Genomic DNA, 288,358 nt, shown 5'->3' with positions numbered 1-288,358 from the left:
ATGCTGTTTCCACCCTACACAATTCTTTTGTCTTTTTCACTGAGTCGATTGTTGTCTGTAGATACAGAATGCATTTGCACATCCACTGATTATAATGTGATCGCTATCTGTTTCTGACCAACACTGAATTTGTCTGTGTGATCCATGACTAGCACATTTATGCCCATTTTTTAAAATGTTGACAAGTGCCATCTAATCATTATTCATTTTAATTCAGGTATAAACAAACATACAAATTCTTGCATGTGCTAAGACTGCTGTTCAGAGTTAACCAGGATTAATGCATACTGTTAAATGGGTTGAGCTTCAGCTGGTGGTAACTTTTTAGTAGGAGATTTCACAATAAATAAGCTAACAAGGTAGGGTGAACTTTTCTTGCCACCAAGGTTGGTATGACACATACAGTAGTTCAGATTCACTGTGCGTGGCAGATATACAGTAACTTTGATTTTATTTTAAGTCTAAAACCTTACAGTCCCTTATTCAATTTAAAAATTAAACCAAGGTAAGATATCACCACTTCAGAGTCTACGAGAAACCATTTCTTTTCAAGAATCTGTAGCAAATTTGTTTCAGGCATTGGCCAGCATGGAAGCATGGAGGTTAACTTCCTTATATTTCCCAAACTATCCCAGTTAGTCTCGATGTGAAATTAGCTTTCTCTTCCCTTTTGCTCGGTGTTTTTTTTACAGTGATTAATATATAATATGTGCATGTCATCAGACCCCCGTGACCCTGTGTTCGGATTCAGCGGGTTGGAAAATGGATGGATGGATGGATGCATGTCATGTTAAAGGGTGATGCTAAATTGGCCTGTAGAGTGGATGTGGCTGTTGTTGCACCATGGAAGAAACTAGTGTCCCATTTAGAGTTTCTTCCAACTTGAACTCACTGGTATCAGGATAAAATCCACATCCCAGTAAACCTGTTCTGAAAAAAAGCATGCTTAGAAACCATCCCCATTTCATTTTTTTGTTTATCTTGTGGCCCAGAATACAAGGTAATAACAGCATCTTCAAGTTAAATGAACAATATAGACCAAATGAAAGGTGACTAATTTCATCTTAATTTTTGTGTTGTGTCAGGAAATGTCTCTAGTTTCAGTTTAAGATAGTTAACTCCAGAAGTACTTGTCAGCAATCAGAAAGGCCGGCAGATGGTTTTGCAAAAATGAGTAAATGAACCAAAGAATTTATCTTTCTCATAAGCCACTTAATAAAAATTGCTTCATATTGCTTTTAGAACTGGTGCTAATTATAGGAAGGCTGTATGGGAACTAAACACTGCAGCTAGTAAATCTTTCCCTGAAAAAGTCCCCAAAACCTGGCAAGAAAATGTTCACAGAAATTACTAAAATTGTGTATTGTGAAAGAGTTCAAAGACGTTGTAATCCAAGTGCAGCTGTTGCCATTAAAATACATTTGAATATGTTTTGTTACCAAAAATGAAAAACTGCTATTAAAAACAACATAAAATTGGTTCTTAAAATGATACATCTGCAGCTAGCATAGCTTGTCACAGAAGCCACTTTCCTTCTCTTGCTATTATTGGTATCAATTTTAAATTAGTGTAATGGTAACAGATACATCACAATCTCCACACTGAAGAAGAATAATAGTGACTTACTGAGCTATTGGAATGTTCCAATCATATTGACACTTTCTTTCATTTTCCCTCTCAGCAGGAGAGGAAGGAGCTGAGAGATCGTCATTAAGCAGCAGACATGGCACAATCCATTTACTGTATTTATTTTCATTTACCTTAATTTAATTATAGGCCCTTTGAGTTTGGGCTTTGGGGGTTTCACGGTGGGTTTGAGGTAAAGGAAATTAGCCTACCATCATCAGCGTGCAAAGCATAGAGACTGTTTCCTTGGTTCTGCTGCAATCTGACAGTAGGTACTTTCACAATACTGTAGATGCTGGGACATTCCTAGTGTAACTACCTGGCGTATTTATTTGGATTTGCTTGTTCACACTTACAAGGAAGAAACAATTATTTTCTGAGATGGCAGGGCTGATGTGTGACATTTCCAGGTTGGAACAGAATAAAGAGGAAGTGGAAATTGAGTAATACATCCGCAACCACTGATACACAAAGAGTTTTCACTTTCTTTATAAAATAAGTTGTTTGTTTTCGTTGCACCACTCCCAGTCAGGACCTTTGAAATTTGTTTATATGAAACGTATTTCAACAATTAAATATAAACGATTTTCTCATCTTTGATGGTTAAGAAGCTGTTTCTTTAGATCCTTCCAAATACACGTCTGTCATTACATTTTATGTGCTTGACATAATTATTTTTTCACAGATTGTTAAGTCTTGCACAACAAGTGCACACACCGTTAGTCAGGTTGAAGCCAAAGTCAAATGAACATCGACATTCCACTGCGGGATTGCACCACTGTTGAACAATACACTGCAGGTTTGTTTGGGCAAAGGTAATGAAAGTTGTTGAAATTTACTGAAGGATGTTGGCTCAGTATGGAAGTGAAAGGAGCATGATTCCACAAAAAGTTTATGAATGGGTAGAAAGGTATAAAGGTGGGAAGAGCAAGTGTAACCAACAAAGCTCAATCTGGTCGACCATCAATGTCGCACACACAAGCCCACAAATAAGTGGCAAATGCCTTCGCCAGAGAAGACTGATGGATTATGTTACCTGCTGTTGCTGCACATTTGGACATCTGCTATTGATATGAACATGATGACTTGGAGCATCATAACGTTTGCTCAAGATGGCTACCAAAAACAGCTTACTGAATTTCAGCAGGTTTCACTGCCTTTCCCCAACGATATCTCACTATGACATATTGTTCAACAATGGTGCAATCCCGCAGCCCAGTGTCCATGCTCATTTGACCTCAGGTTCAACAACACTAATGGCAAAGCGTTGCATGGTGCATGTCTGAACTACTCATAGGCTATCGTGATCATGTTATATTGCATTAGCTTCTATCCATTGCAGTTACTGTGTATTCAACTCGTATTATGTGATATTATCTACTGTTGAATTCCAAGCTGTACCTGTAATATTTCTATTGCACTATTATATCGGATAACTTGTGTTCTGTTCTGTGTATTATATTGTATTGACCCACCACTCTCTTTGAACTGCCTTTCCCAAGGTTTTTTCCATTTTTTCCCCTTCAAGGGATTTTTTTGGGAGTTTTTCCTTGTCTTCTTAGAGAGAAAAGGCTGGGGGGCTGTCAAAGGCAGGCCCTGTTAAAGCCCATTGCAGCACTCCTTGTGTGATTTTGGGCTATACTAAAGTAAATTGTATTGTATTGTCTATACTTTTTGATTTACCATCAAAACTTTTTTATGCCTCATGGTATTATTTTTTAGGCAGTTAATTCTGCTCTGGAGGTGTTTGATTCCTTTAAAAGCCTTTTGTTTTCATTTCAAGCTGCATCTACAAATGCTGTCTACTTGTAAATTTCAGTAAGATTTAGAAATAAGTGACATAGTTGATGATGATTGTGTTGAGTAGCCAACCCTCCCTCCCCAGACATCAGGAAATGGGGTGTCTCTTTGTGGTGGGAAGTATTGTTTTCTTGCAGTTTCAGCTTTAAAAGGCATAACATTTTGTAAAACTGATCTTTAACACAATTGTAGCAATGTTTACTGCAGCGTTTCTTTCAAAGGAAGCTCCCAAAACCACAAGCTTTGACAACCCTTTTTTTTTCCATGGAAAGCAATCAGAAATAGCCCATTTCAGTGGGAAAGCTGACTGCCTGTCAACACTGCTCTGAAAGTGTTCATCTGATTCTAAGATTGGAACTGCAGGGCATGGCATATTGTATGACTCCCTCATGACTTTTCAGCATAGTTTCAAAAGGACCTTTATCACAGCAGAGCCAGAAGTTGTCACTGAAGCAGTGTATCAGAATATCATGTCTTCACCCGTGGCTATAGCTTCACACTGCAGTGGTGTATCATGGAGTATTCCGCATTGTTTAAGTCTGACTAAATTCAACCAAGACAATGTTGTCAAATTTGTGGAACAGAATTCTAAATGAAAGGGCTCCCAGTTTTTATTTGAACAATGTATTTAACTTTAGCAGTACCTATGCGTCATTTGTCTAATACAACCAGGATGCAATGAATGTAGTAGTGGCAAGCTTATGTTAAGTGGCTTTCTGCCTAAAGGGTCTGGGCGGGTAACTCCAAGGTTGACGATTTGAATACTAGCAGTGACAGAAGGAATGCTACTCCATTGGGCCCTTAAGCAAGACCCTGAACCTATAATTGCTCCAGGGGCGCTATACAAACAGCTGACCCTGTGCTCTGGCCGCAAAGCCCTCTGGAGAGTATGTTGGGTTATATGAAAAATGACAAATTCTTAATACGAGAAACTGTATATTTAAAAAATAAAGTTTTCAGTGCTTTACAAGTCTAGCATTTTAGACAAATTAGTAAGGAAGTTAACTTTTCTGTCTGTAAAACCCCTTTCACGCACACTGTTTTATACCATACCATACCATACCATACCATTTTTATTTGTTAAGCGCTTAAAAACACAGCATTACAACTGACCGAAGCGCTGTACAGTTAAAACAAGCAAGACTAAAAGCAAAATATTGAAAACAAACATTAAGAGAGAATTAAAACATAGACATTAAAAACAGGTCAGGGGATCCAATAAAACAGAGAAATAGCAAAAAGCAAGTGGAAATAAGACAGGTTAAGAATTAAAAGCCAATGTGAAGAAGTGCGTTTTTAGTTGTGATTTGAATGTGGCAACTGAAGCGGCTTGCCTAACCACTAAAGGTAAGGAGTTCCAGAGCCTAGGTGCACAGACGGAAAAAGCCCTTTCACCACGAACTTTAAAATGTGCCTTGGGAACGGTTAGGAGCAGCTGATCTACGGATCTAAGAACACGAGGGGGATTGTGACGATGGAGCAAGACACTCAAGTAGGCAGGGGCTAGACCATTTAGTGCCTTATAGGTTAAGAGGAGTATCTTAAAATCAATTCTGAAGCTAACCGGCAGCCAGTGTAGGGTTTTTAAAATCGGTGTAATGTGTTGGCTTCTGCTGCTTCCAGTTAAAAGCCTTGCAGCCGCATTTTGAACCAATTGGAGTCTAGAAAGAGTGGCTTTACTAATACCATATAGGCAGGAATTAGAATAGTCGAGCCGGGACGTAATGAATGCATGGATTACTGATTCCAGGAGGTGGTAAGGCAGAATTGGTTTGAGTTTGGCAATTCGCCTGAGATGGAAAAAGCAGGATTTTACTGTGCTGTTGACTTGAGCATCCATTTTCAGGACCATATCCATTTTGATTCCAAGATTGGAAACAGACGAAGTTACTGGAATGGGAAGAAAGTCGAGGCCAAGGGGTAGGGTAGGTTTACTGAGAAGGTCTATCATTAATTGAAACATCAAGAATCCACTCAATCCAATATTGTATTGGGCTACAAATGTGAAACTGGTAACACTCTCCTGTTTTTGTATATGTGGAAGGAGTTTAAATAACAAATCATGCAGTGGCTTCCTAGCTGTCTGTGTGTTCTTGGATTGTCTTATTAGTTGGACCAACACCAGAGTTTTGAGGGCCCTTAACTTTCCCTGTATTGTTAAAATCAAAATGACATGAGACAGCTACAGTTTTCAATCATTTTTTGTCCACAGTTTGACACGTATGTGTCAGACTGTGGACTTGCTGAAGTAAACTGATCTTTTTCCAGGTATTTGACAAGTATTTCTTATTGCTCTAACATTACGTTTAACAACCTGTGGAATGGAAAAGTCATTTAACACAATGAGAAGGGCTACATTTACTGTTCAAGCCACAGTGATTTAATTCCCCTATTATAATGTTTTCTATTGATCCAAAATTTGCATTTTAGACTCATGAAGTTAGATGTTTCTATTGTTGCTGTTTTATGTCAACCAAATATAACGTTTAAGTTGACCTCTTCTTCCTCTTAGTGCTATTGGTCTCTATCAATGCCCTTAATTTTTGTAGTTCACAGAATATTTGACCCTCCATGGAAAATTTCCTGCAGTCACCCATAACATATGCACAGATGAAGTCTTGGATGTCCAAATTCAGCAAAACAGTAGGCAACAACTTAGAAATGAAAAAATAATGGTTATTTAATCCTTAAGGGAGTATATTTAAACAAAGGAATGCCAATCACTCTGTATGAATCAGTGTACAAAGAATAGCCATTTATTAAATGCTGTCAATTTCCTTTTGTTATGTTAAGCCTAAACCAATTCTTCATTATGAAATCTGCAATTCTGTGCAAATCAGCCTAGATTTTTTGTTTTAATCTACTTCAAACATTTTCATGTCAGACAAAAAAGCAGCTCATTTCTGCCATGACCTTCTCAGGATTCTGTGGTTTTTACACATAAACACTTTCTGATTCATAGCTGTATCATGACAGAGATCAGTAGAAAGGACAGAAATTAGAAATGCAGCTCCAGGTTCTCAGAAGCCGCAGTATTGCTGTTGAGGCTCACTTGAGAACAAAAAAAGGAGAAAGGCAAGTATGTGTCAGTCAGCAGTTTGCTGGGTCTTAGTTAGGATCAGCGCCTTCCTAAAATGAGTATAATAAAGAGTAAAAAAAATCCAATATTCACAGGCCTAAGCAAAAAAAACAAAGTTTAATACTTATAAACCCAGACAAATATAATATTTCAGTGAGTAATATTATTATTATTACATGACTCTAATCTTACTCAGATCTCCTTCAACTGTCATACTACCAAGAAAACAAAATTACAGTCACCCTCATTATTGCTGCAATTCCCCTTCTTTGTTAAGTTAACAGGAAACTGCAAAAATTATGAGTTAGATTGCAGAAGTGTGTCTTTTTGAAGTGTCTAACACAGAAATAGAAATAGGCTTATGAAAAAGACATATTTTTAATATATTGAGCTGTACTATGTTCTAGCTATATTGAAATATAAAATGGGTGCCATTTGGTTTTCATGCTCTGCAAAGTTGCTACTAGATTTGATGAACTTGCAAATGTATGTTTGTGTACATTTAATTAGGGGATGCTAAACAGTTCATGCAATCAATTAGACAACTACTTAATTAAAAAATTCAAATCAAATCTCAATGTACTTTTATTAAGTGCACTTATACTTAGAAGCCCTATACAATAACTAAATAGAATACGAAAAAACGAAATGCAACACAAGGTGTAGAAACATTAAGAGACAAACAGCATGCAACATGTATGTTTTTATTTAGCATCTCCTATTATTTCATTTTAATTCTTTATAGAAATTGATCACACACAAAATGAATAAATATATATTTATATTTATATACCCAGGGTGACTTAAAGTTCAAATACCAACCCAGATTGACTGCATTATGAAAAACATCATTATGTAAGCAAAAGTTAAAAATTTAATTTGGATATAAGATGTCTTAAAATGGGTTCTTCATATGTGACACCACATCCACTCCATGGCAGACCAAGTGCCATCATAGAAAAAGGAGAAGACTTAATAATGGCAAATTAGAAAAATTACTACACTTCACCAAAGAACAATATAAGAGAGTCAACATGAAATAACTTCAGCAGCAGCTCTAATAGTTATGCTGTGCTAAAATAATGTGTCTTCTGCCCTGAAACAATTGCTGACACAAATGGGTTCTCTACTACTGGTATGTATATCAACCAATCAACTAATTAAATAATTAACTAAGCAATTAACCAATTAACTAATCCACCAGTCAAATAAGTTAACAAATAATTAGTCAGTCAGTAAATCAAACAACCAAGCAATCAGTCCTTATGCCATATATTGCAATTAATCAACCACCTTTGCTATTACATAACTAGGGGGCTCCGCCCCCTGCTCACTTCACTTGCCCACCCCCGGGTTTAGTTTACAGGATATACAATTTAAAGAGATTGTTATTTTCATGGGAATTGTTACATTTGCATTATTTTCACCATTACTTTAAAACTTTTGTATACGTATAACGTCGCTCGTGTTGTAAAGGGGCGGGGGGGGAGGGGGGCTGAATGCAAGCTAAGGAGAAGAGTTTGGATTATCTGCTGGCTTGTTGCAGCTGCTGCTGGCGCGATGCATGTTCTGTTTGTCGCACTGTGCGTCGATCATTTAAAAACCTGTACAGCAGCAGTCCTTTTGCCACTTCGCGTCTCTGCCGCTCGCAATATGAAGGGGGTGGGGCTTAACGCACGCTAAGGAGAAGCGGTCGGATCATCTGCTGGCTTGCTGCTGGTGAGTTGCGTGTTGTGCTTGTCGCTTGTCGCTGTTTTAAGAGCTGGGAGCACATGAAGTGTGTCTATCAAAAGCATTCCAACAACTGCTAGGTTAGATGTCCGTGAACTTGTTTTAAATGTTGTCTCACTACCTTGTCTCGTGTGACGTTAAAGTGTCTCTCGCAGGATGTCAAATTGTCTTCCGAGAAGATCACATCTCGTCTCCCTAGTCTCCCTCCCAAGATTTTTTCCAAGATTTTTTTTATAATAGAGAGATGTAGAAAAGCAAAACTGACTACCTGTTGAGTAGAGTAATAAAATTAAAACTAAAGTGAAAGTAAGAAAAAGAAAGCAGGAAAGTCTGGAAAGGACTTGACATCAAAAAGAGAGAGCAATGTCCTGCGGAAACAGACATGTAATTTTAATATTCATTTCATGACTTACCTAAATTATAGCTCAAGTCTTTAAATTACTTATTAATATAAATTTTAATTGCCACAGACTTAATTTCAGGATCTCACATTTGAAATCTACTAACAGAGAAATTGATTAATTATGTATGTAACTTGTGTCTTTTTACTTTTGACCCAGTTCTGCACTTATCACTCTCACTGTACAGTACAAGGTAAATAGAATACTATATCCAATCTCTGTATCTGGGAATTTATATACAGTAGGCAATATAATATGCCTTGTGATCAAAGGTTTTTGTTGATTCCTTGTAAAGTCCATGTTAGTTATTGGATCAGTATTCTTTAAAGTTATGCTGAATGTCGCTTTCAACACTGGTTATTTTGTGAGATTTTTTTTATTGTCTTCTCAGCAGTTACTTTACTGATCAGGCTACTAGGCACCCCACCTTTTTACTTTGGTTTTTTATAGCAGTATGTTAATTCTACTTCTACTGTAATAGATTATATATGCATAGAAATATCATAATTCTTCAATTAATCTGCATTCATTATTAACCTCTACTTTCCTCTGCTTTATTTTCCACTGTTCTGTGGTGGCATTTTGCACCACCACCACCACCTGATCAAAGTACTGTGCGGTGGCCTGTGATATTCATTTGAAAGCAGATACTCCAACTTTATACAAGACTCATTGCATTGAATCTTCTAGAACAAAGCTTAAGAAACAACTGTAACAAAATGAAAACATTTATGCTAGTTAGAATACCCAGCAGATGCGGGGCAGTCTTTTTGACCATGGAACCCGTGCAGATTTCGTATCTCAACTGTTGAATTTGTACATTTTTTTCTGTACTCCCCAGCCTTCTGATCATAGTATTGGACTTATCATTAGAGGCTTGAAAACAAATCAATAAGTAAGGGCACTATGTTATTTATGACTTGTATATCTGTGTTATGTATGTGCATATTGATTTCTTCTTCTTTTTTAAGCATTTTATTGATTTTATTAAAATCAAATAAAATTCCATACAAGCAAGTCAAGTTTAACAAAACTAGTTTCAAAATAAATCAACCCCCAACCATGAGAAAGAGAGCTATGCCAGCAGAGTAAAACTTTAAACTAGTAAAAATAAGTAAATAGATAAATTAATAAATTAATAAAAATAAAGAGAATAAAAAAGAGGGGAGAGAATCCGGTTCCTCTTTTTAAATTCTTATTCTAAAATGTTATTGATTAGATCCTGCCAGGTTTTGAAAAAGTTTTGTACAGATCCTCTAAGTGAGAATTTCATTTTTTCCAATTTCAGATAATATATAACATCAGTTGCCCACTGACTTAAAAAAGGTGAGTTAGGATTCTTCCAGTTGAGCAAGAAAAGTCTATGTGCCAGTAGTGTAGTAAAGGCAATTACATTTTGTTTGTCCTGCTCCACTTTAAACCCATCTGGAAGTACACCAAACACAACTGCCTTTTCGGCATCCAATGATAATAATATCTCTGGGGTGTTAGACTTTGTGGGTAAATATATTTCATTAAACAGGCATCGAAGATTTGAAGCTAAGTGTCTGCCTTTAATAAATCCAGTTTGGTCTTATGATATTACCGAAGGGAGCACTTTCTTAGTCCTTTTAGCTAGGACTTTGGAGATTATCTTAACATCATCATTCAGAAGTGAGATTGGTCTGTACGATACACATTGTAATAAGTCATTATTTTGTTTAGGAAAGACGGTAATTAATGCTTGAGGTAGAATTTTATTGTCTCTAGTATCTGTAAATGTTGCTAATAAAGGGGGATCTAGCTTAACTGAGAATTTTTTTTATAAAATTTGGCAGGGTAGCCATTTGGGCCTGCTGCTTTCCCACTCTGAAGTGAGTTTATAGCATCTAATAATTTTGATAGTGCCAAAGGTTTATCCAATTCCTCTGCACTGAGAATATCTAGAGTATCCAGAAATACATTAGGTTGAGTCTTGTCTTCTTTAAACTCAGTAGAATATAAAGCCTCTAAATGTGTGCATTATATTTTTATGGTCAATGATTTTGTCTCCGTCTGTGTTGGGATTGCATTGCAAACTTCCTGGTTGTGGATTTGTTGAGCTAAGATCTTATTAGCTTTATCTCCATGTTCATAGTATTGATGTCTTGATTTAAAAATGAGTTATTCTGTTCCTTTAGTTGTCAAGAGGTTGAGTTCTGAATTCAGAACCTATCTTTTCCTATGAAGTGCATCATTTGGACACCTGGCATATTCTTGATTTTTTTCTGGTAATTTCACTGATTAGCTCTGATACCTTCTTGGTTTCCAATTTACTTTTGGGGGAAAGATATGACATAATCTGTCCTCTTAAGAAAGCCTTCAGAGTTCCCCAGACTATTCCTGCAGAAACCTCTAAAGGATATATTTGTCTCTAAAAAAAAAATAGATTTGCTTGGATATAAATTCTGTACAGTTCTCATCTGCGAACAAAAGTAGGTTAAGACGGCAGTTGCGAGATGAGTATGTGGGGCATAATGATTTTACCTCCATGATCAAAGGAGCGTGGTTGGAGATAACAATAGCGTCATACTTACAAGATTTAATCGTAGGCAAAAATTGGTATCTACAAAGAAATAATCAGTTCTTGTGTAGCAGTAATGCACTGGTGAGTAGAAAGAATTTGCTCTTGAGTTTGGCTTAGAAATCACCAGGGGTCTGATAAGTTGTGATCACTAACAAACTGTGTAATTGTCTTTGCAGTGTTAGATGTCACCACCCTTGTTGCAGGAGACCTATCTAGGTCTGGATTTAAAACACAATTAAAGTCCCCAGCCATTATAATTTTATGTGTGTTCACATAAAATATGTTTTGGATGAAGTCTCCATCATCTACATTGGGTATGTAGATATTTATCAAAATCACTTTACAGTTAAATAATTTACCTATAATAATCACATATCTCCCTTCAGGATCAGATACTGCATCTGATACTACAAATTTTATTGTTCTATGTACAAGAATTCCCACACCTCTAGTTTTCTTTGTAAAGCTGGAATGGAATATTTGGCCAGTCCAGTCTCTGTGCATCTGAAACTGATCCTTGCTTTATAAGTGGGTTTCCTGTAAAAATACTGTTTTAGTGTTTAGACCTGTTGGCTGAGAGAATACTTTCTTTCTCTTTAATTCATGATTCAGACCTTTAACATTCCAGCTCACAAACTTAACTGTTCAATTATGAAGACATTGCTTCTGAACTTTTGTTGTCAATTTGCAGTCTTAAGATAAGACAGCTTTGATCTTAATTTCCAATTTTCCCAGGAGTTATTGCCATGAAGCATATTGTTATGTTGGCACTTGTAATTATAAGGATTAAAAGGATAGATTAGTGATAGCTTGCTCTCTTTCTCTTCCTCTCTAGTATTCCCCCCTCCCCCATTTTGCCTCCCCATGTGAGGCTAGACCATACTTCACAAAGTCCCAGTCCTCTGACATACCTAGAGACAGAGCACGTCCAAAATTAAACAAGCCCCCCAGCAGTGGCATATAAGGATTAAAATAGAGATATCTATTGACAATACAGTCCAAATACTATAAACATAAGACATAATGTTAAACAGTCTTGAGAGAGTAAACCCAGGTAATGATGTCAAACAGTATCCCTGGATAAGCATAGTAAGCCCTAATACAGTAAACCAAGGGTATGATGTAAAAAAAAATACACATACATATATATAAGCATATAATTGTAATTAAAACATAAACAAAAGGTGGCTGAAAAGGAAATACAGTAGGATAATTACGGTACCAGTCTCATTGCAAGCTGATCAAACAGCCGGTAATATCTTCTTTGCCATACCGGCACAGAATGCGACCAACGATCGTATTTCAAAAAAGTGACAGCATCAGTTTTCTTAGCTCTTCTTCTGCTTCCTCCACAGAAGTAAAAATGTTGAGCTTGTCTTAAATGTCCACTTTCAGTTTGGCAGGATATTTACTAATTTTAGTATGCCATTCATTCATTCCAATTTTTACATATCTTTTTTTAATTTGTTTTTTATTTATTGAAGTGTTTTCTTTGACATCTTCTAAAGCACTTTGTGCTATGTTCTTTATATGAAAATGTACTACAGAAGTATATATTGTTTTTACTATGACATAATTTAACTGGGAATGGCAAACCCCTTTTATAGTTTCAACAAATACAATACACTTTATAATGCAATTATTGTGGGAATGCATTTTCTTTGAGGATTCTGTCAGACTGATGTTTGTAATAACTCACAATATGTTTAGACCAAAGGAATGTTAAATATAAGGACTGTAGTTGCTACGTCTCACCATTCCTCAGTTACCGAAGTTGTGACATTATGTGAATTGTACTGCAGGATGAATTACAAGATTGCTTCCGACTTTTCATTCTCACTCAAACTGAAGTATTGTGCTGTGGGTATAATGCAATGGGAGGGTCATTTTTGGCAGTCAATCAATGTAAAGAGTGTTGGAATAAGAAGAGGAACATCATTGATAACTTCACAGAAATTTAATAAGTCAATTTGCTTCAAGATTGGATTCTACAATGTTTTTCTTGGTTGGTGATCACAGTTATTGAGTGGCCTACCAACTAATTTCAATGGTAGGGAAAATCATGTATAAGCTTCTGAGCTTGGATGAAAAAAAAAGCAGTGCAACACTTGGGACCCAAGGTAAGAGCTGGCAGTCACTCCTCCAGGGACCAGTCCATATTTCCCTTTAGTTCTCAACTTAGATGTCCCCTGAGAATGGGACCTTGTATATTCTTCAGAGCACATTCAGTATAACACCAAACATCCAAGTTCCAGCCTGCAATTCTGAGGTGTCCACCATAACCTTTGGCAAGTAGAAACTTACAGTTTAAGAAAGGGCTGATATCTCTTAAAATATCAGTTGGCAGAGGAAACAGAAACTTAAATGTGTATGTAAGAAATACACTTCATGTGGCCACACAATGGTACAGAAACTTCAGAAGATGGGTAGGTGGATAGAAAAAGAAACAGCTAGTTGGATTTTGAAGAACAGTTCAGGAAATATATGAGGTTTATTTTGGCAAATAAGCATGAACAACATCTTAGGTAGTAAATAATACTTTCTTTTTGTTAAGAGGTAGTGTGATAGATAGATAGATAGATAGATAGATAGATAGATAGATAGATAGATAGATAGATAGATAGATAGATAGATAGATAGATAGATAGATAGATCTTTATTGTCATTGTCACCTTCACGAATAGTTCACTGACCTATACCTAAAGACTAACAAAAGTAGCTATAAAAACAAAAGTGACAAACTGCACTTTTTCTGTAAGTTTGTAGTTTGGCCAAATCAGTTCTAAGAAAATGTGTTTGCCTTTTCTTCATTTATTACTCATCCTTCTCTCATCTTCCCCTCTGCATTACTTAAATTTGAATTCTGCAAACTGATCTTGATGCACACTTTGCACTTACCATTCTCTTACATAAACCCAGTACTATGTCTCAGCAAACAATAAATGAGTGAGGCTATCTTGACATTATAGCTTTACAGTTCAGAGTTCAAATCCATAGCCCATTAACTTTCTGTGCAGGGTTGGTGTGTTTGCTTCAATCCATTAAGTTTAAAATAATAAGATTGTGTAAATCAAGCCTGCAGCATGTGTGTAAGGTCATCTCATTGTGAAATATAAAGAACAGAAACATTTCAAGTCATAGCCTGGTCACTACCTACATTTGCCCATTCTTATTGTATGAATGTGGGTTTTCTTTAGTCGGGCATGTTGGATTGACTAATTGGTATGAGTGAGTGAATAAATCAGTGATTACAAACTGCCAAAAATCATTAAAAAATGATTCACTTCTAAACTAGTCTTGTGTGAGTGTGGGTGAGTGGGTCTTGTGATAGAGTGGCACCCCATCTAAAATTGACTCCTGAATTGTACCCAGTGCTTCTGGGATAGACCCTAGACTCTGTGACACTGAGCTGGACTAAAGATGTTAGATAATGTTATATGATGTAAATATTATCCAAATCTAATTCTGTTTGGTAAACTGAAAATCAACACAAGGACTCACTTAAATACAAAATGTTAGTCCTTACGCTAACCTGATTGTGCATTCATTTTCAGGTATGTCTCTCTCAGGGTCTGTTTCTAAGTTTCCATCTGTCTAGATATGTTTGACCATTTCACATTTGTCCCAGATTTCTTTAGCTTCTTTTGATTATTGCTTTCAGGTTTAAGAGAGTACCAGTGGCATACTTCCTCCATTTATTGTGCTTTTTTCTTTTTTTTATTGTATTGGGCAGTTTTTGTATTTTGATCCTGTAGTGTAAACTCAAGAAACCTTTATTCCACTTTGTTATGATGTATACTGTTAAATGCTGTATAACAACTGATTGAAACATTTTGGCATCTATTATTATGAATGTGTGTGATCACGAGGAACAATCAGAACCAAGTAGATTTATGTGTGGATGTGGAATGAGCATTCCCAGGGATGGTTCCTGCCTTGTAACCAGCCTGGCAAGTTTGCTCATATATTGGATAAATGAACGAATTTCATCATACGTAGAATTTATGTTTCATCTCTATTGCTGCCAGTTTAACTGGCGGGCAGCACCTGCATTTATAGTGAAAGCTGTTGCAGAATTGGACTCAAGTCTGAAGCACTCTCAAAATCTTTAAGAAATTGTCAGAAATGTTAATAAATGTTTAAAAATCAATATCATAAAATGAAGAAAGCAACATCTGGTAAAATACGTGTAATTTCAAAAGTTACAGATACATTTTGTTTTCATTCTAATTTAAATATATCCTGCACTATACATGTCACTTAAGCAGAATTCTGAACCTTGCATCCAATAACATAATGATCTTTCATAAAGCAGTAAGAAACAAACCAAGAGTATAGGTAAGAAGAACCTTCCTGATAAACTACCACCTCATTTAGAGTTAATTGCTGTCTTGCATTAAAACTACAAGGATTGGCACAGTACCCTGACTTGAAACTGGATAATCAAGTTGGATGAAATTAATGAAAAACACCAAAAGTAATTTTTTAATGGTACCATATACTTTGAGTATACAGAAAATCAGCAATGACAATGGGAGTGTACCTCTTTAAGTGCTTGATTATTTTTCTCTCAGTTTTCTCACTCACACTGTCACACACACCCATAATCACATACATACCACACTCTCTCCACAGCTTCTCATGGCCCCTTCTGATATTAACTATCTCCCCCAGGTCCATGTGAGTAGAATTTTCATCTCAACAAGCTACTTTGAGTGATGTGTTCTGCAATGGACTGACGTCATGTCCAGAGCTGGTGTTTGTCTTGCGTCCAGTGCTCTGTTCTATTATGGCAGGGGTCTCCAATCACAGTCCTGGAGGGCCGCAGTGGCTGCAAGTTTTTGCTCCAACCCAATTGCTTAATAAGAAGCACTAATTGCTCAAGTAACACTTCTGCTTCACTTTAGTTGTCTCGCTCATTAAGATTTTGAATGCTTATTGCTTATTTTCATCTTAAACAGCTGTATTCATTCAGTTTTTAATGGATCCTAATTAGCAATAACATGTGAATGACAAAAGAGACCAGCATGTCTCCATTTGACTTGTTACCATTTACGCCAGTGTGTATTTTTCTTGCATTATTTGGTTTAATTAAATACTTGGAAGGAAAGTAAAGAGAAAAAAGTGAATGATTGAGAATTGCTCGTCCATTTTAGCCTTCAAATCATTTGGATGATATCCTTAGATAGGGGAAGAAAGTCTAGGATATGAGAATGACCTGACATAGCAGAGTTAAAGCACTAACTAGCCATGAAATTAAATTATTGGCAGAATTGCTTTCTAATTAAGCAACCGGGTTAGAACAAAAACCTGCAGCCACTGCGGCCCTTCAGGACTGTGATTGGAGACCCCTGTATTATGGCACTATAACCTAGGTAAGTGAATTCAAAAACTCATGGGTAAACCCCAAAATTTATCATTATTTTAGCATGAAAAATCAAGGAATATTGTTTCCTAAAGGTTACTCCATTACCCGGCCACTCCATTGCTGACTGATCCTCAATGGTTCCTTTAATGTGGCTTCATACACTCTCATCTATCTCACACATTGCCCACCTGGTCCATCAGGCCACTGGTTCTACTTTTCACCCTCATTTTGTGTCAGACAAAAAGACTACTGATACATGATACAGGGTAATACTGATGTTTAATTAATGGAGAAGCGAATGACAAGGGTTTAAATGACTGCTGATACATGATACAGGGTCATACTGATGTCTGATGATTGGAGAAGTGAAAAATGACACACTGTATGGAAACTGTACTGAGATAATATCATCTGCACTCACTTTCCCCAATTCTGTAAGCTGATCCAAATCTGAATCCTTCTGCAGGTTCACAGGCTGCCATACATCCAGGCCAATGGATTTTAGCAGAAAAGAAGTGCTCCAGAAATGTGTGCTCTCTATCTGTACTCGCTTTCTACCTCTGCATCGGAAAAAAAATTCTCCATGGTTTTTTAATGTGAGGAAAACAACTGCAGAAAAAATGTAAAATATATCTGGTAATTGTTAGAAACATATATGGCATGTGTTACCAACCGCCAGAATGCAGTTCTACAGAGATACTGCTATTGAAAGGATGAGTTATCTTACCGCAAAAAACAACAGTCTCACATGGTTTAAAGAAAAATTCTAAATTACATACAGTATTTTAAAACATAAGCTTTGCTACGATTCATAATACTCTTATTTGTGTGCAATTAGTTGTGTTTATTCATGTTTATACAAAAATGTTTGATTTATCCTTAAACCATGTAAAAAAATAGTGTAAGGTACAAAGAATATGATACAGTATGCATTATTTCTTCAAAACGCTTTGGAAATTATTTACAAACCATTTCCTAAATCAACTAATTTTTACAATATTTCATATTTCAAAATACAGTAGTAATAACCTTGCGTACGATAATTTAATTGTATGACTAATTACTCTTTGTTTCATATAAACTGGGTGTTTTAATTTATGTCTGAACTTAATTTAGAAAATCAAAGTTCTCCTCTAATTTTTTCATTTTTTGATTATGTACTTAAAATCATTAAAGACTATTCAATATTAGACAAAAAGCAAAAGTACATTTCGTCCAAAGCCAAAGTCCAAAAGCCAAGATACAAAATATTACAGTGAAGAAAAAAGCAAAACAAATACAAAGGCAAAAATTCCAAAAAATACAAAAATGAGGAAAAAACCAAGCAATATAAAATATACCAAGATGAAAAGTACTTTAATGGGGAAAGCATCCTGAGAAAAATCCACATATACTCAGGGAGGACTCCACACTGGAAATGACCAGACAAGGATTCAAACCCCTGCCTAACCACTGTATGTATCAGATTTATGCATTTTATTATGGTGAACTGACTGCTTTTCTGTTTCTTAAATAAGTAAGCAAAGTACCAGTTTCGTTTTCCACAGACACAACAAGAGATATTAATGAAATATTCCTCAGATTGGTGGCCACAACCTCAGTACAGTTCTAAAAACACACCCGAACTCCTACAAGCCCTAGCAGCAGACCACTCACTTGCACAAGTGCAGATTACTGTACACACTCTGCTTTGTGGGCCACAAAAAAAAATTAACAATGTAAAACAATTCAGGAAAGTACAACCAGATTTATGCCAGAGATGAGTTATGAAGAGGATTTCTATCATCTGAATTGTTTCATTTTGACTACACTAGGTTAACTAAGGGGACAGATGAGATGTTTTCAGGACCTGAAAGTCAAGCAGGTGCCAGTTATTTCTTACCATCTGGCACATTGGGCTGTGATTACCAGAATATTGGTGCATTAAAATGAAGAAAACATTTGTACACTAAATTACACTAAACATTATCTTGCACTATGTAGGGTAGGCTCTATGGAGGTTCTCATTGGAGTACTGTAGGGTCAAGGAACAAACTGTACTTGAATGGATTCACATTCGGTGCCATGTCAGTGATTGTTGAAAGTAGTTGAAAGCCATAACAATTGAACAAATTACCACTGGCTCTCTTATGGTGAGACCTCTTTTTTCACCTACAAAATAACTCTGGACTCAGTTTTGTTTGGCCATCTTGGATGCACTTGTTTTTTGGGCATTAACTCCACTATCTCAGTAATAAGCACAGCACAGTCATGGCTTGAAGCTGAGTACCAGCACTTCTCCATTTTTAGCAGTATTTGATGGCGTACTGTCACACATCACATATATTTTGGTGCTCAAAACTTCAAGTGGGACTCCACAATTATAACAGTCCAAATTAAACACATTGTACCTCCACTTATGTTACTGTGCTAATACTGCCAGGAAGAAGCACTGGCTCCGCTGACTGAGAAATAGATAAGGAGGTCAGAAGATGCATGGAAGGAATTTATAACACAGAATGAATATTTTTTTCTAGAAGCTACAATATACTACCGTAGGAGTGTGCAGAAAATCCACAATGCCAATTATAGTGTACCCCTCTACAAGCCAGTATGGTAAGACAACATCATTTGAGGGCCATATGCCCAATACATGTTTGGCACAATGTAAACAAAGAAAATGTTATATTCCTGCACTCTTGATCCATTTCAGATTGTAAATTTCACACATCAAAACATTGTTTTAATGAAATTAGCAATGATAGGTAAAGAGCAGGAGTTTGCCATGGTCAGACCACCAAGCAGTCATGAGACAATTTACAGTTGTCTTCATCTTTAAAGTGTATCTTCAAATTACCAGAGGAAATACTCAAACTCATGAAGACAATATATAAATAATATAATATATATTGTACCCAAAGAGACATCAGTTATTATACTCTTACCCACTGTAAATTCAATATTAGCAAAAAATAGTTTAATGACAGTGTTAACTGTCTCACAGCTCCAATATCTCAGGTTCCAGTTCCACCCGTGATCCCATTTTGTTTGGTGTTTCCACTGTCTACCTGTATCTGTGAGATTTTTCTCCAACTGCTTGACTTTTCCTACCACATTCTACATATGACCAAGTTATACTGATGGGTGATTCATATGAGTTTACCGACGCAATGTGCGCATATGCGCTGACATGCATAAATTTTATGGTTTAGCTTATGACATTTTTCCAGCAGTACACCAAGAAGAGAATCATGAAATCCACTCATCTGCCACCTGCTAAACGTTTACAAATGGCACAATGGCCCATCTACCGGAAATCATTTATTAAAAATTGGCATGTCTTTAAAGCTATTTGAAAGTGTATGTCTGTCAAATTAGCCAAAAACACATAAATAAAAAATAAGTATATGTTCTAATATATTCAAAGCAGGCCAAATATTTTAGGTACTACATGTATGCTTGTATCATATGTGCTGTATTATACAATGTGAGGGATGAAAGAAGCCTTGCCCAGCCAGGACGTTCTCAGCTGGGAAGAACAGGGAACGTTACTGTAATCGAATGACTAAAACAAAAGCATGAACTAACTTTTCAGTGTCTTGTAAAGTTTTAAGGTTATATGGTTATAGCTTTTAAAGTCAAATAACTCAAACATGTCCATTAAATACGACATACATGTTCTATATAATTAGACAATTCAAGTAAGCACATATAGTGGTCATATTGAGCAATTATTCTGAAGTCTTATGAGCTGAGGATGAAAGCCAGGTTTGATTAACAATGACTGTATTTATTCCAATAATCTCTCTGGATATCTGAGGGTTACCAGGTTACCTTTTGAATACATCACTTTTAGGAAATGATGAATGCAAAAGTTTCAAGGTAAGGTGCACGTTTCTTTGGTTACACGTACTGATCATGGCACTGGAGAGCGACCAAGTGTTGCATGTTCATCAGACATTCCCCCACAACATTAAAATTTATGTTTACCTAAACACCCCCCTCCCAAAACTCTTTAGGACTGGCTCAGGATAATGCAGTTGGTGAGGAGGCTAAAGCATCAGACCAACTAAGACATCCACTGCAGGATGGTCATAAACTGACTAAACTAAGCAACAGGGACTGAGTTGTATCTGAGTACTTTCATTGGTAACTGGTCAGGAGGGGACGAGAAAATTAATACTATTGATTTTAAAATATGGCTGTTTATTATTGGTTTTGAAATGGAGGCAATTCTGCACTACAATGCCTCTTTGGTTTAAGAATCGTATACAGTTGATCACCTTGCCTTTATCGTTTTTTCTTACCATCTGGCCTTGAGGAGAAGACCATGACGAGTACAACTCTATCTCAACAGTCATATTGAGACAGACATGTGGCCAAAAAATTTAACCACACCCAGGGCCGGAAATAAAAGTCAAAGTGTAGGACAGCTGCTGTACAGGTTTTTAGATGTTCAAACCACCGTGCAGCAGCAGCAAGCCAGCAGCTGATCGAGCAAAGAGGAGGTTACAAAAAAATTGTATTTGTTGCCCATTGTATCACCGTTTAAGAGGGAGTTTTGGAGGAGCGACCGTGTCTCCTTCAGCCCCCCTCTTCACAACATGAGCGGCAGAGAGGCAAAGTGGCTGGCGTGTAGCACATACCTGGGAGTTGGTGAGTGAAGCGAACAGGGGTCGAACCCCCTAGTATAATATATAAATAAATATGTATGCGAAATAACAGTATCTAGTGCAAAACAAAACTGTACAGACCGATTGTGTTAAACAGTCGGGCAATAAAGGAGATGTCAGTACACATGTAATGCACAGTACAATCACACATCAACCAGCAGGGGGATACAGTACAGGGTATGTAGGAATAGGTTACTGAAAGTTCAGTGTCTTTATGGCCTGGGGGAAGAAACTGTCTCTGAAACGAGTGGAATGTGCATTTATCAGAAGGCAGTGAAAATGGGGGATGAGCTGTCCTCAGAGATGATGGATCGAGATTTGTTCAGACATTTGGTAGAGTAGATGATATGAAGCTGTGGAAGGAAGGTCAGCCCCAGTGATTATAACATAACATTATACCAGAGGAAGATGTCTGTTATGGTTGACTCTAGATATTGTAAAAAGTGCATCTTAAATGACATAAATGACAGTGCTATAAAATAACCCTAAGTAGCTCCCCCTTTACCTTTTATTATAACACTAGCCACAGTACATATCGAAGACAGGTAATAGAATAATTTAAAAAAATGTCCAATCTCTTGTTCTGCATCTTTCCTGTGTATCTGGGTATGTGAACGTCTCTTTACCGGCACTCCCTCTCTTAAGTGCATTCTCGTAAAGCCTGCTTCTCAGACTCTCATTATTTTCCTGCTATGTGATTTTATATTTTCAGTCGTTAAAGGCGACTGTTGTCAGTATGCATCTTACACCTTTACTAACGTCTCCTCACTGATGCTCACTTTCTCGAGTGCATTCCAGTAAAAGCTGTTTGTCAGACTCCATCATTATTTTCAAGGTCTTTCTCACCTCCTGCCTGCTCTCATACTTGCCTTCTTTAAAGGTGACACTCTCAGAGTTCCTCTTATGCCTTTACTTCTGCTCGTTCGTCTCACATTCGCACATCCTCTTTTGATCGCATCACCAAAGACAAACTAACCAAACGGATTGCTCAGAGGGACTGGACTCACAGAGTTCAGTGTTTTATTATACTGTATAGTAGATTACTGACCCACGTGAATGATTGCAGCTGTTACTTGATCAGAGATAGCAACTTTATCAAATCTTGAAGCATATTACCTTTTAACTTAATATGGTAATGGAGGCATGCTTAGATTGTATGATTGATTAGATTATTGTTATGACAGTACAGTAACTTCAGACTAAATATGCAATTTTTTCCTTAAAACCTTTCTGACCCCTACAAAACTTACTGACGTCTATGATTTCCAGATAACACCATTATGCATATGAAGAAAATAAATTACAGAGTAGTTAGGTCAAGAAGCAATTCACAGTCTGCAAACTAACTTTGTACATCCCATACCTTGCAGAGTAAGTTTATTTGGCTTACATTTGTGCTAATAGAGATAGTAAGACTGTAACTAAGTGACAATAAAACAAACATAATTTTTATAATGATGATGTTTGTACCTCTGTATTTTGTTCAGTATTGAATGCCTGATAGCTTTTGCTTTTCATTTTGGAACTCTCCTCCGTGAGTCCACTTCCTCTTGTCGCCACCTCATTTGCAATGTATTTTTTGGGTGGACTGGGTTAGTCACACTAAACTAACCAAACAGTGGCCTTGATACTTTTCCCATCACCCCACATCACATAGCTATTCTGTACCAGCACTGCAGAAGTGTCACATTGTAAAGGTGCAAAGAACATGGCACTCATCGTCCAAGGTAAAGTTAAGTTGGCACCCCAAGCAGCTGCCTATGTTGCCTTATGGACTGACAAACACTGACACTAGGAAATTTCAGAGCTGGTACAACATTCTGATTCTTCCAAAATTCTGGCACTTCGTTATTCTTCATTTGGCTCATTTACACTGGATTGCTTTAAAACACTACTACATATTTAAAGGCCTGTTTACTCTAACAGTCCAGCTTAATCGTCTATGATGTGTACACCACATTAGCCTCTTAGACAGTTGAGATCTGTTGATAGTGGTTTCCCAAAGTTCATTTCATAGCAAACGTCCATTTGGTTTTGTGGCTCTGAATCTCTGAAATTTTCTTCTCAGAATTATTCTTTATGTTGCGATCCAGACTGAAGGCCCACACTTTCTGTCCTGGTTTTTGATTGCTACCCTTTCATTTACAAGTTTTAAAAGCTGAGGATACCCTACAACCAAGAACTGTATATTAATTCGAACAGCTTGCTTGAATGTGCGATCCTGAATTAATGATTTAACCCTGACTCTCTCAATTTTTCTCTTTCTATTGGTGGCAAATATAATTCCCTTTGCAGTTTATTTATTCTGTTTTATAATTTCAGCATAATTCAACATTATCTTTCTAGTAAGCTAAATGCATGGCTATTAAATATTCCATCCATCATTCATTTTATTGTAACTGTGTGCAGTATCTCACCTAGGTAATTCCTGTACAAGTTACCTCCTGATGTCTCAGTGCTTAATTTGTATTTACTGTATTTTTAGCTTTGATTTGTGTTGTACTGAATATTTTTTTAATATTTGTTACTGTACTCTATAATTTGTTTACTTTATAAAGTGTGTTGTAATTGTCTCGCTGTGCTCTTTCTAAAAGCACTTTTTTCTTGGTAGAATTGTGGGTGCATGCTTTTCATGAGGCTGTATAAAATAAGCACGTATTGAGTGATGTAGGAACAGAAAATAAAATATAATACGCTCCCATATAGAAACGGATATGAGAGACACTATTTATACGAGGGACGTTTAAAAAGTTTCCGCACTTTCATATTTTCGTTGGAAATGGTAAAGGCAGGAGGAGTAGTAATTGGGCATTAAAAAGTTGATATGACGCTGGGAAAATTGTATCACAAAGGAAGGTGACTATGTAGAAAAAGGATGTAATTTGTTTTTGAAATTCTAAATAAATAGAGTTAAGGAAACTGCAGAAACGTTTTGAAAGTCCCTTGAATGTATATATATATATATGTCTACTATGTGATGTCTTTACTATTTGTCTGTTTATTATATGGCACCTTTCATATTTATGTGTTAGAGCTTTCATGCTTTTCCTATCTACACCTATCTTTTTATAGTGTGCTACGCATATCCATACAGCTGTGTCTTATCCATATTACTAACCGAGAATAAACCGGATATGGACGCAGGTACATGGCATGCCCATGGACGCAGGAGACATAGTGCGCAGGCGCCGACAGCTAAATTAACGGAAATACGAAATAAAGCAACGAGTACAGACAATACGGAACCCTAACCGTCCACACTACACAGCATAGTCAAACCCGACATAGTACGGAAGGTGCGGTACAGGCGCCTACAACGCGTGTCTAACACACCGCAGGCAGACCCCCGAGATGGTACAGAAGCCCCAGAGATACGGACTCCACAGCATATGTGAATCATCACATTACAGTAATACAATAATATGAGTACTCACAGACAAAACAAACACAACAGGCTTCGGCGTCCCGCCCCACAATCAAATCAGAGAGAGTACGGCGTCCCCAAACGTCCACAAAACACAGCATAGTCAAACCCAAGATAGTACGGAGGGCTCATGCGCCTACAATGACTACCACATGAAACACACACACGGCACCGGAGGTATATAATATTAGCTCAACTAACGTAAATAAGTGCCTACAACGCGTCACGGCTCAAAAACAAAGGAGCTCAACTAACGTAAATAAGAAATGAGGCAATGCGCCCATAGGTAACGACACAGCCACACAAAAAAAAGAGGATTCAGCCCCCCACTCCCGAGTGAAACGGGAAAAAGTATGGAGTCCACAAAGGTCCACCATACACAGCATCATAGTACGGAAGGCGCGAGTTAGTACGAAAGCCGAAGGCGCCTACAACGCGTAATAAGAATAAACGAACGCTCCGTTTTAAATGTACGTCATCCTCACACGTCCAAACTGCAATAAGAATAAACGAACACTCCATATTGAACGTACGTCATCCTCACACGTCCAAACTATACAGCATAAGTGAATCACATTACAGTGATGCATTATTAACGGTACAACCACAGAAAATGCTCCGTATTAACAGTAAGTGCAATTATTCATATTACTAACGGTAAACAACGGAGAACTAATGGAGGCACGATCACGGCTCCAAAACTATACAGCTCCACTAACGGAGCTACAAAAACGAGCCCGCATGGACAAAAACAATAGACGTCGGCGCCTACAACGCGCATCTGAAACCGCGGAAGCAAAACTGTCTCGGCTCCAAAACCAAACAGCTCGACTAATGGAGCTACAAACATGAAGCTACATGGACAGATACAATGAACGTAGACGCCTACAACGCGCGTCTCACACCGCGGAAGCAAAGCAGGCACGGGTTCAAAACGACAGTGCTCGACTAATGAACAACGCGCCTCTCAAACAGCGGAGTCAATAGATAAACGGCAAAGAAAGGAACGACAGACGGCCACTAAACAATTCCGTCAATTAGCTGACAACGCATTCTGTAATGAGTCCACTATTAGTGAACATTCATTAGGATTAATGAATATATGTCCTTTGTTCGTCATCTACACCTTTACTCTCCAATATATCTCATACATTCATCAATGTATTTCGGGTTACCCAACACCGGGGGTAGGCGAGCGAAGCGAGCAGGGGGCGGAGCCCCCTTGTATTATATAAAACCTCACTTACCACTCCATCTCTGACCTCACTTCCGGACACCTCACCAAATCACTTCCCTTCCTGCTCAACCCCTATAAAGCTATCATTTACCTACACCTTGCCAGTCCCGCCTTGGTCTCAGTCTAGAGACATAACTCTGTTTTTTCTTAAATTGTTTGCAGTTTGCTTACTGATTTTCAAGTACATGAGGTGGATTCCCAAACCTTTTCTAGCTCTATATTTTCTTGTTATAATATATATAGGACATCACAGGCCAGGTTATCAATCCATTCATCCCATCCTGTTTTTCATAACATCTATTTATATTTCATAGGATGCCACTTCCTAGAGTGCTTTGTATTACTAAAGTAAAAATACCATAAGGCTGGTTGAGCTTTAATCTAAATAAAGAGCTGTTTTAAAATCTGTCCATTTCCTGACTTGGCCTTTACCTGTGCACTGGTACTGGTTTTAGGGTTAAGCAAAAGCAGAACCCAGCACTGGATGAGATTATTTTTCACACATATTCCCATTCCCATCTACACAAGACCAGTTCATCGAATTAGACATTATTCTGGGTTGGAGAAACCATAGGATATGGGTCTCCAGCTCTGGTTATGGAAGGCTGCAGTGGCTGCAGGTTTTCATTCTAACCCTTTTCTTAATTAGTAATCTGTTTTTGCTGCTAATTAACTTCTTTTGAATTAATTTCAATCGACTTGTTCTTGAAGACTAAAACCCTTTAATTGTTCTTTTTTTCCTTAATTAGCAGCCAAACAGGTCACTAAATAAGAAAAGGGTTAGAATGAAGACCTGCAGCCACTGTGACCATCCAGGACCGGACTTAGAGACCACTGCCACAGGGTCTTAAGAAAAGAAAAGTGGACACCAGTAGATTTCTGTCTAACTCTGACCAGAAATGTTTCCTAAAATAGGCTCAGCTACCTGTAAATAATATAAAAAAAAACTCTTTACGTGGGATTCCCCAAAGTTTGCATCCGAGTTATGTTGATGCCAGAAATCTGGGATTCGGGCATTATAAGGTGACAATGCTACTGTGTCTACTACACTATCATGCAGTAATAGCATAGAAATGTTTGACATTATTATCATTTTAAGTGCCGTGGTGGTGTAGTGATCATTGCTACCTTTTAGGAATTTGATATACTGGGTTTGAATCATGCATCTGGTAAATGTGAGCATGGAATTTGGATACCCTCCCAATACCTTTGTGGGATTATGCATATTAAGTTATTTGGCCGTTTGTGGTGTTGCGTTATTGAGCCCTGCATTGTACTGTTCTTCTGTCTTGGGTTGGTTCCAGACTTGTGCACCATACTGCCTGTGTAGGCTCTTGTCCTAATAATATTAATTCTGTTTAAGAATGTTTTGTTTCTGTTACGCTGTTATCTTTGTACACAGGATATTTCTCTGACTAATGAAATAAATTAAACAATTCAATGTAACTTTATAAATAGGTAAACCTGTCAAATACTTTCTGTATAAAATATCAGAGATGGGTGTCTCACATACCACTATCTGAAGGTTTTTTTTTTGTTTTGTTTTTTTTTAATATTTGTATTAATTTTATTGTAATCATTCATACAAATCAATCAATTTTTACAAAAAATAGGGTTGAAAAACAAGTTGACCCCCACCCCTGAGAGAGAGAGCATGGCCAATGGGGTAAAACTTAAGGCTTGTAAACATACCTAAATTGATGAGTTTAATAGACCAGTAGAGATGAATGGAGAAGAAAAAGAAATGCGGAGATAATTGCCTCCTCGGTGCTTTAAGAGCTTATTCTAAGATTTTATTGATTATATCCTGCCAGGTTTTAAAAAAATTCTGCACAGATCATCTAACTGAATATTTGATTTTTTCCAATTTCAAATAGTATAAAACATCAGTTCCCCACTGACTTAAAAGAGTAGAGTTAGGATTCTTCCAGTTGAGCAAGATAAATCTGCGTGCCAATAGTGATGTAAAGGCAATTACAGTTTGTTTGTCCTTCTCCACTTTAAACCCATCTGGAAGAACACCAAACACAGCTGTTAGTGGATTAGGAGGGATTGTGACACCAAGGCTGTCTGAAAGGCATTTAAAAATTTTGGTCCAGAATGATGTTAATTTGGCGCAGGCCCAAAACATGTGACCCAGTGAGGCTGAGACTTGATTGCAGCGTTTGCAGGTTGGATCTTGCCCTGGAAACATTTTGGACAGTTTTAGGCGAGACAGATGTGCTCGATATATAACTTTGAATTGAATAATTGTATGCTTTCCGCATATGGAGCTTGAGTGAAGTCTCTGCATTGCTGTTTTCCACTCCTTTTCTGATATATTGATTAAGAGATCTTTTTCCCATTGTCCTCTTGGATCTTTGAAAGGGAGGGACTGTAAAATAATTTTATATATTGCAGAGATGGTGTCTAAGTCCTTGAAATTGAGCAATATTTTTTCCAGCATGGACAAGGGTGCAAGATGAGGAAAATCGTGCAGGTTCTGTTTAACAAAGTTCCTAATTTGAAGATAGTGAAAGAAATGTGTAGCTGGAAAGTTAAATTTGGAATGTAATTGTTTGTAGGATGCAAAGATATCATCTATATAAAGATCTCTGAGCATTTTAGTCCCAATTTTTTTCCAGATATTAAAAACTGCATATGTTTGTGAGGGTTGAAAGAGGTGGTTCTCTTGTAGAGGTGCCACAGATAAAAGCTTCTCCATCTTAAAATTCTTCCTACATTGGTTCCATATTCTGAGTGAGTGAAGCACAATTGGGTTATTAGTATATTGCCGATACCTTGTGATTACTGGGATTGCATTGCGAACTTCTTGCTTCTGGATTTGTTGAGCTAAAAGCTTATTAGCTTTCTTTCCGTGTTCATAGTAATGACATCTGGTTTTATAAATTAGTTGTTCAATTTCTTTCGTTGTCAAGAGGCTGAGTTCTGAATGCAGAGCCTGCCTTTTCCTATGCAGAGCCTCACTTGGTTGCCTGGCATGTTCTTCGTCTATTCTAGTAATTTCGCTTTTTAGTTCTGATACTTTCTTGGTTTCTAATTTATTCCTGTGGGAAAGATATGAAATAATCTGTCCTCTTAAGAAGGCCTTTAGAGTTTCCCAGAGTATTCCTGCAGAAACCTCTGAGGATGTATTTGTCTCTAGGAAGAAACTGATTTGTTTGGATATAAATTCTGTACAGTTCTCATCTGCTAATAGAAGCGGGTTAAGACGCCATCTACGAGGTGAGTGTGTGGGGCATAGTGACTTTAGCTCCAAGATCAGAGGTGCATGGTCGGAAATAACAATAGCATCGTACTTGCAAGATTTAATCGTAGGCAAGAAATTATTATCTATAAATAAATAATCTATTCTTGAGTAGCAATGATGTACTGGTGAGCAGAAAGAATATGTTCTTGAGTTTTGGTTTAGAAACCTCCAGGGGTCTGATAAGTTGCGGTCAGTTACAAACTGTGTAATTATCTTTGCAGTGTTAGATGTCATCCCCCCTGTGACAGGAGTCCTATCTAAGAGTGGATTTAAAACATAATTAAAGTCCCCAGCCATTATAAATTTAAGAGTGTTCACATTGGGGATGGATGCAAATACGTTTTGTATGAATTCCTTATCATCGACATTAGGTGCATAAACATTTATCAAAATCACTTTACAGTTAAATAAATTGCCCGTGACCATCACATTTCTCCCTTCTGGATCAGATACTACATCTGATGCTACAAATGAGACTGTTCTATGTATGAGAATTCCCACACCTCTAGTTTTCTTGGTATAGCTAGAATGGAACATTTGGCCAGCCCAGTCCTTTTGCAGACGGAACTGATCCTTGCTTAGTAAGTGGGTCTCCTGTAAAAATACTATTTTAGCATTTAAACCTGTTAGGTGAGAGAGTACTTTCTTTCTCTTTAATTCGTGATTCAGGCCTTTAACATTCCAGCTCACAAAGTTAACTGTCCCATCATGGAGATATTGATTCTGAGTTTTTTATGCCATTTTATAGTCTTAACTGGAAGTGAGAAAAGCTTTAACCTTAATTTCCTATTTCCCCAAGAGTTATTGCCATGCAGCCTATTGTTACATTGGTAGTTATAATTATAACTATGTATGTGAAACAGCGGGCTCTGTTTACAGCCGATGTTCCCGGCTCGCGTGGAGTAGGTGAAAGCGCGGACTGCAAGGCCTTTTCCAGTTTCAAATGATCTTCTCCAATCGGTGAGCTATCGTGACCTGCATCACTCGCACATTCGCTCCCCATTTTACTCTCAACTGGAGACAATGCTGTGGACTGTGGTCCCGAGGAGTCTGGGCTTTTGCCTATCTGTTCCAGGTCAGTCTCTAAAAGGCCGTACCTTGAACTTGATCTTGGACTTGTCGGTCTGGGCTGGATAAATACAGGATATCTCAGGATAATAAGGAAATAATATAAAAAATAACACCGCTGCTAATGGAGCTCCGCTTCAGACGTCCATCTCTTGCAACGGACGAGACCAACCCACTATCTGAAAGTTTTGACTGAAAATGAAAGCCTAATTTTAAACGTGCGTCATGGGTTTGCGAAGTGTAATTGTTTTCACAAGGCCATCTTCTCCACTGCATACTGAATGATTAGCAGTGACGTTTGAAATTCAAAGGGTTTTTATAGAGCCAGAGGGAAACTCCACCACCCAAATTGAAGACTGAAAATCTAAGAAATACATAGGTCATGTCTAGATTTGGTAAGCTGTTGGCATTTGCTGTTAAGAGCATCTAAAGACTCATATTAAATCATTTTAAATGAAAAATTATTTCAAAACACTCCACAGAGTACACATAAAAAATTGTTTTGGTTGAGCAACTTTTCCGTCAATGACTTATCAAAATGCAGACTTGATGGCTTTTGGTTCTGTTTAATACAATGTAAGCAGTCATCACATATTTTCTTTTACAGGGGCAAATGTGAGTTTTGGAAAAATGCTTTTCAAATCTTGCCATTGTTAAATCTCTGAAATGTTATTGTGTTTTTGGTGCAAAAGTCTCATGCAGATTGAGATGTAAAGATGTCAAATCTACCTCAGGAAAAACCCTGCTAATATTTTTCTTGGTTGTTATATTTTCAAGGCAGGGAGGCCCCCAGTGACACAATATGAAAACCTGGCCCCATCAGTGAAAGTTGCATGCAGTCGATCTGATCCTTTTCCTGTGTTTGTCAGCCACAAGCCCACACATTACGGTCACTTAACGAACACTTTCCAATCTTTTCGGAAAACTAAGCTTACAGCTGCCTTGAATAAGAAAATGTTCCTTCTTATTTCTCATGTGTTTCTGTGTTTTTCAAAGCCCAATGTTTCAATGGATTGTTTCTAGGAAATGATATACTGCTACTGTATGTGACAAAATGGATGTCACTGTAGAGCTTACAAGATACGATTTTGAATAAGGAGGTCACAACAATAAAAAACTATTGCTATAGCTTATTTTCATACAAATGTGCAGCTCAAAGTTCTCTACAAATAATGAAAACAAATCATGATTGCAAAAATAAATAAAAGGTAGAAATGAAAGAATCCTTCCATGAGGTGAAAAGAAATTCAGTTAAACTTGTTGTAAGTTGTAAGTCTCTAATGGAGCATGTCTCTGGGTGGTGTTGTCCAGAAAAAATCCACTGAGAGTAAAGGAACCATGATTCCACATCTAGGACATGCTTAAAGATTTATATTTATTAACAATTTCTGGTAAATCCTTTGAATTCTCCAGGGGAATGCTGGAACCATTTGTGAGTACAAGAGAAGTTTGGAACATGATCTTGATTATTTGGCTCAAAGAACATTGCACTGATCACACGATTACTGATAGGCAATCCAAATCTTTTCTTGCTGGGGTTCTCCTCATGTGGTCATCCACAGTTGTGGAAAAATATAGTGAATGAATGGTTGGGATGCAATAAGACCTTCATCACAGACAATCTTTTATTAATCCCCTTAATCCATCCATCCATTATCAAACCCGCTATATCCTAACTACAGGGTCACGGGGGTCTGCTGGAGCCAATCCCAGCCAACACAGGGCACAAGGCAGGAAACAAACCCCAGGCAGGGTGCCAGCCCACCACAGAGCACACACACACACACACACCAAGGACAATTTAGGATCACCAATGCACCTAACCTGCATGTCTTTGGACTGTGGGAGGAAACCTATGCAGACACAGGGAGAACGGCAAACTCCACGCAGGGAGGACCCGGGAAGTGAACCCAGGTCACCTAACTGCAAGGCAGCAGCGCTACCCACTGCGCCACCATTCCGCCCTAATCCCCTTAATGTAACTTCTTAATTTCATATTTTGCTGTTAAGTTTACATGTGTGAAATGCTTGTCAAAACCTTCACCTCCACTTTGATTGGATAGTATATACAGACGTAAATTCTCAAAATTAATACAATCCAGGCACATTTGGGCTAGAGCACTGGACCGCAACTGTGAACAGGAAGCCAGTCAGCCACGGGGCACACACATACTCATACATACACTCACACTGGGACAAATTTAGGGTCACCAGCTCACCTACCATACAAATATTTGTGGATGGATCGGTGGGGATTCAGAAAGACACAAGGAGAAAGTGTAAATAACCAGGGTTTATTACAGTAAGAGGGATCGGAAAATCCTGAATTTTCTAAATGAATTCGGGCTTGCCATAAGGTGATTTTGCACCAGCAGATTATCCAGTGCCTAAACACTGGATTGCTGTCAGTTAAAGTAGATTAGCAAAATTTGCCAAAGTGCTTTTCGCAACAACTTTTCTGGATGTGCTGATAGCCTTATTCGCCAAATTATTTTATGAAAATTCGCCATGCTGCCAGCATATCTTCCAGTGCCCCAGATGATGCATTTTGAGGTCAGGGAGACATCGCACAGATGTAGTAGCCATGCTAGATGTGGTTGTCAATGCCCAAATACACATATGCAGAGCAGGCGTAATGTAAGTGAACTCCACCTCACACTTTAATGGACTCTCAGATCTGCTTCACATGTGTGTGAATAATTTATGGCTTATACATGCATTACACTACCTGATTAGTATTCTAGTAGTGCATTTTCATTAACTGACCATAATGAGAATATCATGAAAATACTTTGTTGTTCTGCAAAGATTCATTGTATGTTGTGTCTGCACTGCTGAATTAAGCACGTTGTGCTCCTCGCTATGGCGTGCAGATCGTGTAATAACAGAAGCCGCATGGCAGGGCCAATCAGTGTCCTGAAGATGTGAATTGTGCCTGCACAGAGTTCCAGTCTTGAGGGCACTGATTGGGAGCAATGCAGGGACGACAAGGGACGGGCTCATTTGAAGTCATGGTTCCATGCAACTGGCAGTGCTTTTTTGTTTCTAATCTGTCATAGTAGATGCTTCACATTTTATTCTTCCATCAAGAAGACAGAAACACCTTGTATATACTGTAGTAACTGATTTTTTTGTTTTTATCATTATTTCACAGGTTGTCACATTCTCTGACTCTGGGAAGGGGTCGGGCTCGTTTAAAGGAATGTCCACCCAAAAATTATACAGGGGTGGGCAAAAGTAGGTTTATAGTTGTTCATATTGTCACGTGTGAGTCCCTGTCTTGCACCCCAAAACACGAGGCTGAGTCTCAGTGCTTTAGCAAAACCAACTTTATTCGGCTTGAAACAGGAACAGCACGGTTATTTATTGTAGCGGGATCTACCACTCTCCTAAACCCAGACACAGCAATCACGCAGGGTCGTGGCCAGGTTAATGGCTAAGTAATACAGTTCCCTGCAATTATAATGTTCATTGCATCCCCCATTGACGGCAGGTGCTTACAGCATGGCAGCCCACACTGATATGCTATTTTCTACAGACACAGCGATCGCGTGTCCCCATTGGGGGGGGAGTCCCAAAAGAGTTCAGAAACCTTACAATATGGAAAAAGACATGCAGATGATGATTGCTACACTCAAACATTGTTTAACTGATATAACAATTAATAAATAAATAATACAAGAATAAACTCTGTGCTTCTTGTACTCACAACTGTAAACCTACTTCTGCCCATCCCCATATATATTTTTTTGTTTTTTATATTTGTTACTTACCCCATGTAGTTTAAACAATAACTGAGAAAAATGTTTAATGTCGTGTCTTCATGCATAATGGAGAGAAAAAGAGAGATATAATAGAAACCAAAGGTGACCAATGCTGTACAATGGCAAATGACATGAAAACATCCATGGAAAAATGAAAGAAAAAAAATCTCACATTACTTGTGCCACATAATTCACATGACTGTTATGGGCACATAATTTGTAAAACAAACAGCGTTTTTGCTAAAATTTAATGAAAGGAAAAATTCAGTATTTTTGAAGTCAAAGATATTTCATCACAAACATGCTATTTATGCATTTGCCACGCAGAATTGTGTTCTAAAGTTAATTGCTTTCTATAAATGAAACAAAGTATCTTCTCTACAGTGATGCTTTACTTTGCAATTTATGTGGCAAGGAGGTAAAGGTTAACAACTTACCAAATACATCCATTTTTCAAGCCAAGACAGTTGTCAGGTATTGATCTGCATCTTGCGATTACACACACACTGTAAAATAGTTTATAAGTATCATTTTGAACAAAAATAAAAAAACAATATTATGAGATTCAGCCATTTTCAAGAAGACCAGTCATGTGTGATAGCTCAGCACAGTAACCTTTCATGTCCCTGGTACATGTTGGTTTTGTTTTGATTTAATTCTGTTTATGTGAGAACTCACACAAGCAAATGTAAAATGTGTCATTACCACAAGAAAAATGGTACCAGGATTGTGAGATAAAAAGAGTATTTTCAGATCCCTTTTATTGTCACAATCATGCATCGGAAATACAAAAAAATGGATGCATTTGGTAAGTTTTTAAGCTTTTCCTCTGTACCCCATGCCCTAAATTCTAAAGAACCAGAGTGGACAAGATATTTATTTAAATTTATAGAAAGCACTTAACTTTAGAACACAATTTCACCTAGCAAGTGCTCATATACCACATTTGTGAAGAATTTGAACCAACCTCAAAAATACCGAGCTTATCCTTTAAGTGGTTACTTCTGGAATGCTCCACACACATTGTTAGTATGAGACTAAAGCCTATTGGGAGTCCACTTTTTGCATTGAAGACAGGACTCTTGACCAATGAATAAGGGGGAGAGGAGGGTCTTCAGTTCCACAAGTGACTATCATGAGGCTTTTGTTTTCAAGTTTGCAATGTGTGTGTAAAATAAGGTTTTTTAACATGAGACTTATTTCATGAGTGTGCTTCATGGAATATTCCCTTGAATGCGTAAGAAGGTCAGAAGCCATGATAAGCAGGTAAAAGTATAATATATTTTTAAATGCCTGTAATTCAAAAACAGGTATGGGCCAAAAAAACACAAGAAAGCAGGCACAAAAACCAGGCAAACAGATTCAAAATAAGCAATTGAATTATTAGCCAAAACACTTAAATATACTAAAATAAAATCCAAAAAATTGGAGTAATTAACTTGAGGCTTTTGCAAAGGAAAACAAGCAAAATTCCAGAGCAAAGTTAAACCCCCCCCCCTCCCTCATATCATGTGGTTCATTTATGCCTAGTTTCTTTTAGTTTCTTCATACATCGAGTGGTGCAACTTGGACACACCATCAGTGAAGAACCCAGAGTCAGAAGGTGCTTTTGGTTCTTAGATCACCAGACATTCTTCACTTGGATGACCCAGCTGGGGGTGATTAGTCCCCAGCTTGTGTCCAAGTAGCATGCAACACCATGGATCACCCCTCTTGATCCTCAACTACCCTGATGCTTTTTCTGCAGTGTCAATGATGTTCTTGGTGGTGTCTCTTTGTGACAATGCGAGTTCACTCCATGTTCCAATGGGAGCTCTTGAACCCGACGCCGTCTGTAATGTCACCGATAAGCTAGAGAGTGAGGCACAACAAAGCAAGGGGGTGGTGCAAAAGTGCCAAGTGTTTTTATAAAACCAGCAAACAAAACAGTGTTCAAATAAATAGTGCAGTGCTTTAAATATAAATCATTAAATAAATAATCCATTAAAACAGAAGTGAAATCGTGGAGGTTAAAATACGTTAGAAAAAAAATCCTTTAAAAAACAAGGTTAAAACAATGGCTGGCAGCTGTCCCTTTAAACAAATCAGCCCAGTGCCATTCTGCTACTGGTGACTCTCCTGCTTCTCCCGTCCAGGCTATGCACCAGGGGAGCCACCCTACCTTCAGCTGACCTTCTCTCTGCCTTCTCCTGCTGGCCCATTCACCTCACCGATCCCTGGCTCCTGTTGGCTTCACCAAACTGTGACTTGGGCTCCCCAGCAACTAGGGCGCTCACGCTGGGGCTTTCACGTCCCAAGTCCCGACTCCCACTGCCTTCTTGGCCTTATGTGGTGAGCCATCCTCCTTCCAGTCACTCCCTCTCCTCACAATGCTCAGCGGGAGCGACCGCTACCAATTGCTCCCAGGGTGTCGGCCAAACACCCAGGCTCACTGCTGTCGCTCGCTCTCCTGCACCGGCTTTCTCCTCGCTGCTTCCTGCCTTCTTCTACTTCTAACCTCCGTACGTCTTTTCTTCTTTTTTCTCCTATTTCTTCCCTCCCTCCTAGCCACCTCGCACTTCTATTTATTATGGGGACGTGGATCAGATGTGGCAATTAGCAGCTCCCAGGCTCCAATTATGGATGCGGAAGACTCCTCACCTGCGCACTTAAGTCAGGACCATCCACATCACACATCACTCGGGAACTGCTCCTGCCACACATACCACACTCCCTCATTAAGCCGCGAGTACGGCGATTATTTATTTAAAAAGTGGCCTTTTTGACGTGAGCTGTGGACCCGCTACACCACACTGTTCCCTGCAACCCTCTAATGTCAAGGAGACCAAGTGCCAAATGTAGAAACCACTCTGCAAAACCCCTGCAGCCCACTTCAATGGGCTTGCATCAAGCCTTCCACACGTGCCTTCGACATTCCTCTACCAGCTAAAGGCATTTTGCCTTCTTACACTCATGGGCCTCCTCTATCCGCTTAGACTAGTCAAATGATAAGACCAAATCTGGCCTGGGTGTCATCCTCGCGATGTGTTCCAGAAACTTCAACTGCTTTCCTAAGTTGGCCTTCAGCTACCTGTCCCACACTGCGGCTGGCAGCCCAACTGGGGCCCTGAGCCCCACCAAGGGATTTTCCCCTGCCTTAACAAAGGCTATGTTGTGCCTTATTGGCAGCTGGTGTTTGCTTTTATGAATTCCAGTGCAGATGGTGTCAGCTACTGCCTTCGGCACTTGGTCATGGTGCCACTTATACCTCTCCTCTCCCCAGGCTTTCAGGCAGCAGCTCAAGATGTGCTCCAATGAACCTCTTGCCCATCACATGCGGCATGCTGGGGTATCGGCTAGATCCCAGAAATGCAGGTTGGATGTGCTTGGAAGGACATCATACACTGACTGAATCAGAAAGTTCTGTCCATGTGATCTACTGATTACTGTTGTATAGCGATAGACACTGAGGGGAGGAGTCAGGCATCAAATGCAAGGAAAAGGATGGGTTAAGGACAGAACCCAAGCCCACACCAGACACCAATGAATTCAATAAATGGCCATTTCTCCATTGGCTGTCACTGTCCTGCCTCCTGTCCCTCTCCCTTGTTAGTTAGTTTCGTTAAGGTACATGCAATCGCACATATCAAATGTGCTCCTGTGCAGATAGATAAAAAACAAAGAAACCTCTAATATATAAAAGGAAAAAAAAACTGAAACGCCAGCTGCTCATCCCCTAAATGGCAAAGAAAACCAAGCTTAGGAACACATTATACAGGTGAAATGAAATATTCTGAACAGAGAACACAAGCACCCTCCAGGAAACACCCACCAACAACCACAATAACCTAAAGCACCTTTCACCATTTACAATGATATTTAATACAGGAACCATACAAACACAGATTGGGTAGACCATGAAAAAGCGAGTCAAGATATGAAATAAAAAATTTTAAATTTAACGAAATGAGTGTGTGACCTGATGGTGCAGAATTTATCATTGGGTCTCTCACAGATTTTGACCCTGACTTAGCATATCTCTCTGTATACAGTTGGGGTTTCTCCAGCATTTCTTTCTAAAGACATGTTGTTAGGTTGATCTCCATTTTGGTCTAGTATGAGGGAGTGTATGTAAGTGTGTGGTGAGGTGTCCAGTGATGTTTGCTTCAAACTGAGAAAATAAGTGGATGGAAGACCACAACAATAAGCTTTCTGTTTAAATATAATGACTGCAGTTTTATAATATTATGAGGAGGCACAAATACCAATGCTGGGGAGCACAGTGGCTAAAAAGTGAAATCATGCACATCCTCTAAATGGATAATGGAATGAAAAGAAAATGTAATTTGAGGAAGAAATAACTTCCTTAGTAGCACATAGAATTGTCAGAAAGAAATAAAGGTGGGGCAGGTGGATTACATTATGTGTAAAACTGAAAATAGAACTGAATTTACTGATTAGCCTGGAGGGAATGACAATGAGGTGTATGGATGTAAAATCTTTAGTAGGAAAGAACACAAGTAAATTCTGTGTAACCTTTATTGTATAAATGGAGGATGACATGAAGAAGATGTTATCTGACTAGGACAAAATTTACTTAGTAGAGAAAGGGGACACTTTAGAACATATATGTAAATCTGAAATTAGAATACTGATTTGAATTTACTGATTAGCCTTGAGCTACTGTCAGTGAGATAAAACAGAGATGTATCATTCTGAAACTTTAAGTAAGCCAAAACACAAGCAAGTAAATTCTACAAAAACTGGAGTATCTGAAGAATATCTGTTTAAACTTTAAGGAGAACCTAGCTGTTCAGGATATTTTCAACTTCTATGTGTGCATCAAAACAATTTTAAGGGGCTTTCCTATCTATCTATCTATCTATCTATCTATCTATCTATCTATCTATCTATCTATCTATCTATCTATCTATCTATCTATCTATCTATCTATCTATCTATCTATCTAGTATTACATCTTTCCTGTTTATGATTTATACAGTAGAGCCTTTCTGGCTGTTCTTTATATATAATATATATATGCAGTGCCTTTCTTTTCTATAGTATTTTTCCTATAAGTTGGTTACCTTTTCTATCTGTTATATAGTGCCTCTAAGCCATAATGCAGCGCATCACATGATGAATGGCTTTATATAAAATATTATCTATAGCATTCTTAATCCCATATTAAATCATTTCCTTTTGTTTTCATTACCCGCTTACTCCAATTCAAGCTTGCATGGAGCAGCATCAGAGAGGTACCAACTCTGTATGGGGTGCTAGGCCTTTAAACAGTACACTTACATTCACTCATAATACGCTAATTTGGAGTAGCTAATGATTTTAACCAGCACATTTTTGGCATTCGTTTTTAATTTAACTATTTTTTTTTTAATTTCATTATATTGGCCACTTTTTTAATATTTTTAACTCTTAATTATTTATTCAATTAATATAGACATGACAGTTTTACTCCTGAACAGATCATGTCTGAGTCATTTTTGTCTAGCTGACAATGAAGAAGTAACTTAGTTAAACCGATATGCAGTAATTCAGATTAAGCAGTTTAAAAGCAAACTGTCCTGTCATGAAAATTAATAAAATATATACCCATGGCCACAATTTACAACAATGGAAGGTACTTTTAAGATAAGGAAACCATTGGCATCTCTAAATTGCGTGACTTTGTGATTTTTGATATTGCTATAATGGCAATCAATTTGTGCAATGAGGTGACAATGCTCTGAGTACAAATCATGCGACCATCACTCTTGGTATTACTAATCATTTGGCTTGTGGCATGGAAATCTGTCGAATCAGAAAATATTATCGAAAGAGCGTGGGTGTGAAAGCACTGAAACTATGAAAGGGATATTACCAGTGCTGTGTGAGGCAAATGTGCTTTACCTCAACACCAGAAACTCCCCTTCACCACCAAAGAAATGAAATACAAAGTTACCCGCAATTTGTGTGGCCTGTAGACAGAATAATGGGGTCCTTATTATGAAGCATATGTGTGAATTATCATCTTTTGTTTACAGACTTCTTAATAAATTCAAAAAGAATTTGTTAACCAAGCAGAAACTGAGCCAAACAATCTCAGCCGAGAGTTGAGGCCACCAGATGCTACGTCATTTGAGGCTTTCTTGGAGTCTCCCCGCTTACCTTGTAATGGGTTTGTTTTGGTGTTCCTCTTCTACAGAATCATTTCTGACAATAACCGAAAATGAACAGCACTTAGCTCTGTCTCTGTTAATATCTATGTGAGCTTCTTTCTAATTAATTTTATTGTTACTCTGTCTCATATGGAAACAACATAAGATAGTTTATACATGGAGAGTTTTTACATCTCCGGTGCCTTTGGAGATGAAAATAAGTATCGGAGGTGTAGCCATCATAAAGGCACTTAGCCCAAGATTTCTTTATTTCTTTTGGCGAGTGGGAGCTGATTTAAACAAGACCCCATTTTGAAAAATAGTCCAGAATACACACCTTTAGAATGTAAATAATGTAAGTGCTAGCTGCTGAACACATGACACACTCTTTTCAAGCACAATACATTTGGTTTCTTTGTGAATGTTTGTATAGATGCTCCTTGTTAAAATGTACAAGGGAAAATCAAAAAGTAATAACAATTTGAAAATTACGCAGTAACGACCACACATAAATGCAGACACAATACAACATGTTCGCAATGGCTTATGGGTAGTTCAAACATGCACAGTGCAGTGCTCTGCCGCTATTCTATTTGAAGCCAAGATCAAATGAACATGGACATACTGTTGTGGGATTGTACCATTATTAAACAATACACCCTAGTGAGATTTCTTTGGACTGAGGGAGTGAAATCTGCTAAAATTCAACAGCGCATGTTGGCTCATTATGGAAGTGAAAAAAGCATGTCTCAACAAAAACTTTATGAATGGGCACAAAGGTTTAAAGCAGGAAGAACAAGTGTAACCGATAAAGCTCAATCTGGTTGACCACCAAAATCGCACACACAAGCCCTCATCGACATGGCGAATGCCTTTGTCAGAGAAGTTCAACAGATTACATTTTTCGTTGTTGCTGCACATTTGGATATCCTCTGTGGATCTGCACATGCCATAGTGCATGAGGACTGGGGTACCACAAAGTTTGCACAAAATGACAGCTTATTGAGCTACACATGCTAACATCCTTTGGTAAATTTCAGCAACTGTCACTCGGTCTGCCCAAAAAATCTCACTACAGAATATTGTTCAACAACGGTACAATCCTGCAGTGGAGTGTCCATGTTCATTTGACTGTGTCTTCAACTAACCAACGGCAGAGAACTGAGCCTTGTGTGTTCATACTACCCATAAGCAATCACTAATGTTACTGCCTAATTTTCAAATTGTCTTTACTTTTTGATTTACCCTTGTGTACATTTTTTAAACACTGGTCAGTATTTTAACATTTTTTTAAATGTTTAAAAATGTACTTTGGATTTAGAAAAGTATTCAGACCCGTTCACTTTTTTCACATTGTTTTATGTTGCAGCCTTATGCTGAAATAGTTTTAATGAATTTGGTCCTCACATCAAGCAACACTCAATATCTCAGAATGACGAAGCAAAAACAGGATTTTAGAAATTTACATAGCAGCAATGTAAAAAAAATGAAAGAATCTGAATTCTTTTGGAATCCACTGTGTGCGTGCATATATATATATATATATATATATATATATATATATATATATATAGTAAAGATACACAAAAAGGCAGAAAAGGGTTTGGGAAACTGCCCCCTATATTGTACAGCATACAATGCAATGTAATACAGAAATTCCACAAATGGCTCCAGAGTAATGTTTGGTTCTGTGTCCAAAACAGGGACAACTAAACACAAAATGAGTTGGGCTTTTATAATTGCCAGGGAGGAAGAGGTGGGGTCCAATAAGTGATGCCAGAAGTGACTTTGGTAGGAGGCATGGTTAGGCAAGGGAAGTAGGAAGTAAGACTCTATGTTGGCTTCCCTTCAGGGAATCTGTAAGAGAAGGAGAGGAAAGGTTAGTGCAATTCAAAAAAAACCTGCTCTTGTTTTCAGTCCTTGGTTAAGCACTCTATATATGAGAAAAGCGCTATATAAATTAAATGAATTATATATACATATATATATATCCATCCATCCATCCATCCATCCATTTTCCAACCCGCTGAATCCGAACACAGGGTCACGGGGGTCTGCTGGAGCCAATCCCAGCCAACACAGGGCACAAGGCAGGAACCAATCCCGGGCAGGGTGCTAATCCACCGCAGTATATATATATATATATATATATATATATATATATATATATATATATATATATATATATATTGACACACATGTGTGCTTGGAAGGCAGGCTAACAACTTCATAGCCATATGTATTTTTTGCTAAACTGTACATTAATAGACCAGTTCCAAATATCTTCTTGTGAATGAAAGTGGAAATTGAGTTTCACAAATTGGAAAACCTGGAAATACAGTGTTGCGGCTTAATGACCAGTGAATGGGGGCAAGTTGGATCTTCAGTTCAAAATTTTGAACACATTTCTCTCTTGTGCATGAGAGGATTTTCTGGAAGCATTTTATTAAACAATATTTTAGCAAAAATACATGGGTACAAGGATATTACTAGATGATGTAATAATATAACACAAGTAATTTGAACTTCTTTATGGATGTTTTGTTATCGTTTGCTGTTGTTCAGCACTGGCCACTGTCAAAGCACTTTGTACCTTGAAATTTGTTATTCCAGTTTTCCATGAAAATATGAAATTTAATTTTTGTTTGACCATCTCTACAAACAACAAAGGGTAAGTAACATAAAAAAATCCTTTTTGGGTGGATTTATTCTTTAAGTATTGTAGTTCAGTTTTGCAATACTTTATTTGACTGAAGTTAATTTGACTACTGATGAAAATATGTTGATCTGTTACATATAATAAGGAAAAACACCTGACCCAATTCACCCTGTTTCATTTTTTTTCAGTTCTGGAAATGAATTCTGTCCTTGAGTAATGCTACATAAAACATACAATACATCAGTACATTGTTCAAATTTAGCTCTGATTGGGTCCTTGTGTGATGACCCTTTGTATTTGGGCTATCAACAAACATTAAAAATTGGAATATTTCTTATTTAAAATATTGTTTTAATTCATAGAAATGTACATTGCCATGTGGTATACAAAGTGTCATTTTCACAATAAAATTTAAATGTACTTACACATGCAAAACTTGTTGCACTGTTAAATTCTCAAATAGTGATTAACGTTCAGCATTTGTGAACCATAAGGAAAGGAAACCTGCCTCCCCAGTCATTACACTTCTTTTATTTTGGTAAAGTTGACACTGAGATAAACTTTTGGCAGTCAGAATTGCAGTAACCACAGCATCCAGAAGAGTCTGAAAATACTGCAGCCATCAGGAACACATTATTTATTCTGTTTGATTGTTTCTCCTTGTTGTGGTAAGATATATTTTTGTTATTAATTTTTTATATACTGTTTCAGTGACATCATTGCTTTGCCATATTGTTTTATGTGTTTTCATTTGGAAACTGCTATTTTGTGTGTTTGGGCCCACTACCATTTTACAGCTTTTAATCACTGAGATACTAGGGATGGGATGCACATGCTATAAGACATCATGGCAGCTGTAATATAAAAGGTGTCAGTGCATATCTTACAGCATCTGAACTTTTAAATAATGTAAAGAGAAACACTTTGCAAAATGACTTTATTTAGACAATCACTCTACTTAGGATAGAATGTTTGATTTGACTTGTTTTGTTTCTGACTTATTTGGTATAATAACTTCTGTATTTGCTCCTGCGACACTCCTTTTCCTAACCCGCAAAGAAGACCATATATAAGCCATCTGCCCTGTAAATAATTATTTGATCATATGGATTCCATCTATGCATTCCACATTGTTATGACAGTAGCTGGTCATGTATCATCTGTGATTTCTTTCTTCTCTGACTTTGTTTTGATTACTCCAATTTGTAAATTATAAATTTAATTTAATTCAGCTTAAAACTTTTCCTGTCCAATGGAGTTGGATGTTTGTCAGAGTACTTTGTCCTAGTGATGATGCTTGAAATTCGCAAATTTTAAGTTCTTTCTTCACTGTAACATGGTGAAAAAACAAAATGGACCCAGTACCTTAATGTAAATGTAGTTGGCGCATTTCGTATAGGAATATAGGAATGTAGTAGTTTAGCAGAATGTCATCTGTGGGGGAATATATAAGAATCCATTTTGTTATTTATAAGGTACTGATAAATGGTATTATTTCTACATTACTGCAGACAGTACAAAAAAGGGAAGGTCAGGTCAGGTTGGGGAACGAAACAGCTTGGGATCCTAGTTGTCGACCCCCCCCAGGCAGACACACGGTCCAGTCCCACACTCCAGAAATGACTGTGTTATGTGACTGTCCCCTTGGCCTGATCCAGCCACTCGGTTCGTCAACAATGAGAATTCTGTGAGCCAGATCACCCTTAGGGAATCTCACTACATGGTTGTAGTGCCGTAAATTACACTTCCTCACAATGCAGGTAATGTGCCTCATTCAGGACTCCATGAGCAACAAAAAGTCAGACCAGAGGTACCCAAGGATTCTCCAAAGAGTCACAGTACCAAAGAAGTCCAGTCTTCATCTCAGGTCACTGGATAGCATCCATGTCTCACAACCATATAGAAAGACAGGAAGCACCAGACTCTAAAGACTTGGACCTTCGTCCTTTTGCATAGATATCAGGAGCGCCACACACCCCTTTCCAGCGACCTTATAACCCCCTATGCTCTCCCAATCTGTCTACTGACTTCACAGAAAGAGTCACCAGAAACATGAATGCCACTGCCTCTCGACAAGGTTCACACTCTCTCTGCAGACAGACACACTGCTTATGGCTGCACCTAAGAGGTCATTAAAGGCCTGGATCTTGGTTTTTAACCATGACACTTGCAAGCCCAGACACTCAGTCTCTCAAGAGCCCCAATCTGTGCCTCCATTGACTCCGCGAAGATCACAGCAATGTCAATATCAGTGAATTTTTCTTTGTAACGGTTGTCACATATTGTTTTTTTGTGTGCTTTTAACTGTTTCTGCCGCTTGCCCTTTAGAGATGATGTCCAATGCAATTAATGTCTGTGGGATATCTCTTTAAGGGGAGTAGGGGTCCTTGCCAAAATGAACTGTGGTGTGACGTAAGAGGAAGAACTCTCTTTAAAAGGCGAGGAGGCGCGTATTGAAAAGGAAGTTGAGGAGGGAGGTCAAAAGACTTTAAAGGAAGAGGAGAGGAGCGTGAAGAAAGTCGATTTAAGGAAGGACCTGGGAAAGTGACTTGGTAAAGAAGTTAATGGTAAAAGCTCGTAAGGCTCCATTGTAATACCGGTTAGACTCAACGAAAAGGAGCTCTTGCTAATCGGAAAGGATCTTGGAGTGCACAGCTTTACCTTACATTTGTGCTGTGGGCGGCGGCCATGAAAGGACGCTAATGCCGAGACACCCGGGTGAGACGGATTTCAGCTTTTAACAAGGAATCGTTCGCCAGGCCGGTGAGATTGCTTCTTTTTACCTATTAATACAGTGTACGAGTCAGCGAAATTTAACTGACTGGATTGCTGGATTTGTCACAGACTTCCCAGGCCGGGTGGATTAAGACTTTATCAAAGATAATATAAAAGGGACTGGGGAACACGGGGGGATTGTGTGAGCGGGTGTCTAATTTATATTTGTATATATGTGTATATATGTGTATTTAGTCGGTTATGTTCTGTGAATTCATTGGGGGTATTGATAAGTAGGTTATATTTCCGTTTCTCTTCCTGGGTTTTTTTTTCTCGTTTTCTTGCTTTCTTTTTTGATTTCTTTCTGTATATTATAGAAGGGTAAAAGGGGTGGCCTATTAATTAGGATTTATTTGACTTATAATATATATTCTTTTGTTTTTTAAATACTTGTTGGGGTGATCATTTTCTTTTTTGTATAAATTCATAAAAACAACTCCATCTGGGGACATCAAATAGGTGCTAAGGTTCTGTCGAGTTCCATACCTAATATAATTATTTTTCCTGAGAATAGGAGTTTTTTGTGTGTGGATGGCTCCTTATCCATAGTAAGAGGAACGCGCTACATCTTTACCAACAGATGCCCGACAGCCATTAGACCCCACAACCCTACCCAAAACTCGGTCCATGCAAGCATTGAACAGAGTAGAAGCAAGAACACACGTCTGATGAACACCAGAATCAGCTGGGAAAAAACGCAGAGGTTCTGACTCCATTTTGCAAATCACTCACATTACCAATGTACAGGCCAGCCATGACATTCAGCAACTTTGTAGGGAATCCAGCAAAGTCTCAGTATATCCCACAGGGCAGCTCAATCAACTGAGTCGAATGCTTTATGAAAATCAACAAAGGCTGCAAAGAAACTCTGATTATATTTGTGTTTCTACTCAATGAGAACCTTTAATGCGAGGACGCAGTGCATTGTAGACTGCTCTGGTCTCTGGTAGGTGCTCAAGTGATTGTGAATCCTATTGAAGACGACTCTAGCAAGGACCTTACCCGGTACCGATAGCAGTGTTATCCCCTTGCAATCCAGGTGATCACCCTTCCCTTTCCAGATATCAATGACAAATCCCATTTTCTGGTCAGTTGGGATAACACCCATCTCCCAAATGGAAGCAAAGATTGGTGTAAATGCCAGAAGGACAGCCTTACCGCCTGCCTGAAGAACGTCACTCCTGATACCACAGATCCCTGCAGCCTTCCCTTTCTCAGCTGGTTCACCACCTGTGCAATCTCAATGAGATTGGGTGGTTTGTAGCTAACTGGAGAAGAACAGCCTCAGAAACCATGGACCCAGAGATGTTCGACATTCTAGCTAGAGGAACAGCTTTAAACAGCTGCTCAAAATAGCCAGCACAGCAGATCACAATTGCAGCATCATCTGTAAGAACTGTGGGTCACTTGACCATAGATGGTGGGTCACTTGCTCACGAATTTCTTTAATAAATGCCTCCTTACCTGCCCTCAGAGCCCTTGCAACCATCCTTCTCAGTTCCCAGTACAGACTGGAGTTGCCATGAAGCCCATGCACAGCAAGTCCTCTTGATGATATTCAAGGTGCCCTACAAATGAAATACCAACACAACCCTCAGGGTCTTGTCACAGAATGTCTCTCACATCACACTTGGATCGGCAATCGCACACAAATCTGCAAGTTCCTCACACAAACTGATTGCAGACTCATTAGAAACAGCCTGATCTTGGAGTCTGGCCAGGTCCGGACTCATTCTCCTAGTAGTTGGTAGACTACTGGACCTAAGTTGGATCTTCAGAGTAGCAACAACAAGTCTGTGGTCAGAATTCACAAACTGGGCACTTCTGTAGACCCTGCAGTTCTGTAGGAGCCTCCAGCACCCACCCACAAGGATGTGATTGATCTCCTGCACCGTATCACCAATATTGAAGTCCAATGATGAGGCCCAAGGTGCTGGAACCAGGATCCAGCAATCTGTAGCCCCTGACCTTTTGCAGACTCAAGGAACATGGCGTCACTTTCACCATGGTGGCCAGACCCATGGAAACCGACACAATCCTCATAGCCAGCCCTGTCAGTTCCAGTGGTTGCACTGAAGTCACTGATGACCAGAGAAGTGTCACCCCATGGGCACCAATCAACCACCAAGCAAAGTTGTGACCAAAATGTCTCCTTCACTGCATCAGAGCATGCACTGAGACAACAGACAAGGAACACAGAGAGTGCTTTAATCTGAGCCTCATAATATGCTCATTGAAATGAGTGACATCAGACACCATCGGAAGGAGCCAATCTGGCAATGCAACAGCTACTACCTGAGTATAACAGCCATCAGAGTGACTAGACCAATGAAAGGTGTACCCATCTACAGAGATTTGGCCAGTCCCAGGTCTATGCACCTCAGAGAGTGCTGCCTCTTTATGAAGCTCTTCCGACAGCAGAAGATAAGAGAAGGATAGAAAACTGGAGAAGACTGGGTTTCCTTCTTTACTCTTCCCTCATTGTACCACAGAATTTGAAAGTCAAAACTGGTTAGGCTACCCATCAACATGCAATGGAAAATGAACAAATTTGGTTCCATTGACCACACATGGAAAAAATTAAGCAGGATCATAATATAATTTAGGGGCTTCTGAGTTTGACTTTATCTTTATCCCCACTGTTCCACATCAGGTTGCGATTGAATGTAAGGTTTTAAGAAATAGATGAATCATTCAGATTTAAGAACAAAGCTTACTAACAAAGGTGTGGTAATGTTTCCAATCCTTCGACCACAGCCTGAACCCATAACCAAAGGTATACAGCAAGTATATGGGTTGAAGCCTAGTAGGGGGCAACAAAGTATATGTTTATAAGGGAAACTATACAATTTTAGGAATACCATTGACAATTTTGCAGCCTCACTGCATTACGAATCTTCTTCACCCATACAGCAGCATGACATGGATGCAAAAAAATAAAGAAGATCTGCTGTGATAGCAGTTTATACATTTAAATGGAAAGCTGTGTTATGAAATTATATATTGCGTATTATGAAATAATGGAGAATAATATTGTACACATGATGCAACCATGAAAAATACTATGAAATTGCATATAGCGTTGTGAAATTAGACTTTGTGGCAAAAACATACAGCATTAAAGTACTCAAAGCAAGTCAGTCAGTATCCAACCTGCTATATCCTAACACAGGGGTCTGCTGGAGCCAATCCCAGCCAGCACAGGGCACAAGGCAGGAACAAACCCCGGGCAGGGCACTAGCCCACTGCAGGGCACACACACACACCAAGCACAATTCAGGATCACCAATGCATCTAACCTGCATGTCTTTGGACTGTTGAAGGAAACCCATGCAGACACGGGGAGAACATGCAAACTCCACGCAGGGAGGACCCAAGAAGCAAACCTAGGTCTCCTTACTGCGAGGCGGCAGCGCTACCTCTGCACCACCGTGCCACCCAGTACTCAAAGTAATCATCATACTTCGAAAAGGTCATAGTAACAACAACTAAGCTAATGAATGCACTCTCTGATCAGCTTGAAGTGCAGCTTTGATGGTAGATCTTATGCTTCAATGCACCAGGGACCCACATTCAGTTCCCAGTGTTTTCTCCGAGAGCCTCCATCAGTGTTGGTTATGCCCTTTGGTTCCCACATCCTAAAGACTTTCTTGGACATTGGAACCTAATTAAACCAGATAAGGGTGTGTGCTGGAGAATAGCCTGGTCTGCCTTGTGCTTTTGTCAGTGGTGGAATAACAAAACCTTCTTTATTATAAGATAGACCATACTAAGGTAATTTAAAGGTTCAGAGATGTGTTACAGTTCTTCACGTAACTATTGATTAAAAATGGAGCAAAAGTGATTAACAGATGTTTTTAGTATTACATGTTAAATAAGACATGAGGACTGAGCTGGCAATCTTAGTGGCTTATCCATATGACGGCACTATAAAGATATTAGTATTGCATTGTTTTAGAAAATAAATGGATGAATCCAGCCATCGATCCATCCATCCATTTACTGAACTTGCTTGGAAGCCGTAGCCTGGACTAGCAGTATTCGAGTGCAAGGGCTGAACCTTCTCTGAATGGGATGGCAGTCTGTTACTAAATACATTTGCATGCTCACTCATAGCATCTGAAGTAGCAGGCATGACGTTGGTATGTGGGAAAAGATCTGGAGTACCTAAAAAATCCCCCAGCACAGGTAAAACATGCAGATGTCACACAACCCCATATTCCTGAAGCAGTGAGACAGTAATGTCACTGTGTCACATAACAGACTTGAGGGTGCGCATTCAGCCTACCAACATGCTGCTCATTTGGAATCCTACAATATAAAACAATTGTTTTCTTTTCAGTATTTAAAATGAATTATTGGCTAAGTCATTTTTTTCCTCACACTCAGTCTTACATACTGTGGCACTTTTCATATTGATGGTTATCATAATTTGTTATTAAACGAATGAAGATCTTTCCAATTGCAGGATGATGCTGCAGTAGTTAGAACTGCTGCCTTGTGGCTACTGGGTTAAAATTCTGTCCTGTGTGCAGTTTGCATGTTCTCTTCATGTCTTATGACTTTTTCCATCTCACAAACATATTAGGCAATTATGTATTCACCCTGTATGAGTGAGTGTGCCTTCTGATGCACTGGCACCCCATTCAGGGTGGGCTACTGGTTATACAGGGATGGCTACTGGCTCCCTATAATTCATACCTGTTTGATGGCATAACATATTGTATTAGTTAGTATGGAAAAATGTTTTTAACTGAACCTTTAAAGATGTCCCTTCCATAAGTAAATGGTGTGCAGAGTTTAGGCTGCACGTTTAATGATTTATTTTACTTTTCCATTTTGCCTTGTTGTCACTGTGTGCTAAAAAGCAAAAGCAGACAGAGAGCTGCTGAAAATCCCCTCGTGTCACACTTGTTTTTTAACTACTCACTCGCCTGCTCAACTTGTTATTCTCCCTCAGCACAAATCACCAGTCCCTGAACTGCCGTTTAAAGAGAAGCCTTGCACAGCTGACATTTGGACACTGCTAACCTTTAAATGTCACCTACCTTGAGTCGCTAGAGTAGTCACACTAGCGTCTGTCAGAATCAGTCTTGAGGTAAATATGGGTGTCTTTGCAAGAAATCGCATGCCTGACCAATCTCTAATTGCTGTCCTTTTTCCCTTTGGCTTCCATTCTTCTCTCTAACTTTCCTACAGTTTGGTCTCTTCTTTCTCTTTCCAGTTCTTTCACTTTTAATTACATGTCCACTGTTTGGAAACATTGTGCCTTATTCCTTCTTTACTTTTTAATTTTGTAATGCTGTGCATGTAAGATACTTATGACCTTGATATGGATGAACGAACATACACGTTTGTTTAGTTCAAATACTGACATGGTCAAATGAGACTGATGTAAGGCCCATGCAGAGACCAGTGCCAATGTTACTCACCCTGGTAAAGTAGGAATAGTAACTGTACACACACCTGAATGGCTACAGGCAGCAGAGCTGTCAGTCAAGGGTGTCATGGTCAGGCTACCTCAGCTATGGCAGGGGCAGAGATCATCCTCTTTGTCTACAAGACATGTGCGATATTCGGTTAACTTTACTTATCTTACATGATAAAATCCATGGTGATATCTGCCAGTAATGCCAAGCAGTAGAGTCTCGACAACTTTCTGCACTTAGTTATTAGTTACAGTATGTGAGCATCTCTGTTTATCTCAGTGATTTGGCATCAAAAACCAGCCGCTGCTGTGCTTCACACAATTTATAAAGAGCAGGCAAGCATGTGGCAGAAAGGGTACCAGAGTCTCTACGTCAGTAATGCATATGAAACATGGAACCTTCTCCAGCAGCATTCAGAGCAAGACACGAAACAGTCCAGGGCAGGATTTTCGGTAATTACAGGAAACACTGACTTACAGGCATTTCTTGAGATGTAGGAGGAAAACTCCCAGGGAAGATGAGCAAACTTTACAATCCATTCAAAGATGGGGCCATGGAGTTGTGTGGCTAGAGCACTGACTGCTGCACTGTTCAAAGAGCTTCTGTAAAAAGCCAAACAATAAAGCCATAAAGTCAGAACTTTTCCTTCTTTTACATTTTCTTGCTTTATAGTCATCTGGTATGTGTTAAGACCTAAGTATGTGTGTATATCTATTAATTTATTTACTTATCGACCTGTTAAGACTTAACAGTTAAGTATTCATTTAATTAAAGAGCTTCAGTAAAAAGCCAAATGGAGACAAATAAAGTTCCTATCTATCTATCTATCTATCTATCTATCTATCTATCTATCTATCTATCTATCTATCTATCTATCTATCTATCTATCTATCTATCTATCTATCTATCTATCTATCTATCTATCCTGACAGACTTTATTTTTTAAGACTATTATGCAGAGTTACATGAAAATTGAAGTTTGTTTTCTTCTCCTTTACAAAGAGTAGCACAGAGGTTGATTTGCTTGGCTACAAATGCCAGAGTTGGCTGTTGCATTCCCTACCACGCAGACGCTGATACTGTATAGTCACAATTGGCACATTGAGAGAGTGTTTTTGCCTCTGTGGCAAATGTTAAAAAAGAAATAGTTTAACACTGCACTTGTAATTTGTTTTACCAAATAATAGACTCACCATAGAAACTGACTGTAAAAATGTATCACTTGCATAACAACATAAGATGGAGTGATGTAAGACTTGGGTGAATGTCACACAATGGTAAAGTAGAAGTGAGGAATGAGCCGTCAAACAACTCCAGCCATTAGGCCATCCTCTTTGCCAGCACTGTAATAACATATAACAGGTGGAGTGGTGGCTCTGAGGCTAGGGATCTGCACTGGCAATCGGAAGGTTGCCAGTTCGAATCCCATAAATGCCAATAGGGACTCTGCTCTGTTGGGCCCTTGAACAACGCCCATCCATCCATCCATCCTCTTCCGCTTATTCGTTGATCGGGGCAGCAGCTTGAGCAGAGATGCCCAGACTTCCCTCTCCCCAGCCACTTCTTCTAGCTCTTCCGGGGGAATCCCGAGGCATTCCCAGGCCAGCAGGGAGACATAGTCCCTCCAGCGTGTCCTGGGTCTTCCCCGGGGCCTCCTCCCGGTTAGCTGTGCTTGGAACACCTCACCAGGGAGGCGTCCAGGAGGCATCCTGATCAGATGCCCAAGCCACCTCATCCGACGCCTCTCAATGCGGAGGAGCAGCGACTCTACTCTGAGCCCCTCCCGGATGACTGAGCTTCTCACCCTATCTTTAAGGGAAAGCCCAGACACCCTACGGAGGAAACTCATTTCAGCCACTTGTATTCTTGATCTCGTTCTTTCGGTCACTACCCATAGCTCATGACCATAGGTGAGGGTAGGAACATAGATCGACTGGTAAATTGAGAGTTTTGCCTTGCGGCTCAGCTCCTTTTTCACCATGACAGATGCAGAGCCCGTATCACTGAGATTGCTGCACCGATCCGCCTGTCAATCTCACACTCCATTCTTCCCTCACTCGTGAACAAGACCCCAAGATACTTGAACTCCTCCATTTGGGGCAGGATCTCGCCCCCAACCCTGAGAGGGCACTCCACCCTTTTTCAGCTGAGAACCATGGTCTCGGATTTGGAGGTGCTGATTCCCATCCCAGCCGCTTCACACTCAGCTGCGAACCGATCCAGAGAGAGCTGAAGATCACAGCCTGATGAAGCAAACAGGACAACATCATCTGCAAAAAGCAGTGACCCAATCCTGAGTCCACCAAACCGGACCCACTCAATGCCCTGGCTACGCCTAGAAATTCTGTCCATAAAAGTTATGAACAGAATCGGTGACAAAGGGCAGCCCTGGTGGAGTCCAACTCTCACTGGAAATGGGTTTGACTTACTGCCAGGAATGTGGACCAAGCTCTGACACCAGTTCTATAGGGACCGAACAGCCCTTATCAGGGGGGCCAGTACCCTATACTCCCGGAGCCCTCCCCCACAGGATTCCCTGAGGGACACGGTCGAACAACAACAACAACAACATTTATTTATATAGCACATTTTCATACAAAAAGTAGCTCAAAGTGCTTTACATAATGAAGAGAAGAAAAATAAGAGACAAAATAAGAAATTAAAATAAGACAACATTAGTTAACATAGAAAGGAGTAAGGTCCGATGGCCAGGGTGGACAGAAAAAACAAAAAAAAAAAACTCCAGAAGGCTGGAGAAAAAAATAAAATCTGTAGGGGTTCCAGGCCATGAGACCCGCCCAGTCCCCTCTGGGCATTCTACCTAACATAAATGAAATAGTCCTCTTTGTAGTTCGGGTTTTTCACGGAGTCACTTGATGCCGATGGTCATACAGACTTCTGGCTTTTAATCCATCCATCATTGTTGGAACATCATGGTGCTTTGGGTAGATGGTGGTGGCGCACGCCACCACCAACAGGACACCGGAAAAGGAAACAGAAGAGAGAGTAGGGGTTAGTACAGATTTTGAAAGAATAGTTATTATAATGAATTGGATATACAGAGTATCAGGAATAAATTACAGTGAAGTTATGAGAAGGCCATGTTAAAATAATGTGTTTTCAGCAGTTTTTTAAAGTGCTCCACTGTATTAGCCTGGCGAATTCCTACTGGCAGGCTATTCCAGATTTTAGGTGCATAACAGCAGAAGGCCGCCTCACCACTTCTTTTAAGTTTTGCTCTTGGAATTCTAAGGAGACACTCAGTTGAGGATCTGAGGTTACAATTTGGAATATAAGGTGTCAGACATTCCGATAGATAAGCCGGGGCGAGATTATTTAAAGCTTTATAAACCATAAGCAGAATTTTAAAGTCAATTCTGAATGACACAGGTAACCAGTGTAGTGACATCAAAACTGGAGAAATGTGTTCGGATTTTCTTTTCCTGGTAAGGATTCTAGCAGCTGCATTCTGCACTAGTTGCAAACGATTGATGTCTTTTTTGGGTAGACCTGAGAGGAGTGCGTTACAGTAATCTAGCCGACTGAAAACAAAGGCATGAACTAATTTCTCTGCATCTTTCGATAATATAAGAGGTCTAACTTTTGCTATGTTTCTTAGGTGAAAAAATGCTGTCCTAGTGATCTGATTAATATGCGATTTAAAATTCAGATTACAATCAACGGTTACCCCTAAGCTTTTTACCTCCGATTTGACTTTTAATCCTAATGCATCCAGTTTATTTCTAATAGCCTCATTGTATCCATTATTGCCAATCACTAAGATTTCGGTTTTTTCTTTATTTAATTTGAGAAAGTTACTATTCATCCATTCTGAGATACAAGTTAGACATTGTGTTAGCGAATCAAGAGATTTGGGGTCATCAGGTGCTATTGATAAATACAGCTGTGTGTCATCAGCATAGCTGTGGTAGCTCACGTTGTGCCCTGAGATAATCTGACCTAATGGAAGCATGTAGATTGAGAAGAGCAGTGGACCCAGGATAGAGCCTTGTGGAACACCATATAGAATATCATGTGTCTTTGAGTTATAATTACCACAACTAACAAAGAATTTTCTCCCTGCCAGGTAGGATTCAAACCAATTTAAGACACTGCCAGAGAGGCCCACCCATTGACTAAGGCGATTCTTAAGAATATTATGATCAATGGTGTCAAATGCGGCACTCAGATCTAAGAGGATGAGAACAGATAAATGGCCTCTGTCTGCATTTACCCGCAAGTCATTTACTACTTTAACGAGTGCAGTTTTTGTGCTGTGATTTGTTCTAAAACCTGACTGAAATTTATCAAGAATAGCATGTTTATTGAGGTGCTCATTTAACTGTATAATGACTGCCTTCTCTAGAATTTTACTTAAGAAAGGCAGGTTAGAGATGGGTCTATAATTTTCAAGAGCAGAGGGATCGAGATTATTTTTCTTAAGTAGGGGTTTAACTACCGCAGTCTTAAGACAGTCTGGGAAGACCCCGTATCTAATGACGAATTTACTATGTCAAGAACATTATCAATAAGCACGCCCGATACTTCTTTGAAAAAATTTGTTGGTATTGGGTCAAGGGCACAGGAGGAGGGTTTCATTTGAGAAATTATTTTATGTAAATCAGGTAAATCTATCCTAGTGAAAGACTTTAATTTGTTTATTATGGGGTACTGGGGTTTAGGAGGATCCTTAGTGTTGGGGAGATATACTATGTTATTTCTAATATCCTTAGTGTTGGGGAGATATACTATGTTATTTCTAATATCACGCCTTTTCCAAGTCCACAAAACACATGTAGACTGGTTGGGCAAACTCCCATGCACCCTCCAGGACACTGCTAAGGGTGTAGAGCTGGTCCACTGTTCTGCGACCAGGATGAAAACTACAGTCCGAGGTTCGACTATCTAACGGACCCTCCTCTCCAGGACCCCCGAATAGACTTTTCCAGGGAGGCTGAGGAGTGTGATCCTTTTGTAGTTGGAACACTCCCTCCGGTCCCCCTTCTTAAAGAGGGGAACCACCACCCCGGTCTGCCAATCCAGAGGCACTGTCTCTGATGTCCATGCAATGTTGCAGAGGCGTGTCAACCAAGACAGTCCTACAACATCCAGAGCCTTGAGGAACTCCGGGCGTATCTCATCCACTCCCAGGGCCCTGCCACCAAGGAGTTTTTTGACCACCTCGGTGACCTCAGTCCCAGAGATGGGGGAGCCCACCTCCGAGTCCCCAGGCTCTGCTTCCTCATTGGAAGGTATGTTAGTGGAATTGAGGAGGTCTTCAAAGTACTCCCCCCCACCGACCCACAACGTCCCGAGTCGAGGTCAGCAGCGCACCATCCCCACCATACACAGTGTTGACACTGCACTGCTTCCCTCTCCTGAGACGCCGGATGGTGGACCAGAATCTCCTCAAAGCCGTCCGAAAGTCGTTCTCCATGGCCTCCCCAAACTCCTCCCATGCCCAAGTTTTTGACTCAGCAACCACCGAAGCCGCATTCTGCTTGGCCTGCCGGTACCTATTAGCTGTAGGACTCCTTCTTCAGCTTGACGGCATCCCTCACCGGGGATTGCCACCACAACAGGCACCAACCACATTAGGGCCACAGCTCCGGTCAGCCGCCTCAACAATAGAGGCACGGAACATGGCCCATTCGGACTCAATGTCCCCCACCTCCCTCGGAACTTGGTCGAAGTTCTGCCGGAGGTGGGAGTTGAAGCTACTTGTGACAGGGGGCTCTGCCAGACATTCCCAGCAGACCCTCACAACACATTTGGGTCTACCAGGCCTGACCGGCATCCTCCCCCAACATCGAAGCCAACTCACCACCAGGTGGTGATCAGTTGACAGCTCCGCCCCTCTCTTCACCCGAGTGTCCAAGACATGTGGCCGCAAGTCCGACGACACGACCACAAAGTCGATCATCGAACTGAGGTTGAGCAAGGCCCTTAACCTGCAATTGCTGAGCGCTTTGGAAAGTGAGAAAAGCGCTATATAAATGCAAAGAATTATATTGTCATAAACATTACCTTTTATTATGACTTTGAGACTATAGTTTTCACAAGTTTTTATTAGACAGAAGTACTATAAACAAGTTATCACACACCACTTAAAGATATGTGTGCCACTTTAGTCTCAACTGAGCCATGTGTCCTCACAGGTGGCGCAGTGGTAGTGCTGCTGCTTTGCAGTAAGGAGACTGTGGAAGATTGTGGATTCGCTTCCCGGTTCCTCCCTGTGTGGATAGCGCTTTGAGTACTGAGAAAAGTGCTATATAAATGTAATGAATTATTATTATGTGTTGGAAACTCTTGTCATACTGGGGGTGCCTGGCCGTGCTACACGGAGTGACCTCCTGCCATGTTTTCTTATTTTAAGGCCAAATGTAGACTGATAGGCTTTGTACCGATCTCCTCATGACAAAGGATTCCTTATAATTTGAGTGAAAGTCTATGCTGTGTCACACAGTATTTAAGGATTTACATTGGGAAAAGTGTGTTTGTGCTGCTTTTATTGTGCAGATTTGAGAACTGAATTAATTTGTCATTTCACTTGTTCTATGAGTGTCAGCTGATTAATGCAGAACTAATTTCATAGTTTTCCTTTGTAATGTAAAAAGGTGCCGTATACAAATATTTATTTCCATCGAAGTTCAGTTTCAAAATCATTATTTATTTCACATTTTCAGTTACAAAATGACAAACTGTTACAAAATGTCAGCCATTTGACTAGTTTAAAGATAAGAGATCTCTTTTGGATAAGGTGCTTAGAAAGAAGAATAAGTGAAAAATAGAATTAGATGAATCAAAAAAGAACTTTTCTTATTCATTATAACCCTATTGCAGTATATGCTTTGAATTACTGTAACTTGTCTGGTTGATAACCACAGTGTCAACTTTTTAAGGTTAGTGTTCTAAGGTATTTTCAGGGGAGAAGGTTTATATTTTTGCAAAATACGCTCATAAATAAAGGCAATGCAATTCTTGCTTTACGTTTTGCTAATCTGTATGTAAGGCAGCAGAGTAACATATTGCTTAGTGTTGAATTCAGTACAAGGTCAGTCATTGTCAGTGCAAGGGTACCATGTTCTCATTATGTCTATGAGGGTCTTTCTCTGGATACTGTAGTTTCGACCTAAACTGAGCACCTCAGGTTGGTTACGGACAGTGCCCTGTAATTGAGTAGCATGCCATCCAGGGTTTGTTGCTGCTGGGAAAAGGCGCGTCTTCTTGTGACCTTGCGTTGGATGAATGGATTTCAAAAATAGATACTTGAGCAAAAAGAAGCACAATCAAAACAAAGAATAAAAGATTGTGGTAGGAGCTGTAAAAGAATTTTTGACTTTCTTTATGTAGAATATCAAAAACAGGATGATTCATTACAATGAAATTTTCATTACAACATAGTATTATTATGTTCCCGACAGTTTCCACTTAAGACAAAGTCTATAAAAATCTCATTGCTACGAAATACTTTCAGCAGATACTTTCATTACAACGAAGTGACCTTGAAATGCCTGAATGAATCATCCACAGAGCAGTTAGTTCTGTGGTCACAGCTCAGTTCGATCCCCAAACAGAAACATGGTCCATTTTTCCCTCTTTGAACTTTCCTCAAATTGTTTTTTTGCTGCTTTTTGTTTGTTTTCTGTGGTTTTCAGTGACACCTTTTGCTTATTGCTGTTCAACATTTGAAAAATGTCCATTGGAACTTAAATCATTGTCACCGTCCTATAGAAATGGTAGACACGAAAAAACTACAATAGCTCACATTAGAAAAAAAAAACTTGAAATGTTTGCGGCTCTCGATTCCGGCAAAAAGAAAAAAGACGTTGCCAGTGAATTCGGAATTTTGCCATCGACACTGAAAAAACAACCTAAAATCTCCTTTGGGTCTCAGCACAGACGTATGCTAACTGCTGCATTTGAAGTCGTCGAAAAAGCAGTTTTTATGTGGTTCAGTGATGCTCGTTCAAGAAACATTCCTATTAGTGAGCCACTCATTCAAGAAAAAGCAAAGTCACTGTCTATCTCCTTGGGCCACGAAGATTTTACTGCCAGCTGGGGTTGGCTAATTTGCTTTTGGGATTGTTTTGGAATTGCAGCCCAATTGAAAAAGCAAACAAATGGCATGCGGGTGAAATCAGGAAAATCATTTCAGCTTATGAGCCTGAAGACATCTACAAGGCTGATGAGACAGAAATCTTGTACCAGCTGCTACTGCATCGCATTTTAGCGCTCAAAGGTGATCCATGCCAAGGAGGAAAAAAATCTAAACAAAGGTTCACAGCTCTGTTTTGCTGCAATTCAACTGGCAGCCACAAAGTTATTCCTCTCATTACTGGCAAGTCGACCAATGCTCGGTGTTTTAAGTGTGTTACATTCCTTCCCTGCAAGTAAAAAGCAAACCAGTGAGTTTGGATGACTCAAGACATTTTGGGAAACTGGCTGCGACAACTTGACAAGGATATGAAGAAGAAGAAAAGGAAGAATCTGCTTCTGACTGATAACTGTGCTGCCCACAGCATGCTTCTACATTTAGATAATGTTCACGTCGAGTTCCCCCCACCCAATTGCACAGCAGAGCGTCAGCCATTGGATTTTAACATCATTCGCACACTGAAAGTGTTTTATTGCAGGGAAATACTGAGAAAAATTCTCGTCCACATAACTTGTAGACAGGAGGAGATTAAAATTAACATGAAAGAAGCTATTGAAATGATTGCAAATGTCTGGACTCAAGTTAAAGAAAGCACTACAGCGACAAATACAGAATCTCATTACTATGAAATTTTCATTACAACGAAATATTTTTTAGGTCCCTGACACTTCGTTGTAACAGAATTTGACCTGTATACCAGTATATATATATATATATATATATATATATATATATATATATATATATATATATATATATATATACAGTATATGAATGGAAGAGAAGGTCTGTGATACGGTTTGCGATTTAGTATGTGCATATATCAAAGATAGTGCGTCCTTTCTTCTGACGGCGTTGCGATGTTCCTGTACACGTGCAGAAGGCACGGCACGCACCCTGACCAAGTGGGGCATCAGAATAGCACATAAACCCACGAACAATCTGCGCATGGTCCTGTTTAATGCTAAAAACAAGAAATCGACAGCTGAAACACAAAACGCAGTTTATAGTATTCCATGCAATTCTTGCTCAGCGGTATACATAGGACAAACGTCAAAAAGAATCTCAACACGTGTACAGGAACATCGCAACGCCGTCAGAAGAAAGGACGCACTATCTTTGATATATGCACATACCAAATCGACAGGACACACATTCAACTGGGACAACGTAAAAGTAAAATTTAAGGCCAGTACTAAAAGTGCCAGAGAGTTGGCCGAGTCTTGGCTATCAGATGAAAATGCCATCAACAGACACTTGGACATAAATCCAGCATATGCCAACTTAAGAAGGACATGTACACAATAATTAAACTATACAACCCCCCCCCCTCCCCCCCGGTCATACTGACTTAGTCACCTCCGCCCCCCCCAACTGAATGTGTTGCTATATATTGCCTTTGATTCTTGTAAGTCTAAGCATTATCCTCTGATGAAGACCCCTGATAGGGGTTTAAAGCTCAGGAATAAAACTATTTTATGATACGTGATTCGTTTTTTCTCCCTTCGTGGATCTCCAACTGCAAATATATATATATATATATATATATATATATATATATATATACAGGGTAGGATTCAAAAGTAATGAGCCTCATTTTGTTCTGACGTGAACGTACCTCGCCGCGCACCCCACTTGCTAGCGATGGCGACGGTGGGTGTTGGCTTCACAACGCAACGGAGCTCCTACCGCTCCGAGCTTTCGGAGTGGTAGGATCGGCCTTGACGGGAACCCCTGTGCGGTAGCGCGTTACACGGCGGAATGGAAAGTTCGTTAGAGCAACGGTACGTGTTGAAGACGAAGACCATGCTCATTGCCTTCTTCGGAGTGAAGGGGATCATCCACTACGAGTTTGTCCCGCAAGGACAGACCGTGAGTGCTGCTTACTACTTGGAAGTCCTGAAAAGGCTGAAAAGAAGTGTCGCACGCAAGCGAAGGGACATGAAGGACAGCTGGAAGCTTCACCACGATAACGCGCCCAGCCTCACCGCCTTCATCGTGAGCACCTACCTGGCCCGGGTGAACGTCCCGGTGGTCCCCCAGCCTCCCTACAGTCCAGACGTGTCGCCTTCTGACTTCTTCTTGTTTCCGCGCTTAAAATCAGCGCTGAAAGGAAAACGCTTCGACTCGATCGAGGACATCCAAGCAAATGTCAAGGCAGCCCTTGCAGCCATCCGGAACAGGCCTACGTGGACGCCTTCGAGTCATGGAAAAGCCGCCTACAAAAGTGTATTGATGCAGGAGGTGCCTATTTTGAAGACTATTAATTAGTTGTACCGATTTGCTCAATAAATTTGTCTTTTTGAACAAAGGCTCATTACTTTTGAATCCTACCCTGTATATATATATATAATGTGTGTGTGTGTGTGTGTGTGTGTGTGTGTGTGTGTAGTATATATTATGTTGTCACACACGTGCAATTAAGAGGCAGTTAGCAACCCCGGAGGTGGATGAAATATCGCGAGACAGAGGGTCAATCTACGGTACTAACGCTTCTCTCTCTCTTTCTTCAGACAAAAGAAAGAAAATTAAACAGACCTTACTCCCGTGTTCGAAGGTGGCCGCCGGAACGTCACTCCCATCATTGTTTGATGACATCAGTCCCGGCTCCAACCTATAACGACACATCCGGTCTCTAATCGATGACATCACTTCCACTCATACTTCACTTCCCGTCATTTTTGATGACGTCGCATCTGTCTGCCAGTTTCAACGTCATTTCCTGCCAACTCATTTCTGCCCACCATCTTTTTATGTATATAATCACCACTTTGTATATGCCATTGTGATGTAAAGTAATTTTGATCACCATATTTTGCATTTTTCATTTTCATTGTCCAGTGGACATTATACAGGGATGGTCCCCAACTGTTTCTTTTTCCTTTTTCCTATCATATATATATATATATATATATATATATATATATATATATATATAATATATATATATATATATATATATATATATATATATGAATGGAAGAGAAGGTCTGTGATACAATTTGCATATTTGCAGCTGGAGATCCACAAAGGGAAAAAAATGAATCATCCATCCATCCATCCATTTTCCAACCCGCTGAATCCGAACACAGGGTCACGGGGGTCTGCTGGAGCCAATCCCAGCCAACACAGGGCACAAGGCAGGAAACAATCCTGGGCAGGGTGCCAACCCACCGCAGAAAAATGAATCACGTATCATAAAGTAGTTTTTAATCCTGAGCTTTCAACCCCTGCCAGGGGTCTTCATCAGAGGTTAATGCTTAGACTTACAAGAATCAAAGGCAATATATAGCAAAACATTACGTGGAGGGGGTGGGGGGGGGGGGGGGGAGGTGGCTAAGTCAGTGTGATCAGAAGGGGGGGGTGTACAGTTTATTTATTATGAACATGTTCTTCTTAAGTTTGCATATTCTGGATTTATGTCCAAGTGTCTGTTGATGGCGTAATCATTTGATAACCAGGATTCGGCCAGCTCTCTGGCACTTTTAGTACTGGCCTTGAATTTTTCTTGTACATTGTCCCAGTTAAATGTATGTCCTGTTGATTTAGTATGAATAACACACAAACCCACAAACAATTTGCGCTGTCCTATTAAATGCTAAAAACAAGAAATCGACAGCAGAAACACAAAACGCAGTTTATAGTATTCCATGCAGTTCTTGCTCAGTGGTATACATAGGACAAACTTCAAAAAGAATCGCAACACGAATACATGAACATCGCAACGCCGTCAGAAGAAAGGACTCACTTTCATTGATCTATACGCATACTAAATCAATAGGACATACATTTAACTGGGACAATGTACAAGTAAAATTCAAGGCCAGTACTAAAAGTGGCAGAGAGCTGGCCGAATCTTGGCTATCAAATGAGAACGCCATCAACAGACACTTGGACATAAATCCAGCATATGCAAACTTAAGAGAACATATTCATAATAAACAAGACTTTACACCCAATACCACCCCCCCACACACACACATAATTTTTGCTATATATTGCCTTTGATTGTTGAAAGTCTAAGCATTATCCTCTGATGAAGACCCCTGGCAGGGGTTGAAAGCTCAGGAATAAAAACTACTTTATGATATGTGATTCATTTTTCTCCAGATCTCCAGCTGCAAATATATATATTCTGTATATATAGACTGTCGCAGATTGAGGTCCTTGCCGTCCTCTTGAACCCTCTGACTCAACTCCAGACACCAGGTAAAAGTCCAAATATTACTTTTATTTAGACAATAATGTGCACAAAGCACCCTCCACTCCACAATATTCATAAATTAATAAACAATACAGTATAATCAATCCTCCACACTCCCAGACACTTCGCCACCCTTCCTCCCAGCTCAGCTCAGTGTCTGGGCTTTCCCATGAGTCCTTTATACACCCTGATCTGGAAGTGTTTCTCCCCTCTGTCCATGTGATTATGAACACTTCCGGGTTGGATAAAAAGCTCCTTTCTTCAACCCGGAAGCACGTCATTTCCTCTTGTCACATGATCATGACGCACCTCCGGGTTATAGGGCAAGTAAGAGTCCGGCAGTCTCCCCACAGTGACTCCTGGTGGTCCCCAAGGTATCCAGCAGGGCTGTGCATATAAACTACAAAGTCCATGAGGCCCTGCTGGAATTCGGGGAACGTCCACGCTGTTGGGAGAGCTCCATCTTGCGGCCTGGGGGTGAGGGCTGGAATATTTAGCCGGCCACACACCACAAGACACAAACACCATATATACACAATCCACTCAAAAATATTAAAGCTTCAGGGATATCAATCTGTCCAGTTAGGAAGCACACATGATTGTGAATCAACTTCTCCTGCTTTGGTGCAAATGAAAGTGACAACAGGTACACTGGAGGGCAACAGCAAGACACTCCAAAAAAGGGAATATTTTTGCAGGTGGTGGTCGCAGACAACTGCTCACTCCTTATCCTTAATGACTGATTCTTCTCTAGTTTTTTTGGTAGTATCCTTGTCACTACTGGTAGCATGAGGCGGTACCTGCAGCCAATTCAGGTTGCACAGGTAGTTCAGCTCCTCCAGGATGTCATATCCATACATGCCATCACAAAAGGGTTTGCTGTGTCTCCAAGCACAATGTCAAGAGCATGAAGGAGATACCAGGAGACGGGCCATTACACGAGGATAACTGGGGGAATCTGCAGGCCAGTAATTGACATCAATGCCTTCGTCATCCAGGAACTGCCTGCACACTCTTCATTGTGAATCAACTTCACAATCGCTTCTGCTTCCCAACTGGAAAGATTGATATCTTTGAAGTTCCATTGACCTGCTGTTAGACTACTGTGATGAATAAGTGTTCCCTTCATTTTTTTGAGCAGTTACACACACACACGCACACACACTGTCTCTTTCTCCAACCTCTGTTAGCACTCAAAGATAAATGTTATCAGTCCCCAGTGATTTGTTAGATTTCAGGCTATTTAATTTAAGTAGCACTTTTCCCTCTACACATATTTAAACTTCAGAAAAATATAAGTTTAGAGCATTTGCTATTTCACTGTTTATATAATTAAATTTGCCCTTACTGTTCTGATAGATAGATAGATAGATAGATAGATAGATAGATAGATAGATAGATAGATAGATAGATAGATAGATAGATAGATAGATAGATAGATAGATAGATAGATAGATAGATAGATAGATCACTTTAAAGGTGACTGTAATAATGCTATTAAACTACTGAAAGAATCGCTTGAAGTCTTTTTTTGCCTTCCCCGCAATACAGGATTTTTCTCTAAACCTCTGACCATTAATCCTAATATCCTTTCTAATCATTGCCCTCATAAGCCGAACAGTTGGTGCTGGAATTATTGGCCTTGCACAATTTATACAAGTGTTTTTATTTTGTAACTTTTTTCAGCTCCTTATATATCCACTATGCAATTCTCTTTAATTTCTTACTGCTTTTAAATTTTGGGATGAACTTTTCCTGCATTGAATGTAAAACACCTTTAAAGTGGCTCCACTGCTGCTTGACTGAGTTCACACTTAGACGCCAATTCCAGTTGATGTGTTTAGGCACATTGCACATAACGTGGAGACTTGCTGCAATTTTATAAAATAGGGTCCCTGGGTTGAGACTTTTTTCTTGGCATCTTGCCCACAAGTGAGTACCACATTTGTATTTTACACACACACACACACACACATATATATATATATATATATATACAATCCACGGACTGCCTAGTCCATTTTAGAAATCTTTAAATAATGCTGCAATTGACCTTTAAATACAATGGGCTGGTATGGACTATAACCGATGTACCTTGGTGTTTCTTTTTCATAATAAAGCTGTTTCCTGTGTGGTTAGTAATGGCTGCCTAAAGTTTCTCAGACTGTTACTCGTGTGAGGCTGCCAGTCATGACCTGCAACCAGAATGCCCCGAATTCTACATAAATATGTAGAGTGTTGTTACAGTTTACATTTTATATCATTTAATAGTTAACATGTTTTTACAGTATGTTCAGAATGTTGTGAATTTCTGTCTAGAGTTGAACTTAGTAGGACAAGTTCATTATGAACAGTGACTGCTTCCAAAAGGCAGTGAGATCAGCTTTCTGTTATGTTATAAATGAAGAAGTAATCCTCCAAAAATGTACAATCATTAATGAAAATGGTTCATTGACACACAGTATCAATGAAGGGAGTTTTCATGAAATCAAGTTGAATTACTGGCATTGCTATTTGCATGGACACATACAGGAGAGGCTTGGTGATCCAGTTGCTAGTGCTGCTGCTTCACAGCTCCAGCGTGCAGGGTTCGATTCCCTGCTCCATCACTCTCCAAGTAGAGTTTACCCATTCTCATCATATCTCAGTGTCAGCAGGTTAGCAAAACTGGTAACTCCTTGTATCAGCGAGTATGCTCTATCATGGATTGGTTCCCCCTCCAGGGATGGTTCCTGCAGTATGTCCAAAATTGTTGTGATGATTCTAAACTGAATAAAGCTGGTCTGTTAATGGATGGAGAGACAGCACATTTCATTTTTTTTTTGGAAAAAAAGCTCTTCCAGTGTGGTCTCCCATCTTCCACCAAGTGCTGTTGAAGAAGGTTCACGCATTATGAGCTCAGATTAGCTGGGTGCAGGAAGTGAGTGGGTGGTTGGGTTTTTCTTCAGTGTGGAGGGCCTAAATATTATAATACAAAAAAATGTTATTTTTAATGGACTGTTTCTATTAGTTTAACAAATTCTATTAGTTTTGTTTCTCACAAAGTAATATTTTAAACCTTAGTCCTGGGCAAACCTTTTTGCAAGTTGCTGTAACTTTTCTGGTTTATAATCATCATCACATATCTGTGTAAGCTCAAAATGTATCTGTTCATTTCTCATATGTATAATAGAAAGTCACAAATGTTTCCAGCAGGACTCAGCACTGTATGGGATACCATCACACCAGTGGACCTTCTTTCCGACATTGGATACCATGTACAGTACACCTCTGTTTTATCACTTCCATCTCATCCATTTTTTACCATCACTTTGAATAATATGCCAGTATATTGCGTGTATTCTGCATTAATAGAGTGTTTTTTTAATAATATTTGAACTAAAAGTGCCACTCTTTATGAAGCAGAACATTTATTACAAAAATACAAATACAAAGGCTATTTCTTCATTGTTATTTCTATAAATACTAGTCTTATTATTAAAATTTATTCTTGGAACATTTAAATATGTAGTTTTCAGGTTTAGGTTTAACAGTTTTCTAATGGATAGATGGAAAAATATCCATCCATCCTGCACTTTCCGACTGTGACAGACATCCATCTATTCATCCATCCTTCAATATGTCTAGGATCAGGAGACACAAGAAATAATGAAACCACCCTGGGCAGGTCTTCAGTCTACCACTGAACACGCTAATGGACACAGCTATGTGGATTCTCACCAAGCTGGCTTTTGGTCAGCAATCAAACTAATGTGCACATTTATTGGTAGATTATTTACATTTTTACACCATGACAGGATAAATAATTAAAGTAAGTAAAGCCACAAATAGTGAATTCACCACTCACTCTGTCCATCTGTTTTCTGTACCCACGTCTCCTTGGTCAGGATAACAATTACATTCAATAATTTAACCCTTGTTTCAAACAATGGATTAACTAACATTTCAGTATATGTGGTAACATAACATTCTCAGCCCTGCCCTGTACTATCCAGGGTCATGAGGTGCCAAAGCCTATCCTGGCAGCACTGGGTGTAAGGCGGATAAAAGCCCTAGAGGGGCTGCCAGGCCATCAAAGGTCCACTGTTGCACATACCCACCCAGGGACCAAATTAGAATCAAAATTAAACCTAACCTTCATATTAGGTTTATAAAAGGTCATTCATATCGTGTGATTTACTGTATATACAGTATATATACTATCGGTCAAAAGTTTTAGAATACCTCAGTTTATTCAGTTTTTATGGAAATACATGCAATTTAAGGTTGTAGTGTTTCATTAAATCAAAGCATAGAACAAATAAATAATGGCAAATCAAAAAATAGTCAAGGAATCATTAAGTGTACAAAATGTTTTTCAAATTTTTGATTCATCAAAGTGGCCACATTTTGCTGATATAACAGCCAAATTGTGGTAACGCTTTTGATTCAGCATGCCAGTCACACTGTGCAAGTCACCAACTCTGCTTCCAGCCAAATAACCCCAGGCCATCACACTTCCTCTTCCATGTTTCACAGCTGGTGTCACACACCGAGGAACCATCCTTTCACCAACTCGACGGCATACAAATACCCTGCATGATGAACCTAAGATGTAAATTTTTGATTCATCATCCCATAAGATTTTCTTCCAGTCCGCGGTAGTCCACAGCTGGTATTTCAAGGCCCTGTTTTGTCCTTTAAGGAATTGCTTTCTTACAACCACTCTCTCTGTCAAACATGCAGCACAAAGTCTCCTCTTCACAGTAAAAACTGAAACTTGCTATTTTTGACCACTGTTAAGTTGTGCGTGAGGTTGTTCTGCTGTAAGGTGCCTATCAAACAAGCTAATGACCCTCAGGAACTTGTCTTCTGATTGGCTTGTGACTTTGGGTCTGCCAGATCTCTTCCTATCAGAGGTTCTTCCAGTCTCCAGTTACGTTTAGATTGTAAAGGACACCACTGTACTTACTGACACTTGGATTTTATTTTTTTTTTTGCAATTTCTCTAAATGAAAGGCCCATACTTCCAAAGGTAATAATGCTGTGTCTCATTTCATTTGTTAATTGCCATTTTCTTGCCATTATTGCTGGAGTTTACAACCTTCCAGGGTGTAGAGGGTGCAGTAACACAGTCTGTTCCAACTCTGCTTTATGATAGACTGAGGGTTTTTAAGCAATCAACAGAAGTTGGGACACCTGTACAAATTGTTTGCTACAACTTGCAGCGCTTCATTTACTTCAATTGCTGCAGAATGTCTGTAGGTTGTAACTTTTGAGTTGTTCCCCGAAAAAGGCCCATTTGTAATATTCTGATATTTCCTTCTTATTCAGTTTTTGTCAACCTAAACTTTAAATGTAAACTTCCAGCAGTTTACTGCTCACCTTTTCACAATTTTAAGTCATTAATTGCATTTCAACTAATTAAATTTGAAGAAAAACTAGAAAAAACTTTTGTTGTAAAACTTTTGACTGATAGTGGATATATGTTTATGTATGGAAGTACTCCTGCCTCTGCCACAGTGCTCTGCCGTACACCCAATGCTGCTGAGATGGATATCCCGGCTCTCTGTAACCCTTGAACTGCAGAGACAGGTTCGTTCAATGTATAGTTTGTATTAGAAAATTTAAAAACACATATAGAGGTAAACATGCAAGATGGTAGGCAACAAGTGACTTACTTGAGAAAAACAGTTTTTACAAATTAACTCTCTAACTTTTTAGTTTGCATTTCTAAATTCAAAAAGCTGTGTTCAACTTTGAATAAGTGCTTTTATTATGAAAATGATGAAATGTGATGCATAAGTCTTAAAATCATAACATATAGAGTCAGATTTTGATTTACATTCTGTTTTGACGCATGTAACATTTTCGAATGTTTCCTTCATATAAAATCAGTATTTCAATCGACATACTATTTATATCTTTCTGTTGTTCTTTTAGGGCAAAGAAAAGACGCAAATGGAATGAACTGACATCGCACGTCATTTACCAGCCATTACAAGAGAACCTGCTCATCTCCTTCCCATCAGCACTGTATGGTTCACCGTTTGTTTTCAGAAAAATGAGCAGAACAGAGAACTAAATGCAGACATATTATCTGTTTAACCCTTCATTTACCTGAAAGTTGAAACCTTGCAGATTTTACAGTCTGAGTCAAGAGCTGCCCTGATAGAAACATACAGGACTTTCCAGGCCTGGGGGGAAAACCTTACTTTAACGAAAAAATACTCCGGCAGCCTCTAAGCAGACTGTGATAGGCAGTATGGTGATGGAGAAATGGCAGTTTATTTAACCCCACGTGTTCTCTATCTAGCAAAGAACAAAAAAAAACAATTCCCCTTTTCAATAATGTTAGCTATTTAACTGCTCTTACAGAATAACCATTTTTAAAGTACAGAATCTCTAATGAGTTCCTTAAAGAACTGCACTGTTGTGGAAACCTACTTTTAGAACATTTTTTAAAAATAGACTCAACAAATATCCACTGTGATACGGTGGTCATTAAGAAATGACAAAGTGCAGTGGAATGGTGCCCAGCTTTAAGTATATGAGACTAGCCACCCTGCTTAGTGCCAATCTGTCAGCTTCACATTTCACACTTGATTATTAAATATGGACAGATTTTGCCAACAGAATGCTAACAAGCTTAAAGTTGTTTTTTGTAGATCACTGAAAAAACACTGACCTCTACGTATTTTAATTCTATAAAGAGACTTGAAATAAAAACAAAAAATCAGTTATAGTGCTACACAACGATATCAAAGCCACTGCATTCAATCTGAGATCACGCAAAGAAGGGGCCTCACTTGGCAACATTGGGCGTAAAGTGAGAAACAGACGTGGGCAGAGCGTCAGTCCATCGCTGGCGCACTCACACACACGCACGCTTAATCAGTTATGATACACTCAAAAAGAACTAAAGTCACAATATTTCAAAGAATTTAAATCTGACCAAAAATTCAACATTTCAGATAAGTACATTTTTAAAGTTATTTATCACATTTGTTCAAACATTAAAATATTTCTTTTACAACAGGACTATAATGTATTATAGCAAAATGTATGTACTGAGCTATGTATGAAACTATGCATGGTTTTATTTGTTAATTTTGGTGGTATTAAGTATATTTACTGTAATTCTGCAAGACAATAAGCATTTAAAAAAATAAATATGGATACCTGTATGCATTTTAAAGTATACAGTAATTAGGACACAAATGTATCCACAAATCAGCAACTGCAAGTGCATATAAAACTTTTCTCTGAGATACAGCACTATCACTGTTGCATTGTATATAACACATACAGTATCCACACACACATCAAGCGGAACAGTCCTGCTGTTGCCCTGGTGTGCGGTTTAGGCTGCGATCAGCGTCTCACGGTAAGTGCACCGTCACTGGAAGTCAGGGGGGTCTGTTCAAGCTGGATTTTTTTCCGTCCCACCCTCTCACCATAGTCTGTACTTCCTCATCTATGATGAGTGTGTGTGAAGGGGTTTCTGCCTTAATGAAGCAGAAAGCTCTGGGCAGTGAATGAGTGAAGCAACCAGGCATTCATGATAAGAAATTTGCAGTACAGCACAATATAAATTCATTATCAAAAGTATTTAGCCTACTGAAATTCCCGAAAATGCCTGACAGCATTGAAATATGTGGTATCATAACTAGTATTTCCATCTGTTGTCTTAAACTTGAATGAAAAATGTTGTCTGGTGCCTCAGTTATGTCTTTATAGGTCAGTGCAAGAAAATAGGACATAATTACATATTGTGTCAGCAAATGTGATCAATTCACTTTTTATTACCAGAGAGTGCGTATTCTGGTCTCTTCCATTATTCCTTCTATGGTCACACATTGATATCTATTTGACAAGCTCTCCCATGTTTTGAATGTATTGCTGCCATTCTCCTAATCATTATGTATTGTTTTTCTTTGAGCTTTAAGATAGATAGATATCCACCTCTTTCTCTATCTATCTAAAAAAATGTGAATTTCCCCTTGGGGATTAATAAAGTATCTATCTATCTATCTATCTATCTATCTATCTATCTATCTATCTATCTATCTATCTATCTATCTATCTATCTATCTATCTATCTATGTTACAATATTACACATTTGAACATTGTTTAGAATTTCCTAATAATTGTAATCTTCTAATTGCTTTCAGTACAGCCCTCCTACTTAATCTTTCTTCTGTGTTGCAGTTGAAGCCTAACTCTTGTATTCTTGGAGTGTGTAGGGTGATTATTCACCAATGGGTACCATAAGCTACCACAGCAGCACAAGATAATTAAGAGATGTGAGTCTCTGGCATAAAAGTGACATACCCAATGGCCATTGTGGACTCATCACCTTTCTTTTGATAAAATTTTTATAAGCATTCCTTAATTGCAAGTCTAGTTTCTAACATGCTATGTGGAACATAATCTACTGAAAGCCTGATTCAGGTTTCATGATGACAGTCATGAACCTGTTGCACTGATGTCATCCCCCCGTTGAAGAATACTGACTGCATCATTCTGTCCTACGCTGTGCTGTTATTTTTCCACTCTACTTAAGGTCTGAGGAGTCCAAAGTCAAAGACTAACCTGTGGTTGCCATGATGTGAATGTGCTAGCCTGGTGTGAACAATAACGCAGCCATAACCGTAATAGTTAAAGACTGAGGCTATTGTGCTGAATGCTGCAATGATATCATCAGACCAGTTTAGAAACATTTCCTAAGGTTAGCAAGCCTTTTCTCTCTGTTACAGAGCTGATCAGCATAAGATTATAGGTTCAAGTCAGCATAAAACTTTTATAATATTCATTCATACATTCATTTTCCAAACCTACTTTTTTGCCATATTAAATAGCTATGTATTTAACAGGTTGAGGGAATAACATGACTTAGACAATGTGACCCCAAGGGGAACTTTAGTAACTCAAGACTACATATAAAATCTTACAGCCCAGACATATTGATGTTCTGACCAAATTTATGTATGGCAGGTCAGTAACTCATTTTCTTTATGATCAAGTTGCCCTGAACAGACAATTCCCTACTTGGAATGCAGGGAGCCCCTCCAAGTTTTTCTCTTCGGTTAGGAAACACCTGCATTGCCCTTAATAATAATAATAATAATTCATTACATTTATATAGTGCTTTTCTCAGTATTCAAAGCGCTATCCACACAGGGAGGAACCGGGAAGCGAACCCACAATCTTCCACAGTCTCCTTACTGCAAAGCAGCAGCACTACCACTGTGCCACCCTTATTGCATTTACCAATTTTTTAAATGCCTTGCTGTGGTTATAACTAGAAATAATGGCCTTTCTACTCACTTCTTGATCTGCTTGGGTGGTGTTAGGTCTCAGTCGCTTCTGGATGTCCATAGAGGGTCTTTATTGGCCAACACACTTCCAGTGCTCACCTGTAAGTGAAGAGAATGGGCTCGGAGTCATTACAAGTTCTCATTTCACATCCTGTCCTACAGCGCTCACCCCCTTGTCTCCAGTCAGTTTAGTTTAAGCTGACATAGTAAGTTGTGACAAAAGGCATGCCCCACGTATTAAGCCAATACCAGAAATATCACATTGTCCAAAGCAGTGAGAAATGACCCAATAATGGGTGAACCGTTAATGGGGGACATGGTCAGTATATGCCTCCTGTTTGCCAGTGGTTGGTACTGGAAGTTACGATTGACATACTGTAGCTCACCACACCAAAAAGCTGTTAGTCGATTACAACTGGGGACCATCAGCTGCTCTTGATAACCATAGACTTTGCATAATGGATTTCATTCAAACTGAGTCTCAATGAACAACTTGCATAAAAATATACTTCAAAATCAATTATTGTCAAAAACCCTGAGGCCTCCACTAGCTCACATAGTCTCCCCCTATTAGGGTGCTTCACATCAGACACCCTCATCTACAATGAGAAGCTCTTCTGTTGCCCACCCTGCTCAATAAGATAACACTGGCATGCCAAACATGAGGGGCTGCCTTTGCAGCAAAGCTGCTGTGAACTGCTCCTTGGCATGGGAGGAAAGGCAGGAAGATCTGAAGAATTGTCTGTTTATCTTATGAGGCCAAATTTAAAAAAATGAACCTTTCTTTCTTTTTAACTGAAACTGAGGTGCAACACAAAAATCCCCTGAACTTATCGTACTTTGAATTTATTCCAGGAAGAAACTTCAGACACTGTGAATATGAGGTCTGAAATCTAAAATAACAGATTCAGATTAGAACTGATACTCTTTTAACTGTAATTTCAAAATTGGTTGACAGAATTTCCTTTTCTATAAATTTGCAACTTTGTTTTCAGTTACTCACAGGAGATATGGGTATATAAACCACGACGCTCTCCCTCAGATCTTTTTTTTTTTTCTTTTTCTAACCAAGGATCAGTAGACGGCTTTCACTGAAATGCAAGTCTTTGCCTTCGCGTTTTAAATTTCTCTGACTTCTTGGCATGCAGATCACACTTAATTTTTTGTACAGTTTAAACATATTATCACAAAGCTAATGACAAACTTAAACACTCGTCACTGCACAGTTTGATTCATGCCTGGTGATCACTTGGTGTGGAGTTTGTAAAGTTTCTCCTATGTCAGAATGTACCACCTCCTGCTTCCAACTGGTGGTTTGTGGTTCCACATAGAACTCATCCTGGGGTTTGTTTTTAATGTTTTACTTTTTTGCTGTTTTGCTAGTCTTTTATTTCTAATTGCAACAGTATTCATTTATCTTAAGTCCTATCCAGGTCTTTAATGACCTCTTGGGCACGGCCATCAGCAGTGTGTCTGTTTGCGGAGAGAGGGTCGACCTCGTCGAGAGGTTTACTTACCTCGACAGTGACATTCATGCCTCTGGTGACTCTTCCTATGAAGTCAGTAGATGGATTGGGAGAGCATGGTGGGTCATGAGGTCGCTGGAAAGGGGTGTGTGCTGCTCCCGATATCTATGCAAAAGGATGAAGGTCCAAGCCTTTAGAGTCCTGGTGCTTCCTGTCTTTCTATATGGTTGCGAGACATGGACGTTATCCAGTGACCTGAGATGAAGACTGGACTCCTTTGGTACTGTGTCTGTTCGGAGAATCCTTGGGTACTGCTGGTTTGACTTTGTGTCAAATGAGTGGTTGCTCATGGAGTCCTGAATGAGGCACATTACCTGCATTGTGAGGGAGCGTCAGTTACGGCACTATGGCCATGTGGCGCATTTCCCAGAGTGTGATCCAGCTTGTAAGATCCTCATTATTGGGGACCCGAGTGGCTGGACCAGGCCAAGGGGATGTCCGCGTAACACCTGGCTGTGGCAGATAGAGGGTCATTTCTGGTGGATGGGACTGAACTGTGTGTCTTCCTGGAAGGTTGCCAACTGGGATCCCAAGCTGTTTTGTCATGTAGTGGCTGCAGCAACGTGCTGTACCGGTGCATGCTCCCCATCCTGACCGGACCTATTCAGACAAGATTTGTTTCACACCCAGGGCCACCTTAATGTATGGGCACAATGGCCACTGCCTGAGGTCCTCAGGAGCATAGGGGCCTACAATGTTTCTGAAGCCAATGCTTGCTATCAAAACAGGGGCCGGAGCACACTACTTTGCTTGGGGACCTGTGATGCTGTTAAGACGGGCCTGTATCACAAAAGAAGGTGGGGTAACGTGACTAATTTTAGTCTCACCCAAATCGCTCTTGGTAGTAACTTTTTTTGGGCTGCACATCCACAAAGCCTTTAACCATCCATAAAAATTCTGCAAAGTATCATCCCAGGTTAAACTAGTCGCGTGTGAATCAACATTATCACTAAAACTGTCATTTGAGTGATTTGGTTGGGATTCATATTACAAAGGTCTTCCTGTAATAATTACTGAACTGGGTCCTGTTATGTGTGCTAAAAAATGAGGAGATGGATATCCCCTCGGAGGTCCAATGGCGTGCGGATGTGCACAATTCATATCAAAAATGTGGAGGGTGGTGGGCTCCCTATTGGAGGTTCAAGTGGACATGTTGAAATTATGAATAAGGATTGCTAATTGGGTCTGAACAGACGGAATGCACCACTAAACATAAATTAACTACCGGTATTCACAAGAGCGACATTTGGGGTGGCAAGTGGGGCGACCGCCCCAGCCCCTGTGTCTAAGGGGACCCGCTTTTGAGGTCCGCATGTCCCACTCGAGCGGATTTGTCAAGTTATATTCTCCAGTATATATATATTGTGAGAAGTTCAGCCCGGACACAACCAGACGGACACTGGCAGTTCTTAAAATACACACGCTTTAATAAACAAAGGTCCCAAAACCCAAGTCCCGCACACACACAGTGTTTCCAGCACCACAACACCCTTCTACAGGCCTTCAATGTCTGTGGGCTGCCTCTCTTCCACCTGTCACTGGAGCTTTGTCCTGCTCCAGCTCCTGACTCTAGCTCCACGACTGTAGGAAGGCGGCCCCCTTTATAGTCACCAGGACGTGCTCCTGGTGCTTGCTGATTCTCTTCCAGGGGCACTTCCTGGCGTGGCGGAAGTGCCGCATGAGCACCCAGAAGCACTCCAGGTGTTCTTGGAAGGTCCTTTCTCCACCTTCCCAGGTGTGGCAGAAGGGTAGATCTCCTGGGCTTTATGATGCTTGGGGCACCCCCTGGTGGTAGCCACGGGCCCCCATGGGTTTGAGCCTACCTGCTACTTCCCAGTGGTCCCCTTGCTATCCAGGGTGGTTGCCCCGTCGTGGCCCGGAGGACATATAGATCCCCTTCCAGTCCTTCCAGGTGTCCCAGCTGGGTCTGGTCCTCAGCCTCCTGACACTATATATAGATGCTTCTAAGAGGAACCTTTTAAAATCCCTCTTCAAGGTCAAATTCTGTACATGTACATCTTTGAAAACTTTCCATAATCCGAAAAATAATGCACAAAAACATGTATCGCTAATGATAACCGGCTTACATGACATCAACATGAGTTATGACTATGACATCCTGCATATCGAGACTCAGAGTATACTTGCAATTTGCGTCCTTTTCTAGAACAGGCCCTGCTAATTTTCGCATGACACCACATTGCATTTCACACTGTTGTCGTATTGTCATGAATTATGAATTGCACTTTTTTAATAGATTATCTCTTATATATATATTTCTCTTCTGGTTCGTCCTGCTTCCACTTCAAAACTGGTCCCGCCCTAATGCAGCTGACACGGCGTTTCGCGATTCCTATTCATCCTCCTCCAAACCCTTCCCCACATTCTTCCAGTGCAATTCCTGCAACAAAACTTTTCAAACGCGAACCTCACTTGCTAAACACAAGAAATGGCATTCTTCACAGCAACTATATGAGCGCCAGAAATGCAATAATAAGTTCACTACACAGGATTGTCTGACTAAACACAACAAAACTCATTCACAACTCTTGCAATGCGACATCTGCAAAGCAACGTTTCCAAACCAACGCAGTCTCAGCAGACATACACACAATCCTCTTATCATTACCACAGGTAGGCTACTTCTTCACTTAATTCCTGTCTTCCCATCCAGTGCAAACACTGTCATGCACTATACTGGCCTGCTGAGCGTAATACATCCAACAAGTACTCGAGGTGCTGCCACAACGGTAAAGTAGCTTTACCAACCTTGCGGGAGCCACCTGTGTCTTTACAACAGCTTCTTACACAGCAAACATCAGAAGCTAAAAATTATCGAGAACACATTCGAGAATACAACTCTTCTCTAGCGTTTGCTTCCGTGGGTGCACAGATAATTTGTGAATTTCCCATTGGGATTAATAAAGTATCTATCTATCTATCTATCTATCTATCTATCTATCTATCTATCTATCTATCTATCTATCTATCTATCTATCTATCTATCTATCTATCTATCTATCTATCTATCTATCTATCTATCTATCTATCTAACACTTCTACCTCTCCAGGATATGGACAGTTGTATGTTTTTGACACAGCGCAAGCTGCTCACGTACGCTTACAAAATAAAGCAAACTCTGCATGCAGCGAAAATGTGCTTCTCCAGCTAGATTCCATGCTCAGAAACATCAACCCCTTCGCTAAATCATACAAACACATGCATGAAATCGCTCAGTCCAATCCAACAGCATCTGTACGAATGGTTTTCAAAGAAAACCCTCTGCAGGATTTACGACGATACAATGGCACTACATGCCACACCGATGTTGCAGTGATTTTCGTCGTAGAAGATGGTGAACCGCCTGCCAAGAGGGACATTTGCATCTATCCCATAGGCAACTCCTGTAAACAGATTTCCACGCTCAATATGAATTGCCATCCTATAGTTTACCCACTTTTATTCCCTTATGGAGACATTGGCTGGCACAAAGATTTACAACATGTTCCCGATAAAAGAACCGCCAAGCAAATAAGGCTTACTCAATGCAAATTTTACACGTGCAGATTAGCAATGAGGAATACATTTAGTATTTTCCAGCGGCAAACTATTCCAACAGTACGTCGTAGATGCGTATGTTAAAACAGAGGGCGCGCGTCTCAACTATCTCATATTACATCAACAAGATCTGCGTGTGGAACAATACAAACGGCTATCAGACGCACCGCAAGCAAACGCTGAAAATAACAACGTTCGTGTAGGTAAAATGATCATATTACCGTCCACATTTCCAGCAAGTCCAAGATACATGCAACAAAACTATCAGGATGCCATGGCCATAGTACGTAAATTTGGAAAGCCTGATTTATTTATCACTTTCACATGTAATCCTGCTTGGCCGGAAATTCTACATGCACTGTCGGATACCCAAAGACCAGAGCACAGACCTGATATTGTAGTATGAGTAGATCTTTCGACTCATTATCTGTCATCTCCACCAAAACACCTATTCACAACTGCATCTTTCAAGAAGTATTTAGTTGTTCTTGATTTCTGAATTCCTTTCTAACCGTTTTCCGTCCCTATTCTTATGTATGCTACGGTGGGCTTCGGCTAGTATCGTTATATTTTGATAAAGTCCACGTGTTATCTTGCAAAACTTTAGCTGAATATTGCATTGAGAAAATCCGGTGTATGTTAACATTATTTTTACTAAATCCATTTATACAGTCCCCACATACCGGTAACAGCATTTAGCGTAACCGGCCCCACGTGGGGTTGGTCAGCACTCAGCCCCGCACATCCCTAAGTCCACCTCTGGGTATTCATAAGGCAAGAGCAAGGAAATGCACTGACTTTATCCCACCTCCTAGTCTAAAATAAACCTGTCTGAATAGGGCTTTAGTGTTTTCTGTTAGTGAGTTCTTCGCAATGATTTGTCAATTTTTGTTATTCTGTCTGTTATTAAAGTGAGGGCCAAGACCCCTGACTACAGTAAATAACATCCCTCGGGTGCAGTAATTAGTTTCGCTCCAGTATCTGAAGGTCCATGCAGTAACTTTAGCTTTTCACTCTGTTCTCCTGCTTCCTTTGTCCTCCTTGTATATTGAATTTCAGAATGTAACCTGTGTTTTCATTTTGGATTTTCAACTTAGCATTTTGGGATTTGCTTTTATTTGTTCACTCCCTTTCATTTATTTTTGTTCTGTTGAGTTTTTTAAAATGTAAATTTTGGGGGTTTAGTTTTGTTTTCTAATTGAATCAATACATTTTTTTAAAATGAATGTCTTTTTGATGGTTCATAAAACTGTTTTAATACAGCATTCAGTGTTGCCTCTGATTCAAGTTATGGCCTTTTTGCTCTATTCATGAAGCTTGCTTGTTCTCCTTATGCCCGTGTGAGTTTTTCCAGACACTTCCACCTCCCAAAGATGTACACATTAGCTTGAAAGGTGACTCTCATCTGATTCAGTTTGCCCTGGCATCCCATCCAGGGTTGATTCGTGCCTTTAGATCATTGCTGTTGGCATAGGCATCAGCTCCCCATTGACTCTGTAAAGGGAACTTTTTTGAAATTATTAAAAAATAATTGATGAAAAATCCATTATGATAGCTAATTAAGAATGCTTACAAAGCAGGTAACCAACCCCGAAGAGGACAAAAATAAAAATTGCATTTTAAATTTAAACTGTTGCTTATTGTACAAGAGAGAGGTTAGGAGCACACGCTGATACAGCGCATTGGCACACCACCACATGACAAACCAACTCAGGACCCCAGATTAGGACCTGAGTGCTGCCATGTATTGGGTGACACCTCAGCACCACACTACTTCAGATGGAGTGGAACCAGTGTGAGGTTTTTTATGGTGGCTGGAGTGCCAATTCTTCCACCAACCCCCAGGTTTTCCCTGCAGGTTGGAGGGTCTACATGCAGGATGGATGCAGATTAACGTCATACCCAGGACGGAGCAATTGCAGGTTAAGGGTCTTGCTCAAGGGCCCAATGAAGTAGAGCCATTTACGGGATTCAAACCACCAACCAGTTGCAATTGCCTGTGCAAATCCCTAGCCTCAGAGCCACCACACCACTTACAAGATAAATATGAAAATAAAATAAAAAAACAAGCAGAGAGTAAAAGCAGCAGGCCACGCCTGTGTTGTTATATGCAGGTGATTTCCTTCTAACAATTTGAAACTACAGATTTTGATATTTCAGAGCGGCAGAATAATAAAGGGAGCCGTGCGAACACTTCCCTCACCCAATGGAAAAAATGAAAAGCTCATCAGCATGAAAACAAGTTTGTTTGAAAACAACCCCGGAGCCACATTTAGAGACGTGAGGCACACAACCAGACTGAGGCCCCTTTCCCACTTCAGGAAGCTGTAAGGAAAAAGATTGAAAATGAAAATTTCTTTTTCTATTTCAAGAAAAGCCAAGCAAAATGACACCTTTATTGGCTAACTAAAAAGATTACAATATGCAAGCTTTCGAGGCAACTCAGGCCCCTTGTTCAGGCAAGATGTAATACAGAGACTGGAGTTCCCTGTGTTTATATACAAACTCTACGACAAGAAACAACATTGGTAAATATTTAAATGAGAAATCTTAAATGTAAAAAATTAATAGATTCATTCAGGCTAGGGTTAATTTAACAGGAGAGAAAAGAACAATGTATTGTCAAGATCTCTGGATAAGATAACTATTTTTATAAATTTTTCTATTTCGTAACGCTCAACAAAGACAGCTCTGAAACAGCAAATTAAACATGATGTACTTTTGCTTTAGTTAGGTGCTAAAAATGGCAGCTGTGAGAATTTGGGATCAAGGGCTAGAGTTTTAGCAGCAAGTGATATAATTAGCTGTGCACTAAACAGGTCTTCCATATCAACATCCAGCCATTCATTTGATTAATTTGTTTTTTACATTGCAGAAGGTGAAGCCTCTTATTACAGAGCAGGGGATCCAAGAACACCCCACACTTAGTCAAAAGAGACCAGTTTAGGATCGCCAAAGAACTTAACTTGCATCTCTTTGGAATTTGTTAGGGATACCTGCAGAGAAAGGACCACCAGCCGATGAACTGAATTCTGGTCCATGGGGCGGTGTGGCATTAACGCTAATGGGAGAGGAGCAGATACTCCCTGAAAAACAGCCCAAAAAAACACACATACCCCAACACAGGCAGCAAAGGACAAAACACTTGAATGTAAAAGAACGATCCTAGCTTATCTTTTAATCTTAATTTAATTAATTGAAACAAGCAGCTGTCGAGTAAGTGGAAGACAGGACACCACCAGAATAAGTGAAGACAGAATCTGAGGAGAATTTCTTGTTTGTGGCCGAGGTGTTGACTCTGCAGCTGAGTTCTTGTAATTTTGCTCAGTGAAAATATTCAAAGGTAGGATGGCACTTTAAATTCTAATGAGGCTGCACCCTATGAAGGAATATTTTGGATACAGTTAAATAAAAAAAATAAATACATGTATTGTAAAATGCTGTTGCTCTCAAAAGGAACCTCTGAACAGTCCTGCTTAGTATGGTATCACCTCCATCTTTACTAGAGGGAACGAATGAAAAATCCTATCATGCCAGACATGATATCTTCACACAATGATCCATAGACACATGGAATACATTACCAGGTAGTGTGGTGGTGTATCCAGCAGGGGGCGCCCTTTCTCCCTGGGATGTGTTTCTTGATGTAGGACACTCCCAATAATACAATGTATAATCCATTTATACATACTTATTCAGAAGCCAAGGGACATCACAGCCAAGTGGGGGAATGTTGACAACCAGATGTCCCAATGTCGGCAGCATGGAGGGGCTTCTGACTTCGTGCTGGATCCTCGCCATTATAACCACTCACATTAAACGAAGGATCTGTGAGTGTGTGTGTGTGTGTGTGGAGCAGTCCACTTTGCTCACGCTCAACCACAGCCACAGATGGTGCATTCATGCACTTTTAAATTTTTGCGGTGTTCTTGCTAATGACAGATGAAGAGACACAACATCGAAACTAAGCAATCACTGCAGTTCAACAACGTACAAGTGAAACACATCAGCGACAGAGGCCAAGGCTGGAAGTTTTCACTAAAAACATTTTCTATCCGGAGGTATTTTCTCAAGACAAAGATTACTAGGACTAATATGCCAGAGATACAGCTAAGATATGGTATTGCCAGTGTCTTCTTACGAACGCCAGTGGGGCAGCAAGCACAGGTGGGTCTACGTCCTATCCACTGGTAATTCTTAAGATTTACAGTGGTGTGAAAAACTATTTGCCCCCTTCCTGATTTCTTATTCTTTTGCATGTTTGTCACACAAAATGTTTCTGATCATCAAACACATTTAACCATTAGTCAAATATAACACAAGTAAACACAAAATGCAGTTTTTAAATTATGGTGTTTATTATTTAGGGAGAAAAAAAATCCAAACCTACATGGCCCTGTGTGAAAAAGTAATTGCCCCCTTGTTAAAAAATAACCTAACTGTGGTGTATCACACCTGAGTTCAATTTCCGTAGCCACCCCCAGGCCTGATTACTGCCACACCTGTTTCAATCAAGAAATCACTTAAATAGGAGCTGCCTGACACAGAGAAGTAGACCAAAAGCACCTCAAAAGCTAGACATCATGCCAAGATCCAAAGAAATTCAGGAACAAATGAGAACAGAAGTAATTGAGATCTATCAGTCTGGGAAAGGTTATAAAGCCATTTCTAAAGCTTTGGGACTCCAGCGAACCACAGTGAGAGCCATTATCCACAAATGGCAAAAACATGGAACAGTGGTGAACCTTCCCAGGAGTGGCCGGCCGACCAAAATTACCCCAAGAGCGCAGAGACGACTCATCCGAGAGGTCACAAAAGACCCCAGGACAACGTCTAAAGAACTGCAGGCCTCACTTGCCTCAATTAAGGTCAGTGTTCACGACTCCACCATAAGAAAGAGACTGGGCAAAAACGGCCTGCATGGCAGATTTCCAAGACGCAAACCACTGTTAAGCAAAAAGAACATTAGGGCTCGTCTCAATTTTGCTAAGAAACATCTCAATGATTGCTAAGACTTTTGGGAAACTACCTTGTGGACTGATGAGTCAAAAGTTGAACTTTTTGGAAGGCAAATGTCCCGTTACATCTGGCGTAAAAGGAACACAGCATTTCAGAAAAAGAACATCATACCAACAGTAAAATATGGTGGTGGTAGTGTGATGGTCTGGGGTTGTTTTGCTGCTTCAGGACCTGGAAGGCTTGCTGTGATAGATGGAACCATGAATTCTACTGTCTACCAAAAAATCCTGAAGGAGAATGTCCAGCCATCTGTTCGTCAACTCAAGCTGAAGCGATCTTGGGTGCTGCAACAGGACAATGACCCAAAACACACCAGCAAATCCACCTCTGAATGGCTGAAGAAAAACAAAATGAAGACTTTGGAGTGGCCTAGTCAAAGTCCTGACCTGAATCCAATTGAGATGCTATGGCATGACCTTAAAAAGGCGGTTCATGCTAGAAAACCCTCAAATAAAGCTGAATTACAACAATTTTGCAAAGATGAGTGGGCCAAAATTCCTCCAGAGCACTGTAATAGACTCATTGCAAGTTATCGCAAACGCTTGATTGCAGTTATTGCTGCTAAGGGTGGCCCAACCAGTTATTAGGTTCAGGGGGCAATTACTTTTTCACACAGGGCCATGTAGGTTTGGATTTTTTTTTCTCCCTAAATAATAAAAACCACCATTTACAAACTGCATTTTGTGTTTACTTGTGTTATATTTGACTAATGGTTAAATGTGTTTGATGATCAGAAACATTTTGTGTGACAAACATGCAAAAGAATAAGAAATCAGGAAGGGGGCAAATAGTTTTTCACACCACTGTAGCTGACGCCTCTCCAAGTTCATGGATTTAGTAAAAAGGTGTGAAAGGATGTACAAGACACCACAAAAAGGCTTGGGGCAGCCAACCACGTATACTTGAAAATTGGTCTGGAAAAAAGGCAAAATATGAGAAAAAGGTCTTTACAGACTTGAGTGCAAAACAGAACTGAGTAACAGAAAAAACATGGTGGTTTTGAAGCCAGATAGGGGAAGTGACGTTGTCGGGCCCAGGCTGAATTTCCCATGGTTGGTCTGCAGAGGAAAAAGAGAAAAGATCAGTGCACTTTACCACCCTCTGGTTCAGCATAGAATTACCATCTTTGGAGCCCGTTAGCTGCCTCCCATGCGCACGTGTATGACCAACTGCTAGGGCGTCTTCGGGATTGTTTTTTGTCCCACACGTAGTTAGTATTTACATATTCATAGAATTCTTCGGCTGTTTATTTCTGGACTGAACCCAAATAACACCTTCACCTGTTCTCATCATTTCTGGCAGACTGTGTTTTTTAACCATATTGGTCAAGCAGACATCAGCACTTTTGAAATTGCCTGCTTGTGAGTCCTTCACATGTTTGTTTTCTGTCCATTTCTCTAGCCTGCACCTTTCCAGTTGTCATCTGTGCATTACTCCGGCAGTCTCTCTCTGGTTTCTGCTCATTATGAGTAAAATCGGATACGATGAGATTAACTTTACAGATCATAGTGACGCCCTGCGGTGGGCTGGCGCCCTGCCCGGGGTTTGTTTCTTGCCTTGTGCCTTGTGTTGGCTTGTATTGGCTCCAGCAGAACCCCGTGACCCTGTAGTTAGGATATAGCGGGTTGGATAATGGATGGTTGGATGGATCATAGTGACATACTGAAAACGCTGGCTACAGGAAGAGAGGAAGAATTTTGGGACCTTCAGATCTCAACTTGATGTTATTTTGGAGAATCTAGGAAAATACGACAGGTGAGTTTGTCAAGTTAAATTGCTCAATTAATTGAAAGATAATGGCTTAGGTGACAGAGGATGGTGAAGAAGGTGTGACCGTAAGAAAAGTGAGCTGGTAATAATTGAACGCTTTGCAGAAGACTAAGTAATGTTAGAAAAGGACTAAAAGAAAGAGGAACAAAGAAAAACAAAAAAATGCAATGTGCCATGAAATCGAAAAGTCGCGAAAGTTTGCAGTATGGCTGTAGAGTCGGATTCAGAGTTTTTGGTGAAGTCGGAGCTACAGAATTCTAATTCTACTCCTGCACTTGAGTTTTATGAGTTTTAATAAGCAGTAACGGTGATGTCTGTCAGCTTCTTAACAAAAACACAGATACACTGCAAAAGGAACTTGATTTAAACTTAATTCTTTAACAAGAATGTTGACACCTGCTTCAGTAGTACAAGAGACATCTTGTGATTTAAACTATGTAGCATAAGCTAGACGTGATAATAAAGTTAGGAAGCAGAACCTAGTGCCAGCAGGGCTACAGCATGGATGGATGGATGGATGGATGTCATACGCAGGTTTTTTGTTTTTTTTTCAATCCCGCAGTTTCTCTAAGTTCTACAACAACAGCTTTTATTTCTATAGCACATTTTCATACAAATAATGTAGCTCAAAGTGCTTTACATGATGAAGAAAGAGGAAAATAAAAAAAAAGTAAGAATTAAATTAAGGGAACACTAATTAGCATAGAATAAAAGTAAGGTCCGATGGCCAGGGAGGACAGAAGAAACAAAAAAAAAAAACCTCCAGACTGCTGGAGAAAAAATAAAATCTGCAGGGGTTCCAAGGCCACGAGACCGTCCTGCCCCTTCTAGGCTTTCTACCTAACATAAATGATCAGTCCTCATTGTATTCAGGGTTCTCATGGAAGAACTTGATGATGATGGTCATGTAGACTTCTGGCCTTTAATCCATCAATGTAGGAACATCATGATGCTTTGATTAGGTGGTGGTGGCACAGGTCGCCATCACAGAAAACCGGAAAAAGAACAGAAGAGAGAGTAGGGGTTAGTACGGATTTTGGAGCCACCATGAATAGTAATGATAATTAATTGAATATACAGAGCATCAGGATTAAACTAAAACGAAGTTATGAGAAAGCCAAGTTAAAATAATGTGTTTTCAGTAGTTTTTTAAAGTGCTCCACCGTATCAGCCTGGCAAATTCCTATTACCAAGCTATTCCAGATTTTAGGTGCATAACAGCAGAAGGTCGTCTCACCACTTCTTTTAAGTTTAAGCTCTTGGAATTGTAAGTAGACACTCATTTGAAGATCTAAGGTTAAGATTTGGAATGTAAGGTGTCAGACATTCCGAAATATAAGATGGAGCGAGATTATTTAAGGCTTTGTAAACTATAAGCAGGATTTTAAAGTCAATTCATTGCACTGCTTTCTCGTTAACTCTGTCTAGTCCCCCCTACTAAATAATAAAAGTAAAATCAGTTAACAGTCTTTGTTTGAACGAAAACTGAAGTGACACGCTTGCAGACTTTCCAAAGGACCATCTGCTTCAAGCTACTTGTGGATGCTTTAGACTGCTTGCCATAAAGATGAAAAGGAGTGTGGCTTTTTGGTTCATGGGTCATAGTGATTGTTTATACTTTACTTGAGATGAATCATTGCAAATTTAAGATTTGTGATATAGCCTACAGGAATGAAAAATAATAATAAAAAAGATTGCCTTAACATCTTTTTGGTTTCTCCTAGTCAACAATGAGATCAGAAACAAATCAAATGGAGACATTGCCTTTTGCTCCTCAGATTTTTCTCCCAAGATAAAATAACACAGTAGTCTCACAAGTGTCTCCTCTTGAGTTTCAGCAGAGATCTCAACAAAGTCACACAAGTAGTGTCTTGACATTTAAGTTTGCAATTTGAAAGTGTTTGCAATGTGTGCTCAATATTATATGATGAAATGTATGGACAGTTGTTTGTGGTAATAAAACACTTTACTATGATTGATCAAAATTGTAGTCTTTGCTTCTGAATAATACAATTAGCTGTGCTCCAAATATATCATAGTCATTCTGGAGGATAACGCAGGTAATACGACATAGTGGTTAAGACTTTGAACTTCAAGCCCTGAGATTATGTGTTTAAATCCCACTACTGACACCACGTAACTATGAAGAAGCCACTTCACCTGCCTATGCTCCAACTGCAAAAACAAAAGAAATGTAACCAATCATATCTCAAAGGTTGAAATCAGCTTGGATAAAGGCATCAGACCAATAATAAGTAAACTATATGAAGTCTTGAAATGAGATTACAACAACAATTGTGTGAAGGTGCAGGTCGGCTACTTGTTCCCTCTTCCATAATGGGAGCCTCTTGAAGCTGACACTGTCAATAATATAACTTGATGAGCTGAGCTGATGAGGACAAAACACACCAAGCAAGGGGATGGTGAAAAGTGCAAGTGCAAAAAAACACAAACAAATAGTGTCCAAAAAAGTGCAGTGCTCAAAAAGCTAATAAATAAATAATCCATAAAATGAACTGTCGAGATTAAAATTAGTAAAGAGAAAAAAAATCAGCTAAAAACAAGGTTAAAATTCAGAAAGGAGTCTTCTTTAAAATGTTCAGTCCCTGGTGCTTCCCTTTAAAAAAACGCCGCCTCTCCAGGTTACCCTACTCGGACCTTGCAGCAAGGAGAGACGTCTACCATCAATCACACACAACCATCAATCTTGGCTTGTGTCCCCACCGCCCGATCAACTGTATTCCATGGGGAGCCAGCGGACCCTGCTTCTGCGCCCACCACTGCCAATCCAGGCTCCACCGGGCAGGAGGATTCTCCTGAGCGTAACGATCCCTCCTGCTTCCTAGATGCTCAGCAGAAGTGATCCTCATGCCCCCTCCTGAGCGCTGGCCGTTCGCTACTCCTGAGGCACCATTCCCATCCACGTTCTTCTTTCTTAAGTCCCAGCTAACCAATGCTCCTGCCTTTCTCTCTTTCTTTTAACCTCCGATCCTCCTTCGCTCTGTCCTTTCTCTCTCTGTTTCTATTCCTTTCTGTTCTTCCCTCGCACTCATGCTTCCCTTTATAAACAGGGATGTGGCATATCCACAGCAACCAGCAGCTCCCGGCATCATTAGGGTCACGGGCAATCCTACACCTACTGTATGCACCATGCAGGACGGCCCGCGCCCATATTGGGCACGGAACCTATATCTCCACACTACAACAGAACCTTCCCACAAAAAAGCAAGTGTGGCAATTATTTATGTAAACTGCCAATCTGCCATGAACCTCACTTTACCACAAATAGAAAGATATTTCACAAAATATAATATAATTTTCAAACCAGATTCTCAACTTTGACTGCTTTTACCTAAGTTGTATCTCCTTTTTGTCTCCTATAGAACTAGGGGGCTCCGCCCCCTGCTCGCTTCGCTCGCCAACCCCTGGTGTTGGGAATGACAAAGAGCGTGATGTATGAATGAGATATAGAATAGTGTGAAGGTGTAGATGATGCAAATAGAAAGCAAACAATAAAGTGTGTGGCACAGTGTAAAGGTTTATTGGAAAATTTCTTTGTACACGCCGTTTAAGTGTAAAAGGTAATTCCAGGTCAGAACTTGTAATGTCAATGAAGATGGTTATTGTTGTGATCAGAGTCAAGTTTGTCAGAGCTTAGAAAGAGTTGTGTCTCTCCAGGAAGTAATGGAATGACTTGGGTATTTATGTTTTCCACATTAATATTTTTTGGACATAATATAGTGTGTTGTGTTAAAAGGGGCATTTGGTCTAATGAGATTGCTGTTCCAAATCTCTCTGTAACTAAGTCGTCGCAGATAAAGGCTTGAGGAATTGTAATAATATGTGGCTGAAGTCCATCTGTATTGGTGAGTGTACCATCTCTCAGTTGTAATAAGCAATTGTTATGATGTGGTTCTGGACATCGTATCTTTTTTACTAACTGTATCTTTTGAAAGCAATGCCAATTGTCTGCGTATTTTAAGGTGCACTGAACAATAGCTGAGCGCATGGCATGTGGAAGAATAGCTAAGCACTGTCTAAAATCTCCTCCTAATAAAAGTACCTTTCCTCCAAAGCGAATATTATTATTCATAAACGTTTGTAGAAGTTTATGAATGGTGTTGAGTAAGTGATTGGATGCCATTGTACATTCATCAATAATTAACATTTTTGCAAGACGGATGTCACGTGCAGTGCCACCGTTAATGTTCATAGTGGATACCGATTTGTAGGATCTAATGCAGTTGATAAAGATTTCACTTTCAGGTACATTGTTAGTTAGAAGCTTCTGTAGATATTCAGTATATGAATGTAAAGGAGGCAGTCTAATTTGACCCTTTTGACAACAACGTGTAAATGTATTACTTGTATTGCCAGTTGTTTCTTCAGGGAAGTGAACTGAATGACAATGATTGCAAATGACATTCATTAATCCGAATGAATTTTCCTGGTGTATGTTTTGCTTGTGCCGTTTGAGAGGCGCGTTGTTGCATATGTAATATTTGGGACGTGTTGTTTTGGAGCTGTAATCGATTTGCCTGTGCTGTGTGAGAAGCCCGTCGTAGCCTTCCTTGCCGTTAACGTATGTCTGAGATGGGAGGTGTTTCGTTTTGAATCCGTGCCTGTTGCGATGCAGCACTTTGATTGATAGATTGCGTCATGTGGATCTAGGATGTAGATTTGTGCATATTTGCGTTGTTGATTTGTTTCAGGGTGCACTGTTCCAATGCGATGCAGTATTTGTGCACATATGCGAAAGCAGTATGGGCCATTGCCTTTTGGTGGCCTGATATTTACTCCGGTAGATGCAAAAGCAAATGAACTATTGTAGGATCTAATGCAGTTCATAAAGTTTTTACTTTTAGGTACATCGTTAGTTAGAAGCTTTAGTTGAGCTTTGCGTTTTTGGAGCCGAGACATTTTTTCTTCTAGAAATATGGATAAGTAATAAGGAGTATTGCACTCACTGTTAATATGGAGCCTTTTCTGCGGTTGAACAGTTAATACTGCCTCATTGTAATGAGATCCACCTATGCTGCATAGTGTGAATTGTGTTTGGTCCCGTTATCCGAGCGGTATTGTTTTGTACCTGTGATCGTGAATTCATGACTTGTTTGTTCTTGAGCGTGAGAAATATGGATAAGTAATAAGGAGGATCGCACTCACTGTTAATATGGAGCCTTTTCTGCGGTTGAACGGTTAATAGTGCCTCATTGTAATGAGATCTACCTATGCTGCATATTGTGAACGTGTTGAGATGACGTATGTTTAATACGGACGGTTCATTTAGAAATGGGGCTTTGTGTGTCATTTGTTATTTATGTTACTGTGGTCGTGGGTCTGAATCGTCGTTTTTGTGTACGTTTCGTGTGCTATGTCCGTAGTCTGTCCCGTTTCGTGTTCAATGGGCTTTGTGTGGTGCTCGCGGCTTCTTTTTTTTGTGTGCTTGTGGCTTGTTGAATCCTCCTCTTTGTGTGCGTCCCGTTTCGTGTGCAATGGGATTAAATCCTCCTCTTTGTGTGTGTCCCGTCCGTTGCTTGTGTGTGTGTGTGTGTGGTGGGGGGGGGGGGGGTGGGGTTTGCGGGCTCTTTTTTTTTGTGTGCCAGGGGCTTGTTGAATCGTCCTCTTTGTGTGTGTCCCGTCCGTTGCTTGTGTTTTGCTCGTGCGGCGCTGTGTGCGTCACCTGCATTTGACTCCTTTTTTCTGTGGTCTTGTCCGCCTCTCGCGGCGCCTCATTTCTTGGGGCGCCTGCGCAGTACGTCTTTTTGCGGCTACGGCCCATGGCCAGATGTCCCTGCGTCCATCCGGTTTAGCATTCTCGGTTAGTAATATGGATGTTAGGAGAAACATCTGTGACAAAGTTGATTCTTCAATGAAACATAAATGAGAATCTTTTAAGTCTCATGAGCCATCAAAGCCATCAGCCTTTGAGCAGTAACCTTTTCCAATGGGAGGTGTGCCATTAGTCATACAGTAATCCCTCGCTATATCGCGCTTCGCCTTTCGCGGCTTCACTCCATCGCGGATTTTATATGTAAGCATATTTAAATATATATCGCGGATTTTTCGCTGCTTCGCGGGTTTCTGTGGACAATGGGTCTTTTAATTTCTGGTACATGCTTCCTCAGTTGGTTTGCCCAGTTGATTTCATACAAGGGACGCTATTGGCAGATGGCTGAGAAGCTACCCGGCTTACTTTTCTCTTTACTTTTCTCTTTCTTTTGCGCTGACTTTCTCTGATCCTGACGTAGGGGTATTGAGCAGGGGGGCTGTTTGCACACCTAGACGATACCGACGCTCGTCTAAAAATGCTGAAAGATTATCTTCATGTTGTGATCTTTTGTACAGCTGCTTCCTGAAATGACATGCTGCAAGGTGCTTCGCATACTTAAAAGCTCGAAGGGCATGTATTGATTTTTGATTGAAAAACAAACTGTCTCACTTTGTCTGCTCCTGACGGAGGGGGTGTGAGCTGCCGCCTTCAACAGCTTTGTGCCGCGGTGCTTCACATACTTAAAAGAAAAACAGCCCTATTGATCTGTTTGCTTTTTTCTATCTCTGTGACATGATCTGCTCCTGACGCGCACTCCTTTGAAGAGGGAAGATATGTTTGCATTCTTTTAATTGTGAGACGGAACTGTCATCTCTGTCTTGTCATAGAGCACAGTTTAAACTTTTGAAAAAGAGACAAATGTTTGTTTGCAGTGTTTGAATAACGTTCCTGTCTCTCTACAACCTCCTGTGTTTCTGCGCAAATCTGTGACCCAAGCATAACAATATAAAAATAACAATATAAACATATGGTTTCTACTTCGCGGATTTTCTTATTTCGCGGGTGGCTCTGGAACGCAACCCCCGCGATGGAGGAGGGATTACTGTATATGAATATTGAATATGCCATTATTCCCAGCTGTATCAGTGAAATCTTGAAAGAGCTTCACAAAGCCTCAAGCAGCTACAAAATCACATGGAAGAATGTTTTCACATACAGTACAAGTGCAACAGAATTTCCTATTTTTTCTTACTTAATGTCAGCAGAGAGCACATATTGGTTCTCTTTAGAACTCAGTCTTCTCTGGCTAGAGAGGAATTAAACGCCACAGCTCAGATGGTTCAGCTGCTCCAAATGTCTGACTTAAATGTCTTTCTTTATATACATAACACCACTTGGCACAATGGTGTGCTCCATTCTCTCAATATATTTTAAACATCTCAGAAATAGCATCACAAAAATTACAGCACAATGATCAAATGTTTAATATGTAAGCAAGGTTTTTGGCTCATATTCAAAGCAATCACGCTGTTACTTGGGTCTTACTGCACATCGTGGACAGTTTATCCTCCTGCATTTCTCAAGGCTGACTTACCTGTTTGAGAGGGAAAAGATCTCAGTCTCAGGAGATCCTAGTTTCGATGCACGTCTCTAAGATTCATCTTCACTTGCTGTATGCTGCTTGAGATCAGTGTCTTAGCAGCATGGCGTTAAGTAATTCTGGAGATGTAACTTTTAAACTCAATATCAGAAGTCTTTTTCAAAGAGTTCCACAATGCTGCTTTACAGAAAGGACCATACAAGGGAAGGTAGGAATGACACAGTAGATGGTGAGAAGGCTGAGTGGAAGAGTGAAGCGAAGAGTAAGATCAGCATCAAAGATGTAACCAAAAATAGAAGACAGCCACTAACTAAATATATCATCAAGAGGAACTTTAATAAAGAAAAGCACTGGGGAATTAGATTTTAAGGAATCGGCAAAGAAACAAATTTGAAACGGAAAATCAGAGTCATAAAAGAGGTCTGCAAACAGCAGGTTCAGACTTAAAGAGTAAAGAGCAACCAAGAGTAAAAGTGTTGGTCCAATTCAAGAGGAATACAGGATCAGACGACGTGGAAGGAAATCCGAGTCAAGAAAAATAGGAAGGGCGATGGACAAATGCGTCCTGGACTGGATTCTAGCTAGGCAGAACATTATTACATTCATTTGTCCATCCATCCATTCATTATCCAACCCGCTATACCCTAACTACAGGGTCACGGGGGTCTGCTGGTGCCAATCCCAGCCAACACAGGGCACAAGACAGGAAACAAACCCTGGGCAGGGCACCAGCCCACCGCAGGGCACACACACACACACACACTAGGGACAATTTAGGATCGCCAATGCACCTAACCTGCATGTCTTTGGACTGTGGGAGGAAACCCACGCAGACACGGGGAGAACATGCAAACTCCACGCAGGGAAGACCCGGGAAGCGAAACATTCATTTGTTTATTTTGTAAATCACTTTTGTAAGGTAATGGTCTCCAAATGTCCAAGACATTTTCAAGCCATCTTAGTAGAATCTGTCTTTATTTGAGGTAGTGTTCCCCACAAGCCAGCGGACAAGCCAGCTCAAGATTTCAGTTTTTCTTTGTGCTTGATTAACTGCTCCCTTTTATTCTTATACTATAGTTAATTCTCTTCAATTGGTGTTCAGTGAAGGGCTTTATTGTTTGTTTATGTCTATGTAGTTCATGAGGGAAGCTGGTAAACTTTTACAATTATTATTTTCACAAAATCCTCCAGATTAGATAAACACGAAAATCTTTTTGGGGCGTCAATACCAAATAAGACCACCGTGACTAATCATCCAGTCACAGTCAGGACCGTAATGGCTATTTGTTACAGTTTGCTTGTGTGTAATGAGCTTGACATTTCTATCACTCATGAGAATATTTAATTTATTACATTTTATTTTGAAAGGCTTCAATTAACTGATTGGTGATCTGCAGTAGACAGTCTTTGTCTCTCCAGTTACAGGTGAGGTCACACTTTGTCCATACTTGCAATACAATACCCATCCATCTATCCATCCATTTTCCAACCCGCTAAATCTGAACACAGGGTCACGGGACAATACAATACAATACAGTTTATTTTTGTATAGCCCAAAATCACACAAGAAGTGCCGCAATGGGCTTTAACAGGCCCTGTCTCTTGACAGCCCCCCAGCCTTGACTCTAAGAAGACAAGGAAAAACTCCCAAAAAAACCTTGTAGGGAAAACAAATGGAAGAAACCTTGGGAAAGGCAGTTCAAAGAGAGACCCCTTTCTAGGTAGGTTGGACGTGCAGTGGGTGTCAAAAGAAGGGGGTCAACACAATACAATACACAGAACAGAACAGAACAAATCCTCAATAAAAAATAAAAAATTTTTTAGAAGTATGGAGCAGAATTTAACAGCAGATGATATCATACTTGCCTTCTCATGATGGTGCCCAGCACTTCAGGAAATGGCAGCGTTTGAAATCCTCAAGTAATACAACATTCCCAAACCTACTTCAAGGTTACGGGGGCCAGAGGAGACGCAAGGCTGGAAGCCAACATAACCAACACAATCTGAATTACATTAGATTAGTCTTTCATGTACAAGGAAAACCCACACACAAGGAGAACATGCAAACTTAGCTGCTGCTTGGTCTCCCTGTGGCACAACTCAGACTTACCGCTCTAATGCTGCTGCTTACCTACTCAGGGGTTCCAGGTTCATGTCCAGCTTCTCCTTGTGAGGACCCTGGATGATTTCTCACCTGTGACAAAACTCTACATTCTTAACAATTCAAGTCAATCCGTGGAGGGCAGCAGTAGGGGCCGATTTTTGTTCCATGTCCACAAAAATAAAAATCTTAAATCGTATATCACTTATCTGTTGTATGCTCACAAAGTGCAAACCACATGTAGTTTTGGTAAAATAATGTTAAATGAATACTTCTGGAAAATCAGAGCAGCACTTGTAGGGGAAGCGTGTTCTGCATTCTGCGCTGTGTGAAGCGTGTTACAGATTGTGAGGTATGCTGTTGTTATTTACGCAGTCACCTGCCAATGGTGTTGAATAAACAGCTTCTCATTCGCTTTTATTATTTTTTTTGATGTCATTGTTTTCAATACAATTTAGACTTTAAGCTCTGTAAATAAATTGGCATAAACAGGAAAAAAAATTGACTGCAGGTTATTGAAAACTAAAGAAACAATGCAACAATTTCACATTGAATTCCCTTTCTGACTGCAAATTCACAATAGTAAAAGGTAAGCTAATTCCACAGGGGGTTTAATTAGAAGCAAAATTGTTTTTTTTTCAAATAGTGTCAATTAAATTGTGTTATTTTTCAAGTTGAAGTTATTTCATCACAATCAGTTTGCCACAGGAAATTACGTTCAAAAGTGAAGCATGTTTTATACATTTTAAAAAATAACTAGCCTGATCTTGCATTTTGTAATAGAGCATATGAATACTGGGGTCCCATCAGAAAGAAAAGCCTTCAAACTTACCAGATATGTTGACTTTGAAGTGGCAAAGGGTTTGATTTAGGAAAGAATGCCTTTCATGTTTATGAGGCATCCTTGTAGGCCTTTTAGCACAGATTCTTGGTTCTGTTTTCTTAAGGTAACGATACATTTTTCACTCATTTGTCTCCTTGCAGCTGCTGTCATGGTGGTGGTTGGGGGGTTGGGTTATAATAAACCAACACTGAACCCCATAAAAAAACGAAACACTGCCGCCAGCCGTTACATTCTGCGTTGGTATTTTACATGGCCTACGGTGTACTGAAAAGAGCAATTACGACTTTCATTGTACTTTGTACACATAACAATAAACGTAAAGTGAGCAGATCACCTGTTCTGTGGCTTGTTCATGCACGACCCAAAGAAACCCCCAGAGAATGAAAAGGGCAGAGAGTGTGATACAGAAACCAACTGCACTTTTTTAAATAAAAAAAAACATGATGATTTGACTAAAAATGAGTAAATTCACAGACACTTACCAATCAATCTGTGAATACACATGCAGACTCCATGAAGAACTTGTGAGGCAGGAATGACAGCTCTGCGCTGCCACTCTGTTTGTGATAGAACAACTGCACTGGGGTTATTACACTTCAACCTGATTCAGCTTGGGTCAACTGGCATTGCTAAAGTGGTCCTAGGGTGTGTGTATGTTTGTGTGCGTGTTCAGCTTGCAGTGGGCTGTTGCTCCGTTCAGGTGTTATTCTTACGTTGAACCTGATGTTTGCTGGCATTGTCTCCAGCTACCTCGTAACCCTGCCCTGTAAAAGCGGTTTAGGAAAATGGATGGGTTATTATTTATATCATAGAAAAATATATGAATAGATTAATGGATGACAGATATTGAGAATAGCAATTATGATGATGATGTTACTATCATCTTAGTGTTTTTATCCATTAGAAAAGGTGTTTTTCCAAACTTGTGCCCTCCGATTGCTGGGATTGGCTCCAGCTGCCCCACAAACCTGCCCTGGATGTGTAGGTTAGGAAGATGGAGATGTGGATGAATGGATGCTGTGGAGATCAGCCTGACTACAGACACACACCAGGACACACAATCCAAAAGCACACACTGTTTGTATTTTCTTCACAGCACGCACAGTGTACAAACCACCAACAATGCTCAAATACTGCTCAGTCCTTTTCTTCTTCTCTTTCCTTTATCTTTACTCTCTTTTCCTTTGCTGCCTCCACTCCTCTCCCACAAGTTCCGTCCTCTGCCTCCCGACTCCGGCTCCCTTAATGGAGTGAGGCGGCCCCTTTTATACTTCACCCGGATGTGCTCCAGGTGCTCCCTGATGACTTTCCTGTAGCACTTCCTGGTGTGGCAGAAGTGCTGTAGTCCATGGCTCCGTAACCACCCGGGTGCCCCCTAACCACAGGCCCCAACAGGGTTGAGCTTCTAATCTCTGATCCCGTGGCCCCTATGCAAACCAGGGCAGCTGCCCTTTCGTGTCCCTCTCCTGGTCCTTCCATCTTTCAGGAGTCCCAGCCATCTGCCACAATGCCTGTACCATCTTTTCAGTTCTTGTCACTTAACTGCATGCGACACGCCCGCTCAATGTCCTCTCTGGCTGACCACAGTCTAGCGGCAGCAGGCAGTATCTTTGTGAAATAAAGAAATTTGCTTTCATATAATGAAAGAACATAAGTGTGACTTTTTCATTTATTGTCTACAGAACAGACACAGCAGTTCACATTTGGGCATCAACATTCAATGACGTCAATGACGGTACCTGGTGATGACTTTCCGAAGTGAATCCATGCCCCCCGGAGCTGAAAGGTGCTGCAGAGGAAGATGAACGGAGACCTTGGTGAAGTGGAGTGCACGGCCAGTCGCCTTTTAAAATGGTGAATCTCACAAAAATGGTTTGCTTCTTGCTTTTTTACCTTTTTATAGCTGTATGGATACGCTGTTTTGCAATATGTGTGTAATCTCAAGTCACAGGATCAATACCTGATTACAATGATAGCTTGCAAAATGAGACACATTCGGTAAGTTTAGGCATTTCTTTATAACAGTAACCATAAGCTCCATTATAAAACATAAAAGTGGGCTAGTTATTTTTTTTAAATGTATAAAATACACCACTTTAGATTGCACTTTCATGTGGCAAACTAATACATATCATGATTGTGAAAAAATAACTTTGACTTGAAAAAAGCTAACTTATCCTTTAACAAAGATCAGACTCTGGTGCAAATTATAGGAGCAGTTTGTTCGTGGCCATGTCTGCTCCTGTGGTCATTAGTAAGCAAATGATTTCAAAAGACATACTACAATACAAATGAAATCAACCAAATCTTAAACGGGAGATCAATATAGCTTAGTCATACTTGTTAAATTCCTGCCCATAGTAAGCACATTTCCACATTAGTTGCTTTTTTAACCACTTCTTCATTTATCTGTCTGCTGAAATAGGCATGACAATGTGATCTGCTCTTTAACAAATTCATCTTCGAGCATGAGAACTTGCTACTTTAAACAGTGACATAAAAGTAAAGTAAACAATACACATTTATTACATAAATCTGCATTTCCCGTTACAGGGTTACACTGAGCTAGAAGACATAAAGCAGGGCAGAGATGACAAGGAGAACATGCAAATACCACACAAAAAGCAATGGAGCTGCTCTGCTCGAATGAATGCTGTTTTTATAAATTAGGTATAAGCAGACGACACAAAACAAATGGTTTAAATGTCCATGTTGATAAAATTGATATAAATCTATTAAGTATGTTTGAGGTTATTGAATGACCATATTCAGAGTTGAGTGGCATTTTGATTTTCACCTTTGGTGTGAAAAACATGTAGAAACATTTTAGAAATGCATCTCAGTCTAACCCTAACCTCTCCCATTAAGTTTGGTCTATATTATATGACATTATATTGTATTGTATTACACAAAAATACTCCTACACTTTCATACTGTACCAGGTGTGAAATCATATCAAAACAAATCAGACAAGTCACATTTCCTGATTACAGTTGCAGTAACAATGTGGTGCATCCTAAACAATTAGCACAGCCCATCTACTGGACCCAGCAGTCATGGTGGCGCCCTCTGCTGGACCTTAAAGGTTACTGCTAGTTTTCAAAGGAAATGTTTCTCTTGAATTACTTAAAAACCTGAAAATGTTGTTTAGATGATTCAATGATGTAAAGAATGTATTGAACTGGTATTTGATTGCTTTGATTTGATTCTACATTTATTATTTTTTATTCCCATTTGTTTCTGTTTTTTTTTTTTTTTTTGTTATTTCAGTAACATCATAAAGAGAAGTATATTGTGAATTTCCCCTTTGGATTAATAAAGTATCTATCTATCTATCTATCTATCTATCTATCTATCTATCTATCTATCTATCTATCTATCTATCTATCTATCTATCTAATACTTTTATGTTTCTGACAGTTTGGTTCTTTTCTGATGTGTTGCTAATTGCTCTTTCTTGTTGTTTTGATTTTTTTAAATTGGCCTACCAAAGCTCCGCAGCACTAGAGCATCATCACCTTTAGAAGGGATCCTGACCTGGAGGAGCCCAGTCATAACCCCCGAGCAGTTACACACCATTGGCTCCTCAGCAGCGCTCATACTATTTATTTGAAACTGCGGCTCGATTCACACTGAACAGGACTGCCACTGCAATAACACTAGATGTCATCTGGAGTACTGTGTGCAGTTTTGGTCTTCGGGCTACAAAAAGGAAGTTGAAGTGCTAGAAAAGTTCCAGAGAAGAGCGACTAGGCTGATTCCAGGGCTATGAAGAAAGATTAATCAAAAGAAGATTAAGAGGTGACGTGATTGAAGTGTTTAAAATTATGAAGGGAATTAGTACATTGGATCAAGACTATTTTCCATCCATTTGCCAACCTGCTGAATCCAAACACAGGGTCACGGGGGTCTGCTGGAGTCAATCCCAGCCAACACAGGGCACAAGGCATGGAACCAATCCCGGGCAGGGCGCCAGCCCACCACAAAGACTGTTATTTTAAAGCAGGTAAATCAAGAACAAGGGGATAGAATTGGAATCTTGTTAAGGGAAATTTGGAAGTTTGTCTTCACACAGAGAACCACAGACACTTGGAATAAGCAACCGAGTAGTGTGGTAGACTTTAGGGACTTTCAAAACTCGACTTGATGTTTTTTAGAAGATTTAAGTGGATAGGACTGGCGAGCTTTATTAGGCTGAATGGCCTGTTCTCCTCCAGATTGTTGTAACGTTCTAATGCAGCATTAGGGTGACCCCTCTCACCCCAGCCATGGTCTCTTTAGCCTTTTACATTCATGCCAGCACCAAAAGGCTCCGGAACAGCTTCTGCCCTGTGGCCATTCCCCTGATGAACTCAAAATCCAAGCGCTAGGCCATCACCACACTTCCCACGTCACCTTAAAACCATCCCTGTATACCCAGGACTCTGTAAGGGCCTCAGGTCTGCCATGTTTTCACAATGTCCACCTCATTGTCAACTGTTGCACAGCGGCACTTGGATCTCAATCTGAGTGGTCTGTCGTGTGGTGGGCATGCGCCCCACCTCTCCTCTCTACTTCCGGACTGTTAGGGCTCTGCTGTACTTGTTCACTACTACTGTTTCTGTTAGTTAAACTGTTTTTTATACTCCACTGTACTTGTTCTACTCATAGAGCACTGTATTTACTGTCCATATTGTATTTTAATCATTCTGTATATATGACTTGTGTTTATAATCACTCACCGCTGTACTTATTTTTATTTATCTGGTTACTTGCAATTAATTTGTATTTGCACTACTGGTTGGATGACTAAGTGAACACAGAACAATGAAATGCAATGACAAGAAAGCTCAATCTTAAGTAATCTAGCAAGTGGAGGTTGAATTTAGTTTTGTTAAGCTTGACTTGATTGCATGGAATGTTACTTGCTTTTAATAAATTAAAAAAAACCCAAAAAAAACGAATGGAGCGCTGGCGTAACAATGGATTGTGCAGATTGTGCAAAGCACAAGGGCCTACGAACTTGGGGGGGCTCCCATTGGGGCTGTACAGATTTTTGATTTTTAATTTTAATTACCTAACTAAAACAGCGGTTTCACAGTCTCCATGCAGTGGCTTCAGTGTTCAATGTCTTGTCACCATCAACTCTGACCTCGCCGTGGCTGATGACGAATTGTATGCTGCTGCTGATTTTCTCGTTGAACGCTACAACACCGACATTTCACCGGCGGTTTCCGCTCAATTGTTGTCATTTCGTGCTTGTTTTCAATCCATCCTGCCAACCAAGTCGACTGTTTTCGAAGTGGCTGAACTATTGCTGATAGATCACTGTGCACTGTTGTCTACTTCCACTGACGTTTGCATGGCTTACATGTCACTGCTGACCATACCAGTGACTGTTGCTGCGTGTGAACGATTGTTATCGAAGTTAAAACTCATCAAAAATGACCTCAGAAGCGTTCAAACAAACTTATTGGCTTGGCCGTACTCTCAATCGAAAACAAGCACGCAACTTGACATGTCAAACGTTGTTGAGACTTTTGCGCATGCACGTATTTTAAGGTACCCACTGTGCCAACCCCTAACGGGAGCAGCCAAAAGAAGAAGTGATATTATAAGTAATATGATTTGTGACTTGTCAGTCGGTTCCATGTTTGTAAAATTTAACAGTTTAACATATCTGTAATCTGTTTTATTGTGTACTTTAGTGTGGCTTACTGTGTCACTAACATGAGGATTTGTGAGCGTCACCGCTTTATGATGTCCATTTTCTCAGAACTGGTGATAAAAGGGTCGATTGTGCTGTAGTATCCTGTCAGCCGGTGTTGTCGCTTTATTTTGTTACAAATTGAAATTGTTTCAAGCGGGTCCACATTTTACATAGATTTCTGTACAACTACTCACACCTCCCACATGCCATTCTCACAATTTATTTTATTTTTGCTAAGTAATAAAGCGATTTAAAAAGTTATTACAGATTTCATTTAGAGAGCCGGTTTGTTTGTCACCAGCATGGCACCACTGCCCAGCCGGCCCCTGGGATCGAGTTGTGAATAAATGCTAGACAAGAGGGGCCCACCTCAGGGCGCTGCACAGGGGATAACACTAACCCGTCTCATAAAGGCCTAACCCCAGCTAACCTTCTCTGTTAGGGTGCGAACAATCCAGTACTTGATGAATTTTGCTTTACAAAAACCAGAAGACCCAATATCAAAAGACCAAACGTTAACATTGCACAGGATGCTTGGTCAAGCCAGCCATCTTTTCTTGACATCTCCTGCTTAAGACCCCAAAAGCCCTGGGAATCGAATGAAGCCGCCACATTCCCCTGATTTATTATGCCACCTCACCACTGCTGCTTGGAGTGAGCCTGTTCTCCCCGTGTCTATGTGGGGGTCCTTCAGGTGCTCAATGACGGACTGGCGTCCCACAAACAACTGGGGCCTGCCTTGCTCTTCATCTTGTGGTAACTGGGCTCAGTGCATTATTGGGACGGACCTCAGGAAATGGATGGGTCAAAGTAGATGGAGAGCGGTAAATAGTTAGTTGGAATACCCACTCAGCCCGTTTCTTACCATTCATGGTTTGAAATGAGTAGTATCTTTTTAATAACTGCATAAAGAGTTTTCAAAGAAACCGCTTACTTGAGCTTAAAATACTTTTGAGCTGGGTGAACACAATTGGGAATGCAAGGAAACGTGCAGGGGGGAAAGTGAACCGCTTAACTGACAGGAAATGGTGCCACATCTGGCTGAGTCAAGAGTGGCAGCTGGCAGCTTCCTGTTAGAAACAACACTTTTCATTTATTTATTGCAAATGGGAAAATGTATTTTGGGCTGCAAGCCATGAAGAGACAGCGGAGGCCCAAGAACCTTGAACTCCAGAGCAGCTGCGCATCACAATATCCAGATAAAGCCAAACTAACCGACAGTAAATCCCGACTTTACCCTTCATCTTTAGAATGCTTTGCTCAGGCTGACTTTCTTAGATGCCTCATTTGCTCGCAGCGCAGAAAGACTGACCAAGAACGTCCATCTGCAGCAGCTTGGATGGAACCTGCACACCAGCAGGCAACTACAACATGTCTATTTCTATTTAATCCAAATTGATCTCGTGTCGGCTACACGTTTTTACCACTATAAAAGAATAAGAGTAAATTACTAAATCATACATTTACCAGTATGTGAGAAAATAAGTACACCCCATGGAAATTGTTAGCTCTTTTTAATATATTTGAACAGACTAACAGTAAATCTTCATGCAAACAGTGCATGCAGATAAAGATGATGAACTTGAACAAATGACACCTAAAATCGACACGGTGTATTCATTCTCTCAGTCTAAATGAACTAAATGCACATCTGTCATGTTTAGGAATGAAGTACCCTACACCCCGATACTTATCACCACTTCAAACCCATAAAATTTGAATCTAATGTTTCGGTTTAGGTGTCCGTGAATTGAACCTCCTTAGGGAGTAGGCAGGTGGGCTCTGTCTTATTTAAAACACAGATGTCGAGGGTCCGGTGTTCTCTTAACTATTGTTGTGCATGGTGCCATCATGCCAAGAACAAAGGCCCTCAGAAAGTAGGCTGGAGATGCTTACAAGTCAGGCAAAGGATTTAATGAATTAACAAATGATTTTTGAAATCAATCATTCCACTGTAAGGAAAATCTTCTACAAGTCTTGTCCATTTTAAATGACTGCTAACGTATTAGGATCTGGTCAGTCCAGCAAGTTCAGCCCAAGAACTGACAGTCTGATACCAAAATAAGTCTCCGAGAACCCCAGAATTGAATCACATGCAGGCATCTGCAGGTAACTCCTACAACAGCCGGTGTCCAAGGGCGTCCGACTGCAATCAGAAAGAGATTACTCAAATTTGACCTGCACGAGATGTTGTGCCAAGCAGGGATGTGCGGTCAGGGGAGGCAGCACAGCCTAACCTGACATCATGAAAAGTAAAAAAAACTAATAATGATAACATAAAATAAATTTGGCCACTGGTCTGTGCTTTAAGTTTGTTTTCTGTATGATTCCAATCATTTTTATGGTCAAAATTGCTGAATTTGTGCATTTCCTGTTCAAATACAGGGGAGAAACGCGAGGTGTGGCAGCAACGAGTGTCACCTCACCTCGGACTGTGCTGTCCCTCACACACGGGATTGATGCATGCAATTGGTGTGTGCCTGTTGCTGTCTCTCTGCTATGTCGCAAATATTATAAGGTGTGCAGACACGTTTATTACACACCCTGACTTTCCATAGTCTGGCTAAGACCTTTAATGAATGTGTGAGACATATTTAGTCTTGCTGATCACAGACAAAGCCGCAGTGAAAAGGCACAAGGTGAGGCAGACAGTGCCATACCGCACCAAAGGGGGCGCATGTGAGTCCAACAGGTGCTCGTTGCTGCTGTTCTTCTATGCAGAGGCGCCAATAAGTTAGTGATAGCAGAAAGTCAAATGCACTGCAGCGGTCCGCTTGTTTTATTTTTTGTTCCGACTGACTGCCAAAATGGAAGACTAAGACTTTTAAAAGTAAAGGAAAATAAGGAGGACTTTTACAAGAAAGTGATGGAGATTTTTGTGGAGAAAGATAGACACATGGACAAATAAAATTAAGACCATAAACGATTTTCAATTTTATAAAAAATGGGATCAAACTAAGAAAAAAACAAACCAATATTTAAAAACTAAATTTTGACCATAAATAATTTTCTTGTTATTCTTTGGTTGAACAGTATGTATTAAAATTGATTAAAGCATCAGAATTAAAAGCCTTTAAAATCAACTAAATATTTTGGTTAAAGTCAAAATTGAAATGTTTTTTTTTTTGTACACCACTCTATACTTTTATTTGTATTGAATGAGTATGAATTGGCCTATGGTGGTCTGGTGCCCTGCCCGGGGTTTGTTTCCTGCCTTGCGCCCTGTGTTGGCTGGGATTGGCTCCAGCAGACCCCCGTGACCCTGTAGATAGGATATAGCGGGTTGGATAATAGATGGACGGAGTATGAATTGGGAAATTGCAATGGCAAATTTAGAACACACTAGCTGAAATACCCAGCGTTGCCCGGGAAGTGTTTTTTTAATTGTTTGAAAAGAATATAATTAAAAACACAACTTTAAAAATAAAAATAAATTAACAGACAAAATGAAGACTCACTAATGTGTTTGTATTGTTTACTGAAGTGCCTTGTTATATACAATTTTTTTTAGTTTTTCCATCTTTAGCCAATATATAAAGGTTCTTAGGACTTCCTACCCTTGAACATGCCACATGTAGTTGTCCATGTGAGAAAGAGGCCGTGTCCAAACTGATTCCAGCAATTTTCAATGATTGTCCAAACGTTCTGAGTGTCAAGTGGATGATAATCTCCAATTAGTCTCTTCCAATTGAAATTGTTTAACAATCAATTAAATGTTAAATAGTTTGCCTATATAAATAAATAAGTTTAGTTATATTTGGTTTATACTTTATCTTCGATTTTGATAAGTTCATTAAATTAGTTTTTTTGATTATGAATGTATTAAAAAAAATCCTGTTTCGTTTTTACAAAAAAATCGTAACACCAACACATTAGCCATGATGTTGCGAAACAAATGACATTTAGTTCATTAATAAATAAAGAAAAATCGCAAAGTGAGTCACTGAATCCACAAAATATATATAAGATGTTTATAGTAGATAAAAATAAAATTGCTTACTTATAATAGATAGCCTATTTTAATCAAAAAATAATCGTGGAATATGTTCAAAGTAGTGTAAAAACAACGGGAAAAACAAAGCCTTTAAGGTTTTTTGACAGATTAATTTTTGCTTTGTGGTGTAGTAATAAGTTTTTACATGCAGAATTTTTGACAACATAAAAAAGTCAATCAAATTAATTTTATTATTGTTACAATAAGAATAATGCAAGATGAAAACATAGTTAACAAAAACAAACAAATAATACTACGGATTTTTCATGATAAAACTATCAGTTGCTTTTACGGAGCACAACAGAAATTTTCAGAACGTCAACTGGATGATAACATACATACAAGACCGCAAGATTGTTAGTCTGCTTTATATATAATATATATATATATATATATATATATATATATTGTGGAGACCAGTCTCGACACAGACAGGCAGACACCAAAGTTCAAACACCACCACGTGTTTATTTGCAAATATTTACAAGTAATGTCCCGCACACAACCCAGTGCCCCTGTGCCAAGCGCCCTCAGTCCAGGCCTCTCAACAAACCTGTCCTCTCTTCGCCGCCTCCACTCCTCTCCTCCGAGCTTTGTCCTCTTCCACCTGACTCCAGCTGACGAATGGAGGGAGGCGTCCCCTTTTATAACCACCCGGATGTGCTCCAGGTGCCTCTTGATGCGCTTCCTATGGCACTTCCTGGTGTGGCGGAAGTGCCGCATGACCACTCGAAAGCATTTCGGGTGTCCCTGGTAATGCTTCCGCCAGCACCTCCTGGTGTGGTGGAAGTGCTGAAGTCCAGGGCTTCAGGGTCTTCGGGGCACCCCCCTGGCGGTGGCCATGGGCCCTTATAGAGTCGAGCATCTATGCTCAGTTCCCATGGCCCCCACACAAACCAGGGCGGCTGCCCTCTTGTGATCCGGAGAAGGCATAGTCCCTCTCCTGGTCCTTCTCAGCGTCCCAGCTGGGCACAGCCCCCAGCTACCTGCCACTATATATATATATATGGCTCGAATCACAAAGATAGAATAAGTCCCAAAAAAAAGTTGGGATGCCAACCTGGCCAACTCTACTTAATTTCAAAAGCAACAGGGGCGCGGTGGTGCTCAAACATAAAGAATTCTGCCAATCTCCTCCAGTTCACCCTCTGGTGGTCAACTGGATGATAACATGCATATAAGACCGCAAGATCACCCCCCACCCTGCCCAGAAGGGGGTGGGTTAGGGTTAATTTCATCCTGGAGTCTCTGGAGACTCATTTTTGAAATCAGATTTATGCCAGGTTCGTAAATTGAACTGCACAGGTTTCTGGAACAACTTAAAAAACATAAAAGAGAGCAGTGCTAAGTGGGCTTTGCTCTAGTTTTGTCTGAGAGACAGAAGTTAGGAGCACACGCTGCTACAGCGCATTGCCGCTCCCACCACATGGCAAACCAACTCAGGATCCCAGATTAGGACCCGAGTGCAGCCATGCAATGGGTGGCACCTCAGCACCACACTAGTTCAGATGGAGTGGAACCAGTGTGAGGCTTTTTATGGTGGCTGGAATGCCAATTCTGCCACCAACCCCGAGGATTTTCCTACATGGAGGGCTGGAAGCAAATTAACATCACACCCAGGATGGAGCAAATGCAGGTTAAGTGTCTTGCTCAAGGGACCAATGAAGTAGAGTCACTTTTTGCATTTTACGGGATTCGAACCGGCAACCTTCTGCTTGCCAGTGCAGATCCCTACCTCAGACGCTTCAGTCAGACCCACCTTTCACCAGATGAGGTGGCTGCAATGCCATCCATGAGGATCAGAATAACCGAACATCCTCAGCCGGGGAAAGACTTCGAGAAACAGGCCTTGACTGATATGAGAAACGAGACTTGCAAGTCGCTGCATCCGATCCAGTTATTACTTTGATTTAATTTTATGAGAAAGTGTGTTTTCTTACAGTAAAAGCATCCTGTGAAAGTGAAACCGCAGCCTCCCCCGTCACAATATGTAATCATATTTATAGTTTACAATATAAAAAAAAAACTTCATTGGAATAAAGAGGCAGAAGGGTGTTTTCACTTTATGGCTATTAAGAAATTACAAAAAAAAACAACTAAACATTAAGGTTAATGAGGGAGCCTTGGGTTTATTGTATAATAATAATCAATCATTCTTTATATTTTTATAAAGCTTTTCTCAATACTTGAAGTGCTTCACATGGTGAGCCACTTCAACCACCTGGATGATACGACGGCAGCCATTTTTGCGCCAGTATGCTCATCACACATGAGCTGTTAGATGGTGAAGGAGTGCGAGATAATTAGCCAATCAGAGACAGGGGTTGATTAGGGGGCCAGAATGACTAGGCCGTGGTGGGCAATTTAGCCAGGACATTGGGATTACACCCTACTCTTTATGAAGGATGCCCAAGGGTCTTCAATGACCTCAGAGAGTAAAGACTTCGGTTTTTCACATCTCATCTGGAGGTTGGCACCATATTTACATCACAGTATCACTGCACTGGGGCATTGGGATCCAGCAGCACACCAAGCTTTTCCTAGATGGTCTCCCGTCCAGGAAATGTGCTTAGCTTCAGGTGGATGAAATCTTGTGAAGTGCATGTGGTTTGGATCTTCGTAAGGTTCATGGAAAACAGTGTCACTTTAAAGGCTGTTTACTAAAATGTGCAGTGCTGGATAGCACAAAACACGTCCTTAGGGTTAGCGAACATTGATGTAATGTACTTTGATGTAAAGTGTCTGTTTTTGAGTAGTTACTTTGGACACAAAGGGACTGAATCAATAGTATTAAACAGCTCACATTGCCCCATGAACATTCCGAACTGCTTTGCCTAGGAAAATACCTCCAATACCCCTTCAGATGGTCATCAAGACCCTGGTGAAACTATTTCCTGATCTTAATATCTTGTCACAGATGGCCGGGATCCTTGTCCAGCAGGGACGCACCTTCACTGTATGGACTGGGGGAGCAAGCCTGGTCTGGACAGTACCTCCCCTGGAACGCCAGATGGCAGCCCCCCTGGGTGGCAGCGGTGCCTAGGATTCCTGCAGGGCTTCATGGAAGATGGAGTTTGATGCAGCCCTGTTGGGATCCATGGGGGCCGCCAGGGGGTGCTGTAGCTGCTGTTGAGCCCTACCTGGAAGTGCTTCCGGAAATAGGTCATCAAGAACCTGGCGCACTGCTGGGTGCATTATAAAAGGAGCCAGCAGCCACCACTACTCTGGGAGCCAGAGTCGGGAGGAGGAGGATGATATTTGCCGGGGGAGAGTGAAGGAGAAAGAAAAGAGAAGGAAAAGTATTGTGTTGTGCTGGGGCCTGTGTGTTATACTTGTGGGAAACGGGGAAGGCGTTTCCCACAAGAGAGAAAGAAAATAAAAGTGCTTGTGTGCTATGAACCGGTGTCCTAGGTCAGTCTGTGTCAGGGCTGGCCTTTACAATCTCTATTCTAGGAATTAGGAAAGGAGACGTTGGATTTACTGTATCTGCAATTTTTAAAGAAGAATTAATTGGCATTTACAATCTGCACTAAGTTGTTAAATAAAACATACCCGCTAATACCTATTTTTTGTGACTTGGCATGACCATGCTCTGAGATTGACTGGCACCCTCATACCCAGAGTTAGAAGGACAAATGGATAGTAACTAAAGTAAATACACCAAGGAGTCAGATTATGTACAAGAAAAACTTTTGAAGAAACACAATTCAGTGAGGGGACAGGTTAGAGGTGGGGTTACTGCTCTTCATCAGGGATATTGTCCTTACGGTAAACAGCATTATAGCTATTGGGGGCCTCTAGTAGTCTGTACATCAGACATTGGAAACTTGCTGGGGTCCCATAAAGTCTAAAGGGAAGGATACGGCACTACCGTTGTCCACTGGGGGTGGTAAACACATTTTGTCCTTTGTGGTTTCTGTCAAAGGAATTTGCCGATACCCTTTTGCCACATCTCTGGTTGATAGGAATTGTACTTTAGCAAGTCTCCTAGTAAGATCATCAGCCCTTGGTATAGGTGAGGCACCAAACTGTGAGATCTACAGTAGTTAAGTCATCACAAAAGCAGCACGATCCATATGTTTTGGACACAAAGATTATGAGCCTAGAAGAGGGCTTGGTACTTCCTTCAATGATGCCTGTGATGATTGAGCAGTTCTGTAGCTCTAGTTTGACATTGGCAGGTTTAGCTTCAGGTAGCTGATACCACTGGCCTGTTTGTCAAACTGCACCTCCCAACTTTCCTTAACCAAGTCAAAGAGCTTTTGGGTTTGTCTCTCATACAAAAACTCAAAAGGGGGAAATCCCAAGCAGTTCTCTTTATGCAAACAGTATGAAAGGGAGTAGTTATCATTCCTTCCCATCTGTTTTTACAAATTTTCTTACCATCTGTTTCAAGGTTTCAACCAAATGCTGTTTTTAGATGTTTAATGCATATGATATGAGCAACACTGGAGCACCACAAGGAACAGTTCTGTCTCCTTTTCTCTTTACTCCGTACGCCTCAGTCTATAAATACAACACCAGGTCAGGTCACTTGCAGAAATTCTTAGATGATTCTGCACTTATGGGGTCTATTGATAAAAGGGATGAGACAAAGGAGAGGAGTCAAGTGGAGGTTTGCTTCTTGGTGCAAAGAGAATTGTCTGAATCTTAACATCAGAAAAATCAAATACTGGTTATTGACTTTGACTGGACCACAGAGCCTTCAAGTCTAGATACTCTTCAGGAAGTGGATGTTCAGAGGGTCCACATTAATGACAGGTTGGACTGGTCTCGGAACACAGAGGAACTATATAAGAAAGGGCAGAGCAGGCTCTTCTTCCCTTAGGAGACTGTGTTCCTTTAATATGGGAAGTGACATCCTTCACATCTTCTACAACTCTGTGACGGCCAGTGTGATTTTCTATGCTGTGGTGTGCTGGGCTGGTAACATCACTTCAAGAGAGGCCCGCTGAATCAACATGCTAATAAACGGACAAGCTCAGTTATGGGGCACACTCTGGTGGTCATAGCAAAGGAGTGAATTAAAACAAAACCAACTGCCATTATGAACAATGCTGCACATCCTCTCTTTGACACACTAAACCTGAGGACTTTCAGCCAACAAATCATTCAGTAGAACTGGGTCAAGAAACACGACTGGGGCACAAACAGACTAAAGAATAGCTTTTTCCCATCTGCCATAAACTTTCTGAACTCTGAATCTCCTCAGTCTGAAATCATTTTTAATTGAACATGTACAATAGGCTATATTGGTAATGTGCAATATACTAATGTAATACAATATGTAATGTACAGTAGAACCTCTGGTCACGAATGTTTCCAAACATGTACAAATTGGGTTACGATCAAAATGTTTGCCAAAGCTTTGCATCTGTTCACGACCACACGCTCTGGTGGCGAACAAAAAACACTAGCAGCCAGTTTCCCTACGTGCGTTCGTACGCGCCAATGATTTCCTATTCTCCGTTTCCCATTTTCTTTTGTTTGCGTATGCAGGGCCTAACAAAGCAGCTGATGTTGCAAAAGGAGTTACAATGTTAACCAAGCAGAGGCCTCAAGTGCTGGAAGAGGTGGAAAAACTGTTGCTAGTGTGGTTGAACGAGAAGCAACTTGCAGAGGATAGCGTAAGCGAGGCGATCATATGCGAGAAAGCCAGGAACATTCATGGCAATTTGCTGAAAAAAAAAATCCTTTTTCGAGTGGCGAAGGTGAGGAATTTAAAGCCAGTAGAGGATGATTTGAAAAGTTTCACAAGAGAAGTGGCATTTCATTTTTTTTTCCCCGTGCTTAAAACTCATAAAAAAAGTGTTTACAGCGAGCGGTTCTTAAGGGTCTAGCGCAAACTCCTACAATGTTACTTTTCTCTGTTATTCAATGTTTTTACATTTAGTTTACTATTACACTGGGAATTCTATGATATAATTAACTATTTTTGTGCTTAAAAATACAGTCGATTCCTCTTAATTGGGACACATTAGAACTAGGACATTTTGTCCCAATTAAGCGGCTGCCCCAATTAAGCGAATTCCAAATAAAATCAAACTATAAATAATTTTCTTTCAATATTTTAATAAAATTATTGAACCCAAATATAAATTATAAGAAAATAATATAAGCTGTGAAGAAAAAGTAATAAATTGTAAAGTAAAATAATTAGGTATGTACATACAATTTAATGCAGCAAAAATGCATCAAGTGTAGTATGTCTTTTGTTTTTGTAAGTTTGTACTTTGTCCTTTGCAGTTTGTCTTTTCTGTAATGCCCATTCCTCACGCAGTTGATTTTCTTGTTGTAAGAGATGCACTATGGTATATTTTGGTACACCAGTTATCTCAGCGAGCCTACGATGGCTTGTATTAAATGGCTGGCTTTTAATTTTATCCAGCAAAGCAATTTTACTTGAAAGTGTAAAATAATTTCTTGGCATCTTGGCAAGGGTTATAATTTTTTAAATAAAATTGACAAAAAAAAATGTTTACTTATACGTTATACGTACACGCGAGGTGATGTAGGGGTAACTGAATACGGTTCGGTAGTGGTGACGGTAGACTATTAAGCAGACATGTGCTACTCCACTCTAAGATTGTACTATCTAAAACTTACCAGTGCTTCTTTGACGGACGATGATAGATGACTGACTTGCAGCACGCGTCTGCTACTGTCCCAATTAAGCGTTTAAATTATGTATTAGTTTATTATTTTGGTTTTCATTCCTTGAGATTTGGCCCAAATAAGCGGCCGCCCCAATTAACCAGTGGCCCAATTAAGCGGAATCGACTGTATATATATTTACACACAGTTTGTATGGTCTGGAACAGATTCATTGTATTTACATACAATCTTATGGGGAATTATGTTCGGGTCGCATCCAGAGTTTTGGAACGAATTACGGTCGTGACCAGAGGTACCACTGTACTATTCATTAACAGGTGCAATAACAATTTATGCTGCTGTACTTTGAACAATAATAATTTACTCTGGTTACTTGATCACTTAACACTGTATATCACATACAGTGGTACCTTGAGATACGAGTTTAATTCATTCCGTGACTGATCTCGTAAGTCAAAATGCTCGTATCTCAAATCAATTTTCCCCATTGAAATTAACCCTTTAACCGCCCTCTGCCGGATATATCCGGCATCGTAGCTTTATTGCTGACGCCTTACTGCCGGAATTATCCGGCACATTTGCCTGTGGTTATGTGAATGCCTGGCGCGTAGTATAACTGACAGTTTGGCGTGGGTATTATTACTACGTTGTATTTCGACAACTCTGCGCTTGTATTGGCCGATCACGTGATGTGATTCGAAAGTGAAAGCTGTGAATATGGCGAAACGTAAACTGACTTCAAGTGAGGTTTTGCAGGCGATTTTGGACAATAATTCTGATCATGATTGTAGCAGTTCTGAAGCAGATTTTAGCGACAATGATGATCAGCAACGTGCGCTGCATGATACTGTGAATGACGGCGCATCGGATGATGGCGATGAGTGGGTGTATCCCCAGCATCTCAACTGGACTGCTGCCCGAGGTGAACTACCTTTTCTGCATTCGTTTGAGGCAACGTGTGGCTTTATTGTTGATGTAAACAATTACACTGCTGAGCAGTTTTATGAGCTGTTTGTGTCACCTGATTTGATCAGACATTTTGTTCATCAGACAAATCTGTATGCAGCACAGTTTATTGAGAAAAATCCCAATTTACCTCCACATTCCCGTGTTCGTGCTTGGGTAGACACTGATGAAAACGAAATGAAAAAATTCATTGGGATTTTGATGTTGATGGGAATAATCAGAAAACCAGATACTGAGATGTACTGGTCTACAGATCCTATGTATGCAACACATATTTTTGCAGATATCATGACACGTAACCGATTCTCTTTGCTGCTGAAATTCTTTCATTTGAATGACAACAGAAATGAGCCAGATAAGAAAGATCCAAACTGCGACCGCTTGTTCAAGCTACGTCCTTTGATTGATCATTTATTTGAAGCATTTCAGTTGCCCTACATGCCAGGACCGTCAGTTACAGTTGATGAAAGTTTATTGTTGTGGAAGCCTAAGAAAAGGTACATTTTGTGTTTTATTATGTGTTTGCCCATTTCTAGAACTTGCACAACATTTAGTGGTCAATACTGCTTGAATAAATGTAAAAAATGTAAAAAAGTAAAAAAACGAAAATTGTTCAGATTTCGCCTGGCGTGGGGAATATTTAGGGAGTTGGCGGTTAAAGGGTTAATTGAAATGAGATTAATTCATGCCAGCCCTCAAAAAACCACCCCAATTTTTTGTTAAATGTTTTCAACATAAGAAAAATGTGTTTATAATGAACAAATATTGCATACAAACAAAATAAAACCTAATACATAAAAGAGAATCTCAAGAAATAAACAGATGTTGGTGAAGCCGATTAGCGTATTGTAATGTTTTTTTCTTTCACTTCACTTTTGCTTAACTTAATTTTCTTCTTCACTAGTTTTTTTTCTTTTTTGCCATGCTTTCGTCACTTTCATTCTCAAGGCGTTTCAATAGAAACCTGTCCAAGGAGCTTTGTTTAGTCCTCCCCTTTAGAATGTTTCGGAAATGAGTTAGGCAAGTGTCATTAAATAGCGCCGCTGCACGACCAGTTGCAACTTTTTCAGGGTGTTTCTTTTCTTTAAAGTTCAAAACTTTTTCCCACATTGCAAACACTTTCTTTATCTCGCTTTATGAGGTAACCTCCTCCGCGATACTGATCTCCTGCAGAACCTCCATATGTTGCCGCGTCTGTAGTTCCGTCAACTCCTCCGTCGTCAGTTCCTCGGAATGTGCGGCGACAAGCTCTTTGATGGCTCGTATTTCGAATTTTGGCTCGTAACTCAAGGCAAAAAATCAACCTAGTGATGGCTCGTATCTCAAAAAACTCATACGTTGGGGCACTCGTATCTCAAGGTACCACTGTATTTGGAATTATTTGACTTTTGTTTAAGTGCACCTTGGGGCAGTCACAAAAAGTAATTTTGTTGTATTACACAATGACAATAATGTGCTTGAACTTGAACTGTATACCAACAGCAATACGTCTGTATAATGGCTCACTGGGACAGCCAAGGCAGAACTTTTCATTCTTTTGAATTTTCTTGCTTTATAGACATTCTGGTGTGTGTATATATTTATGTATTTATTTACTTATTTGTCTATAAATGGCTTTTGTAAAAAGTCAAATTTCCTCCTGGGGACAAATGAAGTTCTGTTCAAGCACAATAGCTTGGTTGCTGGTTTAAATCTATCAGAGGTAAACAGCATTCCCTATTCTGCAAGGTTCTCCTTAGGGTTCCCTACCCATGCAAACACCCACACCAATTTTTGGATAACATAATATACAATTACAAGAGTACACTTGCAGCCATAAACTGAGCACTCAATATTGATGCAGTGCTTTCAGTTACAGTGTAATATTAAATATGGGTAAAGGAACAAGCAGGGCTTTCTGACATTTTGGTTTATGATACAACTCACAATTGGGACATAAGGCACAGTTGTGTCGTCTCACCTCCTAATCTGTCCCAGGGCCAATAAAATCATAATTGGGTCCAAAGCCTTATTGGGCCTTAGTTATCAGCGTGTTTATTTCAACACAACATGGGGGGGATATTAAATAGCTACTGTTTTGTAGTTCAATAACCAATATAACAAATTACCTCAAATCACAAAACAAAGACTCTGTGGAATAGCTTCTACAGTGGATTTACCAGAAGGAACCGTTCTTTACATTTACTTATTTGGCTGATGTCTTTATCCAAGGAGACTTGCAACATTTATGTAACAACCAGTAACAGCGCACTGCATGATAACGTGCAGTGAATCCACTTGACTTGAGCGTTCCTAGTTTTCATCCTCTTTCTCTGTACATTTACCATTCATTTGCTCAGAGGTTGATGCACTTGCTGCTTCCTGAGCAGATCTTGTTTTATCCACTCTAGCGGCCCCCTTCTTTTCGCGTTAAAACTGATTAAGTCAGTGTTTATGTTGTAATTAATTAGTACGTTTTCTTGAATTTTTCACTTAAGCTGGCACTTGAGTCTTCAATCTGCCTCAAGAATGATTTAAGATATGAAGGGGTAAGGGAAGTGACGGCGAAGGTGGTAGGGATGAGAACGGCACCCGTATGCATGCGCCACATGCCGAGAGGTGATTGTACAATAAAATAAAATAAAAATTAAAAAAGGAATAACCTTGGAGGTCAATCATCACCCCGAAAGTGGATAGCAGACGTCATGTAGTATATGTATACCAAAGTTCAGGTCAATAGTTCAAACAGTTTGTGAGCTAAAGGTGATTTAAAATCCTGGACAGACAAATGGACAGCCACGCTAGCATATTATATAAGAAGACTGGTTACGTTTCTGTTTGGTTTTCCAATTGGAGCACAGGCAGGTCAAGTGACTTGCTCAGGATCACACAATGTCAGTAGCAGCACTTGAGCCCACAACCTCAGAGATTGAGGCCCAAAGCCTTAACCACTACACCACATAGCCTACCATTCTTTTGGTTGCTCCCTTTTAAATAAAGTATCCAATATTGAAGTTACACATTTTGAATTTGTTTCATTATTTCAGTTGCAGTTTGGCTGTGTAGCGGTGGAGTCAGGTGTTGGTGGTGGTGGTGCCGAGTCATATTCGGTTGCCACCCAATTGGAGATGTCGCTTACCACGCAGTGTACTTCACACACAGTGTGTCTCTCTTGAGCCTGACTCCAGTTTAGCACTTACAGGAATCGACTCTTCCAGGTGGGCTACATGTTGGAGGTCCACACATCACTTTTCATTTCTGTCCATTCACATCCTTTGACAACTCTGTGGCTCAGGGAAAGCCACAGCTGATAACTTCTGTATCAATTTCCTAAGGAATATTATTGTGGAAGCGATCAAATCAGAGTGACTTTCTCTACAAATACAGACAGAAAAACGTCTGAATTGGCTAAAGATAAAAAGAGCAGTCACAGCCACACTGAGGCATTGTAAAGGGCTGGAGGTATGAAGGAGCCCCAAGTAGCGTTTCTTAACACACTTCTGCTGAATAATTTCTTGGCTGAATGTCCTCGGTGTTAGTGTGTCATGGAAAGGATGTGCAGCTTGTTCATAATGGCTGCTAGTTTCTTTTTCATGCTCTTCTTCTTCAACTACCTTCACAGGGGTTGAGAGTGTGTCCAATAACTGAGCCTGCCTGTGTAATCAGCTTTTTGATTTGGTGGGACAAACATAATCCTCATAGTGCTGCCAGCTTTACCCACATGGGAGTAAACCTTGTGAGCAGTCATTTTAAATAAGTAAACTGCAGTGGGTCCAAGTGGTCTTTCACAAGAGGACTCAGAATCCATTATCAGCCTCTCAAAGGTCTTCATGATGTGAGATATAAGTGCCACTGGTCTGTAGCCATTAGGTGCCTCCTTTGGAACTGGAACAATGTAGGATGTTTTCCACACCAGTGACCCTTTCTGGAGCCTTCAGGCCCAATTGGACAGTGTTCTCCTCACTTGGTCATCAGTTATGGACAATACACATCGATGGTGTGGTGGACAGCTGGGGCCCTTGCCTGGCCGGGAAACCTCTACGATGGAAGGACCGGGAGAGAAACAATAGCTCCCCCGGGACACAAGAGGGCAGCCCCACTGGATTGCATCAGGGGCCCGTGGCCGTCACTGGAGGGGTTCCTGGACGGTCCCGGAGCCCTGGACTGCAGCATTTCCATCATACATGGGAGTGCTGCCGGAAGATGACTGAAGAGCAGGTGGAGCACATCTGGATGCAGTATAAAAGAGGTCGCCTCACTCCACTTGGGGAGCCAAAGTTGGGAGGAGCAGGACCTGTAGGCGACAAAAGAATAAGAGAAAGAAAGAAAGAGTAATGAAAAGAGAGAAAAGGGAAAAACAATGATGTTGTTGGCTGGTGATAGGCGCACTGTTCTGTGGAGGCTACGGGAGGAAATAAATGTGTGGTGTTTGGACTTGTGTGTCTCTGAGCCTGTGTGTTCGGGTTAAGGAGTTGCATGACCCCTGTTATTCCACAATGGTCAGAGGTGGACTCATCATTCGCAATACCAGTTGAAGTGGTAGTTGATGTAGTAGGGATGGAGTAGGGGGGGAGGGATTGTGGATTGGTGGAAGGATGGAAATTCTACCAAGAACTTGGTTCAGGATGTACAGTAAGTGTTGTCCACATTCCCTTGTTTGTTTGAGTCCAGTAATTATGCCCAGTCCATTCCAAGCATCCTTCATGTTACTCTGAGCGAGTCTCTATTCTATTTTAGCTTTGTAGGCTTCTTTTCCTTCACTCCTTGGCCTTAATCCCCTTCACCATCGCAAACTCACAGCAAGGGTCAGATGAAGAGGCATACACGGCCGACATAAAGGGCCCTTTCCCTCATGCCCAGGTGGGCTCATTCAGTCACAAGCTGATATCACGGACGCATTGAAAACATCGGCTCCGTTATTGATAACCAGCTTCTTTTTTACCTTACAGGTGGATCCTGGGTGTCCTTGTGCTGTTTTGAGGGACTTGAGCTTTCTTTGCTCTGACAGATGGTCTGATTCTCCCTTGCTCGTCTCCAGCACATCTTCCAGGATGCACAGGACAACTCATGGCTACCATTTCATCACCTGTATTTTCAGCTACTCTAAGCCAATTTGAAAACTGTACCCAGATATCAAACTGGAACCACTTATGAGGAGATATATTAACACCTGCCACACTTCCTTGTATGCATGCCAGGGGTAACGCCATAGTGTGCAACCAGTGTTTCTCAACCTTTAAGTATTTGTGACCCGAGTTTTCATAACAGTTTTAATCGTGCGCCCCCCCTAAGGTTTTATTGAAAGGAGCCCACTAATACCAATTTGTTCTTTTTTAATTAATGATATATCATAGATGCATATTTTATTATACCTACTTAACTTTTATCGACATTTATCTAACTCTATATTTATTTTTCTAGTATCAGAATGTAGTTTAAATTAATTTGTTTTGGTTTCAATAGATGAATTTTTACATATTTTCAATTCGTTTTCTTTTTTTCACATCTTTGCGCCCCCCTTTTTGTTACTTCTTGCCCCCCTAGGGGGGCCTGCCCCACAGATCGAAAACCACTGGTGTGCAACTATTTATTTTCTCTGAAACATCATTACTTGAACCCCGTCTATTCACCATATCACTCCAGTCTTGCAGCAGCTTCATTAGCTCCTGATTAAGTTTCGAATTGATGTTAAAATTCTGCTGTTAACATTTAAGGCCATTCATAACCTCACCCCTCCATATCTTTCTGACCTTCTTCATGTTGCCATTTCTCCCGTAACATTAGATCCTCCTCCTCCATCCACCTGACCATCCCTCTCGCTCGTCTAACCACAAATGGGAGCACAGCATTCAGCTGTTCTGCTCTGAACCTCTGGAACTCACTATCTACTGAGCTTAGAAATACTGAATCATTCTCAACTCTCAAATGCAAACTTAAAACCCATCTGTTTAAAATGGCTTTTTCTTTATGATTACAGTGGCTTTGTTCAGTTTTAATTCTTATATTTTCTGATGTTTTAAGTTTTGTTTATAATGCGTTTTCTATTTATTGTTTGTTCTGTGTCCTTGAGTGCTTAGAAAGGCACCTTGTATAAATAAAATGTACATATTATTATTATTATTATTAATAATGCTGGGCAAGCTGTTAATTTTTATATAGAGTGGTTCCCAAGATAGTGCTAAAATATGCACCCAATATTTAGGGCGTCATCTATATAGTGTGCCCAAATACCTCAATGTCACCTTTATAGCACAATGGTGCCAGTACCTGGGCAGGAGTTTACTCTCCTAGATTGTTTGTCTCCATCTCTGTCATTCCCTCTGCCAATACGGTCGGTTCACTTGCGACTTGAATCAGGTAGCTGCCTCATCTGAACTCTCATCTGTTGGACGGTCTCCAAAACACTACAGGTTTGTCTGGTAAATCATCTTTACGACTGTGGCACTATAAAAGAAACAAAAATAACATGACAGTTGGCAGTAACAGGAGTTCAAACTGCATTTGATGTGGACTTTTCTTTTTAGAATGGAAAAATGACAGAACAGGGCAAAATGTTGGTCCGGAGAAATGGGAACTCCTTGCCATTCATCTGTTATTTAAGCCAACAGACCTCCAGTCTGGCAGTTCTGATTTGGACTCGATCGTGTGAACATCTTTGTTCAAATAGTTAAAGTTTTGCAGCTGGGTTATAATATTCGGGTGGCTGCCCCAAACCTTTATGATGTCTGGAGTGGTTGACTTATCACAGTGGCATAGTCGGCAGGATTTTGGTTCCCTGAAGAAACCGGGAAAGGACCTAAGAAGTAACCAGGTGGGAAAGTACTGGGGCTGAGTTTCCGGGGGGGGGGGGGGGTTGTGGGGGGGCGGGGGAGTTCGTCCAGGGGTCCGGTGTAACTTAGTAAGGGCTCCACTTACTAAATGTAAAACAGGACAAGTATTTGCCCAAAGGAAGAATATGAATGGGAGATACAGACATGTGCTGGTTCCAACGGAGGAAACGAAGAGGGCTCAATATGTTCTCTCGGAGGAGAGAGCTGAGCCGCCCATAGGAGTTGAGGTTTCAGGTAAATACGGGCTTTCCCCAGACCAGCAGGCAGAAACCCTAAAAAAACTGGGAGTTAGACCCTGACTGGTCAACCTGAGAGCAGGTAGAAGCTCTCTGGGAACAGGTAGCAGAATGACTAAGGCCATTTGAGCGTACTACCTTTCAAATGGTACAACAGGTAGCCTGCCTGTTTTTGTTGAAAGGCCTCCCCAAAACATTTTGCCCAGCCGGTCTGGGGAGATTTCCACAGCATGGAGGAGCTTATACAGCTCTTAGAAACACCAAAGGCAGCCTCACAATCTGAGGGAACAGAGCGGTCCTTGGGTGGATTCCGTAGGGATTACGCCGCACCCACCGGGTCTTGTTGATATAAACTGGAGCCTCTTGCTGAGTTCCTGTGCGTGGGGCCAGACGACCTGCCCAGGGACAAGGACAGATGCAGGTGGAAGGGGAGAGGCAGTTTGTGTGCGCTTGTTAACCCCCTATCACTAACACATACGGGAGAAGTACTTATAAATGGACTCACCGTTAAAGCACTCTTTGACTCTGGCAGCAACATTTCCATTGTCGCTTGGTGATATGTATTACCGCAACAATGGATGAAAGTAAAGACCAGTGTTAGATGTGTACATGGAGAAGTCCGTAAATATAAAGTTGTCCTATGTTTCATCAGCTATGGAAGAACGCTGAAAAAAATCCCTGTTGCGGTCTTCCCGAATCTACCTTTCGCTGTGATTCTAGGGTGGGACTGGTCTGATAGTAAAAGCGGTGTACTAATTACTGCTCCCGACCAAAACTTAGGCCTAGCGATAGATGGGGGAAACCTGACTCAAGCTGTCTTCACACCGTGTAAACAGCCGGCTGAGGGAGATACGGAAGACCAAGAGGTTCCTGGGCCATCGCAGGCGGACATGTCATCAACCTGTGCCTCGATGGATCGGGAGAAATCCCCACCCCTTGAGGTCAGACGGGACCCTCTCTCGGAGTTACAGTTAATTGAGAGAAATGCCGGTTTCTTTTAAAAGGGAGGAGTGGAACGACGACAAAGAATGCAGTAGTGCTTGTCAATGGCCAACACACTCAGCAGCTCATGCCACAGGGACCTCACTTTGTGATTGAGAACAACACTATATCGTGTGGCGGAGCATGAGGGGGAGGTGAGAAAATTGTTGTTAATCCCACAGATTTACTGGCAGCATATATGTGAGTTAGCACTTGCCCATCTCCTAGGAGGCCATCTGGGCACTGAGAAAACACTAGAGCGGATTAAGCTCTGATTTTATTGGCCAGGAATTAATGATGAGGTTTGCCGTTTTTGCATTTCTTGCCCAGAGTGTCAACTACAGCAAATTCCTAGGAAGGACCGAGCTCCTCTCATTCCCCTTCCCCAGATTGACCTTCCCTTTGAGCGAATTGGGGTTGATATTGTAGGACCCGTAGAACCCTCAGCCAGAGGACATAAATATTTATTAGTCCTCATGGATTATGCTACTTGATATCCTAAGGCTGTTCCCCTGCACTCAGCCACGTCAAAGGCAATCGCATGGGAACTTGTAGGGGTCTTTGCACATGTTGGCATCCCTAAAGAAGTCCTTACGGACTAAGGGAAGCCCGTTCACCTCAGAGACGTTCAGGGAAGTTGCCAATTTACTTAGAATAAAGCACTTACAAACCGCGGTGTACTATCCTCAAACTGACGGTCTAGTGGAGAGGTTCGATCAAACTCTCAAGCAGATGCTTCGCAAGGTGGTCAGCGAGGACGGGAGGAACTGGGATCAGCTCCTCCCCCTCGTACTTTTTGCATTTCAGGAAGTCCCTCAAGCCTCTACGGGGTTTTCGCCATTTGAATTATTATATGGACGGCAGCCTCTGGGAATATTGTATATTTTAAAAGAAGGATGGGAAGGAGAGGCACTTCCCTCTACAAATATATTAGAGTACATTGCGCAGTTACGCGATTGATTCGAGAAAATTCAACCTGTTTTAAAAAGTCACTTGTACGAGGTGCAAGCAGCACATGTCCACTGTGTTTGTGGTACAACTCTCCGAGATTTCCGTCTGGGGGATCGTATCATGGTTTTGGTTCAGACCCCCCATTCCAAATTACTTGCCCATTGGCAAGGATCGTATGAAATGAAGGAGAGTCAACTATTTGGTGAAACAGCCCAATCGTCGGCCGAGCGAGCGGATATATCACATAAATTTGCTGAAGCCATGGAAGGAAAGGGACCCAGATCCCACCTTTGGTCAACCCCGCTCATTCTTTGTTCAAAGACCTGGAAGGACCCCTGATTGCGCATGACATAGTTATCATTAGAGAGCAGCCCTATCAACTTCCCCAGGCAAAGAAGGCAGAAGTGGAGCTTGAAATCAAGCGTATGCTGGAACTAGGAGCGATAGAGGAGAGTTATAGTCCTTGGTCCAGGCCAATCGTCTTGGTTAGCAAGCCTGATGGAAGTTGGAGGTTTTGCAATGACATCCTTCCACTTAATCAAGTCTCTCTATTTGACGCTTATCCAGTGCCTTGAGTGGATGACCTCCTTGAAAGGCTAGGCCAAGCGTGATAAATATATATACACACACATTTCTTTAATTATTTCATGTAGATGTTTGTTGGTTTTTACAAGAATCCTCAAAGACTTTGTAATGATCTGAAAGCAGAAATAATTAAATTCCTATTAAACAACCTCAGGCACTTCTTCAAACATACAGACTGAAACATGAAGTTGTGTTAACTTGCAGGCATACTTCGGCTTTTAAAAGAGTTGAACTCATCACTTCAGCACACACATAAAACAATATTTGACAGTCATACTTGATAGTAATATGGAAGATCCAAGGAAGAAATTTAAACTTTGGATTAAAAGGATTGAAAACAAATTCTTTAATAACTTGAAAACATATTGGACCAAATGAATAAGACAGGAAAGAGCAATGAAAAATATGATTTTAACTAACTAAAACTTATTGGGATTAATAATTCTCAAAAAGTCATTAGTTAAATTTGAAGACTAATGTTCTTGAAAGTCAGGACTTGAGGTTTTTTTTGTGGCTTCTAAATGTATTTATCTTAAAGAACAAGCAGAGACTGATCTATCTATGAGTAGGTAAATAGATCTGCTCTTAAAAACACTGGTTATGCGATTGCATTATACTGGGTTGTGCGGCTCCTAATAGAGTCATTACTTGACAGAGAAACATTTCATTCTGGGAATGGTGCACTGATATGAACACGACTCTTGGGGCTTTGAAAAGGTTCCTAATAATGTGGACAAAAAAAAGAAATGAAAACCATAGAAAACATAGCAGAATGCAGAGAGATCAAGAAAACTTGAACTTAGTCTGTGTTACAGCATGCAGCAGAAGTCCTTTTAAAATTAGGAGCCATTGGTATCTGTTTATGGATACTTATGGAACCTATTACAGATCTCAAGAAGTAAAGGCTCTTTCTGGAACCTTTACAATGGCAGTTGTTTTATAAATCAAAAATAGCTCCTTTCTAGCATCTCTAAAGAACGGTTCAGGACACTATTTTTCAGAGTGTAGATAGATAGATAAGAAAGGCACTATATAATAGACAGATATGAAAGGCACTATATAATAGATAGATAGATAGAGATAGATAGATAGATAGATAGCCAATCCCCAAGGGGAAATTAAAATTTTACAGACACTCACAAAAAAATGAACTAAAAAAATTAAAGACTAGTTTATTTCTTGATAAAATTTATTTGAAAATTAGTGAATGTGAACAGAAGTCAATAAGAATTTCACTTCCTACTCCAGTTTTGTTTCTGCCTGCTTATGTGAAAGTAGATTTGTCGACAGTCACTGCAATGAAAACAAAATACCAAAATAGCAAAGTATGACATCTACATTGAGGCTGTCTTTTGCAGACCATCCAGAAAATCTAATTTGTGTCATATAATGGCAGCACATCCTTTTCATTTACATTTATCAAGCCTGAAGCATGAAATTACACCATTTTTGCATAAATATATACTGTATATGCATAAACTTATAAATGTTTTCATTCAAATATTTTTCAGATTTCCTTTTTTTGAAATTTTCTTAGGGATTCAGCAGATATAGATATACAGTGGAACCTTGGGTCACGACTGTAATTCGTTCCAAAACTCTGGTCATAACCCGATTTGGTCGTGACCCGAAGTAATTTCCCCCATAGGATTGTATGTAAATACAATTAATCCGTTCCAGACCATACAAACTGTATGTAAATATATTTTTGTAAAGATTGTTAAGCACAAAAATAGTTAATTATACCATAGAATGCACAGCGTAATAGTAAACTAAATGTAAAAACATTGAATAACACTGAGAAAACCTTGAACAGAGAAAAGTAACATTGCAACAATGCACCCTACGAACCCATCGCTGTAAACAGAAGTGAAGTGGAGGTTAAAATCAAATAGAAAAGTCTTTATTAAATACAACAAGGTTAAAACAATGCTTGAATCAGTCTCTTTAAAAACAAGCCCAGTGCATTCTGTAACTGCCTTCTCGGCCTTATGTGGCCAGCCCTCTCTCTCGCTGCACAGGGAGAGACTAAACACATGCGTAAATCATCGGCGCGTACGAACCGGAAGGGAAACTGGCTTGTTCGTCACCAGAGTGTGTGGTCGTAAACAGATGCAAAAGTTTGGCAAACTTTTTGGTTGTAACCTGATTTGTACGTGTTCAGAGACGATCGTGACCCGAGGTTCCATTGTATATATATAAAACATTCTAAATTGAAGCTGATTTTCTGCAGGATGGACCTACATGCTTCCCTGTTAATGTGAATGCTGCATGTTTTGTGCTTGGAATTCCTTGTCCAAGGCAACTTAAAACACGTTAAACTTAAAAGATTAGAAAGAAAACCCCCCACCCCAAACACGAAAGAAAAACAGAATTATTTTGTTGTGACGAATCAAGTTAGGAAACCAGCTAATGAAAGGAACATGTTTAATGAAGCCCAAAGCAGAAGCAGATAATGTTGCATGTATATAGCGCCTTCAAGACACACGGAGTATTTTACATATCTCATGCACTTCAAGCCAAGTATGTTCAGGCCCAGTCAGTACTTGGGTGGGAGGCCATCTAGGAGAAGCTGGGGCTGCTGCTGGAAGAGGTGTAGGTGAGACCAGCAGTGGGCTCTGTGCGTTGGACCCAATTTTTATTTAATATGTAATCTTTTACAATTTATAACAAGCATATCTTAAAATGAATTATTTAAACATAAGGAAAAGGACTGAAGGTAACTAAAGTGTTAACTAAACATGGCTTAAAGCTTGAGCACATGAGGCCTGCTTCACCTTAGAAAAACCAGCAGCTTGATTTTTCCAAAATGACTAACCAACACCCCTCTAGAAAGCAAACACCCCTCCTGTGAAGCAATGCTAAGATCAATAGTACAATCCTCAAATCACCCCTAGCAGCAAAGGTAAATTGACAAGATGAAAGGAGTCAGGAAATACTGGTGGCAATAAAGCTATGCACAATAAGAGTCAGATGACGTGATTTATTAGAGGAGGTGATGGTAGCTAAAGCAAATGACTTGTATATTAGCGATTGCTCACTCCATGGACCCAGATATTTGTGGATATTTACACTATGTGCAAATAAAGAATTGTTCTGCATTCTCATCTGGCCTCCATGAATGGCTTGTTTGAGAATAGAAGAAAGGTTTTTTCCACAACACCCACCATCATCGTCTGCAGGTTACTCCCCTTTTGTATCCTGCAGTACCAAAACAGCCCAGGCGACAGATTTGGGAAATCAAATTCCCATAAACTCTCGTTTCCCCCTTTTGGGAGCAATCAGAGCCAATTCTTCAGAGGGACGTCAGTGTAATTACATCTTGTAGATGACTGGACTGTAAGTCTCCACTTGATGGCCTGAACTTTGTGTATTCATTCCCTATCAAATACAGTGTGTGTGTTCCCCTTAAACAAACATACACAACCATGAAGACATACTTTAGATTTAGAAGTCCTAATCTTTCTGTACTCCAATAAGAAGTGTTAAGAGTGCCTTGCCTTGAATATTCATAATAAAGGGAGCTTTCTTACCTTTGTCTCTCACTGAGTTCTCAGCTTACATTACTGATTGAATTTTCAGCGTGTGTTACTGTTCATTTGTAAGATGACATTTGGAGCATCAAGGTCTGTTGGAGGCTGAGGACTGGTGTCAATCTCATGGATTTATTTTATTCCTGCTTTGTCTCTATGTATTATAGAATAAAGTATTACAATAGGGTAGGCATTTAAAGTCCCATTGATTCACTTCTATGGTTAAATGTAATGCTCAAATATTCTACAGTAGCTTTAGAAAATGTTTTTAAAATCTTCGGCTCTATTTGAGCAATAGAAGAACCAATCCAATCACTAAGCAGCTCATCTGACATGTGACATGACATGTGGCAATAGTCCATTCATCTGTAGTCTGGTCATTTATAACAAGTTTACATACATTTGCTACGTAAGCACTGATACTGTTCTCAGAATTTATAAAACTGGACAATAGTGCTGGCAATAAGAGAGAGACCCTCAAATCAAGATGCCCTCTTAAGCAGCATGACTAAGTTGCCATTCCATTCTTCCCCACCTCAGTATGTAAATGACTGCCCATCTTGTCCCATTTCCACTGGTGTCCAGTTTCTGAGATTACAAGAAAGTCAGATAACTATCTTATATAGGTTGGAGACGGTGGCACTGACCATAAAAACAGGAGACAAAGCTGGAGGAGGCAGAGTTAAAGTTGCTAAGATTTGCACTGGGTGTGACGAGGATGGATAGGACTAGGGCGAGTACATTAGAGGGTCAGCTCAAGATGGACAGTTGAGAGACAAAGTCAGAGAGGCAAGATTGCATTGGTTTGGACATGTGCAGAGGAGAGATGATGGGTATATTGGGAGAAGGATGTTAAGGATGGAGCTGCCAGGTAAGAGGAAAAGAAGAAGGCCAAAGAGAAGGTTTATGGATGTGGTGAGAGAGGATATGCAGGTGATGGTGGTGACAGAGCAAGATGCAGAGAACAGAAAGATATGGAAGAAGATGATCCACTTTGGCAAACCCTAACCGGAGTAGATGAAAGAACAAGTACAACTGGAGTAACTGTATCAGTACAATAAACTCTCAAAAGTTTACATTCGATCTTTGCATAGTCATTTCTTTGTGCTCAAGTTAAAGTGATTGAACTCTACGAGTCTGTACTGATAAGGCAATTCCCTTAGGCTAAAAATATTTAGTATTGCTCCTTTTTAAATCACTTCAACAGCCGCTATCTCTGTTTTTGAGTTTCATCTAGTATGCCAGGATATCGGGCACATCTTGTTCTTTTCCATTTTTGTTTTCCTTTTCTGTCTTTTTGATGTTCTCTTTCTATTTTTTCTTTGTGTTAGTAAATTAGTCCCAGCAAATCCTCAGTTTCATCTATTGCCTGAATTAATGAGAACTGATTGGCAAATTGGGCTCTCGGGTTTGAACTGTAAAGGGGGCATCAGTGCCGCAGCTAGCAGCGGCTGTGGATAACTGGGCGTCCTATATAAGACACTTTCAGGGCTGTGGCATCAGTAGTTTACTACGCTATTTCTTTTGACTCCCCTATGGCACTCTTCCTCCCTATGTGACTTGTTACTCTTACGTGTTTTTCACTTATAGGTTTTGACTTTTGATTTTGTTATTTAGGAGTTTGAAGACTTTGGGCTTTGAGGTTGTGGTTTCCTGCTTAAATTATTCACTGCTCTTCATTCATTCTTTTTTATTTATTTATTTTTAACTTTGACTACTGACATTTAATTTTGTTTTTGAAATTAGTATTTAGAATTATTGCATTTTGTTTGAGCTCTTTATTTAACCTTAAATAAATTAAATAATTTAAAGTTATGTTTGTGTATTTAAAATGTGGTCTCTCCTAACTGCACATAAAGTTTAAGATAAAGACTCACTAACACATTCCTTACAACAGATCATAACACTGTACCAGCATTTCTTTAACCTAGTGCTTTAATCGAAAATCTACTATCCTACCCATTAATTTTCACAAACCTCCATAATTATAGTGGGTCAGGTAACACCACAGCACCGAGCACAGGGCAGAAAGTAACAATGAGGTAAAGAGCGAAGAGATAGAAGTGCCAAGCATTGTGCCAACTTCCAACTGTGCACTTTGCCAAGTCATTAATTAAACGTTATCTGCTACAGAGCAGGAAATTTTGCAGGGTGTTGTATGCCATTTTAGAAATACTAGAGAGTTGTACTTTCTTGTACCCTCTGTAAAATTCATTAGTTTACTAACTGACCACAGCTAATTCACTAATATATCCAAAATATACAAGGCCCCAGAACACACACTCCTACACTTTTACTTTTCTGTACTTGAGACAGACATGGATGTCACTGCTTATACTCTCTGCCACATACAAGTTTCCTTCCAGTTAACCACGCGCTTCATATGTAGAGCTTTGTCAAACACAACTAAGCAATGGGCCTAACTAATTAAAAGAATATATTTGCCTTCTATTGAATTCAGTCTAGAACCACATAGGCAAATAAAAGGCATGAACAAGAAAAATAAAGATAAAAGCATATGCCAAAGTTTTCTGTGTCAATTTCTAATTAAAATTACTGAATTTGAACACTGAATGGTTTCCGGAGCAAGTGTGTCTGAAAAAATGTGTGCCATGTATTCATTAAAAAAAAAAAAATTAATATGAAAGAAAAAAAAAAAACACTCACCTTGAAACTACTTCACTCTGCAAGAATTTTAATCACACATTAGCAAGACAATTATAAGAGATTAAAAAAAAAAATCAGGAGACAACAAATAAAACTTGGTTCATATTTAATAATTGATTTATTTTTAATCATATAAGTTTTTTAAACTCATATTTTCAAGACAACTTAGTCTTTAAAACCAATTATTGTTGATATCATGCTAGCGGAAAAAAGTGGAAAAAAAGACCACACACTTTATGCTTCCATGATTAAGCTCTAACCCATAAGGCAGGACTTTTTCCTTGTCCAGAAAATATACCCAAAAATTATATATAAAGGCTAAAAAGACACCCAACCCCAACCCACACCACCAGAAACTGCTTTAAAATCCTAAGACTGACTCAATTCACTGTGTGAGACAAAAGGCACAAGTACTGTACAACTTCTTGATCATATAAGAAACCTTTTGAACTGACTTTTACATCTGCATTAAACATATATATTTCCACTTTAAACCTTTTAGCACCCTCTTGGCTATTTTGCGTATTAGTATCGTAAGCCTCAGTGTTTAAAAAAAAAAACAAACAAAAAAAAAAAAAAACACACACACACAAAAAATTCTGCTTCCAAAATAATACAAAAATATTCTGAAGTCCATGTCGCAATTCACATTTTAAATTCAATCAGGCTTTCAGACAGGAAAGAATTATAGCTGAAGGGAAACACCAAGTAACACTCCCAAAATTCTAACTATGTTATTAAATGGGTGGCTTTTAGGGTAACATTTGATAACTGTACACCTCAAATGATATGAATGAGACTTTCATCCATGATAAACAATTTTTCAGGATGTAGTATGGTCAGCTAACAGAAAAACATTACACCCCTTCAAACATCAGTGTTCCAAAATAACAGCAAGAGGAAATCAAGTCAATGCAAACAAAATGCAACAGAAAAGAGTATTTTTGAAAAGCAGATTGTGATGTTTTAAGAAAGACACATTTCAATCAGACAATTCAATATAAATCTCATTATTACTGTTTAAAAAACAAATCTGTGATCTGAAAAAATACTTAAATACTACATGCATTACATGTGGCATATAATATTTCTTCAGGTCACAACAGAGGGACCTACAAACCTAAATATACCACCCATGATGTTGCATAGTTGGAAGGATGAGAATGAAAATACAAATATCAACTGCGCACTACACACTTTTGAATTTTTGTGACGTACCAAAAAAAGTCATCACAACAAATTACTGATTGAGTTACAGGTATTGGCATCTACAGGATAATACCTGTAGAACTGAAGGATTCACATAATCCAAGATCTGAATAAAATGAAAAATCATAGTAAGAGTGATCTAGGAGAAAAAATGCTAGATTTATGTCAGCACATTAAAAATAATTCAGGGAAAACTTCTTTGAATCTTTATTTATAAAGACACCATAAAATTATTCTGTGTACAGTATAACCAATTGATTCAGATTTAGAAAGTACAAGGAAAAAAAGACACTTACTGAGAAACTTCTCGTAGGTGGTCTTCTATTGGTCATAATACGATAAATTATTAATTAAAAACAAAACAAGGCAATATGGGAATGCTTATTTAGAATGAATTGGTCCTTACTTTATAGTAAATACCTCCTCTATACCTTCAAACGTTCACCACATCATATACATAGCATGTATGTATACTTGTAGACACAGAGGTGTGGTCTTAGCTGCTGGACTTTACTTAAACTTGCCAAACAATATAGACAGTATCACAGGCCATTACCTTTTTGATGGCAATCTGCAATATACAGCAACATTAAATCTAGGAAAATGAAACTGGCCTTAAATTGATATGTGATGGCAAAAATAAAAGAAAACAAAATTAATAGGAAGATTTAAATGACACAAAGAATAATTTTCTACAACTTTCTTAAAAAAGGAAGCTATTTCATCAGTGGCCATGGTGGTAGGTTCAGTTTGCTTTGGAGGAAATCCACTGGCTAGAGAAAGTAATATGAAAATCAAGTTCACATTTCAATATTTCTCATCCGTCTTCCCCATTACAGTGTTTTCAAGTTTCAAACTTCAGCTAAGAGGTGAGAACTTCAACATAATTGGCTGGAAACATTCCAAAGTTCCCATCAGGAGCAAAACCACGCCACCACCCCTCATCAATCATCTCAATACCAGTGATAATATCATCTGGATCAAATGAAATCTCTGTGTCGTCCGCTGTAAGAAAGAGAAGAAAAAGAAAAAGAACTGAAGACTGTACCACATTTACTCACAACTGCATAAGCTAAAAAGACATGATGGAAATGTTACTTCTGTGAAAACACTGCATTAAGAATATTGTTTTACTTTGACTATTATGTATCTTCAAGGAAATAAAAAGTCAGTAAATGTGGTACAAGAATCTGAGGTAACCATAAATGTTTTTGAACATAATGTCCAAACCTTTAGCATTACATAGATTTTATTACCTTGATAAAAATGCTTTGTTTCACAAAGTTACAGTCGGCTACATCAGGGGGTAGTGCTAGCTAATCCATTGTCTGTAACTCGCATATTTAAATTACAGAGTAATTTTTCTTCAAACAGCAGGTTGCCCAATCTTTCCTATAGTTTGTTGTTAAAGTGTCCAGAAAGGAACTAAACAAGATTAACAAAATATGTTTCATCTAAACCTTAAACATCAGTAGGTTACAAATGGTTTAAAATCTTACTGTTTTTTGTGACAGCCTTTACTTGAACAACATGCTGCAACCTTTAACCCCTCAATTTGACTTTCTACGAGATTCCGATTTATCTTCAAAACCCAGTCCCTTAATTATAAAGCCGTTTGTTTCAATACTCTAAAATTCCTGTCTTCACTGCTTACACCTTGTATACCTCTTTCAAATTGTACATCTTGTGATGCCGATTGCAACTCTTACTCTTCAAAATTCTCTTGGTGAGGTGAGGCTCCTTTCAATTTTGTGTTCAAATTAAATACTTGATAAAACTGCGCTCTCAGTGTTTATGGGAAGGTGTGGCAGTGGTACCTTCTTACATAAGCTTAATTTTAAAGTGGCACATGTATTTTAAAAGACTGTAAGAGTAGCCAACATAGTAAGCCAATTCATCTTTCGAAACTGACAAAAAAAATAAAATAAAATAAAAAGACTGATTCTACATTTTTAATAACTAGTATATTACGTTAAGGAGCTTACATCAAAACTGTCAAATGCTTGCTATCACTTGAATCATGCAATTGCTTCTATTCAGAGATTAGCTCTTATTCTACATAGCATCTTGCATAATAATCTTTCAGAATGCAAAAATAAAAAAAAATCTGAAATACAAAGTTTAGAGAATTTTGAAAAATTCAGTGTCCTGCATTTATTTCCTTTTTATCCTAAAATACACAGTAAAGTAAAAGTAAAGTAAAAGTTGCTAAAGCAATGGATCTGGAAGCACAAGATCGGCAATCTTGTGAATATAAATGTGTAACTCCACTAACCTGCCTGTAATGTAATTGTGAGGTATGTAAACAATATGAGAAAATGCAAACATATTTATCACAAGTGGAGAAAAAAATAAAATAAGCAGATAATGTGTAGCACACAATAATTCACAATAGTGGGGGGTTTCAATACGTTTTTAATGCCATATTCAATATTGTTTAGCAACCCTGAATGGAACAAAAATAAGATAGGATTAGAAATTGATTTACTGATTAATCTGAAAACTATTCTTTCAGAATGTGAGTAAAATACAAACTATGAAAACTATTAATACAAGTATTACTTGCAAATTTTGACACTATTTAAAGAAATGTGAAATTCCCTTGTTTCACAAAGCTGCATGAAACAAACTGTGCATTTCACTAAAAAAGATATTAACAAGTACTGTAGTTTGTTTTCATTAGTCTTTTGGAAAAATGTAATACTGTTGAAAAAGAAGAAATTGCTACCATAAAAATGTAACCTAAAAAATAAATTCTGCTTATTCCTGTGAAGTACTCTTCACCGTGTTTAGGCATAGAGTGCTGTCAAAAGCTCACAGGCAGATACAAGTACAAACTTTGATTACTAATTACATAATGAGACTACAGAAAAACACTTAAGCCTGAACACTTGTTTCTGAAAATAATTTTTGACATTTTTGTGTTTAATATATTGTAGGCTGTGAAAAGGACACTGAACTGTGCGTCTGGCAAGCAGAGAACAGCAAACAGGAAGGATTCAAATTAACCTACCAGCCTGGTAGTCATAAAGTGCTCTGGCACAGATTCCTCTGGCAGCTGCATCTTCCTCAGTGTAATTGTAAGCATCACTTTGAGCCTCCTCCTTTAAAATATGGTAGAAAAAAATACATTTATTAAAAGTTACTGTCCTTCCATTTTTCTTATTCCAGTTTGTTTCTTTTCTCTTTGCATTTTCCAATTATGCATGTCACAAAGGCTGGAGCCTATCCAGGAAACATTAGGTGCACAGCATTGGGCAGGTGGTGTCTACCTCAGCAAGTAACCAGTCCACAACAGAGCAGATACACATACACACACACACACACACACACACACACACACACACACACACACACACACTGGGGTCAATTTAGCATTTCCAATTATGTAAGTTTCTTCAGGTTGACGTGCACTTGCTTTAACATAGGCACGGTAGTAGCACAAAGAGGCCAATCCTACCTCAAGGTGCCGGAGTTTGCATGTTCTCCTTGTGTATTTATAGACTGACTAGTATCAGGGAGTTTTCTTTCAAAATTCTGTCCTCAATTCTTTTATTATGATAACCTCAGCAAGAGTAACTTATAATGCATTAAAATCAATAACTGGTTTGTTGTACATCAGTCTGTTCTATCACACATTCAGCTTTTTTCATTTTTTGAGTATTTTTTTGTACCATACAAGCACACAGCTCACCATGGAAAGTGCAACACACAGGTGTTTTGACACTTTCAAAAATCTAAGACTTTTATTAAAAAAGCAATACAAAGTATTTAGTTCAGATTTCTTGTTATTTTTTAAAAAGTACAATGAAACTCTTTTGAAACTCAATTTCCAGATCTCTTTTACTGTTATACAGTAATTTCCCCTCGGGATTAATTAGTATGTCAACAATCAAAAAAATTAAAATAAGCATTCCCCAGAAACATGGAAGGCATGTTTTCTTAACTAAAACCTTTATGACTTCAAAGTGGATGCATTCGGATAAGTTGTCTTTTTTCACAATGGGTACCTAGTACCCATAAGCTCCATTATAAAACAGAGGGCCAGAATTTTTTTTTAATTTAGAAAATATGCTTTACTTCAGAATATACACTGCCAGGCCAAAAAAAAAAAGTCGCCACCAAAAAAAAAGGTCACACACTCTAGTATTTTGTTGGACCGCCTTTAGCTTTGATTACGGCACACATTTGCTGTGGCATTGTTTCGATAAGCTTCTGCAATGTCACAAGATTTAGTTCCATCCAGTGTTGCATTAATTTTTCACCAAGATCTTGCATTAATGATGGTAGAGTCTGACCGCCTCTCTTCTTACCCTGATGTGCCCATCACTCTGCAACAGGGCAAATCTGGACTCATCAGACCACATGACCTTCTTCCATTGCTCCAGAGTCCAATCTTTATGCTCCCTAGCAAACTGAAGCCTTTTTTTCCGGTTTGCTTCACTGATTAGTGGTTTTCTTACGGCTACACAGCTGTTCAGTCCCAATCCCTTGAGTTCCCTTCGCATTGTGCGTGTGGAAATGCTCTTACTTTCACTATTAAACCTAGACCTGAGTTCTACTGTTGTTTTTCTTCGATTTGATTTCACCAAACGTTTAAGTGATCGCCGATCACAATCATTCAAGATTTTTTTCTGGCCACATTTCTTCCTCGAAAGACGATCCTTCCAGTTTTTAATAATGTGTTGGACAGTTCTTAACCCAATTTTAGTAGTTTCTGCAATCTCCTTAGATGTTTTCTCTGCTTGATGCATGCCAGTGATTTGACCCTTCTCAAACAGACTAACATCTTTTCCACGACCACGAGATGCGTCTTTCGACATGGTTGTTTAAGAAATGAGAAGCAACTCATTGCACCAGTTGGGGTTAAATAACTTGTTGCCAGCTGAAAGATAATCGCCCATGCAGTAATTATCCAATAGGAGGCTCGTACCTATTTGCTTAGTTAAATCCAGATGGCGAATTTTTTTTTGGCCAGGCAGTGTATTTGTGTTAAATTAATATATACCATGATTGTGACAAAATAACTGGTCCTTTAAAGAGGTTTGGCTTGAAAATCATTTTGAAACTTTGGAGCACTTAAGGAATCTTTACACAGAGAAAGAGAGTCTGAAGAAAGAGCATACAGTAGCGACTGCAATATACTATTAAAAAATTATTTACATATTTAAGAGTATTTTTCAAAATTAGGCTTACTTGTGGTAAAGAGAGCGGAACTGAGGGTAGGAACTTGAATGTTGGCAGTATGACTGGTAAGGGAAGAGAGTTAGCAGATATGATGGAGAGAAGGAAGGTTGATATATTGTGCGTGCAAGAGACTAAATGGAAGGGGAGTAAGGCCAGGTGGATCAGAGGTGGATTCAAATTGTTCTATCATGGTGTGGATGGGAGGAGAAATGGGGAAGGAGTTATTCTGAAGGAACAGTATGTCAAGAGTGTTTTGGAGGTGAAATGAGTGTCAGGCAGAGTAATGATTATGAAGCTGGAAATTGGAGGTGTGATGATGAATGTTGTTAGTGCATATGCACCGCAAGTTTTTTGGAGTGAGTTGGATGAAGTGATGAACAGTGTACCCAAGGGACAGAAAGTGGTGATTGCAGCGGATTTCAATGGACATGTTGGTGAAGGAAACAGTGGAGATGAGGAGGTGATGGGTAGGTATGGTGTCAAGAAGAGGAATGAAGGTGGTCAGAGGATAGTGGATTTTGCCAAAAGCATGGACATGGCTGTGGTGAATACGTATTTTAAGAAGAGGGAGGAACATAGGGTTACGTACAAGAGTGGAGGAAGACGCACACAGGTAGATTACATCCTATGCAAAAGAGTTGATCTGAAGGAGATTGAAGACTGCAAAGTGGTGGCAGGGGAAAGTGTAGTTAAGCAGCATAGGATGGTGGTCGGTAGGATGACGTTGGAGATCAAGAAGAGGAAGAGAGTGAGGGCGGAGCCAAGGATCAAATGGTGGAAGCTGAAAAAGGAAGACTGCAAGGCTGAGTTTAGGGAGGAGGTGAGATAGGCACAATTACCAGACAGGGAAAGATGTGCAGCAGGTTAGGCAGGTGATAAAGGATAAAGATGGAATCGTACTCACAAGCGAGGAGAGTGTGTTGAGCAGATGGAAAGAGTACTTTGAGAGGCTGATGAATGAAGAGAACGAGAGACAGAAGAGGTTGGATGATGTGGAGATAGTGAATCAGGAAGTGCAACAAATTAGCAAGGAGGAAGTAAGGACAGCTATGAAGAGGATGAAAAATGGAAAGGCCGTTGGTCTAGATGAAATACCTATGGAAGCATGGAGGTGTTTAGGAGAGATGGCAGTGGAGTTTTTAACCAGATTGTTTAAAGGATACTTGGAAAGTGAGAGGATGCCTGAGGAGTGCAGAAGAAGTGTACTGGTGCCGATATTTAAGAATAAGGGGGATGTGCAGGACTGCAGTAACTACAGGGGAATAAAATTGATGAGCCATAGCATGAAGTTATGGGTAGTGGAAGCTAGATTAAGAAGTGAGGTGATGATTAGTGAGCAGCAGTATGGTTTCATGCCAAGAAAGAGCACCACAGATGCAATGTTTGCTCTGAGGATGTTAATGGAGATGTTTAGAGAAGGCCAGAAGGAGTTGCATTGCGTCTTTGTGGACCTGGAGAAAGCATATGACAGGGTGCCTCAAGAGGAGCTGTGGAATTGTATGAGGAAGTCGGGAGTGGCAGAGAAGTATGTTAGAGTTGTACAGGATATGTACGAGGGCAGTGTGACAGTGGTGAGGTCTGCAGCAGGACTGCGACAGATGCATTCAACGTGGAGGTGGGATTACATCAGGGATCAGCTCTGAGCCCTTTCTTATTTGCAATGGTGAAGGACAGGTTGACAGAGGAGATTAGACAGGAGTCCCCGTGGACTATGATGTTTACTGATGACATTATGATCTGTAGCGATAGTAGGGAGCAGGTTGAGGAGACCCTGGAGAGGTGGAGATATGCTCTAGAGAGGAGAGGAATGAAGGTCAGTAGGAACAAGACAGAATACATGTGTGTAAATGAGAGGGAGGTCAGTGGAATGGTGAGGATGCAGGGAGTAGAGTTGGTGAAGGCGGATGAGTTTAAATACTTGGGATTGTGGAAGAGAGGTGAAAAAGAGTGCAGGCAGGGTGGAATGGGTGGAGAACAGTGTGTCAGGAGTAATTTGTGACAGACGGGTATCAGTAAGAATGAAAGGGAACGTCTACAGTATGGTAGTGACACCAGCTATGTTATATGGGTTGGAGACGGTGGCACTGACCAGAAAGCAGGAGACAGAGCTGGAGGTAGCATAGTTAAGGATGCTAAGATTTGCACTGGGTGTGACAAGGATGGATAGGATTAGAAACGAGTACATTAGAGGGTCAGCTCAAGTTGGACAGTTGAGAGACAAAGTCAGAGAGGCTTGGACATGTGCAGAGGAGAGATGCTGGGTATATTGGGAGAAGGATGCTAAGGATAGAGCTGCCAGGGAAGAGGAAAAGAGGAAGGCCTAAGCGAAGGTTTATGGATGTGGTGAGAGAGGACATGCAGGTGATGGGTGTAACAGAACAAGATGCAGAGGACAGAAAGATATGGAAGAAGATGATCCGCTGTGGCAACTCCTAACGGGAGCAGCCGAAAGAAGAAGGTGGCAGCTTACTTGTGGTACAAACATATGAAGATCAAATATACTTATTTCTAATACCTGCAATTGAACTACATTGTATTTTCAGAACCTTTTCCATTGTATATCTATTTATAGTTTTATAAGGGGTGCTTTTCTACTCTGTGGTGTCTGGGATCATGGCATCACAACAAGACAGGCCCATCAAATCAACAAGCTACTTAAAAGGGCAGACTCGGTTATGGGATGCACTCTGGATACCCTGGAGATAGTAGCAAAGGAGAGATTTAAAACAAAACTGAGTGCCATTATAAACAATGTTGCACATCCTGTCTATGATGCACTGAGTACATTCAGCCAATAAATTATTCAGTAAAAGTTTGTTAAGAAACGGTATTGGGGCTCCTTCACACCAACAGCAATATACCTGTATACATTTCTCACGGGGAAAGGGACTGCCATGTCGTAAGTTTTTCTATTCTTTTAGAATTGTCTGCTTTTTTACTCATACTGTTTGTGTGTGTGTGTGTATATATTTATATATATATATATATATATATATATATATATATATATATATATATATATATATATATATATATATATATATATATATATATATTATATATACATACACACACACACACACACACATATACATAAACATACACGTTATTTATTTATTTAAATAGTTTCTGTAAAAAGACACATTTCATCAGGGGGACAAATAAAGTTCTATGTATCAATCTTTATGCAAATAAAACTTTCTGGCAGCCTCAGTTCATCCTCATGAACTCAGCAGTTTAAGGTCAAATCAAAGCTATCATATGCTTACCTGAGAAGTCTCCTCATACAGATTCTCTTCCACTGCAACATCCTCATACACGTCACCCGAGTCCTCTGATGGGTTTTGATAAAGATCCTCAGACTGATAGGTTTGTGATTCTATTAGAGGAAAAAAGTCACGTGAAGCTGCATTTCACAAAGAAAAACATGTTTCATTAAATCTCTAAAAGGAATGGTGACCTGATTACTCAACTCTTATCTTCAGCCAGTTACTTCATATACAGTTAGGTCCATAAATATTTGGACAGAGACAACTTTTTTTCTAATTTTGGTTCTGTACATTACCACAATGAATTTTAAATGAAACAACTCAGATGCAGTTGAAGTGCAGACTTTCAGCTTTAATTCAGTGGGGTGAACAAAACGATTGCATAAAAATGTGAGGCAACTAAAGCTTTTTTTTTTTTTACACAATCCCTTCATTTCAGGGGCTCAAAAGTAATTGGACAATTGACTCAAAGGCTATTTCATGGGCAGGTGTGGGAAAGTCCGTCGTTATGTCATTATCAATTAAGCAGATAAAAGGCCTGGAGTTGATTTGAGGTGTGGTGCTTGTATGTGGAAGATTTTCCTGTGAACAGACAACATGTGGTCAAAGGAGCTCTCCATGCAGGTGAAAGAAGCCATCCTTAAGCTGCGAAAACAAAAAAAAACCCATCCAAGAAATTGCTACAATGTTATAAGTGGCAAAATGTACAGTTTGGTACATCCTGAGAAAGAAAGCAAGCACTGGTGAACTCAGCAACGCAAAAAGACCTGGATGTCCACGGAAGACAACAGTGGTGGATGATCACAGAATCATTTCCATGGTGAAGAGAAACCCCTTCACAACAGCCAACCAAGTGAACAACACTCTCCAGGGGGTAGGCGTATCGATATCCAAGTCTACCATAAAGTGAAGACTGCATGAAAGTAAATACAGAGGGTGCACTGCAAGGTGTAAGCCACTCATAAGCCTCAAGAATAGAAAGGCTAGATTGGACTTTGCTAAAGAACATCTAAAAAAGCCAGCACAGTTCTGGAAAAACATTCTTTGGACGGGTGAAACCAAGATCAACCTCTACCAGAATGACGGCAACAAAAAAGTATGGAGAAGGCGTGGAACAGCTCATTATCCAAAGCATACCACATCATCTGTAAACACGGTGGAGGCAGTGTGATGGCTTGGGTGTGCATGGCTGCCAGTGGCACTGGGACATTAGTGTTTATTGATGATGTGATACAGGACAGAAGCAGCCGAATGAATTCTGAGGTGTTCAGAGACATTCTGTCTGCTCAAATCCAGCTAAATGCAGTCAAATTGACTGGGCGGCGTTTCATGATACAGATGGACAATTGACCCAAAACATACAGCCAAAGCAAACCAGGAGTTTATTAAAACAAAGAAGTGGAAAATTCTTGAATGGCCAAGTCAGTCACCTGATCTTAACCCAATTGAGCATGCATTTTCACTTGTTGAAGACTAAACTTCAGACAGAAAGACCCACAAACAAACAGCAACTGAAAGCCACTGCACTAAAGGCCTGGCAGAGCATTAAAAAGGAAACCCAGCATCTGGTGATGTCCATGAGTTCAAGACTTCAGGCTGTCATTGCCAGCAAAGGGTTTTCAACCAAGTATTAGAAATGAACATTTTATTTCCAGTTATTTAATTTGTCCAACTACTTTTGAGCCCCTGAAATGAAGGGAGTGTTAAAAAAATGCTTTAGTTGCCTCACATTTTTATGCAATCGTTTTGTTCACCCCACTGAATTAAAGCTGAAAGTCTTCACTTCAACTGCATCTGAGTTGTTTCATTTAAAATTCTTTGTGGTAATGTACAGAACCAAAATTAGAAAAAAGTTGTCTCTGTCCAAATATTTATGGACCTAACTGTACCTAGCATGTTGGTTAGCTCTGTTTTGAAAAGACAGTATTAGTTGCACTGCTTCATAGCTGTCATAATAAAATTGCATATGAACTAAATTAAAAACATAGTAATCACAGCTGTAGTTTGCTGTATTTTGGAAGTTATAATCATTTAAATTAGATGTGCATAAAGATGCTTTAAATTAAGAAAAATTCTATTATTCATTTATTTAGTTATAATTGACACTAATCAAGTTGCTGTGACATGGTTGTATGAGATAAAATTCTCCGTTTCCCCACTACAAAGGGTAGAGCTATACAACTTTATAATTTGTACTAAAAAAATAGAAGAAGACACATTTACAGTACATCAAAAGATTTTCATTTTTTTGTTCAATTTCTTTCTTGCAGAAGACACCACGCAGTTTAATGCTAAAAAAATAATAGCCGTAGTACTATTCATTTCTAAACTCTTTAACAAGTCAACTTTGATGCAAAGCAAACATAAAGGTTAAATAAACTGCTCAAAAAATTAAAAGAACACTTTGAAAACACATACGATCTCAATGGGAAAAAAATCATGCTGGATATCTATACTGATATGGACTGGGTAATGTGTTAGGAAAGAAAGGATGCCACATTGTTTGATAGAAATGAAAATTATCAACCTACAGAGGGCTGAATTCAAAGACACCCTGAAAATCAAAGTGAAAAAATGATGCGGCAGACTAGTCCATTTTGCCAAAATGTCATTGCAGCAACTCCAAATCGTACTCAGTAGTTTGTAATATGGCCCCCACGTGCTTGTATACATGCCGGACAATGTTGGGGCATGCTCCTAATGAGACGATGGATGGTGTCCTGGGGGATCTCCACCCAGATCTGGATCAGGGCATCATTGAGTTCCTGGACAGTCTAAGGTGCAACCAGGCGTAGTCGGATGGACCGAAACATAATGTCCCAGAGGTGTTCTATTGGATTTAGTTTAGGTGAGTGTGAGGGCCCGTCAATTGTATTAATTCCTTCATCCTCCAGGAACTGCCTACATACTCTTGCAACATGAGGCCGGGCATTGTTGTACACCAGGAAGAACCCAGGACCCACTGCATCAGCATAGGGTTGGACAATGGGTCGTCCAAGGATTTCATCCCAATACCTAATGGCAGTCAAGGTGCCGTTGTCTAGCCTAATGAGGTCTGTGCGTCCCTCCATGGATATGCCTCCCCAAGCCATCACTGACCCACCACCAAACTGGTCATGCTGAACGTTGTTACAGGCTGCATAACATTCTCCACAGCTTCTCCAGACCCTTTCACGTCTTTCACATGTGCTCAGGGTGAAACTGCTCTCATCTGTGAAAAGCACAGGGCGCCAGTTGTGGACCTGCCAATTCTGGTATTCTATGGCAAATGCCAATCGAGCTCCACGGTGCTGGGCAGTGAGCACAGGACCCACTAGGGGACGTCGGGCCCTCAGGCCACCCTCATGAAGTCTGCTTTTGATTGTTTGGTCAGACACATTCACACCAGTGGCCTGCTGGAGGTCATTTTGTTCGGCTCTGGCAGTGCTCATCCGGTTTTTCCTCGCCCAAAGGAGCAGATACCGGTCCTCCTAATGGGTTAAGGACCTTCCACGGCCCTGTCCAGCTCTCCTAGGTTAACTGCCTGTCTCCTGGAATCTCCTCCATGCCCCTCAGACTGTGCTGGGAGACACAGAAAGCCATCTGGCAATGGCATGTATTGATGTGCCATCCTGGAGAAGTTGGACTACCTGTGCAACCTCTGCTGGGTTCAGGTATCACCTCATGCTACCAGTAGTGGCATTTGCCATAGCCAAATACAAAACTAGTGAAAAAACAGTCAGAAAAGATGAGGAGGGAAAAATGTCAGTGGCCTCAACCTGTTAAACCATTCCTGTTTTGGGGGTCGCCTCATTTGTTGCCCCTCTAGTGCATCTGTTGTTAATTTCATTAACACCAAAGCACGTGAAACTGATTAACAACCCCCTCTGCTACTTAACTGACCAGATCAATATCCTAGAAGTTTCACTGACTTGATGCTATACTCTGACTAAGAAGTGTTCCTTTAATTTTTTTGAGCAGTATATGTTATGAAAATGTACAGTATTTGCCTCTAGTTTAATTTTCTGTAGTACGGTATAATTTTCAAAATAAATGTCAGATCTTCACCCAACAACAATGCACATAAGAGATCCTTGGTTAAGAAAAAAGACAATGTTTTAAAACATTGGAAAACGCCATATAATGTACAATGCCCAATTTGATAAAGGAATTATGCCAATTCAAGATCAAGGTCTTTTTATTGTCACATGTACATTGCACAGTAAAATTACTTGCATAATGTTCCTTACAGACAAAACAATCAACATAAAATATCAAGAAAAAAAAAAGGTCAGTAATCAGTTACTCCATCTTTAAGAGGTAATAACTGGAAGTAAGCACAGTTTTTAATCAGTCACCCCCCAGTGTGAAGGCCAAGTCATGCAGGATCTCATGCAGCAAAACACGAACAAACCAAAATCACAGTACTACTTTTCACTCATCAATCCTAAAACATTATTCCAAAACTTTACAGGATCATTTAAATGCATTTAAGCCTACTTGAGCCGAGCTTTCATGGTCCTACTAGACTATAATGCTCCGATGTGGACTGCATTTTTGTAGCCTCTTTCTGATGGTGGATCATAGGTGAGGTGACAGAGGCCTACAATGCCATAAATGTACAGTACTTGTAGTGATTTTTTCACTTTCATTATGGCGAGATTTTTTTTTTTTGACCATTATTCAGACAAACACTACACCCTTATAATAAATTGCTCTACAGCCACTTACACCCTGATAGACAACTCCCAGGTACTTCTTTACACTGAGCCATGATGTACCTATGTGCTAACAACTTATTATACTGGCCATCATTGGTCTAAACCAGGCCAGAACTTTAATTAATATAGTTAAACTGATTATAATTATCACTTTAATGGGGATGTGTTCATAAGTTTTGCAATTTTTTTTCATAATTAAAATGTGTACATTTAAATTCTGTGAAAACCAATTTTCTCAGATTATTGCCTGCATATTAAAACATTAAAAGGTCAGAAGAACTGTAAAGTTAATAAATCAATATTTACTTTAATCATTAATAGCACCTGTAAATACGTATTAAAATACATATCTGACTGAAACTGTATAGAAGGAACACATAAGTAATTATTAACTAAACAGTAAAAAAAACACTTAACTACCAAAATTACCTCTTGTATTTGAATACCAGACTCCTTCCCTTTTCCATAAACACACTGGTCATCATGGCAAAGATTGAGCTTAAATGATCAGATATCATTTGGGTGAGCTTGCATTTTGAACTCGTATAAAGATAAATGTTCCCTACATTATAACATATTGCAAAACATTTATAAAGGGAAGCTGCGCAAACAATAATTCTTAACTAATGCAAAGCTTGGTAATAGTTATGCTTTTGGGCTGAAACAGAGTAAATTCTGTGAAGTGTGATGATCCTGTTGTAGGCTTTGTATGTCCCCGTTGTTTTAATAAAAAGCATCAACAGCAGAATTTAAGGATCAAGGCAGCAAAAAGGGTAAAGGTTAAACGCATGAACAGCAGAAGCAATATGTATCATCCTATGGAATCCTCCTTTCAGCTCCTACATCACTGGAACATACTTTTGCAATGAAGGCTTACAGAAATTCTACTTTTAGAAAATGATTACAGTGACAAGTATTGTTCATTCAAACCCACCTGTCCAGTGCTCTTGTTGTGGTACTTCCTGTTTAGCCTGCTCAAAGTTTGATTTCTCTTGTATATTTGGCTCTGGATTGAACACAAAAATGATTATTAACTCAAAGTTTTTTCTTGTAGATAAAACAAACCAAAGGATGAATCTTTGTTTCAACTTCATTACATATCTTAAATGTATCAAAATACACACAGTATACTTACTACCTCAATAATATGTATAGAAACAAATAAAAATCAGTGTGCTGTACAAATGTATGGACAAAGCAAATTTTACATAAGCATGAGTATCTCTTTCCACTTGCTAATTAATGAAGTATAGCAAAGGAGAATAAGCCAAGTAGAGAGAGAACATTACAATTATTAGAATGCAAATATATTTGGACTGCTATGGTTTTATTAACAGTAAGCACTCTGTGGACCTGCTAAGTTTGTTAAGCAGATGGACATGACGGCAACAGTATTAAAATGTTAAACATGAATATCTAGGTTAAAAAGCACAGGCATAGGAATGGCATTTTACATGAACAAAGATAAGGGAGGGATTACAACTGTTTACCTTACCTCACAGAGATTTTAATCACTCAAGTTCATAACGACTAAGGAAGTGACCTTTTTTTCCCCCCAAATGTTACCATTTGGACAAAAAAAATCAAACAAAACATGGAGTCAGATAAAATACCCAGAGAAATGGCAGACCTGCAACAGGTGAAACCAGCATGGGAAAAGCTGGTTGCTGGTGAGATGGGGACCGCTCTGGGTCACTGGGTTGCCTGGATAGAAATGGACTTTGCAACCTCCCTGAATGAAAGATACAAAGGAAACCACTGCAACACACAGCAAAAGGAAAATGGGCAAGCAAAGACAAACAACATAGATCAACCAAATAAGCTTTATTATCAATAGAAAGCTGACATCATGAAAGCAGTCAAGTTAAATGCAGAAAAACAGAAAGCAGAGGATGAAATGCAAATAAAAATGTCTACATGAAAAATGTCTAATGAAAAAAGTTTTAAAACAATAGGTTTGAATGAATCATCTACAAAATGTTTAAACTGTACGGAATACTAAAAAAAAAAAAAAATTCTACAAAACTAAATGCACTATACTTACAGAACAACATAAATTTCATAAAGCCCTCTATTTTAATTATATTAATTTGAAAGTTCATTTACTTAAGTTGGTAGTTGATGTTATAAATAATAATAAATTCATCCCATAATGTCTAGATAAAGTGACATTTACCTGGCTGAGTACTGGCAGACAAGCCACTACCTTCTGAGGACAAACCACGCTCTTTTTGTCTGAAAATATCTCGGGGGTTCACTGTCCTCTGAGAGATTAAGGAAGCAGCCTCCTATGTAAAACAAGTAAATTAGATGAGCCTTACAGGAAAATAACTTTTCCCCTCTCACTTGAAGCCATCACCAATACCCCAAGTCCTCCTAGCGACAGCCATCAGATTAGAAAGTAAAGGTACCCACAAGAGACCAAGCATTCCACCATTTGAGTATTTAAAGAAGCATATCATCTCACATCTTTTCAATCTCTCAATTCCAATAAGTTTTCCATAATCTGTTTATTTTTGATGTGCCCACTGCATGCTATGTACCCAAGTTCAAATATCTGAAACCAGTATCAACTCACAATAGCTTTTTCAACAGATTCACTGCGTTTAAAGCTTTTCCTCTGAGAAGCTTGCTCTTCCCTCTCTTGGTTCTCCTAAGGATGGTATCATGTTTGCACTTAGAGAATCAGTATTATAACTTTACACAAGAAAAAAATAATAAAAAAACAATCTGAGCAGAATAAGGAATAATACATCCAAATGTAAATGTAACACTGTACCCCAAATTTAACTTGTAATGGCATTGCTTGACAATATTTTGTTTAAATACATATACATGTACCACACACACATCCAGACTTGTATACAGGCAGGTCTCAGGTTATGGCAATTTTGTAAATACAGACAACGCAATTAAAACTTTTTCTATTCAAATGAATTTCTCTTAATTTTATGTGGTAGTTTTTGCTTATTTATGAATGAAGCAACTTAGGTTTGATACAGATGAATACATAGCATAGCATACACACACACACTCTCTCTCTATTATATATATATATATATATATATATATATATATATATATATATATATATATATATATATATATATATACACATACACATATACATATATATATATATATATATATATATATATATATATACACACATATACACACATGCATACATATACATATATACACATATACATACATATACATATATACACACACAAAATCCTAAGCCTAAAAGTGCAACGATTTTATCTGATGTTTTTATGTCATGTTTTTTGTCATGATTTAAATCAGGATTATTTTAAAACCTAAATATATACAGTTGTGCTTGAAAATTTGTGAACCCTTTAGAATTGTCTATATTTCTGCATAAATATGACCCAAAACATCATCAGATTTTCACTCAAGTCCTAAAAATTGGTAAAGAGAAACCTGTTAAACAAATGAGACAAAAATATTATACTTGGTCATTTATTTATTGAGGAAAATGATCGAATATTACATACAGTATTTATGAGTGGCAAAAGTATGTGAACCTCTAGGATTAGCAGTTATTTTGAAGGTGAAATTAGAGTCAGGTGTTTTCAATCAATGGGATGACAATCAGGTGTTAGTGTACACCCTGTGTTATTTAAAGAACAGGGATCTATCAAAGTCCACTCTTCACAACATATGTTTGTGGAAGTGTATCATGGCACGAACAAAGGAGATTTCTGAGGACCTCAGAAAAGAGTTGTTGATGCTCATCAGGCTGGAAAAGGTTACAAAACCATCTCTAAAGAGTTTGGACTCCACCAATCCACAGTCAGACAGATTGTGTACAAATGGAGGAAATTCAAGACCATTGTTACCCTCCCCAGAAGTGGTTGACCAACAAAGATCACTCCAAGAGTAAAGCGTGTAATAGTCGGCGAGGTCACAAAGGACCCCAGGGTAACTTCTAAGCAACTGAAGGCCTCTCTCACATTGGCTAATTTTCATGTTCATGTGTCCACCATCAGGAGAACACTGAACAACAATGGTGTGAATGGCAGGGTTGTAAGGAGAAAGCCACTGCTCTCCAAAAAAACATTGCTGCTCATCTGCAGTTTGCTAAAGATCACGTGGACAAACCAGAAGGCCATTGGAAGAATGTTTTGTGGATGGATGAGACCAAAATAGAACTTTTTGGTTTAAATGAAAAGCGTTATTTTTGGAGAATGGAAAACACTGCATTCCAGCATAAGAACCTTATCCCTTTTGTGAAACATGGTGGTGGTAGTATTATGGTTTGGGACTGTTTTGCTGCATCTGTGCCAGGACGGCTTGCCTTCATTGATGGAACAATGAATTCTGAATTATATCAGAGAATTCTAAAGGAATATGTCAGGACATCTGTCCATGAACTGAATCTCAAGAGAAGGTGGGTCATGCAGCAAGACAACGACCTTAAGCATACAAGTCGTTCTACCAAAGAATGGTTAAAGAAGAATAAAGTTAATGTTTTGGAATGGCCAAGTCAAAGTCCTGACCTTAATCTAATCGAAATGTTGTGGAAGGACCTGAAGTGAGCAGTTAATGTGAGGAAACCCACCAACATCCCAGAGTTGAAGCTGTTCTATATGGAGGAATGGGCTAAAATTCCTCCAAGCCGGTGTGCAGGACTGATCAACAGTTACCGGAAACATTTAGTTGCAGTTATTGCTGCAATGGGGGGTCACACCAGATACTGAAAGCAAAGGTTCATATACTTTTGCCACTCACAAATATGTAATATTCGATCATTTTCCTTAATAAATAAATGACCAAGTATAATATTCTTGTCTCATTTGTTTAACTGGTTTCTCTTTATCTACTTTTAGGACTTGAGTGAAAATCTGATGATGTTTAAGTCATATTTATGCAGAAATATAGAAAAGTCTAAAGGGTTCACAAACTTTCAAGCACAACTGAATGTTTGGTATCATTCTTTCAGATTTAACTTTAATGTAATGTTGCTAGATTTTCAGATTCTTATTCTGTTTTTAAATTATAAACTGAAATATCAACAAAGTCGTGGTTTTTATTTTTGATCGAGTAAACGTTCTTTCACAGGAACAAACTATAAAAAAAATTTCATACACCAATGTTTGTATTTAGGTGATTTACAGTTAGGTCCATAAATATTTGGACAGAGACAACTTTTTTCTAATTTTGGTTCTGTACATTACCACAATGAATTTTAAATGAAACAACTCAGATGCAGTTGAAGTGCAGACTTTCAGCTTTAATTCAGTGGGGTGAACAAAATGATTGCATAAAAATGTGAGGCAACTAAAGCATTTTTTAACACAATCCCTTCATTTCAGGGGCTCAAAAGTAATTGGAGAAATTAAATAACTGGAAATAAAATGTTCATTTCTAATACTTAGTTGAAAACCCTTTGCTGGCAATGACAGCCTTAAGTCTTGAACTCATGGACATCACCAGATGCTGGGTTTCCTCCTTTTTAATGCTCTGCCAGGCCTTTACTGCAGCGGCTTTCAGTTGCTGTTTGTTTGTGGGCCTTTCTGTCTGAAGTTTAGTCTTCAACAAGTGAAATGCATGCTCAATTGGGTTTAAGATCAGGTGACTGACTTGGGGGCGGCACGGTGGCGCAGTGGGTAGCGCTGCTGCCTCACAGTTGGGAGACCTGGGTTCGCTTCCCGGGTCCTCCCTGCGTGGAGTTTGCATGTTCTCCCCGTGTCTGTGTGGGTTTCCTCAGGGCGCTCCGGTTTCCTCCCACAGTCCAAAGACATGCAGGTTAGGTGGATTGGCGATTCTAAATTGGCCCTAGTGTGTGCTTGGTGTGTGGGTGTGTTCTGCGGTGGGTTGGCACCCTGTCCAGGATTGTTTCCTGCCTTGTGCCCTGTGTTGGCTGGGATTGGCTCCAGCAGACCCCCGTGACCCTGTGTTCGGATTCAGCGGGTTGGAAAATGGATGGATGGATGGATGACTGACTTGGCCATTCAAGAATTTTCTACTTCTTTGCTTCAATAAACTCCTGGGTTGCTTTGGCTGTATGTTTTGGGTCATTGTCCATCTGTATCATGAAACGCCGCCCAATCAATTTGACTGCATTTAGCTGGATTTGAGCAGGCAGTATGTCTCTGAACACCTCAGAATTCATTTGGCTGCTTCTGTACTGTGTCACGTCATCAATAAACACTAGTATTCCAGTGCCACTGGCAGCCATGCACGCCCAAGCCATCACACTGCCTCCACCATGTTTTACAGATAATGTGGTATGCTTTGGATAATGAGCTGTTCCACGTCTTCTCCATACTTTGTTCTTGCCATCATTCTGGTAGAGGTTGATCTTGGTTTCATCTGTCCAAAGAATGTTTTTCCAGAACTGTGCTGGCTTTTTTAGATGTTCTTTGGTGAAGTCCAATCTAGCCTTTCTATTCTTGAGGCTTATGAGTGGCTTGCACCTTGCAGTGCACCCTCTGTATTTACTTTCATGCAGTCTTCTCTTTATGGTAGACTTGGATATCGATACGCCTACCCCCTGGAGAGTGTTGTTCACTTGGTTGGCTGTTGTAAAGGGGTTTCTCTTTACCATGGAAATGATTCTGCGATCATCCACCACTGTTGTCTTCCATGGAAGTCCAGGTCTTTTTGCATTGCTGAGTTCACCAGTGCTTGCTTTCTTTCTCAGGATGTACCAAACTGTAGAATTTGCCACTTGTAATATTGTAGCAATTTCTCGGATGGGTTTTTTCTGTTTTTGCAGCTTAAGGATGGCTTCTTTCACCTGCATGGAGAGCTCCTTTGACTGCATGTTGTCTGTTCACAGCAACATCTTCCACATGCAAGCACCACACCTCAAATCAACTCCAGGCCTTTTATCTGCTTAATTGATAATGACATAATGAAGGACTTGCCCACACCTGCCCATGGAATAGCCTTTGAGTCAATTGTCCAATTACTTTTGAGCCCCTGAAATGAAGGGATGTATTAAAAAAATGCTTTAGTTGCCTCACATTTTTACGTAATCATTTTGTTCACCCCACTGAATTAAAGCTGAAAGTCTGCACTTCACCTGCATCTGAGTTGTTTCATTTAAAATTCATTGTGGTAATGTACAGAACCAAAATTAGAAAAACGTTGTCTCTGTCCAAATATTTACCTAACTGTAGTTAGCTGATGGTCGAGTTACGATGACTCATTGCATACTACTTTAGTTTTCACATGATTTTTCCTGTCATTTTTTTTTTTTATCTATAAGAATGTCAGTTAAAACGAATGGATCGTTAATTTAGTCTCTTATAAATACTCATCAAGCACAGTGGACCTCAGTATAATGGGAATAATAATAATTCATTACATTTATATAGCACTCCAATCGGTAAGAGAATAAATATTTTATTCTCATTTCATGATTTTTACTCTGTTAAATAATAATTCATTTTATTTTTACATATTTATAGAATTTCATGATTTTGACTCCAATAAATAATAATTTTTCTTTTGTACATTTACAGGTTTTACTAATATTCTGGCCGCATACACACACACACACGCAAAACATATAAACAAATTACAGCATTTCACATTGGTATCATACATTGATAGAAGACTCACCCTTTCCTGGTTCTTTTGTTCTTTGCTCTGCACTTCTTGCTGCTGCTGAAATTGTCTACATATAAAAAAAAATTAATTAATCAATTAAATTAATCATCCACCTTCTCTGATGGTCAGATTGTAACATATCCATTTCTAGAAATAATGAAGTGCAGGAAGCAAACTGTACTTTGCTTTGTACTGTACTTTGTACAAACTGTACTTTCTGAACAAAAGCTAGCATTTTACAAATCACACACTCATTGTTAACACCCCATACATAATCCACAATATATGCCAGGATTCTGTTTTTGGGTTTTAGCTCAGCAGTTAAACATAAATGTATTACCAGAGCTTCTCCAAAACAAACTCCTCAGTATAAGCTTGGATCATGCCGCAAGCCTTTAGATCTCTCACTTTCTGACAAACAGACATTAGACCGTGAAGCAGGCTTCACATTAGTGGTGTATTTCATCTTCTTTCATTTTGTCAATCTATACCAAGGGTATGAGTATCCAGAAGGGCCACAGTAGCTAGACATACTTTGCTGCCTTAAATATTAAATGACTTGCTTTTAAGATTGTAAAACCTAAATAGCTTGTTTCGTCTTTAACCAGCTGTCAATTAACAATATGTGCTGAATTATTCTAGGCAAAAAAAAAAAAACCACAGGTAACGGATATGTTCAGAAAAAGAAAGCCAAAAATATAAAAAATGTAGCAACATGTATTAACAAATCAGCAGAGAATGGCTTCTAAAGAAACATGGTTGCAGCGAAAAACCTTAAGTATTTGTGGCCTGCCAAGAACAGCTATACACAAACAACACCACCTCCAGTGACCAGTCTGTAAAACTGCTTAAATTTGACAATATAACTCAATGATATGGACCAAAATACATTAAAAATGACGGACATTGTTTATTTTTCATGTTCTTATAGTGGAATGCAGACATTTTGGTAGCAATGTTTTGATATTTAAAAAGGGTGCACCTGTAAGATGACAACCTTTAGGTCATCTACTCCAAACAGCATACATTTTAAAATCACACAACATTCAAATAATTTGTTACTTAACAGATTTTTAAAATGTATTAAGGAACTAAGTAAAAAAGGCTCAAGAACCTGATTAACAAGTTTAACAATGTATTTGTTATGATCAAAAAGAAACATCTGCAACAAAAGTCAACTTTATGTGATGTATAAGAGAAAAAAAGTAAAAGGGGAAGAACTCTCATATCTAAAAGTAAGCAATCTATCTACATAAGGGTGAAGGCAGAGAGCCACATCGTATTTACAGATGTTACATAAGACAATTTACATTTTACTTTTAAAACAAATGAAGCTGTGTCATTAAAAAGAAGAGTTTCAAAATGTTAGGTGGAACTTTATTTAGAGAGGTTTCATATAAACTAGCCGACGCCTGCTGTAGCATACAGCAGTGTAAGAATAGGAACGGAAAACGGTGAGAAAGGAATTCAGAAATCAAGAAGAAATAAATACTTCTTGAAAGACGCAGTGTCCATATAGAATTTTCGGCCAAGCAGGATTACATGTGAAAGTGATAAATAAATCAGGCTTTCCGAATTTACGTACTATGGCCATGGCATTCTGATAGTTTTGTTGCATGTATCTTGGACTTCCTGGAAATGTGGATGGTAATATGATCATTTTGCCTACACGAACGTTATTTTCAGAGTTTGCTTGCAGTGCGTCCGATAGTTCGACGCGCAGATCTTGTTGATGTATTCTGAGATAGTTGAGACGCGCGCCCTCTGTTTTAACATACACATTTATGACATACTGTTGGAATACTTTGCCGCTGGAGTGCAAATACTAAATGTGTTCCTCATTGCTAATCTGTACGCATAAAATTGGCATTGAGTAAGCCTTATTCGCTTGGCGGTTCTTTTATCAGGAACGTGTTGTAAATCTTTGTGCCAGCCAATGTCTCCGTAAGGGAATAAAAGTGGGTAAACCATAGGATCGCAATTCATATTGAGCGTGGAAATCTGTTTGCAGGAGTTGCCTATGGGATAGATGCAAATGTCCCTTTCAGCAGGCGTTTCACCATCTTCTCCGACGAAAATCGCTGCAACATCGGTGTGACATGTCGGGGCATTGTATCGTCATAAATCCTGCCTAGGGGTTTCCTTGAAAACCATTCGTACAGATGCTGTTGGATTGGACTGAGCGATTTCATGCATGTGTTTGTATGATTTAGCGAAGGGGTTGATGGTTCCGAGCATGGAATCTAGCTGGAGAAGTACATTTTCGTTGCATGCAGAATTTGCTTTATTTTGTAATCGTACTTTAGTAGCTTGCGCTGTGTCAAAAACATACAACTGTCCATATCCTGGAGAGGTAGAAGTGTTAGCGTATAGTGGAGAGATTTGGTGATAAATTTGCCCATGTATTTTGAAACAGTATGGTCCGTGGCCAGGAGGTTAAGTCATCTGTGCACCCATGGAAGCAAACGCTAGAGAAGGGTTGTATTCTCGAATGTGTTCACGATACTTTTTAGCTTCTGATGTTTACTGTGTAAGAAGCTGTTGTAAAGACACAGGTGGCTCCCGCAAGGGTGGTAAAGCTACTTTACCGTTGTGGCAGCACCTCGAGTACTTGTTGGATGTATTATGCTCAGCAGGCCAGTATAGTGCATGACATGGAAGACAACGAATAGGAATTGAGGAATGCCGTGTCGGCTGTGTGTGGGCGGGACCGGTTTCGAAGTGGAAGCAGGACGAACCAGAAGAGAAATATATATAAGAGATTATCATTTCTCACTAAATTTGGAAGTATTCTATCAACAAGGTAAACCTACTTTCATTAAGTCAGTGGCAAAAGGTAATGTTTATTTAACCTCTCTCCTTACACTTCTAAATGTCAGCTTTAGCAATGTGAAAAGTACTGTTGAAGCACTACACAACAAAAGCATTAAAAAAGACAGTCTATGAATTTTTGTTAGGAAATCCTTTATAATTACCAACATAAATTTGTTAACTGTTATACCAATATGCTAACAGTTTCAGCTAGCCATGTTTATATATTTAAAGTAGCATTAGTATACTGAAACACAGAATAAACAAGGTAAATTTGCTGTAATCTTGTAAATAAACATAGTGATGTGATCATGTGATCAACCTAGCTATCATTTATGTTCATATTGTTTCAAAAGTTTTTATTTTTATTGCATGTGGTATAAGCTCCAACCATGAAATGCACAATCTTACTGCATTTGAAAAAATTCAACTTATATTGTTAATCTGAAAAAAATAATTGACTCAAATTGCCCTTATATGAAATTGTGTATACTATTCAGAAGCAGGTGCTGTTGCATAGTAATGCTCCACTGAGAAGGGATTCGGTGTGCTGTTTTACTTCAGAGTAAGCCCTCACACATTCACTCCAAGAAAAGCATTTGCCGTTTTGAAACTCAAGTTCCATGCTAGTATTACACCAAAGCTGTTTTAACTAAAAAAGCTTGGCACACCATAAATCTTAAGGCAGCATGTAAACTTTATGTACTCATCACATTTTAAGTGCGGACTACAAACAATACATGCTGCACAAGCTATAATAAAATTTGGTCCTTCATCTCTTTTGATGGCTTGGATCCATTTACTTCTCTATGTTTCATCAGTGGGAAAGCTGTGATATCTTAGATAGAGAAGTTTTATTTGAGAATTTGAACAAAAAAGGACACTACAGAAGCTCTTGTTTTGCGATTCTACTATCGCTTTGGAAAACCAAAAGAGCATTTACTCCATGACCATGTTTCATGGAAAATAAAATATAAGCGTGACTAAGATTAATTTTAATCAATACACTATTTATAAGCGAGAGCTCTACTACTACCACAGGCTGAGTATCCCTAATCCAAAATGCCTGAGAGCAGAAGCACTTCAAATATTTTCAGATTTGGGAATATTTGCATATACATATTGAGATATCTTACAGACACATGTAATCACATAAAGAAATGCAGCCAAACCAGCTAAATCACAACTCACGTGTATAATAATTCATATAACTGAGCTGTTATTATAATGTGTGTTTACATAACAAACATATTAAACTGCAAAAATTAATATGATGTATTTTAGTGCCCTTTTAAAAAGGACCAATGCTGCATATTAACACTACAGAACTTTTTTTGTTTTTTCCATCAATTTATATCGGGTACCTGTTGTCACTTTTCAGGGAACTGCCCGACAGGTCAGGAATAGCTCAGCCAACTTTCACTCTATCATGTCTGCTGCTGTGCTGAAAGTTATTAACTGACTGACATGTAGTTTTCATAACATGTGGGTATACATTAGTGCTGGGCAGTATGACCAAAATTCTATATCACTGTATTTTTCAAAATGATACCGATTTCACGGTATTCAACGGTATTTTTTTCCCCATGCATGAATGGATATTAACCACATTTTCCACTGCAATTTCTGCAGTAGACTGGCTAAGAATAACCTATTCCACTATCATGAGAATTGTACATTAAAAAAAAAAAAAAAAAAAAAACATTTTAATGTGCACACGTATTAATACAGGTTTACAAGGCCCCATAGTGTGATAGTTTTTTTTGGGGGGGGGGGGGTGGGGGCACTGATGAAGAGAAGGAATCACATTGCATGACAGTTGCAGTCAAAATATAGAACCCTTTTATTGAACAAATTTTGCAAACAAACTAAAAATCTGATACGTTAAAGTGACTTTTTAAACAACTTTACCATCATTAAACTGCATAATATTTAAAGTAATAAATAACAAAAAAATAAATAATCGTGCAATTTTCAGTAATAATACTATTACTTCAAGCCCAAGTGCATTACACAGTACTCAACAAATAAAAATAAAATAAAACAAGTGCAACTTGGTGATGACATCTTTACCAACTGAACCACCATTAAGGAAAACTGCATTAATATGGACCTTGCTTCAAGCTAAGCTATATACATAAATAATAAAACTGCAACTTGCATTTATAGTGCTATTTGTGGTATAGCCCTACAGAAGCGTATCAGGGCCACGGTAAATGGAAACAAAAAAAAAAAAAAAAAAAAAAACTATGTGTCGAGATTAAAGTCGACATTTCCACTTTATTCTCATAGTTTATTTTATCATTAAAGTAAATTGTCGTAAACTAAACTTCATCTTAAAATGAATGTTTAATTTACTAGATTTTCTCAAACCCCGTCATAAGTTAATGTAGCACGTTAAATGCTGTGTGTTAAGTGTTCTCTGACCCATTTGTTAATCGCAACGTGCGTCTTAAACTGACTTCCTCTGCACTGAGGAGGCACAGGCACCGAATGCTGCACAGAATACACTCACTTCATGATATTCCTGCTTTCTGAAAATTTAAAATGCTAAGATAAATACATGATATCATTTTCATGATGAAATGCATTAAAGCAGGTATTAAACATGCACGGTAGTGCTGCTTCCTCGCAGGAAGGGGTCCCCAGGTCTACGTTCAGTGTAGAGAACTTTATGGCATGTTGACGAGGCTCCAAAAAACTGGATGTAAAAATGGGTATCGCGGATTCACGACTTCGCGGATTTTATATGTAAGCATATCTAAATATATAACGCGGATTTTTCGCTGCTTCGCGGGTTTCTGCGGACAATGGGTCTTTTTACTTCTAGTATTTGCTTCCTCAGTTGGTTTGCCCAGTTGATTTCATACAAGAGATGCTATTGGCGGATGGCTGAGAAGCTACCCAATCAGAGCACGCAGTTAAGTTCCTGTGTGCTGCTGATTGGCTCAGCGACGGAGTGCTGCATTAACCAGGAAGTCTCATCTCACTCATTCAGCATAACGTGCTCTTGCTACTGCATTCAGGGGATTATCACCTTCATCGTCATCATTTTTACTGCGCAGCATATTCATCACCATCATCACATCATATATAGCTACGTGTACTTCGCTATACAGTAAGTGTAAACTTATCTACCGATTTCATATTGCTTAGCAGTTGTCCCTGTTATTAATAGAGTAAAGGGTGGGTTGTAAACAATACAGGGAGGGTTTAAAAACGTCCAAATACACGTTAAATAATTAAATAAATATGGTGTCCCTACTTCGCGGAAATTCAGTTATCGCGGTCAGCCTTGGAACCTATCTCCCGCGATAAGTGAGGGATTACTGTAGTTATAAACTTAGACCACAGAGTGTTCAGAACTTTAAAAAAAATCTTTGTCATACATGTTTAATTATGCCATCCATTCAGGGTTGTGCCCATCCCAGTAAGCACTGTGTGCAAGGCAACAGCAAATCCTGAACGTGGCGCCAGCACATCGCAGGGTGAATAAGAGCAATACATACACTAGCAGGGTTAATATAGCATAACAAAACTCCACATCCTACATGACTAACACTAGAATTACCAGAGCCTACGAAAAAACTCGTAAATCCGTCCCACCTTAAATCGCGTCTTAAATCCGTTTGCACCTCTCCGCCAGAGTCCTTTGTCATCTAAATGTGCTGATAAAGCTACTAGCAGCCAGCTATTCCATCCCCCCACCGACTTAGAATGAACTTCTCTCCTAGCTCAAGCCTTGCCTTGATTTGATTACCTGGGATTGAAGTGGAGTTTTACAGTGGAAATAATTCTAGCGTTATTTGGAATACACGCATTTCATGTGTGTTCCATTTCTATAGTTGGCTGTGCAAACACATTTTTAAAACAGAAACGTTTTTCATATTCTAATAGTAAATGACAAAATGTAGGCATAAACTATATAACGTATGAAGCCTGAAGTCCATATATCAAAGAAACACTTTCACAAAAGGTACAAATAAAAGAGCACATGCGCCTTCATTCAAAAAAAAAAAAAAAGCCGCGTTAGCATGCCACATTGACACTCTTAGTACAACCGCCGCAGTGGCGTAATGGTATCAGCGCCTGACTGGGAATCAGAGGGTGGTGAGTTCGATTCCGCACGGCTCCACTTCGAGAAATTAACTGCTCTTATTCTTACAATTTTAGAATAACAATATAAATTTGATTTCAGTCTGTAACAGGCGGTGTAACTTGATACTGGTAAAGGTTAGCTTTTTTTTTTTTTTTTTTTTAATTCACTTTTCATTCTCACAGTCACATTCAGAATCAATCCATACAACCCCATCTGACACAGCTGGTTTCACATAAATAAAAGTGCACTTTTATTCAAGACTATAACCGAAGAATAAAGAAAGCAAGTTACAGTTGGTGGTTGATACGACAGCTTGCGTGGTGCAATGTTAAGAACTGCTGATTTCCGATCCGTGCTATATAAAATCATCACATTCAAATATTAACAGTTCCCACACACCCAAGGTCCGCCATTCCTACATTTACAACATGTGTACTTGTTGCAGTGTACACACCTCTCTGTGCTATGGTTCCTATTACAGTGAATGAGCACCTGACACTGTACTTTCTTCCCTGGGGGAAGCTGAGGTCTTAGAACGTGCACTTTATTCATGGTGCCAAGCAGAGTTGTATTGCCTTTGTCCAGAAATGGCTCCATAAGCTTTATGACCACAGACTCGGAAAGTCTTTCTCCCGTGGGACGACTGGGATCTTTTCCTAAATAAGGAGTGGCATTGCACATGTACTTTGTCTCCAAATCTGCCGCAATTCAAAAAGGCAGAACCGTAACAACAGACGACAACTTCACGTCACTTTCGCTGGCTAATAGACTGCTGCACGGCAATACAACTCTGCTTGGCACCATGAATAAAGTGCGACGGGAACTTCCACCTGCAGCTAAAGTCAGTTCAGTACACGAACAATTCTCCACGCTGGTGTTTAGATCTCCCAGTGCCATGCTGACAGTGTATGTGCCCAAAAAGATGAAGTCTGTCTGCATTCTCAGCACAATGCACCATGATGTGGAGATTGGGCAAGATAAAAAAAAAAAAAACAAACACGGTCACAGACTACAACCACATGAAGGTATGCTAATGAAAAAAATATTAGTGTGACGAAGTATTCTGGTGCTCTTCTGGTGATAAAATGATTTCTTCAAAATGTCACATATATTTGTCTTTCTTTTTTCCCCAGCGTGGCGTTGACATCATGGACCAGAAGGCGCGTGCTTGTTCAGTGCGCACAGGAACACGCAGGTGGCCGTTTGCTGTGTTGTACAACATCCTTGACCTAGCAGCGATGAACGCACACGTACTGTATAAGGCATGCACGGGGTCCGCTGAGGAAAGAAGAGTGTTCATGGCTCACCTTGCAGAGGAACTTCGTCGTCGCTTCTTACAGGAAAAGGCGATGGAAAAAGAAAAGATGATACAGCGTCAACAAACTTCCGTTCTAAGACCTCAGCTTCCCCCAGGGAAGAAAGTACAGTGTCAGGTGCTCATTCACTGTAATAGGAACCATAGCACAGAGAGGTGTGTACACTGCAACAAGTACACATGTTGTAAATGTAGGAATGGCGGACCTTGGGTGTGTGGGAACTGTTAATATTTGAATGTGATGATTTTATATAGCACGGATCGGAAATCAGCAGTTCTTAACATTGTACCACGCAAGCTGTCGTATCAACCACCAACTGTAACTTGCTTTCTTTATTCTTCGGTTATAGTCTTGAATAAAAGTGCACTTTTATTTATGTGAAACCAGCTGTGTCAGATGGGGTTGTATGGATTGATTCTGAATGTGACTGTGAGAATGAAAAGTGAATTAAAAAAAAAAAAAAAAAAAAAAGCTAACCTTTACCAGTATCAAGTTACACCGCCTGTTACAGACTGAAATCAAATTTATATTGTTATTCTAAAATTGTAAGAATAAGAGCAGTTAATTTCTCGAAGTGGAGCCGTGCGGAATCGAACTCACCACCCTCTGATTCCCAGTCAGGCGCTGATACCATTACGCCACTGCGGCGGTTGTACTAAGAGTGTCAATGTGGCATGCTAACGCGGCTTTTTTTTTTTTTTTGAATGAAGGCGCACGTGCTCTTTTATTTGTACCTTTTGTGAAAGTGTTTCTTTGATATATGGACTTCAGGCTTCATACGTTATATAGTTTATGCCTACATTTTGTCATTTACTATTAGAATATGAAAAACGTTTCTGTTTTAAAAATGTGTTTGCACAGCCAACTATAGAAATGGAACACACATGAAATGCGTGTATTCCAAATAACGCTAGAATTATTTCCACTGTAAAACCCCACTTCAATCCCAGGTAATCAAATCAAGGCAAGGCTTGAGCTAGGAGAGAAGTTCATTCTAAGTCAGTGGGGGGATGGAATAGCTGGCTGCTAGTAGCTTTATCAGCACATTTAGATGACAAAGGACTCTGGCGGAGAGGTGCAAACGGATTTAAGACGCGATTTAAGGTGGGACGGATTTACGAGTTTTTTCGTAGGCTCTGGTAATTCTAGTGTTAAAAGGAAACTGAAGCACGCCGAGTAAACCCACCAGAAAAAACATGCAAATTCAAGGCAGGGAACACCCGGAACCCCTTTGCTGCGAGGCAGCAGTGCAACCTCCACGCTACCGTGCCCCCACATGATTAATACATGCATTAATGCATTTCATTATGAAAATGATATCAAGTATTTATATTAGCATTCTAAATGTTCAGGGAGCAGGAATATCATGAAATTAATGTATTCTGTGTGGTGATTGCTGCCTGCGCCTCCTCTCAGTGCAAGAGGAAATCAGAGTAAGAAGCACGTAGCGATTAACATGGCTCGGGGAACACTTAACACAAAGCATTTAATGTGCTACATAACTTATGACGGGGCTTGAGAAAATCTAGTAAATTAAATATTCATTTTAAGATGAAGTTTAGTTTACGATGTTCTACTTTAATGAAAAATTATGTGAATTAAGTCAACATGTCGACTCTAATCTCGTCATAAGCATCGAGATTAAAGTGGAAATGTCAAGAATAAATTCAACATGTCATCACACTATTACACAGTACCAATAAAAAATAAAACAAGTACAACTTGGCTTGCAGTATTATCCAGTAGTATAGAAACAGTATTCACAGTATATAGTATTTGAACATAATGGTCCATATCCGACCTTATAAAACCAAAGTATCTCCAGACAACAGACATGGCTCCTTTTTTCAGCAAAAATTCTTCTGTGTCATCATGTTCAACTTTATTGTGTGCTACAGCTTCAGTTTCTGAATGTTCTCTGTCCATTTTCACCGTTCAATACCTCCACTAACGTATGTACTCCGTTGCATGTGTGCTTAGCAGTGCAGCAGTGAAAAAGGTCCCCACTTAAACAGTTTCCCACTGCACCACGTTCTGAACGTTGTTTAGGCTATTTAAACCAATGTTGCGGTATAAGAAAAATCCTTATCATAACAAAAATAAACGGTTTTCGGTATGAACCGGTATACCGCACAGCACTAGTATACATGCATAAAATATAAAATGTATTTTGCTAACATAGAGAGACAATTGGCAGCAGTGTATAGTTGTCCATAACATTAGTACAAACTTATAAAATAAAAAAAGTGATAAACTCCATGAAATGTAGTGTTATTCCTCAACATTAGCAACAGCTGCTATATATTTATACTGTATATTCATTTGAGTCAAAACTAGTTTGCTTCATTCATAAGTAAAAAAAAATTAAACTGAAATTCAATTTAGAAGAAACATTTTGTAGTTTTATGTGATCATTTGTATCTGTGGAATCACCATGATAGGAGACCTGCCTGTGTATATAAATGTTTGGTCCAGATATAAGTACTCCAATACAAAGTAACAACAAATTTCACAGGTAGTGTATCTGACAATTATCCTTTCGATACAGTATATCACACTGAAGAATCAATTTTTACAACTAAAAATATTTCCACTTTAATATCGGTGCACAGCTGCTTCATGGCAAAAACTAAGAAGTATTTTGTAGAGGTTGCAACAAAAGTGACGTTATGGGGAAAAGTATCAGGAAGGTCACAGAGTAACAGCTGTGCATTTGTAGTCGTAAGCAAGAAGCAAGTTTCACATTGACAGGTTTTAATACTAGATAGCACACAAATGGCCTCGTATGAATTAGTGTGGCCAAGTGCATTAGTGAGCCCTATTTTGGACTGATGTGCTATTCTAAACAGGTTCCTGCTTTGTGTCAAATGCTGAAAGTGTACACACTGACTCTCTATAACAATGCAGTGGTTTAAACAAAGTTATTCAATGACTGAATGGGTGGTTTGACAAAGTACTTAAAATATTAAATCTATAGTTCAACTCTTCCTAGACAGGACCATTTTTTTTAAAAAAAGAGGTCACTCTCATTCATTTTTGAACACATCTTCTAAATAAGACTGCAATGTTTACTTAAATCAGTGGCTCCTGACCGAGCAACTTCTCACAGCAAAACAGCTCTCTGCATTTAAATTTGGCCTCTATAGAGATCATCTGTCTTCTTGTTTATATTAACCTCCTCTCATTCTGAAAACACTGCCTACATTTAGAGCAGACTTTAGCTTCTTAAGAGAACACACCCCTTTTTTTTTAAGCAAATATTTTTGGATTTGATTGGTTTATTCCATGGCCAACACAAGGAAATACCAGAGAACCTACTGCTGCTCAAACTCCTCCTCCCCTACAGTCATGTACATGTTTAATATTATAAACGATTGGGTCCATGAAGAAAAAAAAAAAAAAAACATACGCATTAACTGTAAGAAATAGATTAAATATATTAATAATAGTGCAGTCTTCCAAACTGAAACATTAAATGAACTTTCCTGTTATATACATAAAAATATCAGGAAGTCACTCACTTCTGCTGATCAATCTGGTGTGCCCTTTCCTTCTCTCGTTTTTCTCTTGCCTGGGCCTCTTTTAGCTCTCTGTCACGTCGCTCTTTATCCAGTTTCTGACGATCATCTTCGGTTCTTTTTCTTTCTTCTTCACGTCTCTTCTCCTCATCTTTCTGTATAGAAGTTAAACATAAGTCATGTGTAAACATTTTTTAATGTTAAAATTGTCCCTAATACTTTTGCCTGTATTTTGAACTTCAAAAGTCATCAACAGAAAACATTACTGCTTCTGTTTTTACTGTTCAACCTTAAATCTGTTAAGTGCAGATTAGATTAAAATCTTAACTCATCAGCAGCACCCTCAGTGTCTTGCCAACTTGATACATCACTCACGGGATCTCTAAATATACATTTTCCAGACAGTTATAATATTAAATGACCAAATTCATGATTTCTTTAAAGAATAATCAGTACTTACCTCTGCTTGGGCCCAGAAATTATCTTTGTTGGTTCGCTTAATTTCAGACATTGCATTAGTCTTTTGGTACACGGATCCCTGAGAAGGAAAAGGAAAAATCTGAAACTAATGTTATGGTTTGAAAAATGTACCTCTCCTCTTAAAGCCTTTTTCCACACACCTTTAAGTTTGTGTGTTGAAATAATAAGAAAAAAACTTCAATATTATAGCACGCTCAGTTATAAAAAAAAAAAAAATGCTGTCTGCATGAGGAATGTGCCTGGAACTAATGAAATTAGGGAAACACCCGGTTGTTATTTTGGAGGAGTTAAGTAGAGAAGACTGGCGAGCATTGTTGGGCTGAATGGCCTGTTCTAGTCTAAATTTGTCTTATGTTTTAAATTGTGTCAGTGGGGCACTATACCACTACAAGCAACCAGAGTGATTTAAATCACCTTGGTATAGCTCTTCAAATAAATAACACAAAATACAAAGTGAAATGATCACTCATGCTCTGTGGATGGAGACATTGTCATCCCTTTTACTATTATAATAATAATAGAAATGCTTCACCCTTAGGAAGATCACTCTGAACAACATACAATTTACTGATACAGTAATCCCTCCTCCATCACGGGGGTTGCGTTCCAGAGCCACCCGCGAAATAAGAAAATCCGCGAAGTAGAAACCATATGTTTATATGGTTATTTTTATATTGTCATGCTTGGGTCACAGATTTGCGCAGAAACACAGGAGGTTGTAGAGAGACAGGAACGTTATTCAAACACTGCAAACAAACATTTGTCTCTTTTTCAAAAGATTAAACTGTGCTCCATGACAAGACAGAGATGACAGTTCTGTCTCACAATTAAAAGAATGCAAACATATCTTCCTTTTCAAAGGAGTGCGCGTCAGGAGAGAGAGAGAGAACAAAGCAAGCAGTCAAAAAAAAAATCAATAGGACTGTTTGGCTTTTAAGTATGCGAAGCACCGCCGGTACAAAGCTGTTGAAGGCGGCAGCTCACACCCCCTCCGTCAGGAGCAGGAAGAGAGAGAGAGCCACAGAAAAACAAAGTCAAAAATCAATACGTGCCCTTTGAGCTTTTAAGTATGCGAAGCACTGTGCAGCATGTCCTTCAGGAAGCAGCTGAACGCTGAAGGTAGCAACGTCCCTATCGTCTAGGTGTGCGAACAGCCCCCCTGCTCACACCCCCCTACGTCAGCGCAAGAGAGAGAGAGAGAGAGAAAGTAAGTTGGGTAGCTTCTCAGCCATCTGCCAATAGCGTCCCTTGTATGAAATCAACTGGGCAAACCAACTGAGGAAGCATGTACCAGAAATTAAAAGACCCATTGTCCGCAGAAACCCGCGAAGCAGCGAAAAATCCGCGATATATATTTAAATATGCTTACATATAAAATCCGCGATGGAGTGAAGCCGCGAAAGGCGAAGCGCGATATAGCGAGGGATCACTGTATATGAGTATTCCATGACCTATAAGTGAATTAGTGGACCACGTTTTAAATGTTTTAAGAGAAATGCGCTCTGTTTTCAGTTAAAAATAATAGGTGGCATTTATATAGGAACAAGTATTTAGCTTATTTTAATAAATAAAAAAATGAGTGTTATGATAGCACAGTGGTTAGCAATCAAGGATCCTGGGTTACAATCCTTGTCCATGTAGAGTATGCATGTTCTTTTTATTTCTGCATAGACTTTCCTAGCACATCCCTGAAGACATGCAGGTTAGGTTAACGTAAATCTCAATCGGCTCAGTTTGAGAGAATGTACTTGTGGGTACCCTACAATAGGTTGGCATTCTGCTTTCCTACCTTGCTATTACATTAACTGGACCCTAATTGTACTAAGTGAATTTGAGAATGTTACGTAGGAAAAGCATATTACTTTCTGCAGGATGCTACGTGATTTTAAGCACTACTTCTTAATCTTTAAGATATGATATTCTTTTATATAGTCAAAAAAAAGACCTTTAGAGCAGCTGTATCATTGCTAAAGCTTCTCAATAATATATGAATATGAGAATAAAAAGAGAAGCTACCATACTCTCCCTGTACCCTATCAATTACAGTGATTTTTACACTAAGTGCTTTTTTTTTTTTTTTTTTAAGAATTCATCAACCTGCCCATGCCTTTCAATCTTTTCACTGAAACAAGTTATGAAGAGCCCCAAACTCGTTTTTTCAGTGTTAGATAAGAGAATCTTGTTCAATGTTGAATTGTCTTCTTGTGCTACAAAAAAATTTGCTTCAGGAAGATAAATCAACATTAAAAGTCAAGACAAGTGGTATTTTGTTTCTTCAATACGTTATTAGTTAGTCCTTCATTCACTCATTCTGAGGGGTAGTTTTAGGGATCTGTAGGCAAAGGGACCAAAATAATTGTACTACAAGTGTTCTCATCTCATTGTTGAGAATCAGCAACTCATTGGACCATACATCTTTTTCTATTTCTCTGGAAACTGTTTGTGTCATTTGCTCCATGTCATCCTATTTTAACCAAATGAGAGCATCCTACTCTGACATTCTACATGGAAAGTTTTAGATCGAACTTACTGCTTCTTCCTTAGACTTATATTTAAGGTCAAATGATTCAATATTCTTGTCCATTTTGAAGGACCTCTTAAATCAACTCATGGACATCATGGTCAAGAAATACGTCCTTTCATTCATAGTGGAAGACCTGCTGTCTTTTGCTGCAACTTCTTTGATAAAAAATCTCTTCTTCCAATGCTCCAAGGTAAACAATCTTTGTCGCTGAACCTCCTTCGTCTGGTGTCACAATAATCCATCATCAAACCATGACTGTCAACATAATCAGCAACTGAATCCACCCAGCCTTTTTGGTATGATTTTAAGTATGAAGAAATGTTAATATTATCTGCAGACATACCTATCTAGAAGGACCTGCTTACAATATACAGTTGGCACTCCGTTTCTATGGGTTCCACATCTGCAGATCACTGCTCTTCTGTTAGCTAGCTCTGCTCTCACGAGGCACGCTTGCTCAACTCTGTAGACTGATCAAACTTATTGTCTGTCAATCTATCGTACCTTGGTTTCTGAGTGCTACCAAATCAGCAAGGTGGGAAACACTTTTCAACTTTTCACTTCCCACAGTACTGCACCTCTTAAACAAAACACAAAAGGCATACGCATATTCTGGAAACAAAGACACTTAAATATTGATGACTAAACAATCTCCAACCAAAAAAGTTAAACAGAAATTGGACTCTCACCTAAGCCAATCAAAGTGACTCCTTCCATCTGCCTGCAGATTCCTGGCCGGGGCACAAGTTTTAATCTTAGGTATGGTTATCTATATGCGTGCACGTACAAAAAGCCGTGCAGGCTAGACATACACAGACTGTAAGTAATCAGTACACTGTAAATTAAATACTTTAAACACAAGCTGTTCAGTGGGAATTTATAACTGTAAAGAGCTGTGAGCTGTTTCTATGAGAAAAATGGCTCCTAAAAAGCAATTAAGTGGTCAAAGCAAAATCTCAAAGGCTGAGCATAAAGTGCCTTCTCTTAACGAGAAAATAAAAATCTTACATCTTTTGAAAAGTGGCACATTGCTTGCCAAAGCCATTGAAACAATACATTGAAACAACTATTTACATAGCATTTGCATTGTATTAGGTCTTATAACTAATCTAGAAATGATTTAAAGTATACTAGCCAACCTGTGGCGTACCATACGCCGCATAATCAGGCCGCTTTTTTAATGATTTTTAAGCACAGGGAGAAAATTAACATTTGAAAAATCGGAAATGTAATAAATCACCAAGAAAAGTAACATTTTATGTGCCCACCCCCAACTCGTCACCTGAGTCATTTTCCTCTTTGCACAGTCCATATGCACGTGTGAGTCACGTAGACTTTTCATTGTTGTTTGCGGTTTTGGCTGCTTTTCTATATATAATCCACCAAGTCATCCGACCATGGTAGTACTGAGGGGGGGGCGTACAAGTTTGGCCCTGTGCCTTATTAATTGTCATTGCAAAGGCAAATCTAACAGGAAATTGTCTTCGTCTTAAAGGTAAAGGCAAATTATCCGCGACAAACAAACTGTTTTACACGGTGCATACTAACCCGCGGCGTAGTATACACCGCATAATCACGCCGCTTTTTTAATGTTTTTTAAGCAAAGGGAAAAAAATGAACATTTGCAAAATCCGTAACGCTGCTTTCAGTAAGTACAATGCACACGCGTTTAATTTGTCGGCCACTTTTTGCCAGCCGCATCCACAGGGGTTCACCAGGACCGAGTTTGCTAAACACTGCTGAACACAGACAAAACCGACTCAGGTGAGGAGTTGGGGCGGGCAAAGTGGTTGCAGCTATTGATTATTCAGTGTTGTTTGCCTGGGTGTGTGATCTGCTCAACAGGATCATAAATAAAAGGAAAACAATGTGAAGGCAATGTCACAGGTGATCCTGTGGTATAGCGGGTCCACAGCTCCCCTTCAAAAGCCCATTTTTAAATAAATAACCATCGCACTCACAGCGTAGCGAGGGGCGTGGAAGTGTGGCTGAAACGGTTTCCGGGTAGACTCGTGCTGCGGGCATTTCTCCCCTGTGCAGTGTGTGAGCGAGTGAGGAGAGAGAGAGAAAGCCGGTACGTTAGAGTGAGCGAGAGCAGGCTCGAAGGCAATGTGTTCCTGTGGTATAGCGGGTCCATAGCTCCCCTTCAAAAGGCCATTTTTAATCAGGCGATTGACAGTAGGGGAGTCAGGCACAGAGAAGGTCAGCTGCAGAGAGAGCGTCTCGACTGTTGCAGGGCCTGAAGCAGGTGAGACGCTAATGAAAAAGAGGCACAGGGCTTATTGGTTTTTAAAGACTGCTTCCTTTATTGTGTTTTAACTTCAGTTTTAAAGGATTGTGCGGCTCTCTCTCGTGCTGCCTGTGTGTGCCTCTGTCTCTCTGTGGCGCTGCGTCTGTGTGTGTGCGTGGCTCTCTCTCTCTCTCGCGCTGCCTGTGTGTGCCTCTGTCTCTCTCTGGCGCTGCCTCTGTGTGTGTGCGCGGCTCTCTCTCTCGCGCTGCCTGTGTGTGCCTCTGTCTCTCTCTGGCGCTGCCTCTGTGTGTGTGTGCGGCTCTGTCTCTCTGGTGCTGCCTCTGTGTGTGCGTCTCTCTCTCTCTCGCGCTGCCTGTGTGTGCCTCTGTCTCTCTCTGGCGCTGCCTCTGTGTGAACCAAGGTTCCACTGAGGTTGACTAATGAAAAGTCAACGTGGCTCAGAGCTGCAAGTGGACTGTGGCACAGACAAACAGAAATGACGGCATGTTTTCCGAGGCGTCGCGTTCGAGTTGGTGGGCGTGGCTCTGTGATTTTTTCGTCGTATCCAATGGTTTAAGAGTTGGTGGGCGAGGCTCCTTCCTGCATGCACCATTGGCGTCTTACTTATCGGCGGTTTAGTGAATCCACGCCCCTTCCGGCGTGCTTTCCACGGGTGGCTACTTGTCTTCCGGCTTAGTGAATTATATATATAGATGGGAGTATGTGCATAGGCTTTATGCAAATACTACAGCATTTTATACAAGGGGTTCAGCATCAACTGATTTTGGTATCACAGGGGGTACTGGAAGCCGCAGGTACAGAAGGCCAACACCCCTCATTTACTGAGGTGCTTCCTATTTTGTCAGTTACCCAAACAAATCTTTTTACTGTTTCATATCCTTTTTTGGCTGTTTCAGGGAAAATTTAAAAACACTGCATGAGCCAATATGAAGAATGTTTAAGATTCCATTTCATTTAGAAGATTTCTTTGTTATCCTTTAATCATAATTACCAGTCACATTTAACACTTACCTTTAAACTACCCTATAGCTCTGGGATATCTATCCTGAAATGAAACCCTGCAACAGTTGTGGCCCCTCAGGATCACTGTTTGACATCCCTGATTTTATTGCATTTAATTATCACCAGCCTTTGATCACTTCCACAGATTTTAGGATTGGTCTGAACTAAAAACAGCACATATTTTGTACAAGTGCAGCAGAAAGGAAATTGAATTTCATCCTGTTCAAAAATTATGCACTATATTCAAATCAGACCCAGATATAATACTGGTAAAGGAAAACAAACATTTTACAATTCTGGATTAATATATTATTAGGTTACATTTACGCTAAAAAAATATTAAAATATATGTCAGTAAGAGGAAAGAAATAAGAGTAAAAACAGTGGAAGAATAACTGTTTTGTGAATGAATACGTACACATTTTCACCTGAATTCAAAAATTAATTTCCAACAATTATGGGGTAATTTTAAAAAGGATTATAATCAGAATATAAATCCTAGATCCATTACTCTTATATCTTCAAGTGGCTGTTCAAGTCCTTAATACTCACCACTGGACCCTGTGGTCCTGTATCAGCAAATCGGCTAGTCTCTTTGTGAAAGCTGTAATTGGCCCCAGAAGCTTTAGCTACTTTGTCCATAATAGAATCAGGTTCCACATCTTCATCTGCCCGAGCATTGATGGTCACATGTGCACCCTGTTCAGGGTAAAGAAAAAAAAAAAACAAAAAAGGCAAATATTTGGTTTACTGATCCATCCATGTGTAGGACACATCCTGTATAAGAAATCACCCTACTTTTGCTTAAAACAGGCTTCTTCTGTGTGCTTTTTTAAATGCATTTTCCAAATCAGATGCTAACTTTGTGCAAAGCCTTGTCTTGCAGAGTTTTATTCATGCATCGGCAACAGTTTTAAACTTGTGATCTACTATCAACACAGTGTCCTGGATTATGGGCACTGCACCGATATACTGTAAAGGCTCCAATAAATTTACAGTTTCACCTACTAGAATATGCAGAGGCTGAAGGAAAATGGACATAAATAGAAGGATGAGTTTAAACTGTGTGAAACTGCAAAAGTACACATTATTCAGTCTATTAACAAAGATAAACCAAAGTGCTACTCAAAAAGGTTACCTTCAAGAAGTTTGCCATAGTACTGACATGGTTGGCACAAATCCCTTTTCTGGCATCCTTTACTCCTTCTCCTGTCTATAACAAGTGAGAAAGCACATAGTTGGTTGAGAAAGCAATCTGGAAAGTTTCCTTTTTTGTGCTGTTTTACAATATTACCTGTTGGACCAAAAACTATCAAAACAAAATGAACAATGCTTTTATTGATGATTGATTATACAACACTGTACTTATCTGGCGCATTACTAATCTGGCTTTAATTAGCAGTTTCCTCAAAAACTCTCTATTTAAATATTTTCAAAATAACCTATTCCATATTCAACCATATTATAGGTTAAAAGACATGGAATATGACCAATTCAGGATCCCAAATTGGAATAGATAGCACGAAATGTTTTGCCAAATATTACCAATGTTTGAAAAGCCCTTACAAAAATATTAAAACACAATGTGGTAAGCCTCTATATCTGTTTATCGATAAATCAGATCCCCTTTGCAGGCTCTACTTTTTGATCCAATAAAAACAAAGTGTCTCAGCAAAATCCTGTAGTTCAAATTCCAATAAGAATCCACATGATTACTGTTCACTGTCTCCTCAAAAATCAAATTATTTTCTTTTTTCTTTGAAATATTGAAGCATTTAGTTTCTAGTCCAAGATAGTACTGAAAATTATACACACATACAGGTGTGTCAAGAAAACATCTTAAAATGAGAATAAAAGTCATAAAAGAAAATGTATTTTAATAAGTAGGAGTTCTACACCTTAATATACAGTAACTACATTTCTTAAAATTTGCAAAAAAGCAACTGGTTAGCAGAATAAATCTTGAAAGAGAAGAGGCAGCTTCCATGTTTTTGATAAAATTACACACTACAGCTAGCAATTCTCAAATACTGTGAGATCTTTAGCATTTTGTTGCACACATCATGCAATATATATATATTTTCAGGTCACCTATATTATAATGCAACTGTAAAGAGGAGAAGGAAAGACTTGGTTAACTCAAATGTGCTTTTCTTTAACTGCCATCTTCTGCCCATACCAATCAACCAACATCCCAAGTTGGGTCATGCACATCCAATTTACTGCCTACACTTCTTTTGCTTTGCTTTAAAATGCTGATTTATACTGTTTGTTAAAATTTTAAGGAAACACCTAAAAATCAATAGTATATTCAGTTGCTTCATTTCTAAAACATTTAGAGACTCACAATGACTCAAATTATATAAATATAGCTGGGTAGTGACATTATGTCTTCAAACCTCCAGAGGCATAAACAAAATAGAGGGGAAAAAATGACTGCATTTGACATGTTTGAGCCATCTCGAGCAAGTTTGTCTTATGTGCATTACAAGCATTGTGAAGTGATCCCAGCTCTGCTTTCATTTTGATCAGATTACTCTGTAAGAGAATCCTTTTTATGTGAACAGCTGTGTTCTTAAGTATTAAGTGCATCTGAATCTTCACGTGCATCTTTTAAACAGCAGTTACTTTATGCTTTACAAAAAACACTACACTGTAAAAAGTAAAAAAAATAATGGTATAAATATAAAAAAAGAAATACAAATGTACCCATATAATCAAGAATTTCTAACCTTGGCTAAAATATTAACTTATTTTTAATGTGAATATTCATTCATAACAACGTAAGAAATTTGGTAAATGAGCAGAGCCTATTCAGTCCATCAAGCCTGTTTGTTAAGCTAATAACCAAGCTGTCGGGGTTGATTGTTTTTATTTATGGTATCAACGTTTGTCATGTCCTGCTAGCAACTGGGTGTAACCAATCATGCTAAATGTTTTTTGATTATGTAATGAATTCCTTGGAATTGTGATCTAATCAGTGAATTGTATAAATATAGCATAGAGGATGCTCTCTTCTTTGCAACACTTGCTAACAAGATATGTTGTTGCTTCTTGCAAGATTTAGATAAAGAATAATGATTGACGTTTTCTCCTGCCTCTATTTTATTGCCTAAACTGGGGCATTTCTGGGGGGTTGGGGGAATTGGAGGGGGTTGGTAGGTTGTCTGTTTAAAAATTTTCTTCCACAATTTCCAAACCTTCATACAATACTCCAGATACAGTATTATTTGTGCATTATATAGTTTTAGGATAAAACTGCTTGACTTAAATTCAACAGTTTTTATGAAATAACCCAACATTTTATCTTTTTAATTGCTTCTGTGTGTTGCTTAGTCAATGAAAATGTTCCATCAACATAAACCCCTAAATCCTTTTCAGAGGTTGCTTTCTGTATGATAGTGTCTCCCATCTTGCATTTATAATTGATGTTCCTTTTGCACATGTGTAGCACTTTTATACTTTTTATTCCAGGTGTTTGCCCGTTTCTGAAAGTTATCCAGGTTGCTGCCTCCCCAGTGTCTGCCATGCCTCCTATTTTAGTGTCATCTGAGAATTTAACAAGTTTACTAACTATACCAGAATCAATGTCATTAATATAAACCATACAAATTAATGGTCCAAGGACAGACCCCAATGATGATGTTGCTCCATGTGCAGCATTCTCCTTTTATCTGTACTCTTTCATCTTCTGCCGATTAACCAACTTAGAGTTCCTCTCATAAACCCATGTTGGCTGCTATTTAGAATATTATTTTCTCAAGTAATTTTCTAATGTATTTCTTATTACAGTTTCTATAATTTTGCATAGCACAAAAGTAAGACCAATTGGTCTGTAATTACTAGGATCCATTTTGTCTCCCTTCTTGAAGATTTACATTTGCAACTTTCCAGTCCTACGGTACTTCTTTCTGAAGTGACTGCTGAAATATGCCCAATAAGGGTTTATAAATGATGTCTTTCATTTCTTTCAATACAAATGGTAAGACCCCATCAAGTCCAGGGATTGTATGAGTGTTCAACATATTGAGGACTTGAAGCACATCTGACTCTCTATTTTAAAATCTATGAACTCAGAGTTTGTTTTGTCCTGCATGAGGAATTTTACTTGTTTATTCATTAATAAATACTTGGGTGAAATGTTTGTTTGATTTTCAATGAGCCTCCAACAGACTGACTTCTAACCTAGAACATTCATCTGATAAAATATTTCACTCCACTTCCGCACACCTTAAGGCAGCAGCCTTCTGGCAATACCTACAGATTTAAACTTTTCTTAATCTAAAAATACTGTATATAAACATTTTGCAAATTTTACTTATATTAGCAAATATTAAATATGATTCTGTTTATAATGGTATTCACGAGTATACTTAAGAAGTATTTCTAAATTTACATTGCAGAAATTAGTTTCTAAAACAGCTTTTAATGGGAAAGGTAGAATTAATACCTAACTATCTGCATTTCTATTATACAGCTTTAAAAACAAGCATGCAGAGTTTAGTAATTTAGTGTAGATCACTGATAGTGTGACAAATACTATGCTACCTTGGAATTTTATGGTTAATTTCTGTTGGTAATGCATAACACGGATATTGTTCAGTGACCAATGCATTTATTTGATTTGATTATCAAATTCATGATATAGTGTTACACCTTTGGAACTATGCACTACATAAAAACTCTTTTGAAGTTGTGTGCTAGGTTTTAGCATGCTACATCTACTCTATATATAGAAAATCCTAAGCCTAAAAGTGCAACGGTGACATTGTTAATGTCACTTTTTTTTCACGTTTTAAAATCTGCCTTATTTTAAAACCTACATATATATGTTTGGTATCATTCTTTTCAGAATTTATTGAACTTTAATGTGATGTTAGATTTTCAGATTCTTATTCTTTGTGCAAAAAGATTTAACCACTCCCGGGGCCAGAAATAAAACACAAGTAGTAGGACGACTGCTGTACATGCTTTTAAATGTTCGAAGCGCTGCAGGAGATTCAGATCACGCAGCACAGAGGCAGCAGCAAGCCAGCAGCTGATCGAGTAAAGAGGAGGTTATATATTTAAAAAAAAAAAAGTATTTGTTTCCCATTGTATCACCGTTTAAGAGGGGGTTATGGAGGAGCGACCGCATCTCCTTGGGGTGCGTTCAGCCCCTCTCTTCACAACATGAGTGGCAGAGACGCGAAGTGGCTGGCAAGCGAAGCAAACAGGGGGGAACCTCCTGGTTAGTAATAAATTGAAATACTGTTAGACAAAACTGCTGTAGAGATCAGAAATGCAGAAACTGGGGTTTTATTACATATTAAAGAAGCTTAAGAAAATTTATATGGAAGAAATAAAATGTTTATTAAACCATACACCTATAGGTTCATTGAATGTCAGTCTCAGAGAAGAATAAAAAAATGTTACATCTAAGTTTAGGTTACTATTGAAGAGTAATTAAAGATTTTGATATGTAATGTTATTTTAGTATTACAATATATTAAGCAAAATACACAAAAAAAATCTAAAATCACCTGTTCAAAATGGTAATTGTGTACCATTTCTTTATCCATATTACTAACCGAGAATGGTAAACCGGATGATGGACGCAGGCACATCCGGCCATGGGCCGTAGCTGCAAAAAGACGTACTGCGCCGGCGCAACAAACAGTCCGCGAGAGTCGGCTGAGGACCCGAGAATGGCGGACAAAAGAGGTCGAGAGAGGCGGATGAGGGTCCGCGAGAGACGCAGGCGCAAAAAGAGTCCAGACCCGAGAAAGGCGGACAAAAGAGGGCGAGAGAGGCGGATGAGGGTCCGCGAGAGACGCAGGCGCAAAAAGAGTCCGACAAGAGCACAGAAAACAGGAGTGAGCACATACAGAAAGGAGTCACAAAAATGAGGCTCAACAAGCACCAAAATAAGGAAAAAAAACATTAAAGAGTACTCAAACGAGGGGAAAGCACGAAACACATTGCACACGAAACTAAACACACCAGAAAAAAAAGAACAGACGAGCGCACAATAGCAAGGCACGACCATACCCCCGCCACCCTACAGGCACGGGACGGGACGGGACGGGACACACACCAAGAGGGGGATTCAACAAGCCCATGGAAGACCAAAAAAAAGAACACAAAACCACCCCACAGACCCTACAAGCAAGGGACGGGACACACACAAAGAGAGGGATTCAAACAAGACACAGGAACACAAAAAGAAACAAAACGCTCGCGCAACAACAATCCCCCCCACACATCCATAAGATGTGACACCCAAAGCCACATATTCGAAAGTGAACGTCAGCACCTTCACACTAGGCAGCATAGGTGTCGGCATAGGTGTCAGCATAGGTGTATGTCCTTTCAATAAAGCACTATTAACCGTTCAACTGCAGAAAAGGCTCCATATTAACAGTGAGTGCAATTATCCTTATTACTTATCCATATTTCGCATGCTGAGAAAGAAACAAGTCATGAATACACGCTCACGGGTACAAAACGATTCGGAAAGGATAACGGGAACAAACACACGTACACGAAAGAAACAAGAAAATAGACGACGGCGCATAAAACGCGCTTCTGAAACACCGGGAGAGAAAATGTCAAGGATCGAAAAAAGGAAAGCGCAAGTGACACCGTTACAGAGACGTGCCCAAATGGACAGACACAATGAACGTAGACGCATTCAGCGCGCGGGTCAAAATGCTGCATCGAAAGAAGCACGATTACAAACCGAAAGAGCTCGCGTGTCAGACATACAAAAAAGTGAGCGAAGAGACAGAATAAATGAACGGAGACGTGAACGACGCGCAAATGAACTGACAGAAAAAAAAAAAGCAAGACGCGAAAAGCGCAAAGCTCAAATGACCGACATACAAAAACGGACAAGGCTCGATACAAACAATGCACGGCGTAGACTGAAACGGACTTTGCGCAAAGCCGAGGCGAATAAAAAAAAAGAAAAAAATAGCGCGTCACAAATAATGGACATGCAACAAAAAGGCAAGCAACCGCAAAAAGCAAAACATGCCCGTCGGGGTCATCAACGCCACGCACCTGTTAAACGCTTACGACAATTGGCTGAAAACGCCTTCAATAAGGAATCCACTATTGAGGAAAATTCATTGGGATTAATGAATGTCATTTGCAATCATTGTCATTCACTTAACTTCACAGAAGAAACAACTGGCAATACAAATAATGAATTTACACGTTGTTGTCAAAAAGGTCAGATTGCACTGCCTCCTTTACATTCATATCCTGAATATCTAAAGAAGCTTCTAACTAACGATGTGCCTGAAAGTAAAAACTTTATGAACTGCATTAGATCCTACAATAGTTCATTTGCTTTTGCATCTACCGGAGTAAATATCAGGCCACCAAAAGGCAATGGCCCATACTGCTTTCGCATATGTGGACAAATATTGCATCGCATTGGAACAGTGCACCCTGAAACAAATCAACAACGCAAATATGCACAAATCTACATCCTAGATCCGGATGAGACGATCTATCAACGCATGAACCTTCCTGAAAACAAACAATGCACAGAGCTTATAATGAGAAACGTCACTCATGTCATAAACGATCACCCATTAGCTAAATCTATAAAAATGCTACAATGAAGTTGAAAAGGAGGCAAATACAAAAGCAAATGCAGAAGGTATAGCAGCAACTACAATTGCTTTGGTCTTGATAAAGGACAAAGAACAAGATCCAAGACGATACAATCTGCCCGTCGTTAATGAAGTGGCAATTGTCTTTCAAAGTAAAGATGGTGAGCCTCCATTTCACAGAGATATTGTTCTACATTTACGTCCTGATAAAAACAACACACCTACATTCAAACGCATAGACATTTGCTTTCCGCTTCTTGATACTTTAACATACCCCATATTATTTCCGACTGGACAGGAAGGATGGAGTGCTACAATTTCAAGAATTAAAAAACAGCAGGCACAGAGACACGTGTATCACGTGTATCCATGAAAGAATATTTCTCCTACAGACTCTCAGTAAGGGACGACTTTAATCCATTACTCAATGCAGGAAAGCTAACTCAACAATACATCGTTGACGTTTATGTTAGAGCGGAATCAAATGATCTGCAGTGGATAAAAAACAACCAGCCTTCACTTAGAGCCGATAAATACAAATCGCTGCTGGACTACATTAATCGGGATGCTGACGTCATGGAGCACCCGGCTGGAAAACCTGTTATTCTACCATCATCCTTTCAAGGCAGCCCACGCAATATGCAACAACATTACCAAGATGCCATGGCTATCGTAAGAAAATTTGGAAAACCAGATCTGTTTATCACTATGACCTGCAATCCTAAATGGACAGAAATTACAAATAATCTTAAGCCGTGGCAGAGAGTCGAACATCGTCCTGATTTGGTTGCAAGAGTCTTTAAACTTAAACTGAATAACCTCCTACAAGATATCAAACAAAAATCTCTATTTGGAACTGTCACAGCCATTATCCACGTTATCGAGTTTCAGAAGAGAGGTTTACCACACGCCCATATATTACTAATACTTGATGAGGATTCCAAAATACGCACTGAATCTGATATCGATAAAATAGTCAAAGCTGAAATTCCAGACCGTGACACCTCTCCACGCCTTTTTCAAATTGTTATAAAGAATATGATTCATTCACCATGTGGCCCTACAAATCCAAACAGTCCATGTATGCTTAATGGCAAATGTTCAAAAGGCTTCCCCAAAGACTTCCAAGACATTACACTTGGTAATATAAATGGATACCCTAAATATAGAAGACGAAAGACAACTCAATTACAAATTCGTCCAGGTCATTCAATTGACAACAGCTGGGTCGTTCCATACAATCCTTATTTATGTTTACGCTACAACTGCCATATAAATGTGGAGATCTGCGCTACAGTAAAAAGCGTTAAATATCTATTCAAATACGTATACAAAGGACACGATTGTGCTAATGTCTCCATATCTGAAACAAATGATCACGATGAAACTCGAATGTATGTTGATTCACGGTACGTCAGTGCTCCGGAGGCCATTTGGAGAATATTTTTCTTTCCTATGCACCATCAGAGCCACACAATATGTCGCTTACCAGTTCATTTGGAGAACGAACAAACTGTCTGTTTTCATGCAGGTCATGAGGCACAAGCAGCAAAGAGAGCAGCCACAAAAGATACTAAACTAACTGCGTGGTTTAAACTCAATCAAAACGATCCCAACGCTCACCGTTGGAAATATTGGGAAATACCTGTTCACTATGTTTGGATTGACAATGGCAATTTCTGGAGAAAACGACATCACCACGGTGATAATGTCATAGGACGAATGTACACAGTCAGTATTAAAGAACCTGAAAGGTTTTACCTTCGATTACTTCTTCAACATGAAACCGGAGCTACATCATTTCACGACATTAGAACTGTACAAGATGGCTACACCACCAAACTCTGTCAGACATTCCAACAGGCGGTAAATGACAAAGGATATTTATTAGATGATACAATTTGGCAAAAAACTCTACACGATGCGATATCCTATTCAATGCCATGTCAAGTTCGACAACTATTTGCTTATATCTGTGCCTTCTCATCACCATCAGATCCTTTGACCCTCTGGAATACAAACAAAATGGGAATGATTGAAGATATTTGCCACAAACTTCATGATACTAATGATTCCTGCATCGACTGTGAAGCCTATGCACTACACGACATTCGATTGGCTCTTATGCTCCTTGGGTATACATTGGAAAACTTCCATTTACCAAATGTTCCAGATTCCTTACCGGATATAAATTACACACCTATTGATCTACAACAAGAAGAACGAATTGCACAAACTATGCTTTCCTCTTTAAATGAATTACAATCTGATGCTTTTCAACAAATTATTCATGCCACGGAGGACAACAGCCCTATACCCAAATGCTTCTTTCTTGACGGCCCTGGAGGAAGCGGAAAAACATACCTTTATGAAACACTTATACATTTCTTTGCTGCAAGACAACAGATAATTATCGCATCTGCTACAACCGGAGTGGCAGCAAATCTGTTAATAAATGGTCGTACATGTCACTCAATATTCAAAATACCGGTCCCAATCACAGAGACATCAGTATCTACTATGAACATTCACAGTAGCAATGCCCGAGACATCCGTCTTGCAAAACTGATAATTATTGATGAATGTACAATGGCATCCAGTCACTTACTCAACACCATTGATAAACTTCTACAAACGTTGATGAATAATAATATTCCCTTTGGAGGAAAAGTTCTTTTATTAGGAGGAGATTTTAGACAATGCTTAGCTATTGTTCCACATGCCATGCGCTCAGCTATTGTTCAGTCCACCTTAAAATACGCAGACAATTGGCATTGCTTTAAAACAATACAGTTGGTACAAAACATGCGATGTTCAGATCCAGAATATAACAGTTGGCTAATACAACTGGGAAATGGTACACTCACAAATACAGATGGACTTCACCCAGATATTATTTCCATTCCACAATCCTTTATCTCAGACGACTTAGTAAAAGAGATATTTGGAACAGCAATCACATTAGACCAAATACCCCTGTTAACACAACGCACTATATTATGTCCAAAAAATATTAATGTTAATCACATTAATAACCAAGTCATTTCATTACTTCCTGGAGAGACACAGATCTTTCTAAGCTCAGACAAAGTTGACTCTGATGACGACAATGAACATATAAATTTCCCCTTAGAATATTTGAACACTATTAACCCTGCCGGATTACCACAACACGACCTTGCCCTTAAAAACGGAACAATAATCATGCTATTAAGAAACCTTAACACAAAACAGGGTTTATGCAATGGCACACGGTTAGTCGTCAACACCATGACACGCAATGTTATTCAAGCAACAGTTCTTACAGGATCACATGCTAACAATACTGTTCTCATTCCTAGAATTGACCTTACAAGTTCTGAGCTAGAATTACCTTTTACATTGAAACGCCGACAGTTCCCCATTAAACCTGCATTTGCCATGACCATCAACAAATCACAAGGACAAACCATGGACAAGGTTGGCATCTACCTCTCTGAACCCGTTTTTGGACATGGACAACTTTATGTTACCTTCTCACGTGTTCGCCGTTCATCTGACGTTAAAATTAAAATTATAAGTAATCCATGCCAAGGAAGACTCATTCAAGGACAAGACACCATCTTTACTACTAATGTTGTATACAAAAAAATATTCCAATAAAACATTAATATATGACAAACACTCTATTTGTTATTTCTATGGGCATCATCCAAAGCTGCACACTATTCTATATCTAATTCATACATCTGACTCTTTCTCATGTCCCAACGCCAGGGGTTGGCGAGCGAAGCGAGCAGGGGGCGGAGCCCCCTAGTTTATTTCACTAAATTAGTGCAATCATCACTAGTATATAACAATGGGAACTGAGAGATCAGAATTTCAGTATACGGTGTCCTGTACTTTATTGTACATCATTACATGTGAATATATTACTTTATGTTTCTGTTCTACCCTATCAGCCCTCCTAAACCTATTTAGTGTAGAAATCATTTCAAGTTTTGCATCTCCATGTAGTGGTAACTAAAGCCTCTCCACCCCCATGGAATTTTGTCAACAAAGAAAACTAATTCTACTGTGGTTATTCCAAATGTCTTCCATTAACCCATATAAATATCTGTGACTTTAGTAATGACTTTTGGTTTGCTGAACATGTCTGTGACAGAGCCGGTGAAAAAAGTTAGCTGACCCAGGTTAGAGAATGATGGTATATATAAAAAAGAAAAAAAAAAAAGACTGAAAAACAAAATAAAACAAAGCCCAGCTAGCAGCAGCCAAATCAAATCTCATAGCACATATAGTTGTACAGATATAAGTGGAGGGAGGCAATATGTTTATGAACATGGCAACAACACAGCTTGAAATGCTGAGGTAAAACACCGAGGTAGAAAAATCAGGTGACAGCTAACAGGCATAATGATTTTAAATTGGGGTGACTCTATTGGGAAGCTGAAACTGAAAGAAAATATTTGTAATATTCAGACCTGGGGCCTCATGTATAACGGCGTGCGTAGAACTCACACTATAACATGGCGTAAGCACAAAAGCGGGAATGTGTGTACGCACAGAAAAATCCAGATGCAGGAATCTGTGCGTACGCAAACTTCCACGTTATTCCGCTACATAAATCCCAATCAGCGTGAAAAGTAACGCACGTGCACGCGCCTTCTGTCCCACCCCAAGTCCTCCCAGAATTACACCTCTTTGAATATGCAAATCAATATAAATAGCCCTTAAGCTCAGCCTTCTGTGAAAAGACAATGGGAAAAGCGCGGGGGAAAATATAAGAATTTCAGTGAATACCAAGTGGAGGCAAGGAAAAACGTACTATTTGTTGGTTTACAGTGGTATAAACAACAAAAGGAAGTTGATCGAGTGACAAAGTGTCGGAGAAACTCGAAAGCTCAAGTTCACAAAGTCGCACAGTGCCCGAAATAAAAAAGTTGTCACATATCAAAGTCGGCGTGAAAAGGCGACTCGTAGCTCACCGTCTGTCATATGAAAGCTTATTAGGGTACAGAGAAAAAAAATAGGCACACAGTGGGGAAAAAAACATGAAATCTCGAAATTTCCACTTTAATCACATAGTTTATTTTGTCATTAAAGTAGAACATCATAAACTTCATCTTAAAATAGTTTAGTTTACTAGTTTCTCAAATCCCATCGTAACTAAAGTAGCACATTAAATTCTTTGTTCTGTGTTTGTTCTTCTATGTGCTCTGTGTGTGTGAATCATTACGTGCTTCTGTTCTTTCTCTTTCTCCAACAGGACACAGAATCCATTACATTCATGATATTACAGCTCTCTGAATAATTAAAATACGGAGATATATACGTGATATCTTTTTCATGATGATCGGAATGAAAGCATGTTATTAAACATGGGAACACGGTGGCGCAGTGATTGTTCATATCTCATGCAAGAGGCTTGCTGCGCCATGCGCAACCTTCGATGAAATAATTTATTACAGAAGTACTGTCTCTTTCAAACGTACTAACCTCCAATTCCTGTCCTTACTTTTCTTTCTCCAAATACCCAATCGCCCACAATCAGCTCTGTAATAGACGTTAAGCCATCTGTAAGTTTAGAATGCTGATTCTTCAAAACGTTTAAGGATCATTGAAATAACTTCGTAGTACATGTTTAATTATTCTATCCATCTATCCTTCCAGTGTCGCGTCAGCACCAGTAAGAATACAGCACAAGGAAGGCAGGAGCAATCCGTGAACCAGCTACCGCTGCGGCACCGTGTCCTCACATGTTTAATTATTAACGATACAGATTATTTAAATGAAGTTAAAGTTTTATCTGTATACTATAGTCAACATATTTTGCTGCATTTCATCTTAAAAATTATATCATCATCATACGCGCTTTATTAAGTGGTGCAGGTTGTGCAACTTTATAACTGTAGTGCAAGTTTACAGTGGGGTAATTGTACTTATAAGTACAAACAGTTCTACAAGGAGCACTTGATTGAGTGCATTTATAGTTCTTGGGATGAAACTGTTTCTGAACTGCGAGTTCCGTACAGGAAAGGCTTTGAACCGTTTTGCCATGGCTGAGGCAGCGTGCTTGATACTGTATACCGATAATTCTCTTTTCGATCAGCTGCTGCTGTGATTCCCCACTCAGATACAGTGATATAAATACTCCGAGTGGTGAGTGAGAGTAATATGGAAAAAGATGATCCGCTGTGGCAACCCCTAACAGGAGCAGCTGACAGAAGAAGAAGATGCAGTGAGAGTAACAACGCTAAAGCAGTTATGGTATTTGGAATACTATGGCTATTCCCTGGACCATTATATTGTTACGGGTTAATTACAATCAGATGCATTACACTAATAAACAATATGCAGTTAATTTCAGTGTATTTATAAAGCTGCGTCAGGAATGTGGGTCTAAGAAAGAAAGGGTAACTACACAAGAACAGTAGCACTGCTTTGACGCTGGGTGCCGCCAGTCTGCAAAACTGAGCGGAGAAATTGCGTACGCCAGGGTATGAAGTACCGTGGAAATGTGCGTGGCTTTACGCCAAGTTTAGGTTTTATACATCACGATCTGAGCGTGGAAACGTTCGTACGCAAGACTTCTGTGCATATGCACCGTTTATACATGAGGCCCCTGATGATTGTAAACTCATTATATGCAATAAGCTAAATAAGGAAATTAATGCAACAAAACCAGTAATGATTGTGTAAAATAAGGATTAAGGACTTTTACTTTGTAGAAGGCTCCTCATGACTGCTTACAAGATCATGGGTATCAATATGTGTAGAATGTATCCAGAGTTGGACGCAACTAGTAATTAACACAGCACTGTAATCTGCGAGTCTAGCTGCATTCTAATGCAAATAAGTTTAGCTTTCATATGTAAATTTTATCAATACGGTATATTGTTGTCCAATACATACTGTAAACAAGACTTGCCAAAACAAAGTACAAGAATCTTTACAGGCAGCTGTAACCATATGAATCTTGTAAAAGTTGGAGCTAAGTAGGGTAATGATACACAATTATGAAAGAACCAGTAACGGCGCACTGCAAGATAACGTGCAGTGAATACACTTGACTTGAGCATTCATAGTTTTCATACTCTTTCTCTGTATGTTTAGCATTCATTTGCTCAGACATTGATGCACTTGATATTTCCTGAGCAGCTCTTCTTTTCTCCACCCTACCAGCTCGCTTCATCTCTTCTTTCGTCTGCATCTTTTCACATTAAAACTGATTAAGTCAGTGTTTGTGTTGCAATTACTTAGTACGCTTTCTTTCATTTTTCACTTAAGCTGGCACTTAAATCTTCAATCTGCCTCAACAATGATTTAAGATATGAAGAGGTAGGGGAAGTGACGGTGAAGGTGGTAGGGATGAGAATGGCGCCCATACACATGCGCCACACGGTCAGCCTGCTGGCCGATGCAGAGAGTCGATTCTACAATAAAATAAAATACAAATAAAAAGAGGAATAACCTTGGAGGTCAATCATCAAAGCGGATAGTAGATGTTACGTAGTATATGTGTACCAAATTTCATGTCAATAGGTCGAATGGTTTGCGAGCTACAGGTGATTTAAAATCCTGGACAGACACACGGACAGCCACTGTAGCGTATTATATATAAAGATGGAGGACCAAAAGGTCTCTGGCAAGACCAAAGAGACCAATTAACCACCAACTGTAATAAACAAACATGGAAAAATAAAACATGTAAAAAAAATTACAATATACAGGATATACATTAAGCAAAAAAATAATAATTTGTAAATTTCACTTTAAATTATATTAATAGAACAAAAATACTTCATAAACAGCACACAAGCAAAAAATCAATCCCTGAATAACCAGAATCAAAAATTTTTTTCACATCATTATTGTCTCAGTCAGTATTTATTATCTTCAGTTAAAAGCAATTAAAAACTACACATGCCAGAAATGTACCTACCCAGTTAATCAGAACATATTTGGACAAGCCAGAGTTCGGGTCCTGAACCCTGCAGAAGGCATACATCACCTTTCCACTGTTCAGCTCGTCAACCATTTCTTCCAAGCCTCCATCTAAAAATAATGTAAACTAAAATTACAAAAACAAGTACTAAACAGAAGCATCCAATGTGAAAAGAACAAAAAAATATGTCTTAATCTTTCTGAAAACTAAATGGAATGTAATAATGGTACTTGTTCAAACCAAAGAATTAAAGGATAACACAAGCCAAAAGTAATTAAATTTTAGCATTTTCCTAGATGTTATTTGCTCAATTGTTCAATAAATCAAATTAAAATACAACATATATATATATTGTACACCTTTAACAACAAATAACAGATACTCAAAAAAAAAAAAAAAAAAAAAACCACACACAACAGCCTGGAATATATAATGTAAATAATGTAATTGGTATATCCACAAGTCTTAAACAATCAGGGCAGCTGTATCTCTTTGTAACCCATAAAATAACTTTACTTAATGTTAAGAGTTTTAACTTCTAGTAAGATATTATAGTTAGGTAAATAAACATAAAACAAAACCATTGATACAGTGCATCCGGAAAGTATTCACAGCGCATCACTTTTTCCACATTTTGTTATGTTGCAGCCTTATTCCAAAATGGATTAAATTCATTTTTTTCCTCAGAATTCTACACACAACACCCCATAATGACAACGTGAAAAAAGTTTACTTGAGGTTTTTGCAAATTTAGTAAATATAAAAAAACTGAGAAATCACATGTACATAAGTATTCACAGCCTTTGCTCAATACTTTGTCGATGCACCTTTGGCAGCAATTACAGCCTCAAGTCTTTTTGAATAGGATGCCACAAGCTTGGCACACCTATCCTTGGCCAGTTTCGCCCATTCCTCTTTGCAGCACCTCTCAAGCTCCATCAGGTTGGATGGGAAGCGTCGGTGCACAGCCATTTTAAGATCTTTCCAGAGATGTTCAATCGGATTCAAGTCTGGGCTCTGGCTGGGCCACTCAAGGACATTCACAGAGTTGTCCTGAAGCCACTCCTTTGATATCTTGGCTGTGTGCTTAGGGTCGTTGTCCTGCTGAAAGATGAACTGTTGCCCCAGTCTGAGGTCAAGAGCGCTCTGGAGCAGGTTTTCATCCAGGATGTCTCTGTACATTGCCGCAGTCATCTTTCCCTTTATCCTGACTAGTCTCCCAGTTCCTGCCGCTGAAAAACATCACCACAGCATGATGCTGCCACCACCATGCTTCACTGTAGGGATGTGCCAGGTTTTCCCCAAATGTGTAGCCTGGCATTCACACCAAAGAGTTCAATCTTTGTCTCATCAGACCAGAGAATTTTCTTTCTCATGGTCATAGAGTCCTTCAGGTGCCTTTTGGCAAACTCCAGGCAGGCTGCCATGTGACTTTTACTAAGGAGTGGCTTCTGTCTGGCCACTCTACCATACAGGCCTGATTGGTGGATTGCTGCAGAGATGGTTGTCCTTCTGGAAGGTTCTCCTCTCTCCACAGAGGACCTCTAGAGCTCTGACAGAGTGACCATCAGGTTCTTGGTCACCTCCCTGACTAAGGCCCTTCTCCCCCGATCGCTCCGTTTAGATGGCCGGCCAGCTCTAGGAAGAGTCCTGGTGGTTTCGAACTTCTTCCACTTATGGATGATGGAGACCACTGTGCTCATTGGGACCTTCAAAACAGCAGAAATTTTTCTGTAACCTTCCCCAGATTTGTGCCTCGAGACAATCCTATCTCGGAGGTCTACAGACAATTCCTTCCACTTCATGCTTGGTTTGTGCTCTGACATGAACTGTCAACTGTGGGACCTTATATAGACAGGTGTGTGCCTTTCCAAATCATGTCCAATCAACTGAATTTACCACAGGTGGACTCCAATTAAGCTGCAGAGACATCTCAAGGATGATCAGGGGAAACAGGATGCACCTGAGCTCAATTTTGAGCTTCATGGCAAAGGCTGTGAATACTTATGTATATGTGATTTCTCAGTTTTTTTATTTTTAATAAATTTGCAAAAACCTCAAGTAAACTTTTTTCATGTTGTCATTATGGGGTGTTGTGTGTAGAATTCTGAGGAAAAAAATGAATTTAAACCATTTTGGAAAAAGGCTGTAACATAACAAAATGTGGAAAAAGTGATGCGCTGTGAATACTTTCCGGATGCACTGTATTTTAATTATGAATTAAAAACATGGCTCAGAAGTGACTGACTTGCCATGTCAACTATAACAGCCCCTCAAAATTCAACATTTGCTCATTCTTTTTGCCCATTAAAAGATATTTCCATGTTTATCCATAAATTTCAGTGTTATCTGTCAGAAAAAAAACTGGTTACAGTAAGTTTCTTAACTATGGTAAAATTGTGTTGGTTCCTGGCTTACGCTATATAAAATACCATATACCTCCAGCATATATCCACGCCTGGTTGTCTCATTAGCCTCTGTGTCTTCTAGGACATGTTTAATAGTTAATCAGAAAAAGAAAGCACCAACTGAGATCTTTATATAAATTAAGTTACTCTTTGTTTCTGTCATATTAAAGGGTCCACTAAAAAAAGCAAACAAATAATTTTCATTCCCTAATTGAAAAAATGCTTAAATATTTCTCACAAATCAAAACAGCACTCTTGTGTTGGCCCAATTCTGCTCCTTTCCTGTATAACCTTGGCTTTATATCTAGCTCCCCAAACTGGAGTATATTTTTTGAATCATAGGGTCCTTGTAGGATGAATTAAAAAAATGAAATACAAAACCACTCTAATTTAATCTGAATACATGTATTTTAGATACTTTTTACAAATCTTAATTTTATTTTGTACATTTCAGGTACCCAAAGTCTTGACACCCCTATGCATTGTGCATTACAATTCTTCTGCAATGGTTCTAATGTTAAAATTTCAGTTTTAAATCAGTATATGTTCTTTTAAGAGAAAAGCTCAGCTGATCATAACCCAACCACCAATATAAATATTGATTTTGGATGCTTAACCAAAATTTGGCAGAAGCCCAATTATTTTTTATTATGAAACAACAAATCCATCTGGGTAGACTTACACTGATAACCCTCACTCAGGAGGATATGGTGGCGGTGGTCTCACTGTGCTATTTTCTGGACAATACGAGATTAGTTTTTTGATCTAATACATGTTAATTTTGCAACGCACTCCAAACGTGGTGTTCCGTTTGTTTCTGCTTTATTTAACTGGTCTGGATCAAACCACTTCAGACCACTATGCTATTTTATTTGCTGTTACCACTTCTCTGCCTCCTCCATTCTGTTCAAATAGTTAAATACAGAAATTTGAATGTTATTACTTTGTTCATTAATAGAGCTGCCCCCTCAAAATGCCATATCCTCTGTATGGCAGCTAATATAACATTTCAGTAAATTTACTTAGAAACACCTTACATGTTTTTGCTCCTCTGAACACAAGTACAGTTTGTTTTGGTCATTCTGTACCATGGTTTACCCCAGAGTTTTGTTTTATGAAAGCTGCATGTCATTTCTTAAGAGCGCTTAAGCAAGAAAACAGGACTATCTATTCATACTCTTGCCAATAAAAATCCTGTTGTCTGCTACTGTATAAGGAGGTAGTGTAGTTGTGGCCTCTCCTAGCAACCTAAGAGCTCTTTTTTTGTTTTATTTTTTTTTTTAATCAATTTACAAATTTAAGTGAGCTTTTAACAGATGTCCACTTTTGTGAACCTGCTAACCTATGTAAAGAATTCCCATTTTTTTTGTTTTCTCCCAAAACTAAATCAGAAGTGTTAGTGATAGATAAATAATTACTTGAATAAAAATTCTACTCTTGAAAAATACCACACCTAATTATAGCACTTAAATTGCTTTGGTCAAAGTAGTAAATGACTTAAAGCCTAATGCTAATGTGAATAATTCAAAAGTCCTTGTATTCTTAGATTTAATATTCTAGTAGTGCTTTAAGCTGGTGTCTATCATATGTAACAAACAGAAAACTTGTCATAATTCTTGCTGACTGTAGATCAGAAGTATATGATACTAGCCAACCCGCGGCGTAGCATACGCCACATAATTATTTATTGATGGGTGAACACTTCCTGAAAGACACAGTTGTCCAAATGGGGTGGGTTTGAGGATACGACTGTGAGTGAATGAAAAGATGGAACTCTGGAGAGAGCAACATACAATTGTCCGTGACTGAAAACTGGTTTTGGCAGATACAGGCATATCTTTTTGAAAGTTTGTCCCTGTGCCTTATTAATTGTCATTGCAAAGGCCAATCTAACAGGAAATTGTCTGCGTGTAAAAGTAAAAGGCAAATTTGAATCTGATGGGGTCAGGGAAACCCGGGGAATATGGACAGTTTGTGAGGTAGCAGCTGTTTTACACTCTAGTACATTGCGGTGAATGCTGGTTAACAGTCAGTCTAGTGCCTTTACAGAGACTTCTTGCTGGCATGTGGTTTCTGAGAAGCATGACGACTGAACCAATTTTAAGTCTGAGTTTATGCGGAGGCATGCCAGTGGGAGTAAGACTGCTAAGAAATTCTTCAGGGAATGAAAGTTGATGTGCGGGATCGTCTGTGACGATGGAGTCAACGCTGGTGAAAGTTACTTCATTGGTAGGGATAAGTTTCAGTACCTGTTCAATAAGGTGTAGCGAGTCTCCGTTGCGGACGCTTACTATAGCTCACATACTGAGTTGTTCCGGAGTCACAGTTGAGAAGTCGATGTCGCCACATAGTTGTTGAATGGGATCAGAAATAAAAGGAAAACAATGTGAAGGTAATGTTGCAGGTGTTCCGTTTTTCCCGTCTTGCGAAATCTTGTTCGTGAGGAAGAGCCATCATATTTGTCGTCAGTGTAAGTACATGCATGTGACGCCACAAAGGCTGCTTGTTAATGCAACCGGCGACAGTAAGTGCTAGAGTTGGCGGGTAGGGCTCTGTCTTGCCTGCGTGCGTATCCCATGGTCGGGTGACTTGGTGGATTATATATAGAAGAGCACCCGGAACCGAACAGAACAATGAACAGTCAACGTGGCTCAGAGGTGCATGCGGTGTTTGGTGAGGTGTTGCGTGCTGGCACATGAGGCTCTGTCGTGTGTATCCCATGACGCTGGAGGAGGGTTAGAGTTGGCGGGCGGGGCTCTGGCGTGTGTACCCCATGACGCAGAAGGAGGGTTAGAGTTGGCGGGCGGGGCTTTGTCTTGCGTGCATGCGTATCCCATGGTCGGGCGACTTGGTGGATTATGTGGACTGTAGCAGAGACGAAAGTGACTGAGGCGGTGTTTGGTGAGGTGCTGGGTGCCTCGAGAGCGAGGGTGGACTCGGGAGGAGGGTTAGAGTTGGCGGGCGGGGCTCTGTTGTGCGTATACCATGGTCTCTGTCTTGCATGCCATGGTCGGCTGCTTAGTGAATTGTTGGCGGGCGTGGCTCTGTCTTGCGTGCGTCTTGCTTGCCATGGACTTAGTGAATTATATATATACAAGGGGGCTCCGCCCCCTGCTCGCTTCGCTCGCCTACCCCCAGCGTTTTGAACCCGTGCCCGCCGGGCAGCCATGTGGGAGGATGACGCATGTTTAATACGGAGCGTTCGCCCGTGTCACTCTGGGGCACCCCACTGGTAAGACGGAGCTCCGTCTGTAGTATTATGCGGTGCATTGTGGACTACTGCGGACCCCGTAGTGTTTCCCGTTTCAGTTTGTATCTCGGTCAGTCGAGCTTTTGTTTTTGAAGCTCTTGAATTCCGGTGTTCATTATCTGTAACCTGATGTCCATGTGTTTGGCCCCCTCGTCTAACCTGTTTATGACGTTGTACTTTTCTTTCTACTCTGTCTTTCATTTCTGATCTCGCTTTATTCTGCTTTTGTTTTAATGACACCTGGTCCGCGGTGAACATATTTTCCCTTTTTCGAGTAATAATTTTCAGTTTTTTGCGATATTGTGATGTTTATTGTACTGTTCTGTTAATAATGCATCACTGTAATGTGATCCACCTATGTGGTATAGTTCGTGCCTGCTTCGCTTTCGCAGTTTGAGACGTGCGCTGCATGCGTCTACATTCATTGTATCTGTCCATTTGGGCTCGTTTCTGTACCTGTGTTAGTAGAGCTTTTTGTTTTTGGAGCTGAGACAGTTTTTCTTCTGCGGTTTCAGAAGCGCGTTGTAGGCGCCTACGTTTATTGTTTTTTTTCATGCGGGCTCGTCTGTGTGGTTCCGTTACTCGAGCCGTATTGTTTTGCAGCCGTGATCGTGAATTCATGACTGCTCTGTTCTTTGTCATTAGTAATATGGATAAGTAATAAGGATGATCACACTCACTGTTAATATGGAGCGTTTTCTGTGGTTGTACGGTTAATAGTGCATCACTGTAATGAGATTCACCTATGATGTAAAGTTTGTACGTGTTTAGATGACGTATGTTTAATACGGAGCATTCGTTTCTTCTTATTACCACCCATCAGGTGTTGCGTCTGTGTTATCTGTGGGTGTCCTGTTAATATCGTATCACTGTAATGTGATTCTAATATGTATTTTGGTCCGTTTTCTTGTTGTTTATGTATGACGGCGGGTGTCCGCGTCCGGTTTTTTAGAAGTGCGTGGATTCTGCTGTGTAGTGTGTACGTTGATTTCAGATGCGCGTTGTAGGTGAATGCTCCTATCGTAGTATCTGCCGTTTTCCGTAACACAATTCGCTTTTCGTAATATCTCGGGCTTGATGTGTGACCCTTTGTGGACTCCGTAGTCTGTCACGTTTAACTGTGGTGCGGGGGGGGTGACCACTCTTTGTCTGTACAATCTCGGGCTTGATTTGTGAACTCCGTAGTATGTCCCGTTTCATTGTTAGGCGGGGATAATGTCATTCAAATATGTTGTTTTGTCCGTATTTGTGGGTTTTCTGTATGATGTCGAGTGTTTGGTTGCGGTCGCTGTTTCGTTTTTGAGCCGTAATCTCGGTCTCGATGGGTGACCCGGTGTGGAGTCCGTAGTCTGTCCCGTTTCACTTTCGGGCGTGTGTCTGACTCCTCTTTTTTGTGTGCTATAGGCTTTGTGTGGCACATGTGTGTGACTCCTCTGTGTTGTGTGCTATGGGCGCGTTGCCTCATTTCTTATTTCTGTTAGTGGAGGGGTGCTTTGTGTCTCATTTACTATTTATGTTAGTGTGTGGACTCCGTAGTCTGTCCCGTTTCACTGTGGGGCGTGGGTCTGAATCCTCTTTTTTGTGTGCTATGGGCTTTGTGTGGAGCTTGCGTCTGTATGGGCTTTGTGTGGAGCCTGCGTCCAACTTCTTTTTTTTGTGTGTGCTATGGGCGCATTGCCTCATTTCTGTTAGTGGGCGCACCATATCTCGTGCGATTTCCGTTGGTTGGAGGGGGGCTTTGTGTGGCGCCTGCGCATTATGTTTTTTGCATCCACGGGCATGTCCCTGCGTCCATATCCGGTTTACCATTCTCGTTTGGTAATATGGATAGATGGTATCCTGTGTGTCTCAGAGACTAGACTTTCTAAATCAAAAGCTTTATTTGTGGCACAAACTTGGCAAAACTGCCACTGTTGCACTAACTCCATTACTCTGAAAAGCACATACTGCTCATTTCAAAAAATACCATTATTAGTACATATTTAGTAGTGTTAATTCTCATCCTGAGCATGTCTCGTGCAGCTGAGTACATAATGAATGACAACTCTTCTATTATGTAAGTAACTAGGAAATTAGTTGCACTTCAGATATAATTCTGTGTGTACACTAGTTCTCGTCATTACCTTCTGTATAGAGATTTCAGGCCCTTTTCATACAAGGTAAGTAAATAATGTTAAAACAAAAATTGAGCTCTGGGCCACAGATAAGCCAATCACAATTTTTTGGTTCTATTTTGGATCTGAAAATTCTCAACTTACCGTATTTGTGAGTATAATTTTTTAATAGCACTTTTCAGTTAAATATTTTCTTGTATTTCTGAAATATAAATATTACATTTCATGGTTGCAGTTATTTATTTATACTGATCTATTAGTGCTACCACAAAACATGTAATAATAGTAGGAAAAAAAAAAAACATATCAAAGTACCTTTCCAAATACAATTCTGACATTTGATAAGCAGAGTATGTGAATATAAAACAGAAGAGGATTATAGCAAAACAAAGCTTACCTCCCTTTCCAGCCAATCTAATATCATTGGTGTTTCCCTCATATGTAAATAGTGCCCTAAAGACAAAAAAAAAATCTTAGTTTAGAGGTTTCTCCAAAGGTTTCTCACATTTACCTAGCGGCACTCAAAAATTGCATTCAGATATTATTAAATAAACATTTAGGTTATTTAGTACTATTCAACCATTATATATTTTTAAATAACCAATGCCTTCAATTAGAATCAATCATGAATACTCTAGGAGACAGTGCCAGTCAAAGTATACACAAAGTGCCTAGAGGAAACAACATTGTGGAGAACTTCTGCTGCAGTCACATAAGGCAAAAAGAGTATATAATAAGGCAAACATGACAAAACTCATTTGAATTTATGAGAAATACCACTTACCTACTGTAAAGTGAAAAATCAACCTCAATTAATCCCACTATGTTCAATCTCTACAGATAGTACATTAGTTACAAAGAACAGTGTTACAGAAAGCTCAGTGATGGTTGTTAAAAAGCCCATAATAAATTCAGCAGTTATTTTTATGAAAACTGGGTAGAATGATTTGCATGTTTTGAATGGCTCTGTAACTGGCTCTAGTTAATAGGTTAATAAGTAAGCATGAATGTGATTAGTTCAACTATTCCAAAGGAGTAATCTTTTAAATGGCAGACCAAAAAAAAAAAAAAGAAACTAAGAGTAAAAGTGTGCCTACACTGAGATTATCTGAACTAGGTCATTTTGAGACACCTAAATAATTCTCAAGTTCAGACCCGGGTATATTAAGACTGTACATTTTCTTTTTACTCTCTTACCACAATACAGTAATATTGCAATAACTGACCCATTTCTTCACTCTACAGCAGCCACAACATTCATCCCCTCACTAAAGTGTGTAAATGACTACTTCGTCCAAAAAACTCTAATGCCATCTGTACTATTTACAGGGTGCATTAACTGAGCACTACAATGAAAGTCTTAGGTAGAAGGCGGCTTTTGGGCTTTGCACATGTGGAGTGCCGCATTCTGTAATGCAGCTGGCTCTCTGATTTTGAAAAGAACCGGTGTATTAGCTTTTATGTTTGTCAGGGTAAATGGAGTGGGAGGAACAACATCTTATATCTAGTCTGTCACTTGTGCAAGTACAAGAAAGAAAAGCACAACATGTGCATAGTTCTCTCCTGCAAAAGCGGTTGAGGCATTTACAAAAGGCAACCTAGAAAAGAAAAAAACCCACAGCTGTGTCCATTTTTGCTGCAAAATGCCTCAGGTCACCACATAACACATAAAAGGTTAATTAGTGCTTTGAGAGCATCCATCAATGTGATCCACATCTGACTTAAAAACATGCAAAAATAAGGACATTTATCTGATAATTACTTCAACACAGCAGATAAAGCATATTTTGTAAGTGTGTTTTATAAGTCATATGACATAAAATAAATATTGATCAAATGAACAGAATTAAGAACATTCCTACTACGTCACCCATTTACATAAAAACAAAAAAGGAAGATTATTTGCTTATCTGCTTCATACTGTAAAACTTTAAGAGGAACTAAGAAGTTGCAATATGAAAAGAGGACATTGTAACCATACAGTGGCAACAGGCCAACAATGCTGAGATAAACACACAAACACAAAAAAAAGTTTCTTTTTCCAGTCATGTCTTTTGAAAGTTGTTTACAAGACTTTAACAATACAGAGCATCTGTGAGAAACATTTATAAGCATTACAGTATAGTTCACAAGATTATGAAATGCAGAATAAAAAAAAAAAAAAAAAAAAAAGTAGTGTAAACATTTCAAATTTTCAACACAACTATGCATACACTTTTTCTGTATTATGTATTCTATTACGGCTACACAGAATACTACATGCTTAATTTAAAGTACAATTTTCAAAAATTACAATATGCATGCAACACAAACATCATAAAATAAATTTTGTGCACTATAAAGACTTACAAGGTCTAGTATGCCTGGCCTACGGTTCTCAGACTATACAAAAATTAGGGTTTGAATACTCATATTAAAAGTAAGTAAATCGCTAGTGCTTACTTAAACACAACCGTTACTTCAGTAGAGAAATATATATCCATTTTATCAATACAGATACAAACTAACAATTATAAAAACAGCTGATCGTAGAAGTGACGAAAACCATTCTTTTATAATTGAATGACAGCATTTGCCTTCAAACAAAAAAAAATCTAGATATACAGAAAGACATCTGCCTGACAGCAACAAACAACAAGAGAACCACATTTTTAAGAAGAACACATGAGGCTTGTGACTTTAAATAGCTTCAAGGCAAGATGAAAAAAAAATGTGACAAAACCTCAGTGGGTTGACAACTAAGAGGGCCAATGCAGTTTTATATTTGGGAAGAAAGAACGACAGGAATCCTGGGCAAACACAACATATTAGGTGAGGAGAATGTTAAGAAAGCTGCTGCAGTGTTTACAACTTCAAATGCATCCTTAAAGTGAAGGTTAACAAACTGTAAGCAACTTGTACTTTGTGCCTGCAGCGTTTGCCTCTTTAACAACCTGCCCCTACATGATGTGTAAATCCAGCCTGACCAGCAACAACTTTGCCCAAAAGAAAGCTAATGTCTTTAAAATGTTAATCATGCTTTACTGTTTTCAGCCACAAAGCAGACATACTGAATATAAAACAGCAGTAGTCTTTTCACCTATAACATCATTACCTTTTCTGATATTTTTTAAAGAACACAAACACTACAGTTTGCCAGTCACCAAAACTGTTGAAAGAGGGAAAAAAGGCTTCATTATTTTAGTGGTAGAAAATAGAAAGACTTATTTTAAAAATCGGATAAGCACCACAAAAACCATTATGCTAAAACAGATGAAACTGAAAAAGCATTTTTTGGTCTTCAAAAAGTGGTGTGGTGGTTCTCTCTTCTCCAATGAAATTTACTAGACATATATTGTAGTTTGAAAGAAAATTACAGTAATTCTTTCAAAGGCGGCAATTAAATTGAAACACTAAGACTACTTTAGTATTAGTATTCAATGCTATTTTCCCACCTAATAGGCTAAGTATTATTATATGACATATTTTCACACAGTGGGTCAATTAGGATGTGAAGATAGTCACACTTTCAAACATGCTATTTTTGCATTTACGTAACTTTACAAACAGGACACCAGCAAGATATTGCCGAGTTAGATAGAACATGTACAAAGCCCTACACATGTTAAAAAAAATACCAAAGGCATCATGAATGCAACTCAGTTATAAAACGACAGATTTCTAATGCCCCATCTAATCTAGCCATAATCTAGTCATGCCTCTATCAGTTAAAAGCACAGGGCTTAGCTAGCTGCAGGAGACAGAAATGTTGATGTGAACAGTATCAGATATCCTAACTACATTGAAAAAACTTATTAGGATGAGCTTAACTGTAAAACTGAATGCACAACAATATTCCAGCAACTTTTATGAATCTGGACAACAAAGTTTCTGCAAGTTTTGCCAGCATAGCATAGACTGGTCATGAAAAGATACTTGCAATGATCACGTCAAATCTAAAACCCATCTCAAGAACAAGGAGAAATTAAGGTCAAAAAGTGTTCCCCTTCAGGTAACAATACAGAAAATAGCAAAAATCGTCAAATGCAAAACAACAGTTTGTGGCGGACTTTGCGGACATGCGAGTCAGACAGACTGCTCAAAAAAAAAAATGACAAAAATGCGTCCTTTTTTTTTTATTAAGCATTGCAAACCATGAGGCGTGCTGCCAGAAAATGAGAGCAGTCTTCGTCAAACTCATTAGCCCTATGTCTTTGAACAACATATGGAAGCCGTTTTTTGAAAGATTCATGGCAATAAAATTTATGATGTAGTTGATGAAACCACAGAGAGCCGACACCACATAGTTCTCAATATACAGTAGTGATAGGTGAATAAACATTTGGCTGCATGGTAATTCTTTTATGTAGGCAGTCCTAAGTGTACATGAAATCATATTTAATCGGTATAAAAAAAAAAAAATAAATAAATAAATAAAATCAGAATCAAGGAAAAATAAAATGGAAAATAACGGAATTTGTGAAAAAATAAAATGGCCCTAGAGTTGTGATGGCAGGTCTAAATAAAACGGATACACATCACCACTTCAGGCCGAGCTCCACTGGGTTATGTTGGTTGCCAGACACCAGCCACTCGCCGGTAATCCCCACCTCCTGGCCTAGCTCCAGAAGTGGGTCCCAGTAACCCTACTTTCCTATGGGTCACAGTGACCCATTTGGTGTCAGTCCAAGCCTGTTTGCCAGGGGAGGCCCTACCAGGAGCACAAAACACTAGACGACCTACCTCTGAGCATCACTAAGGTGCACAAGCCTCCCCACCACAGCAAGGTGATCTAATGTTATCTAAAATTTTGGAATCCAAGGTGGACATAACTAGTTCTTTTGCCATACAAAATAAAATTCTTTACTTCTGGACAATTTTGCTTATATGTCTACCTGAAACTCATTTCAAGTCTCAGTTTAGTGACTTTGATCTGTATTCAACACAACTTTTTTAACAGAGGGTAATGCACTGCATTATTTATTATAAAACTAATACTCACAAAACACATACACAAAAAATGCTACTACCATCAGATTTATAATAGTATAACATAGGGCTGGGCGGTATGACCAAAATTCTATATCACGGTATTTTTCAAAATTATACCAGTTTCACGGTATTCAACTGTATTTTTTTCCCCATGCATGAGCGGATGTTAACCATATTTTCCACTGCAATTATTGCAGTAGACTGGATAAGAATAACCTATTCCATTGTCATGAGAATTGTACATTGTACAAAAAAAACTTTAATGTGTACACAAGTATTAATACAGGTTTGCATGGCCCCATAAAGTGATAGTTTTCAAGGGGGTGGCACTAATGAAGATAAGGAATCACACTGCATGACAGTCGTAGTCAAAATATAGAACCTTTTTATTGAACAAATTTTGCAAACAACTTAAACTATAATTTTGACAACATATTTTTAACCATCCAAAGAGGCATTTAGACTTAGTAAAATATCCAGAGATGCTTGTCAAAAGTTGTATTGCACTAAACATGTCTTAGAAAAGGAATAAAGAGTCAATATTTTTTGTAAACCAACTACACTTTCTGTTCATGTTATCAATCTCTGTCCACTGACACGTTAGCTATATGGATTGTAATGGTGTTGGTTATCGTGGCCTGCCGCTTGCTTTTTTTGTCGTAGGCAGTACCTCTAGCAAATGTGTCTACAAGTAACGTCTGACTCGAGTGTCCTCTAACTTTTTCAGTTTTACCTGAGGACGTGGAGGGTGCTAATCTTAGTTCCGTACATTCATGGTACTCCAAAGCATGTTTGCGGCTAAGGTGATGCAGCAAATTGTTTGTGTTGCCGCCTAAGGCGACAACTTTAGCTCCACAGCATTTGCAGTAAATAGTTGTTTGGCCCACATCCGACCTTTTAAAACCAAAATCTCCAGACAACAGACACGGCTTCTTTTTTTGGCAAAAGTTCTTCTGTGTCATCATGTTCAACTTTATTGTCTGCTACAGCTTCAGTTTCGGAATGTTCTCTGTCCACTTTCACCACTCAATAACTCCACTAACACATGTTCTCCGTTGCATGAGTGTTTAGTGGTGTAGCAGTGAAAAAGGTTCACTCTTCCCCCCCAACCAAACATTTTCCCACTGCGCCACGTTCTGAACGTTGTTTAGGCTATTTAAACCGGTATTGCGGTATAAGAAAAATCCATATCATAACAAAAATAAAAAACGGTTTTCGGTATGAACCAGTATACCTCCCAGCAGTAGTATAACATTACAGAAATTTGCAACTGAAACTGAAAATTCAAAGAAGCTTTTCATATGTACAGATATACTGTAGCTGAAAAAGTCAAACCTAAAAATAGAAGAAGATACAATATACCTGCAGTACATGAACATGTTAGGCTTTAAATCTTGCAGTTTGCAGTGTATTGTCCATAAACTGGTACTTTGTTGTGCCTGTTTTAAACGATTTCAGCAGATGTACTGAGAGAACTGATAATGTATGTTTTGATAGTAAAATGCATCTGTCTTAAGTTAAATGCATCAACATGGTAGGTCTCGAAGGAAGCTCAATAATTAGCAAGAAGCTCTCATTTCAGGTTCACTCCACTTCACCTGGCGAGGGTTACAGTGAAAACATGCCGAGACTGATACACCACAACCAAAGTCTATCATCTACTTCTGAATAATTACTTGATGCATCTCCACCAGTCGAGATATATACAATACATCTGCCATAAGCTAGGTCTACCACGGGTCTGCTCCCAGTGAGCCAAATGCCTGCTAATTCTTCAAAAAGAGGGGGCCAGATGTATCCTAACTGTAATTTTAAACTACCTCCACTACCACTAATAGGTCCTCTTGCTTTACACAGGGAGTGGTTCTGCTCTGATGTCTTTACATACTCAGTTCTCAAACTATCATGGAGGTTAACACTTTTTGCAGAAACTTCATTTGTTCACAATCTCATTTTACAAGCACTACCCAGACATTGTGAGATGTTACAGTATCAAAGCAGGAAGCCACTGCTATACGAGCAATAAAGCAACTACTCACTTCAATAAAAAAATGTCCCCATACGCCTTAAAAACAGAAGTCGTTCAGTACAAATTGGTCTATGGAGAACTCCATAGCAAATGAACTGCATTTTTGTAGTTTTTATCCAGCAGACACGTGTTCTAAGTATTCTGTAGTACTTTCTTGAAAGAAATAAAGTCAAAGACAGGAAATACTAATACAAAGTAAACCGTAACTTGGTTGTTGTTACTGAAAAGTTACATTATGCTACATGCGTGAAGACTCCTCATGAGAACATTTCCCAGCACCACAAAATGGGAATATATGGGATTTTTTAGCATGTCAATGTCCTATTAATTCTACTCTATATATTGTATTATGCATAGTATCCCGTTCATTTTTTTTGCCTTTGATTTGATATACTTTATTAATCCTCAATGGAAAATTGTCTTTCACATGACCTTTGGAGTTCAAAGCACAGTACTACAGTGCTGGTGAGCAATTATCAGGTTAAGGGCCTTGCTCAAGGACACAATAGAGTAAGATCCCTTCTGGCAGTAATGGAATTTGAACTAACATCCTCCCACTTACCAGCCTCAGAGCCACTACACCATTTTGCACTCTGCTTTACATTGCTTTGAAAATATTCTAACAGTGTCCATTGTGGGGAAAAAAAGACACTGTTTAAAATATTAATTAGTAAATTTATTGCATAATGCAAGTGTTCTCACATTTCAAAAATTGTAGCTCTGGCAGGGCAAATATCTTGCTTACAGACACATAGTAAGCAAATGGTTGGGTTTGAACTTGTTACCATATAATTTACAGTATGAGGCTAGTCAACCATGCCTACACCACAAATACTTGTTAATCAGTTGCAAAAGTGTAGTATTCATACCTGTGTTCCAAAAATACTGACCAAAAAAAAAAATTTATAGCTTCAATATCCATCCATCATCCAACCTGCTATATCCTAACTACAGGGTCACAGGGGTCTGCAGGAGCAAATCCCAGCCAACGCAGGGAACAAGGCAGGAAACAAACCCCGAGGAGGGTGCCAGCCCACCGCATTATAGCTTCAATAGAAATTTTTAGACAGAAAGACAGACAGACATAACTTTATTTGAAAATAAATTTTGCTTTTTACAGAAACTCTTTAAACAAGTACATAAATAGTTATATTAAGTAAATAAATAAATATGCACACACACACTCTTTAGTCTGAACACACACCAGTATGACTATAAAGCAAGAAAATTAAAAAAAAGAAAAGTTCTGACTTGGCTGCCACAGTCACATTGAAGCATTATGCAGATGTATTGCAGTTGGTATAAATGAGCCCCAGCAGCGTTTCTTGACAAAGTTCTTCTCAATAATTCATTGGCTAATTGTTCCTAATGGCAGTCAGTTTTATTTTAATTCTGCCCTTTGCTACTACTTCAGGGGGTCCAGAGTACACCCCATAACTGAGCCTGCCCTTTTAGAGACAGATAGACAGACATACAGACACTTTATTAATCCCAAGGGGAAATTCACATACTCCAGCTGCAGCATATTCATAAAAAAAACAATTAAAGAGTGATAAAAATGCAGGTATAACAGACAATAACTTTGTATGATGTTAATCGCCCAACCGAGTGGAATTGATCCGCATACTGTGGAGGAGGAACGTTCTCCACAGTCTGTCAGTGGAGCAGGACAGTGACAGCAGTCTGTCGCTGAAGCTGCTCCTCTGTCTGGAGATGATACTGTTCAGTGAATGCAATGGATTCTCCATGATTGACAGGAGCCTGCTCAGCACCCATCGCTCTGCCACGGATGTCAAACTGTCCAGCTCAGTGCCTACAATAGAGCCTGCCTTCCTCACCAGTTTGTCCAGGCGTGAGGTGTCCCTCTTCTTTATGCTGCCTCCCCAGCACACCATTGCGTAGAAGAGGGTGCTCGCCACAACCGTCTGATAGAACATCTTCAGCATCTTATTGCAGATGTTGAAAGACGCCAGTCTTCTAAGGAAGTATAGTCGGCTCTGTCCTCTCTTGCACAGAGCATCAGTATTGGCAGTCCATCCAATTTATCATCCAGCTGCAATCCCAGGTATTTATAGGTCTGAACCCTCTGCACACAGTCACCTCTGATGATCACGGGGTCCATCAGGGGCCTTGTCTTCCTAAAATCCACCACCAGCTCCTTGGTTTTGCTGGTGTTCAGTTGTAGGTGGTTTGAGTCGCACCATTTAACAAAGTCCTTGATTAGGTTCCTATACTACTCCTCCTCCTGCCCACTCCTGATATAGCCCACGATAACAGTGTCATCAGCGAACTTTTGCATGTGTTTGTATTGGAAGTCCGATGTATATAGTCTGAACAGGACCGGAGAAAGTACAATCCCCTGCAGCGCTCCTGTGTTGCTGACCACAATGTCAGACCTGCAGTTCCTGAGACGCACATACTGAGGTCTGTTTGTAAGATAGTCCACGATCCATGCCACCAGGTATGAATCTACTCCCATCTCTGTCAGCTCGTCCCTAAGGAGCAGAGGTTGGATGGTGTTGAAGGCGCTAGAGAAGTCCAGAAACATAATTCTTACAGCACCACTGCCTCTGTCCAAGTGGGAGAGGGATCGGTGTAACATATAGATGATGGCATCCTCTGCTCCCACCTTCTCTTGGTATGCGAACTGCAGATGGTCGAGGGTGTGGCGGACCTGTGGCCTCAGGTGGTGAAGCAGCAGCTCCATGGTCTTCATCACGTGATGTCAGAGTGACAGGCTCACTAGGATGTGATACCTTTGGGACTGGGGTGATGCAAGATGTTTTCCCAAGCCTAGGGACTCTCTCCTGTTCCAGGCTCAGGTTGAAGATGTGCTGTACAGGACTCCCCAGCTCCAAAGCACAGGTCCTCAACAGTCATGGCGATACTCCATCTGGACCCACTGCTTTGCTGGCATGAAGTCTCCTCAGCTCTCTGCTTTCCTGGGCTGCTGTAATTGTGGGTGGGGGGAAACTCTCTCCTATGCTGGTATCAGCAGAAGGATGGGTGAAGGGTGCAGTACTCCGAGGCGAGAGTCGGTTAGGGTGGTCAAACCTGTTAAAGAAGTTGTTCATCTGGTTTGCTCTCTCCACGTCTCTCTCGATGGTGGCACCCCGCTTCGAACTGCAGCCAGTGATGATCTTCATCTCATCCCACACTTCCTTCATGCTGTTATTCTGCAACTACTGCTCCAGCTTTCTCCTGTACTGCTCCTTCGCCGCCCTGAGCTGGACTCTAAGTTCCTTCTGTATGCGCTTGAGCTCATGCTGATCACTGCCTTTAAAAGCCCTTTTCTTTTCGTTCAAAAGGCCCTTGATGTCACTTGTAATTCGTGGATAGTTGTTACCATACCAGCGTACTGTTGTTACTGGAACTACAATGTCCATATAGAAGTTGATGTAGTCAGTAGTGCAGTCAACAACCTCCTCAATGTTCTCACTATATGAGGGTTGTCTGGGTTCCGCGCAGAATTTTATCGTTTGTCGAGTGTCAGCCTGTCGAAACCTGTTCTGCTGTGTAGAGGGATTATTCAAGTGGTTGCATGTTTTTGTTCAGATGTTTTGCTCCCTCTCTTTCTTCAGAATGAACACGAGAAGCAAACGAACTGAGAGTGCACAGCCGGCGCTAGCGGCGAAGCTCCCGACTCCGTGCGTGCGTGACATTCGAGTGATGATTTTTTACGACTTTTCTGATGGTTTAATCCGCTCGGTGGAACGCACCATGTTTGCCATCTTTATCAACATCGATGGCATTGTCGCGTCAATTCCGCTGATGGAGAGGAAAACTGTGACCTCTGAGTGGTACACCACTCAGTGCCTGCCTGACGTTTTTTCTGCGATGGCTAGAGGCCGGTCCAAGAACTTGCGAAGGCACTTTTTGCATCATGACAATGCGCCAGCCCACACGGCTAATGCGACGATGCATTTCATTGAAGACAGTGGTGTCAACGTTTTGAACCCGCCACCCTACTCGCCTGATCTTGTACCATGTGACTTTTGGCTCTTCCCGAAGGTAACAGAACCCCTGTGAGGCCACAACTTCGAAACTCGAGAGGAACTGATTGCAGCTGTCAAAGAACAGCTGGACAACCTCCCAAAGACAGCCTTTCGCGAGTGTTTTGCGGCGTGGGTCAGAAGAGCCCAAAAGTGCATTGATGTTGGCGGTGAATACTTGGAAAAAGTTTAAAAAGGATCGAAGTACATGAGAAAAATAGAAAAAAAAATCTTTGGCTACTTATTTCGAGTGATTCCGCGCGGAACCCAGACAACCCTCGTATGATCCCTGCAGGATATCCCAGTCCATAGTTCCAAAGCAGTCTCTCAGAGCCTGCTCTGCCTCAGGGGACCACTTCCTGAATGAGCGTGTGGTTGTAGGTAGCTCCCTCACTCTTGGTTTGTAGTGAGGCTGAAGCAGAACCAGGTTATGATCTGCTTTCCCAAGCGCAGGCAGCGGGGTGATGCTGTATGCGTCTTTAACGTTTGCATACAGCAGGTCAATAGTCCTATTCCCCCGGGTGTTACAATCCACATACTGGGAGAAGGCAGGTAATGTTTTGTCCAGCGTCACATGGTTAAAGTCTCCAGCGATTAGCACAAGCACCTCTGGGTGCTTTGTTTGCAGTTTAGCAACAGCAGAATGGATGATGTCACCAACTATCTCCACGTCCGCCCGAGGAAGGATGTAAACAATAACAACAATGACGTGTCCAAAGTCTGTGGGCAAGTAATAGGGACGCAGACTTATGGCCAATGGTTCGATGTCCCTGCAGCAAGTGGAGATTTTTGACGTTTACATGTCCAGAGTTGCACCACCTTGTATTCACATAGAGAGCGAGTCCTCCTCCTTCTGCTTCCCGCAGGTATTTGCGTCTTTGTCCGCTCTAACTGCGCTAAACCCAGGTAGCTCCACTTTCGCATCTGGGATGTTAGTTGTTAGCTACGTTTCACAAAAACACAACAAACTGCATTCTCTGTAGGTCCTGACATTTTTCACCATCGCAGCCAGTTTGTTAATCTTATTTGGTAGTGAGTTCACATTTCCCATGATCACAGAAGGCACCGAAGGCTTGCAACGCCACTTTCTCGCTAGCCGTTTGGCTTTTAGTTTAGCGCCAGCTCTGCTGCCATGATACAACCTTCTTACCTTGCCGGGTAAATAGGGAACCACACCGGCACAGGCCTTTGTTCTCAGCACTTGAAGTTGACTACCTGAATAGACGAATTTCGGTGTGTAAAAATCCATGTCCAAGTAGTAAAAAGTAATAAAAAGTGTCCAGGGAACGAGTCCACATAAAAGAAAGTGGTAGGAGTGATCAGTGAAATAGAGAAAAATAGAGAAAAAGGTAGAAAGATAAAGTCATACACGGAGCTGCTAAAAGGCTGCCACTCGCGGCGGTGCCTGAGTCTGGGATTTGGTGGGCCTGTCCTGAAGTGATGTTACCAGCCCAGCACACCACAGCTTTGAAAATCACACTAACCATACTGAAGGATAACCAGTTATTGAAGAAGGATGTCACTTCCCACAATAATGAAATGCAGTCTCGGAAGTCTTCCAGTATAGTAGTGTACAGTACTGCAGGGTGTTTCAGAGTGCTATGTATCTTTTCCTGTATTCATAGAGTATATTACTTATCAATACAAACCAGAGTGCACATTACAATCTCAAGATACCCATCAATTAAGGATTGCAAAGATTAGTGAAACAACAATGGGAGACCAAACTTTAAGCTACATCGCCCTAGAGATTTATTCTCAGGATTTTCTTATATTAATGAATTTGAAATTAGTTTTCACTGTGCCAGTTTAACCTGACATCTTTATGCATGTTCATCATGTAATCTGTATCATGGATGTAGGTTTATTACAGTGCTGAGCCTATATTCAGTGAAAAGTGTGTTGCAAAAATAAACTGACTTAAGTTGTTCAGTTGGATAGCTTCTAGTATGATCAAGGGAACAGACAAGGAAATAGGTATCAAGCCAATAAGAAAGTATAACATGTTTGTTGAAAATACAAACTGTGCTGTGACTCTACTTTCCTTGTCAGTGGGAACGTCAAAGCACTATAGCAGACAAACAGAGCAGCTTATATATTCAAACAGGACAAACATGGCCTTGGCAAAGTCAAAATACAAGGTTCAGAGCAAAGCATTTTTATCTTTCACACAGTATCACTAGCAGGACATGTATGAAAACACTCCAGTCCTGACAAAGCACTCATATACAGCATAGTTTTTGTGGGAGAGGGAGAAAGAAAGAGACACGCACACAAACACATTTCTAAAATACAATTACACTATTCAGCCAGCAAATTTGAGTATCAAACAAAACCAATGCCCACTTTATAATAAAAAAAAGTGTACATAACATTATTGAAAGATTTCTGGCAAACCAAGAATATCATCAGTTGGATTTCTTCATGTAATCCAATTATGCCACAGTGTGAAAAGTTTTTTCTGTCTTGTGACTTCTTTATCTTGACTGTTAGAAATGAAATTCACAAAAGTAATGAAGAAATACAAGGTCAAAAGGTAGGAGGAGAAAAGAGAGAGTCTTATGTGCACAGCAGGAAACATTAATTAATGCATATGTGAACCATAAATCACCCTTTGGTTTCAATAAAAATCTTTGAGCAAAATGCATCATAAAATATATCAATAACAGGATGACCTAGAAAGCTTACTGATACTGAGAACAAAGTTCTTCAACATGGTTTCATGTTCAACACAAGTACCACAACCTGGGAAAAACACAAAATATTAACTGTGAGGTTAATATTCTCTGAAAAAAATGTGACCTACTCAATACAGGTGAGGGGAAAAGTTAAATACCATGGAGTCTTGTTCAAAAGAGAAAATAAAATGGACAGATGAACTGATTAGTAAAGTTGGTAAAGCAGTAACAAAAAGCAGTACAGCCAAAGAAATGTATTGTAATCAGGCATTTCAATTTTGGCTGGGAGAAGTTTACTTCCATGGATTTCACTGTGGATTTTCTGAAAAAGAAAGACAGATAGTTACCTGATTTTATCTAACCCAGGGGTGGGCAAAGTCAGTCCTGGAGGGCTGCAGGTTTTTGTTCCAAACTAGTTGCTTAATTAGAGAACAATCCTTTCCAATATATTTAATTTAATTGTTTGTTAGTGCTTTGTTTTCCTTTCTAAGGATGTCAACTTTAAACAGATGAGTAATTCTCTGTCCTTCACTTTTTTCTCTTCACTTTCCTTCCAAGTATTTATTTAAACCAAATAGTGCATGATCAATACTTACAGATGTAAAGGGAAACAAGCTAAATGGAGAACTGCTGATTTTGTTTGTTATTGCTAATAAGGAGAAATTAAAAACTGAGAACACAGCTGTTTAAGAATAAATTAAGCAATAAGGGTTCCAAAATCTTAATGAGTGAGACAACTAAAATGAAGCAGAAAAGTGTTAATTGAGTAATAAAAGCTTCTTATTAGGCAACTGGGTTGGATCAAAAACCTGCAGCCACTGCGGCCCTCCAGGACTGACTTTGCCCACCCCTGATCTAACCATTTGCAGATACCCAATTAATTCCCTGACTTTATCAGTCTGGCAACTGAGAAACACACACTTAGGACTAGCAAAACCAAAATTCAGACATTTCATTAATGCCACATGAACAAGTAAATGACAAGATTTTATTTACAAAATCTACTTTTCTACCAGAACACATTTCAGATCCAGTTTATCAACAGGTCACTTTATTAGATTTTAAACTGATTTTTTTGCCGGTGTGGAATTTCCTTGTACTCATTACATCTGCATGGGTTTTACCTCCAAGTACTCAACATTTCTTAATACATGCAAAAAGACATTCTGTGACAACTCTAAACTGTACCCAGTTCCACAAGGTGGAGGCTAAATGGAAGTTCAGCTGACATCTCTGGGAGGTGCACCATTTGCAGCAGCTTAGAAGCTGACCTTCCATGGAAGCAAGAGAGATTTCTCTCTTACCCAAAGTGTTAAGAAGCCGCTTCTGAGCATGTCTTTGTAACTCAAACACTGCATGTTCACAGCTATCAACTAGCGATTCCACAGGTGAAAGTCTAGACTAGAACACCCTACCACTGTGTGTGGGTATGTATGAGAGTTTGCCCTGTGGTAGGACGGCTACAAAACCAGAGATTGTTATTTAGTATTAGATTTCTTTGACATCTAAAATAGTTGGTCCACAGTCGCATATTTGCCAATTTTTGGCTTGCTAAGAAGTGTCTAATAAATTTCTTTTGTGCTTTAGAGTAACTTTGGTCCTTTATATCTCCACACTAAATCACATTAGGTCTTCCAAATATCAATAGGTATTAATCATCTTATTGTTCTTTCAAATGCATATTGCCATGTAAGACAAAGTCTATCATATACAAATTACCACTGGAAAGGGCATGGTTTAATTAGTAAATGCACAAAATATGAACTAAAATGTATTTACTAAGGCATCCAAAACACCATGTTATACTACTTAACTCAAATGTTATTTTAAGGCATATAATTACTATATAGTTCTACAAGTAATATTTAAAACCTGTGAATCCAGAAAATTTGTAATGTTTAAAATAACTATCTCTTAGAAGTTTATAGCAGTAGTCTTTTTGCCAGTAAAATACACTGTCAGGCCAAAAAAACAAGGTCACACTCTAATATTTTGTTGGACCGCCTTTAACTTTGATTGCGGCACACATTCGCTGTGGCATTGCTTCGATAAGCTTCTGCAATGTCACAAGATTTAGTTCCATCCAGTGTTGCATTAATTTTTCACCAAGATCTTGCATTGATAATGGTAGAAACTGACCGCTGCGCAGAGCCTTCTCCAGCACATCCCAAAGATTCTCAATGGGGTTAAGGTCTGGACTCTGTGGTGGCCAATCCATGTGTGAAAATGATGTCTCATGCTCCCTGAACCACTCTTTCACAACTTGAGCCCGATGAATCCTGGCATTGTCATCTTGGAATATGCCCGTGCCATCAGGGAACACAGCTGTTCAGTCCTAATCCCTTGAGTTCCCTTCGCATTGTGCATGTGGAAATGCTCTTACTTTCACTATTAAACATAGACCTGAGTTCTACTGTTGTTTTTCTTCGATTTGATTTCACTAAACGTTTAAGTGATCGCCGATCATGATCATTCAGGATTTTTTTTCCGGCCACATTTCTTCCTCGAAGACGATGGGTCCCCACTATCCTTCCATTTTTTAATAATGCGTTGGACAGTTCTTAACCCAATTTTAGTAGTTTCTGCAATCTCCGTAGATATTTTCTCTGCTTGATGCATGCCAATGATTTGACCCTTCTCAAACAGACTAACATCTTTTCCACGACCATGAGATGTGCCTTTCGACCTGGTTGTTTAAGAAATGAGAAGCAACTCATTGCACCAGTTGATGTTAAATAACTTGTTGCCCATGCAGTAATTATCCAACAGGAGGCTCGTACCTATTTGCTTAGTTAAATCCAGGTGGCGACGCTTTTTTAGGCCTGGCAGTGTATTATTGTTCATGTCAGCAGAGCTCCCTTATTTGGAGGCTTCCATTGTTTTACAAACCAGCAGACCTAAATGACATGGATTAGTAGTTTCTTTGTCTCTGTCACAGTTGCATGTATTCCTAATATACATGTAACATGGCTTCCTCTTTGGCGTAGTGCTCCATGGGAGAAATAAAAACATTGACTATTTAGACATACAGTAAAATACATATATGAATTCACTGGTACATTTTTATAGTTGTACTACACAGATCTGTGATTATAAGTTGTGTATATGACATGTTTACTTTAGTAAATATAGTATGGTTCAAGGTAGCAACTTCTTATTTTGTGCATACATGAATTGAAATTCAATTGTTTCATTCTTTTTATGGCAGTCTTTGTCACACATAGGCAATATGAATTTAAAATGTAGGGGTGGAATGATTTTTTTTCATTTTTAATCCCTCACTAATCAAAAATAAATTCTGCACAATAGTTATTGAGTATAATGACATATTCTGCAAGTATTAAGAAAATTGAAGATGGTTAGTCAGGAAGCCTCTATTGTGTATGAAAGCCAGAAATCCATCTTGCTCTCAAAGATTTTCCCTGCTTTATTAACAATTGAATTTGATTTTAAAATTATAGCTCCAATTCATGCATGCATTCCATGATATTCAAGCCATGGTAATTCCATTTAACACTTTAATATGAACACAAAGGAGACTAATATCATTAATGTGTAAAACTGATTATGCATTTCCATTTCTTGAAAGTGCAAGATCAAACCATTCTAACACTGATTATTTTATAAACACATTTAAAGAACAGTACTATGTATTTTGGCTTTGGCTTATGAAACACAGTACATAGGCTTTGTAAGCTAGAAGCCAGGCATAAAAAGAAGTTGAAAAATGTAAAACTTCCAAACACACCACCACTCCAGTCACTTTGTACCTCATTTGTTTTTCAGATTTTTTTTTTTCAGCTTGGAATAAACTTCTACCTTTTTTGCAGAAGCAAGCAAAAGCTGCCCTTCTGTAGTTTCTTAGGAAATCTACAGACACCATTTTAATTAAGACTTTTTGGAAGTCCAAAAAAAAACATATAAAAAAAGGGGGGAAAAGAGATGGCTAAGGCATCAGAATACAGCGTTTCCCTAAATAAACAGCCTTCTGAAAGGCCTATTCTCATTTGTGAAAATTTTGATATTTCTTTGCACCTTTGTACTACAATATTGGCTAAACTTAAAAATGTTTTTAAAAAATCTGTTTAAACTACTGATTACAAGATATACACTCACAGGATGCCAAATGGTCACACGTTTAACCGCAGACAAAGGAAGAAGAAAAAACTGTTCAGAGAATATGAGCGCAGAAGAGGCGTAATGTACGGCCAATACCAGAAAAGCTGTCAAAATGAATACTTTTTATTTTTACAACATAAACACATGTGGCTAAATGTTTGAGCACTCTATAAAACTACCACCCACCACAGAACATCATAATTAGCTCTATGTAACAACTTTAGAAAATCTTTATTTACTCCCTACTCAAACCAAAATCAACTGTATTACATATTTCACAGTAACCTAAACCACAACTTGAAAATAAAATCTAACAATATCCATCCCTCTATCGATAGAAAACAAAGCACTGAAAAAAAATTTAATTTGTATTTAAATCTTGCTTGCTGTAGTATAAAGCAGCTTATGATGGTGTAGGATGTTAATGTTACAATGCCAAATACATGGGAAAGCAGCATAGTGGTACAATGATTAGTGCTACTGTCTCACTGATCGAGAGTTTACAGTTGAAAACCTGTACATCAGGAGTGTTGAACTCCCCTCTTGCAAGTCCACAACGGCTACAAGCTTTAACTCCAGCCACATTTTATTTTTTTTTTATTATTAGTAAATTATAACTTCTAATGAAACAGACAGTGATTTATTTGACTTGATTTTAAAGATTCACTACCCTCACTTGTTTTTGTTTTGTTGACCAGCTTCCAAACAATGAGATGTAAAGCAAATCAGATGACAACAACCTAATTCAATTTACACCCATGTGGCCCATCATATGATATGTTTTAATAAAATATTTTAAAAGGAAAAAGATGATCTGAGAAAACATTGATATGTTTTGATCCACACAACATTTTAATAGTGGCTTCAGAAAAAAGAAAGGAAATATTTTTTGAAATGTTAGGGCTCTCACTCTCCCACACCAGACAAGGTACAGAATTAAAGAACAGAATTCATCAACTGTGAGATGTGCCCACTTAAGAAATTAGCTAGTTTGTAAACAGAGGCCCATGAGAAAATGAGCTTAAAACCTCCAAGCTAGCTGGTTACTTCGTTTTGCATCTAATCTTGCCTACTAGGTAATAAAGAGAATATTCTCAAAATCATACACTGTACATCAATTTATTTCACAGCAAAATTCATCCTCTCTAGTAGCAGCAGCAACTGGCTACAAATTAGGAAAGTAGCTAGAGTGAAAACCTACTGCCACTGTGGCCTTCCAGGATATGAATTTGACAGTGCTGGTGTACATGGCTGTTGGCATTAAGTTTGCATGAGCTTGGATTTTTCTATGCTTTCTCCATTTTTCTTCCCACATTCCACAGACATGTATGTTAGGATGGGTGGTAATTCTATATTGGTATTTTGTGTGGGTGTGAATGAGAGTGGGCTCTGAGATGCGACTATTGGTTCCTACCAGAATAAATGTTGGCTTCCAACAACCGCAAGTTAAATTAACTAGATTTGAAATGTTATGAATGAAAAAAGTCAGTAAAAACTCATAAAATAAAAGGAACTGTAAAATGCCGGACACTAAAGTGCTGCATGTTCTTTTCCCTGAGTTACTTCCTCTATTGAAGCAATGTCATTTGTGTTGCACAAAGAATAAAGCTGATAAGGCACAATCTGGTAAGCCTCAGCAACAAACTTCCTTAGACCTGTTACACATTGTGCATTTAATAGGTCTTCTTAGCAGTGCAAACACAGATTAGTAAATGTGCATTACATTGATTTAAAATGTATTCCTATAAAATAAAATGAATCACCAATTAAATGACAAGTAAATTAACTTTGAAAAGCTCCATAAAATAGAAAGTCAATTTTGATGTTCAATCACTTACATAAAATGTATAGAACCTTAGGCCTCAAAAGTAATAATTTCCTTTCCTTCCTCTAAAATAGTGTTTCTGCTAATTAGTTAATTATAAGAATAAAGCATCTGACATAAACCGATAGGTATGCAATGTATTAGTAATGTAAGAGCGCACAATGTTGGCTTAGCGGACTTTATCAAATGACATGCAGTAAATAATGAAGTCTGTACTGACTCATGCTTCCGTTTCCCATTAGCACATAATGAAAACACCACACAAAAAAAAAATTCAAATTTATCAGGAACTGCCATCAGTGCTAAAAAAAAGTGAGCACTAACCCGACTAGTTTTTAATGATAAAATATTTTAAATTGCTGAAGCACAATATTAATTTAAACAAGTGTAAAACGGAGAAGGATTATGTCCTATATAAACCATTTTTTTTTTTTAACACATGTATCATTATTTCAGAATAAATCCAAAATGCATTTACCATACAAATACAATGCAAGTTTTGTCATTTATTTTGAAAACATCACAAAATACCAGTTTAGTCCCAGGTTCTTGATCCCTTATGTCTTAAAAAATTCTAAGCAAACAAAACTTATTTAAATGTTGCTCTTACTTTAAGAAATATGCAATCTTTTATCTCACTCATATGTGACAACTGCCTAGAATCGTTGAATAAAAGCTGCTGCAAAGCTACTGTATTACTTAGCAGAAAAGGTTTCAATATGAAAGAGAACAAAATTATCAAAGAGGTCATATTGGTATTTGGGAAATATTACTTTACTAGTTTAACACTCAGAAAAACAGTTGGAAATTCATAAGTGTGAGATTTGCATCATGGAATAACATGGAGAAACCCTTATTTGCAACCTGGCAAGAAACACAAGTTTGCTTATTATATTAACTCATCCCTCACTTCAATCCAAGCTAACATTTTGCACTTCCATTCTGCTCTAAAAGAGAGAAACTGGATGTGACACAGTACAATACAAACTTATTAAAATATTACTGCAGAGCTACAGGAAAAATGAACAGGCCAGTAGGAAAGGAAGTTAAAAAAAATAAAACACCAGTTAACGGCTAGAATGAATAAGGCGATATCAAAAGAGGCTTGATGAGAAGTATAGTACACAAGGCATAAATTACCTACTGACATTACAGTAATTAAAAAAATACTGTGGACTCTGAATGAAACAAAAGGTTTGCAGCATTACACAAAGAATGTATATTTAATTCATGTAAAAATGCAGTAAAAACTCTCAAAATACTTCTTTAAATAATAGTGTACTGTATACACAGTATACAGTACAGTGCACATATGCATACACATCAGTCAGAAATTTTAGAACTCCTGTTTCTCCAGTTTTTAATTGAACTTAAACAGTACCTGTTGTAAAATGACAAATATTTAACAAATAACAAATTTAGGTTAGCAAAAACTGAAAAAGAATCAAAAAGGCCTTTTCAGGGAACAAGTAATGGGTACAGTGGATACAAACAGTCCTAGAGGTATCCAAACTTTTGTTATTTACTTATAAACTCTCTGTCTCTATAAAAGCAGTGTCGGAACAAAGAGTGTTGCTATTGTTTGGATAATACTGTACTATATACTGTATTACTTTTATAATTGTCAGAAAAAAGCAATTAACAAATGATGACAGACCATTGCTCCACACTTTGTTCCAACACTGTTTTTTCACAGAGAGTTCATGAGTAATTGACAAAAGTTTGGACACCTGTAGGAATTGTTTGCATCAACTTTCAAGGCTTAATTAACTTCCATTGCTGCAGAGGACCTGCAAGTTATTACTTGTTAAAATTGACCGGAGGTGGGTGGGTGGGTGTGTGTGTGTGTGTGTGTATTATACACACAGTTAACCCTTGTGATTCACAGGGCACAGTACCACCACAAAAATGTTTTGGCCCATGATTAGACAGATAGATAGAACCTTATTTGCCACCGGGGGAAATTTGGCTTTTTTTTTTAAAAAAAATAAAACAAAAAACACTCTTTAAATAAATACATATATAAATAGGTAGATCAATAAATAAAAATACACACACTATGGACTGAACACACAACAAAATGAGTGTAAAGCAAGAAAATTCAAAAGAAAGAAAAGTGAAAGTAACGCAGCCTCCTAAGGAAAAAGCACATGCTCTGCCCTTTATTATACAGTTCTGCTGCGCTGCGAGACCATTCCAACCTGCCATTAATGTGAACCCCCAAATACTTGTAGTAGTGAACCACCTCTACATCCACTATATGATTATACAACATTCTATGTTTACTGTACTAAACAAGATGCAAAAAGTTATATGAAACATGTGATCGAATGATCACAGTGCAAGCAAAACACATGTAAAGCTGGCTGCTGAGACAAATGTGGCATCCCCCAGACAAAGTGCACAGTCCCACAGTTCTTTAGTGAACTGTAGCTTGTTACAAAATGTAAAATGTGTACATTTATGGTAGTATACAACAAAAATGACTACTATTACAGATACAAAAGAAAACAAGCACAAAATGATAACCGACACAGTCCAGTTTCGCAAATGATGATGGCAGTACTGTTATGAAATGAAGAATGTAATCCAGAGAAAATGTAATCAAATTTTGCAGTGAAGTACTGAAACAAAGAGACACCCGACAACGATCTTACAGCTCCCTTTCAAAAGTTGACCTTCATCTCGTTTCACCCAGCAGCCGTTGTGGTAACTGACGGAGCTGCCCAATTGCACAGTATTCCCAAGGATGCTGGAATTTGTAGTCCATTTAAGAAGCACAGCTACAGCATTGTTTGTACTTTTCCGCAATTGGTTGCAAAACTCGCAAAATAATTTCCACTTGGTTATTGATGGCAAACTCATGGATGTATACATGGATTCACTAATCATACACCTGCAAATCACAAGGGCTGACCTGTAGTTATGTTTTCACATGCATTGTGAATTTAGGAGGTTTTTTTTCATAAAATCTAATCAATTTACTAATGTACAACGTCTGCCAAATGAGAAGGCTGCATGTGGATACTGATTAGAAAATCACCGACCTGTTTCTACTTCAATTATTCTAACAACGCATGAAAAAAAAAAATGTACCTTTAAAAATCAGAGAGCAATCCACACTTCTCCAGAGGGAATGTATAAATTAAAATACTGGAAGATAGAGGTTATAGGCTTAAGCACATAAAATGTAACTACAATTGAAGGGGAACAGAAATCACTTACGTGTGATTTAGAAGTAACACTGTGGGAACCCTAATACCCAGGATGCCCAATCAAAGAGAATTACTCGCCTCTGTTCGTAACGATTGTGTTCTCATTTCATTAACTTTGCCATGGAAAAACAATTCCAGAACACTACACAAAATACTCCCATAAACATTAAGCAAAAACAATCAAGGTCATCTTGTCATATACCACTTTAACCACAGAACCATTCATTGGCCAAAATGTTTATGAAAATAAAGTATATTTGGGTTTAGACTTTATTATTCCAGAGTGTAACGCGGATATACAAACAAACAGTTTCACAGATTATACAGAACATTAACCAGAAAATAACAAATGCTACAAATTACAACAATCATCTGAACGCATGTTCAATATAGATACAATAGAACACAGTAACTCTCGGTCAAATTCCTTATTAGAGAAAAAAAAAAAGATTCCAAAAAATACATTCAAAAGCATATTAAAGCTACTAAAGAAATGAAAACATTAAATATGCAGCCCGATGCACAAATTTAGAATAATTAGATGGGGAGGTGGGGTTCAATCCAAAATATAAAAGTAAAAAGAGAATCATTTCTTTAATGTCGTTTCTGTAGACATCCTTTCCTTTCAGTGCAGAAAGAAACTTGCAGGACATAACTTGAACAAGACTGAGCAAGTTTGTCTGTGGCATGTAATATTCACCCTCATTGCATTTCTTTCACTTTCCTATCTTTTGAAACTGCACTAAAGCAGCTACTTCTACAGACATGTTTTCAGTTATCTTTGTATCTTCAATTTGAGAAGTTATTTTTAACTAAACTGTTGCCAGACACTAAAGCTCTTTGTGCTTTTTCTCATTTTATGACAATTTCGTAACTAGGAACATTTTAAGTAACCACTGAAAATTACAGTATATTTAAATCCCCAAACTATTCAAGAGTCTACGCTTCCGTATATCAGAGTTTGGGACCCAAGGATAATTTGGATATGCATGCACACATATTTTTCAGCTTCATTATTATATGTATGCTGATTTAGTCTAATTTTTGACAGGGTATTTATACAGTATAAGTATGTCTGTGCAGGGAACTGCTTCTTTGTTGTTTTATTTGGTCTTCAGTAGGGGAAAAAAAACAAAACCATTACATAAATGTACCTCAAATGATAAAGGGTTTATCTCCAAAAAATCCTTGTGTATTGTTCTTCATTGTTTTTATTCTTTAATTTTTTGTTAAAGGAACCTAAAATTAAAGACTTTCAAATTATGTTTTAGCTTACTTATGTATTGTGGCGATACATGGGTAAGCAAGATGGACGGAAGGAGAAAGATATACTCTGGTATGTAAAAAAAAGTGACATGCTGAATGTGTGAATTTCTGAACCACACATGTGACAGTATTGACTGTATGGCAAGGGTTGTCCTGGAGTACCACTATGGCTAAAGGCTTTCATTCCAACCAGTTTCACAAATCAATAGGTCACTCTTAGGTCTCATCACTCTTATTGTTAAGCTGCCCTTTTTTTGTTTTCTTATTCTGCATTAAAAAGAATGTTCTAGTATATTTGCAAAATTGTGTTTTCTTTGTCATAGATTTAAACATGTAACTTTCTTTTACTATTTTTATTTCAATTCACCTTAAGATTATGGAGTGTTGTCCTTCAATTGTATCCAAATTCTGACAAGTAGTGATGAGCAGTGCAGACCCATGTGCAAGTGGTACTGAATGTTAAAGAATTTATACCTGTGTCTATTCATCATTAACTGTCCAGTTTACTAAAATATTTTAAATGAAATTGAAAAGAAAAATTTGAAGGACTGAGAATTGCTAATCTGTTTTCAGCTACAAATCATTTGGATGATATCCTTGGAAAGAAAAAACATGTATGTATATAAAAAACACCGGACATGGCAGAATGAAAACACTAATAAGCCATAAAATTAAACCTATTATCAGCAAGAATTGGCTTGTAATTAAGCAATCGGGATGAAACAAAAACCTGCAGTCTCCATGGCCCCTGAGGGCCGACTTTTCCTATTCCAGACCTGTGAATTCCATGTTCATTTGTGATTATCTGTGGCCACTACTTGGGTGGACTGTAGTGGTTAGCACTGCAACTCACAGCTCCTACACTGAAGGACCCTCATAGACAATGTCTGTGTGGAGTTCACAGGTTCCAAATTCACCTGCCTGAGGTACGAAAGGACAGCATTTGAGGTTAACTGGCCACTCCAAATTGTTCCAGTGCAAGTTAATGTGCCCTGCAGCAGCCTGGCAGCCAGTCCAGTATTGGCTCACATTTCCCACCTTGACCTCAGTGCTGCCAGGATTTGCCCCCTTGGGAGAAAACAAACTGAATCAAATGGATATTTTCAAATTCCACCTTCAGTACAACAGGCAACTGAAGAAAAGCATTTCACCTCCTGAAGCTAAAAACTCTGTAGGGAAATGAGTGTCGCTCACACCTTTTTAATAATACCTTCATATCAATTTGTTGGCATTGTATTGTCACGTGTCTCGAAGGGACTGCAAGTTGCAATGTGAGAATGAACCTGGTAAACTACAGTATATTCCAGTTGCCTTTATATTTAAAACATAGTGAAAAGTTAGGCAAAAATGACACCTTTTATTGGCTAACTAAAAGATTACAATATGCAAGCTTTCGAGGCAACTCTGGCCCCTTCTTCAGGCAAGATGCAGTCATACTATTTAAAACATAAAATGCGTATGTCAAGGCTCAATGATCCCACAGTCTCGACCTTTTTTTCTGCTGGACTTGAGGATATGCTGGTAGGCGATCCAATGTGTTAGCTTTACATTTCGGTTTACTGTTAAAGGAACTTTAAAATATAATAGTTGTGTTCCAAACTCATTACTCACTTCGGGAACTGCTGTTAATCCTCGAAATTGTTTTCTCGGTTAAAGCGGCTGTGATATTCAAAACTGAAATTTCTAGGAGGCCTTTACCAGGAAACAAGCGAGGCTTGCTTCAGAGTCGCATTCTCTACCAAAACCATGCAAAAACAAACTATATAGGTACAGGGAAGAAGCTTAAACCAAGACTATTTAAAATAATAATAATAAAAATTATGCAGATTCTTCATTAGGTTATAGGGTGACACATTTTTAACCGAGATATCGCTTTTTGGCGAGATGGTACACAATTTTCATTAGTATAAGAGAGAGTTTCTGAACGCAAACTTCGACTTTTAGTAATAGTGCCAGTCACATATAAGCTCGCATCCCAAATGCGGAGTGGCAAGGCTCTTGCCAGTTTTTCAGCTCTTCCCGTGCAATCAGGAAATCACAGGCAAGCCGCTACGCCCCACCGCCCGTTTCTCTCTCTCTCGTCCAAAGATATCAGAGTCTCTGTATCTTCCATGCTCTTACCAGTTAGTATTGCTTTTCTCGTCCACCACCTCCTTATAGGCTTCCTGCAGTGCCGGGCCATTCTTACTCAAGTTCACCGCCATGGTGTGAGACTTCCCCGCGGTAAGCAGGAACTAATGAAGCGACAGGGCGAGGATTGAGTCGGACCCGTGGCGGCGCTGACACCACAGCTCTCCAGCACGTGCGCGTGCGCGTGCGCGTGCGCGTGCGCAGCAGTACTTTCGTCACCAAGCGGTGACCAGCCCAAGACTGCAGCACGTTGTCGATATTAGACGACGGGTATTCGAAAATAAGGGGAGGGAGGTTAGCGTTTCGTTTTTGTGCGTTTTTTTAAAATAATTGATACAAATGCGTGTCATCTTTGGATATTAATAGTGTTTGTGCTAAACTACAAAGCAGCAGTGTCTGTATTTCCAAATGAAAAATGAGGTATGTGGTGGAATGTGAAAGTGGTTAAACTTGTTGCCTCGCAAAGTGCCACATTCAAAAGTCAGTCTCTGGGCATTATCATTGTTAATTCTACATGTTCATTCGGTGTTGTTTACCTGTCTTTTCTCGGATAGTTAGTTTTTAATTCCATATCCCAAAGGTATGGTAAAATTAATTGCCCTGTTGTGTGTTTGTCACGCCAAGTGACATCTCTTCATTAGGGGCAAGTAAGCCATAGCCAAAGTATACCCAGTAGATGGCACTATTGTATATAAATCAGAAAACTAACCAATAACACAGGTATACACTATATTTCTGTATTTTGCCGTGATTTTTAGTGATCCGATTAATTTTGTTCACTTCACCAAAATGATTCGAATCTTTGAATCATTGATTCGTTCACTGCAAAAACGACATCAAACTATAATCTAGTTTAAAATCTGGAATAGGATCATAACTGTGTAAAAACCACCAAACAATATAAAAAGCAAGCATCAAAATAAGTAATTAATGTATAAAAATAATAATCTTTATTGAATTTTGACAATACAAATTCAACAATAGAAAACAAATGTACAAGAGAATAGTGCACACATCACAAAAAAATAAAAACCACCAAACAATATAAAAAGCAAGCATCAAAGTAAGTAATTCACATATAATAATCTTCTTTATTGAATTTTGACAATAAAATTTCAACAATAGAAAAACAATGTACAAGAGAATATCACACACATCACAATAAAATTGTTAGGACATTGAAATATGAGGAAATAAAATGGTCCGTTTTAGATTAACCTCCCACAATTTCCTTGTTTTATATCCCATCTTTTCTGATACAGTCTGCCATATATACAGTATATATCATCAGTGAACTGATCTACGATTCAGTGTACCGCGAGTCTCTTGTCAGTACACGACACGACAACAGTGTACAGTTCAGTACACAAACTAATTCCTTCAGTGAACTACTTCAATGTAGTCATTTGTCAGCTCTTCGGTCCTCAGTTTAGTACTTGAACTGATTGTTTCGATGAACTAGTTCAGCAGTTCATTCCTCAGTTCAGTACACAGACTGATTCTTTCGTTGAACTAGTTCAGTGCACTGTACTGCAAGTCTCTTGTCTGCAGTTTGTGAACGAACTTGCAATGATTCTCCAGATCAGTAGGGGGGTCATATTGGTTCATTCAGTCTGTCAGTGTACATTCTGAGATGTTCATAGTCACTCAGTCAGAGTGAACCAATCAATGGGTGGTGCTTGGTGTCATCTACCAAGTCAGTTATTGGCTAGTTGTTGTCATGACCGTTTTTCTGACGTATTTCCCAAGGACAGCAGCCATTTAAGTGAAGTTAAGGTGATTGCTCCGGACTGTCGCGGAATGCAATGTAAAACATTCTATGCATTGCATATGCCACGAAAAGATTTGTTCTTTAATGTTAGTGAACCAGTATGTTTGTTCAGAGACCAATACAAGTACAAAAGAACTAGTTTGTTCATTCACAACACATCACCATTTTATTGTATCATCCCGGCTGGGGTGAATCATGTTGGCTGAGGGACTGTTGAGTCTAGCTGGGTGGCTGGAGAGCTGCACAGAGGACTGCCATTGGGGAAATGGTTGACACTAGAAAGAAGTAAATTTGTGGTACTCTAAACAGAGAAGCTGGAAATGGAGGTGGGGGTTTCTGGATGGTTAGGAGGACAACAAGACTGCGGGTATGAGTGGTAGGAAGAGGAGGATTCTGTGTACGGAACCAGAGTGTTTTTAGGGCATCTGTCATGGCCACAGCAGTGAGAGGTTTATAGATAATTGTAAACAATTCCCGTTCAATTTCCTTCATTCTTGTATTACATTCATGTATTTTTCTTACACTGTTAAGAGTAAACTGTTCTTACAGTCACTTTTTGGTCTTGCTGTGTCTTCCTTCCCAACTTGTTATAGGGAAGTCACTACAATATTTTTGGGCGCTGCATTCAAAAATGAAAACCTTGTTTCTCCATCATGTAACATTCTTCCACAAAACACATCTTAGCTGTCAATTGTAGTTTTTTTTTTCTTGTTTTCGCACTTTAATTAGATACCAGTCTTTTATTGTACTGACAATTTGTTTGGATGTAATATTTTCTAATATTAAAATATATGTTTAAAGCAAAACAGTTCTTCTATCGGATAATAAGGTCAGAATCTATCTGGAACCGAACACGGTGATTAGTCCTAGCTCCTGATAGCAGCATGTCTGGCCTTGTTTTTCCCACTTCACAGGAGTGCAATAAACATACCTCAGTGTGATTCAGTTAGTTGATCAATGCATTTGTAAATGGTCAGTGAAGAATTTCTTCTTTTTTTTGTACTGTTAATTCATATTTGGTCTCTATTGTTGTGTGAATGATCCTTGGGCCTCATTTATAAAGCTTGCGTACGAACATAAAGAGGCTCAAAACGTGCATTCACTAATTCTCACATAAACATCAGGAATTATAAAAGAAAACATCTATATAATAGATGAGCCGTTATTGTAAGGGAGGATGAGTTTAAGCAAGGGATGAGTCACCCAAGTATGAGTTTGCATTACATCACCGGTGGCAGGGGCTCCTATATAAATAGCAAGCCTGCAAAGTCACATGCTTTTCCAACTAGTGTGGCAAAAGGCAGGCAGTCATTTTAAGGATAGTGAGCCACCTCAAAGAGCTATGTAAAGAGCAGAAAATTCATCCATTGCGGCGCTCAATGCCAACACTACATTGGTGTCAGAAATGGGAAGAGAAGACTTACAGTCTAACTTAGACAAGAGACTTAAACAGACCTGCTTGGCACTACAGTGGAGTTTCTGGAGAGGCTTGGGGCTCAAATCTGTAATCTGGAGTGCCATTTGCAGAAGCAGTACAGAGGGAAGACAGCTGAGAAACTGCCACCTCTCCACCACTGCTTCACCATCTGCTAATGTCCATTAACCTGGTTGCGTGGACACAGGTGGAGTTTCATGCTCATGGAGCTGGGGAAAAGTGTGGCAGATTGAGTTGCCACTGACCCCAAGTAAGCTGCCAGAAGATGGACAGTGGTAAAATTGTGCAGACAAAGGACAAGGCAGATTGTAGAGGCGTTGTGAAGCAGCAGTGGAGGGAGAGTGCCAAAGCTGAGGTCCAGACCTAGAACACAGTTTGCAGCTCCAGTTCAGTGAAGGAATACAGCAAAGAGATCAGTACATCTATATCTCATTAGCTGACTGAAAAGGAGCTACGTGCAGTTTTCAGATGGTGTGGGTATACATACTTGAAACAGCATTTTTGCTAACATAAAAAGGCAATTTGCATCAGTGTATGATTTTCCTAATGTAACTGGATCACTTTAATGCAGTCATATTGCAAAACTGCAAACTGTTACATTCCATTAACACAGAGGTCATATGTGATGCCAAGATGAGACTGACAAACATCACATCTCCAAAGCCTGGGTCAATCCATGATTCATTTGTTTTGAGGCAATCTAGCTTTGCAGACATGATGGTATGTGGTGGCTGGCTTGCTGGTAAAGTAATTGATTATTCCCTCAGTTTTTCATTGTATTACCAATCGTGTGATGACATATGCCAGCTGTTAGCGGGTACCTGCACAGACGTTGGCACCTTACACTTTTCCTGGACAACCGGCATGGCGAGGAGAGGTGTTATAATGCTGTGTGTGATCTCGCTTGCATATTTTTGGAGTGCAGGTAGCGGAGTCTCGATGTGTCAGGAGCGAGGCTGCTCTACCTGCCTATGAAGTTCTGTGGTATTGTAATTGCATATGTATGAAGTTGATTAGCATCGAGGCAAGTTTACAAGCACACATTTATAAGGGGATTGTGATATACAAATCTGCGTATGCCAGATTTTTTTTTTTTTTGGTGCAGTTTTATAAATGAGGCCCCTGTTTTCTTCTATGTTTATTGAAAGTTTGTAGTAAAAAAGAGACATACGATTGCAGATTTTGTGAAAAAAAACTCATTACATCTACCTTGGAATAAAACACGATAACCAAGACAAACAGTACGGCCCTCACAGTGTCTTCTCTGTTTGTGTTTAGGAACTAAGAATGGACAAAAGGTACGAAGAAGGCAGTTGCTTTTGGGATTTTAATGAGATTCACGGAACCCAAAAATCTTTGGGATGATTGTTGTTTCTCGTCCTGGAAAATTCAAGGATGTAACAAAAAGAATCAAATAAACTGTTCATGTTAATCTTCCATCAGCAATAAGACGTATTCTCTACTCCAGCTGACATGCTTGATTCTGAAGAAAGTCACTCGTGGGTAGGGAAAGTACTTCAGGTGACAATGAAGAATTTGTCCCAATCTGTTCAAGCAATGAGCCCCAGGATGAACGTAATGATTTAGTAAAAGTTCTAGACTTTTGAAAAGATGCTGCAGAGCTCTTGGAATCCTGATTAAAAGATACTACACATCCAGACACTTCCTCTTGGTACAAACATAGAGAAGAAGAGTTTGCAGCATATTTGAAGAAAGATGGATTATTGGTTTACTGCACTGACATAAGTGGCCTAGAAGAATGGAGACTACTTAGAGACTTCTTTAAAAGAAGCCTAAAAGGAGTACTTCCTCATAAATACACATCATTACCTGCTACTCATTCTGTGTATTTGAAAGAGTTTAAAGAATTGATTTGCAACGTTAAGTCTTAAAGTTCACTTTTTGGATTCACATTTGAAATTTTTTCCTAAAACTTTTGGAGTGGTGAGTGAAGAGCAGGGTGAAAGATTCCATCAGGATATCAAGGACATGGAAAGAAGGTACCAGGGATGTTGGGATGTTGGTATGATTAAGGACTTCTGCTGGATGCACCAGAAAAAGTGGGCAAACAATGGACCAACAAATGAAATTTTAGATTAAAAAAATATATATATCTATATATATATTTATATATATATATAAATCAATGAACATGTGTTGCTGTTTTCTTTACCTATATGTTTGAAATATCCCATTGACTAAATCTTTTCATGTTAACATAATGTAGAGAAATATCATTCACATGGCAGGTATTAAACTTGTATTTTCTAACTTGTATGGCCCATACGATCTCTTTCTTAAACTTTGCAATATTTAGTACTTTGTATCTTTTTTGTCTGCATGTATTGTCCTTTCTTTTGCTTTATTGATTTATTTCATTATTTATTGTATCCTAACAAAAAAATCAAAAGTTGGAGAAAACACATTTTTTGAAGATATAAGATTATAACCATAAAACTCTCATGCAATAGAGAGGAAAATGTAACACTTCACATAAAAGAAGGAATGAGTGCTAACCCAGGTCAAAGTAACAAACAGCTGGGGAGGATCATAGCGGACATATTGGATGAACCAAGACAAGGGGCTTCCCTCTAATGAGGTCTAACACATTCCCATGCTGCACCAATCGACACCTCTTGATTAATCTGCTTCCTGATGCCTCTCACTGTTGGCACACTTCTTATATATAAACGTCTACGTGTGGAAGTGTGTGTGTCGTCTATTCAGTCTGGAAGTGAAAGGTGGAGTCAGGGTGATGGCTCCACGCCTGAGGAAACAGAAAACTCACTTAGCTGCTAATTACACAATTGAGGCCAGCACGTCAGCAAAACGAAACCTCCAAAGAAAGACAAAGTTGCTTAGCCGCTAACATCAGCAGAACGGTATCCCTTTTACTTTTCCTCTTGCTGCTAATGCACAAGCGAGGTGAGCACATCGGCAAAACGAATCCTCCTAGGAGAGAGATGCCCAGAGTAGTTCCTTTCAATTACCTGACATCTCTACATTTCAGGTTTTTTTTTCTGATGATTTCAATAGTTTCTAGGACCCCGGGCTTTTTACAGTGCAAGCTTACACAGCTAGTCTCTTATAAATGTCCATCAAGTGTGTAATTCTCCACATATGGATTGCACTCTAAAGTGTCTATTGGAGCCAATGAGATTATATCAAGTATGTTTTTTTTTTTTTTTTCCACTTAAGTGACACAGCGTCTATAAGAACCAGTGTCTATAATGAACAGCACCAGTCTCTGTGCAGGTAAGCTCTTGTTTAGGCATTCAGATGCATTGAGATGTTTGAATTAGAGCGTGAAGGCTGACAGTCAATCCCAAGTCCAGACACAATTTTATTTTATATTGATCTCAAGAAGCAGAGATGCTCAGTGGCACCACACCAATTATGGTATAGTGGTGGCATCTTTTTGCAGATAACATCAATAGTAGCTGTTTAATATTGTATGCTGGTTGTGTATCTGATAACATTAATAGCAACTGTGCAATAACCAAATAAACAAAAGCTTCTTGCTTGTACAGCTAAGCCTACAATGACTTGTCAAGGCAAATGTGTGTTCCCCAACACGTTAGACGTTCAGGTCTTTGTATACTGTGCTATGAAACTATTGTCCCTTTTGGTGATTTTTTTTGCAGATTTTTGACACAAAATATTTTCTGGTCTTCAACAACAATCTTGTACAGTGTATTAATCAAATTGTACACAAATCAACAGATTATACTTTTTTTCTTATATCATTTATTGAATGATCACAGCTGACACTGTGTGAAAGCTAAATGCCCAAACACTTAACTGTTCAAGTCACTTTTAGCTACAATGACTGCAAACAGCCTCTCACGTCACTGGGGAGGACTTTTACCAAACTCGTACTTGCAGAACTGCTTCAAGTTAGAAGCACTGGTCGGTTTTCAAACATGAGTGGCTCATTTCAGACTGTCAGAGCATCTGTATTGGCTCAACTTTGACTAGGCCATTAAAAACATGTAGTTCTGTTTCTTTTTGTTCAAAAATGGGACATCATTTTCTTGATGCATTGTCTTTATAGTTTTCATTAAATAACAGATTTCATGATTCGTTTATTTCAGGTTGTCACACAGTCACCCTCATGTTTAACTGTTGCTTATTGGATGCTCTTACTGTGGAATGATGCATTTGTTTAATACGGGACATAATGGGACCCCATGTCATCCAAATAATTCCACTTTGTTTTATAGATAAGAAAATTCTCCCAAAGCACATGGTTATCATCCAGGTACTTCCTGCCAAATGAGAGATAATAATAATAATTCTTTACATTTATATAGCGCTTTTCTCACTACTCAAAGCGCTCTCCACACAGGGAGGACCCAGGAAGCAAACCCACAATCTCCTTACTGCAAAGCAGCAGCACTACCACCATGCCACCTGTGAGGATGACACGAGCATTTACATTCTTCTTAGCAATGACTTCCACTTTGAGACTCTCAATGAAGCCCATTTTTCCTCAGTGTCTTTCCGATTGTGGAGTTATGAACACTAGCATGCTGAAGAGAAGCTTGCTATTTTTTTGGATATTTTGTGACTTTCTGGGTGATTTTACAATGTGTCTTTCAAGTAATTTTTGAAGGCTTGCATACCTGAGAAGATTCCCTACTGTTCCAAGTGCTTTCCATTTGGAAATTTTGTCCCTCTCTGTGGTTTAGTGGAGTTCTCAGAGCCTAAGAAATGCCCATGTAGTCGTTTACAGACAGATAGATAATAATACGTTTTTTCTTATCTCTTTGGGAATTTCCATCAATCGTATCATTGCACATGCTTATTATGTGCTTGTTGAATCTTTGTGCTGGTAACTAGACTCTGACAATATGAATCAAAATAGTGAAGTTTGTATTGAGCACAACTGCTTGTGTTCATCCCTTTGATGGGGTTCATTTAACTGGGGAGCAATTACATTTTTTACATTGAATCAGTTGTTGGATCGTTCACTATATAAATTAAGTTTAAAAAAATGTTTTTGTTCCCTCCGGTGCTCTTTATCTAATAATACAATGTGGCTGAAGACCTGAAAAACATTTGATGTCAAAAACCTGCAATAAAAGAGGAATTCAGGAAAGGAGGAAAATAGCATTTCACAGCATTTGAAACATTTTAGTATAAGATAAACTTCAGGGCAGTGTGTTGTTATTCATATTGAGAGGAAGTCTGACCTTCTTTTTTAAGATGGTAGTTGTGATAGCTAAAATAAATTTGGGAATAGCAATTTGTTACCGATCACTCAGAATTTGAAAGGCTCAGTAATTACTAATCCTGTATAATTTATCTTGTGATAACAAGGTGTATATGCTTTAACAAGTTCAGGAAGCAGGATTGTAAAATATCTTATGTGGAATATAATGATAAGCTACTAAATTGATACAACCTAGTCCTAACTCTAGATACAATATTTAAAAATAAAGGGTGTCAGACTGTAGAAAGAACAATTTGAAGTAAATGAAAATGTGGCATTAGAGAAAGTAATTCTGCTGGATTTGTTTTCCTGTGTTGTGTTCTATAAAAAAAGGGTCCTTAAATATGAAGAATAACAAAAATGTCCCGAGTTCAAAAAAACTCATAAATTTGTATGAAGCTAAGGACTGAGACTTGAAAGAGCACCAATACTTTGTGTAAAATATTTTTGCAGTGTAAAAGTGTGTTTGTTTATTCCGAGTTGACACAACAGCAGCTCCAGGAGTGCTGGTTCATATTCTGGTCTGGTCTTTGCCCGTGCTAGAGTTTGCATGTATTCTCCGTGGCTATGTGGCTCTTTCTTCATTTGTGTTCCTACATCCATGTTAGGCCAATTGTAGCTATAAATCATACTCTGCTTTGGCCTTGCACAGTGATAGACTCTGCCTGCCCGTGATTCTAAAATTAGGCTAAATGGGTTCAGAAAATTAATGGGAGTTTTCAAACATCTACCATCTAATCACACTGACAGAATTAACTAAGATAGTAAAGGACAAGTAAAGCAAAGTCTCATCAAAACACAAATGAAATATGCTCTAAGCTAGTGGTAACACACTGTGAGAAAGTCAGTTTGGCCCCACAATGGAATCTAGATATTACACGTGATAATACTTCTGCCACCAGATTTATTTTAATGAATAGGAAGTTTGCTTTAAGAACAAATACCAAATATAACAACAGACTGCTTTAAGGAGAAACAGCAAAAAAATAAATAAATAAATATAGTGTGAAGATGCAATATATTTGAGTATATTTGACTAATGCAAAAATTCACTACTGAAAAAAATGAACCACCCAAAATTAGTTTTTTTTAATGTATGACTATAAGAAATGGAGAACTAGTTCATCTAACAAATCCACCTAAAGAAAGGATAGATAGATACAGCGCATCACTTTTTAGATAGATAGATAGATAGATAGATAGATAGATAGATAGATAGATAGATAGATAGATAGATAGATAGATAGATAGATAGATAGATAGATAGATAGATAGATAGATAGATAGATAAGGCACTATATGATTAATAGATATATAGATATGAAAGGCACTACCAGACAGACAGACAGATACAGTGCATCCGGAAAGTATTCACAGCGCATCACTTTTTCCACATTTTGTTATGTTACAGCCTTATTCCAAAATGGATTAAATTCATTTTTTTCCTCAGAATTCTACACACAACACCCCATAATGACAACATGAAAAAAGTTTACTTGAGATTTTTGCAAATTTATTAAAAATAAAAAAATTGAGAAACCACATGTACATAAGTATTCACAGCCTTTGCCATGAAGCTCAAAATTGAGCTCAGGTGCATCCTGTTTCCCCTGATCATCCTTGAGATGTTTCTGCAGCTTAATTGGAGTCCACCTGTGGTAAATTCAGTTGATTGGACATGATTTGGAAAGGCACACACCTGTCTATATAAGGTCCCACAGTTGACAGTTCATGTCAGAGCACAAACCAAGCATGAAGTCAAAGGAATTGTCTGTAGACCTCCGAGACAGGATTGTCTCGAGGCACAAATCTGGGGAAGGTTACAGAAAAATTTCTGCTGCTTTGAATGTCCCAATGAGCACAGTGGCCTCCATCATCCGTAAGTGGAAGAAGTTCGAAACCACTAGGACTCTTCCTAGAGCTGGCCGGCCATCTAAACCGAGCGTTTGGGGGAGAAGGGCCTTAGTCAGGGAGGTGACCAAGAACCCGATGGTCACTCTGTCAGAGCTCCAGAGGTCCTCTGTGGAGAGAGGAGAACCTTCCAGAAGGACAACCATCTCTGCAGCAATCCACCAATCAGGCCTGTATGGTAGAGTGGCCAGGCGGAAGCCACTCCTTAGTAAAAGTCACATGGCAGCCCGCCTGGAGTTTGCCAAAAGGCACCTGAAGGACTCTCAGACCATGAGAAAGAAAATTCTCTGGTCTGATGAGACAAAGATTGATCTCTTTGGTGTGAATGCTAGGCGTCACGTTTGAAGGAAACCAGGCACCGCTCATCACCAGGCCAATACCATCCCTACAGTGAAGCATGGTGGTGGCAGCATCATGCTGTGGTGATGTTTTTCAGCGGCAGGAACTGGGAGACTAGTCAGGATAAAGGGAAAGATGACTGCAGCAATGTACAGAGACATCCTGGATGAAAACCTGCTCCAGAGCTCTCTTGACCTCAGACTGGGGCGACGGTTCATCTTTCAGCAGGACAACGACCCTAAGCACACAGCCAAGATATCAAAGGAGTGGCTTCAGGACAACTCAGTGAATGTCCTTGAGTGGCCCAGCCAGAGCCCAGGCTTGAATCCGATTGAACATCTCTGGAGAGATCTTAAAATGGCTGTACACCGACGCTTCCCATACAAAATGGAGCTTGAGAGGTGCTGCAAAGAGGAATGGGCGAAACTGGCCAAGGATAGGTGTGCCAAGCTTGTGGCATCATATTCAAAAAGACTTGAGGCTGTAATTGCTGCCAAAGGTGCATCGACAAAGTATTGAGCAAAGGCTGTGAATACTTATGTACATGTGATTTCTCAGTTTTTTTTATTTGTAATAAATTTGCAAAAACCTCAAGTAAACTTTTTTCACATTGTCATTATGGGGTGTTGTGTGTAGAATTCTGAGGAAAAATATGAATTTAATCCATTTTGGAATAAGGCTGTAACATAACAAAATGTGGAAAAAGTGATGCGCTGTGAAAGCTTTCTGGATGCACTGTAGGTAGGTAGGTAGGTAGGTAGGTAGGTAGGTAGGTAGGTAGGTAGGTAGGTAGGTAGGTAGGTAGATAGATAGATAAAGGAGTTGAGTCAAGCTTCTTTTGTCCCCAACAAACTCACAGATACAAAAGACACTTGTATTTTGCACATTTTATTTGTTTTGCAAGGACAATCAGTTACTGGTGTTTGAGAGACATTCTAGCAGATACACTGTATCTACTGTACAGTATTCTTTGTGGGTCATTTCCTAACTCAGTGCACTTCACTTGTAATGCTTATATAGTGGTCCTGGAGAGTAATGTTTCATTTCCTGAGGTTGGCTAGTATGTAACCACTGTTAAAGAAATATTTTAAATATTGTCCCAGCAGAAAGGCAAGAAATATAGAACAACTGAGAGGTTTTCACTCTGGGAGACTCTTCACTGCCGTCCAGGCAGCACCCTGAGTCCTGTAAACTTGGCACCTTGAATAAAAATCAATGTCCATTATCTTAAAAGGTACTCCGTAGCAGAGCCTGTGGATAAGGAGATTGACATTACACCAAATACCACTGCTTACAGGAAATGAGAACACCATATCAGTGATTTCTAGAAAACACTAACTGCAAAACACAGCATGAGTATGATCAGCCTCATTTAGTAGTTTGAGAACAGGCAAGTCAGACTTCCACAACACAGACATTAACCTTGAGCAGTCTATAGATGGATATTGAGCGTTAACTACAAGATGTACAGCACTGAACCTTTTCCTTTCTTTCCCACTTTTTTTCAGCATCCCATTTTCATAGTGTAAGCCACTTATTTTTCAAGGCCAAATCAAAGGAAAAAACTGTGTTTGTGTAAACATTCCCTCATCTGACACATTTGAATGAGACATATGAAAGTGACAAAGATATATATTGCTGTTGATGTTGTAATGCAATTAAACTTTTAATCTATCAAATGTGCAAGTATCATTAATTATTACACATGTAATTTTTAAATTGAGGTACATGGACCTCTTGGTGGTGAGAACTGAAATGTAAGAAAAACCCAGGCTCTAACACTGAGACCCAGAAGAAGGTATTGATTCCTCACTCACTCCACTTAATTATGGCCAATGCATATAAGCCAAAGACATTTCCGCTTTTATATTCCTAAGGTTGCATGATCTGGTCATCATACTGCTGCATCAGTTAATGCATAATAGTCATTGGTCTTAAACACATACATAAAGAAAAAAAAAATAACTACAGATATTCTTCAGTATCAATCACATTTCATTTTGCATGGAATCATACCACACTTTTGCTTGAATAACCAAAACTCTGATGAATAGATAAGAATTAAAATAAACATATTTCCTTGGCATATCAAAACTTTAAATACTCCAGGTTAAGGCTGAAATGTGCATTTTTTTTTAAATACATGGTTATTAAAACTTAATGCACGCATTAGCAAAATGGCAGATTCTGTTTTCCTGATTCTACAGCTTTGCAAATGAACACTCTCCAAAAAAACGGTGGGGAAAAATGCTTTGTTGACATATCTTGTGCTCTTCTATTTCTGCATGTTTTTGATGTGTAATAGTGTAGGGTTCATCTTACTATCATGATGACCATCCTGTGTTTCACACATTCTCACATATACAATTACACACAATTTGTGTTTTGGGAGAATCTGCTCAAATTATATCCATGCAAGTGCATCACAAATCAATGAATATAAATTATGTAGTAACTACCAGTAAAACATTTTGTATTTAATATTTATTTAGTATTGTCACAGTTTTTGTTTTTGCTAAATTAAATAAAGAATATGTTCCTTCTAGGAAGAGCACATTAAATAAATTACATGATTGTAGGATAAATGAGGAGCTTGGCTTGAAGAGCACGGTCGGCTGTCTTGTTCACCATTTTCACAGGCACAGAGTGATGGTAATGGTTTTGTTATTACAGGACATTTTCTTAGCCCAGATGGTTATAAACCACTATTAGCATATTATGGCCTTTATAATATCTTTTTAAAAAGAAAATTAAGAATAATCAAAAGGAACTCCTTTGAGGGTGGCAGAGCAAAATGACAATAAGGAAGTCATTACAATATAACCAGCTATGTAAAGTGTTCATTTGCCCTCTTATTCTGAATATTCTTGCTGAGTAAGAAAAGTTCCATTTTGGCTCAAATACAATATGGTGCACCTGTCTTATTCTACAAAGCAGTCTCAGACACAGTAAAACATACATAAATAGAAAGTGTTATTTTATATTCATATTATATATATATATATATATATATATATATATATATATATATATATATATATATATATATATATATATATATATATATACTGTATAGATAGATATATGTTTTTTTACACACTGTACCCTGTTTATGGTTCCAAGAAATCCAGCCTGTACCCTATTAGTGTTAGAACCTCGCTAAAACATCTCCCACCTTCACTGAAGATATTATGCATCCATTAATTAAACAATAACAACATTAAAATAATAACCATCATTACCATCACATTAAAAAACATGGTAGTGTTTCAGGGTTTGTAGTCCGGAGCACTCAAAAACCTGGCATTTCTTCATTAAGTTGTCTTTTTGTCGATGTTTTCTGTGTCCTTCCCTTGCAGCAGGAGTCAAAAAATTTCTGTGATTGGCACATGGTACCAGGTAAACATTCGGCGGCCCATTTTGTGAATTTATTTGCATTTAAGTTGGTATTTCTCGTTCAAGAACCTGTTTTTAATTAATATTTTTTGTGGATGTTCATTTGTAAAAACAGTGCAATTCACATTGCATACTTTTGTGTCCATTCTCTGGCTAATCTGTTATACCTACAAATAAAAAAGAAAAAAACTTGATTAGTGCATTTCTTTGTATTTACTCAGATAAAAATACATTGTGCAAGACACATACTGTAAGTAATATAAAGGCAAAACCACAATGAAAGGATTTTATTTGCTGTATGTTGCATCTAAAAATAATACAAAGTGTGTTATAATGTACTGTGTGCAGGATACAGTATACTTCATCCCTCTTTATTCAACCCCATCTTTCTCACAGCACTGGAGGTTTTTGTTTTCCTCTTCTCCACTGTTAACTGGCCATTATGCATAGATTAACATTTAATTTATGCATAGATTAACATTTAATTAATGAACAGGTACTGTTGGCTTCCATTTATGTCAATCAGTTTCAAACTATCCTGTTTTCCTGTCTGTTTAAACAAATCTGTGTCTTTATGTGCAGTCATTGTATACAGTAATCAATAGTTTGTAAAATTTATACTAGGATTTTACCTAAGAACTTGTCATCGCACTTTGTGCCTGCACTAACTAGCTCAGTGGTTAGCAAACTAATCAAACAACATTCACTTACAAACCACAGCACTCTGCCTTTCTTCACAATAATGGCTTTGTAGCTAAGCCGCTTTCATATTTTTTCTCATAAAGGAAAAGGAATAAACAAATAGCTTTTTTGACAGGCTTTCCAAATGTAATGCCTTCTACCAGAGAGTGGCCCTTCACACCCGTCAAAAACTTGTGCAGACTGAAATGTGCTCCATATTAACACTCTTTCTGCTATAAAAACTTGTGTTCAGATATATCCTGACACAAAATCTGTTTTCCCTTTTTAAAATTTATTGTGGCAAACTCTTACAACAAATAAAGTTTAAATGTTGATAGTCTTTCAATTGCTTTTTACAGGCCATGCTTACCTGAAACAAATCTGCACTAAACATAACATGAACAGTAAAAGGTTTAATTATTTGCATTCTCACTAAAATGTAAAAAATAATGTGAGACTTTAGAATTATTTAATGCTTCCTTTTGTTTACATGGAGGCATGCACTAAGGTGGTCCAAACAACAACAAACAGACATGTATCAAAGGATTACAGATAAATGAATGTAGTGAGAAGTCCCCTTTGTATTGGCTAACTAAAAGATTACAATATGCAAGCTTTTGAGACAACTCAGGCCCCTTCTTCAGGCAAGATGTAGTCACCTTTGGGATGCCTGGGCATCGTGTTTCTGTAGGAATTTTGCAGGACCCAATAGCACTTGTGCTCAGGAATAAATCTCCATTATGAGTAATGCAGTTTATTTTATATACGTTACGTTAGAATTTTAGGGGGTTAATCAACAGGCATATTGCCTCTTCATGATTTAAGTATGCATAAGAGATAAAAATATATGTTTCATTTGTAGATATGAATAATAGCACCATTTAACACTCATACTCTCTGTCCTAAAACTGAAACCCTATTAATTTTAAGAACCACTTAATTTATTTATGTTTATCAGTTTACTCTAGACCAGCTAACAGGGGTAGACTTTTGTTTTCTCATCTTTCCACAAATCATTTCCTGCTCTCAGTACTACTCACAGTCCTGTGGCGTGGCATGCACTTGTGTTCACTGCTAATAACACATCCTAGGTTATCTGTAGTTAACCATATTGTGGGGGAAACTAATGATACTTATCACAAGATTAGGTTTTTTTACATAGAAAATGCCTCTTTTTCTTTTCCAAAGAAGGGAAGATCAAATGAAAGATGGTGATCAATAACAAAAATTACAACTTATAGTTCACCAACTCTGGTACATGTTAGTATTAAAGGACATTTTGATTGCATAGCGCTAGAATGAGAATCTTTTACCCAAAGTGTAATATCCTCGTCCTAACTCCTGAAAAGCAAGACTAGAAACTGGGGCAGAGAAGACTGATGATGTGTCAGATGTGGGTTTGAACCCCAGGAGGGAGAGTGTAAGTGTTACAATATTCAGTAAATGCATAAATTTTCTTGTTTTGGTGTTAGGTTGTGTGGTATATTTAGTACATGGTATACTACATAGTTTCCTTCTTCACATGACCAGACACTGGATCGCCTCTTAAATTATAATTGTTAATAGTCATCTAAAATATACAAGACAGGATGAGAAGAATAAAATGTACTCCTTTACTGCCTATGATGGATGGGTATACAAGGTTATTTTATATTTTCTCCTTTACTATATTTCTCCTGTATGCTGCACTATTAGTTTATTGACAGCTAAAAGTAAAAGCAGTGTTATTTTCAAATAAGGACAAAGGAAGTAACACAAAGTAAGCATGTCAAGTAATGGTAAAACTTAATATAAAGATTTATTATTAATGCTTCACAAATTTTCTACAAGGGTAAATACACAGCAAATAGATTTGTGTATTATTCAATGTGTTGGTCCGATGCCAGTATAAAATATGCACTTATTGTAGACTAAATTTCCATTGAAAGCAGAAATTTAGCAGTTATCTGCTTTACATCATTCTTTTTAATACATTTCAAATGAAACTATTACAATTGTCTGACACAATTTCCATATATCCCTAGCCAATATATACAGCAAAAACAACTGGCAGGAACAAGGTTTGTTATGATCCATGATGGCAGGATTTAAGTTAAAGATCATGAGACCGGCTTGTCTGCCTCTCACATTACAATGAAGGTGTTTTATCTAGCATGTAAACTTAAAAGAGTTCACTACTTTAACAGAAATTTTTGCTTTGGGTGCCCTCTAGTGGATATATTCTAAATCTGACATGAATGTTAAAAAAAAAAAAATCCCATCCAATAATGAGCATTTCATTGAATACTGTTCACAATACAGAGCTAAATATGATTTAATGCAAACTTTCATGTCAATGGATGTGTCAAACGCAGAAGAAGTCATTATAAACAACTAATTTCTTAATCTATTTTATAGAATTGCTTAGGAAGGAAGAAAAAACATGAAAGAGGAAGAAAAATCTTACTTTTCCCTGTCCGCCTTATAGGTGTGTGCAATTTCTGGAACCAAGGGGTCATCAGGATTGGGGTCACAGAGCAATGAACAGATTGACAACAAGACTGTTCCACAAAAAGAGAAGGTCATTGAAACAAATTAATATTTAGAGATATCTAATGCACATAGGGCTTCAACACAATTAAATGAACAAAACACACAGATTAGTACTAAAAAGTAAGGGGGAAAATATTTATATACTGTGTTGTAAAACAGTATTGGAATTGATCAGTTTTATTTTGGAAAAAAAATAACATGATATTATTAAAACTTTTTATTTGGCTGATGCTTTGTCCAAGGTGACTGATAACATGTGAGATATGATTAGTTACATTTCTTTGTTTTTCCAGTTGGAGCACAGGCAGGTGAAGTGACTTGCTCATGGTCACACAGTGTCAGTAGCGGGATTTGAATCTGCAACCTCAGCCACAATACATGAATTTAGTACGTTTCCAGTTTAAATACAAACCTAAAAGGAAAATATGCTAAGCATGTATATAAATTAATATTTTATATAGCACTTTTCACAGAGAACATGGAAGATACATTAAAATGTGCAAAACATATATTATAATGAATGCTTATTAGTTTTCTTGTGTAGCTTGTTTTAAGACTATTAAACTTTGCAAATATGTGCACAAGAGTTAACAGAACAATATAGCAGACACTTTCTATTCTTTACTTTTGTTAACATTTTAGCTGAAAACAGTCTTCATGCCACAGAGCACTTGTGGTGCCCTAATTTTTAACATGGCACAAAAATATTAAAAATGCATTTTTTTATTTATATTGCTGATTGAAAAACTGAAAATTGGAGACAGGTTAATGTAAATTATGGGTAGTACTAAAAAAAGGTGTTCTTTTGACATTATTGTATGTGTATAACTGTGAGTGTGTATGCCCTTTGATATACAGCTACTCCTATTTTACACACTGTCTGGCTTTCATAGGCCCCATCTCACTCATGACCCGTAAGTGGAAATAAAAATTGATAGACTGTGACATAAAAAAGCAATGATCAGCCATTTTTTTTAAACATATTATGCTTGTGCCTCTGTCGTGTCTTAACTTCTGTTTCGCTTGTGTATATATTTTTGTTATTATTTGAAACTATTTTATATATACAGAAGATAATGTCTTCAAATTTAGACTTTTGTCAAAATAATAAATAATCACTTTGCTGTCATTCATTTTTGTTTAGCAAGGCCTACAATACGAGAAAACACACAACTTTGGGTGTTTGGACTTGACAGGCCAAGAAATGGCCTGTTAATCTCTAGCAATGTTTAGTAAATGTTCAATTTTCTTATCAATAATCAGTTTGTGTACAGTATTTCCAAAAAAAAAAAAAAGAAAAAAAGAAACTGGATTCAGTTATAATCATAATAGCGTGAGACAGTATTTTGCATTGTTTTTAGACTAAGTTCTTTACATTACAATGTATAAATAAATCAGTTATAGTTTATTCTATTAATTGAGTAGAAGAAAAAAATACAGAAAAGTAGACAAGTAAATATACTGCTAACATTAGTTCAATTAAAGTACAGACATGAGCAAAATCAAAATTTTTAATACCATAAAATTATAACATCAGAGAAGTAGTAGATTACCTTTTGATACTGTTAGAGCTGGGGACCACTGTGATCTGAGAATATCGAGGCAAATACTCCCATTGCTGTTTATGTTTGGGTGATAAATCTTTGTCGTGAATGCAACCTATAGCCAAGAAATAAAATGTGAAAGCACAATTCTTTCAAAAATATTCATTTATTACTTTAACAGCCATCCATTCACAGATGACTTGTATTTACAAAAAGTGTTGTAATTTATGCAGGGATTAATCAAGACATTAGGTGCTATTGATAGAAGCTACAAGTTATGACATTATGGGTAATGGGCAGGAAGAGGAAGAGGATACTCTTACTAGTGCTGGGCGGTATACCGGTTCATACCGAAAAACGTTTTTTTTATTTTTTTTTATGATATGGATTTTTCTTATACCGCAACACCGGTTTAAATTGCCTAAACGACGTTCGGAACGTGGCGCAGCGGGAAACTGTTTAAGTGGGGACCTTTTTCACTGCTACACCGCTAAACACAGATTTGTTGCACTAGGGCTCTTTTTCACTGCTACACCACCAAATAGTGGGCGGTAGCATAGGTATGACGCGCGGTGAAAATGGACAGAGAGCATTCCGAAACTGAACTAAAAGTAAAGTTGAACATGTGATGAACAGAAGAACTTTTGCCAAAATAAAGGAGTCACGTCCGTCGCCTGGAGATATTTTAGTTTTAAAAGGTCAGATGTGTAAATTCTGTTTCTATACTACTGGATAATACTGCAAGCCAAGTTGTATTTGTTTTTGTACTTGCTAGTGTATGTTTTACTTGTATTCATTCTGCGATGTGCTATCGACTCGTTCAGAGATGGGCACAACTCTGAATGGATGGCATAATTAAACATGTATAACGAAGATATTTTTAAAGTTCTGAACACTCCATCGGCTAAGTTAATAACTAGTTTTAATTTCACAAAGACGTTTATCGTGTGGTGATTGGTAATTATCGTGTGGTTTTGGTAGAGAGCAGGAATATCATGAAGTGAATGGATTCTGTGCGGTGATTGCTGCAGGCGCCTGCTCTTAGTGCGGAGGAAGTCAGTTTAAGAAGCGTAGTGATTAACAACTGGGTCGGGGAACACTTAACACAAAGTATTTGATGTGCTGCATTAACTTGTGACGGGGTTTGAGAAAATCTAGTAAATTAAACATTGATTTTAGGATGAAGTTTAGTTTACAACATTCTACTTTAATTATAAAATAAACTGAGAATAAAGTGGAAATGTCGACTTTAATCTTGACATAGTCAACATGTCGAATTTATTCTCGACATATAGTTTGTTTTTTTCTTCCGTGTCCATATTTTTTTTTCTTCACAGTGGCCCTAATGCGCTTCCATAGGGCTATACCACAAACAGCATTATAAATGCAAGTTGCAGTTTTTATTATTTATGTATATAGCTTAGCTTGAAGCAAGGTCCATATTAATGCAGTTTGCCTAAATGATGGTACAGTTGGTAAGATATCATCACCAAGTTGCACTTGTTTTATTTTATTTTAATTTGGTGAATACTGTGTAATGCACCTGGGCTTGAAGCCTTGAAGTAATAGTGCAACTATCAGTAATACTATTATGTATTTTATTGTTATTATTTATTAGTTTAAATATTATGCAGTTTAATGATGGTAAAATTGTTTAAAAAGTCACTTTAACGTGTCAGTGGACAGAGATTGTTAACATTAACAGAAAGTGTAGTTGGTTTAGGCGGCACGGTGGCGCAGTGGGTAGCGCTGCTGCCTCGCAGTTGGGAGACCTGGGGACCTGGGTTCGCTTCCCGGGTCCTCCCTGCATGGAGTTTGCATGTTCTCCCCGTGTCTGCGTGGGTTTCCTACGGGCGCTCCGGTTTCCTCCCACAGTCCAAAGACATGCAGGTTAGGTGGATTGGCGATTCTAAATTGGCCCTAGTGTGTGCTTGGTATGTGGGTGTGTTTGTGTGTGTCCTGCGGTGGGTTGGCACCCTGCCCAGGATTGGTTCCTGCCTTGTGCCCTGTGTTGGCTGGGATTGGCTCCAGCAGACCCCCGTGACCCTGTGTTCGGATTCAGCGGGTTGGAAAATGGATGGATGGATAGTTGGTTTACAAAAAATATTTACTATTTATTCCTTTTCTAAGACGTGTTCAGTGCAATCCAACTTTTGACAAACACCTCTGGATATTTTACTAAGTCTAAATGCCTCTTTGGATGGTTGAAAATATGTTGTCAAAATCATAGTTTAAGCTTTTACAAAATTTGTTCAATTAAAGGTTCTATATTTTGACTGCATCTGTCATGCAATGTGATTCCTTCTCTTTAGTGCCACCCCCTTGAAAACTATCACTTTATGGGGCCATGCAAACCTGGATTAATACTTGTGTGCACATTAAAATGTCTTTTTGTACGATGTCCAATTCTCATAACAGTCTAATAGGTTATTCTTAGCCAGTCTACTGCAGTAATTGCAGTGGAAAATGTGGTTAACATCCACTCATGCATGGGGAAAAAAATATCGTCCAATACCGTGAAACCGGCAGAATTTAGAAAAATACCGTGATATAGAATTTTGGTCATACCGCCCACCTCTAACTCTTACACCATTATTATAGTCATTGAGGGATTTGTGCTTCTATTTTATGATTTAAGTTAATCTGACTTAAATATAATACCAAAACTGAAACAATAATAAATACTGTACCAAAGAGAGCATCAAGACAGTTCAGAAGCACAGACACCAAAATGAATATCAAGCAGAAGCAGTTTAATATAGACATGTGTGAAGTGCTATGCGTGACTACAATAAACCTTATTCATAAAATTAACCTGAAAAATGCATTTAGGATTGTTTGATTTATGTTGATGCATCATTTTCATTCTATATGCAAAATCCAGAAGCAACAAAGAACAAAATGATACATTAGGTTATACAGTGAAAACAAGTGAATACAAATCAAAAGAGGTTACAATAAAACTCTGATTTTGTAGAAAGTAATAAGGAGCAACATTAGAGAATAAAATGCAAAGTGCCGTCTCCCAATTATAAATTATCATGTCCTGCTCTGAAAGGCTAGATGATTGATTCTCTTCATCACTTAACAAAAAAGGTCATATCCAGGTTTTCAACATTCTCTTAATGCATCAAAGATAAAGGTAGTGCAGTATAATTATTTCATGTAAACAGCGAAACACATTCTCAAAGCACCAGTGAAGCATCTAGGAAAAAAATATCTTCACAGAAATGGCATACTCGAAACAATTTAGTCATATAGTTTTAGGAGGAGACATCATGAAGACTTAGTCATTCAAAAAAGTACAATGGTCTGAGAGTTCCCTCACCAATTGTAAAAAATATTTTGCTCTTAAGATTAAATAAAAAAGAAAAAAAGTGATGTGTCAAATGTAATTAATAAAGCATAAAAAATAAATGAGCTTGAATCAATACTTTTAAGTAAAAATAATCAGGACAACGCGTACTGCTTAACAGCATAACAAACTGAGATTTTTATTCACAGAGTATGTTTTGTGTTAGAAGCAAACACTGAAAATGAACTTCTCGCATTATAATGCTATCATAGTTTAATGACCTCTTGGGCACAGCCATCAACAGTGTGTCTGCCATCAGAGAAAGTGTTGACCTCGTCGAGAAGTTTACTTACCTCTGCAACAACATTCATGTCTCTGGTGACTCTTCCTATGAAGTCGGTAGATAGATTGGGAGAACAAAGGGGGATTGGGGTCATGAGGTCGCTGGAAAGGGGTGTGTGGTACTCCCGATATCTTTGCAAAAGGACAAAGGTCCAAGTCTTTAGAGTTGTGGTAACTCCTGTTTTGCTATATGTTTGTGAGACATGGATGCTCTCCAGTGACTTGAGATCAAGACTGGGCTCATTCGGTGCTGGGAATCCTTGGATACCACTGATTTGACTTTGTGTTAAATGAGCGGTTGCTCACAGAGTCCCAAATGAGGCACAATACCTGCATTGTGAGGGAACAACAGTTATAGGACTATGGCCATATGGCGCAATTCCCCCAGGTTGATCCGGCTCACAGGATCCTCATTGTTGAGGACCCAAGTGGCTGGACCAGGCCAAGGGGACGCCCACGTTAACACCTGGCTGTGGCAGATAGAGGGTCATTTCTGAGGGGTGGGACTGGACCACTTGTCTGCCTTGGGGGTTGCCAACCAGGATCCTGAGCTGTTTCATCGTGTGGTGGATGCAGCAACGTGCTATACCAGTGAATGCTCCCCAACCTGACCTGACAGAGCCAAAGCTAATATTTTTTAATTTCATAGAAAAGACCAGCAAATAAAAGTAAACTCAATGTTTCCCAATGTAGTCTGACTGTTTGATACTGATGTATGTATACATACGCATACTAGAGAAAAGTGCAAAATGAGAACCTAGAATGAACCCAGTTTGAAACACTGTAATACATTTGGATGAAGATAGAGGGTAGAAAGTCCTAAGATCAGTGGAGCAACCCCTAAAGATACTGAGTACAACAAAGGTCATACAACTGCAGTCTATTGGTCTGGGGTGCCCACACTTTTTCGGCTTGCGAGCTACTTTTAAAATGACCAGGTCGAAATGATCTACCTACATTAAAAATGATATATATATATATATATATATATATATATATATATATATATATATATTTTTTTTTTTTTTTATATATATATTTTTTTTTTTTTGAGTATACTTTATACATAAAATATATGCTGTCGTACCTTGCATAACTTAATAACCTTTATGGCACAATAACAATTCAATACATTTATGGTCACTACAGTATTTGGATTTAATAATCTTCATGTGAGAAAAGGCTGACTCGCATAAATAAGTAGAGCCGAATAATGCAGTCAAGGAGGTAGCACATTTCCTCATGTATGGGAACTTTTCCTCTGTGAGTAAGTTCCAAAACTGTCCATGAGCCCTGGACTTCAGCTGAATGTCATCCTGTAGTATCAAAATCTCATCCTCCACTGTAGAGGAGTTTTAGGTGAAACAGTGTTACAATTTTTGATGTGGGTGAATCACCCTCAACATCTTCCCTAAATGGTTAGCACATAAATGTAGTGATTGGCTCAAGTAAAGCAAAGTCTGACAGACAATTCTCAATCTGCTCTGTGTAGCATATGCTGTCAAGTTGCGCACATGCCTTCCATTGCGTCTCCAGCTCTGACGTGAGGTTTTGGATGTTCCCCAAATCAAGGCGCTGCAGCTTTGACGACAGATGTTGCATTTTTCGTTTTTAAGCATTAACTGAGATAATCATATTGACCATGGTTTTGTCTTTTCCTTGCAGCTGTAAATTAAGCTCATTCAACATGTTGGTCAGATCGGAAAAAAATGCCAAGTCTAGCACCCATTGATCGTTATTAAGTTACTTGTATTCTGTATGTTTAATGACAAGGAGAAACTCCTTTTTCTCCGGCCAGGGGTCTCGAAATCTCAGCAGGAATTTCTCCCTAGCCATCTGCCTCAACGAAGGCCTCTTTTATCATCTCTCCATCTTGGAAGGACTTCTTATGCTTAATGATCGAGTGACTCACCTGGAACGATGCTTCGGTGTGTCTGCCTTTGCTTTTGAATTCAGCTGAGTGAAAAATGACGGCTGTCCGATTAACTGCGATTTTAGTTCCCTCTCCTTTCTCTTTCTCAGATCACTTTTTGGAAGGAAGTTAGTTTCGTAGTTTTTATGAACAGTTTGAAAGTGCCTTTCCACATTTTCCTTCTTTGGAATAACAATGATAGATCAGACAAATGCACTTCGATTGTGACATTGTGAGAAAAAAAGGTCCTCTTCCCATTCCGCATGTCCAGCACCCCCCTACCAATTTCTTTTTTCATATCCCTTCTTTAGTCGATATACACTGGAAGGCTAACTAGGCCGAGATTTGCAGTAGCTCACGCGTTTGATCGTGCATGCAGGATGACCCATGTGTTAGAAGAAAAGAGATCTCAGACTGGCCGCCCTGTATGTCAATCAAGTGGCAAATGCCATAGGGAGGATATATGATAGACTAACATTTCAAATTTTTTTTTTGAATGCAATGCGATCTACCTGCACTACCTTTTAGACCTACCGGTTGATCGTATTGGGCACCCCTGCTATAGGTGATACTCACAGTATTATGAAAACAGTTGTTTCTGTTACTGTGTGCTGTCTAGCACTATATGGAGCCTTGTACTTACCTGGCAGACATCACTGTGCACTATTCATGTTATCTAAGCAGGCTCACAAGGTGGGCCTTGGTGAAGTAGGATAGTGTTCCCTCCACAGGGACAGCCTAGATGTATAAATATACATCAAAACTGGCACACCAGAAGGGGGCTGTGACAGATTGAAAAGCCACTGTGCCATGCATGAGAGCCACTGTTACACCAGAAGTGTCCACACAGACCATATGTAATTGTCTTCTTAAAACGGCTCTGTGGCCATGCATTGCCCTGGCATGACATCAACTCACTCATCATCAAAACCACACATACCTTTAGTGGTGCCTCAAATGGACTGATTGTAGGAAGGAAAAAACGGCAGTACTGGTGTCTTCCCTTTAGTGATTAATGAAGATTCTGCCTAGAAATGAGTGATGGTCATATACATATCCAGAAGAGACCTGGTGAGCAGTTACATTCATCATTCTATACCTACAACACAAAGGGTCTGCCCTGGGCATTATATTGTGGACTGCCATCAGCTACAGTGCTTGTTTGCACCTGGTGTTTGTGGAGGGAACACTGACCAACACTAGCTATATCAGGGACATTACCCAACTGGTCCTGATCCTGTACTGAGCACACCTGCATTGCAGCACAGACAGGTCAAACCTGCTATTAACAAGTGACACTTTATGTATCATATAAACCACCTTATATTATGATCATGTTCTTAACACATTCTGATGATTCTCCTACCTGAACCTCAGTTCTGTGGCCTATCGATTGATCCATCTCTGCTAGTGTATATAAGACAAATCAAAGCAAAGGGAGTGAAAACAAAGTAGGCAGTTGATCAATGAGAGTAAAGTATGTATGAAGATATCCAATAGTACAAATGAATTAATAAGGCAATAGTCTATAAGAAATAGCACATTATACTGAATTTTCAAGATGTAGTATTTAAGCTATCATAAAGAAATTTAAAGAAACTAGCCAAGCTGAATAAAGGTGAAACACCTACATCTGATGATCAGTAATGAAAGGTCACATCTTTAATGACAGAAAGAAGTCCAGTGAAGGGCTTGCTCAGCATCTGGCACCAGAGCACATGGTCTCACCCAGGAAAGGAAGCCTTGAAAGAGGTGGTCTTGTAGGGTGTGTTGTAGCCAAGCTCAGTATATGAAAGACCCTTGTGTGAACTAAACCTGCAAGTACTTGGGCACTCTGCTTTGTACTGCATGTCTGCAGTTTCTTCTCTAAAACAATCCTGTCATAACTTCATCACTGAAAAAATAGTGTAGTTAGCTGTGGATTAAATAAATATAAAGAAAGCTACTTCAAAGATGAATTATGAGAGCTCAGCTATTTTTCCTGATGGAATGGAAACTCTGAATTATAACAGGGTTTTTAGCAGTTAAAAATATTGGAAGCAAAACTGATAAAAAGCATGATATTACCTACCTTTGGTGGCTTGAAAGGATAATCTGTAGGAAAATGAATGGTTAGAAAGAACACACCACCTTGGTATGGGCTATCATTCTAAAGAAAGGAAAAGAAACACAGATCACACTAATTAGCCTTCTGCTGTAGGTCTAAAAAGCAAAGTGTCCAAAACTACATAAATGAAAACCTATACATACCGGTCCCATGATTGTTGCCTGCCAGTGAAACACTGAAACATAATAAAAATTTTTTTAAAAATTGTAATTTTTTGAGGGCACCTAAATGCAATGTAATAAATGGAATTATATGAATTATAATAACTTTGCATCTAACCTCATAAGAAAGCCATACAGTAACTATATTAAAACTGTTACACTTTTACAAAATGCAGGTTTAAAGTGTTTAGTTCACAAGTTCCTGAATTACTGACTGTTTAGTACCATTTGAGTCTGCATAATAAAATGTAACAACATGCCAAAAAAATGTCATATAGAAAAAGCCTGGCAATTAGTGAAACTTTGGAGAAGATTCTCTACTTTTCCAAACGAAGAGGAGATAGTTCAGAGTGTGTAGAGTATTTTGTGAAGTTTACTGGGCTGCAGATTTATCGTACAGACTTTAGCACAAACTAAATGTAGAGATCCTTTTGTTTTAGTAGTAGTTTTCAATGTTATTCACGTTTTTAAGAATCAACTCAGTTAAAAGGGTTGAAATGTAAATTGGTGTCTTGGTAGTCCTCATGTACACATGTAAATCATTCTTCTAACTTCTCATGTTCACTTACTATTCCCGACTTAAACTATCATTTTATCTTTTGGAAGAAACATCTGATTTTTATTTTGATGTGGGCCAGAGTGATGTGCATTGTTCTCAAGGGAGCTGCATTTCTTTTTCATCTAGCACAAGACACAAAAATTCTACGTAGAAGCAATCTCTTGCACTTCTCAAATTCTTACAGGGGAGTTTGTTATTTTTGTCCTTTTTGGCCAGTAAATATATTATCCTATTTCAAATATTACTCTTTTTTTTAATAAGTCACATACAGTAATAATTATTTTACATTGTGTTGTCAGACTACATAACCACATACTTTACCATGTATATTATGGTAGCTGTATACAGTACATGAAGTGTAGCAGCAAAGAAGAATAAATATTTTGTTGGTAGTTTCCAGTCACTAGTGAATACAGTGATCCCTCGCTATATCGCGCTTCGCCTTTCGCGGCTTCACTCTATCGCGGCTTCACTCTATCGCGGATTTTATATGTAAGCATATTTAAATATATATCGCAGATTTTTTGCTGGTTCGCGGATTTCTGCGGACAATAGGTCTTTTAATTTCTGGTACATGCTTCCTCAGTTGGTTTGCCCAGTTGATTTCATACAAGGGACGCTATTGGCAGATGGCTGAGAAGAAACCCAACTTACTTTCTCTATCTCTCTCTTGCGCTGACTTTCTCTGATCCTGACGTAGGGGGTGTGAGCAGGGGGGCTGTTCGCACACCTAGACGATACGGACACTCGTCTAAAAATGCTGAAAGATTATCTTCACGTTGCTACCTTCTGTGTGCAGCTGCTTCCTGAAGCGACATGCTGCACGGCGCTTCGCAAACTTAAAAGCTCGAAGGGCACGTATTGATTTTTGACTTTGTTTTTCTCTGTCTCTCTCTCTCTCCCTGCTCCTGACGGAGGGGGTGTGAGCTGCTGCCTTCAACAGCTTTGTACCGGCGGTGCTTCGCATACTTAAAAGCCAAACAGCACCTATTGATTTGTTTGCTTTCCTCTCTGTTTCCTTTGAAGAGGAAGATATGTTTGCATTCTTTTAATTGTGAGACAGAACTGTCATCTCTGTCTTGTCATGGAGCACAGTTTAAACTTTTGAAAAAGAGACAAATGTTTGTTTGCAGTGTTTGAATAACGTTCTTGTCTCTCTACAACCTCCTGTGTTTCTGCGCAAATCTGTGACCCAAGCATGACAATATAAAAATAACCATATAAACATATGGTTTCTACTTTGCGGATTTTCTTATTTCGCGGGTGGCTCTGGAACGCAACCCCCGCGATGGAGGAGGGATTACTACTGTACTTCCTTTGAAATCATCATCTTTAATTTCAAAGGGCATTCTAGCTTCCATACAGGTTCAGAAAATAATCAGAATAAAATAGTTTCATGTCATCTGGTCAATTTGGCCAACTTACAGTCCCCACTTGACTTGGATATGAGTCTGAAAAGTATTTTTTACAGGCTTTACTTTCCTAAGCATTATAGTAATGAATTTGTAATGCTTCTTTAGACAACGTATTAGCTAACTTATGGGCGTTTTCATGTAGTTCACCTGCCAAAAGGTTGCCTGTAAAAAGAGGTGGTGGGCAGAGTTTAGGAGAGAGTTAAATTTTGTCTTTCACATTAAAGACTGCAGAATGACAATGGAGTTCTCTTTATGCTTCTAAATTTGAGGGTCAGCCTGACCTGCATTATAGGTAAACATTTTTAAACCTCTCCATGACCATTTCCACACTTGAAAGTGTCTGTTCCGTTTATTTCTTTTAGACTTTGCCACATCTGCTCAAAATTTGCTTTACTCTGCTTAAACACTGTGAAATATATTATGAGTTTTTGAGATGCCTTTACATTATTGTTGCCTTTATGATATGCCCCTTTATGTTGCTCCCTGAGTTTTAAAATCTGATTTTTTGTTAATCTTAATCTGTTTCCAGATTATCAGTGCCTATGCTTTTAATGTAAACTGGTGGCAAAATGGCTCAATTTGAATGTTTTATTGATAAGGATAATGCAGCTTTAAACTGGATTAGATACAAATCCATTGAATTAATAAGGGCAAATTCTAAAATCCTCCTTCTAACATATAAACCTTTAAATGGTTGTGCCCAAACAAATCATTTATCTGTGAATACATAAAGAAACATACTTTAAAATCTTAAGGTTTTAGACTTCTTAAGGTTCCAAAGATAAATAAAACTACTGTAGAAAGTCGATCTTTTGCTACTGGGCTCCAAAGTTGAGGAATGATCTGCCTGCTAGCATATATGATGCCCCAAAAATGTCAGCAATAAATTCCAGGCTGAAGATTCACTACTTTAGTAGACTTAATAATTAAGCTATTCATAACAGAATTCTCTTGATTACTTTCTAAAAAATAAATGCATGGCAATCATTTGGAATTTTTACTGACCCCCCTCCCCCCATGTTTCAGTTTCTCTTCTCAATTTTCCACTGTGGTACTTCTTGTCACTGCTATAAGTGTAGATCAGCAAAATTCACGTAAACGTTTCTCACAACGAATGTGCTGTATTCACCAGTGACCTTGTTTACCAAACATTTCCTGTAATTTCACCATGCGACCGACGTAGACAAACTTTTATTTCCCCCATGAGTCATGATGATTTTTAAGGCCAGGTGTACCAACCATGCACAGAACATTCACATATGCATAAAAGTGTATTCCACCTCACATTTTACATCAATACCCGATATGCTTCACTACCTGATATGTACACCAAAGGGATTTGCACCCACATGCATTAAAAAAAACAGTATTTCCATTTGAACTGTGCCATAATGGGAATATTATGAGTACAGCCACTAAGTGTACAACTCTAATACCTATATGCTCACTCACTCCCTGCCATATTGGCATGGCTAATTTCATATGCCGACAGAATACACGCATAATACCGAGGCAGCGCTATCAATCAAAACAAGTCTTAAAGGGGTCACAAAAGTTTCCCAACAAGAGTCAGAAAACACATGAAACCAAGTAAGATCTAGATGATGAAAGATTTGCTACTATTTACAAAGCTTTTCTATCTTCTTGATGGATAACAAAAGTGCAAAGCATCTCCACAGACAGATCAGAAACCAAAAAAGACGTGCCACCTGCATGGACACACAACTTCAATGAATGGAACAAGCCAGTCCCACACTGTCACTGCTGAGCACGGCCAATGTGTGCCCCCAAAACTGTAACTGTATGGGCACAACAGCACAATGAGAAATATGTTTTTTAATTACTTTTTGCCAGTTTGTGGCCATTTGTTTTTTGTTTGTGGTTAACATTCCGCCTGCGTTTTTTGTTATTTGAGATACAGTGGTGCTATGGTTAGTACTGCTGCCTCACAGCTCAGGTCACTTTTTTTGGCCACAATACTGTAATCACTACAGCATAGTGGGCAGATGCTTCCCTAGACCACAGGGACACCTAAACTGAAACTGCTTCATAATAATCCACTCAAAACTAGTTCAGTTCCTTGATCCTTATAGACTTTAATACATATCGCAGAACTCGTCTAAATTCCCAAATATTTCTGTGAATTTGACAAATCTGTGGCAAAGCAGAGTCAAGAGAGGTTTGCTCATCCTTAACTGCAATACTTCCAAAGTTACTATCAATACTCATGCATTGTGACATCAGATAGTTTGGGATTCAGCTATAATACAGGGATTCAAACTTTTTATTTTTAGAATGTCTAGGTATAGTAAAATGCCAGCTAGCCCATGTCATAAGAACTGTGACAGATACCCACATGTTTATTTTCTCAAGGAATGCTGCTGACTGACTTTATGGTCAATGAGCCATATCTCAATTACAATGTTATTGCACTTTATATTTTTTTTTTTGTAATCATAGGTGCAATTTGGGTTTACTATGTGTTTAATGTAATTACTGTGGTTTATGTCACAAAGCTTAATAATTTATCACTTACACTTATTTACAGCTACAATGCACAATGAGTCTGTACTTAGTGAAGAGTGCTACACAAAAAACACCAAAATAATATAATAAGATTCTGTACAGTAACCAAAAAAAAAAAAATCAAAACATCCCAGATTTGGTGTTTAGTGGCAAATACTTTGTGGCACTGAATAATTATTAAACAAAGTTATTTTGTACAGTACATTATTGTAATAAAAATGACAAATTAATTATTACCTATAATACAAGCAAAGTTCTGCTAATAATATTTTTGAAATAGTTTTGTAATAAGAAATACCAAGGAATATAACTGAATCTCTGTTGTTTACTTGGTAATACAGATGGCACTGATTGCTAATGTAAATGTCTTTTGAAATGTAAATTTGAACATATGGCTTTTTGAAGTTTTACAATAAGATGTCTGTAGCTATAGAAAATTACTATTTAGTAGACTATCCAGCATTTCAAATACACCAATAATCGTTAACTTTTAAAGTCAAGACATCAGAAGGAAATAAAAGACATTTAATTATGAGTTTCTATGTGTATCACATAGAACAAATTCTTTAGATAAATGAGATTTGATTTTATGATAGTTTGACTTACATTAGGCAGCACAAACATGCATATTTATTAGGATGTCATTATTTGAAAAAGTCAGTGAATTCTCAGAATAATGGAATGGTAATTCCCAGATTAAAGGTATATGAAAAATTGTGTCTGGAAGATTAAAGGTATGAAGACATTTTGATACTCCTAGCCTCCAAAAGAAACACAAAAAACAGTATTTGATTCCTACTTTCATTTGAGACAGATGATTATACATACTCAGATACAACTGATGCTTACATTAAGTGCAAATGCAATTTCACAGTGTGATTTAATACTGGACACTCTTACAACAAATTTATTGTTTGTTGTATAGATATGTACAAAGAAATTGCATGCATTAAATAACAAACTGATAAATTCAAATACAACAAAATCTGTTTTATTTATGGGCTGCATTATCTTAATAGTTGCCTGCAAAACTGTGTTTTCCACAACATGTTTTTGTGACTGAAAAACAACAATATATTTCAAGTAAGTAATTTCACTTTTTAAAATTTCTACTCACAGTCGTCTCCTACTGGTCCAGCAGAACACTGTGCAGGAGGATCTCTTTGTAAGTCTGTAAGCTCCTGTCGAGAAAAAAAAATTCTTCTTTGAGACATTTGATACAGTCTTGATGGCAAACTTAGAGAAATGAAATACAATGGGACATCATTATACAATGATGTGGAGTTATTATTTAGTGTAATAGTATTGTTTAATTTTATTTATTTATTTATTTTTTAAAAAAAGGACAGTTGATACATTTTCACAGAAAGAACCAATATGTTCTCATTTATAATTTGCCATTTATTTTGATCACTATCAGAACAGTGGAAGGATACGATAGAGGGATTATATCTCTCGAGTGGTCATGGAAGATTTGGTTCCTACTCTGCTTACATAGCATTACATTCTCAGACTTGCTTAATTCAATTCAAGATCTGAGGGGACCAAAGACTATCCTGGTAGCACCAGCCATAAGGCAGGAAACAACTATGGACAAGATGCCAACTCATCACAGGACCACAGATTTATCAAGTTCATATTTTTGAGGTAACATAAAAAACTATTATGCTGTAGCATTTGTAGTGTGAGACTATTGTATGAAATGAGAAAAAGAGTCATGAATTAAATAAACCACAAAGGGTTTTTTCTAGTTTAATTTGTAAGTGACTTTCATCATTTACTGACAAAACATGCTCATCCATGTGGGAATCTAAGGAAAAAAATAAATAAATGTGGTGTATAAATAGCCTACTTTAGCTGTAACAACAATTTACTTGACAGGTCACTTTAGCTTATCTAACTTCTGCTAGTCAAAATAAATAATCTAACAGTGATAAACATTGGGGCTAAGTAAGTGCAAAAATTGCCCCAGTAACATTACATTATTTTTCCAGTCGTGATTTCCAGTCGTATCTTTCATTTACATAACCTTAGCACGTCATAGATAGCTGTGGTACTACCAATAATATAATGTGACATCCTCTGCAACTCAGTCACAGTGCTTTACAGCTAAGCACAGATGAAGTCAAGCAAGAAAAAGAACAACAATGGTGGCTTGAAGAAACAAATGAAAATAGGGGTTCTGGACCACACTAATAGAAGAGAGGCTCATGAAGTCTGGAACCAGCACAAATACTGTATCTCTTTAAGATCTTGTCATACCATCACAGAGTGGAGAAAGAAAAAAGATCCTCCAAGTTAAATAGCTGCCAAAATGCATGAGACTTGTGATACATTCTGTGCAGCAGAAAATGTAACACTGTGCTAAGAAGCAGCAAGGAAGTCATTCAGTCCATCATTTCCAGCAATCTGACATTCTCAATGTGGCAAAGTCTAACAACTGCAGACTTTAAGTGGGACATGCTGTCTGACTCAGAGTTGTAAGGTGTGATGTGACAGTCAAGCCAAGATACCAACTCCCTCAGTATACTCATTCTTCGTGAACAGTGAGGGAAAAGGTTCCTTTCCTGACTCTCCTACAACTGTAAAGCAAAATCATTTGGTTTGAATCACCAACTATATACCTTGCTTTGCTATGTTGAAACATCCCCACCCAATCTTTTACACAGCCATGTATTCTAACAGAAATTCTGATAAACTTGAGGAGTTCTGAAAATTAAAAGGTTTAAAGTAATTTGTTTCTCTATATTGTTTTTCTTAAAATTTAAAAATTAATAGCAAAAATACTGCCAGCCTATGATTATATGCAACATGAACACACTTAATGGAAACTTTTTTAATAGGAGAACATATATATATTTATTTAGTGCATTACCCGCAACTGCTCGCTAAGAAATTATAACTCAATTTGTGTCTTTTGCAACTAATTTGCAAAATTATACAACTTGTATTTTTCACACATTTTTTTGGTAATTAATGATTTTAATAAATATACAGGTTGGTCCACTTTTCTGTAGCTCTGATGAAATAAATAATTTTTATCACTCTAAGTTAAATGTTACTTTATTATGTTTAACAAAACAAATTTGGGTACTGAATTTAAAAAAATATTTGCAACATTTAAAATGTGCACAAATCCTAGGCTTTTGAAAATGGTTGCACACTACATTTGGATAACAAACTACATAATTCATTTGTATGTTCACAGAAGGCTGGACTCTATCCAGGTAGTGCTGTCTGCATGGTAGGAGCTAATCCTAGATGCGACAACATTCCCTTACCAGGCAAACCCACACTGCCATACAGATTCACCTACATTTGGCCAGTTTAAAGTTTCTGATTAACTGGGCCAGATTTGAACCCAATCTCATGACACTGTGAGGAAGCAGCATTCACAGCTGTGACATTCTAAGGGCTCGTTTATACTTCATGCTCACAACGTGTACACGCACGCATCATGGCTGCCACACATTCCCAGCGTTCATTTGACGCGTCCTCCGAGAAGGCCCTCAGAAATTAACGCGTCAGTACCAGCAAAAAGTCAGGGGGCGTAATGTAATAAAAGTTGGAATGTGACGTCAGAGTCTCTGTTTACTACCTACATGTGACAGAATGCTGCTTTGAGGATCCTCCGGGATCGATGTGCGTGCTTCGATGTTTAATGAATGGTTCGATGTGGTGAAGCAAAATGGTGACATACAGATGCATTAGTGGTGCTTTTATATTCAAGCGTCGCATATTCCCGATTGTAATGACACAATACGCATATTCCCGATTGTAATGACACAATACATTTTAAAAGTCTCACATACCATCTTTTGTGCCTTCTTTTTTTCTGGGGCTTCCTCCTGACCTGACAGCAGCAATCACCACACAGAACATATTAAATGTACGATATGCCAACTCTCTGCACATTTAGAATCCTTAGATTTATACTTGATATCACTTTCATGATGAAATGCATTAAAGTATGTATGTTACAGTTTGCAGATAAATCGTTAATTTCGTTTAAATAATGAATACTGTTAATAATTACACACATGGGGGTGACACTGTGGCGGAGCAGTAGCGCTGCTGTCTCACAGGTATTCCCTGCCTGGAGTTTGCATGTTTTCCTGCTGGGTTTCCTTCCAAAGATAAGCAGATTTGGTGACACTAAAATGATGCCAGTGTATGTGTGAGTGCTTGTATTCGACCTTGCGATGAGCTGATGCCTCGTCTAGAGATTGTTTCTGCCTCATGCCCAATGCTTGCTGGAATGGACATATCCCTGGATTGATGGATTTAATCATTAAACATCCCTTTCAGAGGTAAGGTGTCATCAGAATTTAACGGGTGTTCCAAGCAATTCACAACATAGAGAAGCCGAACCTGTTCTCACCGTGATAATATCTCACACAGCCACCTGGTAGATTCTTCCAGATTTACGTAAAATACGCACGCAAGTATAAACAGTAAAACGCTTACGTAGTAGGAGCGTCTGCTGGACCATGCGTTGTGTGAAGTATAAACCTGGCCTAAGGTAAGACTAATGCATTCAGTTAACGCAGTCTGAATTGTGTATTTCAATGAATTCATTACCATATAAGTACAAACAAAAAGCAGCATTAAACTGAGTGCAAGGATCAAGAGTAAAAGAATTTGAAAGCTTGTTCACATGCTAAGGAAAGCATGGAAAACATGCACTTCCCTTTGGGAAATTTCACACAAATTCCCTACCAAGTTGTTCCCAGAGGGATAACACAGACATAATTTTGTCACCAAATTTCATTAAGCTGTGACTAATGCTGACTCCTCGCTTCAGTTTGTTGCATTTGTGTTCTGTGTGAAGCAATGTGACACACACCTAATAGGTTTCCTAAACATATTCATTGTCATGAAAAAACTAGTGCTTTTTTTGTCTGAATCAAGCAGCAACAATGGCCTTGCAATTTTACAAAACCTTATCAGAATATGCATGAACAGAACAAATTGGGAAGGTGTGACATCTTAACTGGTAACTTTCCAGAGTATGTGAGTACAGCAACTGCCACCTGCTTTCCTCAAAAAAAAAAAAGAAAAAAAAAAAGTTTTTTTTCTCCAAAGCTACGGTAATTGAAACAGCATCAATATAAAGAAACAAACAATAAAAGAAAAATGTGTTTTTGGATAAAACTTCTATTTTGTGAAAGCATTTAATATGGCACAGCACAAATCTCATTTCTGATTGAAATTGTTGATTTAATGATCAATTTAGTTGCTGGAACTGAAGAATATTTTCTTTGTTGTTCTAAGCACAGAATGTTGCACAATTAATAGCCATACAGTCATGGCCGAAATTATCGGCACCCCTGGAATTTTCCCAGAAAATGCACTATTTCTCCCAGAAAATTATTGCAATTACAAATTTTTTGTATATACAAGTTTATTTCCTTTATGTTCATTGGAACAACACATAAAAACAGAGAAAAAAAGCCAAATCTGACATCATGTCACACAGAACTCCAAAAATGGGCCGGACAAAATTATTGGCACCCTTTCAAAATTGTGGGTAAATTGTTTTATTTCAAGCATATGATGCTCGTTTGAACTCACCTGTGGCAAGAAACAGGTGCTGGCAATATAGCAATCACACCTGAAGCCAGTTAAAATGGAGAAAAGTTGACTCAACCTTTCTGTTGTGCGTCTGAGTGTGCCACACTAAGCATGGAGAACAGAAAGAAGAGCAGAGAATTGTCTGAGGACTTGAGAACAAAAATTGTGGAAAAATATCAACAATCTCAAGGCTACAAGTCCATCTCCAGAGATCTTCATGTTCCTTTGTCCACTGTGCGCAACATAATCAAGAAGTTCACAACACATGGCACTGTAGCTAATCTCCCTGGACGTGGACAGAAGAGAAAAATTGATAAAAGACTGCAATGAAGGATAGTCCGAATGGTGGATAAACAGCCCCAATCAACTTCAAAACATATTCAAGCTGTTCTGCAGACTCAGGGTGCAACAGTGTCAGCTTTAACTATCCGTCGACATCTGAACGAAATGAAACGCTATGGCAGGAGAGCCAGGAGGACCCCACTGCTGACACAGAAACATAAAAAAAACCAGACTGGAGTTTGCCAAAATGTACTTGAGGAAGCCAAAATCCTTCTGGGCGAACGTCTTATGGACAGATGAGACCAAGGTAGAGCTTTTGGTAAAGCTCATCATTCTACTGTTTACAGAAAACGGAATGAGGCCAACGAAGAAAAGAACACAGTACCTACAGTCAAACATGGTGGAGTTCTAAGATGTTTTGGGGATGTTTTGCTGCCTCTGGCACTGGATGCCTTGACTGTGTGCAAGGCATCATGAAATCTGAAGACTACCAAAAGATATTTGGGCGCAATGTAGGGCCCAGTGTCAGAAAGCTGGGTCTGTGTCAGAGGTCATGGGTGTGCCAGCAGAACAATGACCCCAAACATACCTCTAAAAGCACTCAGAAATGGTTGAAAACAAAGCGCTAGAGAGTTCGGAAGTGGCCAGCAATAAGTCCGGATCTAAATCCGATTGAACACTTATGGAGACATCTCAAAATTGCTGTTGGGAGAAGGCCCTTCAAATCTGAGGGACCTTGAGCAGTTTTCAAAAGAAAAGTGGTCGGAAATTCCAGTTGAGAGGTGTAACAAGCTTGTTGATGGTTATAGGAAGCGCTTGATTTCAGTTATTTTCTTCAAAGGGCGTGCAACCAAATATTAAGTAGAGGGTGCCAATAATTTTGTCCAGCCCGGTTTTTGAGTTTTGTATGAAATTATGTCAGATTTGGCCTTTTTTTCTCTGTTTTTTTGTATTGTTCCAATGCACATAAAGGAAATAAAACGTGTATACCAAAACATTTGTAATTGCAACAATTGTCTGGGAGAAATGGTGCATTTTCAAGGAAAATTCCAGGGGTGCCAATAATTTCAGCCATGACTGTAGCTAGAAAATGGCATAAATACACAAATCATTTCTGTGCTAAATATTAAGTTACTTTATTAAGCAATAAAAAGCTGAAAAATACATAATCTGAAATTTTGAAATACTGTAGATTACTAAGTTGGGAATGCATATTGTAACACATGATATCCAAAAATAGTTCACAAATATTTCAAAGTGTATTTTAGTTAGTGAGTGTAGTGCTCTTCCACTTGATATGTACTTTTTTGTTTTCTGCTTATGTGACTTTGTTCATTGAAAGCTTTAACATTAATCATTGTATCAATAATCAGTACAGCATAATGTTGCATCTTCTTTCATCTATCCATTTATCAATTGATCCATTTTGTCACCCACAATTTCTGCTGCATAGTCTCAATGAGTAGAAGGCTATTGTTGCATATTCACCCACATTCATTCAAACTGGCCAATTTAAAGATGCAGTCAACCCACACAACATGCACATCCTTAGAATGTAGGAGACTGCAATACCCAGAGAAAAGATCTCAGGGACAGAGTTGTGGACAGAGATAAGGCAGGAGATGGATACAAAAAATATCTCAAAGGCTTTCTCAATCCCAAGGAGCACAGTAAAGTCCATAATAAAGAAGTGGCAAGTGTTTGGTACTACTAGGACCATCCCTGGACACAGCCGTCCCCCAAACTGGATGGAAGAGCAAGGAGGAAACTGGTAAGAGAGGCTACCAAGAGGCCAATGGCCACTTTGAAGGAGTTATAGGATTTTATGGCAAAGAGTGGTCATTGTGTGCAAGTGAGAACAATTTCACAAGTGCTCCACAATTGTAGCTTGTTCGGGAGGGTCGCAAGGAAAAAGCCACTTCTCAAGAAAGGTCACATGAAGGCTCATTTGAACTTTGCCAGAATGCACCTTGAAGATTCTGATGCCAAGTGGATTTAGGTCTTATGGTCAGATGAGACCAAAATCGAACTATTTGGCCTCAATATCAAACGGTACACCTGCCAGAAATCCAATGCAGCTCACCATCCACAACACACCATACCTACAGTAAAGCATGGAGGTGGCAGCATTTTGTTGTGGGGGTGTTTCTCTGCCGCAGGGCCTGGGGCTCTCGTTAGGGTAGAAGGAAAAATGGATGGGACAAAATACCGTCAAATTCTTGAGGAAAACCTGCTACCCTATGCCAGAAACTTGAAGATGGGCAGAATGTTCACCTTTCAACATGACAACAACCCGAAGCACACAGCAAAATTGACCACATAGTGGCTGAAGGAGTTAATGTCCTCTTGTGGCCCAGTCAGAGCCCAGACCTAAATCCCACTAAAAATCTGTGGAAGGATTTGAAGATAGCAATCCACCAACACTCACCATCCAATATGACTGAACTTGAACAGTTCTGTAAAGAAGAGTAGGTAAATATTGCTCAATCTAGATGTGCAAAGCTTATAGAGAAGTATCCCAAATGACTCAAGGCTGTCATTAAAGCAAAAGGTGGTTCAACAAAATATTGAAATTGGGGGGGGTGATCCTTTATTAATCTCAGTATGTCTTGTTTTTGATTTTTTATAATTTTTCTGAACTGCACCAGTGATACCTTTCACTTGAATGTTATAAGTTGCATTGAGTAAGTAAAGCTGGGAAGAAATACTTTTTGTGTGTGCTTTCATTTAAGGCTGTAAAGCAAAAAAAAAATGGGAATATTTCGAAGGAGGTAATTTTTTTCTATACCCACTGTACAAGACGTCTTCTGCTCAACTTGTTTTGCAAGTTTTATTTATTTTACTACGACTGTACAAGTGCCTTCTCCAGGACTGTTTACAGCCTTGCAGTTTCCATGACTCTGAATTAGATCAAGAAAGCTTAACAGTGTTAAGTATATACAGTGCCTTTAAAAATTCATTCAGCCCCAGCTCCTGTAACCAAAACCAATTTCTTTCCCATAAATGACTGTCACAACCTGGGAATATGATCAATTTGTCTGCCAATTTTTATTGGCAAATGAAACATTCTTTTTCTCAGTGCTTCCCAAAAAAGAAACCCATTAATAATTTAAATTCCAAAAACTGAAATGTCACCTATTTGTAAGTACTCATCCCATCTGTTCAGTATTTGGTTGAACCACCTCTTACAGCTATTACTCCAAACAGTCTGTTAAGCCCTATTAATTTTGTACAATGTGATAAATCAAGATTTGCCCACTCCCTCTTGTAACATTACTCAGGCTGTGCTAAGTTAGTTGGGAAGCATAGAACTTTTAAAGTCTCATCACAAATGTTTAATAGGATGTCTTCTTATGGAGTCTAGGTTTGGGGGCTGTTAAAACTAGAGCCTGTTAAAGCCCATTGAGATATTTCTTGTGTGATATTTCTACACAAGAAATACACTGTGGTTGTTGTTACGATCAGGATAACTCAAGGACATCAACCTACTTCATTTTAAGCCACTCGATTACTGCTTTGAAAAAATAAAAAGTATTCTTTTGGTCATTGTCCATTCTTCCCCATTTAAAATTTTCTGGTAGATCTGTCTGCATTGTGCAGCATTCATCTTCCCCACAATCTTGACCAGACTACCATTCATGCCCTCCAGCACAATATTTTACTACTGAATTGGTTTACCTGACTGGTGTGCACTGTTAGATTCTTAGCACACATGCCACTCTGTGTTCAAGCCAAACAAATCACAAAAAGACTTTGTGGCACATCTTTGCAGTATCTTCCATGTGGTGCATTGCTAATTTTTTTTTTTGTGAGTAAGAACATGTTTTTATTTTTTTTTTCCTTTTCGGCCAGGTGTTTTCTTTCTTGTTGCCCTTTCATAAAAGACCTTTTTGTTGAGTGCCTTGGAGATTGTCAAGCCATCAACATCCTCTCCATTCACAGGCACTGACTCAGTCAAAGTGACAATTAGAGTCATAGTAGCCTCTCAAATGCCATTGTTGTTCGGTGACTCGCCTTACTAAGGTAGTGTGGCTGTAGTTTATTTGTTTCCTCTTTTGTATGAAGGACTGCACTGAGGCTCCAAAAAATATTTTATTCCTTTGAGACAGTCTTGCACCCTTCTCCAGATCTGTGTTCCTGTATACAGTTAACCCTTGCAAAATTATTAATATTACAGAAATGAAAAGAAATCCAACAAAATGCTAAGCACAAAATCATAAATGATTAACACTCACAACATAGTCCAGTTTCGAAGATGCAGATGATGATGGTATAGTTATGAAATGAAATCCCTTGTGAACAGAATCCTGAAAGTTGTGTAAAGGTTTGTCCTACCATGAAGCCTACCATGGGAGTGCTTCCAGAAAATGTTTTCCAATCCAGACAAAAATCACACACAAGGACATAAATCCAGAGAAAACTGAAACCAATGGGTGTAACTGTAGTCCAATTGTGCAGTGAAGTGCTGAAACAAAACGACACCACCATCTGCAACACTGCTGGATTTTTATGGCTCAATTTTAAAACTAGCGCCCACCTCTAACACCCAGCCCTACAATGTAGTACTCCTGGGGTTGCTTGGATTTGCAGTCCGTTTAAGTAGCGCTGCTACAGCGCCATCTGCGGAGTTCTGCTTAACTTCCATTAAGTTATTGATGACAAACCAGCAAATGGGCAGATCCACAAATTATAAACCTGAGAATCTCAAGGGATTATATATAATTATTTGCCTGTCTTATGTTTTTTTTTTGTTTTCATTTTGATTTGCATATTGGAAACAGACAAGGTCTAACATAGACCTCAATGAAACAGGCGAGAATTCATACTCATAAATTAATTGAGAACAGGTGATCCGTCAGGTTGAGACCATCAACAAATTGGGTGAGTTGGTCTCTGTGCCTGAGCTAAGCTAACCTTATATTTACAAATATTATGAATACTTTTTAAATCTCACAGTTTTGACTTTTCCCTTTCAGCACATTATTAAAAGATTTTCCATTTGTTTATTTTGATCTGACTTGATGTACACATTTGGAAGAATCTTACTTTAATATATTACAAGTTTTGAATATGGGAATTAAAATGTAAAAATAGAACTGGGGTGTTTTTAATGTGTTTGTACTTTTTAAGACATTGTATGTGTATTTTTTACAACCACTAAACACTACACAAACATCTATCATATTTCAACAAGTTCAGCACCATCTGCCTCAAATACCATCCGTGAAATGTAATTTCTTTTCATGCAACACACTAATAGACTGATATGGAAAAGTCTTGCATTTAACTTAGTTTATCATCATGTTATTATGTATCATGTATTTAGTGGTGCAGATGCAAAGAAAAATATGTTACTAAAACAGCACTGGACTAGTGGGCTGCATTCTCAGAGCAGCAAGCCAGCAGAAAATGCAAGTGCAACACGAATTTTCTAATAAATCTCAAGAATAAATTAGCATTTTATTAAATAAGCCAAGTTTTATTTATTTATAGCCTCTTACATTATTTAATTAGCCTTATGCTCAAGGATAAATTATCTGTCCTGTTATCACAGCAAGTCTCTAATGATAACTATGTGATAATAACTTTAGTTGTATTTTTATGAATTATGCTTTAAATAAATTGACAAATAAAAGTGAACAATAATATTCTTGCTTGTCAATTTCTATAAATGTAATAATTAAAGTATGAATATGCTACATTCAGCTTCAAATCTGAACAGTTCATGCTGATTAAACACTAGTCAAACTCTGCTCACTGAGAGGAACCCTCCATATCAAGCCAAGCTATTTTGAGACCCAGGAGTACAACCCTGGTATGACCAGCATGGCACACCATTTTTGCGCATGCACACAAATCCACATTGACTCCATCTCACATCTAAATATAGGTCAGCCAGCAATGCAAAAAATTAAAAGAAGCAGAGCGGGAGTGTGAACATATGTTATGTGAGGAGCATCTTACTCCTTTGAGATTTAGCAGTCCTTTTCCCAAAGATTGCTGAAACTGTTTATGGTTAGTCTGATAACTGTCACATTTAGTTTAATTTATTTTTGTTTTTCAAATATATTCCATTTGTATGAGCCATGAATTAATTTGCTTTTTGTTCCCCTCAAACATGGAAAATATAAATGCATTTCATGTTTCAAAGTGAAAGTAATCTATGATTTAAAGCATGTAAATAAACACACATACACACATTCAAGACAGGCAAAGGCACTAAACTATATTAATAGCTCTTGGGAATGTTCACAACACACAGTGATCATAAGAACAAAAGTGTAAGTAAAACCAGGTGAGAGAGAGGAACCTTTATACAGGCTTTAAACTGTGTTTTTTTTTTTTTTTTTTTTTTCTCAAATAGCCATGAATTCATAGAAAATAAGAAATTTGACATGTGAAGAGACTATTCAGTCCATCAAGCCCATTTGTTTAGCTGATATCTAAACTGCCCCAATATCTCATCCAGATGTTTTTTAAATGTTGTCAAGGATTCTGCTTCAACAACACCTCTTGACAGTTTGTTCCACATTCCCAGTGTTTTCCTTCATGTTGCCCTTTCATAAAATACTTTTTTGTGGAGTGCCTTGGAGATTGTTAATCCATCAACATTCGCTCCAATCACATGCATGACTCACCCTTAAGTTGAATGAATTCTGACAGATCTACTTTGTCAATATCTTCTGAGAATTTTGAAGACCTGAACCAGGTCCCCATACAGTTTCCTCTGCTCAAGACTACAACAGGTTTAATTCTCAGAGTCTGTCAGAGTATAACATGTCCTGGGATACAACTGGGTGCTCTCTTCTTCACAGCTTCAACTGCTGTTATGTCCTTCATATTATGTGGTGATGACAACTGCACACAATACTCCAAATGTGGCTTTACTAGTGCATTATATAGTGGGAGTATACTGTGTCTAGATTTATATTCAACAGCTTTTACATTTATTTGCTTTTTTAATTGCTTATGCACATTGTTTAGATGATAAAAGCGCTCAACATAAACATCTTTTCAGAGGCTGCTTTCAGTAGGGTAGCATCTCCTTTCTTGTATAAAACGTGTTATAAAAAGGGCATGCTACCCTTTAATAATAATAATAATAATAATTCATTAATTAAGACTGTAGTGCTGTGCTCCATAGCTTCAGTAATATTCATTCACTGTTTGGTTTAATGTTTTGGATTTTTTCCTACATAACCTTTCTTGCTTTCAAACTGGGCCTTCTACTCTTGACAGGGGTGATATCTTTGGACAGGGGTGATATCTTTGGACAGAAGGACAGTTAAACAGATATTTTTATTCACTTAATTTCTAGCTTCAGACCCCTTTTGTGACATGGCTTTTCTCACAGCACTTAACTCCAACTGCCAACCTGAGCCCACTTCCTCAAGATGACTCATGTGACCTTTTCATCTGCCCTCAGAAGTCAATTTCAGAATTTTCTTCTCTGAACACACAACAAACTTTAAAGACACAAACTAACAGGGTGATAACTAGCACTTCACAACACACCTGTCCATTATTATATAAATTAAGTTGAACTGAACACTGATTAATGTGACCATATTAGGGCTGCACGATTAATCTTTTTTTTCTCATGATAACGATATTTATGACCCACGATTAGTTAATAAATATCGTCGCGATTTTACAGTATAAAGACCAAACTGTTTTTTATGGGCTGAGTTTACGGATTGGACTGCGTCTAGATTGCAAGCGCTTTCTGAAGCAGTAGAAGTCAATAGCAGCAATAACAGTCAGTCAGAATAAACATATGATGGCGGAGCAACGTGAGGAAGGTGCAGAAGTGCGATCGTTAGTTTCTAAAAAGGGGTCATACTCAGTTGTCTGGAACTATTTCGATTTCGAGGAATGTGATGTTGATCAGGTACGAGTCTTGTGCAAACTTTGTTCCTGTTCCGTCCAAACGTCCCAAGGTAACACAACAAACCTCATCAACCACCTTAAAAGCCACCACAAAGTACACTATCAAGAATTTCAACGACTGAAGGCACAAACAGCAACAACAAAAAATTACCAGCCATCCACAACACAGACAACAATATCAGGGACATTGTTCAACGCAATACCATATCTGCCTAGCTCTCAAGGACACCGGGAAATAACAGAGGTGATCACGTACCATATAGCCAAGGATATGTGACCGATAACCACCGTGAGCAGTGAGGGGTTTAAAAAAATGATCGCAACACTTCATAAAAGATATAGCATTCCCTCATGCAACCATTTTTCCAATGTTGCGCTGCCCTCGCTGTATGCGAAATGCCGAAAAGAAATAGAAAGAGAAATTCTCAGGCTCAGCCTTGAATATTTTGCTGCCACGACCGACTTATGGTCAAGCAGAACTGCGGAACCGTATTTGAGCTTGACAGTTCATTTTATTGACAGCGAGTTTGAGATGAAAAGCAAGCTTTTGCAAACTTCGTTTTTCCCACAAGACCATACAGCGGAGTTTATTGCAGTGGGCCTCAAAGAAGCCATGTCCGCTTGGGGCTTGGTGGAAGAAAGACTTGTGTACATCACAACGGACAACGCAGCTAATATGATTAGGGCAGCATCTGTGAATAACTGGCCGAGCCAACGCTGCTTTGGTCACAGACTTCATTTACCAAAGGAATAATCGTCATTATTAATCGTGATAGTCATTTTTTCTGTTATCGTGCAGCCCTAGACCATATCATATTTTAAATTTGCCTTTATATTTTTGACTAGCAAAATACCCGCGCTTCTCAGCGGAGAAGTAATGTGTTAAAGAGGTTATGAAAAAAAAAGGAAACATTTTAAAAATAACGTAACATGATTGTCAATGTAATTGTGTTGTCATTGTTATGAGTGTTGCTGTCTTTTATATATATAATATGCACACACACACATAAACATATATATACATAAACATATATATATATACATATCTATATATACACATATCTACATATACATACGTATATACATATCCACATAAACATATATATACATATACAAATTTACATATCTACATATATATATATATAGACATAGATATATACATACATACATTCACATATGTATATATACAGTATATATATATATATATATATATATATATATATATATATATATATATATATATATATCTACTTATTGGCTCCTGTATTTAGGATATGGCAGGTTGGATAATGGATGGATGGACATTTGTATGCATAGCCCTATTTGCCCATTTTCGTTTTTTTTCTTTCTTCAGTAATATTTCAGCAAACCCGGAGCTTGTCAGTTCAAATCCTGGTACTGACACCACTGTGTGACCCTGAGGAAGTCACTTCACCTGCCTGTGCTGCAAAAAACAAAAGTAATGTAACAAATTGAACTTCAGATGTTGTAAGTTGGTGGAATAAAGGCATAAGTGAAATAGATAAATATGTATTATACACATAGGAACTATTCATTTATTTTCAGTTAAGTCATCTGCAGCAAACTTTTATAAATGAGGGTTTCTCATTTTTAGATAGTGCAAACTGTTTCTTCTTCATTGACGTTTTCTCTTGGAGAGCTTTTTTCATTTCATTGAAAATGAAAGCAGCAGCTGCCAAAATATGTAGCTTTCTTATTAATTTTTCAACATTGTGTAAAATAAATGTATAAAGTAACATAAAAGGTTTAAATACTGGTTATTCTTTTACACTAAAATATTACTACACAGATACAAAAAAAGTAAAATGGATATGTTCTTTTTCTTTAAGGAGATTAAATATTACTGAAGAAAGAAAAAAAAAATTAAGCAGCCAAATGGGGCTATGCATATGAACTTAAAAGGTTTAAATAAAACAGAAATATATATTTTATTTTTACTTGGTTAACTTGTGGAGGGTGTATCCTGTAGCAAAGCCCTAACTGTTTTCGTGAAAGCCCGTTTCAGTCAATAAGTCTTATGTGTGTGTTTATGTATGTGTGTATATATATGTAGATATGTGTATATGTAGATATGTATATATATGTATATGTATATAAATGTTTATGTGTGTGTGTATATTATATATATAATATATATATATATATATATATATATATATATATATATATATATATATATATATAATAGACAGCAACACTTATAACAATGACAACACAATTACATTGACAATCATGTTATGTTATTTTTAAAATGTTTCCTTTTTTTTTCATAACCTCTTTAACACACTACTTCTCTGCTGCGAAGCGCGGGTATTTTGCTAGTATATATATATATATATATATATATATATATATATATATATACATACATATACACACATACATGCAGTTTCAATAACATAGAAATCAATATAAATATTAACATCATTATCATATGAGAATATGAAGTAATATATAAGAAGCACATTTCATATAAATATAAATTATTAAACAGTAAAATCTTCTTCTGTAATTTGCTACCGTGGCAATTTGTGTGTCTGTCCAGGATTTTAAATCACCTGTAGCTCGCAAACCGTTTCACCTATTGACTTGAAATCTGGTACACATATAGTACGTCACGTCTACTATCCGCTTTATGGGTGATGATTGTATTACTCTTTTTATGTTTATTTTATTTTATTGTAGAATCAACTCCTATCTGCGCACACCAGGGCGGCCGTGGGCGGATGCGTATGGTGTATTCACTCCATGTTATCGTGCATTGCGCTGTCACTGGTATTTTGATAAAAGAATTTGAACAACATATAAGAAGCGTATAAATTATTAAACAGTAAAACATTAACATTTAAGAAGTAAAGTTAGATTAAGTACTACTGCAGTGCCCTCGGGTATACCTCATTTTTTGTTTGTCCATTACATGCTTAAATGTATACATTTTTTGGTGTACCTACCCGAGAACACACGACATATAACCGAGCGTGGGAGAAGCATGGATTTTAAACACGCGTTGAGTTCATCTGCTGGTCTCCCTCGTGGAATAACTGGTAATGTTTGAATAAAATCTACAGCGAGTAAAACGACATTACCTCCTATTTTTTTTTTTACGATCTCTGAGATGTTGCTTTTTTCGGTTCAAGGCTTCATAAGCTCTTTTATGTTGTATGGTGTACTTATCCCAAACCATCATCTTTGAATGTTGCAAGACTTTCGCCTTGTATGTAGATCGGGGTAATTACATTCATTGCATTCCTAGTCTGAATCACAATCTGATTGTATGGGTGGTTACCTGGCACTGTAGGGTTGCCACCCGTCCTTTAAAATACAGAATCGTGCCGCATTTGAGAATGAAATTGCGCGTCCCGTTTTGAATCAATACTGGACGGGATTTCTCCCGTATTTTTTTTATCATTTTTTTTAAAGCAGCGTCTCATGCAAATCATCCCACACGCATTTTATGAAGATGCCTCCTTTCCTACTTTTGATTGGGTAATACTTGATGTCATCGTTAGTTTGATTGGTCTTTTTAACTGTCCAGTGAGGAGGGCGTGTCTTTTAAGTAGAGTCTGGAAAGTGTTGGCACTGAGATGTGGCGTCAGCGCCAGAGTTGAAGCCCCTAATGTTGCGGTCAGCAAGTCGGCTAACATCCGCCATGTGCCGTCTTTCAGTTGCGAGAAGCAGATCATAGAATGGTTGAAACTGTTGCCCCTAACGTTGCGCCACGGTGTGTGGTTTGTTTATACCTCGTGTGTTCTCATTAAACTTTTATCTCGCGAATATGTTATTGCAATCCGCAGCGGGAGCGTTTCTATAAACTTAATTTAAACTTACGTTTTACACCGTGCTTTGTTTCCCTTATGAACATGCTTGAATGCTTCACTCGCTCCCTTCTCAATTGTTTAATTAATTTGTTGCTCTTCGCTGTTTGCGGCTCTTCCGTCATTTCCCCCTACTTCGTTCTTTTATCTCGCGAATATGTTATTGCAATCCTTAACGGGAGCGTTTCATTAAAGTGATTGAAAATAGTTTTGCATTTACCTTTTTAGTAAAAGGCGAGGTTTTAAGCCTGAGAAATCACCCCGTAAATGCACACGTTTAATTGCACATGTGTTAATATGTATGGTTACACAGTATTAAAAGACAGTGAACAACGTCAGTTACCTTTGTTCCCGCGTTTGATAAAAGGCGAGCTTTTAAGCCTGAGAAATCACCCCGTAAATGCACACGTTTAATTGCACATGTGTTAATATGTATGCTTACACAGTATTAAAAGACAGTCAAAAATTAACGTCATTTACCTTCGTTCCCGCGTTTGACTCGTGCTGTAAATCTCTTCCTTGTTTTTAGTTCACGTGATTATGTAGGAGGCGTGACTCCGCCTCCTCCATTACAGTGTATGGACAAAAAATATGTTCCAGTTATGACCATTACGCGTAGAATTTCAAAATGAAACCTGCCTAACTTTTGTAAGTAAGCTGTAAGGAATGAGCCTGCCAAATTTCAGCCTTCCACCTACACGGGAAGTTGGAGAATTACTGATGAGTGAGTCAGTCAGTCAGTCAGTCAGTCAGTCAGTCAGTCAGTCAGTCAGTCAGTCAGTCAGTCAGTCAGTCAGTCAGTGAGGGCTTTGCCTTTTATTAGTATAGATACAATTTCTGAAGAGCTGTAGGAAAATACACTTACAGAGCACATCATTATTCACAGTATACTAATACTTGGTAGGGTTCCCTTTTGCTCATAAAACAGACTCAATTTTTAATGGCATGGATTCCATGAGATGTTGGGAACAGTCTTTTTAGATTCTGGTCCATGCGGACATGATTTCATCACACAGTTTCTGCAGATTTGTCAGCTGCACATTCAGGCTGCAAATCTTCTTTTCTCCCACATCCTAAAGGTGTTTTACTGCATTCAGATCTGGTGAATGGGAAGGCCACTGAAGAACACTGAACTCATTGTCATGTTCACAAAACCAGTATGAGATGACTGTTGCTTTCTGATATGGTGCATTATCATTCTGGAAGTAGCAATAAGAAGATGGATAAATTATGGCCATCAAGAGATGCACACGATCAGCAACAATACTCAAATAGGCCATGACATTCAAGTAATGATCGATAGGTATTAATGGGCCCAAACTGTGCATAACATAGTATTCTGCTGTTTTAGCCCACTTGCCTCAATGTTTGATGTGTCACACATTCCAAGATGCTTTTCTGCTCAACACGGTTGTGGTTATCTGAGTTGCTTTAGCTTTCATGTCAGTTCAAACCAGTCTGGCCATTCTGCTCTGAATTCTCTCATCAACAAGGTGTTTCCATTTGCATCCTGCCACTCACTTAACGTTTTCTGTTTATCGCGCCACTTTGAGTAAACTTAAGAGACAGTTGTATGGAAAAATTCCAGGAGAAAATCAGTTGCAGAAATACTTAAACCAGCAATCATGCCACAGTCAAAACAATCACCAAGATCACATTTTTCTACATTCTGGTGTTTGACAAAACTCCTAACCTATATCTGCAGGATTTTATGCATTGCACTGCCACCAGATGATTGGCTGACTAGATAATTACATGAATAAGCAGGTGTGTGCGTCTGTTCCTAATAGGCCTTCTCAGTTATTGTATATTATAACTACTGTTAGAAACATACACACAATAAAACATGTCCAGAAGTATAAACTAATAAATAAATCTACATTAGATGAATATATAAATGTTGTAAAGTTGATTTTAAACCTCAGTATGCAAGGATTACTCAGGATGAGTCATATAAATAATTTTATATTTATTCTGAGTGTGTGATGCTCTGATAAATTATGTTCCATAATCAAGTATTATAGGAGTATGAGAAATACATATTGTTTCTTGGTATTAAAAATAAATATTATTTGTTAATTATGTGAAAGCCATGCAGTATACACGTGCAGTCCGAGGCATGTTTAAAAAAAAGTTAGAGCAGTTACAAGAATGGGTATATAACTCATAAGTAAGATAGCCTATGTCTTATGTAACCAATAGTTGTCACTAAATTGTAAATGGGGAATTTTTTTGTTATTTATTGACAAAACCAATATTATATTACATTCAACAGAGTAATTGTAACTGTTATCATACTTAGTGAGGTATAGGAAGAGACACTGATGTACACTGCTCTTCTTAGTTTGTTAATGGTATCTTCTTACTGGGAGGCAAACGTTGTGATTTTGGCCTTTATGATGCCATTAGAGCGATTGCTTGATAAATGTCTCCCTCATTCTTACACATTTTTAAGAAATTCAGTTTAGTTTAATTGTAGGTTTTTGATCTCAGCCTTTTAAATCACAAGCTAAAAGTTATTTCTTTTCATCTAGCATGTCCATCATGTCGTCTTAGAAAGGAAGTACCTTTCCTCAAGATACCCGACACATTGTTTAAACATGGCACAATTTACATAACTGATAATTCTACAAAATGTTCAAGTCAGCCAATGAATAATGTTTTGGAGTTGAGTAATACAAAAAAAAGTTCTCAGTTATTCAATTTCAAAAAATATTTTATTAAAAATAATGCAAAGGACTAAACTACAATAGTTGACCAACAACAAAAAAAAAGCAAAAAGTGTAAGACATTATATTAATACATGAGGCTCACAAATGTAAAGGAAAATTGTGGAAAAGGGAGCTGTGCAAATGCAAACAGAAATGGATCATTTTGCACTAAAGATTAAGCTTGTGATTTTTCAACTTATTTTTCCACAATCATGATATACATTAATTTGCCACGGGAAACTGTGTTCTTAAGTGAAGCATGTTTATATATTAAAAAATACTAATCCTGTTTTAGTAATTAAAGTGAGGTCTACAAGGCTCCAATCCAAATGTGAAATAAAAGTTTTAAAACTAACCAAATATATTCATTTTCAAACCAAGAATATTCTTAAGTATTGATCTATACTTTGAGATTGCAGGTAATTTGTAAAATGGTGTGTCCATTTTGTATTCAGAAGAAAAAACACTGTGAGAATCTTTACCTCATTACCTGTCTACCACCACTGCAACCTTTCATCACCAGGGTTTGGCTTCTGGTTGCTCATTTTTTTGACTAATGTAGTCGCCATTGTTATTTTAAGTATGATTCATATACATATGATAAGATTTTTCTGTGGATTTACACAAATAAGCTGTCATTAAATAAGAGCAATATATAGTTTTGAGATCCCCAGTTCTCATTTTACATTGACAGAACATTATTTGAATCCAGGAGGAAATATGGCTTTTTACAGAAGCCCATATATTATAGAGTACCTGTGAAATACTAAAAGAGTACATGAAACATGTTTCATCCTAATTGGGCTCATCAGGTGTACACATCCTTGCTTCCCCTTGCAGGGATCAAACCTCGGACACAGTCACAGTGAGGCGTTATGCAGACATTTTGCTGTTGGTATAAAGGAGCCCCACTAGCGTTTCTAGACACACATAATTTGTTGTCTGAAACTCCTCAGTGTTAGTGTGTCAGAGAGAGGATGTGCAGCATTATTCATAATGGCAGTCAGTTTTGTTTTAATTCTCCCCCTTATCTACTACCTCCAGGGGTCCAAGAGTGTGTCATATAACTGAGCTTGCCCTTTTAATTAGCTTGTTGTTTCTGTGGGCCTCTCTATCAGCCCAGCACAGCACACCATAGCGTAAAAAAATCGCACTGGCCATTAACAGAGTTGTAGAAGATGTAACGGATGTCACTTCCCACATTAAAGAAACACAGTTTCCTAAGTAAGAAGACCCTGCTTTGCCCTTTCTTATATAACTCCTCTGTGTTTCGAGAACAGTCCAACTCGTCATTGATGTAGACCCCCAAGTACTTGTAGAAGTTCACCACCTCTATATCCACTCCCTGAATAGAGAGTGACTGGACACAAAAGCACTTTGGTGCGGAGAAAGTCTATAACCAGCTCCTTGGTTTTGCTGATGTTAAGATGCAGACAATTCTCGTTGCTCCAAGAAGAAAAGTTCCCCACCTGACTCATCCCCCTTATCAATGCATCACGTAGGTGCAGGATCATCTAACAATTTTTGCATGTGACAAGACCTGGGGCCTCATGCATAACACCGTGCGTAAAATTCACACTAAAACATGGCATACAGACAAAAGCTGAAATGTGCGCACGCAAAAATCCAGATGCATATATCTGTGTGTTCGCCAACTTCCATGTTCTTCTGCTACATAAATCCCGGTCAGCGTGAAAAGTAACGCACGTGCATGTGCCTGCCACCACTCCTAAACTCCTCCCAGAATTACACCTCTTTGAATATGCAAATCAAAATAAATAGCCCTTAAGCTCAGCGTTCTGTGAAAAGGCAATGGCAAAGGCACAGGGGAAAATAAAAGAATTTCAGCGAATACCAAGTGGAGGCAAGGAAAAACCTACTATTTGGTGGTTTTAACAGTGGTATAAACAACAAAAGGAAGTTGATCGAATGACATAGAGTGTCGGAGAAACTCGAAAGCTCAAGTTCAAAGTCGCACAGAGTCCAAAATAAAAAAGAAGTTGTCAGATATCAAACTCGCCGTGAAATGGCGAGTCGTAGTAGCCCACTATCTGACTGTCATATGGAAGCTTATTATGGTACAGAGAAAAGAAAAAAAAATAGGCACACAGTGGGGAAAAAAGCTGAAAATGTCAACTTTAATCTCAGAATTAACACTTTAATCACATAGTTGAATTTGTCATTAAAGTAGAACATCATAAACTTCATCTTAAAATCATTTAATTTACTAGTTTCTCAAATACCATCGTAACTAAAGTAGCACGTTAAATGTTTTGTTTTGTATGTGTTCTTCTATGTGCTCTGTGTGTGTGAATCACTACGTACTTCTTAAACTGGCTTTCTCTTCCTCCGATGGGACACAGAATCCATTACATTTGTGATATTACAGCTCTCTGAATAATTAAAATACTGAGATGTATACTTGATATCATTTTTATGATGATAGGAGTTAAAGCATGTTATTAAACAGGGGAACACGGTGGCGCAGTGATAGTGACAAACTGGCGCCTCGTTCAGAGATTGTTCCTGCCTCACACAAGATGCTTGCTGCGCCGTGCGCAACCTTCGATGAAATAATTTATTGCAGCAGTACTGTCTCTTTCAAACGTACTAACCCCCAGTTCCTGTCCTTCCTTTTCTTTCTCCAAGTAACCAATCACCACAAAATCAGCTCTGTAATAGATATTAAGCCATCTGTAAGCTTAGAACGCAGATTCTTCAAAACTTTTAAGAAACATAGAAATAGTACATGTTTAATTATTCTATCCATCTATCCTTCTAGTGTCGTGCCAGCCCCAGCAAGAATACAGCGCGAGGCAAAAACAATCTCTGAACGGGGCACCAGATCGTCGCTAGCATTGCGCCACCGTATCTTCATATATTTGATTATTAACAATATAGATTATTTAAATGATGTTAACAGTTTATCTGTATAATATAATAAACATATTTTGCTGCATTTCATCTTAAAAATGATATCGTCATCATATGTAAATACGCACTTTATAAAGTGTCTTAGGTTGTGCAATATTATAACTGTATCGCAAGTTTACAGTGAGGTGATTATACTAATAAGTGCAAACAGTTCTGCAAGGAGTACTTGATGGACTGATGGAGTATATAAGCCCTCTTATTGCTGATATCATTAATCACTCTCTCCAGAGCGGCTTAGTCCCACTGGCCTTGAAAACTGCAAAAATTAGACCTCATTTAAAAAAATCCTCTTTGGATCCTGAAGTGATAGCAAACTATCATCTGATCTCCAACCTTCCATTTTTGTCTAAGGTTCCGGAAAAGGTTGTTTTGGTTCAGCTTCAGGATCACCTCAAAAAATTCAATCTGTTTGAAAAATTTCAATCTGGTTTCCGAACTTCTCACAGTACAGAGACAGCCCTGGTCAGAGTCACCAATGACCTCCTGATGGCTGCTGACCTGGGCTCTCCATCACTCCTTATTCTCCTGGACCTCACAGCTGCATTTGATATGGCAAATCATAATATTCTCCTTCATCATCTTCACTATACAATTGGACTTTCTGGCATTGCTTTGGAGTGGTCCGAGTCCTATCTTACAGATGGGGCTGAGTATGTGGCGTTGGGGGATGTTAAATCTCATACACTGTCACCTGTGGGGTCCCACAGGATCTTTAATATCTATATGCTTCCCCTGGGTCACATCATCCGCAAGTATGGAGTTTCATTCCATTGCTATGCTGATGATATGCAGCTCTATGTGAGACTGGATCCGACTTCTCTTAAACCTCCATCAACTCTTTCCTCTTGCTTGGATGAGATTGAGGCCTGGATGTCCAAGAACTTCCTCAAGCTGAACAGCACCAAAACTGAAGCTCTTTTAATTGGCACCCCCCCCCCCCCCCAATCAACTTCATTCCTCTGTAAATTGTATTTCCTTTTCTGACCGTACCATTACCCTCTCCCCTTCTGTTACAAATCTGGGTGTCAAGTTAGACTCCCATCTGTCATTTGATACACATATCCATCACCTTTGTAAAATTGCATTCCTTCATCTCTGAAACATTGCCAAAGTACGTCCCTACCTCTCCCTCTGTGATGCTGAAAAGCTGGTTCATGCATTTGTCTCATCCAGACTGAACTATTGTAATGCACTCCTCATCGGGATACCCAACAAGAGTCTACAAAAGCTACAACAAATTCAAAATAGTGCTGTTAGAATCCTGATGAGGGTGCAGAAATACTGTATGAACACATTTCACAAATCCTTCAGTCACTTCATTGACTCCCTATCCATCTCCGTATCGAATACAAACTCTGTTTGTTTACTCACCAGTGTATCCATGGAAATGCTCCATAATATCATAAAGAGCTCCCTATATTACAATCCACTACAAGATACCTCCATTTTGCAAATACCTACCGCCTTCGCTGCCCTGTGACCAAACTTCATACAATGGGTGACCGAGCCTTTGCAGCCGCTGCTCCACGGCTCTGGATTGCCATACCAGAGAGCCTAAGAACACAGCAGATTGTGGGCTGTTTTAAAAAAACAGCTAAAGACTTTTCTATTTAGGAAAGCTTATTAACAAGAATGCTATAATTATTGTTGTTTTATCTCTGTTTTTATCTTGCTTTGCCTTTGTTTAAACTTTTTATATTGCATTTACTGCTAATGTAAAGTGCCCTATAAATAAAATGCATTATTACTATTATTATTATTATTATTATTGAGTGCATTTATAGTTCTTGGGATGAAACTGTTTCTGAACTGCGAGGTCCGTACAGGAAAGGCTCTGAAGTGTTTGCCGTTTAAGAGCAGCTCAATAGACTGTGCGCATGGCCGAGGCAGCATGTGCTTGATGCTGTATACCGATAATTTTCTTTCTAATCAGCTACTGTAGAGCTGTGATTCCACTCTCAGATACAGTGATATAAATACTCCAAGTGGTGCAGTGAAAGTAATATGGAAAAAGATGATCCGCTGTGGCAACCGCTACAGAAGCAGCTGAAAGAAGAAGAAGAAGAAGGTTCAGTGAGAGTAATAACGCTAAAGCAGCTATGGTATTTGGAATAGTTTGGCCATTCCGTGGACCATTATATTGTTACAGGTTAATTATAATCAGATGCCTTAAACTAATACACAATATGCTGTTCAGTGTATTTGATAAAGCCGCGTCAGGGATATGACTTAAAAAAGAAAGGGAAAACACACTGGAATAAAAGCACTACTTTGATGCTGGGTGCAGCCAGTTTGCAAAACCGAGCAGAGAACTTGCGTACGTCAAGCATTTAGCTGGTGTGAAAATGTGTATGGCCTTACGCCAAGTTTAGGTTTTATACATCGCAATGTGAGCATGGAAATGGGCTTAAGCAACATTTTTGTGCATACGCACCGTTTATACACGAGACCCCTAGTGTTATATTTACAGTTAAAGGAGTACAAGGTGAAGAAAAAAGGAGACAGGACTGTTCCTTGTGGTGCTCCAGTGCTGCTCAAATCTTTATCAGATACACAGTCCTTGAGTCTCACACACTGTGGTCTGCCTGACAGACAAGTCCATTACCCAAGACACCATAGGCTCATCCACCTGCATATCTCTGAGCTTACCACTTAATAAGGATAGCTGGATGGTATTGAAAGCACTGGAAAAATCAAAAAACATATTCCTTACAGTGCTGTCAGTTTTGTCCAGGTGAGAATGTCTCTTGTGGAGCAGATGGATAATTGCATCCTTCACTCCAATCTTTGTCCAATAGGTAAACTGCAGTGGGTCCAGGTGGTCTACCACATGGAGACTCATATAGTCCAGGACTAGTCTCTCAAAGTTCTTCATGATGTGACAAGTAAAGGGTACTGTTCTACAGTCATTAGGTGAAGAGGTGCCTGCCTTCTTTGGAATGTGAACAATGTAGGATGTTTTCTACAGCAGTGGTACTTTCTGGAGCTTTAGAGATGGACTGAACAGGTAACAGAGTACAACACAAGGTTAGTAAACACAGGCCTTAAGAACTTGAAGCCTGACTCCATCTGGTTCTGCAGCCTTTCCTGTGTGTAGCTTCCTCAGTCTTTAAAAAGTCCTAACTTGGACTTTAGTTATTGATAGTGCATCCTGATGATCAGTATGGCCTTTCCAGTCGATGTGGTAATAGTGTTAATGTAGTAGAGATGGTGTGGGGGGACAGGTCATTGGAAAATTGGTTCAGGGTGTTAGCTTAGTCCATACAGTATTCTCTCCTAGCACCTGAGCCCTGGATTGCTTGAGTCCAGTTTGTACTTTTTTTGGATTCTTGAAATGTGTATGTACTTCTCAACAGATTTTATTGTTACAACAGTAGCATCACTATGGCACTATCTTGCCGCTTACTTTACTTGTGAGCACTGTTGTTTTGTCTTCTAATTTAACATCACTACACATGTCCAATTCAAATATTTAAAAGTGCAGCATGTCAAGAACTTTCTTTGGGTTTTGGATTCACTGTAAAATAATACAAAACTAATGTATTTTATACTTTATTCAGGGTAAAACAAATCTAGATAGCCTAAGGACCCCTTTGGTTGCTCTCTTTTGACTTTAGCTTTATTTTCTGCATATTGAATTTTGAGTTAACAGCACTTTTAACTTCTCTCTGCTATTCTGACCCTTCCATCTATCTCTGACCTTGTCTCTTCTTTTCTTGTGTGTTGTTTTGTTTTTTGGCACCACTCTTAGTATTAAAGGAAGCTAACAGATGTTATTCCATTTATGAAGAAACAAAGAAGCCCACTACTACTATAACCAAGTCAAGACGAAAGAACTACTATTCAAAAACCAGAATATCAAAATCAAGACTAACCAATAATGATGCTCTGATCCACTGGTGGCCAAACCAGTTCCGTGTCTACAACAATAAACTGCATTTGGCAGGAGCCTTTCTCACAGTATAGTTTGATCATCAATGTGCTTCCAGTTGAACATGCATACTAGAAGAAAGAATTCAATTAACTAGGAACACATTAACCAATAATAAATTCTGTACATGGACAAAAACGATTTCTCTCTTTTCCTCTAGAATTTCCACATCTGAATCAGATACAGCTTTCACATGATGATCTCCAAGTAAACCAAATCAGCAAGGGCAATAAAGTATACAACCATAAATAGCACTGGGAAGAGGAATCACAAATTTCTGTAATCCTTTACAAAAGAGTACAGGTTACAGGAAAATACATTAAAAATTAGACTTAACATGGATTAGTAGATCCTCTAAATGAGACAAAAAGAAAGGCTGAAAAATAGGTCACTAAGATTTAACATTAAAAAAATATTTCTTGAAAATTCACTTTAATAAAACATTAAAATGATGAAAGTAAAATCTTTGTGAATGATGCTGTAAATTTGCAAAATATTTCAATTCATAAATAGTACAATGTACTAATTCAGGACATTAAAAAAATATGCTAAAAAGTAACCTCTAATTTATATAGTGCCTTTTCTACAGTAAGCTGCCAGAGCACACATAGGTTAGGTGACTTGTTCAAGGTCAGAGTCAGTCAAACATCAGAAATGCACTGGAAACCTTGTTGTTTGAAGCCCAGTATTTATGCCACTTGCTCATACTACTTCATTACTAACAAGTCAAAGATTAAATATGCCAGAGCTTAATTTAAAATGATTTTCATTACCTGGAATGGAAACTGTTAGAATCACTGATTAAGTCTGATGCTTTATAGGACGATGCTAACCCTAGCACTTTTGACATTTGACAATGCCTCAGATGCACACATACAGAGAGTGACAAATCAGCATTCAAAAACAGTCAAGCTGCATGCTAATCCTGTTCTTACTGAACCTAAAATGAACGGTATGGATTACAGGGTTGTTGAGTAGACAGCCATCAAAGCAGGATGGAATATAAAATAGAATGACAAAGTTAGAGGAAAAAAATGGTAATAAAATTGCATCAGTTTATAACGTAGGTAATAATGCTCTAGTGCTTTTTCATTATAATGAACTTTAAAAGAAAATGACTGCATTTACTGCTATACGTAACCTAACACTGATAGTCAATAAATATTATTCTTTATTTATGTACAAAAGGAAAGTTAAATGTTACCTGATGTCATTTATAATACTAGCGTAAAGCATAGATTTGCAAAAACTAAAGTACACGTAGAAATCGGTTTACGACCAAAAAGTTCCCCAAACTTTTGCATCTGTTCACGACCACACACTCGGTATACGAAAAAGCCAGTTTCCCTTTCGGTTTGTACGTGTTCAGTCTCTCCCTGTGCATTTCCTGTGCAGCGAGCAAGAGAGAGAGAGAGAGAGAGCGAGAGAGCGTGACACACACACACACACACACACACACACACACACGAGAGAGAGACACACGAAACAGAGAGACACACACACACACACACGAGAGAGAGACACACGAAACAGAGAGACACACACACACAGGCGCGCAAGAGAGAGAGAGAGACACACACACAGGCTTGAGAGAGAGAGACACACACACACAGAGGCGCGAGAGAGAGAGAGACACACACAGGCAGCACTAGAGAGAGGGCTGGACGCATAGGGTAGGAAGGCTTGTTTTTGTTTTCACTTCTGTTTACAGCGATCCGTTCGTAGCGTGCATTGTTGCAAAGTTACTTTTCTTGGTGGTTTATTAAATTACGGATTTTTTCAAATGTTCACTTTTTTCCCTGTGCTTAAAACTCATTAAAAAAATGTGTTTTTAGCCAGTGGTTGGTAGCGCTATAGCGCCAACTATTGCAGTGCTAGTTTTCTCTGTTGTTCAAGGTTTTCTCAGTGTTATTCAATGTTTTTACATTTAGTTTACTATTACGCTGTGCATTCTGTGGTTTAATTAACTATATTTGTGCTTAAAAACTTAAACAAAATATATATTTACATACAGTTCGTATGGTCTGGAATGGATTAATTGTATTTACATACAATCCTCTGGGGGAAATTGCTTCAGTTCACGACCAAATCGGGTTACGACCAGAGTTTTGGAACGAATTATGGTCATGAACCGAGGTTCCAATGTACTCTGTTTAGTAATACAAGACAAATTACATGAAATGCAGTCACTTGATGGAGTTTAACACATTATTTTAGTGTAGCAAATATAGTGTTGTGGTACTTAATATTCAATTTTTATTTTCTTGCACTCACTGTACTGAAAATGTTAAGCACACTGAAACCCAAATTGACAATGAGCATTTTGATAAACCTTGATTAGCATACTGAACATACCACTATACTGTATTTATTCTGTGATACTTTTATATTACTTTGTATTTTATTATTTCTGTTCTCATCTCTGTGCTGCGTTGCCTTTCAATGCTCATGCACAACTCTCAACCAGTCAATTATGAAGGGAGTTATTTCATTTTAAAGTAAATTAGGTACAGTTATTATCAAATAACACAAATATTCATGAAGATTTCACCTCTTACAGGACTCATGAATGCAAAAATAATATAAGTATGAAGTGAAAAGCTCTACAGACCAAGTTTTGATTTATTTGCTTTGCCTGTGTAAATTATGCATTTAGACAATGAAATCCTTACTTAATGAACAGTCAAAATTACAAACTTCAACCTATGACAAATTAAAAAGAGTTCCAAACTACAGAATGGTACTCGTAAACATATTCTAAGAAACTTCATGAACGACAGTAAACAGAAAAAACTAGCAGAACTGCAGAGATATTTACTGAAATGTCCCCAGACAAATCCACACAATTATAGTGTGATCAACTTGTTTTACCAGTACTGAATAGTAGGTCAAATATCTTCAAATTTAAAAATATATTAATAGCTTTAAAAACAAAATACAGGTACCCATATGCAGTAATGCTATTTAGCAGGCGACTCCGACTTTACACATTAGGCTGCTACAGAGGCATACGCAGTATCTGTTGTAAATCAAATACAGCCACAATTTAAACAGAGTCTCCTGTTTACAAAACTCATTGCTAGCGAGGACAGAATGGAAAGTAATGCTGTCAAAAATATCAATTCTATTGATGGTGACACATATTAATTCTCATATTCTGACAGGATTCTATCATTTTGAATGTTTCTAACCATATTTTCCTGCTCATAGCCCCACATTTTTTCACTCACTGTGTTGATTCATAAATTTAGCAGTGAAAACTGCAGCCTGAAAGTGAAGGTCTCCTGTGGAAGTCAGTACCCCTTTTAATTTAGCACAGACACGTTAAGGCACAACTGTTACTTCTCTTTATGCTGGTCTAGCTTGCACGTCATTTCTAGTTTTAATGTAACACATGCTCCTTCAGTGAAATGCACACACATCAGTTTCCTCCGTTTGCTCCTGGAGTCGGCATTCTTAGTTTCCACGTGTATTACATGATACTTTCCTTTTAAAAGAGTGCTGATTCTTTTAAAGTTGACAGTATACCTTTTAAAATGGTGTCGAAAAACGGCAACATTTAAAAAGCGTTTGGTTTTATCTTCAAGTAGATTTGTGCGCATCCAGTGTTAAATTGGCAATAAATTAAATTCTCTATAAAGAGATTTTATCAACAAAGAAATATATAAATATGATGTAAGCATTGTAAAATAGCAAAAAGAAGAATTTGTTTCATGACTTCCAATATTTCTATATGAAAACATATAAAGGACAAAGCATTTAAAGAAATGTACTAATACACTTTCTATACTTGGTCCTTCAAACATTACTTGTGAATACACGACAGTGTCAGAGGCTTGTTTCCATTAATGGAAAAAGTTAAAAAGATTGCTCTAATGTTCTTTCTGCCATTGTATTAACTTTTAAATGGGTGACACTCTTAGAGGAATCTGCTTATCTTTATATTCTTTTTACATATTACATATAAAAATAAAATTTTGATCTTCAAATGTGTGTGCATCTCTTCATCCCACCCATGATATTAAAAATTGTATAGAATACCAATACTTTTCGAGGTATTCTATCAAAATTATGAATTTCAGCATTGTGGCAACCCTAATATAAAGACAATGTAACAGTGAAACATATCACAAAATACAATTCAGCTTTTCAGATATCTGAAAATGTTCTCAACATATCTCAAAATACTTTTTTGTTTGTCAACCTATACATTGAGGTATTCTAACATGTCCTATTCATTTTAAGATATAGATATCTCAAAATTACTTCCGTTCCTATGAAATGTTCTTTTTAAAAAGAACTTCCTGACTATTTTGAAACATCTTTTAATCCGAGTCATTTGGGACATCTTAAAATTATAATAATGTAATTGTTAGACATCCTGAAATGCACACAGTTTTGACAACACACCTAAATTATCCTATTATTCAAGTCTCGTTCCTTGTTTTGCACACTGCAGTGAGTATGGGAGTCACTTGAATTCACATACATAAAGGTTCTGCTGTAAATAATTTCTTTGGTATTCTAGTGTCTAGTTCCTAGTTCTGCAAGCTCCCCCACTGTAGTTAGCAGGTTCGGACAATGAAAAGATGGATGGAGAGGCTTTTAAATTATGTGAGGTGCTCTTAATCTGAATTACAGAAATGACGTAAAAGCAGTCTGTGAAATAAAAATAAAATGATACAATTTATAAACTGAAAAGCCTAAACATATCTATGTAGACAATACTAGGCCTTACTGGAGGTAGCAATTTTAAGAAGTAAGCAGTTCAACCACATATGCATCAGAAGTGTCTGGCAGTTTACTGCCCACCTCTTTTGTGTTTTCTGACATTTACTTATTTGTACTCATTGCATTGTTTGCCAGGTGATCTCACATTCTTCTAAGGGCACAAGATAGCTGCTATCAAGTGACAGGGACAAGGCTTAGGTACCATTAATCACCCTTATAAAAGTAAGCCTTCAAAATGACAAGGTTGTCAGCTATTTCAGAAAAACCAGCTCCCATCATTTTAATGTACTTTTTCCTTTTGGCTTTTGTTATTTTGCCTGTTTTTCTTGCAAACCAATTTGTTAACCATTGTTAAATGATTCGAGTGTCATCTTTCAGGGCAAGAATATTCACTTTTCTATGCTTTTCAATCTTAATGTATTTTCGTGTCAATGAGGCCATGTTAACAATGCAGCTGAATTTTGAATGTTTTAAGTCATGTGACACAGATTGAGTATTTTAAAGGAAGTGTGAACCACAAAGGAGCACATGGAATCAGAACTTTTCAGATCAGTTATAGACCACTTTTGTATATGGCACTAATCTGATGAAAATATGCGTGACTTGAATGTGACCTGCAATTGAACTTGGGGATTGGAATTGTCCGGAAATTTATATTCTTCCAAAGAAATGTTTATTATGCGGAGTAGTCACATCTCTAATATGATCAGTCAGATCAGATGGATAACTGCATAAACTCAGTGTGCAATGATAGAAGACCTAACAAGTATTTGGGCTGACTGTCTCCAGCTAATATAACTCATTTATTAAGTGGTTACTGAAAAAAACGGGACACCCCATGTACATATTTTTTCAAACAGACAGATGTTGACATACTATAAGTAATCAAATGTCTCCATTAATATTCTGAAATTGTCAAACCACTGTTTTGCATGAAATTCCTTCACGTTTCCTCTTCTGTGACCACAATTTTAAGAGTACAGATACAGCAGTGTTCCCAAAGCAACAGCTATAATTTTTTACTTTGTATTTATCCATTATGAATTCCCAAAAATCCCGTACTGTTCAGTAGTGCAGCAGCCTGCATGCTTTTCCTGTTCATGGTGATTGATTAGATCACATCTGTCTGACAAATATATTTTCATTAATTTAGTGCATGTTGGGGAAAATCTGGATTATCATCTGTACACACTCATATCAGATGTAAAATAGTAAAATCAGACAAAACCAAAAAATGGAAATCAAGTCACTTTTAGCTGCAGTGTGTGCTGGGGTTATATAGTATACCAGTACTAGAAAAGTACTGTAAAAGCCAAAAATTGCAAATAATACCGCACCAGCTTTTTGGGATTTTCTCTACTAGCAGTTAATATCAGCTTTTCACTCAAGCCTCTCCCCTGACACTCGATGGAGTAGCTGTTGAAAAATGTGCTTAAAAAGTGCTGAAGACTTCAGGAAATCACATGTGTTGACACAAATTAAATTGATGCACAGTTTATGCTATCAAGGAGGAAGTGAAGGCCCACGGGGAGGTACACATTAATGCAGTGCACCAGGAAGGCTGAAGTTTTGTTAAGGGTGGGGGACTGCAGTTATCCTTAATTTGCTTCAGAACTGTTTGGTACTGAAACAGAGGTCCAAAAGCTGGTCTTTTACCAACATCAAAATTGTAGTATCAATCCTGTGTAGTGTCAATTACTGTGTACACTAACTTAGCAATAAGTGAGACAAGGATTTACTACTTTCTGTCCTACCTATGTTTGCTCTTACTATTTTTACAAAGTGCTGTAAAATATTTGCTTTGTTGAATGCTGAACTTGCAAAAAATTAATTCTGTTGCCTTTACTGCTTACACTATTAGCATTACACCATAACAGGATTCAGGATAAGCTTGTTACCAAAATTGGGGAATGCAAAGCAGATAGTGAATATTATGCTTGTATTCTCTCACTAAGCCAGCCATATGTACGCTAGGGTTAAATGCAAAAAAAAAACATGACTAATTAATGGATAATAAAGGGAATGAAATAACAATGACAGTAACAGGTTTCTGAATGGAAATTACTTACAATATATTCCATTTCTCTTACATCCACTGTAATCCTGATCAGTAACAATGATGAGAGGGCTTACAGAGAAGAGACTTCTGATACTGTGGTGCTATGACATTGTTCTCTAAATTAACAAAAGCAAAACCAAGCAACTGGTTGTCATGGACTTTAACATACACATACACAAAACAGGCCCAACTTCATTCTGCATTACAGAAAATGCTCTGGAGAGGATCAGCAGATTCCAATTTCGACTATTGCTATGAAGGTTTACCAACAACTTTACAGTCTTAAATGTTTGAGGGTAACGCTACTGTGCCCAACTACACTCATCAACTTCTGTGAGTGCACAGCGGAGTCCATTCTTACTAGCTGCATAACATCTTGGTATGGAGCTTACTCAGTGAACATAAAATATTAATGGTACATAGCTACCTAGAGTTCAGAACATCCATAAGATGCTCTGCTCGTTACCCCAGGTCAACAACCACACCTACTGACAAAAACATGTTTGAATATATCAGACATACATTTATTTACATACAGTATAGTGGGTACAGAAAGTCACCACCCTTAACACAGTATATGCTGTTGGTACCCACATACACACAGTATGTACTGTATATTAAATTCCATTTCCACAAGACTATTCTCAGTATATGACATCTTTTACACTGTTTAGAGCAACTGTGTCAGGGGTCCATTCTGGAAAGGTTCTCATTCTTTTAATAAGTATTATAAGTAGTGAGCTAATATTCACATGAAATGGATGGCAATTGTTTTATATTCCTAGTTTATACAAAGTGAGTCAAAATTATGTTAACATTTGAATGGCGGAATACATTTATTCACAAAACATACTTCAAATGTGCAAGATGATTTACAGGAATGTCTCAACCTGTTCACCATCATGTTTAACACATGTACTGTATGTAGCGCATAAATTGACCACAAATATTGTACATAAGTATATATATATATATATATATATATATATATATATATATATATATATATAGCAGTACCATTAGTTTTAACATAATTTTATGTCTGTCTGCCAATACATTCCTCACACTGTGTATTTAAAAAAGTGCAGCTAATAAAATTAGAGTTTGCATATGCAAAATAAGGGTTCAATGATGTATACTGAACATTGAATAAATTTTCCAGCTAAGTGCACCGAAGACAGGAAAACAGGAACCAATGGGCACTGGGAATCTGGAACAAACTACTTAGTCAAGCACCACAAGTTCAGACGCTCACATTACAAAACAGCCAAAATATTAGTTACCTAAATAAGTTTAATGGACTGAACCATCTGCTACTTTCTTTTATTTAATTTCTTCATTAATGACTGATCACTTTTACTTAAAAGTGTATTTTAGGAAAACTTTATGATAAAGAAAGCTACATATACTGTACTCTGTACATGTTATAATACTTATACTACAACAACTATAAACCATATCATGAAATATTTTCCAAAAAAAAAAAAGGGAAAGGATTGAAAACAAGAATATATACTGTTACACAGTATGTTTGTCAAGGATATGTACTATTTCACTCTACTGAAATAAAAACTCTGCATCTAAAAAATGTAGAATAAATGTTGAAATACTACAGGAAAGATACTTCCAGACTGAAATGTTTTTTATGACCTACCATTGTAAATACCTTGGAAAAGAAATCTGTTACTTTTGCAAAACTCCCTATTAAAGAATTTGACATGTATACCATTAACATTAGGATTACATCAGAAATCCATTTTACTCTACTCTATAGTTAAGTTCACATTAGATTTTACTCTTCGGTAAATTCACATGGTAGTAGGAAATTATAATAAATAGAATAAGAACTTCACCGAAAAACTGAATAGATAAAAGGCAGGGATTGGGCCAAATTAATGCTCTTTGTAATATTTAAATTACACAGATAACTTTCTGAAATAAAAACTGCATCTTACAAGTTTGACAATAATGACAACGTTACCTATAGATTTCTAGTAAGAGCTGTAAATTTCACTAAATTTAAGACATATTCTGACAGCCCTTGGGCACACAATTAAATATTGCATAAGACAATGTCATGACCCTAGCATTTACAAATGTATCCACAGTAAAACAAATATAGTAGTCAATTTGTCTAATAATGCACTAATTGAGGTCTGTACCAGGAGACCTTTCTCTGCTTCACTTATTTGGCCTGCCCATGCAGTTTGCCATTCAGCATCAGGTCCATCTCTTACATTCAGTTTTGGCATGATTAGCCTTTGGTTCTGAATCGAAATGCAGTATGTTTACTTTGGTTTGAGTTATGACAAGCAATCTCTGAGCATGAATTAAAATGCAATAAAACTTTCGTATCGCATTTAAGCTGTCACAAAAATTGCAAGCCATTGTGAAGAGCAATTGATCATTCGATTGATATGTTTTTAATAGGAAGACCATAAAAATGTGCAATGTAGTTAACATGTTGGACTGCATTTAATTTTGGCATGAATAATCTTTCACAGATACAATATGAGACTCTCTTTCCACCAGTGTTATCAGTGATCCTCCTTAACTTAAGGCATCTATCAAGTCCAAGAAAACTGCTAACTTTTACTTCTAATTTTTTTGGCCTGAGCCCAAACTGTTAAGTACAACTGTAGACATCAGCCTGACAAACTGCACAATGAACCAAGTATTGATCTTACAAAATTAAAACTGCACAATGAACCAAGTATTGATCTTACAAAATTAAAACAGAAAAAAGAAAACTCTGAATTCTGCTGATTTCATTATAATTATTTCACTTTCCCAACTCAGGAGAAAAATGTTGAGAAAACCTGTCTGTGCTTTTTAAAGCTGCGTGAGAGGTGAGGGACTGGAATATCTGTATTTCATAAGGACAGCACTGCTTTTACACTTTTGATTCACAGGCAGAGTTGCAGAGGAATTTGGAATGACTCCTGTTCCTTCTGCAAGAGTCCTCATTTATGGATCTGTTCTAACCAGGAACTCAAACTTCTTGCAACCTCATTTTACCGTCAAACTGTAAAATCTGCTGTCCCGTCGGCAATTATATTAATGGATCTTGTAAACTTCAATACCACGGCTGTTTAGGGCTCACCGTTCTAAGCTGGAGAAACCACAGCACCCTAACTCCATGAGGAATTGCTATATTTGGACTCTAATATACAGCGTGTCTATGGTTCTGAAAAAACCTGGTCTTACACGTGTCTTCATGAATAAATGGCCAGAGAAGCTTATCTGCACACCTTCTCACCCTTTTCATCTGTCACTCACCCTGCCTGGGCAGAGGACGCTGTCTAGGCCGTGTGTGTGCTCGTTCACTCCGGCAATTTCGTTAAAAATACCCCTCGCCGCCCCCTCCGCCCGCATCCTTATAAGGGAAATACTGACATTGGGGTTCAAGATTTGGCAACCCGGTCCCAGCTGTCACTCGCGCGCCTGCGCACTGCTCGCGCTGCTTTACAGTCGCACAGGGACAATATTTAGCATGGTTTAGATACCCCCAATCTGTCAAATTACACTGAAAAGCATAAAAGGAATAAAGATGTAGTCGAAGACTATTTAACGCATTAAAAAGTGCCAAAACACCCGACCGGGAGAGGGACTCTAGCACAAAGGCATTTCCAAATAATAAAGCTCACGAAATCCAGTAAAACGGCGAAACAATAAAAAAGAAACCCACTCACCTTTTGGATTCTTTTCAGCGCCATGACTCGAAAATTCTATATTAATTTAAAATAAATAAGAATAGTAAAAAAATCTATATACAGGAATAGGAGTTGTGCGGGTGCGTACTTCTTTTTTATTTTTATTAATATTTTTTTTATTATTTTTTGCTGCCCCACCAATTGCACGTTTAGCCGGATTAAACTCTACTGCTTCAACTCCGGACCTTTTTTTCGCTGCTGCTGACGGGATCCCGACGACCCTGCTCCAGTGCGCCGCAGCATTCTCGCGAGATTTTAAACTCCTCGCAAGTTTTACTGGGAGTTCGAGTTCAGCGCTGTGCTGTAGTTTACCAACCATGTATGTTTAGTTGGTGCTGTTACTTAAAGAGCCAGCATGGGTGTATGACAGGAGGATCCTGTCAAACCAATCCTGTAGATTTTTCTGAACAGGCAACTGGAATAATTGACAAAAATAAAGCATATGACCTTCACAAAACCTTTGGTACATTCTCACATTGAAGATTATTTCTCAAAGTAGAAGCTGCAGGTATCAAAGGTAATCTAAAAAAAAAAAAACTGGACGTTTGGTTGGTTAGCCTGCAGGAGTCAAGAGTACAAATAAGAGGAGAATGCTCCACTTCGGCCCTGCGGTGGGCTGGCGCCCTGCCCAGGGTTTGTGTCCTGCCTTGCGCCCTGTGTTGACTGGGATTGGCTCCAGCAGACCCCCGTGACCCTGTAGTTAGGATATAGCGGATTGGATAAAGGATGGATGGATGGATGCTCCACATGGAGTGAGGCAATCATTGGAGTCCCTCGGGGTGTGTCCTAGGACCACTACTTTTTCTGCTTTATATTAATGACATAGATTTTTGTATAGTAAGTAAACTTGTCAAACTTGTAGATGACACTAAAATTGGAGGAATGGCAGACACAGAGAAGGCAGTGAAACAAATTAAAGAGGACTTGGACAAGCTTCCAATCTTTGCGAACACTTGGAAAATTCAGTTTAATATAGAAAAGTGCATTATGCTACAGGTGGGCAAAGGGAACGTCAGTTATAAATACAAGATGGGAGACACTGTCATACATGAAGAAACCTCTGAAAAGGATTTAGGGGTTTACTTTGACACAGCACCTTCATCATCAAAGCAATATGCAGAAGCAATTAAACAGGCAAATAAAACTTCAGGTTATATAACAAAAAGTGATGAATATAAATTGAGTTAGGTTATGTTCATACTATATAATGAACTAGTGAGATAACATCTGGAGTATTGTGTGTATTTGTGGTCACCACTCTACATGAAAGACACATCAGCACCTGAAGCTGTGCAGAGGAGAGCAGCCAAGTGCATCCCAGGACTAAGGATATGTCCTACTCTGAGAAACTCTGAGAATTAAACCTGTTTAGTCTTGAGCAGAGGAGGCTGTGTGGGAACCTAATCCAGGTCTTCAAAATTCTCAAAATCCCTGATAAAGTAGTAGAATTCTTTCAGCTCAGGGTCAATCACATACTCAAGGACACCAGTGAAAATTAAGGGGAAGTCCATTTAGAACTGAAGCTAGGAACTACTTCTTTACTCAAAGAGTTGTGTCAGTCTGGAACAAACTACTAAGTCATGTAGTTGAAGAAGAAACCTTCAAAACCTTTAAGAAATATCTGGATGAGATTTTGGGACATCATAGCTACTAGCTAAACAAATGACCTTGATGGACTGAATTGTCTCCTCTCATCTGTCAAATTTTGGATGTTCTTATTTACTTTTTCACAGCTCCTGGATAACATCTGTCCAGATCAATGACAATATGGAGTCTGCACATTCCATAATGTCTGTGTAGCTGGGTTTTTGTCAAACATCCAAAACATGCAAGTTCATTTTTTCTGCCGCCCTGTACAGGTTTGTTCTCCCAAGACCTTTAAATTGTATTGATCAGTTTTACACAATGGATGAATGGAGAAGAATTGTTTTATTGTCATTTGGGATACAAAGCAAGGAAAGGTATTTTTTTAATACATTTTTATCTTTTGTTAATTTGTTTATAAATATTATTTTGTTATGAATGTCTATAACAGGCACCCTGCCCAGAGTTTGTTTATTTTTTTAATACATTTTTATCTTTTGTTAATTTGTTTATAAATATTATTTTGTTATGAATGTCTATAACAGGCACCCTGCCCAGAGTTTGTTTCCTGCCTTGTACCCTGTGTTGGCTGGGATTGGCTCCAGCAGACCCCCGTGACCCTGTAGTTAGGATATAGTGGGTTGGATAATGGATGGATGGATGGATGGA

The 288,358-nt window shown here is 38.7% G+C and overlaps 2 protein-coding genes and 1 long non-coding RNA gene across 7 annotated transcripts; 1 reads left to right on the top strand and 2 right to left on the bottom strand.

Annotated features, from left to right (window-relative positions):
• Nucleotides 1-127,911: 127,911 nt before the first annotated feature.
• On the bottom strand, nt 127,912-217,495 carry dbnlb (drebrin-like b). 4 transcript variants are annotated; one of them, XM_028799333.2, is made up of 15 exons: nt 217,295-217,494; nt 191,476-191,531; nt 183,304-183,416; nt 168,914-168,988; nt 168,328-168,474; nt 161,979-162,056; nt 161,522-161,673; nt 149,787-149,841; nt 144,766-144,840; nt 144,364-144,475; nt 143,818-143,919; nt 143,122-143,193; nt 137,488-137,597; nt 132,045-132,135; nt 127,912-130,036 (listed from the first exon to the last, which is right to left on the bottom strand). In XM_028799333.2, exons 1-15 carry the CDS (start codon nt 217,375-217,377, stop codon nt 129,894-129,896), a joined length of 1,464 nt encoding a protein of 487 aa, XP_028655166.1. In that variant the 5' UTR covers nt 217,378-217,494; the 3' UTR covers nt 127,912-129,893. The 4 variants fall into 4 exon arrangements, with proteins under 4 accessions (XP_028655166.1, XP_028655181.1, XP_028655172.1 ...); XM_028799348.2 differs by lacking the exon at nt 143,818-143,919 and having other exon boundaries at nt 217,295-217,495; XM_028799339.2 differs by lacking the exon at nt 144,766-144,840.
• An 11,351-nt stretch (nt 217,496-228,846) lies between these two features.
• On the bottom strand, nt 228,847-286,329 carry ube2d4 (ubiquitin-conjugating enzyme E2D 4 (putative)). 2 transcript variants are annotated; one of them, XM_028799320.2, is made up of 7 exons: nt 286,085-286,329; nt 249,562-249,625; nt 243,927-243,958; nt 243,748-243,825; nt 236,137-236,242; nt 234,498-234,591; nt 228,847-231,537 (listed from the first exon to the last, which is right to left on the bottom strand). In XM_028799320.2, exons 1-7 carry the CDS (start codon nt 286,106-286,108, stop codon nt 231,492-231,494), a joined length of 444 nt encoding a protein of 147 aa, XP_028655153.1. In that variant the 5' UTR covers nt 286,109-286,329; the 3' UTR covers nt 228,847-231,491. The 2 variants fall into 2 exon arrangements, with proteins under 2 accessions (XP_028655153.1, XP_028655146.1); XM_028799313.2 differs by lacking the exon at nt 286,085-286,329 and having other exon boundaries at nt 249,562-249,658.
• Nucleotides 240,464-242,352, top strand: LOC127526027 (uncharacterized). Its single transcript, XR_007933658.1, has 2 exons — nt 240,464-240,650; nt 242,242-242,352. It is a non-coding gene; the product is annotated as an uncharacterized LOC127526027 (long non-coding RNA).
• Nucleotides 286,330-288,358: the final 2,029 nt, after the last annotated feature.

Source organism: Erpetoichthys calabaricus, chromosome 1, assembly GCF_900747795.2.
Source record: "Erpetoichthys calabaricus chromosome 1, fErpCal1.3, whole genome shotgun sequence".
NCBI lineage: Eukaryota > Metazoa > Chordata > Cladistia > Polypteriformes > Polypteridae > Erpetoichthys > Erpetoichthys calabaricus.
This window is presented reverse-complemented; position numbering and strand designations above follow the sequence as displayed.

Coding starts and splice junctions, on each gene's coding strand:
- ube2d4 (XM_028799313.2), bottom strand. CDS start 249,658: ATGTCTCAAAGAAGAATTTTTTTTTCTCGACAGGAGCTTACAGACTTA. Junction 243,959..249,561: donor TGGACCAGTAGGAGACGACT/GTGAGTAGAAAT, acceptor ATTATGTTTCAG/TGTTTCACTGGCAGGCAACA. Junction 234,592..236,136: donor AGCTCTAACAGTATCAAAAG/GTAATCTACTAC, acceptor TTTGTGGAACAG/TCTTGTTGTCAATCTGTTCA.
- dbnlb (XM_028799333.2), bottom strand. CDS start 217,377: ATGGCGGTGAACTTGAGTAAGAATGGCCCGGCACTGCAGGAAGCCTAT. Junction 183,417..191,475: donor TAGATTGGCTGGAAAGGGAG/GTAAGCTTTGTT, acceptor CATTATTTTTAG/ATGGAGGCTTGGAAGAAATG. Junction 130,037..132,044: donor ACTTTATGACTACCAGGCTG/GTAGGTTAATTT, acceptor TCTTTCTTACAG/CGGACGACACAGAGATTTCA.